Source organism: Phyllobates terribilis, unplaced genomic scaffold (genome assembly GCF_046119375.1).
Source record: "Phyllobates terribilis strain yellow unplaced genomic scaffold, ASM4611937v1 Scaffold_2__4_contigs__length_985480577, whole genome shotgun sequence".
Taxonomy (NCBI): domain Eukaryota; kingdom Metazoa; phylum Chordata; class Amphibia; order Anura; family Dendrobatidae; genus Phyllobates; species Phyllobates terribilis.
The window spans coordinates 97,382,943-97,671,300 of record NW_027362762.1 but is presented as its reverse complement, the minus strand read 5'-3'; the positions used below and the strand labels follow the sequence as shown (position 1 = coordinate 97,671,300).

At 47.3% G+C, this 288,358-nt stretch overlaps 1 protein-coding gene and 1 long non-coding RNA gene across 2 annotated transcripts; one reads left to right on the top strand and one right to left on the bottom strand.

Moving 5' to 3' along the window:
- Positions 1-75,717: 75,717 nt before the first annotated feature.
- On the bottom strand, positions 75,718-77,896 carry CUNH11orf87 (chromosome unknown C11orf87 homolog). Its single transcript, XM_073669793.1, has 2 exons — positions 77,516-77,896; positions 75,718-77,269 (listed from the first exon to the last, which is right to left on the bottom strand). The coding sequence occupies exon 2, from the start codon at positions 77,115-77,117 to the stop codon at positions 76,644-76,646; it is 474 nt and encodes a 157-aa protein (XP_073525894.1). The 5' UTR covers positions 77,118-77,269; positions 77,516-77,896; the 3' UTR covers positions 75,718-76,643.
- On the top strand, positions 77,598-194,339 carry LOC141249777 (uncharacterized). Its single transcript, XR_012312318.1, has 3 exons — positions 77,598-77,773; positions 193,627-193,728; positions 194,210-194,339. It is a non-coding gene; the product is annotated as an uncharacterized lncRNA (long non-coding RNA).
- The last annotated feature ends 94,019 nt before the right edge of the window (positions 194,340-288,358 follow it).

The following is a 288,358-nucleotide window of genomic DNA, read 5'->3' as shown; positions in this document are numbered from 1 at the left end:
GGTTATGCTGCAGGTAGTGCAGCAAGAAGGCACTTATGTGTCTTGCGCATCTCGGAGCCCCAAAATTATTTTCCGGGCTAGATGCAGCTAAAAATTATTATTAATTTTAAATCTGGTGAAGCTTTAGTATAGATGGCCTAATAGGATCAGTGCTGCACACTGCTACAAAGCCCAAATTATTTTCCAGCCAAGATACAGATAAACATGATTAGTAATTTGAAAGCTTAAAATGGTTGGTAGGGTGATTTTAACCAATCATCAAGCTTTTACTCTCCCCAGGATGACACAGGGGTAGAAAAGTCGTTTCGGATCCATGATTTGTTCATCTTTATGAACGTGAGTCTGTCTACATTATCAGTGGAGAGCCGCGTGCGCTTATCTGTCAGCACACCACCAGCAGCGCTGAACACACGTTCAGACAGAACGCTGACTGCGGGGCATGACAAGATCTCCAAGGCGTAAGTGGCTAGCTCCGGCCATTTATCCAGATTGGAAGCCCAAAAAGAGCAAGGGTCCAGTGACACAGTCGTGGCTTCAATGTTTACTTGGAGATACTCCTGTACCATCGTCTCTAGGCGTTGACTATGTGTCAGACTTCTTGTCTCCTGTGGCCTTGCAAAGGATGGGCTAAAAAAGTGGTGAAATGATTCCGCAAAATTGATGTTACCAGCAGATACTGTGGTTCTGTTATGGTTTGAGTGCTGAACACTTGACGGTCCCACGGTTGGCAAGTTGGAACTGTGAGATTCACTACGTGCACCACTGGTATTTTGTGGAAAAGCACATGTAAGATTCTGCAACAGTCTCTGCTGATACTCCTGCATGCGTGCATCCCTTTCTACGGCAGGAATAATTTCTGCAAATTTACTTTTGTACCGGGGATCTAACAGTGTGGCAACCCAGTAGTCAGGATTATTTCTAATTCTCACAATTCGAGGGTCATGTTGCAGGTAGTGCAGCAAGAAGGCACTCATGTGTGTTGCGCATCCAGGAGCACCAAGTCCCTGTTGTGTTGGTGGAGAGGTAACAATCATGCTTCCTTCCTCTGTCCTCTCCCCCCAACCTCGCACAACAGAAATGTGATCAAGGTCTCCCTCATCTGATGAGTCTTCCATCAGTTCGTCCTCCACTTCTTCCTGGGCTCCTGCACCTTCCTCACTAGTTTGGCTGCTACCATGCGCCCTGGTAAAACCATCTCCCCCACCCTCACATGCCTGCCGCCTTGGTGCTGCCGACCGTCTGGACCTTGCAGATGTTAGCCCTTCCGCATACAACTCCTCCTCCTCTACTTCCTCCACCTCCTCTTGTGCCACCACCTGACTCCGAATTCTGTTTAACATGTGCTCCAGCATGTAAATCACCGGAATAGTCATGCTGATAATGGCATCGCCAGCACTAAACATCTTCGTCGCCATTTCAAAACTGTGCAGAAGGGTGCATAGGTCCCTGATCTGAGACCACTCCTCCAGCGTGATTTGCCCCACCTCTGAATCTCGTTGGCCCAGGCTATACGTCAGAACGTATTGCACCAGGGCTTGTCGGTGCTGCCACAGTCGCTGCAACATGTGCAGAGTTGAATTCCACCGGGTAGGCACATCGCATTTTAGCCGGTGAAGTGGCAGGCCCAAAGACTTCTGTAGAGATGTAAGTAGCTGAGCTGCGGGATGCGAACGGCGGAAGTGAGCACACAGCGACCGTGCCCTCTGCAGAAGGCCATCTAGTCTGGGATAGTGGGCTAAAAATTGCTGGACAACCAGGTTCAACACGTGAGCCATACAAGGCACGTGTGTGACATTGCCCCGGCGAAGGGCCGCACCCAGGTTTGCAGCATTGTCGCACATGGCCTTCCCTGGTTTCAGGTCCAGTGGAGACAACCATTCATGAAATTGGTTCTCCAGAGCTGACCACAACTCCTCAGCTGTGTGACTCACATTTCCCAGACATTTAAATGTAAAAACCGCCTGATGACGTTGAGCCCTACTGCCAGCATAGTAAGGAGGTGTGCAGGATCCCTTCTGCGCAGTTAGAAAGCTTGTGGCATGACCAGACAGGCTTTGGGTGCAGGTGGAAGACCGAGAGGAGGTTGAGGAGGCAGAAGCAGTGGAGGAACTTTGAGATAAAGAGGATTGACGCACAACTCGTGGGGACGGCAAGACTTGGACAGCAGCCCCTTGTCCTGCTGTCACCATAGTTACCCAGTGCCCAGTCAGCGACATGTAACGCCCCTGTCCATGCCTACTCGTCCAAGTGTCTGTGGTGAAATGCACCCTGTCACACACAGAGTTTCTCAAAGAAGCGGTGATGTTGTGTGCGACATGCTGGTGGAGCGCAGGCACACCTTTCTTTGAGAAGTAGTGCCGACTGGGCATCTGGTACTGGGGCACTGCGACGGACATAAGGTCTCGAAAATCCTCTGTGTCCACCAGGCGGAAAGGCAGCATTTCTGTAGCCAAGAGCTTGCAGATGGTGAAATTCAACCTCTTAGCTTTCTCATGGCTAGGAGGAAATGGTCTTTTACTTGTCCACATCTGAGGGACCGAGGGCTGGCTATTGTGCTTAGACGGGGTTGATAAGGGTGTCCCCGGCAAACTGCCGGTCTGTGAGGAAGATGCAGGCGGACATGTTAGGTTGCCTTGATCCAAAGGTGGTGCTATCGATGTCGGACAGCGCTCAACACCAGCTGGTGTTACCACCTCCAAAGAAAATGATGACCTGCCAATCACGCTGGCTGTTGCGGGTAAAGACGTGGCAGGTCTGCGCCCCAAAACAGGTGTGACTGCTGTCCCCCCAGTCACAGAGGATGAAGAGGCCGCGGATGCACAAGATATGGCAGACGGTGGTTGGCCCGGCCGGCTAGGCCGCATTGTAGCACACTGAGCTTCCCACTGCAACTTATGCTTCATGTCCATGTGCCGGTTCATGCATGAAGTACTCAAACTATGTATTTTTTGGCCTCTACTTAGCTTTTGCTGACAAATGTTACAGATAACACGAGTTGGGTCATCTTTATCGATCTGAAAAAATGCCCAGGCTATGCAAGGCTTAGCACCCATGCGACCTGAAGAGCCACCACGACTTGTGGTGAGAGGCAGAGTTGTGTTTGAGGATGCAGTTGTTGACGTGCTTCCAGTACTACGTCTCTGTCCAGGAAGGCGCAACCTGACCTCGTCGTCACTAGCATCTTCCTCCACCTCCTCTGCTGACTTCATCTCTTGGCTGACTGTGGGTTGACAGTAAGTGGGATCTCCAACCTCATCATCATCACCCTGTGCGTTATCACACCCGTCGTCCTCAGAGCCAACCTGTTGCTGCCCTGACAAAAAACTAAAGTTGTCGCTTCAATCAGGTATTTGAGTCTTATCATCGTCTTCCTCATTGTCTCCACCAACAGGAGTTACAGTTTGGGAATGAGGGTCTACATTATGGTCAGAACCTTCTGCGTCTGGTCCTGGATCCGACTCATAAAGATTCTGGGCATCAGTGCAGATCATTTCCTTGTCTGGATTCACAGAAGCGCTGGAGTCGACCTCTGATTCCCAGGCTATAGTATGAGTAAACAGCTCTGCAGACTCAACCATCTGTTCTACCTCATACTCAGACGGGCAGCTGGAGATTTGGGAGCTGTGAGGAAGCAAGTGCGATTGGGGTGACACCTTTGAGGACTGGAGTATTTGTGATGTTGAAGTTGATGTGGAGGAGAGCCCACTTAAAGGAGCACTTGATATCCGTTGAACCACCTGCTGTTTTTGTGCCTCATCTGGAATTTGTAGCGATTGGCGTGGCCGTAAGAAAGGGATCTTATCACATTGTCCGCTAAAAGAAGTAGACATTTTAGTTTGGCTGGAAGATGGTCTTTCTTCTGCAGATGTTACTGTTGCTTTAACACCTACCCCACGGACACAACCTTTTTTCCCCTTCCCAACACGCCTATTCCCCTTTCCACCAGCAGCAGGCCTTTTTCCACTCATTTTGGTGGTTAACTAATTCACAACTCTGGAGTTGATTGCACAAAAAAACAATGGATGGGAACCGAGCAGAGCTGAGTGGCCAAACTGTGGTATTAGGCCAAAACTATTGGCTGGGTTAGATGCAGAAAAAAATTATATTCAATTTGCAACCTGATGGAGGTCTGTATAGATGGATTAATAGAACAAGTCCCACACACAGCTAGAAGCCCAATATTTTTTCAGAGGTAGATGCAGAAAAAAATATATTCAGTTTGCAACCTGATGGAGGTCAGTATAGATGGACTAATACAACAAGTCCCACACACAGCTAGAAGCCCAATATTTTTTCAGAGGTAGATGCAGAAAAAAATATATTCAGTTTGCAACCTGATGGAGGTCTGTATAGATGGATTAATAGAACAAGTCCCACACACAGCTAGAAGCCCAATATTTTTTCAGAGGTAGATGCAGAAAAAAATATATTCAGTTTGCAACATGATGGAGGTCAGTATAGATGGACTAATACAACAAGTCCCACACACAGCTAGAAGCCCAATATTTTTTCAGAGGTAGATGCAGAAAAAAATATATTCAGTTTGCAACCTGATGGAGGTCTGTATAGATGGATTAATAGAACAAGTCCCACACACAGCTAGAAGCCCAATATTTTTTCAGAGGTAGATGCAGAAAAAAATATATTCAGTTTGCAACCTGATGGAGGTCTGTATAGATGGATTAATAGAACAAGTCCCACACACAGATAGAAGCCCAATATTTTTTCAGAGGTAGATGCAGAAAAAAATATATTCAGTTTGCAACCTGATGGAGGTCTGTATAGATGGATTAATAGAACAAGTCCCACACACAGCTAGAAGCCCAATATTTTTTCAGAGGTAGATGCAGAAAAAAATATATTCAGTTTGCAACCTGATGGAGGTCTGTATAGATGGATTAATAGAACAAGTCCCACACACAGCTAGAAGCCCAATATTTTTTCAGAGGTAGATGCAGAAAAAAATATATTCAGTTTGCAACCTGATGGAGGTCTGTATAGATGGATTAATAGAACAATCCCACACACAGCTAGAAGCCCAATATTTTTTCAGAGGTAGATGCAGAAAAAAATATATTCAGTTTGCAACCTGATGGAGGTCTGTATAGATGGATTAATAGAACAAGTCCCACACACAGCTAGAAGCCCAATATTTTTTCAGAGCTAGATGCAGAAAAAAATATATTCAGTTTGCAACCTGATGGAGGTCTGTATAGATGGATTAATAGAACAAGTCCCACACACAGCTAGAAGCCCAATATTTTTTCAGAGGTAGATGCAGAAAAAAATATATTCAGTTTGCAACCTGATGGAGGTCAGTATAGATGGACTAATACAACAAGTCCCACACACAGCTAGAAGCCCAATATTTTTTCAGAGGTAGATGCAGAAAAAAATACATTCAGTTTGCAACCTGATGGAGGTCAGTATAGATGGACTAATACAACAAGTCCCACACACAGCTAGAAGCCCAATATTTTTTCAGAGGTAGATGCAGAAAAAAATATATTCAGTTTGCAACCTGATGGAGGTCAGTATAGATGGACTAATACAACAAGTCCCACACACAGCTAGAAGCCCAATATTTTTTCAGAGGTAGATGCAGAAAAAAATATATTCAGTTTGCAACCTGATGGAGGTCTGTATAGATGGATTAATAGAACAAGTCCCACACACAGCTAGAAGCCCAATATTTTTTCAGAGGTAGATGCAGAAAAAAATATATTCAGTTTGCAACCTGATGGAGGTCTGTATAGATGGATTAATAGAACAAGTCCCACACACAGCTAGAAGCCCAATATGTTTTCAGAGGTAGATGCAGAAAAAAATATATTCAGTTTGCAACCTGATGGAGGTCTGTATAGATGGATTAATAGAACAAGTCCCACACACAGCTAGAAGCCCAATATTTTTTCAGAGGTAGATGCAGAAAAAAATATATTCAGTTTGCAACCTGATGGAGGTCTGTATAGATGGATTAATAGAACAAGTCCCACACACAGCTAGAAGCCCAATATTTTTTCAGAGGTAGATGCAGAAAAAAATATATTCATTTTGCAACTTGATGGAGGTCTGTATAGATGGATTAATAGAACAAGTCCCACACACAGCTAGAAGCCCAATATTTTTTCAGAGCTAGATGCAGAAAAAAATTATATTAAATTTGCAACCTGATGGAGGTCAGTATAGATGGACTAATAGAATGATGCTATGCCCAAAAGATTTTACTTCACTAGGTGCAGTAAAAAAATTGGTATTCTATACACAGGTGGTATATCTTGCAACACAGATAGGCTACTCCACTGACTAACACACTCTGCAATAGGCCAAAAAGGATTAGCTTTGCTAGATTCAGCCAAATGCTGTGAAAAAAACTTGCACAGCACTGGCACAGACCTGCCTGGCAAAAACTGATAGGAACTGATGTAACCTACTCCTGAAAAGGACTCCAATTACAATTAGTCTTTACTCCCACAATCTATCTATTTAAGAGCACAGACCTGCCTGATAAAAGTCGTAGGAAATGCTGTAACCTAGTCCTTAAAAGGACTGCAATCACAACTATTCCCTACTCCCAAGCTATCTGTAGATTTGTGCGAAAATTGGCTTGAAATTAACAAGGTATAGCGCACACAGCAACAGCGGTGCTGTCTAACACGCAGCTGCAGCAGTGAGAAAATGGTGGCGACGGGGAAAATGGCTTGGTCTTATAGGGCAAGGACATGTGACATACACTGCCAATGACACATGCCCTTGCTTGTGTGAAAAAAAGCACTTCGCTCCGTGTGTGCGCTGCTGAAAGGCTGACAGATTGCACCTCCTGACTGCAAATGCGGGAAAGAGAAAAAAAAATGGAGATCTTCATTGTTCCTGCAGAGATCCATCCCCTGCCCCTCCCCCCACCCCGCTGTACACTCAAACTGCGTATTAACATTAATTTTCATCATTACTGAGAAAAAATCCAGTTATGATTTTGGTGCACGAACAGTTATCGAACATAACCTCGAACAGCCGAATTTTTCTCAAATTGTTCGTGTTCGCCGAACGGCTCGAACACCGCCCAAAACAGATCGAATTTGAGATTGGCGAACAGTTCGAGTAGAACAACGCTCATCTCTAGTTAATACGCAGTTTGAGTGTACAGCGGGGTGGGGGGAGGGGCAGGGGATGGATCTCTGCAGGAATAATGAAGATCTCCATTTTTTTTTCTCTTTCCCGCATTTACAGTGGGGAGGTGCAATCTGTCAGCCTATCAGCAGCGCACACATGGAGCGAAGTGCTTTTTTTCACACAAGCAAGGGCATGTGTCATTGGCAGTGTATGTCTCATGTCCTTGCCCTATAAGACCCAGCCATTTTCCCCGTCGCCACCATTTTCTCACTGCTGCAGCTGCGTGTTAGACGGCACCGCTGTTGCTGTGTGCGCTATACCTTGTTAATTTCAAGCCAATTTTCGCACAAATCTACAGATAGCTTGGGAGTAGGGAATAGTTGTGATTGCAGTCCTTTTAAGGACTAGGTTACAGCATTTCCTACGACTTTTATCAGGCTGGTCTGTGCTCTTAAATAGATAGGTTGTGGGAGTAAAGACTAATTGTAATTGCAGTCCTTTTCAGGACTAAGTTACATCAGTTCCTATCAGTTTTTGCCAGGCAGGTCTGTGCCAGTGCTGTGCAAGTTTTTTTCACAGCATTTGGCTGAATCTAGCAAAGCTAATCCTTTTTGGCCTATTGCAGAGTGTGTTAGTCAGTGGAGTAGCCTATCTGTGTTGCAAGCTACACCACCTGTGTATAGAATACCAATTTTTTTACTGCACCTAGTGAAGTAAAACCTTTTGGGCATAGCATCATTCTATTAGTCCATCTATACTGACCTCCATAAGGTTGCAAATTGAATATAATTTTTTTCTGCATCTAGCTCTGAAAAAATATTTGTCCTTCTAGCAGTGTGTGGGACTTGTTCTACTAGTCCATCTATACTAACCTCCATCAGGTTGCAAATTCAAAATATTTTTTTGTCTGCATCTAGCTCTGAAAAAATATTTGGCCTTCTAGCAGTGTGTGGGACTTGTTCTATTAGTCCATCTATACTGACCTCCATCAGGTTGCAAATTAAAAATATTTTTTTGTCTGCATCTAGCTCTGAAAAAATATTCGGCCTTCTAGCAGTGTGTGGGACTTGATCTATTAGTCCATCTATACTGACCTCCATCAGGTTGCAAATTAAAAATATTTTTTTGTCTGCATCTAGCTCTGAAAAAATGTTCAGCCTTCTAGCAGTGTGTGGGACTTGATCTATTAGTCCATCTATACTGACCTCCATCAGGTTGCAAATTAAAAATAATTTTTTGTCTGCATCTAGCTCTGAAAAAATATTTGGCCTTCTAGCATTGTGTGGGACTTGTTCTATTAGTCCATCTATACTGACCTCCATCAGGTTGCAAACTGAATATAATTTTTTTCTGCATCTACCTCTGAAAAAATATTTGGGCTTCTAGCAGTGTGTGGGACTTGTTTTATTAGTCCATCTATACTGACCTCCATCAGGTTGCAAATTGAATATAATTTTTTTCTGCATCTAGCTCTGAAAAAATATTTGTCCTTCTAGCAGTGTGTGGGACTTGTTCTACTAGTCCATCTATACTGACCTCCATCAGGTTGCAAACTGAATATAATTTTTTTCTGCATCTACCTCTGAAAAAATATTTGGGCTTCTAGCAGTGTGTGGGACTTGTTTTATTAGTCCATCTATACTGACCTCCATCAGGTTGCAAACTGAATATAATTTTTTTCTGCATCTACCTCTGAAAAAATATTTCAGCTTCTAGCAGTGTGTGGGACTTGTTCTACTAGTCCATCTATACTGACCTCCATCAGGTTGCAAATTCAAAATAATTTTTTGTCTGCATCTAGCTCTGAAAAAATATTTGGCCTTCTAGCAGTGTGTGGGACTTGTTCTATTAGTCCATCTATACTGACCTCCATCAGGTTGCAAACTGAATATAATTTTTTTCTGCATCTACCTCTGAAAAAATATTTGGGCTTCTAGCTGTGTGTGGGACTTGTTCTATTAGTCCATCTATACTGACCTCCATCAGGTTGCAAATTGAATATAATTTTTTTCTGCATCTAACCCAGCCAATAGTTTTGGCCTAATACCACAGTTTGGCCACTCAGCTCTGCTCGGTTCCCATCCATTGTTTTTTTGTGCAAACAACTCCAGAGTTGTGAATTAGTTAACCACCAAAATGAGTGGAAAAAGGCCTGCTGCTGGTGGAAAGGGGAGTAGGCGTGTTGGGAAGGGGAAAAAAGGTTGTGTCCGTGGGGTAGGTGTTAAAGCAACAGTAACATCTGCAGAAGAAAGACCATCTTCCAGCCGAACTAAAATGTCTATTTCTTTTAGCGGACAATGTGATAAGATCCCTTTCTTACGGCCACGCCAATCGCTACAAATTCCAGATGAGGCACAAAAACAGCAGGTGCTTCAACGGATATCAAGTGTTCCTTTAAGTGGGCTCTCCTCCACATCAACTTCAACATCACAAATACTCCAGTCCTCAAAGGTGTCACCCCAATCGCATTTGCTTCCTCACAGCTCCCAAATCTCCAGCAGCCCGTCTGAGTATGAGGTAGAACAGATGGTTGAGTCTGCAGAGCTGTTTACTCATACTATAGCCTGGGAATCAGAGGTCGGCTCCAGCGCTTCTGTGAATCCAGACGAGGAAATGATCTGCACTGATGCCCAGAATCTTTATGAGTCGGATCCAGGACCAGACGCTGAAGGTTCTGACCATAATGTAGACCCTCATTCCCAAACTGTAACTCCTGTTGGTGGAGACAATGAGGAAGACGATGATGAGACTCAAATACCTGATTGGAGCGACAACTTTAGTTTTTTGTCAGGGCAGGAACAGGTTGGCTCTGAGGACGACGGGTGTGATAACGCACAGGGTGATGATGATGAGGTTGGAGATCCCAGTTACTGTCAACCCACAGTCAGCCAAGAGATGAGGTCAGCAGAGGAGGTGGAGGAGAATGCTAGTGACGACGAGGTCAGGTTGCACCTTCCTGGACAGAGACGTAGTACTGGAAGCACGTCAACAACTGCATCTTCAAACACAACTCTGCCTCTCACCACAAGTCGTGGTGGCTCTTCAGGTCGCATGGGTGCTAAGCCTTGCATAGCCTGGGCATTTTTTCAGATCGATAAAGATGACCCAACTCATGTTATCTGTAACATTTGTCAGCAAAAGCTAAGTAGAGGCCAAAAAATACATAGTTTGAGTACTTCATGCATGAACCGGCACATGGACATGAAGCATACATTGCAGTGGGAAGCTCACTGTGCTACAATGCGGCCTAGCCGGCCGGGCCAACCACCGTCTGCCATATCTTGTGCATCCGTGGCCTCTTCATCCTCTGTGACTGGGGGGACAGCAGTCACACCTGTTTTGGGGCGCAGACCTGCCACCTCTTTACCCGCAACAGCCAGCGTAATTGGCAGGTCATCATTTTCTTTGGAGGTGGTAACACCAGCTGGTGTTGAGCGCTGTCCGACATCGATAGCACCACCTTTGGATCAAGGCAACCTAACATGTCCGCCTGCATCTTCCTCACAGACCGGCAGTTTGCCGGGGACACCCTTATCAACCCCGTCTAAGCACAATAGCCAGCCCTCGGTCCCTCAGATGTGGACAAGTAAAAGACCATTTCCTCCTAGCCATGAGAAAGCTAAGAGGTTGAATTTCACCATCTGCAAGCTCTTGGCTACAGAAATGCTGCCTTTCCGCCTGGTGGACACAGAGGATATTCGAGACCTTATGTCCGTCGCAGTGCCCCAGTACCAGATGCCCAGTCGGCACTACTTCTCAAAGAAAGGTGTGCCTGCGCTCCACCAGCATGTCGCACACAACATCACCGCTTCTTTGAGAAACTCTGTGTGTGACAGGGTGCATTTCACCACAGACACTTGGACGAGTAGGCATGGACAGGGGCGTTACATGTCGCTGACTGGGCACTGGGTAACTATGGTGACAGCAGGACAAGGGGCTGCTGTCCAAGTCTTGCCGTCCCCACGAGTTGTGCGTCAATCCTCTTTATCTCAAAGTTCCTCCACTGCTTCTGCCTCCTCAACCTCCTCTCGGTCCTCCACCTGCACCCAAAGCCTATCTGGTCATGCCACAAGCTTTCTAACTGCGCAGAAGGGATCCTGCACACCTCCTTACTATGCTGGCAGTAGGGCTCAACGTCATCAGGTGGTTTTTACTTTGAAATGTCTGGGAAATGTGAGTCACACAGCTGAGGAGTTGTGGTCAGCTCTGGAGAACCAATTTCATGAATGGTTGTCTCCACTGGACCTGAAACCAGGGAAGGCCGTGTGCGACAATGCTGCAAACCTGGGTGCGGCCCTTCGCCAGGGCAATGTCACACACGTGCCTTGTATGGCTCACGTGTTGAACCTGGTTGTCCAGCAATTTTTAGCCCACTATCCCGGACTAGATGGCCTTCTGCAGAGGGCACGGTCGCTGTGTGCTCACTTCCGCCGTTCGCATCCCGCAGCTCAGCTACTTACATCTCTACAGAAGTCGTTGGGCCTGCCACTTCACTGGCTAAAATGCGATGTGCCTACCCGGTGGAATTCAACTCTGCACATGTTGCAGCGACTGTGGCAGCACCGACAAGCCCTGGTGCAATACGTTCTGACGTATAGCCTGGGCCAACGAGATCCAGAGGTGGGGCAAATCACGCTGGAGGAGTGGTCTCAGATCAGGGACCTATGCACCCTTCTGCACAGTTTTGAAATGGCGACGAAGATGTTTAGTGCTGGCGATGCCATTATCAGCATGACTATTCCGGTGATTTACATGCTGGAGCACATGTTAAACAGAATTCGGAGTCAGGTGGTGGCACAAGAGGAGGTGGAGGAAGTAGAGGAGGAGGAGTTGTATGCGGAAGGGCTAACATCTGCAAGGTCCAGACGGTCGGCAGCACCAAGGCGGCATGCATGTGAGGGTGGGGGAGATGGTTTTACCAGGGCGCATGGTAGCAGCCAAACTAGTGAGGAAGGTGCAGGAGCCCAGGAAGAAGTGGAGGACGAACTGATGGAAGACTCATCAGATGAGGGAGACCTTGATCACATTTCTGTTGTGCGAGGTTGGGGGGAGAGGACAGAGGAAGGAAGCATGATTTTTACCTCGCCACCAACACAACAGGGACTTGGTGCTCCTGGATGCGCAACACACATGAGTGCCTTCTTGCTGCACTACCTGCAACATGACCCTCGAATTGTGAGAATTAGAAATAATCCTGACTACTGGGTTGCCACACTTTTAGAACCCCGGTACAAAAGTAAATTTGCAGAAATTATTCCTGCCATAGAAAGGGATGCACGCATGCAGGAGTATCAGCAGAGACTGTTGCAGAATCTTACATGTGCTTTTCCACAAAACACCAGTGATGCACGTACTGAATCTCACAGTTCCAACTTGCCAACCGTGGGACCGTCGAGTGTTCAGCACTCAAACCGTAACAGAAACACAGTATCTGCTGGTAACATCAAATTTGCGGAATCATTTCACCACTTTTTTAGCCCATCCTTAGCAAGGCCACAGGAGACAAGAAGTCTGACACATAGTCAACGCCTAGAGACGATGGTACAGGAGTATCTCCAAGTAAACATTGAAGCCATGACTGTGTCACTGGACCCTTGCTCTTTTTGGGCTTCCAATCTGGATAAATGGCCGGAGCTAGCCACTTGCGCCTTGGAGATCTTGTCATGCCCCACAGCCAGCGTTCTGTCTGAACGTGTGTTCAGCGCTGCTGGTGGTGTGCTGACAGATAAGCACACGCGGCTCTCCACTGATAATGTAGACAGACTCACGTTTATAAAGATGAACAAATCATGGATCCGAAACGACTTTTCTACCCCTGTGTCATCCTGGGGAGAGTAAAAGCTTGATGATTGGTTAAAATCACCTCACCAACCATTTTAAGCTTTCAAATTACTAATCATGTTTATCTGTATCTTGGCTGGAAAATTATTTGGGCTTTGTAGCAGTGTGCAGTACTGATTCTATTAGGCCATCTATACTAAGCTCCACCAGATTTAAAATTACTAATCATGTTTATTTGTATCTTGGCTGGAAAATAATTTGGGCTTTGTAGCAGTGTGCAGTACTGATTATATTAGGCCATCTATACTAAGCTCCACCAGATTTAAAATTAATAATAATTTTTAGCTGCATCTAGCCCGGAAAATAATTTTGGGGCTCCGAGATGCGCAAGACACATAAGTGCCTTCTTGCTGCACTACCTGCAACATGACCGTCAGATTCTCAGAATTCGAAGTAATCCTGACTACTGGGTTGCCACACTCTTAGATCCCCCACACTCTTCGATCAACCTTTTAATTTTAATAAAGACCAAAAAAATGGTCATTTTTGAAATTATAAGCATTAGCAGGTTATTAGAAACTGAAATCAAACAGTTTTCAACTCAAAACTTTATTCTAGGTGATGTTACGTTTGCACATAGGACCCCTTGTTCGAAAGGAGCTTCTGAACTCTCTCGTCCATTGAATTTGTCAGGTTTTGGATGGTTTCTGCTTCAATTGTTTTGCATGAGGACAGAATACCCTCCCAGAGCTGTTGCTTAGATGTGAACTGCCTCCCGCCATCATAGACACTCTTTTTGATGATGCTCCAGAGGTTCTGAATGGGGTAGAGGTCAGGGGGCATGGGGGTCACACCATAAGTTTGTCCCCTTTTATGCCCATATCAGCCAGAGATGCAGATGTGTTATGTGCAGCATGAGACGGTGCATTATCATGCATAAAAATGATCTTGCTGTGGAATACACGGTTCTTCTTCTTGAACCATGGCAGGAAGTGCTGTTTGAGAAACTCCACATACATTATCGAGTTCATCTTTACCCCTTCAGGGATCCTAAAGGGGCCGACAATCTCTCTCACCATGATTCCAGCCCAAAACATTACTCCACCTCTTCCTTGTTGGCGCTGTAGCCGTGTTTGCGTGGGGTGTCCATCAACCAGCCATCCTCCACTCCATCCATCTGGACCATCGAGCGTTGCACGGCACTCATTCGTGAACAAAACAGTTTTGAAATCAGTCTTCATGTAATGTTTGGCCCACTGGAGCCATTTCTGCTTGTGTGGAGTGGAAAGAGGAGGTCGACAGGATGGCGTATGCACAGCTGCAAACCTCTGAAGGACCCTGCATCTTGTTGTTCGGGGGACGTTGGAGGCAACAGCTGCTTCAAAAACTTGTCTGCTGCTATGACAAGGCTTTTTTGCCGCTGCTCTTTTAACCTGACGTAATTGCCTGTAGGAAAGAGTCCTCAATTTGCCCTTATCAGCACGCACACGTGTGTACTGTGAATCAGCTACATACTTCTTGATTGCCAAGACACTTCATCTTGATCATCGCACAATGTTGATTGTAGTCATGCCTTGACCTAAACACTCCACAATTTGTTGCTTCTCAGCAGCCGACACATCCTTTTTCTTTCCCATTTTGGCAGAAAATGTAGGCTGCTTAATAATGTGGGACAGCCTTCTTAAGTAGTCTTGCCTTTCATTGGACACACCTGCCAAACTAATTAGCACAGGTGTCAGCAATTGCTTACAGTGATATAAAGAGCCCTGACACACATCACCATCAATGAGTTTAACTGACAAACAAATTCTTCCCTTATCACTCCTAAACACTTTTTGCATAATAATTTGGAACACAGTGTACATGTGCTTTTCCACAAAACACCAGTGGTTCACGTAGTGAATCTTACAGTTCTAACTTGCCAACCATGGTCTGTATGGAGTTGTTCAATAAAGGGCCCAAAATTAAGATAACATAGATGGGAGAGGTCTCTATGAATAGGAATTCCTAAGTATTTGATACCCTGTGAGGGCCAGGCAAAGGGAAAGTTGGACTGGATGGAATCCTGTATGGATTTGGGGAGGGAGACATCGAGGGCCTCAGACTTCGCTGCATTGATTTTAAAATTTGACCATGTAACAAAGTGATCTATTTCAGCCATAACAGCAGGGATGGATATATGTGATTGAGTGATATATACTAGGACATCATCAGCAAATAGAGAGCACTTGTACTCGGTGCCTCCCACCTCAATCCACCTAATATTGGGGTTATGGCGAATTGATGAGAGCAGGTGCTCCGTCACTAGGATGTATAAGAGAGGGGACAGAGGACATCCCTGCCTTGTCCCATTGGTGATTATGAAAGGTGATGAAAATGTTCTGACGCGCCCCCTGGGCCTTGGGACACCCGGAGCCGGACCCTTTTTGGTGGATGCTGGTGGTTGTAGTCTCCGTGGCGGCGACTCGGTTCCGTGGCTCAGGGCGGTCAAACCAGTGGCGGAACTATTTATGTGGTTTTGATGTTTAAATGTCCGACTACGCAACCCGTGGATTGCGGTCAGAGTGAACCGCCGCTGCAGGGCAGACCGCTAAGGCTGGTGTTGTGGGTGCAGCAGAGCGTAGCATAACTCCCCACGGGAGGAGTATAGCCTCAGGGCAGTGTATGCGGAGGTGTAATGTGGTGTAATGCATGCAGGTGTCGGGTCCTGATCCACACTCCATCCTTACCTGAGAGTGAGATATCACACCTCTGGGTGAGGTGCAATACCTCTGTAGCAACCGAGCCCTCAGGGTGCTACAGTTCCATTTATCTTCAGCCTAGGTGACGTATTGCGATACAGGGCCGTGATTTTGGCTATAATAGGGTCCCCTAGACCCCTACCCCAAACTTTTTAAGAGAATAATATATGGCGTGCCAGGAGACTCTATGGAATGCTTTCTCAGCATCTAACGAGAGTATTTAATTACAAATTTTTAACTGCATCTAGCCCAGGAAATACTTTGTGCCTAGTAGCAGTGTCTGCTAGTCAGCGGATTATCCCGGCTGTTAAGCAAGCTACACCACCTGTAGTTTGGACACTTAATTTTTTCAAAGGAAATGCTTCGGGACCACGGGATACTCAGTGAAGAGCATCAGGAGGCACCCCAAGGCATAGGGGCTGGGACTGGCAGTAGGATGCCTTGCTGTGGACAGCCGAGCTCGATCCTTATAAAAGCTTTTTAACTGCAGCAGCTTTAGTGGACGCTACTGGAGCTGGAATTACGCGGCTGCTGGCATGAGACTTGCCCTCTAATAGATCCTTGTAAATGGATTTAAAGTGTATTCATTCAAATTAGAGAGACAATTTAAATTAAAAAGCTTAGAGCTGCCTCCACCACAGGGGGGCTCGCTCGACCCACCAGCGGACAGGCACCAGTATTGGGAGAGGGGGGCTGGCCGTCAGGGTTCACCGCGGCTCTGGCACAAACCCGGCGACACGGAGGTGGCACGGGCAGGAGCGGACTGGCAGTGTCGGCTTCTCACTTTTTGGATTTTAGAAGGGCATGACATGCCTATATCTGTGTCTCCCCCTCCTTTTACTCCTCCACCTCTTTTCTTTTCGCATGACTATATGTACTTGTCACTTTTCCATGTGTTAGTTATGTCTTCTGAGCAGTTTGTCAGCTTTTGGACACCTTTGAAGGTGTTTTCTATGTGTTTCTATGTGTTTTGTTTGCCTGCCATTGGTTTTAACGGTGTTCGAAGGTGCTCGACGAACAGTTCGACGAACAGTTCGGCGAACACACGGGTGTTCGACGAACCGAACCGAACTCGAACACTACGGGGGTGGCTCAACACTAATTATCACATAGCGAGCACTACTAGATTAGCACATAGCAATCACTACTAGATTATCACATAGCGAGCACTACTAGATTATCACATAGCGTGCACTGCTAGATTGTCACATAGGTGCACTACTAGTTGTCACATAGCGTGCACTACTAGATTATCACATAGCGTGCATTACTAGATTATCACATAGCGTGCACTACTAGATTATCACATAGCGTGCACTACAAGATTGTCACATAGACTGCACTACTAGATTATCACATAGACTGCACTGCTAGATTTGACGAACAGTTCGGCGAACACACGGGTGTTCGACGAACCGAACCGAACTCGAACACTACGGGGGTGGCTCAACACTACTGCAGAGTAAGTGAACTTGTGTACACAGCTACAATTAAAGGGTATATCCAGGACTTTAGGGAAAAACAAAAGATGTGGCTAAGCACTAACAAGCAGGTAGTTGCAACTTACCTGCCTGTTGTGCACGGCGCCGTTCTTCCAAGGTCGCAGACCGCTCCTGCTGGGGAGTCAGCTGCATCTGTGACGTGACGGGGCACGTGACTTCCGACATCATTCTAACTGACCGCCAGCTTCAATCAGAATGACGTCGGAAGTCCCACTTGTCGACAGAACAAAGCAGAAAAGAAGCCTCCACTCGTGACATCAACAGCGGCTTCAGAATCCCAGCAGGATCAGTCTGTGACCTCTCTGTGCCGGTGAAGAACAGCGCCGTGCACAACAGACAGGTAAGTTGCAATTACCAGCATGTTAGTGCTTAGGCAATTTGTTTGTTTTTTATAAAGTTCCGGATATCCCCTTTCATTTAGATGGCATCAAGAGGTTACATACATCCGGCAGACCCATTTTGCTGTGGCCAATTTATAAAGACAAGAGCTAAAAAGTACTCTGTGAAAGCATGTGCTAAGATGTGTGAGGCCTACAAAGAATACTTTCAGTTGCCTGTTGGGGATCAAGACAAACCGTGGGCAGTAGTGTTGAGCGAACATGCTCGACACTGCTCGGTACTCGCCCGAGCATCACGCTACTCGGGATGTTCGGCGAGCATCACGCTACTCGGGATGTTCGGCGAGCACCGAGCATTTCCGGGTTACTCGGGCGGGAGCTCGGGTCTCCGCCCTGCATGTTTGGCGCTCTTTACAGAGCCAATGAACATGCAGGGATTGCCAGCCAGTCACTGTAATGCTGCAGCCATGTTGGTTGTGGGCATTACAGTGATTGGCTGGCCGCACAGCATCACCTCGAGTATTTAAAACCGGGCGCCGCCATCTTGGACACAGTCGCTCCAGATTAGACAGTGTAGGGACAGCGCTGCTGATTTAGGGAGAGATATAAACTGCGAAATAGTTAGTGTAGGGTCTGTAAAGGCTGCCAGAACAAACAAACAGTCCTTTTCAGGACTAATATCCATCCCAGATACCAGGCAGGCAGGCTGTATAGGAGACATAGTGGTTATACCAGCAAACGCTGCATTACAGTCCTGTGTGCTCCTGTTGCTGAAATTGCTGGACTTAGCACCAGGTGTCGGGGGCCAGGAAAAATCCTTTTTTTTTAATCTAAATCCTTCTTTTTTTTTCCTCCTTCACACTGTACAAATACCCGTCTTATTAACCTTTTGGTGTGTCCCCCCCCCCCAAAAAAAAAAAGCGTGTCTCTGGTTTTTCAGACACAAATATAACTGTTGAAAATAGTCTGGTGTAGGCTAGAGAAACAGAAGTCTTGTTTTGCACTTCTACGGTTCAAACCTCTGTATTATCCATTTTGGGCCATTTGTATCTAAAAAAAAAACAGTTTGAGTGTGTCGCTCACTGTTCAGCCGCAAATATCTCTATTTAAAAAAGTGTGGTATACCCCAGTAAACAATAACTGTGGTTTTGCCATCCCACGGTAAAAATCTCTATTATTCAGCTTTTGGTAGTTTTTTCCGTAAAGAAAAACAGTAGTGTCTCCTGACTGTTGTGACACAAAAATATATCTGTTAAAAATAGTCTTGTGTAGGCCCGACATCCCAGTGTGGTTTCGCAGTTCCACGGGTCAAATCGCTGTACTATCCAGTTTTGGGCCTTTGGAATCTAAAAAAAAAAGCAGTTTGAGTGTGTCGCTCACTGTTCAGCCGCAAATATCTCTATTTAAAAAAGTGTGGTATACCCCAGTAAACAATAACTGTGGTTTTGCCATCCCACGGTAAAAAATCTCTATTATTCAGCTTTTGGTAGTTTTTTCCGTAAAGAAAAACAGTAGTGTCTCCTGACTGTTGTGACACAAAAATATATCTGTTGAAAATAGTCTTGTGTAGGCCCGACATCCCAGTGTGGTTTCGCAGTTCCACGGGTCAAATCGCTGTACTATCCAGTTTTGGGCCTTTGGTATCTAAAACAAAAGCAGTTTGAGTGTGTCGCTCACTGTTCAGCCGCAAATATCTCTATTTAAAAAAGTGTAGTATACCCCAGTAAACAATAACTGTGGTTTTGCCATCCCACGGTAAAAAATCTCTATTATTCAGCTTTTGGTAGTTTTTTCCATAAAGAAAAACAGTAGTGTCTCCTGACTGTTGTGACACAAAAATATATCTGTTGAAAATAGTCTTGTGTAGGCCCGACATCCCAGTGTGATTTCGCAGTTCCACGGGTCAAATCGCTGTACTATCCAGTTTTGGGCCTTTGGTATCTAAAAAAAAAAGCAGTTTGAGTGTGTCGCTAGCTGTTCAGCTGCAAATATCTCTATTTAAAAAAGTGTGGTATACCCCAGTAAACAATAACTGTGGTTTTGCCATCCCACGGTAAAAAATCTCTATTATTCAGCTTTTGGTAGTTTTTTCCGTAAAGAAAAACAGTAGTGTCTCCTGACTGTTGTGACACAAAAATATATCTGTTGAAAATAGTCTTGTGTAGGCCCGACATCCCAGTGTGGTTTCGCAGTTCCACGGGTCAAATCGCTGTACTATCCAGTTTTGGGCCTTTGGTATCTAAAAAAAAAGCAGTTTGAGTGTGTCGCTCACTGTTCAGCCGCAAATATCTCTATTTAAAAAAGTGTAGTATACCCCAGTAAACAATAACTGTGGTTTTGCCATCCCACGGTAAAAATCTCTATTATTCAGCTTTTGGTAGTTTTTTCCGTAAAGAAAAACAGTAGTGTCTCCTGACTGTTGTGACACAAAAATATATCTGTTGAAAATAGTCTTGTATAGGCCCGACATCCCAGTGTGGTTTCGCAGTTCCACGGGTCAAATCGCTGTACTATCCAGTTTTGGGCCTTTGGTATCTAAAAAAAAAAGCAGTTTGAGTGTGTCGCTCACTGTTCAGCCGCAAATATCTCTATTTAAAAAAGTGTGGTATACCCCAGTAAACAATAACTGTGGTTTTGCCATCCCACGGTAAAAAATCTCTATTATTCAGCTTTTGGTAGTTTTTTCCGTAAAGAAAAACAGTAGTGTCTCCTGACTGTTGTGACACAAAAATATATCTGTTGAAAATAGTCTTGTGTAGGCCCGACATCCCAGTGTGATTTCGCAGTTCCATGGGTCAAATCGCTGTACTATCCAGTTTTGGGCCTTTGGTATCTATAAAAAAAGCAGTTTGAGTGTGTCGCTCGCTGTTCAGCTGCAAATATCTCTATTTAAAAAAGTGTGGTATACCCCACTAAAGAATAACTGTGGTTTTGCCATCCCATGGTAAAAAATCTCTATTATTCAGCTTTTGGTAGTTTTTTCCGTAAAGAAAAACAGTAGTGTCTCCTGACTGTTGTGACACAAAACTATATCTGTTGAAAATAGTCTTGTGTAGGCCCGACATCCCAGTGTGGTTTCGCAGTTCCATGGGTCAAATCGCTGTACTATCCAGTTTTGGGCCTTTGGTATAAAAAAAAAAAGCAGTTTGAGTGTGTCGCTCACTGTTCAGCCGCAAATATCTCTATTTAAAAAAGTGTGGTATACCCCAGTAAACAATAACTGTGGTTTTGCCATCCCACGGTAAAAAATCTCTATTATTCAGCTTTTGGTAGTTTTTTCCATAAAGAAAAACAGTAGTGTCTCCTGACTGTTGTGACACAAAAATATATCTGTTGAAAATAGTCTTGTGTAGGCCCGACATCCCAGTGTGGTTTCGCAGTTCCACGGGTCAAATCGCTGTACTATCCAGTTTTGGGCCTTTGGTATCTAAAAAAAAAGCAGTTTGAGTGTGTCGCTCGCTGTTCAGCTGCAAATATCTCTATTTAAAAAAGTGTGGTATACCCCACTAAAGAATAACTGTGGTTTTGCCATCCCACGGTAAAAAATCTCTGTTATTCAGCTTTTGGTAGTTTTTTCCGTAAAGAAAAACAGTAGTGTCTCCTGACTGTTGTGACACAAAAATATATCTGTTGAAAATAGTCTTGTGTAGGCCCGACATCCCAGTGTGGTTTCGCAGTTCCACGGGTCAAATCGCTGTACTGTCCAGTTTTGGGCCTTTGGTATCTAAAAAAAAAGCAGTTTGAGTGTGTCGCTCACTGTTCAGCCGCAAATATCTCTATTTAAAAAAGTGTGGTATACCCCAGTAAACAATAACTGTGGTTTTCCTTTCACGGTTCTAATCTACTCTTTGTTACCCTTTTTCCATTGATGGTGCAAGTGTAAGCTATTTTAATTCATTTACAATGGGCAAGGCGCGTGGCAAGGGACGTGGAAGTGGACGTTCTGGTGATGGTTCGTGCAGAGGACGGGGCCGTGGCCAAGGAGAAAATGTGCCACAACCAACAGCCACATCTTCTAGCTCCCACTTCTTGACCGAATTACTAGGGAAGCACAGAACAACACCAGTATTGAGAACTGATCAGTGTGAACAGGTTATTAATTGGATAGCAGATAATACTTCCAGTTACCTGGGCACCACCACCTCCTGTCTGTCTTCCACACGGTCAACTCTTAGTAGCCGTGAGTCTCGACCGCATACTCCTCCTCACCCTGATGCTCCTTCCTCCCACCATGCCGAGTGTCATCAGACAGCAAGTGATCCCACACTTGGACACTCTGAAGAGCTCTTCACTTGTCCATTTCCATATTTGGGCCCCTCACCTGATACGCTTGAAGTGGTGGAAGAGGAGATCCCATGTTGCGATGCCCAAATATTTGAACAGCCACGGCCACAGGAAGTCGACGTTGGCAATCTGTCACAAGAGGTGGACGATGACGAGACACAATTGCCAGGAAGTGAGGAGGAGGATCGTGGTGCGCAAGTGGAAGAGGAGGAGGTGGTGGATGATCTAGTAACTGACCCAACGTGGAAGGAGGACATGCAGAGTGAGGCCAGCAGCACACAGGGGGAGGGAAGCAGAGTACCCCAACAGGCAGGAAGAAGCAGTGTGGTGGCCGCAGACAGAAGGCAGGCAACCGTTCCTCGTAACACCAACACAAGGGACGTTGCCAGTACAAGCGGTAGGTCTTCCAGAGTCTGGAATTTTTTTAAAGACTCTGCTGATAACCCCAAAAAGGCCATATGTTCCACCTGCCATGCCAGCATCAGCAGGGGTGACAAAACTACCAGCCTGACCACCACCAGCATGATCAGGCACATGGCAGCAAAGCACCCGACTTTGTGGGGCGAAACCCAGGGTCCACGACCAGTGTCAGCGGGTGTCACCACTGCTTCTTCCACTGTTGTGCGTGCAATAGAACCCCCTGTTGTGTGTGCAAGGCAATCCCCTGTCCATATTGCATGTAAAGATGCCCCCTCCTCTCAGTCTTCACTTGTTATGGCAGTTTCTCAAGAAACAGCATCAACGTCCACGTCCACGTCCCACCACAGCGTTCAATTGTCCATATCCCAGACCTTTGAACGAAAGCGGAAATTCGCAGCTAACGCCCCACAGGCCACAGTCCTAAATTCGCACATTTCACGACTGCTTGCATTGGAAATGCTGCCTTTTAGGCTGGTGGAGACGGAATCCTTCCACAACCTTATGGCTGTGGCCATCCCTCGGTACTCGGTCCCCAGCCGACACTATTTTGCCCGGTGTGCCATCCCTGCACTACACAAGCACGTGTCCCAAAGCATCTGCCGTGCCCTCAACAACGCAGTTACTGGGAGAGTCCACCTGACAACGGACACGTGGACAAGTGCTTGTGGCCAGGGACGGTACATCTCTCTGACGGCACACTGGGTAAACATAGATGAAGCCGGGACCCAGTCGGACCTTGGGACGGAACACATCCTCCCCACACCGAGGATTGCGGGCCCTATGTCAGTCAGAGTTGCCCCCACAGTGTACAGCTCCTGCGCATCCTCCTCCTCCTCCTCCTCATGTTCAGCCTCCATCTCAGATATCACCACATCAGTTACAAGCTGGAAGCATTGCAGTACTGCCTCCGCCAAGCGGCAACAGGCTGTGCTGAAACACATAAGCTTAGGTGATAAACCTCACACTGCTTGTGAGTTGTGGACAGCTGTGAAAGAGCAGGAAGATCTGTGGCTGAGACCGCTGAACCTACATCCCGGCATGGTCGTGTGTGACAATGGCCGTAACCTGGTGGCGGCTCTGAGGCGAGGTGAGATCACACACGTACCATGCCTGGCTCATGTGCTTAACCTCATGGTTCAGCGGTTTCTTAAATCGTACCCCGAGTTGCCAGATCTGCTCGTGAAAGTACGCCGCCTGTCAGCTCATTTTTGCAAGTCGGCTACAGCTTCCGCCGCCCTTGCTGTGTTGCAGCAGCGTTTGCAGCTTCCGGCACACCGACTGGTGTGTGATGTCCCCACACGTTGGAACTCTACCCTCCACATGTTGCAAAGGATTTGTGAGCAGAAGAGAGCAGTTGTGGAGTACCAGCTGCAACAAGGCCGTCGATATTCAGGTCAGACTCCACAGGAGTGGACCTGGATGTCTGACATATGTACCATCCTGACAAACTTTGAGGAGGCCACCAAGATGGTGAGTGGCGATGACGCCATCATTAGTGTCAGCATCCCACTTGTCTGTCTTTTGCAACACTCTCTGCAGAGAATTAAAGAGGAGGCATTGCAGCCAGAGTATGATGAAATGGATCAAGAAGCCGTAGCGGGCGATTACACACAGCCGAGCCTCATCTCATCCCAACGTGCATTGGGGGACAATCAGGGAGAGGAGGAGGAGGAGGAGGAAGAGCAGGAGCTGCTATCATACGTTGTAGACGGTAGTACCTGTACAAGTGTCATACCGTCGGTTCAGCGTGGGTGGCCTGAGGACAGGGGGGAGGAGGAAGAGGAGGAGGAGGAGAGCATGGTCAGTCGTCATCTTGGTGAGGACACGGAAATCTTGCCCGTTACCAGTCTGGCACGCATGGCTGACTTTATGTTACGCTGCCTTAACCGTGACCCTCGCGTTGTCAAAATGTTGGGTGACAGTCATTACTGGTTGGTGACACTTGTAGACCCCCGCTACAAGGAGAACTTTCACTCTCTTATTCCTGAGGTGGAGAGGTCTACAAAAATGGGGCAGTACCAGAAGGCCCTTGCTGCAGAACTCTTAAAAAAATTCCCATCTGAACACGCTAGCGGCAGAGGTCACAGTTCGTTGCCCAACCAAGGCGTACAGGCGAGAGAGATGCAACTCCAATCCAGCAGAGGCAGGGGAACACTGTCACCGTTCTGGGACAGCTTTCTGACACCCGCCCAGCTTACAGGCCCTGAGGCGCGGGGTACCCTCACAAGGAGTGGAAAGTTTCAAAAGATGGTGAGGGAGTACCTTGCCGACCGTACCAGCATCCTCCGTGATTCCTCTGTGCCTTTTAATTATTGGGTATCCAAGCTGGACACTTGGAATGAACTCGCTCTGTACGCCTTGGAGGTCCTGGGCTGCCCTGCCGCTAGCGTGTTATCGGAGCGTGTTTTTAGTGCCGCTGGGGGAATTATAACTGATAAGCGCACTCGCCTGTCAACTGACAATGCTGACAAGCTGACCCTTATCAAAATGAGCAAGGGCTGGATTGGGCCAGACTTCTCATCACCACCAAATGACAGCAGAGTAACATAAAGTCAAATCCACTGTGTTATTTCGGGAGGTGTATTCACATGCACCGCTTCACACCCACACATGGGTATACGCTTCCTCGTTTCAGCTGTTTTATCTTCTTCTCCTTATCCTCAGCCTCCACCACCACCATACCACCAGGGTGCCAGCATTTCAAGTTCCTCCGTCCTTATTTTTGGCAGCTTTTGCTGGGAAAGCATAAGCAAATACTATGGGACACCCACTCCCCAATAATGGGACTTATGTTTGTAATATGCTGTACTGCATGGCTCTTGTAAGGGGCATTGCAAGTTGCTCCGTCCTAATTTTTGGCAGCTTTTGCTTGCAAGGCATAAGCAAATACTATGGGAGACCCACTCCCCAATAATGGGACTTATGTTTGTAATATGCTGTACTGCATGGCTCTTGTAAGGGGCATTGCAAGTTGCTCCGTCCTAATTTTTGGCAGCTTTTGCTTGGAAAGCATAAGCAAATACTATGGGACACCCACTCCCCAATAATGGGACTTATGTTTGTAATATGCTGTACTGCATGGCTCTTGTAAGGGGCATTGCAAGTTGCTCCGTCCTAATTTTTGGCAGCTTTTGCTTGCAAGGCATAAGCAAATACTATGGGACACCCACTCCCCAATAATGGGACTTATGTTTGTAATATGCTGTACTGCATGGCTCTTGTAAGGGGCATTGCAAGTTGCTCCGTCCTAATTTTTGGCAGCTTTTGCTTGGAAAGCATAAGCAAATACTATGGGAGACCCACTCCCCAATAATGGGACTTATGTTTGTAATATGCTGTACTGCATGGCTCTTGTAAGGGGCATTGCAAGTTGCTCTGTCCTAATTTTTGGCAGCTTTTGCTTGCAAGGCATAAGCAAATACTATGGGACACCCACTCCCCAATAATGGGACTTATGTTTGTAATATGCTGTACTGCATGGCTCTTGTAAGGGGCATTGCAAGTTGCTCCGTCCTAATTTTTGGCAGCTTTTGCTTGGAAAGCATAAGCAAATACTATGGGAGACCCACTCCCCAATAATGGGACTTATGTTTGTAATATGCTGTACTGCATGGCTCTTGTAAGGGGCATTGCAAGTTGCTCTGTCCTAATTTTTGGCAGCTTTTGCTTGGAAAGCATAAGCAAATACTATGGGAGACCCACTCCCCAATAATGGGACTTATGTTTGTAATATGCTGTACTGCATGGCTCTTGTAAGGGGCATTGCAAGTTGCTCTGTCCTAATTTTTGGCAGCTTTTGCTTGGAAAGCATAAGCAAATACTATGGGAGACCCACTCCCCAATAATGGGACTTATGTTTGTAATATGCTGTACTGCATGGCTCTTGTAAGGGGCATTGCAAGTTGCTCCGTCCTAATTTTTGGCAGCTTTTGCTTGGAAAGCATAAGCAAATACTATGGGACACCCACTCCCCAATAATGGGACTTATGTTTGTAATATGCTGTACTGCATGGCTCTTGTAAGGGGCATTGCAAGTTGCTCCGTCCTAATTTTTGGCAGCTTTTGCTTGGAAAGCATAAGCAAATACTATGGGAGACCCACTCCCCAATAATGGGACTTATGTTTGTAATATGCTGTACTGCATGGCTCTTGTAAGGGGCATTGCAAGTTGCTCCGTCCTAATTTTTAGCAGCTTTTGCTTGGAAAGCATAAGCAAATACTATGGGAGACCCACTCCCCAATAATGGGACTTATGTTTGTAATATGCTGTACTGCATGGCTCTTGTAAGGGGCATTGCAAGTTGCTCCGTCCTAATTTTTGGCAGCTTTTGCTTGGAAAGCATAAGCAAATACTATGGGACACCCACTCCCCAATAATGGGACTTATGTTTGTAATATGCTGTACTGCATGGCTCTTGTAAGGGGCATTGCAAGTTGCTCCGTCCTAATTTTTGGCAGCTTTTGCTTGGAAAGCATAAGCAAATACTATGGGAGACCCACTCCCCAATAATGGGACTTATGTTTGTAATATGCTGTACTGCATGGCTCTTGTAAAGGGCATTGCAAGTTGCTCCGTCCTAATTTTTAGCAGCTTTTGCTTGGAAAGCATAAGCAAATACTATGGGAGACCCACTCCCCAATAATGGGACTTATGTTTGTAATATGCTGTACTGCATGGCTCTTGTAAGGGGCATTGCAAGTTGCTCCGTCCTAATTTTTGGCAGCTTTTGCTTGCAAGGCATAAGCAAATACTATGGGACACCCACTCCCCAATAATGGGACTTATGTTTGTAATATGCTGTACTGCATGTGACGCGCCCCCTGGGCCGTGTGTACACGTGTGTGGGATACCCGGTGCCGGGTCTCTGGGGTCTGTAGTCTCCGTGGCGGTAACCCGGTCTCGTAGCTCAGGCTGCTCAAACCAGTGGCAGTCTTTCTTAGGTTTTGAGGTTAATTGTCCGACTGCGCCAACCGTGGATTGCGGTCAGTGAGTACCACCGCTGCGAGGCAGACCGCTGAGGCCGGTGTTGTGTGCGCAGCAGAGAATGGGATAACTCCCCACGGGAGGAGTATAGCCTCAGGGCAGTGAGTGTGGATGATGGGGGTGATGGTGCACGAGCGCAGCAGGAACGACTCACAGTCTTTGCAGTGCAGTTCAGGGTCTTTACTGATGATTATAAGGTAGACCCTCCCGGGAGTACTGGCTAGCATAAGAGGCCTGGTCAGTCTGTGAGCAAGCAGGAGTTCCCCTGGCCAGGTGGAGTTGTAGGCCTCCCCGTCTGTCTGCACTCTTCCTGGCTACCTTGCTGTAAGCGGGTAGAAGTAGCCCATGTCCCTGAGTGTACCGTGTAGTGCTCACCCGTATGGCTGGTGACTTGGGGCCTTCTGTTAGCCTCCGCTCCACGACGGCGGTGCTGGTCCCTCGCTTGTGACTGAGCCTCCGGGCTTCTATGGCCAGAGGACCTGAAATCCCCTGCTGGCTGGTTTCTGCTGCTGGATATATAAGTTCTCACAGCCTCGGACTCCTGTATCCAGTTCCTATTGTCTTCTGCCAGGGCGAGCTCTGCTCAGCTTCCAGCCCCTGGTCTTTAGCTCCTAGCTCCTACAGAGCTCCTTGCTGTTACTTTCCCTTGCTCTCACTCTGACTTTGACTGTTCTCTGTTCTCTGACTCACTCAACCCCGCCCCAGATCCAGTTTATAAGGGCAGAATTCTCCCCTCCCAGGACTGGGGCAGGAGGATGTTGCATGTTTAAGGGTCCTGACCAGGAAAGCTCCCACTTGCTCTCCGACGTAATATCTCTATTACTGTGGTGACCAGACCCCTGGGGTGCCACACATGGCTCTTGTAAGGGGCATTGCAGTTCCTCATAATTTTTGGAAAGCCTTCCATTCACTGCTTAGGCCAACAGTGCACAGGAGACCCAGTTGCTATAAATGGAAAAAAAGGTTTAGTTAACGCCCTCTGACCTCCATGTCATTTCCAAGGGGCATTGGAGTGCCTCGAAATTTTTGGTAGGCATTGCACTCACTGTATGCCCTATAACTGTGTAGCCGAACCGCTCCTTTTGTTACAGAAACATATCCTACAAGACATATCTGGTTGACTGGCCTGATATTGATGTGAATGGTCCCTGTTCCTCCTGCTCTTTCTCCTTTGCCACTACCTCATCCATCATTTATCACCTGAAGCTTTGTTTTAACGGGAGTCATAGAACTTGGATAGTAGCAGGAAAACATCCAGCAATCCTCGGAGGAGGTAGGATATGCGCCAAAACGCTGACCACCTCAGGCCTAGCCGCTACTACATACATGCGCTTGCATTACAACAAAACAAAGCAGATGCTAACTTCTATCATCCTCATCATGCTCCTCACCTTGGCACTCTCAACTCCCCTGATGGTGAAGCCAGGGCCCACCGGAGGAGTCTGATAGTCCGGTGGGCTCGGCCAATGCTGCTGTGACACCCCAGTGGTCTGGTTGCCACAGTGATAGAGATGTTATGTCTGAGAGCAGGTGGGAGGTCCTTTGGTCAGGGATCCTGTGCATGCCACACCTCCTGCCCAGTCTTGGGAGGGGAAGAACTTCCCCTATATAAACCCGGGGCTGAAGCAGGGTTAGGAGTCAAGGGGAGTAGCGACAAGAGACAGTCATAGGAAGAAACAGCTGGAGCTCAGTGGGAGCAATACTACTACGAGTCAGGGGCTGGCAGCTGCAGAGCTCGCCCTGACTGAGAAGCTTTCTTACCGGACCCGGCGTCCGAGGCTGTGGGGACTAACTCTTACCCAGCAGCAGAAGCCGACCGGCAGGGGATTTCAGGTCCTCAGGCCCAGAAACCCGAAGGCACGGTCACACGTGTGGGACCAGCACCGCCATCGTGGAGCGAAAGCCAATAGAAGGCCCCGAGTTACCGGCCATACGGGTGAGCACCACACGGTACACTCAGGGACGTGGGCTACTTATATCCGCTTCTAGCAAGGTAGCCAGAAGAGTACAGTCAGTTTGGGAGGCCTACAACTCCGCCTGGCCAGGGGAGATCCCATCTGCTCAAGGACTGACCAGGCCCCGTTCGCTAGCAAGTACTCCGGGAGGGTCTATCGTTGTTACCAGTAAAGACCCTGAATTACACCGCACCGTCTCTGAGTGGTTCCTGCTACCCCCATCTTCCACGTCGGCTGCCCTGAGGCCATACCCCTCCCGTTGGGGGTTATACTATCACGCTGCACAATTCTACACCGGCCTCAGCGGTCTGCCCTGCAGCGGCAGCTCCATAGCTGCAAATCAACGGGTGGCGTAGTCGACACTCAAATAACATCTATCAAGACTGCCACACACTGAGTCTGACCCCCTGGGCACGGACCGGGTCCCCGCCACTCGGAGACTACAACCCTCATCTGATCCGGTTCCGGGTAAGCCCCCGTGCGCGAGATGCTGCGCGACACAGCAGGCCCAGGGGCGCGTCAACTTTGGCGTAGTCGGCAGGATTTCGTGCCCGCAACCACCGGGTACTGCGTGCCTGAAAAGCAAAGACTGTTCAAACTTACCAGTGGTGAGGTTTCCCGCCATCCGGCGCCATCTTCTGCCTTCTTCCCGCCATCCGCGAAGTTTTCCCACCATCCGGCGCCATCTTCGGCCTTCTTCCCGCCATCCGTGGAGTTTTCCCGCCATTGGACGCCATCTTGAGGACGCCGCGCGGGAAGAAGAGGGGCGTGGACTTCGAAAGCGCGCGAGAACTGAAGCCCCGCCTCACGTCCGGACGTTGCGTAAGGTCCTGGAAGGAGCCCAGCAGACGCCGACGTCACCGGAGCGCGACGGAAGGTCCTCAACCCTGACGATCTACTGCGGAGCCGCGGCCTACGGAACAGGATCATTGCAAGGTAGGCTACGGTCCACTAGGGGGGAGGAAGATGTCGGATACGGAGGAGAGCTTCACTGCCTCAACCCCCGCCAGCGCCACCGCTGCTGCAGTTATGCCCTTCACCATGCCCTATATCCCGGGAGCAGCTTGGCTACCCCAGTACTCAGGGGAGTCACATACCCTGCATGACTTTAGAGAAAAGCTGGATAGCCTCTTCCAGGTGTACCCCCTCACAGAAGAGCAAAAAGTGAGCATCCTGGTGGCCCAACTAACCGGGGCAGCTAAAAGGGAAGTAAAGTCCTGGCCACCTGGGGGGAGGACTGTTGCAGGGATACTAACCCGGCTGAGGGACACCTTTGATACCCGCACCTCAGCCGAGATTAAGCTTAGATTCTACGGGTGCAAGCAGCGAGCGCATGAGAGTATAAGGGACTATGCACTAAACCTACAAGAGGCCCTGAGGGCCATTAAGCAGACCGACCCTGATGGAGTGGGAAACGAGGACAGGCTGTTGACTGAACAATTTATAGAGGGACTGTATTGTAATGCCCACCGAACCCAGTTGCGGGCGATGGCCTTACAGGATCCCCATCTGGGCTTTGCACAGTTCAAGGACAGAGCCCTCCGGGTGCTCCGAGAACCGGCACCGGGTGGCGTTATGACCCACAGGCGCCCAGCTATTACTTACCACCAGGAGGCGGCGCCCTTGTCGGCAGGGCCTGTGGGAGCTGATGCGCAGGCTTTGGACAATGACCCGGCTCCAGACCTACACCATCAGGTCCAAGAGCTAGCTAAGAGCGTTGCTGCGCTAACCCGAACTGTGCAGTCTTTACAGGTTTCCACCCCAGGGAAGATCCAGCTGGCATCCGGACCGGAGGACATCCCGTGGCGTCGACCAAGGAGGACCCCACCGGCCAGAGGAAGACCCAGCGACCGATACAACGAGGACGGACAACCCATCTGCCGCCGCTGCAATCAACCCGGACATATTGCAAGGTACTGTTCTTTAAACGGGCACAACCTGGGGTAGAGGGCCAACCCCCAGGAAAAAGATCACCAGGCCCATCGAACTGGCGCGACAGATATGTGGCAGGACGTCCAGTCTTGCCTGTGGTACTGGATGGCATTCCCATGAGTGCCCTACTGGACACTGGGTCACAGGTCACCACCATCCCGTACGTGCTCTTTAAGCAGTACTGGAATGACTCGGATATTACCCGCTACCCTGACGACGACTTGAGTATCATCGCCAGCAATGGCCAGCCCGTGCCACAGATCGGATTTAAAGAGGTGACCATCAAAATCGGTAGAGTCGAACTGGCAGCACAGGGACTGATCATTGTAGATATTGACAAACATGAGAGTCACCCAAAAATAACTCTAGGAACTAATGTAATTGAAAATTGTCTTGCAGAGGTGATTTTCCTTTTACAGCAGGTTGCCAAGAACGCCAGCTCCGGCGAGCAGCGGGTGCTCCAGAAAGAGATCCGGGCACTGATGCGACGGCAACAGGTGGAACTCTCCGGCGGTGAGATTGGTAGCGTAAGAATGTGTGACCCTTTTCCTATTGCCATGCCCCCAAAAAGTGAAATGATGATTTGGTGCCGGGCAGCTATTGGTCTGAGAGGTAGGGATTACCAGGCAATGGTAGAACCAGTTTACTCAGACAGTAGGCCCACCATTTTGACAGCACGGGGGGTGGTTGATGTACGCCATGGGAGGGTGCCCGTTCGCATAATAAATATCGGGGAGAGGGAAGTGTACCTGCCCCGGTATGCCACGCTAGCCAAGTTATATACCATTAACCAAAATTCTATACAATCTGTGGAACCCTTGCCTCCATCTCACCCGGAGGAAGGTAACGGCTCTAAGAAAAACATGGAGGACTGGTGTCAGCAACTACATCTGGGTACTGACTCCACTCCCTCACACCAGAAACAAGGAGTCTATCGGGTGGTTCAGGAGTACGAGAGAGTGTTCAGTAAACACCCGTTAGACTTCGGGCGAGTCAAGGGGGTAGAACACCACATCCCCACGGGAGACCATCCTCCTATAAAAGAGAGGTATCGACCCGTACCCCCTGCCCACTACCAACACGCCAAGGGGATGCTTAGAGACATGAAGGAGGCTGGGGTGATCAGGGATAGCTGTAGCCCCTGGGCAGCTCCACTAGTCTTAGTCAGAAAAAAAGACAACACCATGAGGATGTGTGTAGATTACCGGAAAATCAACCGTATCACACACAAGGATGCGTACCCCTTACCAAGGATAGAGGAGTCATTGGCTGCTTTAAGATCTGCTAACTTCTTCTCTACCTTGGATCTCACTAGCGGGTACTGGCAGGTTCCTGTAGCAGAGGCGGACCGGGAGAAGACTGCATTCACCACCCCGATGGGACTTAGCGAGTTCACCTGCATGCCGTTCGGACTCTGCAACGCACCAGGAACCTTCCAACGACTAATGGAGTGTTGTCTGGGCCACAGAAACTTCGAGACGGTCCTGTTGTACCTGGACGATGTCATCGTATATTCCAAGACGTATGAGGACCACCTGAAACACCTGGCGGAAGTGTTCGAAGCTCTGGCGAGTTACGGCCTAAAGGTGAAACCCTCCAAGTGTCACCTCCTGAAACCAAAGGTGCAGTACCTGGGACACGTGGTGAGCGCTGACGGAGTGGCTCCCGACCCTGATAAGATCACCGCAATTAAGGAATGGCCAAGCCCCTCCAGCGTAAAAGAAGTGCGGCAGTTCCTCGGGTTGGTAGGCTACTACCGAAGGTTTATTCCCGGTTTCACCAAAAAGGCAGCACCTATGCAGGACCTCCTGATAGGCCAGTCCCGGAAGGCCAAGAACCAGAAGCCGCCCTTCAAATGGGAGGAGCTGGAAGAAGAGTCCTTCCGCCAGCTGAAGATGGCCCTCACGGGGGACGAAATCCTGGCGTACCCGGATTATAGCCAGCCCTTTATCCTCTACACCGACGCCAGTAACATCGGGCTAGGAGCCGTACTGTCCCAGATCCAGCAGGGGAAGGAACGAGTAATCGCCTACGCCAGCCGAAAACTGCGACCCACCGAAAGGAACCCCGAGAATTACAGCTCATTTAAGCTAGAGTTCCTGGCCGTAGTATGGGCAGTCACCGAGCGCTTTAAGCATTATCTCGCTTCTTCCCGGTTCACCGTGTACACGGATAACAACCCGTTGACACACCTGGACACGGCAAGACTCGGTGCCCTGGAGCAGAGGTGGATGGCCCGTCTGTCCAACTACGAGTTCACAATCAAATACCGGGCCGGACGCTCCAATACCAACGCGGATGCCCTGTCCAGGATGCCCAACCTGCCGGACGAGGGAGAAGATCCGGAGGGACTGGAAGAAGTTGAACTCCCTGCGTTCCAGCGTCATGGGACTATCCAGTATTCCCACCGGGTAAGGAGTAAGCAGGCTGCTACGTTGAACCCCTTACCTCACTACAACTGGGCGGAAACGCAAGACAGCGACCCTGCCGTCCGACTGGTGAAGGAGATGCTGACTCGCCCGGAGGCTTGCCTTGAACCAGACGCTCCGGAGGAAGCCAAACAACTATGGGCAGAGAAGAGTCGACTGTTCCTTTACAAGGGGAAGTTGTGCCGCAGAATAGTTAACTCCCGGACGCATGAACTACTCTGGCAAGTAGTGGTGCCACGAAGAGACGCAGCCATGGTGATGGAGGCATACCACGACGGAGCTGGACACTTCGGGTGGAAGAAGCTGGAGTTCCTGCTGCGCGAGCGATTCCACTGGGTAGGCATGAGGGGAACCATTGAGAAGTGGTGCAGAGACTGTGGCCCGTGCAACCTGAGAAGGAAGGACCGTGCCAGCCAGAAGACTCCCCTGCAGTCCATCGTCACCCGGCAACCGTTGGAACTGGTAGCCTTGGATCATGTAAAACTGACCCCAAGCAGAAGTGGCTACGTCTACGCGTTAACCATCGTGGATCATTACTCCCGGTTCTTGGTTGTCGTCCCCGTCAAGGACTTAACGGCTCAAACAGCAGCTAGAGCCTTCCAGCAGCACTTTTGCCGTCCACACGGGTACCCGGACCAAGTGCTGACGGACCAGGGACCTGCCTTTGAAGCGGAGGTCTTCCAGGAATTCTGCAATCTGTATGGCTGCCGGAAGATAAGGACGACACCCTACCATCCGCAAACTAATGGACTTTGTGAGAAAATTAACCAGGTGGTAATGGATCTTTTAAAAACGTTGCCCCTGGAAGAATGCAGTCTGTGGCCTGAGAAGTTGCCCGATCTGGTGGACCTATACAACCACATCCCGGTAGGTTCCACCAACTGTACCCCGGCTTACCTAATGAGGGCAAGACCTGGTAAGTTACCTGTTGACCTGGAAATGGGAGTCCTGACACCCGAGGACACTTCACCAGAAACAGACTGGGACACAGAGAGGCAGCAGCAGTACCGGAGAGTACAGGAGAGCGTGGAGCGAAGTCTCTGTCAGGCTAGGGAAAGACAAGATAAAACTTACAACCAGTATGCTCCCGCTGTTCCCCTGGTACCCGGAGAGCAGGTCTTGAAGAGGAAGAGACGGCTCCACAAGTTGGACGACCAGTGGGAAAAGGACCCGTACACCGTACTGCCCTCAAGCCACGAGAACCCGAAGGTTTGTACCATCAGTAAAGACGGAGGGGAAACCACAGCTATTGTATCCCGGGACCACCTGAAGAAGTGTCCCGAACAACTGAGGAACCCTGAAGAGGAACAAGAAGACCATCGACCCGTAGAGGAAAGGGAAGATATGGTTAGTACTGTGCTCGGGGACTTCCCTCGGTCTTGGACTCAAGTCAATGGTGCAGTTGTGGTACCCGTACTCACCTTCCTCCAACCAGCATCCCAAGCACCTACGGAGCAACAGGTAGAGCTGGAAGAACAGCCGGTCCAGGAGGCAGAAGACCCCACACCCGCAGACCAGGAGGATCAACCCTCTGCTTGCAGTGAGCCTGCCATATCCCTGGTGAGCCAAAGAGCCGGTAGACAGCTGCCCAGTTTACCCTTGACAGCTCCTACACCCTGTAGTTCAGGGCTAGGCAGTCAGCTCCGTAGGTCCACTAGGGCCACTAGAGGCCAGTTACCCGCACGGTGGAGGATTTGAAGTGTATAAATTGTTTTATTTATGTTTACCTGTGTATTGTTGCTTGTGTATAATTTTGTGTTTCTAGTTATTTGTAGGAGTCCTTGGTGGATTTACCGGGAATCCTTGTACATAGTTGGAGCGTAACCCAGGACGGACTAAAGACTGTTAAGGACTCGGGGTAGGACAAACCCCTACCTGGTTACGTCTCCCTGTTTTGGTGAAATGGACACCTTGCTTTTCTTCAAAGACTGCACCCGGTTACGGACATGCCGTGACCACCTTTATGTGTTTCTTTATTGTACTGTTATTGTTATATCTTGTTATGTTTTTCTAAAATATGTTTAGTCCCGGAGTACTAAATTTCACTAGGGGGGAATGTGACACCCCAGGGGTCTGGTTGCCACAGTGATAGAGATGTTATGTCTGAGAGCAGGTGGGAGGTCCTTTGGTCAGGGATCCTGTGCATGCCACACCTCCTGCCCAGTCTTGGGAGGGGAAGCACTTCCCCTATATAAACCCGGGGCTGAAGCAGGGTTAGGAGTCAAGGGGAGTAGAGACAAGAGACAGTCATAGGAAGAAACAGCTGGAGCTCAGTGGGAGCAATACTACTACGAGTCAGGGGCTGGCAGCTGCAGAGCTCGCCCTGACTGAGAAGCTTTCTTACCGGACCCGGCGTCCGAGGCTGTGGGGACTAACTCTTACCCAGCAGCAGAAGCCGACCGGCAGGGGATTTCAGGTCCTCAGGCCCAGAAACCCGAAGGCACGGTCACACGTGTGGGACCAGCACCGCCATCGTGGAGCGGAAACCAATAGAAGGCCCCGAGTCACCGGCCATACGGGTGAGCACCACACGGTACACTCAGGGACGTGGGCTACTTATATCCGCTTCTAGCAAGGTAGCCAGAAGAGTACAGTCAGTTTGGGAGGCCTACAACTCCGCCTGGCCAGGGGAGATCCCATCTGCTCAAGGACTGACCAGGCCCCGTTCGCTAACAAGTACTCCGGGAGGGTCTATCGTTGTTACCAGTAAAGATCCTGAATTACACCGCACCGTCTCTGAGTGGTTCCTGCTACCCCCATCTTCCACGTCGGCTGCCCTGAGGCCATACCCCTCCCGTTGGGGGTTATACTATCACGCTGCCCAATTCTACACCGGCCTCAGCGGTCTGCCCTGCAGCGGCAGCTCCATAGCTGCAAATCAACGGGTGGCGTAGTCGACACTCAAATAACATCTATCAAGACTGCCACACACTGAGTCTGACCCCCTGGGCACGGACCGGGTCCCCGCCACTCGGAGACTACAACCCTCATCTGATCCGGTTCCGGGTAAGCCCCCGTGCGCGAGACGCTGCGCGACACAGCAGGCCCAGGGGCGCTTCACTGCCCTAAAGCAGGCCAGGCTAAGAAAAGTGTGGGAAAGGTTACCGGGACAAATAGGGGTGGCTGGGGACCGAGTATGGACACCCGGCCACCCCCTGGAGGCTGAGGAGCAAGCGGGGACACCCGGCCACCAGGCGGCTGGGGACTGAGTATGGTTACCAGGCCGCCGACACAGCCATGGCGTGGTGGCCAGATTCCGCCTCCACTTGCCTAAAAGGCCCAATTTAAAGTGCAAGCAAGCAAGCAGTATGGTATTGCAGCCTGGGGGTGGGTGGGTGGCAGGCTGCATACTTGCGCTTGCATTGCAAGGAATGGGAAAGGTACAATTGAACACTGCCCTGGGACAAGGACTTGAATGGGGATAGTTGCAAGTCTGCAACGACAGGTGCAAGGTGGGAGGCATCTTCGCATGTACCATGAACAGGGTTTTGGCATGCACACACTACAGCGGAATAGGCTCTCCTTCCCACTAAATGCACTGGGGAGGGCACAGGTAATGTTTTGGTATACGCGCTTAATCTTATGTATAAGGCACACCAGGACAAATAGGGGCGGCTGGGGACTGAGTATGGATACCTCGCTGCCGAAGCAGCCATGAGGTAGTGGCCAGCTTCGGCCTCCTCCAAACTAAAAGGCCCCATTTCAAGTGCAAGCTAGCAGTATGGAATTGCCGTCTGGGGTTGGGTGGGTGGCAGGCTGCACACTTACATTTGCATTAAAAGAAAACATAGCAGATGCTAACTTCTGTCATCATCATCATGCTCCTCACCTTGGCACTCTCAACTCCACCGATGGAGAAGTCAGGGCCCACCGGAGGAGTCTGGTTCTCTGGTGGGCTCGTCCAATGCTGCCTAAAGCAGGCCTGGCTACGAAAAGTGTGTGGGGGGATGTTCCAAGGAGAAATGGGGGCGGCTGGGGACCGTTTATGGACACCCGGCTGCCCCCAGGCGACTGGGGACCGTGTGTGGACACCCGGCCGCGGGGCGGCTGGGGACCGAGTATGGACACCCGGCCGCCGGGCAGCTGAGGACTGAGTATGGATTCCAGGCCGCCAACACAGCCATGACGTGGTGGCCAGATTCCGCCTCCACATGCCTAAAAGGCCCAATTTCAAGTTCAAGCAAGCAAGCAGTATGGTATTGCAGCCTGGGGGTGGGTGGGTGGCAGGCTGCATACTTGCGCTTGCATTGCAAGGAATGGGGGAGGTACAATTGAACACTGCCCTGGGACTAGAACTTGCATGGGGATAGTTGCAAGTCTGCATCTTCTGATGCGGCAAGGATCACTTATGATGGGCACACTTTTAGACAGTGATCTGGGAGTCAGAGATGCTTCCAGGGGTCTTCCCCATGCTGTTCCCATGTCTTTTCAGCACTTTATGCATGTGTCACACAGCACATGGCCAGATAAGGTTGTAAAATGTTAAAATGACATTTCCCGGTGAATGCATTTGTCATAGTTGAAAGCAATACAAAAGTGCAAAAACGCATAAAAAATGCTACTTGTGAACATAGCCGAAGGTGTGGAGGAGTATTTTTGCTTTTGGTCATTTATTTTAACTTTTACACAAGTCTTTTCCCTGGAAAGAATGTTCCTTAACATATTTCACAGGAAAAAGTTTCACTTTCGTTTTTGAACGTTTTATTGTGAGCCCGTAAAAGTGGCTTAATACCTCTGACCACGTTGTTGACAGCAGTGACCTGGGGGTCAGAAATGTTTCCTGGGGCGATCCCCATGCTGTCCCCATGTCATTTGAGCACTGTCACTATCGTTTTGGGCACTTGTTAGGCTTTTAAAAGACTGCCGGGGGTGCCACCGCAAAAATGCTCGAGTCTCCCATAGACTAACATTGGGCTCGTTGCTCGGTTCGAGCACCCGAGTATCACGGCGAGCTCGGCCTGAGCTTCGAGCACCCGAGCATTTTAGTGCTCGCTCAACACTAGTCGGCAGCTCATTTCACGTGTGAGCACTGCAAGAAAACACTTGAAGGTAAATGGACGACTGCTGCTCTCCTAGATGACAGATTTTTATTTTTATTTTGCTAAATTTTGAGATCTATTAAAATTTAAAAGAACTGTAATCTAGCAAAATATACAATACAATATATATACTGTATTAGGCTATGTGCCCACGATGCAGAAATGCTCCGGATTTTTCCTGAGCGTTTCTGCATCTCCCTGGCAGAAAAAACGCATGCGGATTGTACATGCGGATTGTACATGCGTTTTTTCAGCCAGGGACAAGCGGATGTGAAGCGTTTTTGCATGCATTTCCGCATGCGGGTTGTCAAGCGCTTTCCAAACGATTTTAGCATCACTTGGAAAGTGCTTGACAACTTGGTCACACTACATAAATCCATGCAACCGGCATGGATTTATATAGTGTGACCAAGTAATAGTTAAAAAAAAGAATAAAAATGGCAAAGAATAAAAAAAAAACATCATACTCACCTTCCGATGTCCCCCGGTGTCCTAATCTGATGCGTCCGGTCTCCCCGATGTCTCGCGGTGGTGTAAAAGGACCTTCCATGGCGTCATTTAGTCATGTGACAGTTCACATGACTAAATGACGTCATGGAAGGTCCTTTTACACCATCGCGAGCCGCCGGGGAGCCAGGACGCATCACTAAGGAGACCGGGGGCCATCAGAAGGTGAGTATAATGTTTTTTTTTTATTCTTTACCATTTTTTTATTTTAAATTATTTTTTTTACAGGTACTATGGTACCCGGGTCAGGATGAGAGTCACCTTTTCTCCAGACTCGGGTACTATCCGCACATTGAATCGCTTAATATCCGCATGTGCACATGTAGTCATTCGGATATTAAGCGATTCAATGCAAGTCAATGGCGGCAAAAACGCAGCGATTCTGCAAAATAATTGGTAGTCCTGTGGATTCTTCCGCAATGATTATCCGCAGTGGAAGTTTCCGCAGCATGTGCACAGCACATGCGGATTATCATTGGAGAACATTGCAGACCTTCTACCAAGCATTTTTTAAGTGAGTATGACGTGCCCCCTGGGCCGTGGGGTACTCTGTAGCTGGGCCGATCCTGTATCGGGGTAGTCACGGTGGCAGTGACCCGGTCCGTGACCCAGGGCGGTTAATTAAAGGGGAAAAAGTAAAAGGGGAATAAAGTTTTCATAGAAAATGTTTGTGACACCACCTGTGGTATATGGCTATATGGAGCCGCCGCTGCGGTGCAGATCCTCTAGAGCTGATGGTGACGCAGCAGAGTTGGTTCAGCTCTCCACAGGCAGAGCTTAGCTCCAGGGCAGGATAGTGATGTTATTGTTAGAACCCTCCTGTTAGTTTTTCCATCTTGTGTTTTGTGGTCACTTGACCACCTGCCTTTATATTCCAGCTCCGCCTGTCATGCTGTCTCTGTATACTGGAGGTAGGGGGCCTAAGCTGACCCTAAGCTGGGGCCCTGACTAATCCCTCAACCTGGAGGTACTGTTAAAGGTACAGAGGTCCAGGCCGCCAGCATAACCCCTACCTCCTGAGGATCCCTGCACCTAAGTAATCTAGTCCTGAGAAGGACCCCGATCACAACAAAAGAGGACAAGTAATAATATGCCCACACACAGTACTTAGACGAACGAGACAGTACAAGGGAAAAACCAAAACCACCTTGCATACAAAAACTACACAACTACAACAGAGGGAACACCAACGGGAAAGGAGATAAATGATAAAGCGAGGAAGGGAAAAAACACTCCAAATACACTTATCTCAGAAACTCCAAATACCACGATCCGCTCTGTTAGTCTGTATGAAATGCTTTCACCGACACTTCCCAAACAGACCAGCAGGCATTTGAAGGAGTCTCACTACAGCAACATTGATTGCAGCTGGGCGAGGCTGGACCTCGTCTAGCACAGAGAGAGAGAGAATTAACTCCCTCACTGCCGAAAACACAAAGCACCAAAAAGTCAGCTGCGAGAAGTCAGGCTGTGTAATCGTGACGATCTTCGTGGCGACACACCCGTGACAGTACCCCCCCTTCTACGAGGGGCCTCCGGACCCTCAGGGCCAGGTTTATCCGGGTGAGTCGTGTGGAAGGCCCGAACTAATCGGTCTGCGTTAATATCCGACGCAGGAACCCACATCCTCTCCTCAGGACCATACCCTTTCCAATGAACCAGGTACTGAAGGGACCGGCGATTAAAACGTGAATCGATGACCCTTGATACCTGGAACTCCAAGTTACCATTGACCACCACTGGAGGGGGAGGTAAAGGTGACGGTACCACCGGCGCCACATACCTCTTAAGCAACGATCTGTGGAACACGTTGTGAATTTTAAACGTAGGGGGGAGGTCAAGACGGAATGCCACCGGATTAATAATAGAACTGATTCTGTACGGCCCGATGAACCTGGGACCCAGTTTCCAGGAGGGAACCTTAAGTTTAATATTCCTGGTAGACAACCATACCCGATCGTTCACACTTAGGTCCGGACCAGACACTCTCCTCCTATCAGCCATACGTTTGTATCGGTTCCCCATAGTATTCAGATTCTTCAGCACCCCTCTCCATACTGAAGCGAGTGATGAGGAAAATCGTTCCTCCTCAGGAACCCCCGAAGAGCCCCCCCTACTGAAAGTACAAAACTGGGGGTGAAAACCATATGCCCCAAAAAACGGGGACTTACCAGTGGACTCGCTCCGCCTATTATTAAGAGCAAACTCTGCCAGAGGTAAGAAAGAAGCCCAGTCCTCCTGGTTCTCTGACACAAAACACCGGAGATATGTCTCCAAGCTCTGGTTCATACGTTCCGTCTGACCATTGGTCTGAGGGTGAAAAGCCGATGAGAATGACAAATGCATCCCCCGCCGTGCACAAAACGCCTTCCAGAACTTGGACACAAACTGAGACCCCCGATCAGACACCACATCGGAGGGTACCCCGTGAAGCCTCACAATCTCCCCAATGAACACCTGCGCAAGAGTTTTAGCATTAGGGAGAGCCGGAAGAGCGATAAAATGTGCCATCTTGCTGAACCTGTCCACTACAACGAGTATGACCGTTTTACCCGAAGACGGAGGGAGGTCCGTAATAAAGTCCATAGACAGATGAGTCCAAGGACGTTCCGGGATCTTCAAAGGTAAGAGGGCCCCAGACGGACGGGTATGTGAGGTCTTAGAGCGCGCACAAACCCCACAGGACGCGACAAAAGTTACCACCTCCTTATGTAAGTTAGGCCACCAAAACCGACGCGAGAGGAGATCCACAGTTGCTTTACTCCCCGGGTGTCCTGCCAAAACTGAGTTATGGTGTGCCTCGATCACCTTTTGTCGCAACTGATCTGGAACAAACAGTCTCCCCGGAGGTCCAACAGGGGCGTCCCCCTGAGCCTCCAATACCTCCTCCTCCAGCTCAGAGCATACTGCCGAAACCACCACCCCCTCCTGAAGGATAGGAATCGGGTCGTCCGTATTCCCGGCCCCAGGGAAACTACGAGATAAGGCATCCGCCTTTACATTTTTTGACCCAGGACGATATGTAATGACAAAATTAAACCTGGTAAAAAACAATGACCACCTAGCTTGTCTGGGATTCAGACGTTTCGCGGACTCCAGATATAGCAGGTTCTTGTGATCGGTGATGACGGTGACCGGATGGACTGCCCCCTCCAAAAAATGGCGCCACTCCTCAAAAGCTAACTTAATGGCCAAGAGTTCCCTATTGCCGACATCGTAATTCCTCTCAGCGGACGACAATTTTTTAGAGAAAAAGGCGCACGGATGCCACTTACCAGGGGACGAACCCTGTGACAATACTGCTCCCACCCCTACCTCGGAAGCGTCTACCTCTACAATGAATGGCTGTGATGCATCAGGTTGAATGAGTATGGGTGCCGAGGCAAAACATTTTTTCAAGGAGGAAAATGCTTGACAAGCCTTGTCAGACCACCTAGAAAAATCCGTCCCCTTTTTAGTCATGTCTGTGAGAGGCTTAACCATGGACGAGAAATTACGAATGAACTTCCGGTAATAATTAGCAAACCCCAGGAAACGTTGTAGTGCCTTAAGATTCTCTGGCCGATCCCACTCAAGAACTGCCCGCACTTTCCCAGGGTCCATACGAAAACCGGACGCTGAAACCAGGAAGCCTAAAAACTGAAGTTCCTGTACGGCGAACACACACTTTTCCCATTTGGCATACAGTTTATTATCCCGCAAGATCTGTAACACCTGCCTAACGTGCTCCTGATGAGACACCAGATCCGGCGAGTAAATTAAGATATCATCCAGATATATGACAACAAACTGTCCCACCAGGCGGCGAAAAATGTCATTAACAAAGTGTTGGAACACCGCCGGGGCATTAGTCAGACCGAATGGCATGACAAGGTTCTCATAATGCCCCTCCGGAGTGTTAAACGCCGTCTTCCACTCATCCCCCTCCTTCATCCTAATCAGATTGTACGCCCCCCTGAGATCCAACTTAGAGAACCATTTGGCGCCCACGATCTGATTAAAGAGATCGGGAATAAGTGGGAGTGGATACGGATCTCGGACCGTAATCCGATTAAGTTCATGGAAATCCAGGCAAGGGCGTAGGCCTCCATCTTTCTTCTTAACAAAGAAGAAACCCGCAGCCACCGGTGAAGATGAAGGTCTAATATGCCCCTTAGCCAGACTTTCTGAAATATAATCCTTCATGGCCTGCCTCTCAGGACCAGAAAGGTTATACAACCTAGCTTTAGGTAACTTGGCCTCAGGGAGCAGTTTTACAGAACAGTCATACTCGCGATGAGGAGGTAGTTCCTGACACCCTTTCTCCGAGAATACATCCTCAAAGTCCGCCAGAAATGGAGGTAAGACCCAAGGAGTAACCGCACCGATGACCGTGTTCATGCAGTTTTTATTACAGAATTTACTCCATTGGCTTATCTCTCTGGTTTGCCAATTAATAACCGGGTTATGCTTAGTTAACCAAGGAAGGCCCAACACTATAGGAGTGGGAAGACCCTCCAACACGTAGCAAGACAACAGTTCTTTATGTATCGCCCCCACTTGAAGTTTTACGTCATGCACAGCTTGCAAAAAACTTCCCTGACCGAGAGGCCTGGCATCGATCGAGAATATGGGGATGGGTTTAGCCAACTCACTCAATCGCATACCTTGAACCCGGGCAAACCGAGCATCAACCAGATTAGCCCCGGCCCCACTATCCAGAAGAACAGATATCCTCTCAGTTCTCGTACCCACCACCACCTCCGCCGGTACGAGAAACTGAGACGAACCTAGGGACGAAATACCTACTCCCAGATTGCCGTCCACCACACAACCTGGGATCAACAGTTTTCCGACGACTCTTCACTCTGCAAGGGACGGGATGGACACCCCCCAATAAAATGTCCCTTTCTCCCGCAGAAGAAACACCTTCCTGTCTTATGGCGCACCACCGGTCCCCTCCCCCGAAATGATGTCCCTCCTAATTGCATAGGCTCCTCTGGACTGACCAGGGGAACCACCATATGAGGGGACCTTGTAGGAGGTGGAGTCATCACAGGGGGTCGAGTTATCCCGCACCTCTCCCGAAGCCGTCTGTCAACGCGAATAGCCAGGGCCATAGCGGCTTCCAGTGACGCGGGAGAGTCATACTGTGCCAACACATCCTGTAATTTGTCGGATAAACCTTGACAAAACTGGCTCCTAAGAGCCGGGTCATTCCACTGGGTGTCCGTGGCCCAGCTACGGAACTCCGAACAGAATTCCTCCGCCGGACGATCTCCCTGCTGGATCCTACGTAACTTAGACTCAGCAAGGGAGATCCGATCTGGGTCATCATATACGAGTCCCAGAGCAGCGAAAAACCTATCCACTGACTGGAGAGCCGGGGAGCCCGGGGGAAGAGAGAACGCCCAAGATTGTGGGTCCCCTTGTAGGAGCGAGATGACAATTCCCACCTTTGTTCTTCACTCCCCGATGACCGAGGCCGCAGCCGAAAGTACAATTTGCATGCCTCCCGGAAAACAAAAAACTTGTCCCGCCCCCCAGTGAACCTGTCAGGGAGAGCTACTTTAGGTTCTGGTCCGGCTTGCTCCTGAGGATGCAAAACCTTGGACCTAACGTCCGCCAGCTCCATGGACAAACTCTGCAACTGCCGAGCTAGACCGGCTACTGGATCCATGGTAGCTGGAGAAAAACTAAGTGGGTCGGTGAAAATGTCACGCTGTCTCTGTATACTGGAGGTAGGGGGCCTAAGCTGACCCTAAGCTGGGGCCCTGACTAATCCCTCAACCTGGAGGTACTGTTAAAGGTACAGAGGTCCAGGCCGCCAGCGTAACCCCTACCTCCTGAGGATCCCTGCACCTAAGTAATCTAGTCCTGAGAAGGACCCCGATCACAACAAAAGAGGACAAGTAATAATATGCCCACACACAGTACTTAGACGAACGAGACAGTACAAGGGAAAAACCAAAACCACCTTGCATACAAAAACTACACAACTACAACAGAGGGAACACCAACGGGAAAGGAGATAAATGATAAAGCGAGGAAGGGAAAAAACACTCCAAATACACTTATCTCAGAAACTCCAAATACCACGATCCGCTCTGTTAGTCTGTATGAAATGCTTTCACCGACACTTCCCAAACAGACCAGCAGGCATTTGAAGGAGTCTCACTACAGCAACATTGATTGCAGCTGGGCGAGGCTGGACCTCGTCTAGCACAGAGAGAGAGAGAATTAACTCCCTCACTGCCGAAAACACAAAGCACCAAAAAGTCAGCTGCGAGAAGTCAGGCTGTGTAATCGTGACGATCTTCGTGGCGACACACCCGTGACACCGCCCTCCTGGCTGTGCTGGACTTCAGTGTTTGACTGTTTCTCTAGCCAGGTGCTTCTGTGCCTTTCTCTGTCAGTTCGTTTGGTCCTTCTGGGACCTCTAGTACCTTTTTGTCTGTTTGTCTTTTTGTGTTCTGCAACAACTTCTCTGTTTAGGAGGTGTCCCATTTTTATCCCAGTCCTTAGTTCTTTTAGACCTTATGCTATAGGTCTTCGTTCAGACTAGCCGAGGACTAAGGCGGGTCTGTTCGCTAGGAACAGGCAGTCTGCTACATCGTAGGGATTCAGCTTAGTCTTACTGTAGGGACAGCTTTCCCCTATCTTTCCTTAGTACTTGTTGCAGATCATAACAGTTATGAGGTAGATGTTGCTATGCTGTGTAGTGCAGGGCTGGTGATGGCGCAGCAATAATTCCAGGACACAGTGGGGTGCAGTCTTCAAGGTTTACTCACAGTTATCACGCTGCTCCAGGTTACAACTGCCAGCTTATAACCACCCACGTCGTCCTGCGTTCACCAAGGAAGGGGTTCAGCAGCTCTCAGGTATTTCAGGAGTACTTAAACGGGACCCCGTTCTATGTTTCTTCCTCGGTCGTCTTCCTGCGCTGGCTCTCACCCTCCTGCCCTGCGCCTCACAATCAGTGTCCCAAGCCGGGCCACCTTTTCGGCGATGTAATTGTGGTAGTGGGCAGCTGCACCTTGAAATTACAGAAGCCTCCGGTTATCTAGCTGAGCCTGATTCTTCTCCACTGGTTTAGGGGCTGGTCCCCTCTGCGGCCTGATCCCTCCACGTCGGTGTAGATTCGAGTGCACGGGTGGCTTCCTGCACTCATCGTGCTCCTGGGATCCCCTATGTCTCTGGAGCCTTCCCTCTGCTCCCGTCCTCTCTCATTCTTTCCTGGGCCTCTCAGACTAGGCCCGCTCTCCTCTCTCCTGAGTGTAGCTCCTTCTGAGCTCCCACTCCAGCTCTCTCTCCTCACACTGCACTCCTGCTCCCAGCACTGGAGCAGGAGACTGACTTGTTCTAGAATCCTCTACCTTCTTTTTATGCTCCTTCCTGATGGTGCTCCCCTTATCTACTGACTCCACCCACACCCCCTACATGGTTCCCCCCCTTCCAACCCGGGACAGGGCTCGGCATTGTACATGTGCGGGTTCAGTCGCCACAGAGGTACTGCATCTCACCCAGAGGTGTGGCATCTCACTCTCAGGTAAGGATGGAGTACTGCCCGGGACCCAAACACCTGCATCCAACACTACACTACTCCAGACCAGCAGGAGGGGCAAGATGCATTGCTGCGCTGCTGAGCCCTGACCCTGGCTGGAGTGGGGGGAACCAAGAGAGGGGGAACCATGTAGTGGGTGTGGGTGGAGGAAGAAGAGCAGGGGAGCACTTGAGAAGGAGGATATAAAAAGGGAAGCCATCTTGGGAGTCAGTCAGTCAGTTCAGAGTGTGAGAACAGTCTGAGGGAACATTGAGGAGAGAGTGTGTGGAGCAGGAGCTCTGCAGGAGCTCTGCTCAGGAGGAGGGCCTAGCGAGAGAGGCCCAGGACAGACTGAAGGAAGGCTCCAGAACAGAAAGGATCCCAGGGGCACGGGCAGTGCGGATGCCACCCGTGCGCCCGAACCCACCAGGAGTGGAAGGATCAGGTCGCAGAGAGGGGACCGGCCCCTGAAATAGCAGAGTTCTTCAAGTCTCAACTAGATAACTGGAGGGTCAGCATTTCAGGTGCTGCAGCCAGCAGCCACATCTAATCGCTAAAAAGGTGGCCATAGAGGACCCAGGGGACAGAGAAGACGTCGCCCGACAAGGTCCGCGGTCACTGGCTTGGGACACTGGGTGTGAGGCGCAGGGCAGGAGGGTGAGAGCCAGTTAAGGAAGACGGCCAGGAGGAACACACAGAACGTGGTCCCGCTAAGTACTCTGGAATTGCCTGAGGGTTTGCTGAACCCCTCCCTGAGTAGACACAGGACGACGTGGGAGGTAATACACCGGTAACTGTAACCTGGAATCTTGGCAAACTGTGAGTAAAACCCTGAAGACTTCACCCCACTGTCTCTGTGAATAATTGCTGCACCATCACTTGCCTGCGCTACACAGCACCCTTCACATCTACCTCATATAACATCTACACTGCCCTGGAGCTTAGCTCTACCTGTGGAGAGCTAATCCAACTCTGCTGCATTAACAACAGCTCCAGAGGACCTGCTCCGCAGCGGCGGCTCCAAATAGCCGCATACCACAGGTGGCGTCTCGAACATTAAACATAACAACTATAATCCTTTTCTTTAAAACCCCTTTTACTGGGTCACGGACCGGGTCACCGCCACTGTGACATCTCCCCTAGCAACGACCGGCCTGGCCACCGAGTACCCCACGGCCCAGGGGACGCGTCAATAACTTCAAAGAAAACATGGGAGCTTATTCAGAGGAGCAAGGCGAGCACTTTCACCAGGGCATAATGAATTTTGAACGTCGTTTCGTTACCAAGGACAGTGTGATCAGAACATGATAACAGACTATATTTGGGGAGTGATCTGTGAAAGTGATACATAATACAGTTTCAAATCCAGAAAAATAATCATTTTTTGAGCTATTATACGCAGCATTAATCGAGTTTCATAATAATTGCATATTTGTAGTGAAATGTTGATTATTTCTATGATAAAACACAAGCACAAGAAAAAAATTGTGTTTTACCTCAATAAATACAAAAATAGCGTAAGCCATTGTCACAAAATCAAAGTTCATGAGGAATGTTGGTGATTTTTTAATAAAGTGTATATGTGAGCAGTTGAAATATAATAGTTAGAACCCGGGGACAAAAATTGTGTAAAATTATTATTGCAAATTGTTTGTTTGTGAGTATTAGGTCGGGTGCAACAGTAAAAGGGGTCTTCCATTCTTGGCAAGTGATTACATATTTCTACGATGTTGACCAATTAGAGAGTATACTGTTTGTTGTTGCGCTTAGTGGAGCACTCTGTGGCTTCCTCTGAATGTTTCCTTGCTCAGTCACCGAGCAAATACTACAACTTATCACCATTCACTTCGAAAGGGCTGAGTAGTAATTGTTCGCTCATCATCCGGACAGGGACAGTGCTGTGCAAAGAAAACTCAGGACGGGCTAGTCAGTGATGAGTTATCCAAATGTATCGCTCATTGGATTGGTATGCTAGGTCCATGTCGAAACGCAACAGGTTATAAACGAATGCACTTTATACAACAAAGCTACACACAATAGGCTCCATTTATTAAAATTGGGCAATAGAAAAAGTGACTTTGTTACCCATAGAAACCATTCACTTTCCCAGGTCATGCCAGTTTTCATTTTTGCAGGGTAATTCAAAGGGGTTGTCTAGTTTAGAAAAACAATTCTTAGTACACCCTAATGAGAGCTCCAGGATGCTCATCTTTTGGGGAACGGTACCAAAATAGTGTCAAAGTAGCTGTTTTATGGGGAAAAGGACACTGCATCGGAGGTTGAAGTACAAGATCCTCACTTACTGACTGTAGTACCGTTGTTGGGGATGAGAGAAGTTCCTGAAGTACTGTGCCGGGTGGTGATAAAGATATAGGACTGAGTGAGGCAGATCAAAGTCATTCTGGGAAGGACATGGAGAAGGTATATGAAGATATTAAAGATGTTCCATGTACTGAGAGAAACGTTCATGAAGCTATGCACCCGCTATCTTGTACATAATACCCACTAAGTTATTGTTCAGTAAAAGACCGTTTGCTAAGTGGTGGTCTCCCTCATTAAACTTTACAACACCTGGTCCTGGAGAACCAGCCTCAAGGATTACATGCGGCCTGCATGGGCGTAGCGCCTTTACAGCACAAGTCCACACATCCATCCAGGACCCTCATTTTCATGCAACGTGCCGGGGCATACGAGATGGGCACCTCGCCTACCACCCCATACCACATTACACAGAAGAGGATTGGGTTGGTGGTGGAAAATGGAGAGTAATTGGTAGTTATTTTAGCTGGCAGTGCTACTCTGACACTCTCGTTTAAAAAAAATCTATCCCTACAGCTGCTGGACAATTGTGATATCAGCTTTGGGAGGGAAACCGCCTCTCTTTAACCCCTTACTGACATTCTCAGTAATAGTACTTTCTGTGCCTTGGGTCTGTTGGACCAGGTACGTACTATTGCGCACAATGTGATCGCGCCCGCACAGAACCTGTGCGGGGCGATCAAAACCGGGTGTGTACTATGTGCCAGGAGTGGTTCTGCACAGCTTCCGGCACATTAACTCCCGAAATGCAGCGATCGCAAGTGCTCGCTACTTGAGTTTGCATCGGGTGCTCGGGTATGCACCATGTATCACGGGTGTTCGAGTGAGATGCTCGAGTTTCTGCCCCATATGTTTCGTGGCTGTTATACAGCCAAAAAAACCTTGCGGGGATTGCCTGCCATGCACAAGCAATCCCCGCATGTTTTTTTTTTGGGTGTCTAACAGCCGTGAAACATGCGGGGCAGGGACTCAAGCATCCGCGACACATGGTGCATACTCGAGTACCCGATGCAAACTCAAGTAGCGAGCACTTGCGCTCAAGACTAATGAAAACATATTCAATATGATGACCAAATGTTATCAAAAATCTGTGTCGTACCTCTGGGTTCAAAATGTTCACTATACCATTTGATAAAATCCTTGAGGGGTCTAGTTTCCAAACTGGGGTCAGTTGTGGGTGTTTTCTACTATTTAGGCACATCAGGGGCTCTCCAAAAGCAACATGGCGTCCGCTAATTATTCAAGCAAATTTTACATTCAAAAAGTCAAATGGAACTCCTTCCCTTCCAAACCCTGCCGTGCGCCCAAACAGTGGTTTTCCCCACATATGGGGTATCTGCTTACTCAGGAGAAATAGCACAACAAATTATATTGTGCAATTTCTCCTGTTACCCTTATGAAAATGCAAAATTGGGAGTTGAAAAACATTTTTGTGGGAAAAATGTGGAAATTTTATTTTTATGGATCAATGTTATAAACTTCTGTGAAGCACCTGGGGGTTCAAGGTGCTCACCACACAGCTAGATAAGTTCCCTGAGGGGTCTAGTTTCCAAAATGCTGTCATTTGTGGGGGGTTTCCACTGTCCAGGCACATCAGGGGCTCCCCAAATGCCACATGGCGTCTGCTAATTATTCAAGCAAATTTTACATTAAAAAAGTCAAATGGCGCTCCTTCCCTTCCGAACCCTGCCGTGCACCCAAACAGTGTTTTTCCCCCACATATTGGGTATCGGCGTGCTCAGGAAAAATTCCACCTAAAATTTTGTTGTCCATTTTTTCCTGTTACACTTGCGAAAATAAAAAAAATTGGGTCTAAATTAACATTTTTGTGAAAAAAAAGTTAAATGTTCATTGCTTTCTTTCACATTTCAAAAATTCCTGTGAAGCACCTGAAGAATTAATAAACATTTTGAATGTGGTTTTGAGCACCTTGAGGGGTGCAGTTTTTAGAATGGTATCACTTTTGGGTATTTTCTGTCATAAAGGCCCCTCAAAGTCACTTCAAATGTGATGTGGTCCCTAAAAAAAATGGTTCTGTAAATTTTGCTGGAAAAATGAGAAATCACTCCTCAATTTTAACCCTTATAACTTCCTAACCCCAAAAAAATTTTGGTTCCAAAATTGTGCTGATGTAAAGTAGACATGTGGAAAATGTTTATTAACTATTTTGTGTGACATATCTCTCTGATTTAAGGGCATGAAAATTCAAAATTTGAAAATTGCTACATTTTCTAAATTGTCACCAAATTTCCAATTTTTTCACAAAGTAACGCAAGTCATATAGAAGAAAGTACAATGTGTCATGAAAAAACAGCCTCAGAATTAGCGGGATCCGTTGAAGCCTTCCAGAGTTATTATTACCTCATAAAGTGACAGTGGTCAGAATTGTGAAAATTGGCCCGGTCATTAACGTGCAAACCACCTTAGGGGGTAAAGGGGTTAAAAGGAACGTGTCATCGAAAAATGACCTTAAGATAAAATTGCAATTTTTTTTAATACTATGGTCTTTATTAAAAAAAACTACTTGAAATTTTAATTTCAACTGCCCACCGTGGCTATTGTAGGCTTATACTCCTGCCTCTTCAGTAAGGACTCATTCACATCAGTTTTTCACGTATGAGTGATATCCATGTTTTCACAGATAGCACTCCTACCTGTAATAGTGAATGGGGTTATATCCTTGATTTTTGTGGACTAAGTGGAGACATCTTCGTTATTGATCCGAGAGTTGGATCAAACTCGGCAATGAAAGTCTATGGGTCAATGAAAAAAATAGGACAGCTCTCGGGTGCCATCTCTGTGCTATCCATTTTTCACTGACTCATAGATAGGAGAAGGTGGAGAAACTTTTTCTTTTCTGATCAGTGAAAAAAACTGATGAAACTATGAAGAAACTCTTATGACACGCTGATGAAAATCACTGATGAAACTCAGTCTATTTTTCTCATACGGCAAAAAAACTGACATCTGAATGAAGCCTAAGGGTTTTCAGCAAGGCATGTTATCAGCAGAGGGAGGATTACAATGGCAGGTAACATCTCTATACATGGCTGATAACACAAGATCCGCCAATCACAATAAGTGATTTTACAGACCCCGCTGCTTCTCATTCAAATCTCACGATGACCGCTGCACACGCTCTTTAGATGCTTTAATATAAAACATAGGATATGAGTTAGACTACTGCTGCTAATGTACATGTTGAATTCTTGTAACAAAAGGAGGTAGAAGTCTAAAAAATCCCTGTGGCTAGTGTGAAAATTGCAAGTTTTCAATTTTTTTCATATAGAGATATGAAAAAAAAAACATTACCAAAAAAATACATTTAACACAAAACCTGATATAAACAATAGGTTATTTTCAGTTGATACTGTCCCTTTATGGATCCCAGCTCTATACAGAGTCTTATTAGCAAAAAGTATACAATAAGCGGGAGAGAGCTACAGTGATGGCCAAAGTGTTGGCACCCTTGAAATTGTTCCAGAAAATGAAGTATTTCTCCCAGAAAAGTATTGCAATTACACATGTTTTGTTATACTCATGTTTATTTCCTTTGTGTGTATTGGAACAACACAAAAAACTTAGAAAAAAAGACAAATTGCCTATGTTCAAGGCATCATAAAATCTGAAGATTACCAAAGGATTTTGGGTCACAATGTAGTGCCCAGTGTCAGAAAGCTGGATTTGCATCCTAGGTCATGGGTCTTCCAGCAGGACAATGACCCCAAACATACTTCAAGAAGCTCCCAGAAATGGATGGAAACAAAGCGCTGGAGAGTTCTGAAGTGGCCAGTAATGATTCGGTTCTGGATCTAAATCCCATTGAACACCTGTGGAGAGATTTTAAAATTGCTGTTGGGAGAAGACACCTTCAAATATGAGAGACCTGGAGCAGTTTGCAAAAGAATAGTGCTCTAAAATCCCAGTTCAGAGGTGTAAGAAGCTTGTTTATGGTTATAAGAAGCGATTGATTGCAGTTATTTATTCCAAAGGGTGTGCAACCAAATATTATCTTGAGGGTGCCAACAATTTTGTCCGGCCAGTTTTTGGGGTTTTGTGTGAAATTATATCCAATTTGCCTTTTTTTCTCTGTATTTTTGTGTTGTTCCAATACACACAAAGGAAATAAACATGTCTATGACAAAACACGTGTAATTGCAATAATTTTCTATGAGAAATACTTCATTTTCTGGAATTTCAAGGTTCCCAACAACTTCGGCCATGACTTTATATGCCCAGCAAATATATTAGATGATATTTATAGATTTTCTGGTAATGTAAGTTAACCCTATTCAAATCTGAGGAGCTAAGAACAGGGGCGTAACGATCGCGGTCACAAAGAGGATGCACATTCAGTTGAAATATATTGCGGCACGGAGACCCACCGGCTCTCTGCACCGCAATGCACGCCACCGGCCAATCAGAGGCCGGCAGTTGACGTCAGTATGGCAATCACAGGCAGTGCGTAGCAATTACGTCATACATCACCTATAGCAGGCATGCCAAAAGCAGTGGCCAAGGATATATAGTACATATAGTACATTACAGTATATTACTGGAAATGGCCAGGATGGAGACATTACATCAGGATGGTGGACACTATTACTGGAAGGGGGCAAGAACGGGGGACATATATTACAGGAAGGGGCCCAGGATGGGGGACATATATTACTGTAAAGGACCAGAATGGGGCACATATATTACTGGAAGGGGCTAGGATGGGGAAATTACACCAGGATGGGGGACATTATTACTGGAAGCGGCCCAGGATGGGGTACATATACTACTGGAAGGGGCCATTACATCAGGATAGGGGACATTATTCCTGGAAGGGGCCAAGGATGGAAGACATTATACCAGGAAGGGGAGGAGGATAGAGACATTATTTGAGTAAGAGGCTCAAGATGGGAAATATTATAACAGGAAGGGGCTCAGGATGGAGGGCATTATAGAAAGAAGGGGGCCAGGATGACATTATACCAGGAAGGGGCCCTGGATGTTGGACATTATTACTGGAAGGAGCCTAGGATGGAGAACATTGTTACTAGAAGGGGCATAGGATGTTGGACATTATTACTGCAAGGGGCACAGAATGCAGGGCATTATTATTGGAATGGGTTTAGGATTGAGGACATTATACCAAGAAGCGACACAGGATGGGTGACATTAGTCCAGGATGCGTGACATTATTACATTATTTTGGGGCAACACGTAGGTTTTCATAGGATTTAGAAAGCTACAAGGGCTAATACATCTAACAAAAATGTAGATGAGGACCCAGGTCCAAATTTTGCATCTGACCCTAGTTACACCGCTGGCTAAGAATACCAGGTTCAGCCCATAGACAAGAGTGGTGCGATTGGTAGTAACAAGCTGAACTTTTATTCTTAGACAACATCTTAGATGCTTTACATAACATTAAATGCTTCTATTTCTTCAAGGTTTTATAATGGCTTTCCTTTTTCTTTTCATTCTTAGGAAGCTTCAAGCATTTGTGATGATACAACATATTCCAGACGTATCACATCTGTAAAGCATTTGTATCTTCTATCATATCTGCTTACAAGGATGCAATGTTGCTATGATGTTCAGTGACGAATACTTGGCATTATTTATCACCTCGGGAAATCGCAGAATACATTTTGTTAATAAGCCAGCTATTTTGGAGAAGAGAAAGAAAAAAAAATGGAATAATGAATAATGTATCATGTGGCAGAACACGCGCCATGGAACCAACACGGAATGAAGAATGAATTGTTTACTAGAGAAGTAATAGCCGGCAATCATTGAAGGAAATCAAACTCAATTGCAATACAAATCAGCCTCTCTCACTGTTACCGTGTGATATGAGGGATCATGACATGGTTGACATTCAGTATCAGACACCTTTCATTCAGGTTCATTCACCACTGAGAAGAGTTAAAGCGCACAGGAATCCTCATTACCCTGCAGAGAATATTTCTTTATGCTACAACGGGTCGCGCATTATACATTTTGATGTTCTTTAAAACTAACGAGAATCATATGATGATAATGACAATTTAGATTAAAGGGGTTGACTGCTTTACACAATTCCTTATTTCTTTTAGCAGGGTCCCATCATGATAAACTGAGTCTGGCTGCTCAGAGTGAGTAGCTAAAAATTCTCAGAGCGCCACCAAAGGAGAAATGGAGCATTACAACACTGAATTGTAAAGGCTGTCCATGCAATGTCAAAATGTGCTGTGTCCTCCCGAGCAGGAACCTTTTGGAAGGCAGTCTACAATCCAGCTAATGGACGGAGGTTGCCCTCTATTCACACTGAATTCCCTACTAGTGTATTTGAAAATGGTTTTTCTAAAGTAGCTATACTGTGGGTACGACAAAGAATGTGAGGGTTTTATTACTTTCCTAATTTAGTCTGCAGAAAACTAGACATGGCAGGAAGAAGTTGTGCAAAATTCTAGTAGTGCACACTATGTGACAATCTAGTAGTGCTCGCTATGTGATAATCTAGTAGTGCTCGCTATGTGATAATCTAGTAGTGCTCGCTATGTGATAATTTAGTAGTGCACGCTATGTCATAATCTAGTAGTGCACACTATGTGATAATCTAGTAGTGCACACTATGTGACAATCTAGTAGTGCACGCTGTGACAATCTAGTAGTGCTTGCTATGTGATAATCTAGTAGTGCTCAGTATGTGATAATCTCGTAGTGCACGCTACGTGATAATCTAGTAGTGCACGCTACGTGATAATCTAGTAGTGCACACTATGTGACAATCTAGTAGTGCTCGCTATGTGATAATCTAGTAGTGCACACTATGTGACAATCTAATAGTGCACGCTGTGACAATCTAGTAGTGCTTGCTATGTGATAATCTAGTAGTGCTCGCTATGTGATAATCTAGTAGTGCTCGCTATGTGATAATCTAGTAGTGCTCGCTATGTGATAATTTAGTAGTGCACGCTATGTCATAATCTAGTAGTGCACACTATGTGATAATCTAGTAGTGCACACTATGTGACAATCTAGTAGTGCACGCTGTGACAATCTAGTAGTGCTTGCTATGTGATAATCTAGTAGTGCTCAGTATGTGATAATCTCGTAGTGCACGCTACGTGATAATCTAGTAGTGCACGCTACGTGATAATCTAGTAGTGCACACTATGTGACAATCTAGTAGTGCTCGCTATGTGATAATCTAGTAGTGCACACTATGTGACAATCTAATAGTGCACGCTGTGACAATCTAGTAGTGCTTGCTATGTGATAATCTAGTAGTGCTCGCTATGTGACAATCTAGTAGTGCTCGCTATGTGATAATCTAGTAGTGCACATTATGTGACAATCTAGTAGTGCACGCTGTGACAATCTAGTAGTGCTCGCTATGTGATAATCTAGTAGTGCTCGCTATGTGACAATCTAGTAGTGCTCGCTATGTGATAATCTAGTAGTGCTAGCTATGTGATAATCTAGTAGTGTACGCTATGTGATAATCTAGTAGTGCACACTACGTGATAATCTAGTGGTGCACGCTATGTGATAATCAAGTAGTGCATGCTATGTGATAATCTAGTAGTGTACGCTGTGACAATCTAGTAGTGCTTGCTATGTGATAATCTAGTAGTGCTTGCTATGTGACAATCTAGTAGTACACTCTATGTGATAATCTAGTAGTGTACGCTATGTAACAATCTAGTAGTGAAAGCTAGGTGATAATCTAGTAGTGTACAATATGATAATCTAGTAGTACAAGCTATGTGATAATCTAGTAGTGCACGCTATGTAACAATCTAGTAGTGCACGCTATGTGACAATCTAGTAGTGCAAGCTATGTGATAATCTAGTTGTGTACGCTATGTGATAATCCAGTAGTGCAAACTATGTGATAATCTAGTAGTGTACACTATGTGACAATCTAGTAGTGCAAACTAGGTGATAATCCAGTAGTGCACACTATGTGATAATCTAGTAGTGCACGCTATGTAACAATATAGTAGTGCACGCTATGTGACAATCTAGTAGTGCACACTATGTGATAATCTAGTAGTGCTCGCTATGTGATAATCTAGTAGTGCACACTATGTGACAATCTAGCAGTGCAGTCTATGTGATAATCTAGTAGTGCAGTCTATGTGACAATCTTGTAGTGCACGCTATGTGATAATCTAGTAGTGCACGCTATGTGATAATCTAGTAGTGCACGCTATGTGATAATCTAGTAGTGCACGCTATGTGACAACTAGTAGTGCACCTATGTGACAATCCAGCAGTGCACGCTATGTGATAATCTAGTAGTGATTGCTATGTGCTAATCTAGTAGTGCACGCTATGTGATAATCTAGTAGTGCACGCTATGTGACAACTAGTAGTGCACCTATGTGACAATCTAGCAGTGCACGCTATGTGATAATCTAGTAGTGCTCGCTATGTGATAATCTAGTAGTGATTGCTATGTGCTAATCTAGTAGTGCTCGCTATGTGATAATTAGTGTTGAGCCACCCCCGTAGTGTTCGAGTTCGGTTCGGTTCGTCGAACACCCATGTGTTCGCCAAACTGTTCGTCGAACTGTTCGTCGAACACCTTCGAACACCGTTAAAACCAATGGCAGGCAAACAAAAACACATAGAAACACATAGAAAACACCTTCAAAGGTGTCCAATAGCTGACAAACTGCTAAGAAGACACAACTAACACATGGAAAAGTGACAAGTACATATAGTCATGCGAAAAGAAAAGAGGTGGAGGAGTAAAAGGAGGGGGAGACACAGATATAGGCATGTCATGCCCTTCTAAAATCCAAAAAGTGAGAAGCCGACACGTTCAGTCCGCTCCTGCCCGTGCCACCTCCGTGTCGCCGGGTTTGTGCCAGAGCCGCGGTGAACCCTGACGGCCAGCCCCCCTCTCCCAATACTGGTGCCTGTCCGCTGGTGGGTCGAGCGAGCCCCCCTGTGGTGGAGGCAGCTCTAAGCTTTTTAATTTAAATTGTCTCTCTAATTTGAATGAATACACTTTAAATCCATTTACAAGGATCTATTGGAGGGCAAGTCTCATGCCAGCAGCCGCGTAATTCCAGCTCCAGTAGCATCCACTAAAGCTGCTGCAGTTAAAAAGCTTTTATAAGGATCGAGCTCGGCTGTCCACCGCAAGGCATCCTACTGCCAGTCCCAGCCCCTATGCCTTGGGGTGCCTCCTGATGCTCTTCACTGAGTATCCCGTGGTCCCGAAGCATTTCCTTTGAAAAAATTAAGTGTCCAAACTACAGGTGGTGTAGCTTGCTTAACAGCCGGGATAATCCGCTGACTAGCAGACACTGCTACTAGGCACAAAGTATTTCCTGGGCTAGATGCAGTTAAAAATTTGTAATTAGATACTCTCGTTGGATGCTGAGAAAGCATTCCATAGAGTCTCCTGGCACGCCATATATGATTCTCTTAAAAAGCTTGGGGTAGGGGTCTAGGGGACCCTTTTATAGCCAAAATCACGGCCCTGTATCACAATACGTCACCTAGGCTGAAGATAAATGGAACTGTAGCACCCTGAGGGCTCGGTTGCTACAGAGGTATTGCACCTCACCCAGAGGTGTGATATCTCACTCTCAGGTAAGGATGGAGTGTGGATCAGGACCCGACACCTGCATGCATTACACCACATTGCCGTGGGGCAGGGCGACCAATATGCCTCTGAGATGGGCACGACAGTCCCTGTCCCTGGCTGGAGTGGGGGGGAGGGAACACCGAGGAAGGGGAACCCTGTAGTGCAGGAGCAGGGAGGAAGCAGTTCCTGGGTGCATTGAGAAGGGAGTATAAAAGGTGGGCACCATCTTAGTTCAGTGCAGAGAAGTCTGAGCAGAAGTGGCAGGGAGCAGGGGCTCTGCATGAGCTCTGCTCCGGAGGCGGGCCTAGTAACAGAGGCCCAGGCCTGGAAGAGGGAGAAGGAAGGAAGAGGAGCGGAGAAGGCTCCAGGAACGAGGAATGAAGGGATCCCAGGGGTGCGGACGGGCGAGTCGCCACCGCACGCCCGAATCCACCTGCGTGAAGGGGTCAGGCCAAAGGGGGAGACCGGTCCCCGAAATTAGTGGAGGCAGGAAACGACCCTCAGCTAGAAACCGGAGGCTGTGACATTTTATGTGGCGCAGCCCCTCGCTACACCCGCTAGGAAGGCACCACATAGGGTCAGGGAAACTGGCGCCAAGTTTACCAAGAGGAGGCCTGAGGCAGCCGGACAGAAGGGTTGGTAAGAAAGGCCAGACAAAGGACACACAAAGGGGGTCCTGTGAAGCGCTCCAAAGTTATCTGGGAGTTGTCTGAGCCCCTCACCTGGTGAGCACAGTACGACGTGGGCAGCCGTTACCTGCAGACGTGGTCTGGATAATAAGAACTGTGAGTAAAGGCCCTGGACTGCATCACTGACTCCGTGTCGTTACTGCTGCTGCCCTGCACCATCACCCCCATCCTCCGCATACACTGCCCTGAGGCTATACTCCTCCCGTGGGGAGTTATACTACGCTCTGCTGCACCCACAACACCAGCCTCAGCGGTCTGCCCTGCAGCGACGGTTCACTCTGACCGCAATCCACAGGTGGCGTAGTCGGACATTTAAACATCAAAACCACATAAATAGTTCTGCGACTGGTTTGACCACCCTGAGCCACGGAACCGGGTCGCCGCCACGAAGACTACAACCACCAGCATCCACCAAAAAGGGTCCGGCTCCGGGTGTCCCAAGGCCCAGGGGGTGCATCAGAACATTTTCATCACCTTTCACAATCACCAATGGGACAAGGCAGGGATGTCCTCTGTCCCCTCTCTTATACATCCTAGTGACGGAGCACCTGCTCTCATCAATTCGCCATAACCCCAATATTAGGTGGATTGAGGTGGGAGGCACCGAGTACAAGTGCTCTCTATTTGCTGATGATGTCCTAGTATATATCACTCAATCACATATATCAATCCATGCTGTTATGGCTGAAATAGATCACTTTGTTACATGGTCTAATTTTAAAATCAATGCAGCGAAGTCTGAGGCCCTCGATATCTCCCTCCCCAAATTCATATAGGATTCCATCCAGTCCAACTTTCCCTTTGCCTGGCCCTCAGAGGGTATCAAATACTTAGGAATTCCTTTTCATAGAGACCTCTCCCATCTATGTTATCTTAATTTTGGGCCCTTTATTGAACAACTCCATACAGACCACGGTTGGCAAGTTAGAACTGTAAGATTCACTACGTGAACCACTGGTGTTTTGTGGAAAAGCACATGTACACTGTGTTCCAAATTATTATGCAAAAAGTGTTTAGGAGTGATAAGGGAAGAATTTGTTTGTTTGTCAGTTAAACTCATTGATGGTGATGTGTGTCAGGGCTCTTTATATCACTGTAAGCAATTGCAGACACCTGTGCTAATTAGTTTGGCAGGTGTGTCCAATGAAAGGCAAGACTACTTAAGAAGGCTGTCTCACATTATTAAGCAGCCTACATTTTCTGCCAAAATGGGAAAGAAAAAGGATGTGTCGGCTGCTGAGAAGCAACAAATTGTGGAGTGTTTAGGTCAAGGCATGACTACAATCAACATTGTGCGATGATCAGGATGAAGTGTCTTGGCAATCAAGAAGTATGTAGCTGATTCACAGTACACACGTGTGCGTGCTGATAAGGGCAAATTGAGGACTCTTTCCTACAGGCAATTACGTCAGGTTAAAAGAGCAGCGGCAAAAAAGCCTTGTCATAGCAGCAGACAAGTTTTTGAAGCTGCTGGTGCCTCCAACGTCCCCCGAACAACAAGATGCAGGGTCCTTCAGAGGTTTGCAGCTGTGCATACGCCATCCTGTCGACCTCCTCTATCCACTTCACACAAGCAGAAACGGCTCCAGTGGGCCAAACATTACATGAAGACTGATTTCAAAACTGTTTTGTTCACGGATGAGTGCCGTGCAGCGCTTGATGGTCCAGATGGATGGAGTGGAGGATGGCTGGTTGATGGACACCCCACGCAAACACGGCTACAGCGCCAACAAGGAGGAGGTGGAGTAATGTTTTGGGCTGGAATCATGGGGAGAGAGATTGTCGGTCCCTTTAGGATCCCTTAAGGTGCTAAAGATGAACTCCATAATGTATGTGGATTTTCTCAAACAGCACTTCCTGCCATGGTTCAAGAAGAAGAACCGTGTATTTCACAGCAAGATCATTTTTTTGGATGATAATGCACCATCTCATGCTGCACATAAAACATCTGCATCTCTGGCTGATATGGGCATAAAAGGGGACAAACTTATGGTGTGACCCCCATGCTCCCCTGACCTCTACCCCATTCAGAACCTCTGGAGCATCATCAAAAGGAGTGTCTATGATGGCGGGAGGCAGTTCACATCTAAGCAACAGCTCTGGGAGGGTATTCTGTCCTCATGCAAAACAATTGAAGCAGAAACCATCCAAAACCTGACAAATTCAATGGACGAGAGAGTTCAGAAGCTCCTTTCGAACAAGGGGTCCTATGTGAAAATGTAACATCACCTAGAATAAAGTTTTGAGTTGAAAACTGTTTGATTTCAGTTTCTAATAACCTGCTAATGCTTATAATTTCAAAAATGACCATTTTTTTGGTCTTTATTAAAATGAAAAGGTTGATCGAAAAGTTTGGGGGATCTAAGAGTGTGGCAACCCAGTAGTCATGATTACTTCGAATTCTGACAATATGAGGGTCATGTTGCAGGTAGTGCAGCAAGAAGGCACTTATGTGTCTTGCGCATCTCGGAGCCCCAAAATTATTTTCCGGGCTAGATGCAGCTAAAAATTATTATTAATTTTAAATCTGGTGGAGCTTAGTATAGATGGCCTAATAGGATCAGTGCTGCACACTGCTACAAAGCCCAAATTATTTTCCAGTCAAGATACAGATAAACATGATTAGTAATTTTAAATCTGGTGGAGCTTATTATAGATGGCCTAATAGAATCAGTGCTGCACACTGCTACAAAGCCCAAATTATTTTCCAGCCAAGATACAGATAAACATGATTAGTAATTTGAAAGCTTAAAACGGTTGGTAGGGTGATTTTAACCAATCATCAAGCTTTTACTCTCCCCAGGATGACACAGGGGTAGAAAAGTCGTTTCGGATCCATGATTTGTTCATCTTTATGAACGTGAGTCTGTCTACATTATCAGTGGAGAGCCGCGTGCGCTTATCTGTCAGCACACCACCAGCAGCGCTGAACACACGTTCAGACAGAACGCTGGCTGCGGGGCATGACAAGATCTCCAAGGCGTAAGTGGCTAGCTCCGGCCATTTATCCAGATTGGAAGCCCAAAAAGAGCAAGGGTCCAGTGACACAGTCATGGCTTCAATGTTTACTTGGAGATACTCCTGTACCATCGTCTCTAGGCGTTGACTATGTGTCAGACTTCTTGTCTCCTGTGGCCTTGCAAAGGATGGGCTAAAAAAGTGGTGAAATGATTCTGCAAAGTTGATGTTACCAGCAGATACTGTGGTTCTGTTATGGTTTGAGTGCTGAACACTTGACGGTCCCACGGTTGGCAAGTTGGAACTGTGAGATTCACTACGTGCACCACTGGTGTTTTGTGGAAAAGCACATGTAAGATTCTGCAACAGTCTCTGCTGATACTCCTGCATGCGTGCATCCCTTTCTATGGCAGGAATAATTTCTGCAAATTTACTTTTGTACCGGGGATCTAACAGTGTGGCAACCCCGGTAGTCAGGATTATTTCTAATTCTCACAATTCGAGGGTCATGTTGCAGGTAGTGCAGCAAGAAGACACTCATGTGTGTTGCGCATCCAGGAGCACCAAGTCCCTGTTGTGTTGGTGGCGAGGTAACAATCATGCTTCCTTCCTCTGTCCTCTCCCCCCAACCTCGCACAACAGAAATGTGATCAAGGTCTCCCTCATCTGATGAGTCTTCCATCAGTTCGTCCTCCACCTCTTCCTGGGCTCCTGCACCTTCCTCACTAGTTTGGCTGCTACCATGCGCCCTGGTAAAACCATCTCCCCCACCCTCACATGCCTGCCGCCTTGGTGCTGCCGACCGTCTGGACCTTGCAGATGTTAGCCCTTCTGCATACAACTCCTCCTCCTCTACTTCCTCCACCTCCTCTTGTGCCACCACCTGACTCCGAATTCTGTTTAACATGTGCTCCAGCATGTAAATCACCGAAATAGTCATGCTGATAATGGCATCGTCAGCACTAAACATCTTCGTCGCCATTTCAAAACTGTGCAGAAGGGTGCATAGGTCCCTGATCTGAGACCACTCCTCCAGCGTGATTTGCCCCACCTCTGGATCTCGTTGGCCCAGGCTATACGTCAGAACGTATTGCACCAGGGCTTGTCGGTGCTGCCACAGTCGCTGCAACATGTGCAGAGTTGAATTCCACCGGGTAGGCACATCGCATTTTAGCCGGTGAAGTGGCAGGCCCAACGACTTCTGTAGAGATGTAAGTCGCTGAGCTGCGGGATGCGAACGGCGGAAGTGAGCACACAGCGACTGTGCCCTCTGCAGAAGGCCATCTAGTCTGAGATAGTGGGCTAAAAATTGCTGGACAACCAGGTTCAACACGTGAGCCATACAAGGCACGTGTGTGACATTGCCCCGGCGAAGGGCCGCACCCAGGTTTGCAGCATTGTCGCACACGGCCTTCCCTGGTTTCAGGTCCAGTGGAGACAACCATTCATGAAATTGGTTCTCCAGAGCTGACCACAACTCCTCAGCTGTGTGACTCACATTTCCCAGACATTTCAAAGTAAAAACCGCCTGATGACGTTGAGCCCTACTGCCAGCATAGTAAGGAGGTGTGCAGGATCCCTTCTGCGCAGTTAGAAAGCTTGTGGCATGACCAGACAGGCATTGGATGCAGGTGGAAGACCGAGAGGAGGTTGAGGAGGCAGAAGCAGTGGAGGAACTTTGACATAAAGAGGATTGACGCACAACTCGTGGGGACGGCAAGACTTGGACAGCAGCCCCTTGTCCTGCTGTTACCATAGTTACCCAGTGCCCAGTCAGCGACATGTAACGCCCCTGTCCATGCCTACTCGTCCAAGTGTCTGTGGTGAAATGCACCCTGTCACACACAGAGTTTCTCAAAGAAGCGGTGATGTTGTGTGCGACATGCTGGTGGAGCGCAGGCACACCTTTCTTTGAGAAGTAGTGCCGACTGGGCATCTGGTACTGGGGCACTGCGACGGACATAAGGTCTCGAAAATCCTCTGTGTCCACCAGGCGGAAAGGCAGCATTTCTGTAGCCAAGAGCTTGCAGATGGTGAAATTCAACCTCTTAGCTTTCTCATGGCTAGGAGGAAATGGTCTTTTACTTGTCCACATCTGAGGGACCGAGGGCTGGCTATTGTGCTTAGACGGGGTTGATAAGGGTGTCCCCGGCAAACTGCCGGTCTGTGAGGAAGATGCAGGCGGACATGTTAGGTTGCCTTGATCCAAAGGTGGTGCTATCGATGTCGGACAGCGCTCAACACCAGCTGGTGTTACCACCTCCAAAGAAAATGATGACCTGCCAATCACGCTGGCTGTTGCGGGTAAAGAGGTGGCAGGTCTGCGCCCCAAAACAGGTGTGACTGCTGTCCCCCCAGTCACAGAGGATGAAGAGGCCGCGGATGCACAAGATATGGCAGACGGTGGTTGGCCCGGCCGGCTAGGCCGCATTGTAGCACACTGAGCTTCCCACTGCAACTTATACTTCATGTCCATGTGCCGGTTCATGCATGAAGTACTCAAACTATGTATTTTTTGGCCTCTACTTAGCTTTTGCTGACAAATGTTACAGATAACACGAGTTGGGTCATCTTTATCGATCTGAAAAAATGCCCAGGCTATGCAAGGCTTAGCACCCATGCGACCTGAAGAGCCACCACGACTTGTGGTGAGAGGCAGAGTTGTGTTTGAGGATGCAGTTGTTGACGTGCTTCCAGTACTACGTCTCTGTCCAGGAAGGCGCAACCTGACCTCGTCGTCACTAGCATCTTCCTCCACCTCCTCTGCTGACCTCATCTCTTGGCTGACTGTAGGTTGACAGTAAGTGGGATCTCCAACCTCATCATCATCACCCTGTGCGTTATCACACCCGTGGTCCTCAGAGCCAACCTGTTCCTGCCCTGACAAAAAACTAAAGTTGTCGCTCCAATCAGGTATTTGAGTCTCATCATCGTCTTCCTCATTGTTTCCACCAACAGGAGTTACAGTTTGGGAATGAGGGTCTACATTATGGTCAGAACCTTCTGCGTCTGGTACTGGATCCGACTCATAAAGATTCTGGGCATCAGTGCAGATCATTTCCTCGTCTGGATTCACAGAAGCGCTGGAGTCGACCTCTGATTCCCAGGCTATAGTATGAGTAAACAGCTCTGCAGACTCAACCATCTGTTCTACCTCATACTCAGACGGGCAGCTGGAGATTTGGGAGCTGTGAGGAAGCAAGTGCGATTGGGGTGACACCTTTGAGGACTGGAGTATTTGTGATGTTGAAGTTGATGTGGAGGAGAGCCCACTTAAAGGAGCACTTGATATCCGTTGAAGCACCTGCTGTTTTTGTGCCTCATCTGGAATTTGTAGCGATTTGCGTGGCCGTAAGAAAGGGATCTTATCACATTGTCCGCTAAAAGAAGTAGACATTTTAGTTTGGCTGGAAGATGGTCTTTCTTCTGCAGATGTTACTGTTGCTTTAACACCTACCCCACGGACACAACCTTTTTTCCCCTTCCCAACACGCCTATTCCCCTTTCCACCAGCAGCAGGCCTTTTTCCACTCATTTTGGTGGTTAACTAATTCACAACTCTGGAGTTGTTTGCACAAAAAACAATGGATGGGAACCGAGCAGAGCTGAGTGGCCAAACTGTGGTATTAGGCCAAAACTATTGGATGGGTTAGATGCAGAAAAAAATTATATTCAATTTGCAACCTGATGGAGGTCAGTATAGATGGACTAATAGAACAAGTCCCACACACAGCTAGAAGCCCAAATATTTTTTCAGAGGTAGATGCAGAAAAAAATTGTATTCAGTTTGCAACCTGATGGAGGTCAGTATAGATGGACTAATAGAACAAGTCCTACACACAGCTAGAAGCCCAAATATTTTTTCAGAGGTAGATGCAGAAAAAAAATATATTCAGTTTGCAACCTGATGGAGGTCAGTATAGATGGACTAATAGAGAAAGTCCCACACACTGCTAGAAGGCCAAATATTTTTTCAGAGCTAGATGCAGAAAAAAATTATATTCAGTTTGCAACCTGATGGAGGTCAGTATAGATGGACTAATAGAACAAGTCCCACACACTGCTAGAAGGCCAAATATTTTTTCAGAGGTAGATGCAGATAAAAATTATTTTTAATTTGCAACCTGATGGAGGTCAGTATAGATGGACTAATAGAGAAAGTCCCACACACTGCTAGAAGGCCAAATATTTTTTCAGAGCTAGATGCAGACAAAAAATTATTTTGAATTTGCAGCGTGATGGAGGTCAGTATAGATGGACTAATAGAGAAAGTCCCACACACTGCTAGAAGCCCAATATTTTTTCAGAGGTAGATGCAGAAAAAAAATATATTCAGTTTGCAACCTGATGGAGGTCAGTATAGATGGACTAATAGAGAAAGTCCCACACACTGCTAGAAGGCCAAATATTTTTTCAGAGCTAGATGCAGATAAAAATTATTTTTAATTTGCAACCTGATGGAGGTCAGTATAGATGGACTAATAGAGAAAGTCCCACACACTGCTAGAAGGCCAAATATTTTTTGAGAGCTAGATGCAGAAAAAAATTATATTCAGTTTGTAATCTGATGGAGGTCAGTATAGATGGACTAATAGAACAAGTCCCACACACAGCTAGAAGCCCAAATATTTTTTCAGAGGTAGATGCAGAAAAAAATTATATTCAGTTTGCAACCTGATGGAGGTCTGTATAGATGGATTAATAGAACAAGTCCCACACACAGCTAGAAGCCCAATATTTTTTCAGAGGTAGATGCAGAAAAAAAATATATTCAGTTTGCAACCTGATGGAGGTCAGTATAGATGGACTAATAGAGAAAGTCCCACACACTGCTAGAAGGCCAAATATTTTTTCAGAGCTAGATGCAGACAAAAAATTATTTTTAATTTGCAACCTGATGGAGGTCAGTATAGATGGACTAATAGAGAAAGTCCCACACACTGCTAGAAGGCCAAATATTTTTTCAGAGCTAGATGCAGATATAAATTATTTTTAATTTGCAACCTGATGGAGGTCAGTATAGATGGACTAATAGAGAAAGTCCCACACACTGCTAGAAGGCCAAATATTTTTTCAGAGCTAGATGCAGAAAAAAATTATATTCAGTTTGCAACCTGATGGAGGTCAGTATAGATGGACTAATAGAACAAGTCCCACACACTGCTAGAAGCCCAAATATTTTTTCAGAGCTAGATGCAGAAAAAAATTATATTCAATTTGCAACCTGATGGAGGTCAGTATAGATGGACTAATAGAATGATGCTATGCCCAAAAGATTTTACTTCACTAGGTGCAGTAAAAAAATTGGTATTCTATACACAGGTGGTATATCTTGCAACACAGATAGGCTACTCCACTGACTAACACACTCTGCAATAGGCCAAAAAGGATTAGCTTTGCTAGATTCAGCCAAATGCTGTGAAAAAAACTTGCACAGCACTGGCACAGACCTGCCTGGCAAAAACTGATAGGAACTGATGTAACCTAGTCCTGAAAAGGACTGCAATTACAATTAGTCTTTACTCCCACAATCTATCTATTTAAGAGCACAGACCTGCCTGATAAAAGTCGTAGGAAATGCTGTAACCTAGTCCTTAAAAGGACTGCAATCACAACTATTCCCTACTCCCAAGCTATCTGTAGATTTGTGCGAAAATTGGCTTGAAATTAACAAGGTATAGCGCACACAGCAACAGCGGTGCCGTCTAACACGCAGCTGCAGCAGCGAGAAAATGGTGGCGACGGGGAAAATGGCTTGGTCTTATAGGGCAAGGACATGTGACATACACTGCCAATGACACATGCCCTTGCTTGTGTGAAAAAAAGCACTTCGCTCCGTGTGTGCGCTGCTGATAGGCTGACAGATTGCACCTCCCCACTGTAAATGCGGGAAAGAGAAAAAAAAATGGAGATCTTCATTGTTCCTGCAGAGATCCATCCCCTGCCCCTCCCCCCACCCCGCTGTACACTCAAACTGCGTATTAACATTAATTTTCATCATTACTGAGAAAAAATCCAGTTATGATTTTGGTGCACGAACAGTTATCGAACATAACCTCGAACAGCCGAATTTTTCTCAAATCGTTCGTGTTCGCCGAACGGCTCGAACACCGCCCAAAACAGCTCGAATTTGAGATTGGCGAACAGTTCGAGTCGAACAACGCTCATCTCTAGTAATAATCTAGTAGTGCTCGCTATGTGATCTAGCAATGCACACTATGTAATCATTTATTAGTGTGTGCTATGTGACAATCTAGTAGTGCACGCTGTGTCATAATTTTATATTGCACACTATGTGATAATTTTCCAGTGAACTAATTTAGTAGTGCACGCTATGTGATGATTTAGTAGTGCACGCTATGTGATATATGATAATCTAGTAGTGCCCGCTATGTGACAATCTAGTAGTACACGCTATGTGATCATTTAGTAGTGCACACTGTGTGATAATCTAGTAGTGCATACTTTGTGACAATCTAGCAGTGCACGCTATGTGATAATTTATTAGTGTGTGCTAAGTGACAATCTAGTAGTGCTCGCTGTCATAATTTTATATTTCACACTATGTGATAATTTAGCAGTGATCTAGTAGTGCATACTATGTGTTAATTTAGTAGTGCACGCTATGTGATGATCTAGTAGTGCATACTGTACTATGTGCTAACTTAGTAGCGTACGCTATCTGATGATCTAGTAGTGCACCTATGTGATGATTTAGTAGCGCACGCTATGTGATGATCTAGTAGTGCATACTATGTGCTAACTTAGCGTACGCTATCTGATGATCTAGTAGTGGATACTATGTGATGATTTAGTAGTGATCTAGTAGTGCATACTATGTGATAATTTAGCAGTGATCTAGTAGTGCATACTATGTGATAATTTAGCAGTGATCTAGTAGTGCATACTATGTGATAATTTAGCAGTGATCTAGTAGTGCATACTATGTGATAATTTAGCAGTGATCTAGTAGTGCATACTATGTGATAATTTAGCAGTGATCTAGTAGTGCATACTATGTGATAATTTAGCAGTGATCTAGTAGTGCATACTATGTGATAATTTAGTAGCGCACGCTATGTAATGATCTAGTAGTGCATACTATGTGATGATTTAATAGTGCACTTTCTGTAATAATTAGTAGTGCGTGTTATGTGATAATTTTCCCTACATCTTGATAGACATGTTAGACCAGAGATGGACAACTTGCTGCCCAGGAGCCACACGTGACCCTTTAGTTTATTTCATGCATGGCCCAAATCCATCTATACTTATTTCTCCTGTTTGCTCAGTACTACATAGGAAAAACGACTTTTGTGCACGAAAATCACTCTTTCAGTTGTAATTTCTGGTGGATGTGAATTGTCACAATGTAGATAGCTGCACATATGTGTCCATCTTGACTTCTTTCTCTGTCAAATGTCCAAGTGATTCCAATTCTTCATATAAGTGAAAGCCAATAAATGTAACGCCATAATGACCAGATATGTCTGGTATCTACTGTCATCTCAGAATACTCCTTTAGAATTTAATGCTGCTTTAAAGGGAACCTGTCACTTCCTAGTTGCTATGTACACTGCCCCCTTAGCGTTGTTAGTGATCCAATGTGCATCACTAACAAGCTTTTTTCATTAAAATTGTTGGTATTATAATGATTTTATAACCTTTGATATACTTTATCATACCTGCTCATTTTCAGTCATAGGGGTGAGATTCTCACATTCAGTCATGGGCGGATGCCGCATTCAGTCACTGCTGACGCCGCCCATGTATTTGAATATTGCTCCCGGCAAGCGCTATTATTGTGGGGCGCATGCGCATTTGTTCATGTCCGTCCGCTGGTCCCGCGTCTGCGCAGTGAGGCTGTGTGATTACCAGCTTCACTGCGCATGCGCTATGTTCCCTGTGCATGCGTAGTGAAGCTGCAAATTACACAGCTTCACTGTGCACGTGTGGGAACATAGCGCATGTGCAGTGAAGATGGTAATCACACAGCCTCATTGCGAATGCGCAGGGAATAGAGCGTCACAGCGCATGCGCAGTGAAGCTGCAAACTACACAGCTGCACTGCGCATGCGCGGGGAACATAGTGCGTGTGCAGTGAAGCTGGTAATCACACAGCCACATTGCGCACACGTGCGGGGAATAGAGCGTCATAGCGCATGCACAGTGAAGCTGCGAGCTACACAGCTTCACTGCGCATGCGTGGGGAACATAGAGCGTGCCCAGTGAAGATGGTAATCACACTGTACAAATGCGCATGAGCCCCACAATAATAGCCAATAATAGCACTTGCCGGGAGCAATATTCAAATATGTGGGCGGTGCCAGCAATGACTGTATGCGGCGCTGCCCCTGACTGAATGTGAGAATCACACCCCTATGACTGAAAAAGAGCAGGTAGAACAAAGTATATCAAAGGTTATAAAATCATTATACTGCCACTAATTTTAATGACAAAACCTTGTTAGTGATGCACACTGCATCACTAACAACGCTATGGGGGCAGTGTAGATAGTAGCTAGGACATGACAGCTTCCCTTTAAGAACTGGTTCAATGTAACAATGTGGCCAAGGGAGCAAGCAAGGTTGGACACCCCTGTGTTAGACACTTTTCTCTTCCCTATCCCGTCTCTTGGCTGACTTTCTTTACTACGACTGCATATTTGCTAGAAAGATTTCAAACCTGTCTGATAAAACATAAAAAGGGTCTAAAATACATAACAAATCTGGTGCACCGCATGTATGCCAGTTTTTTCTGCAATTTGAGACAGACTGATCGCTCATTTTGCATATTAAATCTCCCCCTATGTGTTTTGTGACTTTTTAGGCTCAGTGACTTCAGTCTTGGCAGCAGTAGATGCTAACCACAACTTTTCTGAATGTGATATTTCTTGTAAGACAGATACATCTCATGTACTGTGAGACAAAATTGTAAATGACTTTTGGCTGTTGGGCAATAAGTTTTGTCCTTCAACTTCTAAAAAATAGTTGTCCAACTCAAACTTTGTGAAAGTCATAAAATGTAGCTCTAGCCATATCACACTATTGCCTTAGGCATTATATTACACAAGTCTTCACATAACATTTACCCTCAGTCAAACATTTCATAGGTTATAGAAACTAGTGTAACATTTCACTGCCAGAGGTAACACATTTTCCTGCCAGAGGTAACACATTTCCCTGCCTGTTTAATCACAGGAGTGAGTGTTTCTGCTGCGTCTCCAGCCCTTTAAGCTCATCAAAAATCAAGTTAGCGACATAGGAGCTCCAGTGGCCGTTCCAATTCTTTACCAAACCCTACCATTTTGCCAAGTGGGAAACTAACTCCCTTATTTACTGCTCCAATACTGTCGCTATAATGTACATGTTGCGCACCAGTGATTAAAAAAATCTAACATTTTTATTTCTTTTCTGGACATTAATAAAACACTCCATTTAAAATTACACTAGTCCATTAGTAATATGCTGCTGTGATAAACATTGGCCAAATGTGCTTGCTAGGTATAATTTCTATTCATTAGGGTTCATTGACCATAGTTGTATTTCATTGAAAATCGCTAGCTATAATTCATGTACAACGCCTGCATTTTATAGCTGAAAAGACCATGGTTCAATGACTTCAAAAGAGAACACAATGTAACCCTAACATGTTTCACCGGACATACCAGTTTCGTCATTACCCCTGATGAAGCCTGTGCGAACAGTGAAACATGTTAGGAGTACATTGTGTTCTCTTTTTAAGTCATTGAACCATGGTCTTTTTAGCTATAATGGACACACACTGCAGGCGTTGTACATGAATTATAGCAAGCGATTTTCAATGAAATACAACTATGGTCACTGAACCCTAGTGAATAGCAATTATACCTAGCACATTTGGCCAATACTTATCGCAGCAGCATATTAATAATGGACTAGTGGATATCAATGTAATTTTAAATGGTGTGATTTTTCCTTCTTTTTCTGGATATTAATAAACTATTTTTTCAATCATCGGTGTGCAGAATATACATGACAGCTGCATTAGTGGAGCAGCAAATAAGGTAGTTAGTTTGCCATCTGGCAAAATGGTACGGTTTAATAGCGTCTGAATTCAGGGTCTGTCTACATTTGGCATTGGAGAGAATGTACACTGCTACTTCTATAATATTTTCTGCTGATAATGCAGCCCTTATATCTGTATTCCTAAAGAATAACTGCAGAACAGAACATTTACACATCTGCTTTATAGAAAGTGGGGTTATTAATTGAATAGCAAATAAATAATATTAGTTAAAAAACAATAATTGACACTATGGCAACTATGGGGTCTGGTACAAGTGAAGTAACAGGTAAAGATGGTGACAATGATGAAAATGGAGAAAAAAGCATAAAGTTGGAGTAGAAAAAAGAGAAAATGCAGAGCAGGGAGAAGGAAGGAAGGAAAAGAGTGAAGGTGAAAGAAGGAAGGGTGGATGAGTGAGGAAAAGAGAAGAGAAGAAGGAAGGAAGATATTAATACTGGACATAATGCAGAAAAAGGAAAGCAAGAAATGAGAGATTTGTAGGGTCGATGGAAGGAAGAATGAAAGAAGGAGTGAGGGTGACAGGGAAGGTAAAGAAGACAGGAAAGAGAGATGAAAGAGGAAGAAAGGGATGGAGTGAGGGAGAAGGCAGAAAGAAATTAAAGAGAAAAAAGAGAAAGACACAGAGAAAGAAATAATTAAAGATGGAAGGGAAGGAAGAAAGAAAGATGATAACAATGGACATGGAGAAAAAGAGCAAAAAAAAAGATGGTGTGGAGAAATGCCAATGCAGAAAAAGAGAAAATGAGAGACCTGTAGGAAGGAAGGAAGGATGGAAATGAGTGGAGGTGAAAGAAGGAAGGAATGCATGGAGTGAGGAAAAAGGAAGAGAAAGGAAGGAAGGAAAGAAGGAAGGAAGGATAATACTGGATGTAATGCAGCAGAAGGTAAATAGAAAATGAGAGATTTGTAGGGTCGATGGAAGGAAGAATGAAAGAAGGAGTGAGGGTGACAGGGAAGGTAAAGAAGACAGGAAAGAGAGAGGAAAGAGGAAGAAAGGGATGGAGTGAGGGAGAAGGCAGAAAGAAATTATAGAGAAAAAGGAGAAAGAAAGAAAGAAAGAAAGAAAGAAAGATGATAACAATTGACATGGAGAAAAAGAGCAAAAAAACATAAAAGTGGTGTGGAGAAATGACAATGCAGAAGAAGAACAGAAAATGAGAGACTTGTAGGGATGCAAGAAGGAAGGAAGGATGGATGGAAGGTAGGAAAGAAAAGAAAGAAAACAGGATGAAAGGGATGGTGAGAGGAAGAAAGTAGAATGATAGAAAGTAAAAATAACAAGAAAGAAAGGTGGATGAAGAGAGGAAGAAGGATGGGAGGGAGAAAGGAGAGAAAGAAATGATGACAATACTGTAAATAAGGCAGAGAAAGGAAAACAGAAAAGGGAGTGAGGTTAGCAGGGAAAGAAAAGAGGGGAAAGTGGGGATCAAACAAGAAGGAAGGAGGAAAGAAAGAAAGAAAGAAAGAAAGAAAGAAAGAAAGAAAGAAAGAAAGAAAGAAAGAAAAAAAAAATAGAGGAAGGGAGAAAAAAGGAAAGTAAAAAAAGATATGAGAAAAAAAAAGAAATTAATAAAGGGGAAGTAAAGGGACGGGAAGGGGAAGGTCAATGTGAGTGGTAGTTTCTATGCAGGTTCGGATACTGCTAGCTTTCCAGATAACATGACATCTAGAATGAAGGATTGATACAATGTAATAAATTATGTGTAACTGTTCCGCATACATGAGCATAACAGAGAAGCTGTGCAGAGTCTCCAGCACTACTGCATCTAACCCACAGCATCCTAAGCCAAGACGTGACCAACATAATAATGTGACATTCCCTACAACTCCGGCCCTAGATATAACCTACAAGCACTATTGATGCACAATAATCAATGTCTATGGATCTACGGCAAAGCCTTCTGAGATTTGTTACCACGCTACAGTTTAAGTGTTGTGGAGCGTCATTTTACTGACAACCCCAGAGCCCTGCCCCCAGCTGACTCTAAAGCCCATCAGTTTTAGCCCAGTGACATATTACCATTGATCAGATCATTGTACGTCAGCTTAAGCAGTTATTAGCACAGCAACTATGTGAGGAGGCATACATCACAAAACACTCTCTGCTGACAATACAGTGTATACCATAGATGCTCGTAGATATTAAAATTGTAAAACAGAAAATAAAATAAAAGTTACAATAAGTCACCAGTCATGTCAAAGTGTCTATCTACCATCAAACCACCTATAGTACCTGGGCTTCCTGACAATTAATTTGTCTACAGTAACCTAATAGGTGCCGGTCTTCTAATCTGGTAAACTACAAAATTACACCAGAAATAATCTTGTCCTGAATTGATCGGACACTTTACCATGCCCCTGACACATATATACGTGTTGCTGCTCCTCAATGTCTATCCAGCCCCATTCACACTGCACTATCTTATGCATGTGCACAGCTCCTATAGAAAGCTATCAATATATGGAGTCACATAATTGTGGACTCAGATTATACTTTGTATGTAAGCATTTACTTTTTCATTATACACATTGTTCTGCATTGCTATAGCAGAACTGAATTAAAGAGTAATCATTTTTTCCCTCATAAATCAATAGTACACACGAAGATAAGCAACTTTGTAATATATCTTTTCAGAGAGATTTGGATTGATATTTCACTGTCAATTCATTGGTAAAATCTGTCTACAGTGAAGACAGATTTTCCCATTACTGAGATAGGAGATGGCATTTGGTGCTTCTAAAATTTTATGGAAAGGGGAAGAAGGCAGGCAGACCCAGATGTCCCATAAAACATTATAAGTACCAATTGTCATCTCCTATCTCAGAAATGGGAAAGTCTGTGTTCACCGAATACAGATTTTTTCCAGTGAATTGAGAATTTTGAGAATGAATGATCAGTCCTGGAGAAGAAAGAAGCAGATTTCTCGGATAAGATATATTACAAAGTTTCTTATTTTCATGTGTTCTATTGATTTATTAAATAAATAAACAAATAAATAAATAAAATGATGATCACTCTTTGTGCCTAAAGACAAACTCAACTGTGCAACATCTCAGTCTGTATAATGATTCCCTAAAATTCCAAAATGTTCATAACTCCACTGTAGCGGTGGTGCATGAGGATGGTGCAAAATCAGAGAAGTCTTGGCACTCATAGAAGGTGTAACCTTAAATCTTTATTATATCACAATGATCCAACTGAACGTTTCAGCCCATCCCAAGCTTTCCACAGCAGGATACTGTGTAGAGCTGAAACGTTCAGTTGGATCAGTGATATAATAAAGCTATAAAGTTACACCTTCCGTATATAATGATGCTCTATCCACATCTATACAAATAATGTCGTAAATATAGACAATTCTCCCTACAAATCCAAGATCCCCATTGCTAACCAAGGAACCCTTCCCATCATCCCCAAATGTAACGATCAGACTCTGCATAAAACACCAACATACCCAGAATAGCTTAAGATATAAAATTTATTCCTATAACAATAGAAGCTAATTCCATGCCACTGAATTGAGTTGCAGGTTTCCCACCCTCCCCCTCACCTCAGTAGCAGTAAAACAAAAGCATACATTGAAGAGTGCATAGTACAGAGCCTATGTTTGCCTCAGGAGAGAAAATAAGGGCACATGTTCTTCCAACATAACGAAATAGAGAGCTAGTTGTTAGCATACTGCCATCAATACTGGGGACGGAGTCACTGTATAACTGCACTTCTGGGCTGCCCATCGCCCAGTCATTGTACAAAACATTGTAATCTCTGGTGTTCAGGCACAGTTCATACACAGTAAGAGAAGCAAACAGAGGATCATTGGAAATGAAGACAGGAAAAGAGGGAATAAGAACTTGGTATCATAGAGCTGAAGCATAGACTAGACTGCAGGGGAGTTCAGCACCGGAGAGAGTGGACAGCTCCTGGCAGGGAGTAGAAGCAAGGTGCAGCTGGAGGAGAACCTACCAATACTTGACTTAAGCTCCACAAGGCAAATGTTATAATAGAGAAAAAAAAGAAAGAAAAAATACCCATTAGTTTCATCATTATTTGCTTTCTGTATGTTTTTAAGAGTTTATTTGTTGTCCAGAAATGATTCTTCAGAACCCTCATCCATCTCTGGCCATGAAGAAGTCACCCAGTTCCTTAATATTTTGAAGGTTTTGCTTTATGTTAGCGGTGTTTCACATACAATATAGCTCATACTCATAGTGATATCCTGGGTGGTCATTATATACAGCAGGATGGGATTCCTCAGGCAGATGACATGATATTTGGTAGCATTGTGCGTCTTTCCTCTCCAGAGAAAGACTAATAATAACTCCTTGTTATATCACTCAATGGGAACGCAATGTGGGCTCGTAGTCATGCGTTTGGATGGATACTTATTGATTGATATATGTATATATATATTTTTGAATTTTCCGGGACAGTATCACCAAATATGTACAATACAGTAGTGCCCATGGGTGGCACCATCCAGATCATGACGAGACCACAGATTGCAGTAGGTCCCCTCTGTCCAATGTTGAGGCTTCCTGGTGAGACTGCTCAGTAATCCTGGGCTCCTGCTTTGGGGTGCTCTGTTCTTTTCTCTGGATGTTTGGTGAATTGTAGATGCCACTATCTTGGATGTTATTACTTGGTTGTCTATTCATCCTGTCATATATATGACCTCTTTCTGCCTTAGGGCTGCAGTGATCTCTTTCATATTCCTCCTGGGCTTTCTCTATTTTGCGTTTTTTCATCTTGCTTTTGTGCAGGTGAAAAGTGCTAAGTGAAAGGACTACCAGGCAGAAGATCACGGTGGCCAAAACTATCAAGACCAGGGTAGAGGAGAAGGTCTGGAACAATGGCTCTACTTCTGTGGTGCAGCTGGTGGCGTTGGATGCAGAGGTCCTGTTTAGCAGACAGGGTGGCATAGATAGCCTCAGCTGTTTGGAGATACTGGCACTCATTGAGAAGGCTGTTTTTTTTTTTTTGTTGTTTTTTTTAAAAAAAAAAGATCCAAGGGAGGTTACAACCTGCCTCCCTCTTACAAATGGAACCAAAGCTGAAAATCTGGGCTGACAAATGTTAATCTTGAAGTTGTCTGTAGGTAGTCCTCAACCTGGAAAGACATAAAAGTCACATTTCACTAAGGAGCCTATAGATCATAGGAGATAAAAAAAATAAAAAATATATATAGTTTCTATTTTACACCCTCCTCTGTTCATCATCCTCCTTTTAGGCACTTTGGACTTTGCATAAATCCTCATTGCACAGGATCCATCTCCCAGCTTTGTGCCCCCCAGGACTTGTGCCAGGACAGGTGGGTGACAGCTTGCATTGTGCCTGCTGTTATGTAAGCACTTACCTGTGGAGAGGTCCTGGCTGCTGCTGGCGCTGCTGCTGCTGGAGTCCCCGGCTCTGCCCGCTCCTGGCTGCAGCAGGAACTGACTGAGGCTCGGGCAGTTCTGGAGCAGCAGCCTATTGCCGCTCTGCGCTGCGCTGACGTCATCCTGCCTCTGTCCCGATGTCTCCGGCGGCGCCTGCAGCAAGCTGTGCATCCCCCATCAGTGCCCAGCAAGGAGGCGACTCCCTGCCCGGGGACCTCTGCCCTCTGGAACACCCGGTCAGTGTATAACCCATGTAGCTGCATTCAGAGCCGACAATAGAAGCTGCTGCTCCATAGAGTCACATTGTGTTCCTGCAGCCTTCCTCTGCAGCACTGAGCTGTAGCCAGAGCTCATTACATGCCCCCTTACAGATTTACAGATCTCAGGCTATGTGGCTGCTGAATCCCTGCTTCATAATGAGGATGGCATGTGCATCACTCCAATAATAATTCCTGGTGGTCAGATGCCATCAAGGACAGAAAGTGTAAATCTATCATTAATGTACTGACATGACAAGGATTTGCTGATCATTTCTACAGCTGTGTCCACCCTTCAATTTTATTAATAGAAGTTGTTTCACTTTAAAGGGATTTTCTGGGCTTTTTTTTTTTTTCCTATGGGGCTAAGTAGTTGCTAACTGTTCTGCCCTGTGATATCTCTCCCAACCCAGCCAACAATTCTGATTAAAGGGGTTGTCCACCACTAGGACATCCCCTTCTCATTCCACATGTTTGGACCCAATAAAATAAAAAAGAAGTCAGAGCTGTGACTGATCTCTCACTACCTCTTGATTACTAGTACGTCCGTAGGTGGGGACAGTATGCCAGCGCTGATTTTGGTGCCAGGCTCATGTGTGGTAACAACCTCACCCTGGGAAAACAAGTGCTGCTGCCTTTGGAAAGGTGCGGACACGGGAGGCGAGTATAAGCTTTTTTGGGGTCCAGACATAGGGAATAAAAAGGGGTTTTACAAGTACTGGACCACCTGTTTAAAGTCTTCAAAAATAGAAAAAGTGGCGCTTGCCTTCCATAAAAGATACTTTTATTATAGCGTCATTAAGGGGAACCTGTCATGTAAAATAACGCTATTACCCTGCAGATATGGGGTTAATCTGCAGGTTAATGGAGTTCTGACGCTGTGCAGCCACCGCACTGAGAGCCCCACTGCCTGGAGAAAATTAACTTTATTTCACCTGGCAGCGTTCAGGTTTTAGTCACTGGAGTGGCGCCGGCGCAGGTTCAGTCACCGCCCTGTGTATAGAGAGGGCCGGCTGTAGCTGCGCCCTCATCACTGACTGACAGCGGGATCAGCATTAGAGCCAGCTGTCAGTCAGTGCTAGGGGCGCGGTTACAGCCGTTGCCTCTATACACAGAGCGGTGACAAAAAGCATGCCAGCGCCACCCCTATTATTGGAAGCCAAACACTTCTGGGGGTAATAAAGATAATTTTTTCCCAGCAGAGGTGCTCTCAATGCTGTCGCCATATGATTTCAGAACGCTATTAACCTACAGATTAACTCCATATCTGCAGAGTAATAGTGTTATTTTACATGACAGGTGCCCTTTAAATAGGTGCTAAAGAGGAAAGTGAATAAAAACTTCTTCGGGTCCTAATCTTTGGGTCCCAACAATTGGGGAGTGTAGGAGCGTTTTTAAACGCCGTCGTCCATAATGCATCCCGTTTCCTCCCCAGCACCTTTTTAATGATGTTATAATAAAAGTGATTTTTATGGATGGTCAGTGCCACTTTTTCTATTTTTGAAGAATTTAATACAATTGTCTCCTGTTGAGTTGAGCACCACGATATCTACATCAGTCATTCAGTCCGGCGTATCGCACTGCAGGCGTTCTGAGGCGTTCTGTTGCCGAGCCTCTCTTTTTTTTTGGTTAGATGATTCTCCTGCTTCCTTTGAATTCAAGTCAACAGAGCAGCTCCTTCTCTGTCAACAGAGCACAGTAGCTGCTCTGTTATACGAGGGTCAGTCAATAAGTAATGCCTCCTATTTTTTTTCTCCTTAAATAAGGTAGTTATGTTAAATATTCAAATTTGGCACAATTCCTCAAACCTTCTTCTCCAATCCACAGCAATTGCAACTTCCTGCACCAACAGGTGGCAGGACTGTATCCGTTTGCAAAATGTCTGACATCGATGTTCGTATTAGACAACGTTCTGTGATTGAATTCTTGCATGCAGAAGGTGAAACGCCCATTCGAATTCATGAGAGACTGAAAAATGTGTACGGTGATGCAACAGTGGATGTCAGTACTGTTAGACGATGGGTTCGTCGCTGAAGGGCCATCACCGTTGGCTGACAAAATGCAGAGTGGCAGGCCAGTAACCGCAGTGACTCCAAGCAACATTCAGCGAGTCGATGACATCATCCGTGGTGACCGCCGGGTGACTGCAGATGAATTGTGTGGCATTATCTGCCTCAGTAAAGGCAGTGTGATGAAAATTATTGGACAACTGGGATACAGAAAAGTTTGTGCACGGTGGGTCCCAAGAATGCTTTTTACCATGCTGGAATACATGCCCTTGTTAAACGGTGGACCAAGACTGTGGAAATGGATGGAGATTATATTGAAAAGTGACAAATTAATCGTTAATGTTGTGGTTTTCAACCTATGTAATTGCATTTGAATTTCTTGCCAATTAAAAGGAGAAAAAAAATAGGAGGCATTACTTATTGACTGACCATCGTATCAACAGGAGTCACTGCTGACGTCATACTGATTGATAACTGGCTCCCTGCAATTAGGCAGCAGAGAGGCAGCTGTCAATCAGCATGACATCAGCATTGATGCCCCTTGACAGAACAGAGAGGAAGAGAAGGAGCTGCACTGCCGACGTGACATCACAGGAAGAAGCAAAATCGCCTTCTGGAGCATTTCATGACCACTTTGAGCTGGGATAAATCGTCATCGGGCAGGACAGGCAGGTAGTTAGCAACTACTTGCCAGTAAGATCTTAGGCCTATAGGAAAAAAAAAACAAAGTCCAAGATAGCCCCTTTAATAAATGGGTCAATTGTAAAGGGTTTGTACAAATTAGCAACTTTGCAACTTACCTCTTATTAAAAATCCTCTCCGTTCTCAAGAACGGAAGGATTTTTAATTCTGTAGTGAACTGCTCATCACATAGGTTACCGGTCACCTGAAAGGTGGTCAGTTTTCTCAGCAAGGAGTGTGGAATTGCAATCTTTTTGCAATAAAGTTTGCCAGTTGGCCACTTATGCTGGCTGAGTGACTGGTTACCGCCAGCTACAGAGCCTCTGTGTGCCTCCTTTGCAGCAGAGACAAAGCTGCCTGTTCTAACAACATCACGTAGTGGGCAGTTTGTGTAAGCGGCTCAGCCATTCTGTCGGGCTGAACTATCAGTCTTCTGGAACTGTCAGTCTTTGCTCTCAGGAGCAGGAAGCAGGGATGCATGGGAGAGGTGCACTCTTGCAGTTAGGAACTTAAGACAACCCCTTTAAGGACTCTAATTTCTCACCATACAAATTCAATAAATAATCACGACATGCTAGCAAAACTTAAAGGGAGTTTGTCAGCAGGTTTTTGCTATGTAATCTGAGGACAGCATGGGGTAGGAGCTGAGAAACTGATTTCAGGGATGTGTCACTTATTAGGCTGTTTTGTGTTGTTGTCTCCAAACAATGACAGTTTTATTACCAGGAGATAATCACTGCCTGGACTACATGGCATGTGAGCCCTGGTCCAACCACACCTCCTCCTCTGATAAGCAGCTTACTGTCAATAGACAGTGTACACAGAAAGCTGTGGTGTGGGCGGGAGACTGCTCTCTGAGCTCTGCTACATGTTACATCTAAAAACTCTGATTGTGTCACAACTTCTGCTCCCAGTAAACTGACACAACTCTGGAATCAGGGTCTCTGCTCCTACATTATACTGCTCTCGGATGAGGTAGCAAGAACCTGGTGACAGAATCCTTTAAAAGACTTCAATTCACACTACAGCCACTGGATGGACACACATAGCATATGTATCTCCAAACAGAATATCTTTCTTTTCTGAGATATGGTGGAAGGTAAGAATGGACACATCTGTATGTATCACTGGAAAGTTTTCCTCTTGGCAAATATTGTAATAATGAGAATTAAAGGGAATCTGTCACCACTTTGGAGTTATCAGACCTCTACTATGGCCATATAGGGTATAGAAAAGTAAATCTATACATACCTGTATGGCCCATGGTAGAGGTCTGAATGCAGAGAAATGTAGTTTTACCTTCTTGGTTTTTCACAAGCCCGGACGCCAAGCTATCCCTGCCCATCTGCTTATTATTCCACCAATTCCCCGCCTATGTCCACGTTTACCATATTTTCCCCCCTCCCCACACGTCACAGGTCCCAGTGACAGGCGCTTTTTTTCCTCACCTCCCGGCGCATGGGCAAAGCGCGCCTCGCAGGGAGCTTGCTTTGTTCCTTCCCGGGCCCATTTGGCTGAGCAAACTGCAGCAGTGCTCTATTGCCGGCTCAATAGAGCACTGTGTGCGGGGACGTGCGGGAAGGGGGGAAATATGGTAAACATGGACATAGGCGGGGAATTGGTGGAATAATAAGCAGATGGGCAGGGATAGCTTGGCGTCCGGGGGACGCCAAGCCTGTGAAGAAACAAGAAGATAAAACTACATTTCTCTGCATTCAGACCTCTACCATGGGGCATACAGGTATGTATAGATTTACTTTTCTATACCCTGTATGCCCATAGTAGAGGTCTGATAACTCCAAAGTGGTGACAGATTCCCTTTGACACTAACATAAAGGGTTTAGTATTATTTATTCAAACTTAATCCACCCCAAAAAAATAAGATAAAAGTTATTGTTTTTATCTTCTGTCAAATGCTACATGTTCTGTGCAAGCATTTTCTCAACAATTTAGCTGAGGATCAATATTACCTTATAATTGATCTGTGGAAGAAATCAAAATATTTGTTTTCCTATTAAAGAATATTTCTGGAAAATTTATAGTATTTGACCCTAGGAAACTCCATCAATTACAAGAACTTGATATCCATTCCCAAGAAAGAGGTGGCTTCATTGTTTCCTTTATAATGAGTGAGAAATTTGGAAACAGTAGATCACAGAGGAGAGATTTCTTTGGATCGGGATGTCCGGTGTTGCTCACTTCCATATCAGGAGGTCAGAGGTCACTCCACTCAGAGAGTCTCTTCCTTCCCAAATGACAGTCATGTATATGTAAGGGTTAATCACAGTTTACTGTATTATTAGGGATTTGTGAAGTAATATATGATCTGGCCAGTAGAAGACAGCAGAGAGGCCAGAGTTGCAGAGTTGTTTGACAGTTGGTGACTGTTGTTTGGCAGTTGGGGACTGTTTCAGAGTTGTTTGGCAGTTGGTGACTGTTGCTAGGTGAGTTCAAGGAGAGAGTGAAGCTACGCATCGTTGGAAAAAGGTCTGGATAGAGCAGTGAGACTCTGATCTGTTTTTGGTGGTGACTCTGGAACGCGTTTTTCAGCTTGACATGTGCCAACTTGGTGAGGACAACCAAGGACACAGCATCTTGGGCTAGGCCCAAGATGGGCTAGGCCATGTGAGACCTTATTTGTAAGGACTTAGAGAAACATTGCATTAGAGAGATCATTCTCTATGCGATTAGCATCCCCTAAGAGATTTAAGTCAGCGTTTCTGATTATTCGGGACTCAGCCCAGCAAAGACACTTCAGTCTCAGGACGTACCGATACCATTTACAACTGAATAATATGCGCATATATAAATAACTTTATGGTGGTCTAGTTAGTTAGGAGAAAAGGCCTCTTCTGTAAGAGACACTTCAAAAAAACTGCTCCGAGTATGCGATTACTAAAGTACACTGTTGTTTTATGGATATATGCATAGAAAGGGTTAATGGCATGTATTTTTGCTTGCATATAACTGTTAATTCTGTTAACTGTACCTGTGTATACTCTTAGCCAGTGTTATTTAGAGTAACTGCTGTCATTGTATTTGTTATTTATATGCTGTTTACCTACTATCCTTTCCTTTATTTTATAAACTGGTTAGTAAATGTTCATATTATATTATCTAATCTTTGTGCGTGTCTGCTGATTGCTGCTGTACCTCTCGTCCTGTGGCCGTCCCTTACCCACATTTCTTATAGGGGATTATCTTGTGTCATTTAATTTAGTTTCAATAATTGATCATCACCGATGACATAATGTCTACACATACAGTACCTACGTCATCAGGTAGTGAGTTAAACGCTTGCAGTTAAGTGAGTGCTGGAGTGAGTTAAGTGAGTGCAGGAGTGAGTTAAACGCTTTTAAGGGAATCTGTCAGCAGGTTTTTGCTACCTCATCTGAGAGCAGCCTGATGTAGGCAAAGAAAATCTTAATCCAACTATGTACCAATTAGTATACTGGATGCAGCAGTTCTGACACAATCAGAGTTCTTAGATTTAGCAATGCAGCAGAGCTGAGAAAGCTAACTCCGCCCACAACAGGCTCTGTATGGACATTGTCCATAGACAGTGAGCTGCTTATCAGAGAAGAGGGGTGGAGCCGGACTAGCATGCACGTGCTGCTGCAGTCCGGTCAGTGATAATAACTAGGTGATAAAACTTTCAGTGTAAGTAAACAACAGCTCACAACCGGACATGTGACACATCATTGAAATCTGCGTTTTAACCTCTACCTCATGCTATCCTTAGATTACATAGCAAAAACCTGCTGACAGACCCCTTTCTTTTAATTGCCATTTGGTCTCAGTGTGTTATTAAATAAAAGAAACAGTACATAGTCATTTCTAAAATCTACTTATGCTTCTCTGTCCTGCTGGCTGGATAGCCCGCCAATCTTTTGACCATTGATTGGTTGCAGCGGTAATCAACTGCAGCACTGTATGCATAAGTAAAACAGAACCTGTAATAGAGAAATCCTGGTATTGCTCCAATTCTATAGCGCTTTTATATTGGAGAAGCAACTAAACTTTTGTCCTTCTTTTAATGGTCCATATTTCAGGAAGGTTATCCTAAGCATAACATAGTGTCAACAATTTTTCATCCTAGCAGAGAACCGCAATCTCCTTCCAATAGTTATGTAGAGTATATTAATACCGCAGGAAGACTGTGTGCACTGAATTCCCGATCAGTAATTTGCTGTGTAATTCTGTTCTGCAATGAGGTGGCTGCATTTTGTAACTTTTTTTGTCTTCTAGCAGTAGGAAGAGATCATCATACGTATATGCGGCAGCAAATTCTGTCAGAAAGTCACCATTGTGCTGCAGTTGGTTTTCCAACAATATATCATGTGTACAGCAGTGTATAGCGGCTAATGAATGCACATTGATATGGAAGGATTCCAGGGAACAGTCAGGTTAGCTGATGAATGGCGTGGCTTGCAGAATTGATTTGCAGTCTTACATTCAGCTATGGAACCTGTTTAATGGATTGAATACAGGAGTTTTCAAATAAGTCTTATCTATTACTAGCAGAAAAGCTGTTATTTTAGCAACAATTCATAATCTACAGAATTCGTACGTGAGGCTGCAGTCATTTTCTTCTAGAGTAGTCTGCAAAGTGAAATTTTGCCAAATTGTTCTGTGGTCTTGAGAAATGGTAGTGATTTCATAATAAAATCATTATTACAAAATCAGGCAACAAAAGACACTTTCTAGAATAGATAGATTATAAATAATAGATAGATAGTAAGAAAGAAAGAGGAAAAAAGGAAGGAAGAAAGAGGAAGAAAGAAAAGTAGATGGAAATGTAGATAGATAGATAGATAGATAGATAGATAGATAGATAGATCAACAGAACAATAGAAAGAAAAGTAGATTGATGGAAAAATAGATAGATAGATAGATAGATAGATAGATAGATAGATAGATAGATAGATAGATAGAAATAACGAAAGAAAGAAAGAAAAAAAAGAAAGAAAAAGTCAGTGGAAATGTAGATAGATAGTTAGACATCTAGATAAAAAGAAAGAAAAAAAAAAGAAAAAGTAGATGGAAATTGCGACGCGGAGCCACTTCTCTCGGCCAAGCCGTGAGGCGGGGAAGTCAAGGAGTTCAAGGTCAAAAGCCAGGAGGGTACATCAAAGACAAAGGGATAAGACGAACAGATAGTCAGAGCCAAAGTCCGGGTCAGGTAACTAAGGTTAGAGTGCATCAAAGGCAAAAAGGGTAATACAAACAAGTAGTCAAAAGGCAAATCTAAGGTCCGGCAACAAAGATCAGGAAATCAGAACACAAAGCACAAAGCAAACACACCGCAGAGCAAGGATAGAACTGGAAATGTTCCGATCATTGGCAGTCAGCTAAATAGCCAGGTAATCACCCTGAATGGGTGACACCTGGAGGAAACCCCGCAGGCCTGACCAGATTGGTCAGCTCGGATGTCATGCACAGTACTGACAGCCCAGCACACTCCTATCTCAGATTGTAAGGGCTATCATTCACAATATGACAGCTCACACGCCCTTGATCCTATAGGGCGACTGAGCTGTCACTCACAGCGTCCTTAGGACACTGAGTGGTGAAATCATGACAGAAATGTAGAAAGAAAGAAAGGTAAACAGATAGATAGACAGATAGATAAACAGATAGAAAGAAGGAAAGAAAGAAAGAGAGAAGGAAGGAAGGAAAGAAAGAAAGGTAGATGGAAATGTAGATAGATGCATAGATAGATAGATAGATAATAGATATAAACAGTCGGTTTTTGCACATTTTTGGAGTGGTGTCTCTTTTTCTATTTGTATCTGCTGCAGATCACTGAGTTGTGGTCTGGAGGTGTCCGCTCACCATTCAGTCACACTACTGCTGCTTCATATTTTTCTTGATAGATAGATTAGATAAAGGTAAAATCACTGGGAAATATGATAAATGACCTGTCTTCTGACCGCCGCAGCATAGCCTGATTGCCAGGTCTCTACCTATATGCAAAGAGAGACCTGTGAATGAAGCCAAATTACGACTCATTTTTACCTACTGGACCATTCCTCGAAATGAATTGTCAGTTATAAAGGCTGATAAAACATCATTACATTTTTAAGATCAAGGTGATGTTGATTTCTAGCACCTGAAGAGAGATTGTGTCAGTCCTGTATTTTTCGCCTCAGGTTTGGGTATCATTAAACACCTGACAGGTTCCCTTTAAGGCTGGGTCCTTTAAGGATATTTCTTTTTAACTTTAATACATGTATTTTGGTGCTCAGCTAGACTGCTTACTGATGGTTTCCATTTAGCAACAGGAGTGGAAGAAAAATAAAAATAAACGCCGTATTATAACTTACAATATTGTATTAGACATATTTTATATTCCTACAGCTAAGGTTTTTGAAAGCTCTTTTAATTCTTCTTCCTCGTCCCTTATTTTTCCCTTTAAACACTCACCTTCAACAATTTCCAAAAATATAATTAAGATATGTGCACACAGAGTTTTTTGAGAGGGTCTTTTGGAAAGGGACCTGCTCGAAAATGTCTGAAAAATCGCTTGAAAAAACTCTTCCTATTCATGTGTATCACTTTGGATCATATGTTTAGTCTTTTGAATGTTTTTCTTCTTCTTCTGGTTTGGAAAAAAAATGCCTGCTGGGAGATAAGAAAGTACATGTCACTTATTTGAAACGTCTCCTGATGGAAAAAAAATCTCTAAATTAGGCACCGTCTAATCAAAAGGCTGCAAAAACATGTCAGGGAAAACAAACTCTGCAAAACTCCTCCATAAACTTCCCAAAGTAGGAGCGTTTCCTGAAACGGTTTCCACTAGCAAAAATTGTCATTTTTGACCCTCAAAAAATCTATGTGGGCACATAGCCTTAGGCAGGGGTCGACAAAGTTGTTCAGAATCTAGGAGCCAGCCAAAAAATTTAGGAGCCAGAATTTTTTTTGTTGACAAACTGTACATATAGACCCCCTCACACACGGCGTCTCCCCGGGGAGCACGGCCTTTGTATGTACTTATACAGGTAGCGGGAGATGAGAACGGGCCCCCGGCCACAGCGATCCTTCCCCCCAGGGCCGGCTCCAGGTTTTTCTGGGCCCCGGGCGAAAGAGTCTCAGTGGGCCCTTTTAACACATACACGATTCATGATGCACAGATACGGCGGAGAAATATATATATATATATATATATATATTTATTTATTTATTACACATAGCCCAGCCTGCCCCCTCATCCTTCACATACGCAGACATATGCGCGCGCACACACGGTACGCAGACATATGCGTGCGCACACACGGTACGCAGACATATGCGTGCGCACACACGGTACGCAGACATATGCGTGCGCACACACGGTACGCAGACATATGCGTGCGCACACACGGTACGCAGACATATGCGTGCGCACACACGGTACGCAGACATATGCGTGCGCACACACGGTACGCAGACATATGTACACATACAGACATACACATAGATAAAACAGACAAATATATATACACAGTCATATACACTGACATTCACATACATGCACTCACACAGACCCATTACTAATATTTTTAATATGGGGATTGGGGAAGCCTCACTCACCTGTCCCCGGTCCAGTGTCCTGTCCAGCAGCTCCTCGGGTATGGGGCAGTGCAGGGCCCCCGGCGTGTCACAGACTTCATGGCCCTGGAACATCAGAGGGGCCCACTTGCGGTCGGGTCCGGGCCCCTCCCGCCCATCTGTGCAGGACCTCCGCTCCGACGATGTTTGATTGCCGGCACTTCCCCCAGACATGGCCGCGCGCTATGCGACTGTGTCTGCTAGTAATGACGCGGCAGGAGCGACACACAAGCACAATTAAAGGTGCAGTGCCGTCGACCCTGCCGTGTCATTACTAGCAGACACAGCCGGACAGCGCGCGGCCATGTCTGGGGGGAGTGCCGGCAATCAAGCAGCGCCTGCGTCCCTGAACAGGTGCCGAGGAAGCGGCCAGGGCCCCGACAGTGAGTGGGCGGGTGGGTGTGTGAGCCCGGCCCCGACAGTGAGTGGGCGGGCGGGTGTGTGGGCCCGGCCCCGACAGTGAGTGGGCGGGCGGGTGTGTGGGCCCGGGCCCCGACAGTGAGTGGGCGGGTGGGTGTGTGGGCTAGGCGCCAGACAACATTTTCTAGGCGCCACTGGCGACCAGGCGCCTGGGTTTGTCGAGCCCTGGCCTTAGGATCCTGGCAAATGGCCAAATTATTACTCTGCAATTAATCAGAGGGTAATTTGCTCCCAACTGGCACACAGATTGTGTAACAATAGCAGTCTATGCCAGGAACTCCAGACAATCTTCTCCGACAATGGCTTATTCTTGTAGGACCAGGTCAACGCAATAATTATTGCCATGGGGAATGCAGAATCGGAAGGGCCAAGGGGATTGTTTGGCCTCCAGCAGTGCAGAAGTAGTATTCCCATTCCAGCCGAAGTGCCATAATGTATATTTTGCATCAGGGCCTGAAGGCAGGCTTGGACTGGCCAACAGGAGAGCAGGACAATCCTCCGGTGGGCCACCACCCTCTTATATGAGCAGTACTATATACTATATACTTGAATCACTATGTACAGACAAAGGCAGCATCTTATTCATGTAACAATCTACCCAGTTCATTGTTATATAAATTTGTGATTGAAGATAATGTCACATTTGCATGTAGCTGAAAAGTGGGGGTCTGGAGTTGGTTACTGGTGGACCCTTGGCATCTCAGTCCGACACTGCCTGGAGACATTGGGTTATACTCGTTGGGCACCATGCTGATTGCTTCTTCCCAGAACTACCCATGTCTGCAGGTAACACTGCCCGAGGTGATAAGCTTCGTACATACCACTACGGAGAGAAATGGAGGCTGGAAACAACAGCGCTGCTGACACAGCAGAAAAAATGCCTCCAGAAATATAAATGCATCTTTAGAGGAATACTTAAATAAAACATCTTTTTAATGGAATTTTCGCATAAATGTAATGTTTTATTAATGGCAGCCTGACCTCTGGGCTGTTTAGTCTTCATAATGCAGCAGCATTTTTTATTTAACATTGAAAAAAAAATCCCAGTTATTAAATACGTCCATTGGAAAGGCTGCGCGGCAATAAAAATCTACAATAAATCAGATGACGCTCATCCTGGATCGGTGGCCATGTACCATGCATCCCCGAGTTACAGGAAGAATATTTAGGAGCCATTTTTTATCTGTGAAGACAGTCAGTCCGATTCAAACAGAATTGTATGACAGGAGGGTTTTTTCTTTCTTGTTTTCTTTTTTTTTACTATTTTATTATTTTGGTTTATTTTTTTCCACTACGGTAAGAATGTTAATAAAGGGGATTTATGCATAACACATCGTAAAATGCAAAAAAAAAAGTTATAGGGAAGGAAAAAAGGAGAGTTAGCTCATCTGTACACCTTTAGTCAGGACCAGGTATCTTAACACAGAAACGCCCGAGTTAAGGTTCCAATATGACTTAAAAAAGCTATAAAGAGCTATAAAGAAATAAAAAAATATATATAGCTCAAACTTCACATAGATTGTAGTATTTAAATAATGCTTCAGTGCAAATACAAACTAATCACATAGGGCACTAGACCGACACATTTCGGCGCATAGCTTTAATCATGATTTTCTATATGCCGATACGCGTAGGTATGACATTGACGTCTTATGTGGATTCGTTTGCACTAAAGCACTTTTTAAAATCTACAATATATGGGTTTTTTTGTTTGTTTTTTTTCATCCCTGGATTTACCCGCTTTTTTTGAAATCATGGTAAAAATGTTCTATTATTTTTGTGACATTTTTCCCAAAAGTTTTCAATAGTAAGGAAACATATAAAAATACATTAAAATGTTTTAAAAATATGTATATGGGTTTTCACCCTTACAACTTCCTATAAGATAAATTTCTGGTTCAGGAAATCAGTTCTCGAATGTAGTATTAGGGAAATCTGAGTTATTATAGGGATAATTTAGCAGCTAGGATTAGGGTTTGTACATGGGATGTTTTCTCAGGTGGGTTCTCTTCAAAAACTGCCTGAAAAAGCTTTAATTAAATACTCAAAACGACTTTATGTTAAAACGACAGGCTGTATATGTGTTCAATCTTTTTGGCGTATTTTTTTGCCCTCCTGATTAAATCACAGTTCAGACCAGCGTCATCCTGCCTTGAACCTTCCCTTCCCTTTGTTGCAAGTAGGGGCAGTTTTGGCCCTGCAACATCGGAGCAGCGCAGAGTCACTGGAGCTGTCCAAATTCAGCGATCTGTCCAGCTTCAGAGCAGCACCTCCAAAATCCATTAGAACGAGCTTGTAAGCGCTGTGCTCCTTGCCTAGAAGACCAGTCACTTCTGATAGATTACACAGGTGGCTGTAACCTAGGCAATGAGGAGTAAACAATAAAATAAAAAATCCCTCTTTTTTGGAGAATGAACAAGGATTTTGCAGGTAAATTGAAAAGTTGCTTGTGTTAAAGGGGTTGTCTAGCTTTAGGCTGCAAGTTGGCAGTCACTCTATGTGACTACAGACTTGCGAATCCTCACATCGCCCGCACTGTGATGATTCTCTGGCGCCGGAAGTAGGCAGTCATGTGAAACGCAAGTATGCAATTTTCATACTTCCGGCCACATTCCGACTAGATTTGTCCAGCCTCAATTAATACACTTACAATGAGCGAGGCTGGTCAAGTATAGTCGGCATGTGACTGCATGTATGTAAATCACATACTTGCAGTCATAGCCTGACTGCTCCCGGCACCGGAGAATTCTCACAGTGCGGGCGATGTGAGGACTCACAGGTCTGCAGTCACAAGATAGTGGCTGCAGACTTGTACCCTAATCCCGGACCACTCCTTTAAACACTTTTCAGTTTTATGAATTTTAATTGTGAGACAAAACCTTTAAAAGGGATCTGTCACCAGATAAAAAGTAACAAGTTTTTGCTTTTATTTTGTTCCCATTGCTCCTTTAAGTATTCTGTTTGTTTTTCTTTAAATCCGCTATACAATTCTAGAGATGTGGGCCTTTTTATCTAGAGCTAATTTTTATGGTCTTTACGAAGTGGGCAGTGTTTACAGGGCAATTTTGAAGAACAGTGAGCCATTCCCCCTTGTAAAGTCCATAAACTTAGCACTGGATAAAAAGGACCATATTTTTGCCACCATATAGTGGATTTTATATGAAAAACATCCTACTCAGGCGATCATCAGAAATTAAATAAGAGAAATAAAACTGGCCACTTTTGACCTAGTGACAGATTCTTTTTAATGGGTTGAATTAAAAAAAAAATCACGAAGGGAGAGAGCAATTTTTGTGACATTGTTTCCCTTTCTTTACAACATTTTGAATAGTTGAAATATATTTATTTTTAATAACATACTTATTAGAAGACAATTATTACATAGACGACCACCATTTCATACAATGGTCTTAATCAAGAGACAGCTGGAGTAAAATGCACCAAAGGTGCCTTCTCTTAATAAATTTGAGGCATTGGGGGAAGCTCATGCCCCACAAACTGAAATGTGCTCTAGCTATGGGGCCTATTTAAAGGGAATCTGTCAGTAGGTTTTTGCTATGTAATCTGAGGCATAATGTAGAAGCTGAGAGATAGATTTCAGGGATGTGCCACTTATTATGCTGTTTGCTGTTTCCATACAATGAAGGTTTTATCACCAGGCGATTATCACTGCCCATACTAGCTTCCTCATGCCGACCACGCCCTCTCCTCTGATTAGCAGCTCACTGTCAATGTACATGGTTCCTCTCTTGACTGGTGAGATTTTCCTATGCCACTGTGCTTGTTTACATCCTTTACTAATCAGACTTATACTTTTCTCACTCCATGATACTTTACTTCAACTCCCTGAGGTTTTCCCCCATATATATCTTGTGATACTTTTGCACACTGGTATCCGTCTGCAATACTGTGATTACACTTTGCACACTTTCTTATACTATTGCATGTATCTTATTATACACAATTTTTGCATTATTATATTCTATTAAGTCTATATTATCATGTTTATAAGTCTGTATTGACCCCTTGACGAAGCTTGGTGCGAAACGCGCGTCGGGTGCGGTTTTCATGGACTGGTGAGATTCCTTTTCTTTTGCCACTGTGCTCTATTATACCCCATACATATGGGTTCATACTTGTGCTACTTGGGTTACTTTATGATGCTTGATTTGGATTATAACCTTTATACATGAACATGTTGTTTTGATACCTTCCCTACATTCATATCCGTCTGTAATACTTGGATGATACACTGTATAGTATATTACTATCTACTTTTTCTATTCCATTGTATTTTGTTCATGTATTACGGAACTCTGTTCTATGCTGATCATTTCTCTCTCATCAGCTATGAGGGTCTTGTGTCTTACATGTTTTTAATACCTTTTTAACTTATGTCTAAATAAAAGTTATTTTATTTTATTTATACTTTTTGTGCCTCATTTCCTATGAGTTTTGCTAAGTCTGTATCATGCTGTGTAAATCATTTTTAATTCTCATCAGCCTTGATTATCTTGTGTCTTACATTATATTTTAATTAAATTCTCAATAAAATATACATTTTTTATTCTCATTCCACTGTGCCTTGCACACATCCTTCATAGGTTAATTTTGTATTTATATGTGCGTATTTCCCTATTATTCTATGCTCACCATACATATGTAGGTTTTATGTGCACAGAGAGCCTGGTGTGGGCGGGGTTAGCTTTCTCAGCTCTGCTTCATTCTGCATCTAAGAGCACTTTCACATTGCGTTTTGCCACCCGTTCGTTGGTCTCGTCGGAGCTTACGTCCAAACCCCCCCACAAAAACAGGATTCGGGCTTATTCGTCAATGGGGCCATAGACTATAATGGTGCCGACAGAGTGCACCTGTGCTCTGTCGTGCATAATTTTCGGGTTTATATTCCTTCTGGAGGCGGACACTCAAACATAGTAGACTGCGTCTGAGTGTCCACCTCCAGTAGGCGTACATGGCTGAAAATGATGCACGTTAAAGAGCACATTCATTCTGTCGGCACCATTATGGTCTATGGCCGCGTTGGCGCATGCGCCTGAATCCCGTTTTGCAGGGGGGTTTGGACGTAAGCCCCAACGGGACCAACGAACAGGTAGCAAAACGCAGTATGAAAGCCCCCTAAGAACTATAATTGTGTCACAACTGCTGCACCCAGTAAACTAAGTGATACATCGCTGGAATCAGGGTCTCTGTCCTACTCTCAGAGGATGTAGGAAAAAACTTCTGACAGATTCCCTTTAGCAGGGGAGCAATTTTTTTTACAAATTTTGACACAAATCTTTGCTTATATCGCGCATAACATCCTTTTTTACAAAATTTGGCGCAAAAGGGCTCCAACTTTCTACTTCACCCGTCTCAATAAATGCAGGCCAGTGACATGTAAGCAAGATGCCATTTTCAGCACCACATTTCCTATGCCGCCAGTCTAGTTCCTCAGGGATAATGTACAGTACTGGCAGAAGTGACCATGAAATGATGACATTATATGATGTTCCTCGTGGTGTTTTAAACTACGGGGGTTTTAATTTACTGTTTTTTATTTGTAGATATTTTCATTAACGAACACAAAAAAAAAATTTCATTTTTTTTTCGTCTGACTTAATTGTGCAGCACCAAAATTAGCTGGAAGGGGAACGTTTAATTAAATATTTATATATTTAATTAAGCCTAAATGAAAATGGTCTAGTTACGCTTGCATTAATGTTATGCAATGACAAGTCAACATGTTAACCATTGCTGTTACTGGATAATGCTCTCCTAATGGTCGTCTAATGGAGATTTCGATGCTAGGCAGTATTTATTGCAATGCTCTATGGGAAAATGATGCAAAACAGCTCTATTTCAAATACTGTCACTTTAGCGCCACTTGTAGTCAGCTAATCTGTAAAAAATATTTGGCCTTTTAAAGGGTCTTAAAGTCTGACTCAAATGAGAAACACCAAGCTGTAGGTGTCACGTTTTAAAGGGAACCTGTAATTTGTCATAAATATGTTTTTTGTTTTTTTAACCTGGATTAACCTTTTGTTCCTGTTCCTCTCCATTCCTGAGATATGGCCTTCTCTTCTCGGTATGTAAATTTAGTCTTTTTAGCCACATAGAGGAGTATAGGAACATGCCCATTTGTCTAAAAATATTAGATCTACATACAGGGATCAATAGGGCTATATCTCAGGAAGAAAAGAGAAATAGGATAGGCTGAAGATTGCTAATTTTTTATTTAATCTGTGATGGCAGAAAGTATTGGACAAAATAGAAATGTATAAAATGATTTTTTTAAGTGAAAAAATATTTAGATGTACAATAGCGCCCTAGAGGCAGTATAAGACCAAAGCTGCAGGCAGAGACGCGGGTCCTGTGTGAAAGTCCACGAAGGAGGGTTATCAAGGGTGGTGGGTTACTTTGAAATGCCTTGAGAGCGGATGACCTTTGAAGCGCATCTTAATATTATTGAGGTGTTCTTTTATCTTATGTGATAGCTTCCTTTTAGTCCGCCCCACATCGATTTTTTTTGTTGCACGGACCCTCAATGTGTATGACCCTCATTGTGGAACACGTGATGTTGTCCTTAATTATATAGTGCTCTGTTCCTTCCGAGTTGTTAAAGTCTTTTCGGACCAATCTTTTCATAGCGCACTGTCTGCAAAAGGAGCAGGAACCGCAGGGACGAAAGCCGCCTTGGGTTATGGTCATGTTATTGCCCTCGCTAGTAGAGGGGGAATCAACACGTCATTCTTTCTAGCCAACAGCCAGTTAAAAGAGGAAGAACCAGTATTCTCACGTATGTTTCATTTATTAATCACATCTTGAACAAAGTATTTCTGCATCTTAATGACTTTATATTCAGGACTATTTTAATTGGACTATTCATCATCATTTGTACCTGTATCTTGTTTTCCCTGTAGCATTGGAATACACTTACATTTACCCTTATTCCCATGTGTTTTAATCTTTTCTTCTTTGCAAATTTGTTCACCTATTTATTAACAGCAGTGATGAGCGAGCATGCTCGTTACTCGAGATTTACGAGCATGCTAGGGTGTTTTCCGAGTATCTTCAGCGTGCTCGGGTGTTATGTTTTAGTCACTCCATGCTCATGATTTGTGACTGTTTGAGAGCTTTAATACATGTGAGGAATGCCTGTTTCTTACGCATTACTCACATGTATTAAAGCTGTCAAACAGTCGCAAATCATGCACACAGCGCGACTAAAACATAACACCCAAGCACGATGAAAATACTCGGCGAGCATGCTCGCCGAAAGGGTTAGAAGAACATACTCGCTCATCACTAATTAACAAGTCTAGGTGATTACCCCATATGTGGTTTCACCTTGTTAATCCCCCAGGTCCAGTCAGTAGTGCAGCAGTACCTTATTTATTTGATTTTTTTATGTGTTTCTTTTTTTTGCTTTATTTTGAGTTAATAAAGGGGATAATTTATCAGCTAGATTAAAAACTTGCAACAAAGAGCATCTCTGTGCCTGGAGGACCCAAGAGGTTAATGCAGTAAAATGGATTGCCGTGTAATACTTCATATCTCATGTGGGGGGCGCCGCCGGGAATTTAACACTTTCTGCCTAGTTCCACGGCAGATTGCAGCTGATCATTTAGGCTCCCAGCAGAAAAGTATCCTGATATCTAAGGGGAACCTTATAACACATACAGTACAGACCAAGCAGTAGTCAGGAGAGTTGAGTTTTGTCACAGTTATCTGTAATTTTACATAGAACTGGAAGAGTTATCAGTTTGCATAAATGATGCACATTACACTGTTTAGCTCTGCCGTATCTGTGTATGGAAAGAAACAACGGGAAACAACTGATTAAATAAGTCCATGTAGTCAGGGGTAAAAAAATGTAAAATTCTTTAATTGAGAATCAAAAAAGGTAACAGATGGATATACAAAAATTACAAAAAGGGGCGTACACCCAAAAGTATAAAAGCCAAGATACATGAATAGGGAGAAATTATTCCATATAATAATGTAGTAAAAGGAAATACATAATATCATAAATAACTGTGTAAATATTGTCATGGTTTCATCACTCATTGTGTCCTAGGGATGCTGTGAGTGACAGCTCAGCCACCCTATAGGATCTGGAGTGTACTCGACTGTCAGTATGGTGAGTGACAGCCCAGTCGTCTAATCTGATGTTGGGGCATGCTGGGCAGTCAGTATGGTGAGTGACAGCCCAGTCGTCCAATCTGATGCTGGGGCATGCTGGGATGTCAGTATTTTCATTGACAGCCCTGCTGGTCAATCTGGCCTGGCCTGCGGGCTTTTCTCCAGGTGTTTTCCATTCTGGTTCATTTGCTAGCTATTTAACTGACTAGCTATAAGCAGACCATTGTCAGGTGTAGCTTTGCTCAATGGGGTGTGTGCTCAGTGCTCTGTGTCTGATTTCCTGTTCTTGTTGCCAGACCTTGGATTTGTCGTGACTCTTCATGTGTGTTATCTCTTCTGCTCTTGACTCTCTCTGACCCCAGGTACAGGATCCCGAACTTGGCCTCTCACTATCCATTTCTCTTATCCCTTTATCTTGTCGTATCCTCTTGGCATTTGACCCCAGACTGTGATTTGACCACACCATTGTCTTGCACCTCTGTATTACAAGCCCTCCTGGTATCTGACCTCCTGACTACCCTATTTCATGGCTTATCGTGAGAAGTACAGTACAGACCAAAAGTTTGGACACACCTCATTTAAAGATTTTTCTGTATTTTCATGACTTTGAAAATTGTACATTCACAATGAAGGCATCAAAACTATGAATTAACACATGTGGAATTGTATACTTAACAAAAAAGTGTGAAACAACTGAAAATATGTCTTATATTCTAGGTTCTTCAAAGTAGCCACCTTTTGCTTTGATGACTGCTTTGCACACTCTTGGCATTCTCTTGATGAGCTTCAAGAGGTAGTCACCGGAAATGGTCTTCCAACAATCTTGAAGGAGTTCTCAGAGATGCTTAGCACTTGTTGGCCCTTTTGCCTTCACTCTGCAGTCCAGCTCACCTCAAACCATCTCGATTGGGTTCAGGTCTGGTGACTGTGGAGGCCAGGTCATCTGGCGTAGCACCCCACCACTCTCCCTCTTGGTCAAATAGCCCTTACACAGCCTGGAGGTGTGTTTGGGGTCATTGTCCTGTTGAAAAATAAATGATGGTCCAACTAAACGCAAACCGGATGGAATAACATGCCGCTGCAAGATGCTGTGGTAGCCATGCTGGTTCAGTATGCCTTCAATTTTGAATAAATCCCCAACAGTGTCACCAGCAAAGCACCCCCACACCATCACCTCCTCCTCCATGCTTCACGTTGGGAACCAGGCATGTAGGGTCCATCCGTTCACCTTTTCTGCGTTGCACAAAGAACCAAAGATCTCAAATTTGGACTCATCAGACCAAAGCACAGATTTCCACTGGTTTAATGTCCATTCCTTGTGTTCTTTAGCCCAAACAAGTCTCTTCTGCTTGTTACCTGTCCTTAGCAGTGGTTTCCTAGCAGCTATTTTACCATGAAGGCCTGCTGCACAAAGTCTCCTCTTAACAGTTGTTGAAGAGATGTGTCTGCTGCTAGAACTCTGTGTGGCATTGACCTGGTCTCTAATCTGAGCTGCTGTTAACCTGCAATTTCTGAGGCTGGTGACTCGGATAAACTTATCCTCAGAAGCAGAGGTGACTCTTGGTCTTCCTTTCCTGGGGCGGTCCTCATGTGAGCCAGTTTCTTTGTAGCGCTTGATGGTTTTTGCAATTGCACTTGGGGACACTTTCAAAGTTTTCCCAACTTTTCGCACTGACTGACCTTCATTTCTTAAAGTAATGATGGCCACTCGTTTTTCTTTACTTAGCTGCTTTTTTCTTGCCATAATACAAATTCTAACAGTCTATTCAGTAGGACTATCAGCTGTGTATCCACCTGACTTCTGCACAACACAACTGATGGTCCCAACCCCATTTATAAGGCAAGAAATTCCACTTATTAAACCTGAAAGGGCACACCTGTGAAGTGAAAACCATTTCCGGTGACTACCTCTTGAAGCTCATCAAGAGAATGCCAAGAGTGTTCAAAGCAGTCACCAAAGCAAAAGGTGGCTACTTTGAAGAACCTAGAATATAAGACATATTGTAACATACCTGGCGGCGTCCTTGCATAGTGGTCAATCTCCCACTGTGCAAGAGCGTGCACTTGATCTCCAATCCAGAATATCTCTCTGGCTTCCCTCCATGCTGTCTGTTGCTTCTGCTTCTGTTGCTTAAGGGCGGCGCCCGATCACTTCCTGCTTTTTGTACCTGCTGCAGGCACACCCCTTGTGCGTCCTCAGCCTATTGCTGTCTGTCACCTGGTATTTAAACCAGCTGCTCCAATTAACCCATGCCTGAGTGTGTTTCATTCAGTGTGCTCTTTCACTCTGAATGTGCCAGGTCCCTTTCTGTGTTTGCTTGCCTGCCTTTCCTGGAGGCTGTATTTCCAGGCCTGTCTGAACACGCTCCTAGCCTGTTTGTTCCACCTTCTAGGGGCCGCATACCTAGACCCACTCCTGTATCTTGTCTGTCCTGTCTGAACACGCTCCTAGCCTGTTCCTCCCGCCTTCTAGGGGCTGCATACCTAGACCCGCTCCTGTATCTTGCTACTGTGTCTGTTCTTGTCTGTATACTCTTCTAGCGTGTTTCCTCTGTTTCTCTATGCCCGTACCTTTCCTTTTTCTGCAGAGTCTGAACTCGTACCTAACTCCTGCTCGTTGTCACTGTACTTCCGTTTGTGAGTTTGTGGTCCACTCGCTACTTCACTGCAAGTACCCTGTGGGTATCTGGTTCTGCCTTTCCCTTCCTGCCTGTTCCGTGTGTACAGAGCCCTGTCCCCCCTGCTCTACCTTGCTCACCGCTCCGGCGGTTCTAGCTTCCTCTGCCTTGCTCACCGCTCCGGCGGTTCTAGCCTGCTCTGCCTTGCTCACCGCTCCGGCGGTTCTAGCCTGCTCTGCCTTGCTCACCACTCCGGCGGTTCTAGCCTGCTCTGCCTTGCTCACCGCTCCGGTGGTTCTAGCCTGCTCAGCCTTGCTCACTGCTCTGGCGGTTCTAGCCTGCTCTGCCTTGCTCACCGCTCCGGCGGTTCTAGCCTGCTCTGCCTTGCTCACCGCTCCAGCGGTTCTAGCCTGCTCTGGCTTGCTCACTGCTCCGGCGGTTCTAGCCTGCTCTGCCTTTGCTCACCGCTCCGGCGGTTCTGGCCTGCTCTGACCCTTTGCTCACTGCTCCGGCAGCCTTGCTCCGCTCTGACCCTTTGCTCACTGCTCCGGCAGCCTTGCTCCACTCTGACCCTTTGCTCACTGCTCCGGCAGTCTCGCTCTGCTCTGACCCTTTGCTCACTGCTCCGGCAGTCTCGCTCCGCTCTGACCCTTTGCTCACTGCTCCGGCAGTCTCTCTCCGCTCTGACCCTTTGCTCACTGCTCCGGCAGTCTCTCTCCGCTCTGACCCTTTGCTCACTGCTCCGGCAGTCTCGCTCTGCTCTGACTCCTTTGCTCACTGCCCCGGCAGTCTCGCTCTGCTCTGACTCCTTGCTCACTGCTCCGGCAGTCTCGCTCAGCTCTGACCCTTTGCTCACTGCTCCAGGCGGCCTTGTCCTGCTCTACTCTTGCTCACCACTCCAGGCGGCCTTGTCCTGCTCTACTCTTGCTCACCGCTCCAGGCGGCCTTGTTCTGCTCTACTCTTGCTCACCGCTCCAGGCGGCCTTGTCCTGCTCTACTCTTGCTCACCACTCCAGGCGGCCTCGTCCTGCTCTACTCTCGCTCACCGCTCTAGGCGGTCTCGTCTTGCCCTGCTCTCGCTCACCTCTCTGGGCGGCCTCACTCTGCTGTGTTTGTCCGCCACATCTGTGGTTCTGTTCCTGAGTCCCAGTGTGTACTGGGTCCTATCCCGCCTGTGTTCCAACCTGCTAGTGCCTCCCTGTCTGCACTCTAGCCGTGCTTGCCTGTACCCCCCTGCCTGCATACCCGCCTGCCTGCATACCAGTCGTGCCTGCCTATACCCACCAGTCTGTGTGCCAGCCTAACCTGTCTGTTCCTGTATTCCCCTGTGTGGGTCAACAGTCGTGTCCGGGGTCTGTCCTGGAGTAGCATCTGGTCCCTCTGCTCGGTTCCTCCTTGGTGCACTGGCGTCGTATGCCGTCGTGCGACCCTGCTCGGATCGGGTGAATACCTAGTTACGCCCCTCCAGGCATTCACTCTCCGGCACGGTCCAGTGGAATCACACGCACACGCCGCTCAGCCCGGGCGTGTGCATTACACATATTTTCAGTTGTTTCACACTTTTTGTTAAGTATATAATTCCACATGTGTTAATTCATAGTTTTGATGCCTTCAGTGTGAATGTACAATTTTCAATGTCATGAAAATACAAAAGTACAGAAAAATCTTTAAATGAGAAGGTGTGTCCAAACTTTTGGTCTGTACTGTAAATCAGCTTCACACATATCAATGAGAAAAAGCATATGTCATAAAGTGCCGATGTGCCCTTTGAGAAAAAAATGCTTGGCAAAATCCCAGTAATAATAAGTAATGATTGCACTTACTGGAGTAAATGGAGGTAATGAGAAACACGCCGTCGCACGTTTCGGCGATAACCTTCGTCAAGGGTTGGTGTCATTAACAGATGTCCAGTTGTCCGATTGTCCAGTTTTTGCCACCACAGTTCTATTTTATGACACGTAGATTTATACTTTATTTTGCATAGCAGCAGGTTTATCCTATATATTTGTTATCACATAGATACATCTATATGTAATTTCCTTTGTTTTTGCTATATATTTACTATATCTATATATGTATATATATATATATATATATATATATATATATATATATATATATATATATACATGTATATATAGACCGATACCTAGCCATCATGCAGTACCATCAGGGAGGCATCTGGTTGACTCCAAATTTATTCTGCAGCAGAACAATGGCCTGAAACATACTGCCAATGTCATTAAGAGCTATTTTCAGCTTAAAGAAGAACAAGGAGTCCTGGAAGTGATGATATGGCCCCACAGAGCCCTGATCTTACAATCATCCAGTCTGTCTGGGATTATATGAAGAGACAGAAGGATTTGCACAAGCGACATCCACAGAAGATCTGTGGTAAGTTTTCCAAGATGTTTGAACCATCCCCTGTGCCAAGTTCCTTCAAAAACTGTGTGCAAGTGTAGCTAGGTAAAATAATATTGTTTTGATGGCAAAGGGTGGTCACACCAAATATTGGTATGATTAGATGTCTGCTTTGTTCATTTGCTTTACACTTTGTTAATTGTTAAAAATAAACAATTAACACTACTGTTCTTTAAAGCATTTTTCCCACACCTGCCTAAAACGTTTGCATTGTATGTACTTAAGCAGACATCACTTTGGAGCAGTGCAGATCTTCCATAGCTGTAGTGTCACCATTAGTGTTGAGCGAGCACTAAAATGCTCGGGTGCTCGAAGCTCGGGCCGAGCTCACTGTGATACTCGGGTGCTCGACCTGAGCAACGAGCCCAATGTTAGTCTATGGGAGACCCGAACATTTTTGCGGCGGCTCCCCCGGCAGTCTGTAGAAAGCCTAAAAAGTGCCCAAAACGATAGTGACACTGCTCAAATGACATGGGGACAGCATGGGGATCGCCCCTGGAAGCATTTCTGACCCCCAGGTCACTGCTGTCAACAACGTGGTCAGAGGTATTAAGCCACTTTTACAGGCTCACAATAAAACGTTCAAAAACGAAAGTGAAAGTGCTTTCCTGTGAAATATGTTAACCCCTTAACGACCATGGGTCTTTCTGTCTTTGTGTTTTCCTTTTTTGCTCCCCTTCTTCCCAGAGCCAGAACTTTTTTAATTTTCGTTCAATATGGCCATGTGAGGGCTTATTTTTTGCGGGACGAGTTGTACTTTTAAACACCATCACTGGTTTTACCATATCGTGTGCTGGAAAATGGGAAAAAAATTCCAAGTGCAGTGAAACTGCAAAAAAAATGCAATTCCACAGTTGTTTTTTGGGTCCTTTTTTTACCACGTTCACAGATTGCTAAAACTGACCTGCCATCATTATTTTCCAGGTCGTTACGAGTTCATAGACACCAAACATGTATAGGTTCTTTTTTATTTAAGTGGTGAAAAAAAAATCCAAAGCTTGCTAAAAAAACAAAAAAAAATGACGCCATTTTCCGAGACCCTTAGCTTCTCCATTTTTCGGGATCTGGGGCCAGGTGAGGGCTTATTTTTTGCGTGCCGGGCTGACGTTTTTATTGATACCATTTTGGGGTAGATCCGATGTTTTGATCGCCCGTTATTGCATTTTATTGCAAAGTTGTAGCGACCAAAAAAACTTAATTCTGGCGTTTAAAAATTTTTTCTCGTTACGCCGTTTACTGATTGTATTAATTCTTCTTTTATATTGATAGATCGGGTGATTCTGAACGCGGCGATACCAAATATGTGTATGTGTTTTTTTTTATATATATATATATATATTTTATTTTGAATGGGGCGAAAGGGGGGTGACTTAAACTTTTATATATTTTTTATTTATTTTTTTTTTTAAAAACTTTTTTTTTACACTTTCTGCTTGCTTCTATAGTCTCCAGAGGAGACTAGAAGCAGCAGTTGTCTGATTGCTTCTACTGCATACAAGCGATGAGCAGATCGCTTGTATGCAGGAGAAATGCTCACTTGCTATGAGCGCTGACCACTAGGTGGCGCTCATAGCAATTGAGACATGACAACCACAGGCGTCTGCTGCAGACCCTGAGTTGTCATGCCCACCCATTGGTGAACCGTGATCACGTGACGGGGTCACTGATGGGCGGGGCTTAGGACTCCCGGAAGCGCGAGTTAAATGCCACTGTCAGAGATTTAACATATTAACAGCCGCGGGTGGATTGTGATTCCAATAATCAGCTGACATGTGCTTGCTTCAGTGCGGGCTCACCGCCGGAGCCCCCGCTGAACCGGCCTTCCCGACCTGGTGCGCACTATTACTGACCAGGTCGGAAAGGGGTTAAGGAACATCCTTTCCAGGGTAAAGACTTGTGTATAAGGTAAAATAAATAACCAAAAACAAAAATACTCCTCCACACCTTGGGCTATGTTCACAAGTAGCATTTTTTTATGCGTTTTTGCACGTTTGTATTGCTTTCAACCGTGACAAATGCATTCACCGGGAAATGTCATTTTAACATTTTACAACCTTATCTGGCCATGTGCTGTGTGACACATGCATACAGTGCTAAAAAGACATGGGAGCAGCATGGGTAAGACCCCTGGAAGCATCTCTGACACCCAGGTCACTGCCTAAAAGTGTGCCCATCAGAAGTGATCCTTGCCGCATCAGAAGATGCAGACTTGCCACTATCCCTGTGCAAGTCCTTGTCCCAGGGCAGTGTTCAATTGTACCTCCCCCATAACTTGCAATACAAGCGCAAGTATGCAGCCTGCCACCCACCCACCCCCAGGCTGCAATACCATACTGCTAGCTTGCTTGCACTTGAAATTGGGCCTTTTAGGAATGTGGAGGTGGAATCTGGCCACCACGTCATGGCTGCGTCGGTAGCCTGGTATTCATACTCAGTCCCCAGCCGCCCGGCGGCCGGGTGTCCACGCTTGGTCCCCAGCCGCCAGGGGGCGGCCGGGTGTCCATACTCAGTCCCCAGCCGCCCCGCGGCCGGGTGCCCACACACAGTCCCCAGCCGCGTGGGGGTGGCCGGGTGTCCATAAACGGTCCCCAGCCGCCCCTATTTGTCCCGATGCGCCTTATACTCAAGCGCGCATACCAAAACATTACCTGTGCCCTCCCCAGTGCATTTAGTGGGAAGGACAGCCTAACCACAAACACGTGGACAAGTGAATGTGGCCAGGAATGGTCCATCTCACTGACGCCTTCACACTGGGTTAATATTGTGGAAGCCGGGACACAGTTGGACACTGGGATGCAACACGTCCTCCAGACATAGAGGATTGCGGGTCCTGGGTCAATCAGGCTTCAACACAAAGTTCAGAAGGTAGACAGCAGCAGTGGTCAGCCTCCTACACAACGAGTAAATTATTCATGATCATGAGGCCATCCACCTCCTTAGCTTTCTGTTCCTTAGAATGCAAGCGCATGTATGTAGTAGCAGCTAGGCCTGAGGTGGTCAGCGTTTTGGCGCATATTCTACCTCCTTCGAGGATTGCTGGATGTTTTCCTGCTACTATCCCAGTTCTATGACTCCCGTTAAAACAAAGCTTCAGGTGATGAATGATGGGTGAGGTGGTGGCAAAGGAGAAAGAGCAGGAGGAACAGGGACCATTCACATCAATATCAGGCCAGCCAACCACACATGTCTTGTAGGATATGTTTCTGTACCAAAAGGAGCGGTTCAGCTACACAGTTATAAGGCATACAGTGAATGCAACGCCTACCAAAAATTTCGAGGCACTCCAATGCCCCTTGGAAGTGACATGGAGGTCAGAGGGCCTTAACTAAACCATTTTTTCCATTTATAGCAACTGGGTCTCCTGTACACTGTTGGCCTAAGCAGGGAATGGAAGGCTTTCCAAAAATTATTAGGCACTGCAATGCCCCTTGAAACAGACGTGGATTACAGCATATTAAAAACCTTCTACCCATTATTGGGGAGTGGGTCTCCCTTAGTGTTCGCCTATGCATTGAAAAGCAAAAGCTGACAAAAATTAGGAGGAAATGCAATGCCCGTTGCAAGAGTCGTGGAGGTTAGAGGTAATTAAAAACAACATGTCAATGCCCCTTGGAAGAGCTGTGGAGTTCAGAGTGGTTTAACAAGACGGTTTTAATGCCCCTTAGAAGAGACGTAGAGTTCAGAGTGGTTTAACAAGACAGTTTTAATGCCCCTTGGAAGAGATGTGGATGTCACAGTAGCTTAACAAGATGGTTTTAATGCCCCTTGGAAGAGACGTGGAGTTCAGAGTGGTTTAACAAGACAGTTTTAATGCCCCTTGGAAGAGTGGTGGAGGTTACAGTGGAATAAAAAGACAATATCAATGCCCCGTGGAAGAGACGTGGAGGTCACAGTAGCTTAACAAGACGATTTCAATGCCCCTTACAAGAGCCATGCAGTACAGCATATTAAAAACATTATTCCCATTATTGGGGAGTGGGTCTCCCATAGTCTTTGCCTATGCCTTCCAAGCAAAAGCTGCCAAAAATTAGGACAGAGGAACTTGCAATGCTGGCAACATGGACCATGGTCACCCTGGTGGTATAGTGGTCGTGGAGGCTGAGGATAAGGAGAAGAGCAAAAAACAGCCGAAATGAGGAAGCGTATACCCATGTGTGGGTGTGAAGCGATGCATGGGAATACACCTCCCGAAATAACACAGTGGATTTGACTTTATGTTACTCTGCTGTCATTTGGTGGTGATGAGAAGTCTGGCCCAATCCAGCCCTTTTTCATTTTGATAAGGGTCAGCTTGTCAGTATTGTCAGTTGACAGGCGAGTGCGCTTATCAGTTATAATTCCCCCAGCAGCACTAAAAACACGCTCCGATAACACGCTAGCGGCAGGGCAGGCCAGGACCTTCAAGGCATACAGAGTGAGTTCATTCCAAGTGTCCAGCTTGGATACCCAATAATTAAAAGGCACAGAGGAATCACGGAGGACGCTGGTACTCCCTCACCATCTTTTGAAAATTTCCACTCCTTGTGAGAGTACCCTGCGCCTCAGGGCCTGTAAGCTGGGCAGGTCTCAGAAAACTGTCCTAGAACATTGACAGTGTTCCCCTGCCTCTGCTGGATTGGAGTTGCGTCTCTCTCGCCTGTATGCCTTAGTTGGGCAGCGAACTGTGACCTCTTACGCTACCGTGTTCAGATGGGAATTTTTTTAATAGTTCTGCAGCAAGGGCCTTCTGGTGCTGCCCCATTTTTGTAGACCTCTCCAACTCAGGAATAAGAGAGTGAAAGTTCTCCTTGTAGAGGGGGTCTAAAAGTGTCATCAACCAGTAATGACTGTCACCCAACATTTTGACAATGCGAGGGTCACGGTTAAGGCAGCGTAACATAAAGTCAGCCATGGGTGCCAGACTGGTAACGGACAAGACTTCTGTGTCCTCACCAAGATGACGACTGATAGTGTTGAGCGATCACTAAAATGCTCGGGTGCTCGAAGCTCGGGCCGAGCTTACCGTGATACTCGGGTGCTCGACCCGAGCAACGAGCCCAATGTTAGTCTATGAGAGACCCGAGCATTTTTGCGGCAGCACCCCCGGCAGTCTGTAGAAAGCCTAAAAAGTGCCCAAAACGATAGTGACAGTGCTCAAAAGACATGGGGGCAGCATGGGGATCACCCCTGGAAGCATTTCTGACCCCCAGGTCACTGCTGTCAACAACGTGGTCAGAGGTATTAAGCCACTTTTGCGGGCTCACAATAAAACGTTCAAAAACGAAACTGAAACGGTTTTCCTGTGAAATATGTTAAGGAATTTCCTTTCCAGGGTAAAAACTTGTGTATAAGGTAAAATAAATAACCAAAAACAAAAAAACTCCTCCACACCTTGGGCTATGTTCACAAGTAGCATTTTTCATGCGTTTTTGCACTTTTGTATTGCTTTCAACCGTGACAAATGCGTTCACCGGGAAATGTCATTTTAACATTTTACAACCTTATCTGGCCATGTGCTGTGTGACACATGCATACAGTGCTGAAAAGACAAGGGATCAGCATGGGGAAGACCCCTGGAAGCATCTCTGACCCCCAGGTCACTGTCTAAAAGTGTGGCCATCAGAAGTGATCCTTGCCGCATCAGAAGATGCAGACTTGCAACTATCCCCGTGCAAGTCCTTGTCCCAGGGCAGTGTTCAATTGTACCTCCCCCATTCCTTGCAATGCAAGCGAAAATATGCAGCCAACCACCCACCCACCCGCAGGCTTCAATACCATACTGCTAGCTTTCACTTGAAATGGGGCCTTTTAGTTTGGAGGAGGCCAAAGCTGGCCACTACCTCATGGCCGCTTCGGCAGTGAGGTATCCATACTCTGTCCCCAGACGCCCGGCGGCCGGGTGTCCACACTCGGTCCCCAGCCGCCAGGTGGCGGCCAGGTGTCCATACTCGGTCCCCAGCCATCCTGATTTCTCCTGTCACCTTCCCCCACACTTTTCTTAGCCTGGCCTGCTTTAGGGCAGCATTGGACGAGCCCACCAGAGAACCAGACTACTCCGGTGGGCCCTGGCTTCTCCATCAGGGGAGTTGAGAGTGCCTAGGTGAGGAGCATGATGATGATGATAGAAGTTAGCATCTGCTTTGTTTTCTTGGAATGCAAGCGCATGTATGTAGTAGCGGCTAGGCCTGAGGTGGTCGGCGTTTTGGCGCATATCCTACCTCCTCCGAGGATTGCTGGATGTTTTCCTGCTACTATCCCAGTTCTATGACTCCCGTTAAAACAAAGCTTCAGGTGATAAATGATGGATGAGGTGGTGGCAAAGGAGAAAGAGCAGGAGGAACAGGGACCATTCACATCAATATCAGGCCAGTCAACCAGATATGTCTTGTAGGATATGTTTCTGTAACAAAAGGAGCGGTTCGGCTACACAGTTATAGGGCATACAGTGAGTGCAATGCCTACCAAAAATTTCGAGCCACTCCAATGCCCCTTGGAAATGACATGGAGGTCAGAGGACGTTAACTAAACCTTTTTTTTCGATTTATAGCAACTGGGTCTCCCGTGCACTGTTGGCCTAAGCAGTGAATGGAAGGCTTTCCAAAAATTATGAGGAACTGCAATGCCCCTTACAAGAGCCATGTGTGGCACCCCAGGGGTCTGATCACCACAGTAATAGAGATATTACGTCGGAGAGCAAGTGGGAGGTTTCCTGGTCAGGATCCCTTAAACATGCAACATCCTCCTGCCCCAGTCCTGGGAGGGGAGAATTCTGCCCTTATAAACTGGATCTGGGGCGGGGTTGAGTGAGTCAGAGAACAGTCAGAGTCAGAGTGAGAGCAAGGGAAAGTAACAGCAAGGAGCTCTGTAGGAGCTAGGAGCTAAAGACCAGGGGCTGGAAGCTGAGCAGAGCTCGCCCTGGCAGAAGACAATAGGAACCGGACACAGGAGTCCGAAGCTGTGAGGACTTATATATCCAGCAGCAGAAACCAGCCGGCAGGGGATTTCAGGTCCTCTGGCCATAGAAGCCCGGAGGCTCAGTCACAAGCAAGGGACCAGCACCGCCGTCGTGGAGCGGAGGCTAACAGAAGGCCCCAAGTCACCAGCCATACGGGTGAGCACTACACGGTACACTCAGGGACGTGGGCTACTTCTACCCGCTTACAGCAAGGTAGCCAGGAAGAGTGCAGACAGACGGGGAGGCCTACAACTCCACCTGGCCAGGGGAACTCCTGCTTGCTCACAGACTGACCAGGCCTCTTATGCTAGCCAGTACTCCCGGGAGGGTCTAAATTATAATCATCAGTAAAGACCCTGAACTGCACTGCAAAGACTCGGAGTCATTCCTGCTGCGCTCGTGCACCATCACCCCCATCATCCACACTCACTGCCCTGAGGCCATACTCCTCCCGATGGGAGTTACCCATTCTATGCTGCGCACACAACACCAGCCTCAGCGGTCTGCCTCGCAGCGGTGGTACTCCCTGACCGCAATCAACGGGTGGCGCAGTCGGACAATTAACCTCAAAACCTAAGAAAGACTGCCACTGGTTTGACCAGCCTAAGCCACGGGACCGGGTCACCGCCACAGAGACTACAGACCCCAGAGACCCGGCACCGGGTATCCCACACACGTGTACACACGGCCCAGGGGGCGCGTCACATGCAGTACAGCATATTACAAACATAAGTCCCATTATTGGGGAGTGGGTGTCCCATAGTATTTGCTTATGCCTTGCAAGCAAAAGCTGCCAAAAATTAGGACGGAGCAACTTGCAATGTCCCTTACAAGAGCCATGCAGTACAGCATATTACAAACATAAGTCCCATTATTGGGGAGTGGGTCTCCCATAGTATTTGCTTATGCTTTCCCAGCAAAAGCTGCCAAAAATTAGGACGGAGCAACTTGCAATGCCCCTTACAAGAGCCATGCAGTACAGCATATTACAAACATAAGTTCCATTATTGGGGAGTGGGTGTCCCATAGTATTTGCTTATGCCTTGCAAGCAAAAGCTGCCAAAAATTAGGACGGAGCAACTTGCAATGCCCCTTACAAGAGCCATGCAGTACAGCATATTACAAACATAAGTCCCATTATTGGGGAGTGGGTGTCCCATGGTATTTGCTTATGCTTTCCCAGCAAAAGCTGCCAAAAATTAGGATTGAGCAACGTGCAATGCCCCTTACAAGAGCCATGCAGTACAGCATATTACAAACATAAGTCCCATTATTGGGGAGTGGGTGTCCCATGGTATTTGCTTCTGCTTTCCCAGCAAAAGCTGCCAAAAATTAGGACGGAGGAACTTGCAATGCTGGCACCCTGGTGGTATAGTGGTGGTGGAGGCTGAGGATAAGGAGAAGAAGATTAAACAGCCGAAACGAGGAAGCGTATACCCATGTGTGGGTGTGAAGCGGTGCATGTGAATACACCTCCCGAAATAACACAGTGGATTTGACTTTATGTTACTCTGCTGTCATTTGGTGGTGATGAGAAGTCTGGCCCAATCCAGCCCTTGTTCATTTTGATAAGGGTCAGCTTGTCAGCATTGTCAGTTGACAAGCGAGTGCGCTTATCAGTTATAATTCCCCCAGCGGCACTAAGAACACGCTCCGATAACAAGCTAGTGGCAGGGCAGGCCAGGATCTCCAAGGCGTACAGAGCGAGTTCATTCCAAGTGTCCAGCTTGGATACCCAATAATTAAAAGGCACAGAGGAATCACGGAGGACGCTGGTACGATCGGCAAGGTACTCCCTCACCTTCTTTTGAAACTTTCCACTCCTTGTGAGAGTACCCCGCGCCTCAGGGCCTGTAAGCTAGGCGGGTGTCAGAAAACTGTCCCAGAACGTTGACAGTGTTCCCCTGCCTCTGCTGGATTGGAGTTGCATCTCTCTCGCCTGTACTCCTTAGTTGGGCAACGAACTGTGACCTCTGCCGCTAGCGTGTTCAGATGGGAATTTTTTTAAGAGTTCTGCAGCAAGGGCCTTCTGGTATTGCCCCATTTTTGTAGACCTCTCCACCTCAGGAATAAGAGAGTGAAAGTTCTCCTTGTAGCGGGGGTCTACAAGTGTCACCAACCAGTAATGACTGTCACCCAACATTTTGACAACGCGAGGGTCACGGTTAAGCCAGCGTAACATAAAGTCACCCATACGTGCCAGACTGGTAACGGGCAAGATTTCCGTGTCCTCACCAAGATGACGACTGACCATGCTCTCCTCCTCCTCCTCCTCTTCCTCCTCCCCCCTGTCCTCAGGCCACCCACGCTGAACCGACGGTATGACACTTGTACAGGTACTACCGTCTACAACGCATGATAGCAGCTCCTGTTCTTCCTCCTCCTCCTCCTCTCCCTCATTGTCCCCCAATGCACGTTGGGATGAGATGAGGCTGGGCTGTGTGTAATCGCCCGCTACGGCTTCTTGATCCATCTCATCATACTCTGGCTGCAATGCCTCCTCTTTAATTGTCTGCAGAGAGCGTTGCAAAAGACAGACAAGTGGGATGCTGACACTAATGATGGCGTCATCGCCACTCACCATCTTGGTCGCCTCCTCAAAGTTTGTCAGGATGGTACATATGTCAGACATCCAGGTCCACTCCTGAGGTCTTATGTGTGGACTCTGACCTGAATATCGACGGCCTTGTTGCAGCTGGTACTCCACAACTGCTCTCTTCTGCTCACAAATCCTTTGCAACATGTGGAGGGTAGAGTTCCAATGTGTGGGGACATCACACACCAGTCGGTGTGCCGTAAGCTGCAAACGCTGCTGGAACACAGCAAGGGCGGAGGAAGCTGTAGCCGACTTGCGAAAATGAGCTGACAGGCGGCGTACTTTCACGAGCAGATCTGGCAACTCGGGGTACGATTTAAGAAACCGCTGAACCACGAGGTTAAGCACATGAGCCAGGCATGGTACGTTTGTGATCTCACCTCGCCTCAGAGCCGCCACCAGGTTACGGCCATTGTCACACACGACCATGCCGGGATGTAGGTTCAGCGGTCTCAGTCACAGATCTGCCTGCTCTTTCACAGCTGTCCACAACTCACAAGCAGTGTGAGGTTTATCACCTAAGCTTATGAGTTTCAGCACAGTCTGTTGCCGCTTGGCGGAGGCAGTACTGCAATGCTTCCAGCTTGTAACTGATGTGGTGATATCTGAGATGGAGGCTGAACATGAGGAGGAGGAGGAGGATGCGCAGGAGCTGTACACTGTGGGGGCAACTCTGACTGACATAGGGCCCGCAATCCTCGGTGTGGGGAGGATGTGTTCCGTCCCAAGGTCTGACTGGGTCCCGGCTTCCACTATGTTTACCCAGTGTGCCGTCAGAGAGATGTACCGTCCCTGGCCACAAGCACTTGTCCACGTGTCCGTTGTCAGGTGGACTCTCCCAGTAACTGCGTTGTTGAGGGCACGGCAGATGCTTTGGGACACGTGCTTGTGTAGTGCGGGGATGGCACACCGGGCAAAATAGTGTCGGCTGGGGACCGAGTACCGAGGGACGGCCACCGCCATAAGATTGCGGAAGGATTCCATCTCCACCAGCCTAAAAGGCAACATTTCCAATGCAAGCAGTCGTGAAATGTGCGAATTTAGGACTGTGGCCTGTGGGGCGTTAGCTGCGAATTTCCGATTTCGTTCAAAGGTCTGGGATATGGACAATTGAACGCTGCGGTGGGACGTGGACGTGGACGTTGATGCTGTTTCTTGAGAAACTGCCATAACAAGTGAAGACTGAGAGGAGGGGGCATCTTTACATGCAGTATGGACAGGGGATTGCCTTGCACACACAACAGGGGGTTCTATTGCACGCACAACAGTGGAAGAAGCAGTGGTGACACCCTCTGACACTGGTCGCGGACCCTGGGTTTCGCCCCACAAAGTCGGGTGCTTTGCTGCCCTGTCCCTTATCAGGCTGGTAGTTTTGTCACCCCTGCTGATGCTGGCATGGCAGGTGGAACATATGGCCTTTTTGGGGTTATCAGCAGAGTCTTTAAAAAAATTCCAGACTCTGGAAGACCTACCGCTTGTACTGGCAACGTCCCTCGTGTTGGTGTTACGGGGAACGGTTGCCTGCCTTCTGTCTGCGGCCACCACACTGCTTCTTCCTGCCTGTTGGGGTACTCTGCCTCCCTCCCCCTGTGTGCTGCTGGCCTCACTCTGCATGTCCTCCTTCCACGTTGGGTCGGTTACTAGATCATCCACCACCTCCTCCTCTTCCACTTGCGCACCACGATCCTCCTCCTCACTTCCTGGCAATTGTGTCTCGTCATCGTCCACCTCTTGTGACAGATTGCCAACGTCGACTTCCTGTGGCCGTGGCTGTTCAAATATTTGGGCATCGCAACATGGGATCTCCTCTTCCACCACTTCAAGCGTATCAGGCGAGGGGCCCAAATATGGAAATGGACCAGTGAACAGCTCTTCAGAGTGTCCAAGTGTGGGATCACTTGCTGTCTGACGACACTCGGCATGGTGGGAGGAAGGAGCACCAGGGTGAGGAGGAGTATGCGGTCGAGACTCACGGCTACTAAGAGTTGACCATGTGGAAGACAGACCGGAGGTGGTGGTGCCCAGGTAACTGGAACTATTGTCTGCTATCCAATTAATAACCTGTTCACACTGATCAGTTCTCAATACTGGTGTTGTTCTGTGCTTCCCTAGTAATTCGGTCAAGAAGTGGGAGCGAGAAGATGTGGCTGTTGGTTGTGGCACATTTTCACCTTGGCCACGGCCCCGTCCTCTGCACGAACCATCACCAGAACGTCCACTTCCACGTCCCTTGCCACGCGCCTTGCCCATTGTAAATGAAGTAAAATAGCTTACACTTGAACTATCAATGGAAAAAGGGTAATAAAGAGTAGATTAGAACCGTGGAAGAGGAAAACCACAGTTATTGTTTACTGGGGTGTACCACACTTTTTTAAATAGAGATATTTGCGGCTGAACAGTGAGCGACACACTCAAACTGCTTTTTTTTTAGATACCAAAGGCCCAAAACTGGATAGTACAGCGATTTGACCCGTGGAACTGCGAAACCACACTGGGATGTCGGGCCTACTCCAGACTATTTTCAACAGATATATTTTTGTGTCACAACAGTCAGGAGACACTACTGTTTTTCTTTATGGAAAATACTACCAAAACCTGAATAATAGAGATTTTTTACCGTGGAACAGCAAAACCACAGTTATAATTTACTGGTGTATACCAGGCTTTTTAAAATATATATATATTTGCGGCTGAACAGTGAGCGACACACTCAAACTGTTTTTTTTAGATACAAATGGCCCAAAAGTGGATAATACAGAGGTTTGTACCGTGGAACTGCAAAACCACACTTGTATTTCTCGGGCCTACACCAGACTATTTTCAACAGATATATTTGTGTCTGAAAAATCAGGGAGACACTATTTTTTTTTTTTTTACAGCAAAAAATGCAAAAAGCAGGATAATAGAGATTTTTTACCGTGGAACAGCAAAAGCACACTTCTGTCTCTCTGGCCTACACCAGACTATTTTCAACAGATATATTTGTGTCTGAAAAATCAGGGAGACACTATTATTATTTTTATACAGCAAAAAATGCCAAAAACAGGATAATAGAGATGTTTTACCGTGGAACATCAAAACCACAGTAATAATTTACTGGTGTATACCAGGCTTTTTAAAATATATATATATTTGCGGCTGAACAGTGAGCGACACACTCAAACTGTTTTTTTTTAGATACAAATGGCCCATAGAACTGCAAAACCATACTTCTATTTCTCTGACCTACACCAGACTATTTTAAAATCAGAGGCACACTTTTTTTTTTGGGGGGGGGGGGGCAAAAGGTTAATAAGATGGGTATTTGTACATTGTGAAGGAGGAAAAAAAAAAAAGAGGATTTAGATAAAAAAAAAGAATTTTTCCTGGCCCCCGGGACCTGGGCCTAAGTCCAGCAATTTCAGCAACAGGAGCAGCACACAGGACTGTAATGCAGCGTTTGCTGGTATAACCACTGCGTCTCCTATACAGCCTGCCTGCCTGCCTGCCTGATATACCTGGGATGGATATTAGTCCTGAGAAGGACAGTTTGTTTGATCTGGCAGCCTTTACAGACCCTACACTAACTATTTTGCAGGATATATCTCTCCCTAAATCAGCAGCGCTGTCCCTACACTGTCTGATCCGGAACGACTGTGTTCAAGATGGCGGCGCCCGGTTTTAAATACCCGAGGTGACGCTGTGCGGCCAGCCAATCACTGTAATGCCCACAAACAACATGGCTGCGGCATTACAGTGACTGGCTGGCAATCCCTGCATGTTCATTGGCTCTGTAAAGAGCGCCAAACATGCAGGGCGGAGACCCGAGCTCTCGCCCGAGTAACCCGGAAATGCTCGGTGCTCGCCGAACATCCCGAGTAGCGTGATGCTCGGGCGAGTACCAAGCAGTGTCGAGCATGTTCGCTCAACACTAGTCACCATCCAGTAGATGTCACTGTGTTTATAATCTGGATCTGAGACAACATCTGTCATCCTTACACCCTGATCCAAATGTTAACCCTTGTGCTGTCATCCACGGTGTCATTCCTCAGCCAGTGCTGCTCCTCAATATATGGAAAACTTAAAAAAAAATCAAAAACATGATTTTTCACTAGACATCCTAGAAAGCAATTCATATAACAATGATGAGGGCAGCGTTCAGCACCCTGGGTTTGGGAACAGCACTAACTGTACACTGATTCCTAGGCACCGGTACATGTCACACTGATGACACGGATGACCCCCACTATTGCATAAGTCAATTGGATATGTAGGTGATAACTTTTATGATGGTTATGAATAACCCATTAACTAACATAGTGATTAGGTATGCAAGAAAAAAAATGAGTTATAGCTGTATGAAGGTTTGTTTGTTTTTTAACTCAATTCCAAAACACAAAGATTTCAAGAAAAAGTGCCTTTTCCCCCGATATCTGCAATAAGGTCATGTCTCCAGTACATGTGGTGACAGTTTTCACACGTACTGGAGATACTTATGTGACACCCCAGGGGTCTGGTTGCCACAGTGATAGAGATATTACGTCTGAGAGCAGGTGGGAGGTCTCTTGGTCAGGGATCCTATGCATGCCACACCTCCTGCCCAGTCCTGGGAGGGGAAGAACTTCCCCTATATAAACCTAGGGCTGAGGCAGGGTTAGTGAGTAGAGAAGAGGTAGAGAAGAGAAGCAGCATAGGAAGAAACTACAGGAGCTCTGTAGGAGCAGTGCAACAAGGAGTCAGGGGCTGGCAGCTGCAGAGCTCGCCCTGACTGAGAAGATTTCTCACCGGACCCGGAGTCCGAGGCTGTGGGGACTAACTCCTATCCAGCAGCAGAAACCGACCGGCAGGGGATTGCAGGTCCTCTGGCCCAGAAACTCGAAGGCACGGTCACACGCGTGGGACCAGCACCGCCGTCGTGGAGCGGAAGCTACTAGAAGGCCCCGAGTCACCGGCCATACGGGTGAGCACCACACGGTACACTCAGGGACGTGGGCTACTTATACCCGCCTCTAGCAAGGTAGCCAGAAGAGTACAGTCAGTTTGGGAGGCCTACAACTCCGCCTGGCCAGGGGAGATCCCATCTGCTCAAGGACTGACCAGGCCCCAATCGCTAGCCAGTACTCCGGGAGGGTCTATCTTTGTCACCAGTAAAGACCCTGAACTACACCGTACCGTCTCCGAGTGGTTCCTGCTACCCCCATCGTCCACGTCGGCTGCCCTGAGGCCATACCCCTCCCGTTGGGGGTTATGCTATCACGCTGCACAATCCTACCACCGGCCTCAGCGGTCTGCCCTGCAGCAGCAGCTCCTTAGCTGTACTCAACGGGTGGCGTAGTCGTCCAACATCTACCGCTGATACAGCGCCACTTAGTCTGACTCCCTGGGCACGGACCGGATCACCGCCACGAGACTACAACCCTCAAGAGATCCGGCTCCGGGTAAGCTCCCGCGTGCGCAACGCAGCGCGACACAGGCCCAGGGGCGCGTCAACTTTTGGCGTAGTCGGCAGGATCTCGTGCCTGCAACCACCGGGTACTGCGTGCCTGAAAAAGACTGTTCAAACTTACCTGTGGTGAAGATTCCCGCCATCCGGCGCCATCTCCCGCTTCCTTCCCACCATCGGTGGAGTTTTCCCGCCATCCGGCGCCATCTTCAGCCTTCTTCCCGCCATACGTGGAGTTTTCCCGCCATTGGACGCCACCTTGAGGACGCCGCGCGGGAAGAAGAGGGGCGTGGACTCCGAAAGCGCGCGAGAACTAAAGCCCCGCCTCACGTCCGGACGTTGCGTAAGGTCCTGGAAGGAGCCCAGCAGACGCCGACGTCACAGGAGCGCGACGGAAGGTCCTCAACCCTGACGATCCACTGCGGAGCCGCGGCCTAGAGGATCATCGCAAGGTAGGCCACGGTCCACTAGGGGGGAGAAGGATGTCGGATACGGAGGAGAGCTTCACCGCTTCAACCCCCGCCAGCGCCACCGCTGTGGCGGTCATGCATTTCACCATGCCGTATATCCCGGGGGCAGCCTGGCTACCCCAGTACTCGGGGGAGTCACATACCCTGCATGACTTTAGAGAAAAGCTGGATAGCCTCTTCCAGGTGTACCCCCTCACAGAGGAGCAAAAAGTGAGCATCCTGGTGGCCCAATTAACCGGGGCAGCCCAAAGGGAGGTAAAGTCCTGGCCACCTGGGGGGAGGACTGTCGCAGGGATACTAACCCGGCTGAGGGACATCTTTGATACCCGCACCTCAGCCGAGATTAAGCTTAGATTCTACGGGTGCAAACAGCGGGCACATGAGAGTATAAGGGACTATGCCCTAAACCTACAAGAGGCCCTGAGAGCCATTAAGCAGACCGACCCTGACGGCGTGGGAGACGAGGACAGGCTGTTGACTGAACAATTTATAGAGGGTTTATATTGCAATGCCCACCGAACCCAGTTGCGGGCAATGGCCTTACAGGACCCTCATCTGGGATTTGCACAGTTCAAGGACAGAGCCATCCGGGTGCTTCGAGAACCGGCACCAGGTGGCGTTGTGACCCACAGACGCCCCACTACCACTTACCACCAGGAGGCGGCGCCCTTGTCGGCAGGGCCTGTGGGAGCTGATGCGCAGGCTTTGAACAATGACCCGGCTCCAGACCTGCACCATCAGGTCCAAGAGCTAGCTAAAAGCGTTGCTGCGCTAACCCGAACTGTGCAGTCTTTACAGGTTTCCACTCCAGGGAAGATCCAGCTGGCATCCGGACCGGAGGACATCCCGTGGCGTCGACCAAGGAGGACCCCACCGGCCAGAGGAAGACCCAGCGACCGATACAACGAGGACGGACGACCCATCTGCCGCCGCTGCAATCAACCCGGACATATGGCAAGGTACTGTCCTTTAAACTGGCACAACCTGGGGTAGAGGGCCAACCCCCAGGAAAAAGATCACCAGGCCCATCGAACTGGCGCGACAAATATGTGGGAGGACGTCCAGTCTTACCCGTGGTACTGGATGGCATTCCTATGAGTGCCCTGCTGGACACCGGGTCACAGGTCACCACCATCCCGTACGTGCTCTTCAAGCAGTACTGGAATGACTCGGATATCACCCGCTACCCTGACGACGACTTGAGTATCATCGCCAGCAATGGTCAGCCCGTGCCACAGATTGGATTTAAAGAGGTGACCATTAAAATCGGTAGAGTCGAATTGGCAGCACAGGGACTGATCATTGTAGACATTGACAAACACGAGAGTCACCCAAAGATAACTCTAGGAACTAATGTAATTGAAAATTGTCTTGCAGAGGTGATTTTCCTTTTACAGCAGGTTGCCAAGAACGCCAGCTCCGGCCAGCAGCGAGTGCTCCAGAAAGAGATCCGGGCACTGATGCGACGGCAACAGCTAGAACTCTCCGGTGGTGAGATTGGTAGCGTGCAAATGTGTGACCCTTTCCCTATTGCCATGCCCCCAAAAAGTGAAATGATGATTTGGTGCCGGGCAGCTATTGGTCTGAGAGGTAGAGATTACCAGGCAATGGTAGAACCAGTTTACTCAGACAGTAGGCCCACCATTTTGACAGCACGGGGGGTGGTCAATGTACGCCATGGGAGGGTGCCCGTTCGCATAATAAATATCGGGAAGAGGGAAGTGTACCTGCCCCGGTATGCCACGCTAGCCAAATTGTATACCATCAATCAAGATTCCATACAGTCCGTAGAACCCTTGCCTCCATCTTCCCCGGAGGAAGGTAACGGCTCTAAGAAAACGATGGAGGACTGGTGTCGGCAACTACATTTGGGTACTGACTCCACTCCCTCACACCAGAAACAGGGAGTCTATCGGGTGGTTCAAGAGTACGAGAGAGTGTTTAGTAAACACCCGTTAGACTTCGGGCGAGTCAAGGGGGTAGAACACCACATCCCCACGGGAGACCATCCTCCCATAAAAGAGGTATCGACCCGTACCCCCTGCACACTACCAACACGCCAAGGGGATGCTTAGAGACATGAAGGAGGCTGGGGTGATCAGGGATAGCTGTAGCCCCTGGGCAGCTCCACTAGTCTTAGTCAAAAAGAAAGACAACACCATGAGGATGTGTGTAGATTACCGGAAAATCAACCGTATCACACACAAGGATGCGTACCCCTTACCAAGGATAGAGGAGTCTTTGGCTGCTTTAAGATCTGCTAACTTCTTCTCTACCTTGGATCTCACTAGTGGGTACTGGCAGGTTCCTGTAGCAGAGGCGGACCGTGAGAAGACCGCATTCACCACCCCGATGGGACTTAGCGAGTTTACCTGCATGCCGTTCGGACTCTGCAACGCACCAGGAACCTTCCAACGATTAATGGAGTGCTGTCTGGGCCACAGAAACTTCGAGACGGTCTTGTTGTACCTGGACGATGTCATCGTATATTCCAAGACGTATGAGGACCACCTGAAACACCTGGCGGAAGTGTTCGAAGCTCTGGCAAGCTACGGCCTAAAGGTGAAACCCTCCAAGTGTCACCTCCTGAAACCAAAGGTGCAGTACCTGGGACACGTGGTGAGCGCTGACAGAGTGACTCCCGACCCTAATAAGATCACCGCAATTAAGGAATGGCCAAGTCCCTCCAGTGTAAAAGAAGTGCGGCAGTTCCTCGGGTTGGTAGGCTATTACCGCAGATTCATCCCCGGTTTCACCAAAAAGGCAGCTCCTATGCAGGACCTCCTGATAGGCCAGTCCCGGAAGGCCAAGAACCAGAAGCCACCCTTCAGATGGGAGAAGTTAGAAGAAGAGTCCTTCCGCCAGCTGAAGATGGCCCTCACGGGGGATGAAATCCTGGCGTACCCTGATTACAGCCAGCCCTTTATCCTCTACACCGACGCAAGTAACATCGGGCTAGGAGCCGTGCTGTCCCAGATCCAGCAGGGGAAAGAACGAGTAATCGCTTACGCCAGCCGAAAACTGCGACCCACCGAGAGAAACCCTGAGAATTACAGCTCATTTCAGCTAGAGTTCCTGGCAGTGGTGTGGGCAGTCACCGAACGCTTTAAGCACTACCTCGCTTCTTCCCGGTTCATCGTGTACACGGATAACAACCCGTTGACACACCTGGACACGGCAAGACTCGGTGCCCTAGAGCAGAGATGGATGGCCCGTCTGTCCAACTACGAGTTCACAATCAAATACTGGGCAGGACGCTCCAATACCAACGCGGATGCCCTGTCCAGGATGCCAAACCTACCGGACGTAGGAGAAGATCCAGAGGGACTGGAAGAAGTTGAACTCCCCGCGTTCCACCGTCATGGGACTATCCAGTATTCCCATCGGGTAAAGAGTAAGCAAGCCGCTACGTTTAACCCCTTGCCTCAATACAACTGGGAGGAAACACAAGACAGTGACCCTGCCGTCCGACTGGTGAAGGAGATGCTGACTCGGCCAGAGGCTCGCCTTGACCCAGACGCTCCGGAGGAAGCCAAGCAACTATGGGCTGAGAAGAGTCGACTGTTCCTTTACAAGGGGAAGTTGTGCCGCAGAATGGTTAACTCCCGGACGCATGAACTAATCTGGCAAGTAGTGGTGCCACGAAGAGACGCAGCCATGGTGATGGAGGCATACCACGACGGGGCTGGACACTTCGGATGGAAGAAGCTGGAGTTCCTGCTGCGCGAGCGGTTCCACTGGGTAGGCATGAGGGGAACCATCGAGAGGTGGTGCAGAGACTGTGGCCCGTGCAACCTAAGAAGGAAGGACCGTGCCAGCCAGAAGACTCCCCTGCAGTCCATCGTCACCCGGCAGCCGTTGGAACTGGTAGCCTTGGATCATGTAAAACTGACCCCAAGCAGAAGTGGCTACGTCTACGCACTAACCATCGTGGATCACTACTCCCGGTTCTTGGTTGTCGTCCCCGTCAAGGACTTAACAGCTCGAACAGCAGCTAGAGCCTTCCAGCAGCATTTCTGCCGTCCACACGGGTACCCGGACCAAGTGTTGACAGACCAGGGACCTGTCTTTGAAGCGGAGGTCTTCCAAGAATTCTGCACTCTGTATGGCTGCCGGAAGATAAGGACAACACCCTATCATCCGCAAACTAATGGACTTTGTGAGAAAATGAACCAGGTGGTAATGGATCTTCTGAAAACGTTGCCCCTGGAAGAACGCAGTCTGTGGCCTGAGAAGCTGCCCGATCTGGTGGACCTATACAACCACATCCCGGTAGGTTCCACCAACTGTACCCCGGCTTACCTAATGAGGGCGAGACCTGGTAAGTTACCTGTTGACCTGGAAATGGGAGTCCTGACACCCGAGGACACTTCACCAGAAGCAGACTGGGACACAGAGAGGCAGCAGCAGTACCGGAGAGTACAGGAGAGTGTGGAGCGAAGTCTCTGTCAGGCTAGGGAAAGACAAGAGAAAACTTACAACCAGTATGCTCCCGCTGTTCCCCTGGTACCCGGAGAGCAGGTCTTGAAGAGAAAAAGACGGCTCCACAAGTTGGACGACCAGTGGGAGAAGGACCCGTACACCGTACTGCCCTCAAGCCACGACAACCCAAAGGTCTGTACCATCAGTAAAGACGGAGGGACCACGACCATTGTATCCCGGGATCACCTGAAGAAGTGTCCCGAACAGCTACGGAACCCTGAAGAGGAACAAGAAGACCCTCGACCCGTAGAGGAAAGGGAAGACATGGTTAGTACTGTGCTCGGAGACTTCCCTCGGTCTTGGACTCAAGTCAATGGCGCAGTTGTGGTACCCGTACTCACCTTCCTCCAACCAGCATCCCAAGCACCTACGGAGCGACAGGTAGAGCTGGAAGAGCAGCCGGTCCAGGAGGCAGAAGACTCCACACAAGCAGAACAGGAGGATCAACCCTCTGCTTATAGTGAGCCTGCCGTACCCCTAGTGAGCCAAGGAGCCGGTAGACAGCTGCCCAGTTTACCCTTGACAGCTCCTACACCCTGTAGTTCAGGGCTAGACAGTCAGCTCCGTAGGTCCACTAGGGCCACTAGAGGCCAGTTACCCGCACGTTGGAGGATTTGAAGTGTATAAATTGTTTTATTTGTGGTTACCTGTTTTTCTTGTTGCTTGTGTATAATTATGTGTTTCTAGTTGTTTATAGGAGTCTTTGGTGGATTTACCGGGAATCCTGTGTACATAGTTGGAGCGTAACCTAGGACGGACTAAAGACTGTTAAGGACTCGGGGCAGGACAGACCCCTACCTGGTTACGTCTCCCTGTTTTGGTGAAATGGACACCTTGCTTTTCTTCAAAGACTGCACCCGGTTACGGACATGCCGTGACCACCTTTATGTGTTTTTCTTATTGTATCATTATTGTTATACCTTGTTATGTTTTTCCAAAAATATGTTTAGTCCCGGAGTACTAAATTTCACTAGGGGGGAATGTGACACCCCAGGGGTCTGGTTGCCACAGTGATAGAGATATTACGTCTGAGAGCAGGTGGGAGGTCTCTTGGTCAGGGATCCTATGCATGCCACACCTCCTGCCCAGTCCTGGGAGGGGAAGAACTTCCCCTATATAAACCTAGGGCTGAGGCAGGGTTAGTGAGTAGAGAAGAGGTAGAGAAGAGAAGCAGCATAGGAAGAAACTACAGGAGCTCTGTAGGAGCAGTGCAACAAGGAGTCAGGGGCTGGCAGCTGCAGAGCTCGCCCTGACTGAGAAGATTTCTCACCGGACCCGGAGTCCGAGGCTGTGGGGACTAACTCCTATCCAGCAGCAGAAACCGACCGGCAGGGGATTGCAGGTCCTCTGGCCCAGAAACCCGAAGGCACGGTCACACGCGTGGGACCAGCACCGCCGTCGTGGAGCGGAAGCTACTAGAAGGCCCCGAGTCACCGGCCATACGGGTGAGCACCACACGGTACACTCAGGGACGTGGGCTACTTATACCCGCCTCTAGCAAGGTAGCCAGAAGAGTACAGTCAGTTTGGGAGGCCTACAACTCCGCCTGGCCAGGGGAGATCCCATCTGCTCAAGGACTGACCAGGCCCCAATCGCTAGCCAGTACTCCGGGAGGGTCTATCTTTGTCACCAGTAAAGACCCTGAACTACACCGTACCGTCTCCGAGTGGTTCCTGCTACCCCCATCGTCCACGTCGGCTGCCCTGAGGCCATACCCCTCCCGTTGGGGGTTATGCTATCACGCTGCACAATCCTACCACCGGCCTCAGCGGTCTGCCCTGCAGCAGCAGCTCCTTAGCTGTACTCAACGGGTGGCGTAGTCGTCCAACATCTACCGCTGATACAGCGCCACTTAGTCTGACTCCCTGGGCACGGACCGGATCACCGCCACGAGACTACAACCCTCAAGAGATCCGGCTCCGGGTAAGCTCCCGCGTGCGCAACGCAGCGCGACACAGGCCCAGGGGCGCGTCACTTACACATATAGACCTATTCAAATACATGGGTCTGTGCACGTCAGTGTGTTTCCATGGACCGTGTGTCTGTGGAAAAAACCCACTGACATATCCGTTTTTGACATGCAACAAGGGCCGCAAAATGTGCCTCACAAGTGCACACTGATCCAGGATGCCGATACAGTTGAACGTGCGATGACGGGCGGATGGGTGCCTGATGTCTACGCTGGCATAGAGGCCCTCTTGGTTCATGGGCCCCATAGCAGCCGCGTGGCCTGCCGCTATTGGTGGTATGCCATTGCTCACTTCTTACTGGCACTTCATAGATCACAAGTGGCAAAGCATGATTTCTTGTTATAGACATTTATCGAGCTAGCTGGCTGCAATCTCTGATGGAGGAGACTGTTTTTCTTCAAAATGTGTTGGAGAATCCTGACCAGCAAGATACTCCATAGACTAACACGTCACAACCAGTGAGTAAACAAATCTCACACCGACAATCGGGGCGCCGTGCATCGAACTTCTTTATCCATCGGATCCTTCTCTGGGCATTTGAAACCTCTCTTGCTCTTATTTTACCATTCAAGAGGCAAAGAAAGAAACATTTTTCCATCTAAGAAAGTCGTGGCACTTTCTACCTATATAACAGATCCCTTTTAGGTAGGAACAACTCTAGTAGATGGCAACTTCTTTCATACAATACACTTTAATGTGTTCAGAAGGTCGTTAGAAATTCATTTGGTATCTGATTATTTAGCTTTGACAATTTTTTATTAGCGCACTAACTGCAGTATATATTTTATGTATTTCTGAGCACATGGGCAGTCGGTGCTTTTTGTGAGAGCAGCTCTATTACCTTCGATAGAGCCCTAGTTTTTCACAAGCAGCTCAGGGACCTGATAGCTCCGCTGTGCCATTGAGTTCTATCTGTGTCCTGTGCAGGGGTGGATTAAGAGTAGCAAGGGCCCCGGGCAGTTTAGAAGGTGCGGACCCCCCCCCCACACACACCTGATGTATCACGTGACATGTCACATGATCCCATGTGATATTTCACGTGAAATTAATTTGGCACAATATTAATTATATATATGAGCAGAAACGCTCAAAAAAAATCTGGAGCATTTCTGCATCGTGGGCACATAGCCTTACATTAATGGTATGACTCAATATTGAGCACACGTAGCCATCTATACACAGCAAGAGGCCACACGTAGCCATCTATACACAGCAGGAGGCCGCACATAGCCATCTATACACAGCGGGAGGCCGCACGTAGCCATCTATACACAGCGGGAGGCCGCACGTAGCCATCTATACACAGCAGGAGGCCACACGTAGCCATCTATACACAGCAGGAGGCCGCACGTAGCCATCTATACACAGCGGGAGGCCGCACGGCGCCATCTATACACAGCGGGAGGCCGCACGGCGCCACCTATACACAGCGGGAGGCCGCACGGCGCCACCTATACACAGCGGGAGGCCGCACGATGCCATCTATACACAGCAGGAGGCCGCACGGCACCATCTATACACAGCAGGAGGCCGCACGGCGCCATCTATACACAGCGGGAGGCCACACGGCGCCACCTATACACAGCGGGAGGCCGCACGGCGCCACCTATACACAGTGTGAGGCCGCACGATGCCATCTATACACAGCAGGAAGCCGCATGGCGCCATCTATACACAGCAGGAGGCAGCACGGCGCCATCTATACACAGCAGGAGGCCACACAGCACCATCTATACACAGCAGGAGGCTGCACGGCGCCATCTATACACAGCGGGAGGCCACACGGCGCCCCCCCCAGAGACAGCAGGAGGCCGCACGGCGCCATCTATACACAGCGGGAGGCCACACGGTGCCCCCCCCAGAGACAGCAGTAGGCCGCACGGCGTCATCTATACACAGCGGGAGGCCACACGGTGCCATCTATACACAGCAGGGGGCCGCACGGTGCCATCTATACACAGTGGGAGGCCGCACGATGCCATCTATTCACAGCGGGAGGCCGCACAATGCCATCTATACACAGCAGGGGGCCGCACGATGCCATCTATACACAACGGGAGGCCACACGGCGCAATCTATACACAGCGGGAGGCCGCACGTCGCCATCTATATACAGCGGGAGGCTGCACAGCGCCATCTATACACAGCGGGAGGCCGCACGGGGCCCCCCCCGAGACAGCAGGAGGCCGCACGGTGCCATCTATACTCAGCGGGAGGCCGCACGATGCCATCTATTCACAGTGGGAGGCCGCACAAAGCCATCTATACACAGCAGGGGGCCGCACAATGCCATCTATACACAACGGGAGGCCACACGGCGCAATCTATACACAGCGGGAGGCCGCACGTCGCCATCTATATACAGTGGGAGGCTGCACAGCGCCATCTATACACAGCGGGAGGCTGCACGGGGCCCCCCCCGAGACAGCAGGAGGCCGCACGGTGCCATCTATACTCAGCGGGAGGCCGCACGCAGTCATGCACGCACACAAACATATACAGACATATACATACACGCATAAACACATTTGAAACACAAAAATACATATAAACAGACATCACACAATGATATCTGCCTGCACACACACACATACACACACACACACACAGAGACACAGACACACACTCACTATCCCCCGGCTCTGCTCCAGTCCTGCTCTTTTCCGGTGCAGCATTGCAGGCCGGGTGCGCACTGCGTGACGTCACAGCTAGGAGACACGGCTGCGCACAGGGCCGTGTCTCGTAGCAGTGACACAGCCGGGCCAGCACAGGGAAGTTAACTGCTGCAGTGCTGGCCCGGCCGAAGAAGAAGCAGCGGCCGTATACCGCTGCTGGGGGAGTGGTCCGGGTCCCCCCCCCCTGCCACTGTCTGCCGGTATGTGCCGCGGCGCCGCACATATAATGAGGACGATCTGGCCATGGGCCCCCCTGGCCCCCTGGAGGTTCGGGGCCCCGGGCGGTAGCCCAGATCGTCCTCATTATAATCCGCCTATGGTTCTGTGGACACAGATACTGTTGAGGTTGGGTCATTCCCTACAAATTCCTGGGATTGAGGGACAACTCCTCAAATCTTTGAAACCAGGGCGGTTGAGAGATTTGAGTCATCTAGCCATCTCTGGAGTGACAATCAAGCTTGATGTGGCAGTTAGTGATGAGGAGTATGTTCGGTTAACCCGAGTATACTCAGCCGAGCACTGAGTATTTATAGAATGCTCGGGCTTTAAGTTTTCGTGAACATGATTTGCGACTGTTTGACTGTTTGACAGATTTAATACATGTGAGGAGTGCCTGTTTTTCCATCATTCCTCACATGTATTAATTCTGTCAAACAGTTGCAAATCATGTTCACGGAGCGACGAAAACTTAAAGCCTGAGCATTCTATAAATACTCGGTGCTCGGTCGAGTATACTCGGCGAAAGGGTTAACCGAACATACTCGCTCATCACTAGTGGCAATCCTTGCCCCGCTAATGGTAGCTCTCTTATACAGATGGGCTGGTCTCCTTCACCTGGGCTAGACCTTACAACTTTTTATATGATCCTTTAGACTATGCTCCCACATGTTGTGTTTTTTTTTACGTCAGAAATCTGCAGCAATCTCTGGCAGAAAATCAGCTGCGTCAAAAATGCAGGTTTTGCTGCGTTTTTTAATACGTTTTTGATGCGTTTTTTTTTCACTGTCCTTCTTTCTCTATTTAAGCATGTACACAAAGTTGTGGGGAAAAAAAAGAACCCCATTCTATTTTGCCATCAAAAACACTGAAAAAATTTACCTGTGTTTTTTGGTGCGCTTTTTCAGCGTTTTTTTCACCACCCATTACTTCCTATGGGTGAAAAAAACAAAGAAAAAATGCTGAAAAAAACGCTGAAAGAAGTGACATGTTCTATTTTCCAAAAACCAAACCAAGGCACAAAATACGCAGCAAAAAAAAAAAACATGATGTGTGAACAGAGAATTCTGGTTTCTCATAGACTTTGCTGGTACTGCAAAATGCAGCTGAAAATTTGCATAAAAATCTGCAGCAAAATACGCTGAAAAACAAAGCGTGTGTGAACATAGCCTTATGGATAAGCTCTAGGGTGGCACAACATAGTAGACAGTGCTTACTTACCCCCACTGCTAGCTACCTAATAGTGCTGACATTTCTGCAGAAAAATCTCCTGTGCCTGAGATATAGATTCAAGGGAATATGTCACCAGGTTTTTGCCACCTAATGCGAGAGCAGCATAACGAAAAAATAATGACCCTGATTCCAGCGATGTATCGCTTACTAGGCTGCTTTCTGTAGTTTTGATAAAAAATCACTGTTTTATCAGCAGAAGATTATCACTAGAGGACTAGTAAACCTGCTGCCTCCATATTCATGAGCTCTGTATAACTCTACCCTCACCATCACCACTGATAGGCCGATTTCTGCCTATGCACAGTGAACACAGAAAGCTGCCAATCAATGGTTATATTAATGCGCAGCATTCAGAGAACTGCTAGATTTGAAGGAAAAAAAAATGTGATGTTTTCAAAACTGCACCAAGCAGCCCAGTAACTGATACATCGATGGAATCAAGATCTCTGTCAGCAGGTCTTTGCTATGTAATTTGAAAGCATCAGGATGTAGGAGAAGAGATTGTGATTTCTTTGATGTGTCACTTACTGGGCTGTTTTGCTGTTTAAATACAATCAGTGTTTTATCAGCAGGAGATTATCACTAGAGGACTAGGTGTCTCGTGCCTCCTGGTTTCATGCCTCCTGGTCCAACTACACGCTGCCACTATATAGTGTACATAGAAAGCTGCCAATCAGTGATGTGGGCGGCGTTATACACAGTTTAGCATTCAGAGCACTGCTAGATCTGCAGCAGAGAAAACTGTGATTCTATCACAACTGCTGCATGCAGTAAACAAAGTGGATACATCGCTGGAGTCAGGGTTTCTACCCCTACATCATGCTGCTGTCAGATTACATAGAAAAAAATGTGCTGACAGGTTCTGCTGACTTTGGACACCAGCTCATCTCTTCTACATGGCTTGTGATTAACATCATAGCACAAACTGTACTCTGCTACTCTGCTGAGTGCAGGTAGAAGAAATGGAAAACCCAGTGCAAGTGGGAAATTGTCCAAGGTTTATTCCCATGTAAAAATACAAAAACTCCATAAAGAAAGGTAGGCAGCACATTGGTGTCCTATCTGACGTGTTTCATGTGCCGGATATTTAGTCTCTTGTGTCTGAGGGAAGGGATTTTGCATTTGTGAAATCAGTTTCGGGATCAGAATTAGTTCAAAATACTTAAAAATGTTGCAATCCTTTATTACATGGGTTGTGTACAGATACCATGTGCCACCATTATATCATATACTCCTATGGTGCAACCATTATTGTAGCATTCTGCAGTTTGTAATAGGAACTCTCCTCATTCCCCTCCATACTAGATGTAATTACATGCAATATTTGCATTTTTACGGTACCTGTGTTCCCTCTTTAATCCTAATTAAATCCCAGCAATAGTAATAAGACACGGTTAATTCAAGCATTTCCCTCAAGACTGTAACAGACCTGTAAAATTAATGAGAAACACTCCAAAGTACGATGAAGGTCAAGTATCAAATTGATTTCATAGCAAGGGTTAATAGTCTGGTCACAAAACAATGTTAAAAATTCATATTTCAGGATGAAAAGTGGAAAAGACTCCAGGACTGGATTTTTTTTTTATTAACAGACATAAATAAAATATAATGTCCCATGACGACGTGAAAATGTGAAAGTGACATAGAACAATCTCGTTCTGAGCAAACATGACATCCTTTGTTAGAAACAGTGGAAATGTTATATTTGTGAATTTTAAACTGTTTAATTATAATAATTACTAAAAAGTAACATTTCAAAGGATTTCTGTCTCCAAGAATAAACTAAAGGTAACAGTTTGCCATTTACAAGTGCCCCCAAACCAGTATGTCAAGTATAGATGTCCCCCCATAACAGTGTGCCAGGTACAAATGCCCCATAACAGTGTCACATATAAATGTCCCTGTGATGCTAGTCAGTACTGAATGTGACGCTAGTGATTACCTAAGGACTTGCCATGAGGCAGGATAGTGAAGAGGTCCGAGTTGGGTACCAAGAGGGCTCGTAATAGACAAAGGGAAAAGTCAAAAGCGCAGTCAGGTTACAGTCCGAGGTCAGAGTATCAGGAAGGTAGCGGATCAAGACAAAGGGGTAAGTCAAATGGATGGTTAAAGGTAAATCCAAGGTCGGCAACAGAGATCAGAATACAACTCAGAGCATAAAGCAAACACACCGATGGAACAAAGCTACAATTGGCAAAGGTCGACACCATCTGACAACTGTCACAGTGCAAAATAGCCCTGTATTCACCCAGAATGGATGACACCTGGAGGAGATCCCACAGACCCAGCCAGATATGATGGCTGAGCTGACATTCACAATACTTACACCTCTGCTTCAAATTGGGCGGTTGAGCTGTCACTCGCAATCCTGACAGCTCAGCTAGCCCTCAATCCCATAGCGTAGCGTAATTCACAGTATCCATAGGACACTGTGAGTGGTGGAATCGTGACAGTACCCCTCTTCTAGGGGGGCCACTGGACCCCCAGGCTTCCAAGGAAACCTACAATGGAAGGCCCTGACCAGACGATCGGCTTTCATGGATCTCTCTTCTTATCTGTATCGCTCCCAATGGATGAGATGCTGGAGGGAATTATGGACTTTCCGAGAATCAACAATTTTTTGTACCTCGCACTCTAAACTGTCATTGACAGAAACTGGAGGAGACGGGGATGAGCGAGACAAACTCAAAGGGACAAACTCCTTTAGCAGTGATCTATGGAACAGATTCAGGATGCGAAAAGACGGAGGAAGTTTTAATCTTAAAACCACTGGATTAAGTACCTTCAAATCTCCTACCCAATAAATTTAGGACCCAACTTCGCTAATGGCACTTTCAACTTAGTATTTTTGGATAACAACCAAATCTTATCACCTACTTTGAATATAAGACCTGTTGAACATTTCCTATCGGCCTTCTGAATCTGAATCAAGGCTGCATGATAAAGCGTCAGCCCTCACATTCTTGGACCCAGGCTTAAACATGATAGAAAAATTGAATCTGGAAAAAACTAAGGACCATCTGGCCTGTCTTGGGGTTAAACGTTTATCAGATTCAATATACACTTTGTAGTGCCGGCGTCCCTGCCCTCTGCTAGGCAGGGACGCTGCTCCCCTCACCGCTCTGCTCCGTGCCCGGCATCCTCCCCCCGCTCTGCTGTCAGCGCGCGCTCCGTCCCGGCGTCCTCCTCCTGCTCTGCTCTCAGCGCGCGCTCCTTCCCGGCCCCTGTGCTTAGGGCGCGCGCGCGCTCCCCTCCTCTTAAAGGGGCCGCGCGCGCCGCCCTAAAGAGTCCCCGGCCAATGGCCGGAGGACTTCATCATATTTAAGGCACCTCCTCCAAAATGGAGGTGCCCGAGCAATGTTGTTTGCACCTGTGTCTCACCTGTGCTTCAGCCCTCAGGTCCCGTTGCCAGTTTCCTGCCAGTTTCCTGCCAGTTACCTGCCAGTTACCTGCCTGATTCCTGCCTGAATACTTGTTACCTGTCTGCCAGTCTGAGGTCCGACGGTCTGCCTTACTACTCCTGTCAGTCTGTCTAAAGGACCAGCCTGCCCGCTCACCTGGGAGCGCATATCAGCTACCTGCCTGCTTGCCTGAGGTCCGACGGTCTGCCTTACTACTCCGGTCAGTCTGTCTATGGACCAGCTTGCCCGCTCACCTGGGAGCGCATCTCCGTTACCTGCCTGCTTGCCAGCCCGGAGGCTCCGTTGTCACGTGCTGTGACCACCAGCTATCTCAGAGACTCTTGCCCGCTCACCTGGGAGCGCATCTCCGTTACCTGCCTGCTTGCCAGCCCGGAGGTCCCGTTGTCACGTGCGGTGACCACCAGCTATTCCAGAGACTCTTGCCCGCTCACCTGGGAGCGCTTCTCCGTTACCTACCTGCCTGCCAGCCCGGAGGTTCCGCCGTCACGTGCCGTGACCACCTGCTATTCCAGAGACTCTCGCTTGCTCACCTGGGAGCACACATCTACCATCTGCCTGCTAGCCTACCCGGAGGCTCTGCCATCACAGGTCGTACCTACCCCTTACCCAGAGACTGCCCTGATCACTTGCCGTAACTCCCTGTCCGTTCACCCAGAGACTGCCACCCGCTCCCTTACAAGGGCCGCCCCCTTGTATAGTAGCTCAGAGGTTCTGCCTCCCGGACCCGTTACAGTTTGCTCGGGCCATGGAACCCGGTGGCACCCAAGCTCCCTCGCTCTCGGACCTCTGTCTTGAACTGTCCCGTCAGAGGTCCCAACAGGAGGCCATCCTGGGTCACCTGCGGAATGTTAATACTCGCCTGAACACTCTGTCTGATCCACCAACAACCTCCGCCAGTGCCATATCTTGCAATCCGGCAGCTCCGCTGCCCACTAATACTATGGTATCTTACCCCGGACCCCGGCTTTCTGCACCTCCTCGCTTCGGAGGCGACCCCGTCCAGGCTCGGGGCTTCTTAAATCAGTGCACCCTGCATTTTGAACTTTTGTCCTACCAGTTTAACTCCGACCGGGCCAAAATTGCCTTCATCATGTCCCATCTCACCGGGGAGGCCCTGGCCTGGCTGAATCCTCTATGGGAGAGAGGAGACCCCCTGGTGTCCAACTTGCCTGCTTTTCTCACGGCTTTCCGGAAAGTCTTCGACGAACCCGGACGGAAGACCTCATCTGCATCATCGTTGCTACGCCTCCGTCAGGGGAGTCTCACCGTGGGCCAATATGCCATACGGTTCCGTACCCTTGCCTCGGAGCTGGCCTGGGATAACGACGCTCTGGTTTCCGTCTTCTGGGAGGGTCTGTCCGGCCGTATTAAAGATGAACTTGCCAGTCGGGACATTCCTACCACTCTCGATGACTTAATAACTCTTGCCACCCGGATTGACCTACGGTTCCAGGAGCGTGCCAAAGAGGTCACCCGTGAGAGAAGGATTCCACGTTTAGCTCCTACTTTCCAGAAACCCGTCATTCCCTCCATCTCTCCCCAGGTACACTCTCCTGAGCCTATGCAGGTCGACCAGACCAAGATGGTCAAAACCCGTCAGGACTCACGCCGTGCCGAGGGGAGCTGCTTCTACTGTGGCAGTAAGGAGCACCGGATCCGTGCCTGCCCGGAGAGGTCGGGAAACGCCTGTGTCTAGGTTCGCTCAGAGAGGTCCACCTAGACAAGAATAAATCCTCTCCATCCCTGCTGTTGTCAGTTTCGATCATCTACGGGGAGAACCGTTATTTCGAACTAGCCCAACTTGACTCTGGAGCAGCCGGGAACCTTATTTCACAGTCCCTGGTTGAGAAATACCGCATCCCCACCAAACCTCTGGCTGTACCCTTGTCTGTCGCTGCCGTGGATGGGGGCCTCTTACCTCGCCCCATTCAACTCATCACCGAATCCATTACCCTGCAGGTGGGAATGCTGCATTCTGAAAGTATCTCCTTTCATGTTCTGCCTGGACTCTCTCACGCCCTCTTGCTAGGTTTGCCCTGGCTCCAGAGACATGCACCCGTGCTAGACTGGCAAACCGGAGAGGTCCTTCGCTGGGGACAAGACTGTCATAAAACCTGCCTGGTTCCCGTCCATCCCGTCCGTCCCTCTCCTACCCCAGCTAATCTACCTGGACTTCCGATTCCTTATTGGTCTTATGCAGATGTCTTTAATAAAAAGGAGGCAGAGACATTACCACCACATAGACCATACGACTGTCCCATCGATCTGCTACCCGGTACTACTCCTCCCCGTGGGCGTATCTATCCTTTATCCGCTGCTGAGACCCGGTCAATGTCCGAATATATTGAGGAGAATCTGGCCAGAGGATTCATCCGGAAATCTACCTCCCCGGCGGGAGCAGGCTTCTTTTTCGTCAAAAAGAAGGACGGCTCTCTCCGTCCCTGTATAGACTATAGAGGCCTAAACCTGATCACGGTGAAGAATAAGTACCCCCTTCCGCTCATTCCAGAATTATTTGATCGTCTGAGGGGGGCTAGGATCTTCACCAAACTGGACCTTCGTGGGGCGTACAACCTGGTTCGTATTCGTCAGGGGGATGAATGGAAGACGGCATTCAACACCCGGGACGGCCACTATGAATACCTGGTAATGCCCTTTGGTCTCTGTAACGCTCCTGCCGTCTTTCAAGAGTTGGTCAATGACATCTTCCGGGACCTTCTCTACTCCTGCGTAGTGGTGTACCTGGACGACATCTTGGTCTTCTCTCCGGATCTCCAGACTCACCGGAGGGACGTTCGTCAGGTCCTGCTCAGGCTAAGGCAGAACCATCTCTACGCTAAATTTGAGAAGTGCCTCTTTGAGCAGACCTCGCTTCCGTTTCTGGGCTACATTATCTCTCAGACCGGCCTACAAATGGATCCTGAGAAACTGTCTGCCATCGAGAAATGGCCCCGACCGGAGGGGTTGAAGGCCATTCAGCGATTCCTGGGCTTCGCCAACTACTACCGCCTCTTCATACCACACTTCTCTTCCCGGACGGCCCCAATTTCTGCGCTCACCCGTAAAGGTACTAATCCCAAAGAGTGGCCACCCGAAGCAGAGGAGGCCTTTCTTTCCCTTAAACAGGCCTTCTCTTCCGCCCCGGTGCTGCATCGCCCAGATGGCAACAAGCAGTTCTTCCTGGAAGTTGACGCCTCCTCCTCTGGAGCCGGAGCGGTACTTACTCAAAAATCATCTTCCGGGAGGATGGTAACTTGTGGCTTCTTCTCTAAACTCTTCTCCTCCTCTGAGCGCAACTATTCCATAGGAGACCGAGAGTTATTGGCCATCAAACTGGCATTGGAGGAGTGGCGTTACCTGCTCGAGGGGGCTCTTCACCCGGTAATAATTTACACTGACCACAAGAACTTGGCTTACCTCCAGCATGCCCAGAGACTTAACCCGCGCCAAGCCCGGTGGTCCTTGTTTTTTGCTCGTTTTGATTTTGTCCTTCATTTTCGCCCGGCTGACAAAAACGTCAAGGCGGACGCCTTGTCTCGATCCTTTCTGGTGTCTGATCTCGAGGAGGATCCGAAACATATCATCGATCCCGCCAGAGTAATGCAGGTGGCTCCCGTGAGTCTAAATCGTCTTCCTCCTGGTAAGACGTTCGTACCAGTACCTGATCGGGAGAAGATCCTACACTGGGGTCATTCGTCTAAACTAGCTGGCCACGCCGGTCAGAAAAAGACCCTCCAGCTTATTACCCGGCACTACTGGTGGCCTAACCTGCACAAGGATGTAATAGACTTTGTTTCTGCCTGTGTGTCCTGCGCCCGCAACAAAGTTCCGAGACACCTGCCGGCCGGCCGCCTCCTACCTCTGCCAGTACCTGCTGCCCCCTGGCAGCATATAGCGATGGACTTCATTACTGATCTGCCCGTCTCTGCCGGTTGTACGGTCATTTGGGTGGTCGCTGACCGCTTCTCCAAGATGGCTCACTTCACTCCACTGCCAGGTCTTCCATCTGCACCCGAGCTGGCTAAAGACTTTATCCGCCACATCTTCCGTCTTCATGGCCTGCCCCGTCACATCGTGTCGGATCGTGGGGTACAGTTCACTTCCCGTTTCTGGAGAGCCACTTGTAAATTGCTGGACGTCACCCTGGACTTCTCCTCCGCTTACCACCCACAGTCTAATGGTCAAGTGGAGCGGATCAATCAGAACCTGACCAGTTACCTTCGGCACTTCGTTAATGCCCACCATTCTGACTGGGTGGATCTCCTGCCATGGGCCGAATTCTCGTACAACAATCACGAGAGCGAGTCTTCCTCCAAATCCCCGTTTTTTGTAGTCTACGGTCAGCATCCTCGGATCCCGTTTCCCGTCTCCACCTCGGCGGACAATCCGGCTGCGGAATCTCTTGTTAACAAATTTTCCTCCATATGGGAGAGTACCCGGTCCGCACTCCTTCTGTCATCCGAGCGTATGAAAAGACACGCTGACAAAAAACGTCTGGACCCTCCTCAATTCCGCCCTGGGGATAAAGTCTGGCTCTCGTCCAAATATGTCCGGCTCAAGATCCCTTCCTATAAGTTAGGGCCTCGGTTCATCGGCCCACTGGAGGTCATCAGTCAGATCAACCCGGTGGCCTATAAATTGAAACTCCCGGCCAACTTACGGATCCCTAACTCCTTCCATGTGTCTCTCCTCAAACCTGTGGTGCTTAACTCTTTTTCCAAGTCTACAGGTACGCCTCCTGCTCCGGTTTCTGCTGAGGACGAGTTTGAGGTAGAGAACATTCTTGCCACCAAAAGGGTAAGAGGAAAGACCTTTTTCCTGGTAGATTGGAAGGGGTTTGGTCCTGAGGAGAGAACGTGGGAGCCCCGGGAGAACATCCATGCCCCTCTCATCCTAGCTAAATTTCTGTCTGGCCTAAAAAAGGGGGGGCCTAAAGGGGGGGGTACTGTAGTGCCGGCGTCCCTGCCCTCTGCTAGGCAGGGACGCTGCTCCCCTCACCGCTCTGCTCCGTGCCCGGCTTCCTCCCCCCGCTCTGCTGTCAGCGCGCGCTCCGTCCCGGCGTCCTCCTCCTGCTCTGCTCTCAGCGCGCGCTCCTTCCCGGCCCCTGTGCTTAGGGCGCGCGCGCGCGCGCTCCCCTCCTCTTAAAGGGGCCGCGCGCGCCGCCCTAAAGAGTCCCCGGCCAATGGCCGAAGGACTTCATCATATTTAAGGCACCTCCTCCAAAATGGAGGTGCCCGAGCAATGTTGTTTGCACCTGTGTCTCACCTGTGCTTCAGCCCTCAGGTCCCGTTGCCAGTTTCCTGCCAGTTTCCTGCCAGTTACCTGCCAGTTACCTGCCTGATTCCTGCCTGAATACTTGTTACCTGTCTGCCAGTCTGAGGTCCGACGGTCTGCCTTACTACTCCTGTCAGTCTGTCTAAAGGACCAGCCTGCCCGCTCACCTGGGAGCGCATATCAGCTACCTGCCTGCTTGCCTGAGGTCCGACGGTCTGCCTTACTACTCCGGTCAGTCTGTCTATGGACCAGCTTGCCCGCTCACCTGGGAGCGCATCTCCGTTACCTGCCTGCTTGCCAGCCCGGAGGCTCCGTTGTCACGTGCTGTGACCACCAGCTATCTCAGAGACTCTTGCCCGCTCACCTGGGAGCGCATCTCCGTTACCTGCCTGCTTGCCAGCCCGGAGGTCCCGTTGTCACGTGCGGTGACCACCAGCTATTCCAGAGACTCTTGCCCGCTCACCTGGGAGCGCTTCTCCGTTACCTACCTGCCTGCCAGCCCGGAGGTTCCGCCGTCACGTGCCGTGACCACCTGCTATTCCAGAGACTCTCGCTTGCTCACCTGGGAGCACACATCTACCATCTGCCTGCTAGCCTACCCGGAGGCTCTGCCATCACAGGTCGTACCTACCCCTTACCCAGAGACTGCCCTGATCACTTGCCGTAACTCCCTGTCCGTTCACCCAGAGACTGCCACCCGCTCCCTTACAAGGGCCGCCCCCTTGTATAGTAGCTCAGAGGTTCCGCCTCCCGGACCCGTTACACACTTGAGTCGGTCGACAGGGGTAGGGGTACTCGGATACCGGGATGGATGGGTTACTTCTGTGGGGATCACGGTTGGTCGGTTCCCGGCTCCGTGCCCTGGACCGTCATTAAAGGGATAGGGGTGAGGATGATGGGAGTATTGTGTCCTGACGCCTCCTGTGGTAACTGGTAAAATCGGTTACCAGCGCTGTGTATGGTTGCTGAGGTGATCAGCATACGGCTTGTACGAACGCTATAGGCAGTAATGTCAAAGTAGGCACACACACACATTAAGTCTTTGTTTCAGTACCTTTCTTTTACTGATGTCCGGTAACAGGTACAGTTCAGGAGGGTAACCAGGTTTTCAGTGCAGGTAGAGATATTCACTCTGGAGATTTGTGAGGCCTCCTCTAACACTGTGTGCGTTGTTTGGGGTCAGTCCTGCCTTAAGCTGAACCTGCCACCTTTTACTTTCTTTAGGGTCCTTCTCCACAACTGACAATGAGGACCTTTCCTTCGGGCTACCAATTCTCTTTCTGGGCCCCTGGTCCTATACTTGGTCAAGTTTGGCAACTCTTTCCCCTTCTTCTTCAGGGGGAGTAGATCCTCCTGATCTGTCCGGGTTTCTATGCTATTCCTGAATTAATAGCAATTTCGGACTCCGGTGTCCGGGTGAGCTAAAGGGATAATAGTTTAATCTCTTTCCTTCTCCTTCTAGCCTCCGTCCCTCTCTCTAGGGCGCTTCACAACACAGACCAGTTTCCTAGTTCAGGGCTTAACTGGTACTCAGCCAACAGCTCTCTCTGTCTCCCTCCTCCTTCATCCCTCACAAGACTAACTGCCGCTTTGCTGTCTCCCTGGAAACTGACTCCTCCCCTCAGACCTGGGGTGGAAGGTGTTGTGTGTGCCCAAGTGTACATCTCTCCCTGCAACTATGGATCCTGTGGTAATCCCCCGCAGGGGTGCCACATTCCCCTCTAGTTAACTTCAGTCCTCCGGGACTGAAACATTAACATTTATATTTGTAATTTGAACAGAGTCTCAAAAATAAAATTTAGAATAACCAGGGAAAATGGGAAAACGGATAACCAGTCCATACAACGCTAGTCGATCTGCTGCAAGCTGTTAAAGGGAAAGTGTTTTTACGACCAGTCCTGTGGCTTCGGTCCATTCTTAAAAATTTTCAAAAAGTTTCAGATGTCCAAACAGGTAAAGTCTCTTTAGGCTTAAAGATTCAAATAGACTTAATAATTCACAATACACAACAAAACATTTACTACGTGTGCCTCGGCGCAAGGGTCCCAGGTACTGGAGGGGCCTCTCCCGGTCATAAGCACTGTAGGCCCTTTGGCCCTGGCGTCACCTATTGGCCAAGATTTTGCTCTCCCTAGACAGCTTCTTACGCCAACTCTAATTATCCCTTTTTTTTTTTATGTTGTGTACCTGGTGTAACCTGTTTTGGTCTACTCGTCACCCTTCTATATACTGACTTTAACTACATATTTACATTTTTGAACCTATTTACATTTCCCTTTTGTTATGGTTTACTCCCTGTATCTGAGTGGTGGGTGTCCAAAATTAATACGTGATGACCTCCGTAAAACTGGCATCCCACTGGTGCGTAAGCCTGGTGTGGAGCGAACAGTACTTACTGACTCATGTGTTGGTCTACATAGCACAAGTATGCCGGAGTGTCTTCCCACTCCCCTAGTGGGAATGGCAGGTACACCGATTGCAGGATTCCCTAGCTCGGCTGCAGCAGGTGGTTCTTCTGCTCTTGATCCTTCTACTGGTTGTGGGAATGTCAACATGGGAATTAAATATGCTCCTTCTATTTGGGGCCAATCTGCGGGTAACTCTCCTAAGATTGTCTTAATTGTCCTTGGCGTCTCTTCTTCTGGTATGGGACAAGGGATATATTCTTTTTGTTGTAAGGGTTGAGGACACTTCTTTAAGTGGTCTCGGGACACTGTTGCTGTTGTTTTTCCATTATCCTTGCTGATTAGACAGGTTTTCTGGTTGTCAAAATTGAATGGTAATACAGTGTATGGTTCTTCCCATTGATTATCTAGCTTATGAAGTCTCTTTTTCCTTTTCAAAACCAATTCTCCGGGGGTTAACGGGATTCCTTGTGCATTTTTATTGAAATTGGTTTCTTGTCTTTCTCTGGATTTTGCTAGACTTTTCTCAACACACTCTTGTATTTTCTTGTATTGGTCTGTTCTTCTAGTATCCCAATCTGCACTTCAGTGGTCTTCCTCAGGAACTACAATGCCCATTTCAAAGTCCACTGGCAATTTTCCTGGTCTCGCTCTCATCAAGTATGCCGGGGTACAATTAGTTGAGCTTACTGGGATGTTGTTATAGATGTCAATCAGATCTGGTAATTTCTCTGGCCATCTATTTCTGTCTTCCAAGGGTAGAGTCTTCAGCAATTCTATTACCACGTGATTCATTTTTTCGCACATTCCGTTAGTTTGGGGATGGTAAGGCGTGGTACGAATTTTCTTGCATCCATACAAGCTACAGAACTCTTGAAATATTTCCGCTTCAAAGGCAGGACCCTGATCTGTCAATACCTCTTCTGGATATCCATGTGGCCTGCAGAAATAAGCTTGAAAGGTTCTGTCTGAGCTGTCAAATCCTTCACAGGAGCTACCACTAGGAATCTAGAATAGTGGTTCACCATGGTAAGAGCATAAGTATAGCCTGATCTACTGGGTGTGAGTTTGACATGATCCAAGGCTACTAGTTCCAAGGGCTGTTTGGTTATGATAGGCTGGAGTGGTGCTTTCTGGTTGTTACTATCTCCTCTACTTAATGAGCATGGGCCACAATTTTTACACCATTTTTCTATGGAAGACCTCATGCCAATCCAATAAAACCTCTCACGTAACAGTATTTCCAGTTTTCTCCATCCAAAGTGTCCTGCTCCATTATGGTACGCTTCCAATACCATTTGGACGTCTCTCTTTGGAACCACAACTTGCCATACCATTTCATGTGTCCTTGGATTGATATACCGTCTGCACAATTGGTTTTTATAGATAAATAACCTGCTTCTTTCTTTCCACAGGTATTGGGCCTCAGGGGGAGCATTCTTCTCAATTTTGGAATCCGGTTGGGTTACCAGCCTCTTCACTAGGCTCACTGCCGGATCGCTGTCTTGGGTTTCTTTCCATCCATAATGAGGCAGCGGGTTTAGTGCAACATCCTGAGGGTTTTGGTAGATATGGGTTTCTGTCATTTTCCATTTTCTACTTTTAGGGAAAGATGGAAGTTCTATTTCCTCCAAGTCATCTGTTTCTTCTTCAAGCCCTTGCAAATGTACTTGAGGGTTTCTGGAGAGGGCATCAGCATTTGCATTTCCACGGCCTGTTCGGTACTTGATGGTAAAGTTGTAGTTCGATAGCCAGGCCATCCAGCGCTGCTCCAATGCACCAAGCTTTGCAGTATCCAAGTGTGTTAGCGGATTATTGTCCGTAAAGATGGTAAATTTGGAAGCTGCTAAGTAATTCTTGAACCTCTCCGTGACTGCCCAGACCAAGGCCAGGAACTCCAACTTAAAGGAACTGTAATTTTCCGGGTTCCTCTCGGTAGGTCGAAGTCTTCTACTGGCATAGGCAATTACTCTTTCCTTGCCTTCTTGTATTTGGGACAGTACTGCTCCCAGGCCTACATTACTTCCATCAATGTAGAGGACAAATGGAAGGTTATAATCTGGGTACGCCAAGATTTCCTCACCGGTCAGGGCCTGTTTCATTTGTTGGAAGGAGTCTTCTTGTTTCTTTCCCCATTCCAACGGCGGCTCTGAAGACCTTCTCTTCTTAGCTTGGCCTACCAGAAGATCTTGTAGGGTCGCTGCCATCTTCGTGTAGCCCTTAATAAATCTTCTGTAATACCCAACCAAACCTAAGAACTGACGTACCTCTCTGACGGTGGTCGGCCTCTGCCAGTCCTGGATAGCTGTCACTTTTTCCGGATCTGGTGCTACGCCATCCGCGCTGACCACATGCCCTAGGTATTGGACTTTTGGCTTCAGCAGGTAACATTTAGATGGTTTGAGCTTCATTCCATACTTTGTTAGAGCTGTAAATACCTCCACCAGGTGTTCCAGATGTTCTTCATAGGTTTTGAAATACACTATGATGTCATCCAGGTATAAAAGTACCGTCTCAAAATTCCGGTGTCCCAGGCAGCACTCCATGAGTCTCTGAAACGTCCCCGATGCATTGCATAACCCAAATGGCATGCTATTGAATTCGCATAGGCCCATTGGTGTTGTGAATGCTGTTTTCTCCCGGTCTTCTTCTGCAACGGAGACCTGCCAATACGTACTAGTGAGATCTAATGTGGAGAAATACTTAGCAGTCTTTAATGCAGCAAGAGACTCCTCTATCCGGGGTAATGGGTAAGTATCTTTGTGAGTGATCTTATTGACCTCCCTGTAATCTACACACATCCTCATAGTGCCATCTTTTTTCTGACTAAGACAAAGGGGGCCGCCCAGAGACTAGAGCTATCTCTTATAACCCCGGCCTCCTTCATGTCCTGCAGCATCTCTTTAGCATACTGGTAGTGGTTTGGTGGGATGGGTCTATGTCTCACTTTAATCGGGGAATGATCTCCTGTGGGTATGTGATGGTGTACCCATTTTATCCTCCCAAAATCTAATGGATGCTTACTGAATACTTGGCTAAACTCTTGTACTACCCGGTAAACTCCTTGCTTCTGGTGGTCGGGAGTGGCATCAGTCCCTATGTGCAACTGCTGACACCACTCCTCCAGCTGTCCCTTGGGGTTGTTGTCCTCCAACTGACTTGACGGGGGCAAGGGCTCTAATGTCTGTATGTTGCTATTACTGACAGTGTACAGCTTTGCTACTGTAGCATACCGGGGTAGTTTTACTTCTTCCTCACCACAATTCAACAAATGGATTGGTACTCTTCCCCTGCGTACATCCACCACCCCTCTAGCTGTCAGCAGTGTAGGTCTATGCTCTGAATATACTGGTTCTACAATTGCCTGGTATTCCTTTCTTCTGATACCCATAGCTGCTCGACACCATATCATCATTTCACTGTTTGGTGGTAATACAATGGGAAACGGGTCCGTCACCCACGCACTGCCAATCTCCCCCCCAGACAGATTTACCTGTTGCTTGTGAATTAAGGCACAGATTTCTCTTTGAAGGACTCTCCTCCGCCCAATGCCAGCAGTCTCTGCAATCTGTTGGAGTAAAAACAGCACTTCTTCAAGGCAGTTTTCAATCACATTAGTACCAAGCATCATGTAAGGACATTTGTTATTGGGGTCATCTTCTACCACACATAACCCTTGGCCTTTCAACTCCACCCTCCCGAGCTTTATTGTCACCTCTCTAAACCCCACCTGATTCAGTGGTTGACCATTAGCTGCTAAAATGACAAGACTAGAGTCTGGGGGGCTAAGATCAGCATCAGACCAAAATTGCTTGTAAAGGATATGTGGGATGGTGGTGACTTGTGACCCAGTGTCCAATAGGGCCGATGTGGGGATTCCTTCTAGCGTAATGTTGAGGTACGGGCGGCCTCCCTCACACCGACTATGCCAGTCATATGGGCCCTGCCATTTTATTCCTGGGGATTGGCCCACGGACCCAGGAATCTCGGGTTTAAACGACATCCTCTTGCAAAGTGGCCCGGTTTGTTGCAACGAAGGCAAACAGGTTGTCCTGAAGAATCCGTGTGGTCGGTGGCTCTGCGTCGGAATGGTGCGTTGGTCCCGTGAACGGGCGACTTATTGATCCCGTCCACGGGCGACATGGCTCTGCATTGGAATGGTGCGTTGGTCCCCTGCACAGGCGACATGAGCTTTCTCCTCATCCACGGAACATCCTCAGGGGATTCAGCTAACTGGATTTTGCTTGGTGGTTGTGCCTCCGGTCTGGCTTGCAAGAGTTTTAGCACGTAGTCCATGTTTTTGGTTAGTTGTAACACTTGATTACGTAGGTCATCAGCAGATTTGGGTACGACAGCTTGTCCTACCGCTTTTACAGAGTCTTTAGGGGTAGGCTCTAAGTTCATGTGAGAGGTATTAACCTGCCAGGATGGGTTTGCAGGTTTTGCCGGTAATGGGTCTCGTAGTACAGTTATAGCACGGTCCTTTAAGGTATTAAAATCCACATCTGGATGATCTAGGACCCACATGTGCACCTGCTGACGGTGAAAGTCTGATCTCAACCCATTCATAAACTGTTCTGCAAGCAATTGATCTTCGTCTTGCACACTTGCTGGATCTACCTGTTTTATGGACCGGAGTGCCGCCTGTAAACGTAGGGCAAAGTCTCTGATGGTATCTTGCGGTCTCTGCTTGCATTGGTAGAATAGCATCCTTAGTTCAGACTGTGTGCGTTTTTCAAAAGCAGCTTTGAGCTTATCAAACACATTTTCTATAGAGTCTCCATCAGCATCGCTCCAAGTCTCAGCTTCTAGCTCCGCTGCACCTATTAATTGTCCCTGCACAACGGAGGATCGCTGCTTTCCTGTCATCGCATACATGTCCAGCACCACACACATTTTACGTTTGAAAGTTGCGAAGGTACCGGGTTTACCTTCATACGTCGGTAACCATTTGGCCCCCAGTACATACGGCAAGGCAATTGGCATTATCGGGGCCATCGCTCCAGATGCTGCGGCTCCCTCACCAGCTGAGGAACCGGCTGCTGCTGCATCTTGGGCATCCCCTCCCTCAAGGTCTCGGATATTGTTTGCTTCACTCATGACGGTGCCCCCCTAGTTAACCGTTGCCAGACGTTACGATCAACTCCTTCAGTAACCGGTGACTCTAAAAAAAAAACGGCGGGGCTATCCTGGCGCTCCTTCAGCCGCGCCCCCGCGACTCTCTCCGCTCTGTGACGCAGTTTCATTTCTCTATGACGCAGTAATGATGGCCTTTTTTTTACAGTACACAAACATTCAATAAAGTCCAATTTAAGCACACAGTACCAGTTCTACCGGGCCCGGTATCCTGTTCGTGACGCCAAACTGAGTTGGTCGACAGAGGTAGGGGTACTCGGATAACGGGATGAATGGGTTACTTCTGTGGGGATCACGGTTGGTCGATTCCCGGTTCCGTGCCCTGGACCGTCAGTAAAGGGATGGGGGTGAGGATGATGGGAGTATTGTGTCCTGATGCCTCCTGTGGTAACTGGTAAAATAGGTTACCAGCGTTGTGTATGGTTGCTGAGGTGATCGGCATACGGCTTGTACGAATGCTATAGGCAGTAATGTCAAAGTAGGCACATACACACACATTAAGTCTTTGTTTCAGTACCTTTCTTTTACTGATGTCCGGTAACAGGTACAGTTCAGGAGGGTAACCAGGTTTTCGGTGCAGGTAGAGATATTCACTCTGGAGATTTGTGAGGCCTCCTCTAACAATGTGTGCATTGTTTGGGATCAGTCCTGCCTTAAGCTGAACCTGCCACCTTTTACTTTCTTTGGGGTCCTTCTCCACAACTGACAATGAGGACCTTTCCTTGGGGCTACCAATTCTCTTTCTGGGCCCCTGGTCCTATACTTGGTCAAGTTTGGCAAGTCTTTCCCCTTCTTCTTCAGGGGGAGTGGATCCTCCTGATCTGTCGGGTTTCTATGCTATTCCTGAATTAATAGCAATCTCGGACTCCGGTGTCCGGGTGAGCTAAAGGGATAATAGTTTTATCTCTTTCCTTCTCCTTCTAGCCTCCGTCCCTCTCTAGGGCGCTTCACAACACAGACCTGTTTCCTAGTTCAGGGCTTAACTGGTCCTCAGCCAACAGCTCTCTCTGTCTCTCTCCTCCTTCACCCGTCTCAAGACTAACTGCCGCTTTGCTGTCTCCCTGGAAACTGGCTCCTCCCCTCAGACCTGGAGTGGAAGGTGTTGTGTGTGCCCAAGTGTACATCTCTCCCTGCAACTATGGATCCTGTGGTAATCCCCCGCAGGGGTGCCACACACTACATTTTTATGACCTGATGAATAACTCCCTCCAAAAAATGTGTCCATTCTTCTAAAGCTAATTTGACAACAAGCAGCTCCTGATACTCAACATAAGTTCTCTCAGCACATAGCCGCAAGTTGGTCAGAGTTTTGGGATCTTCAGACAAAACAGCACCTACCCCGACCTCTGAGGCATCCGCCTCCACAATGAACGGCTTCTGGAAATCTGGTTAGATTAAATCTGGAGTGGACATGAAACACTCAATTTAATTTCTGCTATCTTGAACCCCTTTCTTGTATAATGAACCTCATCCTGGGCTCCTTACTGGTATAATATCTGTTCTGTCTTCAAAAACATAAATAAAAAATAGATTCTTCTTAGGTTCCTTCGCTCCTTTTTTGTAGATGACTTCAGCGTGCCGGCATGGGCAGTGCACGACGTCACTGCCATGCGCCGCTCATAACTGCCATGCCAACGTCAGCTGCCAGCCTCTGACTGGCCAGCGGCATAAATTTCAGCGCATGGAGCCCGAGGGTCCCCGCTATGCAATACACTTCAACTGAATGTGTGTCCTCGGTACTCCCTCCCGCATGGGCTCGGTCACAGTCACTCTTTGTGCCTGCGATCGTTACACCCCTGGTGTTGTACATTGAGGGGTTGAGTAAAGGACTTATTTTCTTTTCTAAATTAACTGCAGCCTGGGGACAGGGGTATTCCGAAACCGTAAAACCCCTTTAATATTAGTTTAGATTATATAAGCAAAAGATGTTTCTCCGGAATATTTCATATAATTTATTCTTAGCTAGAACATCAGTGTCAGAAATGATGACCCATTTCCTGGTTTACCATATATCTAATTTGCGAATGCAGATCATACCTGAATGATGGCATTTGTGTAGCAAATATTACATTATTCTGTTGCACAACTGTTGCCATGTGCTGGTCCGATTCTTATTTTCTTGATTGCAGCATGATTACGTTGATTACTCTGAGTGCTAGGAATAGTTTACTGTAATTTGCTTTGATGGCAATGAAGTTACCTTTTATCATTACATGTGACAACTTAAATATCACTAGTCAAACGTAAAGTGACTCTAATTCTTTTATCATGTCGAGTTTAGGTTTCAAAATTCTGTGATGATTAATATCTTAATGTGTATATATTTATAGGGGCTGGAGCTCAGTTTATTATGATACAGAGCTTCAAATGCATAGACTCAGACTTAAAGGGGTTGTCCAGGATTTAGATATCGATCACTTAAAATATCGATCCTTAAAGAGAATCTGTCATCAGGTTTTTGCAACCCCATCTGAGAGCAGCATAATGTAGGGGCAGAGACTCTGATTCCAGCGATGTGTCTGTGGCACCCTGCTGTTCACAGGTACCACAGGACCCAAAAGGGTGCATGGATGGACTTCTCCACAAGAAGCCCTCATTACATGCAGACACCTCCACCCTTCCACCTCATACCACCAGAGGGAGCCCTGTTAGGGATATATATATATGGAGGGTGGAGTTAGGCAGTCTGAGAGAGAGTTCAGAGAGTGTGCTGCCACTGAGAGCAGTGAAGACGCAGCACATCTGCTGCTGCATTGAGGGCCCCGAGTGTGGCCGGAGGCAGTAAGGAGAGGAGAGAGGCGTTCAGGGGGCAGAGGAGCATCATAGGCTCACCCCAAGACACAAACTGGACACCGGGTCCGCACCTACAGGGTCCTCTATACCCAGTAGGGACAACCGGCATACCAGGAGGCTTCCAGACCCCTGGTCATCCTGAAGCTGCCAGCAATAACAGGACTAGGAACCACGAAGGCCCCGGCATCCACGGATAGTGGTTGCCAAAGAAAGGTCCAACTACCAATCGGTCAGGTGAGAGAGCAACGCAACACAGAAGCTAGGCCAAGTTGCAGGCTGACTAGAAGCTTAGAGAGAGGGAGACACGGATCAGGAGGCCTTATACCCGCTCACCTGGGAGAAGTCCTGAAGTGCACCCTTCCTAGCAAGTACCCTGGACCATACCTGCCGTTACACCAATAAAGATACTGAAGCGAACCCCCTGTGTACGTGTCCGTCATTCCCATTGACCTGGCCATCTCTCACCTGCATCCCTTCCATCAACTCTGCCCCGGGGGTCCACTCCGCCTGTGGGGAGCAGAAACATCCCAGCTGCCATTTCATCACCCCCGGAGGTCTGCAGCAGCGCCGGTAACCATTACCGGAAACCACAGGTGGCGTCACGAAACAAACTTCACACTAAAGAACCCCCTTTTTCAAGTGAGACCCCAGAGTACGGGCCCGGGAGCCGACTGCCGTGACATCCTAAGCAAGGTAAAAAGCCCGGGTACCGAGTCCCCTATATTCCCCCTGGGCGAGTCATCTCTTCCTGACGTCACGAACAGAATTTCGTGCCCATTGCCACCGGGTACTGTGTGCCGTATTGAACTGTATTTGAACTGTGGTGAACAACATCGCCGCCATTACCGCGCCGCCGCGCGGGAAGAAGAAGGGCGTAACCACGGGAACCAGAGAGGCGTGACCGTGGTAGCGCGAGAAGCTCAAGCCCCACCTCGCGCTCTGACGCAGAACCAGGAAGCGTCAGGTCCTGGAAGGAGACCGACGTCTGCGGAGCTGTGGCCTACATGAAAAAGAAACAGGAGGTAGGCTATGGTTTACTAGGGGGGGGCGCAACCATGGCCGACGACCAGCAAGACGCCGGAGCACCGGATAACGCTCTCGATGCTCAACTTGTGCCCGGCGCTGCTCAGGCCGGAGCGGCCGCCCCACCAGCAGGGGTCGTGACTCCGTTAATACCCATGGCCCTGCCGTATATCCCTGGAGCAAAATGGCTTCCGCAGTATGACGGCAAACCAGACACCATGTCTGGATTCAAAAGGAAAATATGCGGTGTACTGGATATGTACTCAATGACTGGTAAGCAGAGAGCCGCTGTTGTGCTGGGACAATTGACTGGTGCCGCAGAGCGGGAACTTGAAACCTGGCCAGCCACAGACCAGGAATCAGTATCCATTATCTTTAAGAGACTGCAAACTGTCTTTGAAAACCGCACTGAGACGGATCTCCGGATGAGGTTCTACCACTGTACCCAGAAACCTGAGGACAGTATCCGTGACTATGCCTGCCGCTTACAGGAAGCCCTGCGGGCCCTGAAACAGGTTAGTCCAGCCAGCATACATGCTGAGGAAAACTGGGAGAAGACAGCCTTCACCACCCCGATGGGATTATGCGAGTTCAACAGTATGCCGTTTGGGCTCTGCAACGCCCCCGGGACGTTCCAAAGGCTGATGGAGTGTTGCTTAGGACACCGGAACTTTGAGACAGTGCTGCTGTACCTGGATGATGTTATTGCGTACTCGAGGACGTATGAAGACCATCTGAAGCACCTGGCGGAGGTTTTTGAAGCATTGTCCCAATATGGGATGAAACTAAAACCTTCCAAGTGCCACCTGCTCAAACAGAAGGTTCAGTACCTGGGACACGTGGTGAGCTCAGAGGGAGTAGCACCGGACCCGGAGAAGGCCACTGCCATGCAGAAGTGGCCTGAACCGAGAAACATCAAGGAAGTACGTCAGTTTCTGGGACTGGTCGGGTACTACCGGAGGTTCATAAAGGATTACACCAAAAAGGCAGCACCTTTACAAGATTTCCTGGTGGGACAGTCCAAGAGAGGTAAAAATCCCCCATTCCAGTGGGGTAAGGAACAGGCTGAATCCTTTGCAGAAATGAAGGAAGTCCTAACTGGTGAACAAATCCTGGCTTACCCTGACTACAGCCAGCCTTTCCTGTTGTATACCGATGCCAGCAACGAGGGACTGGGAGCTGTGTTGTCCCAGAAGCAAAACGGCAGAGAGAAGGTAATTGCCTATGCCAGTAGGAAGCTTCGCCCTACTGAGAGGAACCCAGAGAATTACAGTTCCTTCAAGCTGGAGTTCCTGGCCTTGGTCTGGGCTATCACTGAAAGATTCAAGCATTACCTAGCCTCAACTAAATTCACAGCCTTTACCGACAATAATCCCTTGACACACCTGGAGACTGCCAGGTTGGGAGCCATGGAACAGCGTTGGGTGGCCAGACTGTCGAATTATCAGTTCACAATTAAGTACCAGGTGGGTCACAAGAATACCAATGCTGATGCGTTGTCAAGAATGCCCCACCAGCCGGACTCCGGGGATGAAGTGGATGATCTCGAAGAGATTGAACTACCTGCTTTCCACAGAAATGGAATGGTCCACGAGCAACACGCCTCCAGAAGATGTCATGGTAGGACGCCAAACCCTCTACGTCATCATATCTGGAAGGAGACCCAGGACAGTGGCCCGGTTGTCAGCCTCATCAAAAGACTGATAACCCAAGAAGGTTCCCACCTGGAGAAGAATGCTCCCTCACAAGTCAAACACCTGTGGAATGAGAGAAGCCGGCTGTTCATCTACAGAGAGAAGGTGTGCAGAAGGTATGTCAACCCCAAGACCCATGAAATGGTGTGGCATATTGTTGTACCTAGGACAGATATCCAGATGGTGTTAGAGGCCTACCACGACCAAGCAGGTCACTTTGGCTGGAAGAAGCTGGAAACCCTGCTGAAGGACCGGTTCTATTGGGTTGGAATGCGGAGTTCCATAGAAAGGTGGTGCCGGAATTGTGGGCCCTGTAGCCTCAGAAGGAAAGACTACGGCAGCCAGATAGCACCTTTGTAGTCCATCAAAACAACCCAACCCCTGGAGATTGTCGCTCTGGATCACGTCAAACTGTCACCCAGCAGATCAGGCTACTCCTATGCCCTGACCATGGTGGATCACTATTCCCGGTTCCTGGTGGTAGCCCCTATCAAGGACCTGACAGCAGAAACTGCAGGAAGAACGTTCCAAGCCTACTTCTGCAGACCCTATGGATATCCGGAAAAAGTGCTCACAGATCAAGGCCCTGCTTTCGAAGCTGAGCTATTCAAGGAATTCTGACACCTGTATGGATGCAAGAAGATACGGACTACGCCATATCATCCGCAAACCAACGGTACGTGCGAGAAAATGAACAACATCGTTATAGACCTGTTGAAAACCTTACCTTTGGAAGAGAGGAACCAGTGGCCAGAAAAGCTACCTGACCTAGTGGACCTGTATAACTACATACCCGTGAGTTCTACTAATTGTACCCCAGCGTACCTTATGAGAGCAAGACCTGGAAAATTGCCCATGGACCTGGAGCTCGGAGTGGTAGAACCTGCTGCAGATACGTCCACTGAAGACTGGGACACAAGTCGGCAAGAGCAGTACAGGAAGGTACAGGCCTGTGTCGAAGAACGTCTAAACAAGGTGAGGGAAAAACAGGAAGAGCAGTATAACAAACATGCACCAGCAGAACCCTTGGCACCTGGAGAGATAGTGCTGAAGCGAAAAAGAAGAGGTCACAAGCTCGATGACCAGTGGGAAAGAGAGCCCTACACTGTGCTAATCTCCAGATTTGACAACAGTAAAACCTGCCTGATTAGTAAGGATGGAGGTAAGACAACCGCAACAGTCTCAAGAGACCACTTGAAGGTGTGCCCAGGTCTACTGAAGACAACGGAGGAAGAAGTACCTCCTATAGCACCGAAAGAACCCAAGGAAGATGTGCTTCACACAGTTCTAGATTTCCCTGCGGACTGGCCTCAACTTGATGGAGCAGTTATTATACCTGTAATACACTTCTATCAACCACAAGAAGAAGCTGTGAGCGCCCTAGAGGAACCTGCTCAGGAACAGGAAGAGGAGGATCACCCGTTGAAGCAGAGCCTGAAGGCCCAGTAATCAGTGCACTTGCCAGTCCCATAGAGAGATTGAGGCAGTTTTATAATCTACCAGCACTTACACCTGATAGGTTAGCAGAGAGTGCATGCACAGACACCAGTATCACCCCAGTGCTACGAAGGTCCACACGCAGCACACAAGGCCAAATCCCTGCCAGTTTTAGGGATTAAAATGCAAAATGCCTAAAGTATAAATAGTTACCCAGTTGGGTATTGCCTATTGTTTATTGTGTAAACTGAAATTAATATGTGTTCATTTAGTTACCCGTCAGGGTATAAAGACTTGTAGGCTGAGGACTGTGAGCAGCCAAAAACTGTGTTTGTAAATAGTTGCACTCATCAAATGTGCCCCCTTATTTGACCACTGAACAAAAACCCGTTTGGCGTGGCCGAAGACGTGGTCCAACAACTTGATCACCTATGCCCTGTAGCCACGCCCAGGGCCTACGTTGAGGGTTTTCAGGCGGGTCCCTCATGTTACTCATTTTACGCTTTTTTCGGTGAAATGGACACCGGGTTATGGGACTTGCTGTAACTTTATTATTGTTATTACTTATTGTTGTTACCTGTTTTACAAAATGCTTCAGTCCAGGAGTACTGAATTGTACTAGGGAGGAATGTGGCACCCTGCTGTTCACAGGTACCACAGGACCCAAAAGGGTGCATGGATGGACTTCTCCACAAGAGGCCCTCGTTACATGCAGATGTAGCGCCCCGAGGTTTCGGTCGCTACAGAGGTATTGCATCTCACCCAGAGGTGTGATATCTCGCTTCCAGGTAAGGATGGAGTGTGGCTCAGGACCCTAACACCCACATGCACTACACCACATTTCCGGGGGGCAGGGCGACAATGTTTGCAAGAGTGAGCACAACTGCCCCTGTCCCTGGCTGGAGTGGGGGAGGGAACACCTATAAAGGGGGAACCCGGTAGTGTGTGGGTGGGGAGAGCAGATCCTGGGTGCACTGTAAAGTAGGAGTATGTAAGGTGGGCACCATCTTAGAGTCAGAGAGTAGAAAGTGGGAGAGAGCAGAGAGAGAGGAGGCAGGGAGCAGGGGCTCTGTATGGGCTCTGCTCCGCAGGCAGGCCAAGTCTCAAGGCCTGGGCCTGGAGGAGAAGAAAGGAGAGGAAAGGAACGGAGGAGGCTCCAGGAGTCGAGTGAAGAGACCCCAGGGGTGCGGACCGGCCTGCCGCCACCGCCCGCCGCTACCAGAGTAGGGGGGTCAGGCCAAGAAAGGGAACCGGATCCCTCATCTAGTGGAGGAGAGCAACTACCCTCAGCTAGTAACCGGAGGCCGTGGCATTGCAAGTGTACGGCCCCTCACTACACCCGTTAGGAAGGCACCATATAGGACCCAGGGAAATGGAACATACATTTGCCCGCCAAGGCCCGAAGCAGCTGGACAGAAACGTGGTCAATTGTGGGGTACGACAGGCCAGAGAAAGGACACATGAAGGGGGTCCTGAAAAGCATTCCAAAGGTACCTGGGAGTTGGCCGAGCCCCTCACCTGGTAAGCACATCACGACATGGGCAGCCATTACCTGCAGAAGTGGCTTGGAGTGTAAAACTGTGAGTAAAGACCCTAGACTGCATCACTGGACTCTGAGTCATTACTGTTGCTCCCACGCACCATCACCCCCACCATCTGCAAGCACTGCCCTGAGGCTATACTCCTCCCGTGGGGAGTTATACTACCCCCTGCTGCGCACACAACATCAGCCTCAGCGGTCTGCCCGCAGCGGCGGTTCTTAGTGACCGCAATCCACGGGTGGCGTAGTCGGACATTTAAACATTACAAAACCAAAGAAACAGATCCGCCACTGGTTTGACCACCCTGAGCCACGGGACCAGGTCGCCGCCACAGAGACTACAACCCCTAGCATTACACAGAGACCCGGCTCCGGGTATTCCCCCACACACACGGCCCAGGTTGCGCATCACAGAGACCTCCACCCTTCCACCTCATACCACCAGAGGGAGCCCTGTTAGGGATATATATATATGGAGGGTGGAGTTAGGCAGTCAGTCTGAGAGAGAGTTCGGAGAGTGTGCTGCCACTGAGAACAGTGAAGACGCAGCACGTCTGCTGCTGGATTGAGGGCTCTGAGTGTGGCCGGAGGCAGTAAGGAGAGGTGAGAGGAGTTGAGAGGGCAGAGGAGTATCATAGGCTCACCCCAAGACACAAACCGGACACCGGGTCCGTGCCTACAGGGTCCTCTATACCCAGTAGGCACAACCGGCATACCAGGAGGCTTCCAGACCCCTGGTCATCCTGAAGCTACCAGCAATAACAGGACTAGGAACCACGAAGGCCCCAGCGTCCAGGGATAGTGGTTGCCAAAGAAATGTCCTACTACCAAGCGGTCAGGTGAGAGAGCAACACAGCACAGAAGCTAGGCCAAGTTCCAGGCTGGCTAGAAGCTTAGAGAGAGGGAGACACGGATCAGGAGGCCTTATAACCGTTCACTGGGGAGAAGTCCTGAAGTGCACCCTTCCTAGCAAGTACCCTGGACCATACCTGCCGTTACACCAGTAAAGATACTGAAGCGAACCCCCTGTGTGTGTTTCCGTGATTCCCCTTGACCTGGCCATCTCTCGCATGTGGGGAGCAGAAACATCACAGCTGCCATTTCATCACCCCCGGAAGTCTGCAGCATCACCGGTAAGCATTACCGGAAACCACAGATGGCGTCACGAAACAAACTTTACACTAAAGAACCCCCTTTTTCAAGAGAGACCCCAGAGTAAGGGCCCGGGAGCCGACTGCCGTGACATCCGAAGCAAGGTAAAAGGCCCGGGTACCGAGTCCCCTATATTCCTCCTGGGCGAGTCATGTCACATACTGAGCTGCTTGCTGTAGATTTGATAAAATTCAGTGTTTTCTCTGCTGCAGTTCTCTAAATTCTGAGCTCTGTATAACCCCGCCCACAACACTAATTGGCGGCTTTCAGTGCACACTGTGCATAGGCAGAAATCTGCTAATCAGTGGTGGGAGTGGGGTTATAGAGAGCTCATGAATATAGAGGACTACATGGCAGCACGTTTACTAGTTTTCTACTGTAGTTATACTCTCCTGCTGAAAAAACATAGATTTTATCAAAACTACAGCAAGTAGCCCGGTAAGTGACACATCACTGGAATTAGGGTCTATGCCCCTACATAATACTGTTCTCAGATTAGATGGTAAAAACCTGGTGACTAATTCCCTTTAAGATATGTCATCAATATCAGATCAGTTGAGGTCCTACACTTAGCACCCCACCAATCAGCTGTTTGCAGATCCTGCATTGTCTAGATGTGAACTGTGTATGGAGCTGGAACAGCTCAGCTCCGTACACTGTGCAGTGGCTGTTCTCGGGTACTACTGATTAGCTCACATTCACTTCAATGGGTGCTGAGGTGCAGAAGACAGAAACATCCACTCTACAGTGCAGTGGCAAACTTTGTGGGCCCCAAAGAACAGTATGCAATAGGGCCCCCAACTGTCACAGAAGGGTATTCCACTCTAAGTAAAATCTACATACACAAACTATTGCAAACTTGCAAAAGAACAAATTCAGAAAGCACTCTACCTCCTTGGATCCAGTGAAAGCTATCCACCGCTACTCTGGTCATTGATGACAGGTTGCAGCGATGATATCACAACTACAGCCACATCACTGCTACAGCCAATTACTGAGCTCAACAGTTTGTGTGGTCTTCATCAGTAGTGCCGCTGAGCTCAGCGATTTGCTGCAGTGGTGATGTGTGCTGTAGTTGTGATGTTACCATTGCACCCAAAATGGAAAGCCTACGCTGGACTTGAGGACGGTGAGTTCTATCTGAGTTTTTGGTTTTATAAGAATGTAATCGTTTGGAAAAAAGTTTCCTGAAAGTAGAAAACATGTTTAAAAGTAATGATCTTTTCATTTGGACCAAATCGACCCTTTGGGCTCTCTTACGCTCCCAGTCCTGGGCGCACCTTCAACCCCTATGCTCATTATAGTTACACCCCTGGCACAGTGTACGGAGCTGCGCTGTTCCGCCTCTGTGCATTGTGCACGTTCAACCAATGTGGGAGCTGAAAACAGCAGATCGATGGAACTGGTAGAGGAAAAAACGGGTAAAAATGAAAGACAAAAGTCTTAGGAATAGGCTAAGCAACATATCATAACTGTAGAACAAAAACATGGACCGCAAATCCAAAACTCATACATTGATTGCGGATGAGCAGAGATTTTCAAAACTGAACATGAGGTTCTTAGTTAACATTCTGATCAGACTGTATGAAGTCCACGACCACGTCATGGCGAACTTCTCAGCGGGTCTTCAACCTTAAATGTCCGCTGCCTTTTGGCCACCAAAGGCCGAAGTGCAGTATCAGAGGGAGAGGTTTGCTTAGCTGATAATATATAAGTTGTGGATGTGCGGCCCAAGCTTTTCTACAGGTATGTTATCAATCCCATTAAGAACCTGTGGTCAATAGTCAAAAAGTGGGTGGACAAATAAAAACACAGACATTGTGATAAACTCTGAGCACTTCTAAGGCTATGTGCCCACGATGCAGAAATGCTGCATATTTTTTCCGCATCTCCCTGGCAGGAAAAACGCATGCGGATTTTACATGCGTTTTTCCTGCCAGGTAGAAGCGTTTGTCAAGCTTTTTTGCATGCATTTCTACATGCGGGTTATGAAGCGCTTTCCAAGCGATTTTAGCATCAATTGGAAAAGTGCTTGACAACTTGGTCACACTATATAAATCCATGGAACCGGCATGGATTTATAGTAGTGTGACCAAGTAATAGTTAAAAAAAAAGAATAAGAATGGTAAAAAATAAAGATTATACTCACCTTCCGATGGCTCCCGATCTTTTCTCCGCTGCGTCCGGTCGCTCGTATGACTCGCGGTGGTGTGAAAGGACCTTTCATAACGTCATTTAGTCATGTGACAGGTCACGCGACCACCGACGTCAGCGGTCGCGTGACCTTTCACATGAGTAAATGATGTCATGGAAGGTCCTTTTAGACCATCGCGAGCCGCCCAACACACCAGACGCATTGCTGAGGAGACTGGGGGCCATCGGAAGGTGAGTATAATCTTTATTTTTTATTTTAAATTCTTTTTTTAACAGGTACTATGGTACCCGGGTCTGGATGAGAGTCTCCTCTTCTCCACACTCGGGTACCATCCGCACATTGAATCGCTTAATATCCGCATGTGCACATGTAGTCATGCGGGCATTAAGCGATTCAATGCAAGTCAATGGCAGCAATTATGCTGCGTGTCCGCAAAATTAATGGATTTGCTGCGTATTTTTCCGCAATGATAATCCTTTGGGGACCATGGGGCACGTATTACCAAGCGTTTTTTAAGCGTTTTCGCTGCGGGAATTCCGCGGCAAAAACGCTTGAAAAATGCATTGTGGGCGCGCAGCCTTAGGCAAGAATGGGTCATCAGTCAGGATTTGGCCCAGATGCTGATAGCCAGCTGTCAAGACAAAGGTCAGAAGTCTTAAAAAATAAGGGGCAATGTAGCGCCCCGAGGGCTCGGCCGCTACAGGGGTATTGCACCTCAGACCAGAGGTGTGATATTCCACTCTCGGGTAAGGATGGAGTATGGACCAGGGCTCAGTTAGCTGCATGCAGCACACACACCCCATTTCTCAGGGACAGCTCCACGGTGCTCCCACCAGACATAAGTGCAGGCACGACCGGCCATGTCCCTGCTGGAGTGGGGAGGGAGGGGTGGAACACCCAGTGCTGTAGGGGCAGATAGGGGGTGGTTCCTGAGTGTAGGAAGGAGCCCATTGGTTGCTGGTCACCTGGGCTCATGGCTAGAGGGAGGTATAAAAGGTGGGCACCATCTTAGTTCTGGGTCAGTTCAGCCAGAGGAGAAGACAGGGAGTAGAGGCTCTGTAGGAGCTCTACTCCAGGAGGGCCTAGTGAAGAGGCCGAGGAGGAGGTGAAGGGGAGCTGAGATTCTGGCTCATCTCAGCTCCAAGAGAACGGAACAAGAAAGGAACAGAAAGGAACAGAGAAAGAGAAGGAGAGACAGAGAAACAGAAGGGCTCAGGAACAAGAAGGTGGAAGGGACCCTAAGAACCCACGAGAATCCAGGGTGAAGGGTCAGGCAGATTAAGGGTACCGGATCCCAAGTTGGTGGAGGAGAAACAACCCTCAGCCAAAGACCGGTCGTCGTGATCATCTATTGGTGCGACACCTCATCAAACCTGCTAGGAAGGCACCATATAGGACAGCGGAGGACGGGGCCCACGTTTAACCGCACAAGTCCGCGGCAGCTGGACAAAAGTGGGCCACTGGTGAGGCAGGCCAGAGAGAGGATTAAAGGGGGTCCTGTGCCATGCTCCTGAACTGCCTGGGAGTTGACCGAGCCCCACACCTGGTGGACGCAGCACGGCTCGGGCGGTCACTATCTGTGCACAAGTGACCTGGACTACCTGAACTGTGAGTAAAAGACATTGGACTGCAGTACATTGTCTGTGTGCTCTTTCGCGCCTTCAGCACTTTCAGCACCGGGACCCGCACTACCATCCCTCCCAACATCCACTACACTGCCCTGGGGCCGCACTCTTCCCGTGGGGAGTCACATCACCTCAGCTGCACCCATCATCAGCCCCAGCGGACTGCCTTGCAGCGGCGGTTCCTAATAACCGCAATCCACGGGTGGCGTAGTCGGACATTATCTGAAGTACGTAGCAGACTACCAACGGCCTGACCACCCTGAGCCGCGGGACCGGGCCGCCACTACTACTACCCCCAACATCTCCCTATCGCACGGATCCGCGTGTCCCACGGCCCAGGGGGCGAGTCAGCAACACTCTAAGTATTAAGTCTTTACATAAACTTGATGCAATTGTCAAAACGGCTACATTCTCACGATGAGCTTTTGGTTATTTTCTGTACAATTTCAAGACCCATTAAGTAAAATTGATTATTTGCTCTTTTTTTAAATAAGCAGTAAAAAAAAGCTCACCAAAAACTCATCGTGGGAATGTAGCCTAAAGTGTAAAAACTAGTGTTGAGCGAGCACTAAAATGCTCGGGTGCTCGAAGCTCGGGTCGAGCTCGCCGTGATACTCGGGTGCTCGACCCGAGCAACGAGCTCAATGTTAGTCTATGGGAGACTCGAGCATTTTTGCGGTGGCACCCCCGGCAGTCTTTTAAAAGCCTAACAAGTGCCCAAAACGATAGTGACAGTGCTCAAATGACATGGGGACAGCATGGGGATCGCCCCTGGAAGCATTTCTGACCCCCAGGTCACTGCTGTCAACAACGTGGTCAGAGGTATTAAGCCACTTTTACAGGCTCACAATAAAACGTTCAAAAACGAAAGTGAAACTTTTTTCCTGTGAAATATGTTAAGGATAGTGTTGAGCGATACCTTCCGATATCAGGAAATATCGTATCGGATTGGATCGGACCGATACCCAAAAAGTATCGGATATCGCCTATTCCGATACCGGAAACCAATGCAAGTCAATGGGACACAAATATCGGAATGAAAATAAACCCTTTCTTTCCTTGTAGGTTAATTCTACATGAAGTAAAACAACTAAGAATAATGTAGAATGTATTACGCGAAAAGCCGGCAATTCATCAGCGGCATACACCGGTACCCGACAATTTACAACAGAAAGAATAGAGCATCACACACAGATTAGATAGATAGAAACATGTCAGTCACATATATATGAAGTACTGTGACAGTGTTGCTTACAGAACTTGTCATTTAGTGTAAAGGATTTATTTAAAAAAATAATAGTGTTTTCATGCACCGTCTCTTTAAAAAAGCCGGCCGGCAATTCAGCAGCGGTACCCGACAATTTATAACAGACAGAATAGAGCTTCACACATAGATTAGATAGATAGAAACATGTCAGTCACATATATATGAAGTACAGTGACAGTGTTGCTTACTGTACTTGTCATTTAGTGTAAAGGATTTATTTAAAAATATAATAGTGTTTTCATGCACCATCTCTTTAAAAAAGCCGGCCGGCAATTCAGCATCTGTACCCGACAATTTAGAATAGAAGGAATAGAGAATCATACATAGATTAGATAGATAGAAACATGTCAGTCACATATATATGAAGTACAGTGACAGTGTTGAATACTGTACTTGTCATTTAGTGTTAAAATAAAGGATTTATTTTAAAAAAAATTGGCGTGGGGTTCCCCTTAATTTTAGTCTCTAGCGGAGGTTAAGCAGACGGCTGGGGCAGATGTTTGAAGCCTGGGAAGGGGGTAATACCCACGGAGCTTCCCAGGCTACTAATATGAGCCCCCAGCTGAATACCTAGCCTTTACTAGCTATTAAAATGGGGGACCCCCTCAAAAAAATGACGTGGGGTCCCCCCTAATTTAATAGCAAAGGCTAGGCAGACAGCTGGGGCTGATATTAATAGCCCAGGAAGGGTGCCATGAATATTGGCCCCCTCCCAGGCTAGAAACACCAGCCGTCAGCCGCCCCAGAAATGGCGCATCCATAGGATGCTCCAATTCTGGCACTTAGCCTCGCTCTTCCCACTGCCCTGTAGCGGTGGCAGTGGGGTAATAGGGCTGGGGTTGATGTCAGCTTATAATGCCAGCTGACATCAAGCCCAGGTTAGTAATGGAGAGGCGTCTATAAGACACCCCCATTACTAACCCCATAGTCAAAGTTAAAAAAAAAACACAAACACCCAGAATAAAGTCCTTTAATTGAAATAAAGACAATTCTTTATTGTTCTAAATTAAACTCTACTTACCATCACGCCCATTCCAGCTGAAGCCAACGATCTCCTGCAATAAAAGAAAAATAATAAAGCAACCTCATCCTTACCTTTCCATGGTTCCCACGACAGCTTCAGCTCTGCTACATCGAGATGACAGGCTGGACCGCAGCAGAACGCTGCCATCCAGCCTGTCATCCCGCAGACACTGAGAAGCGCAGGCATGCTTGCGCTCCTCGGTGTCTCTCTGTGACGGCATCCAGATGAGCCGAGTTCATGTCCAATGAACTCAGCTCACCTCATGCACGTCACTGACAGCGTGGGAGAATTCTCCTGCACTCAGCGCTTCAGCGTGAGAATTTTCCCACGCTGTCAGTGACGTGCATGAGGTGAGCTGAGTTCATTGGACATGACCTCACCTCATTCACGTCACTGACAGCGTGGGAAAATTCTCACGCTGAAGCGCTGAGTGCAGGAGAATTTTCCCACGCTGTCAGTGACGTGCATGAGGTGAGCCGAGTTCATTGGCCTTAACCCCTTTATTACCCAGTGAGCCACCGCACCAGGGCCCTGGATGAGTTGGGTACAGCGCCAGAAGATGGCGCTTCTATGAACGCGCGATTTTCCGGGGTGGCTACGGACTGCAATTTGCAGCGGGTGGGGCCCAGAAAGCTTGGGCCTCCCTGCGCTGCGGATTCCAGCCCCCAGCTGCCTAGTTGTACCTGGCTGGACACAAAAATAAGGCGAAGCCCCACGTATTTTTTTTTTAAATTATTTCATGAAATTCATGAAATAATTAAGAAAAAAAGGGCTTCCCTATATTGTTGTGTCCGGCCAGGTACAAATAGGCAGCTGGTGGTTGGGCGCAGCCCGTTCCTGCCTGCTGTACCTGGCTGGACACAAATATAGGGCGAAGCCCCACATCAATTTTTTTTTAATTATTTCATGAATTTCATGAAAAAATTGACCCTGAACTGCATTGCAAAGACTCTGAGTAATTCCTGCTGCGCTCGTGCACCATCACCCCCATCATCCACACTCACTGCCCTGAGGCTATACTCCTCCCGAGGGGAGTAATCCCATTCTATGCTGCGCACACAACACCAGCCTCAGCGGTCTGCCTCGCAGCGGTGGTACTCCCTGACCGCAATCCACGGGTGGCGCAGTCAGACAATTAACCTCAAAACCTAAGAAAGACTGCCACTGGTTTGACCAGCCTGAGCCACGGGACCGGGTCACCGCCACGGAGACTACAGACCCCAGAGACCCGGCACCGGGTATCCCACACACGTGTACACACGGCCCAGGGGGCGCGTCACATGCAGTACAGCATATTACAAACATAAGTCCCATTATTGAGGAGTGGGTGTCCCATGGTATTTGCTTATGCTTTCCAAGCAAAAGTTGCCAAAAATTAGGACGGAGCAACTTGCAATGCCCCTTACAAGAGCCATGCAGTACAGCATATTACAAACATTAGTCCCATTATTGGGGAGTGGGTGTCCCACAGTATTTGCTTATGCTTTCCCAGCAAAAGCTGCCAAAAATTAGGACGGAGCAACTTGCAATGCCCCTTACAAGAGCCATGCAGTACAGCATATTACAAACATAAGTCCCATTATTGGGGAGTGGGTGTCCCATAGTATTTGCTTATGCTTTCCAAGCAAAAGCTGCCAAAAATTAGGACGGAGCAACTTGCAATGCCCCTTACAAGAGCCATGCAGTACAGCATATTACAAACATAAGTCCCATTATTGGGGAGTGGGTGTCCCATAGTATTTGCTTATGCTTTCCCAGCAAAAGCTGCCAAAAATTAGGACGGAGCAACTTGCAATGCCCCTTACAAGAGCCATGCAGTACAGCATATTACAAACATAAGTCCCATTATTGGGGAGTGGGTGTCCTATAGTATTTGCTTATGCTTTCCCAGCAAAAGCTGCCAAAAATTAGGACGGAGCAACTTGCAATGCCCCTTACAAGAGACATGCAGTACAGCATATTACAAACATAAGTCCCATTATTGGGGAGTGGGTGTCCCATGGTATTTGCTTATGCTTTCCAAGCAAAAGCTGCCAAAAATTAGGACCGAACAACTTGCAATGCCCCTTACAAGAGCCATGCAGTACAGCATATTACAAACATAAGTCCCATTATTGGGGAGTGGGTGTCCCATGGTATTTGCTTATGCTTTCCAAGCAAAAGCTGCCAAAAATTAGGACGGAGCAACTTGCAATGCCCCTTAAAAGAGCCATGCAGTACAGCATATTACAAACAGAAGTCCCATTATTGGGGAGTGGGTGTCCCATAGTATTTGCTTATGCCTTGCAAGCAAAAGCTGCCAAAAATAAGGACGGAGGAACTTGCAATGCTGGCACCCTGGTGGTATAGTGGTGGTGGAGGCTGAGGATAAGGAGAAGAAGATTAAAAAGCCGAAACAAGGAAGCGTATACCCATGTGTGGGTGTGAAGCGGTGCATGTGAATACACCTCCCGAAATAACACAGTGGATTTGACTTTATGTTACTCTGCGGTCATTTGGTGGTGATGAGAAGTCTGGCCCAATCCAGCCCTTGTTCATTTTGATAAGGGTCAGCTTGTCAGCATTGTCAGTTGACAGGCGAGTGCGCTTATCAGTTATAATTCCCCCAGCGGCACTAAAAACACGCTCCGATAACACGCTAGCGGCAGGGCAGGCCAGGACCTCCAAGGCGTAAAGAGCGAGTTCATTCCAAGTGTCCAGCTTGGATACCCAATAATTAAAAGGCACAGAGGAATCACGGAGGACGCTGGTACAATCGGCAAGGTACTCCCTCACCATCTTTTGAAACTTTCCACTCTTTGTGAGAGTACCCCGCGCCTCAGGGCCTGTAAGCTGGGCGGGTGTCAGAAAACTGTCCCAGAACGTTGACAGTGTTCCCCTGCCTCTGCTGGATTGGAGTTGCATCTCTCTCGCCTGTACGCCTTGGTTGGGCAACGAACTGTGACCTCTGCCGCTAGCGTTAGGCCGCTAGAGTTCTGCAGCAAGGGCCTTCTGGTATTGCCCCATTTTTGTAGACCTCTCCACCTCAGGAATAAGAGAGTGAAAGTTCTCCTTGTAGCGGGGGTCTACAAGTGTCACCAACCAGTAATGACTGTCACCCAACATTTTGACAACGCGAGGGTCACGGTTAAGGCAGCGTAACATAAAGTCAGCCATGCGTGCCAGACTGGTAACGGGCAAGATTTCCGTGTCCTCACCAAGATGACGACTGACCATGCTCTCCTCCTCCTCCTCCTCTTCCTCCTCCCCCCTGTCCTCAGGCCACCCACGCTGAACCGACGGTATGACACTTGTACAGGTACTACCGTCTACAACGCATGATAGCAGCTCCTGTTCTTCCTCCTCCTCCTCCTCTCCCTCATTGTCCCCCAATGCACGTTGGGATGGGATGAGATGAGGCTGGGCTGTGTGTAATCGCCCGCTACGGCTTCTTGATCCATCTCATCATACTCTGGCTGCAATGCCTCCTCTTTAATTCTCTGCAGAGAGCATTGCAAAAGACAGACAAGTGGGATGCTGACACTAATGATGGCGTCATCGCCACTCACCATCTTGGTGGCCTCTTCAAAGTTTGTCAGGATGGTACATATGTCAGACATCCAGGTCCACTCCTGAGGTCTTATGTGTGGAGTCTGACCTGAATATCGACGGCCTTGTTGCAGCTGGTACTCCACAACTGCTCTCTTCTGCTCACAAATCCTTTGCAAAATGTGGAGGGTAGAGTTCCAACGTGTGGGGACATCACACACCAGTCGGTGTGCCGGAAGTTGCAAACGCTGCTGCAACACAGCAAGGGCTGGCGGAAGCTGGAACCGATTTGCAAAAATGAGCTGACAGGCGGCGTACTTTCACGAGCAGATCTGGCAACTCAGGGTACGATTTAAGAAACCGCTGAACCACGAAGTTAAGCACATGAGCCAGGCATGGTACGTGTGTGATCTCACCTCGCCTCAGAGCCGCCACCAGGTTACGGCCATTGTCACACACGACCATGCCGGGATGTAGGTTCAGCGGTCTCAGCCACAGATCTGCCTGCTCTTTCACAGCTGTCCACAACTCACAAGCAGTGTGAGGTTTATCACCTAAGCTTATGAGTTTCAGCACAGCCTGTTGCCGCTTGGCGGAGGCAGTACTGCAATGCTTCCAGCTTGTAACTGATGTGGTGATATCTGAGATGGAGGCTGAACATGAGGAGAAGGAGGAGGAGGAGGATGCGCAGGAGCTGTACACTGTGGGGGCAACTCTGACTGACATAGGGCCCGCAATCCTCGGGGTGGGGAGGATGTGTTCCGTCCCAAGGTCCGACTGGGTCCCGGCTTCCACTATGTTTACCCAGTGTGCTGTCAGAGAGATGTAGCGTCCCTGGCCACAAGCACTTGTCCACGTGTCCGTTGTCAGGTGGACTCTCCCAGTAACTGCGTTGTTGAGGGCACGGCAGATGCTTTGGGACACGTGCTTGTGTAGTGCGGGGATGGCACACCGGGCAAAATAGTGTCGGCTGGGGACCGAGTACCGAGGGACGGCCACCGCCATAAGATTGCGGAAGGATTCCGTCTCCACCAGCCTAAAAGGCAGCATTTCCAATGCAAGCAGTCGTGAAATGTGCGAATTTAGGACTGTGGCCTGTGGGGCATTAGCTGCGAATTTCCGCTTTTGTTCAAAGGTCTGGGATATGGACAATTGAACGCTGCGGTGGGACGTGGACGTGGACGTTGATGCTGTTTCTTGAGAAACTGCCATAACAAGTGAAGACTGAGAGGAGGGGGCATCTTTACATGCAGTATGGACAGGGGATTGCCTTGCACACACAACAGGGGGTTCTATTGCACGCACAACAGTGGAAGAAGCAGTGGTGACACCCGCTGACACTGGTCGTGGACCCTGGGTTTTGCCCCACAAAGTTGGGTGCTTTGCTGCCATGTGCCTGATCATGCTGGTGGTGGTCAGGCTGGTAGTTTTGTCACCCCTGCTGATGCTGGCATGGCAGGTGGAACATATGGCCTTTTTGGGGTTATCAGCAGAGTCTTTAAAAAAATTCCAGACTCTGGAAGACCTACCGCTTGTACTGGCAACGTCCCTCGTGTTGGTGTTACGGGGAACGGTTGCCTGCCTTCTGTCTGCGGCCACCACACTGCTTCTTCCTGCCTGTTGGGGTACTCTGCCTCCCTCCCCCTGTGTACTGCTGGCCTCACTCTGCATGTCCTCCTTCCACGTTGGGTCAGTTACTAGATCATCCACCACCTCCTCCTCTTCCACTTGCGCACCACGATCCTCCTCCTCACTTCCTGGCAATTGTGTCTCGTCATCGTCCACCTCTTGTGACAGATTGCCAACGTCGACTTCCTGTGGCCGTGGCTGTTCAAATATTTGGGCATTGCAACATGGGATCTCCTCTTCCACCACTTCAAGCGTATCAGGCGAGGGGCCCAAATATGGAAATGGACCAGTGAACAGCTCTTCAGAGTGTCCAAGTGTGGGATCACTTGCTGTCTGACGACACTCGGCATGGTGGGAGGAAGGAGCATCAGGGTGAGGAGGAGTATGCGGTCGAGACTCACGGCTACTAAGAGTTGACCGTGTGGAAGACAGACCGGAGGTGGTGGTGCCCAGGTAACTGGAAGTATTGTCTGCTATCCAATTAATAACCTGCTCACACTGATCAGTTCTCAATACTGGTGTTGTTCTGTGCTTCCCTAGTAATTCGGTCAAGAAGTGGGAGCGAGAAGATGTGGCTGTTGGTTGTGGCACATTTTCACCTTGGCCACGGCCCCGTCCTCTGCTCGAACCATCACCAGAACGTCCACTTCCACGTCCCTTGCCACGCGCCTTGCCAATTGTAAATGAAGTAAAATAGCTTACACTTGCACTATCAATGGAAAAAGGGTAATAAAGAGTAGATTAGAACCGTGGAAGAGGAAAACCACAGTTATTGTTTACTGGGGTATACCACACTTTTTTAAATAGAGATATTTGCGGCTGAACAGTGAGCGACACACTCAAACTGCTTTTTTTTTTAGATACCAAAGGCCCAAAACTGGATAGTACAGCGATTTGACCCATGGAACTGCGAAACCACACTGGGATGTCGGGCCTACTCCAGACTATTTTCAACAGATATATTTTTGTGTCACAACAGTCAGGAGATACTACTGTTTTTCTTTACGGAAAAACTACCAAAACCTGAATAATAGAGATTTTTTACCGTGGAACAGCAAAACCACAGTTATAATTTACTGGTGTATACCAGGCTTTTTAAAATATATATATATTTGTGGCTGAACAGTGAGCGACACACTCAAACTGTTTTTTTTAGATACAAATGGCCCAAAAGTGGATAATACAGAGGTTTGTACCGTGGAACTGCAAAACCACACTTGTATTTCTCGGGCCTACACCAGACTATTTTCAACAGATATATTTGTGTCTGAAAAATCAGGGAGACACTATTTTTTTTTTTTTACAGCAAAAAATGCAAAAAGCAGGATAATAGAGATTTTTTACCGTGGCACAGCAAAAGCACACTTCTGTCTCTCTGGCCTACACCAGACTATTTTCAACAGATATATTTGTGTCTGAAAAATCAGGGAGACACTTATTATTTTTATACAGCAAAAAATGCCAAAAACAGGATAATAGAGATGTTTTACCGTGGAACATCAAAACCACAGTAATAATTTACAGGTGTATACCAGGCTTTTTAAAATATATATATATTTACGGCTGAACAGTGAGCGACACACTCAAACTGTTTTTTTTTAGATACAAATGGCCCATAGAACTGCAAAACCACACTTCTATTTCTCTGGCCTACACCAGACTATTTTCAACAGATATATTTGTGTCTGAAAAATCAGAAGCACACTTTTTTTTTGGGGGGGGGGGGGGGGGGGGCACCAAAAGGTTAATAAGATGGGTATTTGTACAGTGTGAAGGAGGGAAAAAAAAGAGGATTTAGATAAAAAAAAGGATTTTTCCTGGCCCCCGGGACCTGGAGCTAAGTCCAGCAATTCCAGCAACAGGAGCAGCACACAGGACAGTAATGCAGCGTTTGCTGGTATAACCACTGCGTCTCCTATACAGCCTGCCTGCCTGCCTGATATCTGGGATGGATATTAGTCCTGAGAAGGACTGTTTGTTTGATCTGGCAGCCTTTACAGACCCTACACTAACTATTTTGCAGGATATATCTCTCCCTAAATCAGCAGCGCTGTCCCTACACTGTCTGATCCGGAACGACTGTGTCCAAGATGGCGGCGCCCAGTTTTAAATACTCGAGGTGACGCTGTGCGGCCAGCCAATCACTGTAATGCCCACAAACAACATGGCTGCGGCATTACAGTGACTGGCTGGCAATCCCTGCATGTTCATTGGCGCTGTAAAGAGCGCCAAACATGCAGGGCGGAGACCCGAGCTCCCGCCCGAGTAACCCGGAAATGCTCGGTGCTCGCCGAACATCCCGAATAGCGTGATGCTCGGGCGAGTACCGAGCAGTGTCGAGCATGTTCGCTCAACACTAGTAAAAACGTATGAAATGCTTATAATTGAATTTCAGTAACCATAGAAACATCTGACTCTCACATCCATGTCTGAACGTACTGCTGTAACTCCTGCCCTGGTCGCTAAGTGGCGCCGCACTGACACTACAGTTACTACTGTACACCGGCACTGTGTAGGTGTTTAGCATTTAGTTTGCTCAGACTAGTTCTCGCTTTCCTATACACTTGTGTTTTGCTGCAGTGAGCTGGTAGGTAATTAGTAGTGATGAGCGAGTATGTTCTGTTAACCCTTTCGGCGAGCATGTGGTATTCCTCACATGTATTAAAGCTGTCAAACAGTCGCAAATCATGAGCACGGAGTGACTAAAACATAACACCCGAGCACGCTGAAGATACTCGGAAAACACCCGAGCATGCTCGTAAATCTCGAGTAATGAGCATGCTCGCTCATCACTAGATTAGCTCTCAGCTGGGAGCAATGGGCGAGGATCCCTTCTATATAAACCCCGGCAGAGAGTCTCTAGTTGCCAGTTATTAGTTAGTTTAGCTAGACCTATGCTCTTTGTTTTTTGGTTCCTGCGTACTGTTTTGTATTTCCTGTGTTCTGACTCCGCCTTGAATTTTGACCCACCCGCTTGTCTCCTGATTTTGTCCTTGACCTCTCTTCTCTGGCCAGCAGCCCTTCTCTGGAAGCAATCCAGTGGCCCCTGTTTTAAGAATAGATCCCTATACAGGTGTTAAAGGGTGAAGTCAGGGGAGAACATGTTGATGCAATCTGTGCAGCCGCAAATGGTCCCAAGTGGTCAGGGGGCCCATTTCCATATCCAAGATAGGTGGAATTGTACATTATGAGGAGCTATTGGGCTGCAAAGGGCCCATATATTGTTCTTACACAGGGATACTTTTGTGTCTGTGTTCTCCAGAGGGTGAAGGTTAGGGTTCCTCTGGAATCTGTCAGATGGCGTGGCTTGTGCCAAGTCTGTCTAAGGCAGCCTTTTTGATTCTCTGGTCTCTGACGGATGTGAGACCAAAAGATGTAATAATAACACTGAAGCAGCAAACTTTATTAAAACCAAAAATGTGTGTCAGTCTCAAAACTTTTGGCCACAACTGTATAGATGTTACCTGTCATTGTAATCCTGTCTTTGATGATAATGAGCCTGCTGAAAACTCTTTCTGAAAGGAGAAGAAATATGAGTCTAAAAAAGTCCCAATGACCAAAGTGAAAATTGCAAGATCACTAATCTTTTTTCTTTTCTTAATAAAGATCGTGATATGGAAGAAAAAACGTCAAATTGTAAAAAAAAATGCATGCAGCAAAAAAAATCTGATATAAACAATAGGTCATTTCCTGGTGTTAGCTCCCCTTTAAGATAAGTTTATCTAAAGCGCGCAATGCATTTTAGAGAACAGTTGGCTGAGTAATAGTTCGGCCGCCAGCTATCTCGGCCATGTCTCCCATACACAGTAGTCAGTTAGCCAAGCACTCCAGTATTCTCTATGAGAGAGCCGCTGCCAGACATCACTGGCAGCAGCTTTCCCCTGGGAGAACAAAAGGATCGGCAGTTCAAAATCGGACATGCTGGATCCTTAAAGGGGTAGTCCACCTTTGTGGACAATTTTTTTTTCTTACTTAAATGCATGCAATTGGGGCTAAAATCATTTTTGCAATTGGGTTTCATTATACATTTTGCACTGTTTTCCTCCTATAGTCGCTGCATTGCATTGTCTATTGCTGGCTGCAGAATGAGGTAACATTTATCAGATGTGTTGAGGACATGATTTTGTGGCACTTACTATTATATAGGTATGACAGGTTCTCCTCCTGCTCTTGTCAGTGCAGCTTTCCTCCCAGACTGCACAGCTTTGCTGTCCATACAATGGCTGCTGGTGGAGGAGCGTGTGACCAGACCTCTGCATCAGTCTCCTCCAATAGAAAATCAGTTTTCTCATATGAGGTTTTCTATTGAAGGAATAACCCTATAAATATTCAAACAAGTGGTACCTGCATGCAACTGCATGAGGAATATTATTCTCCCTTAGAATTAATACATCTACGCTTGCAATATCAGCAGTTAAAAGCCTCTTTAAACTGAAAATTAGGAAGCTATAGAATTACAATATGGACTCATAGAATCCTATCTGTGTCTTAAATGGTTGCTGTCATTTCAACAAATGCATACATCAATAGTACAAGTGAATTTAAGAAACTTTATAATACATGTTTATCAGAGAAATATGCTTCTTTCTCCACTTATAAGCCACTTCTTCCCATCCCCTCTGCCTCCTGAAGTCACCATCCACTCTGAAAAAAAATCAGCTCAAATATGTCTTAGGCCATGGCCCCGCTATCAGTATTTGGTCAGTATTCGGTAGGTATTTTTTTCTCAGGAGTGGGAGCCAAAACCAGGTGAGGAACAATCAGAGAAAATGTATAATAGAAACAAGTGCACCAATTCTGCATTTATCACCTACTTCTGGTTTTGGCTCCCCCAAAAATACTGACCGAATACTGACCAAATACTGATAGTGTGGCCGTGGCCTTCGTCAAAGTAAGGTAAGTTGCCAAGACAGTGAGGTGTCAAAGCTTCCTACACATGTACTGGATTCACAGCCACACAGCTCAGTATTTCTGTATAATGTCCTCCATGCTGCTGCTTCTGTGTGTGTGCTACAGAGAAAGAGGAGCAGGAATCTATCTCTCTGCGTGTGCTGTGTATGTGAGACATCATAGCAGCCTGTCTCCACTCACACTCACTAGCTCAGAGAGAACTGAAAATTTGTGATAAAGCCTGTAAAAGAGAACACTGCTCAAAAGTGCTGGATACAAGTTACATAATGACTTATGTGTAGTGTCTCCGCCCTGCATGTTTGGCGCTCTTTACAGAGCCAATGAACATGCAGGGATTGCCAGCCAGTCACTGTAATGCCACAGCCATGTTGATTGTGGGCATTACATTGATTGGCTGGCCGCACAGCGTCACCTCCAGTATTTAAAACCGGGCGCCGCCATCTTGGACACAGACGCACGGGATCAGACAGTGTAGGGAAAGCGCTGCTGAGCTAGGGAGAGATTTATAGTGCGAAATAGTTAGTGTAGGGTCTCTAAAGCCTGCCAAATCAAACAAACAGTCCTTCTCAGGACTAATATCTATCCCAGATATCAGGCAGGCAGGCAGGCTGTATAGGAGACACAGTGGGGTTATACCAGCAAACGCTGCATTACAGTCCTGTGTGCTGCTCCTGTTGCTGAAATTTCTGGACTTAGCTCCAGGTCTCGGGGGGCCAGGAAAAATCCTTTTTTTTTTTCATCTAAATCCTCTTTTTTTTTTTCCTCCTTCACACTGTACAAATACCCGTCTTATTAACCTTTTGGTGTGTCCCCCCCCCCCAAAAAAAAAAACACAACAGTGTGTCTGATTTTTCAGACACAAATATATCTGTTGAAAATAGTCTGTTGTAGGCCCGACAAATCCAAGTGTGGTTTTGCATTTCCAAGGGTCAAATCTCTGTAGTATCCAGTTTTGGGCCTTTTGTATGTAAAAAAACAGTTTGAGTGTGTCACTCACTGTTCAGCCGCAAATATATATATTTAAAAAAGTCTGGTATACACCAGTAAATTATAACTGTGGTTTTGCTGTTCCACGGTAAAAAATCTCTATTATCCTGCTTTTGGCATATTTTTCCGTAAAAAAAATAAATAACAGTGTCTCCCTGATTTTTCAGACACAAATATATCTGTTGAAAATAGTCTGTTGTAGGCCCCGACAAATCCAAGTGTGGTTTTGCATTTCCACGGGTCAAATCGCTGTAGTATCCATTTTTGGGCCTTTTGTATCTATAAAAAAACAGTTTGAGTGTGTCGCTCACTGTTCAGCCGCAAATATATATATTTAAAAAAGTCTGGTATACACCAGTAAATTATAACTGTGGTTTTGCCATGCCACGGTAAAAAATCTCTATTATCCTGCTTTTGGCATTTTTTTCCGTAAAAAAAAATAAAATAATAGTGTCTCCCTGATTTTTCAGACACAAATATATCTGTTGAAATTAGTCTGTTGTAGGCCCGACAAATCCAAGTGTGGTTTTGCATTTCCACGGGTCAAATCTCTGTAGTATCCAGTTTTGGGCCTTTTGTATGTAAAAAAAAAACAGTTTGAGTGTGCCGCTCACTGTTCAGCCGCAAATATATATATTTAAAAAAGTCTGGTATACACCAGTAAATTATAACTGTGGTTTTGCTGTTCCATGGTAAAAAATCTCTATTATCCTGCTTTTGGCATTTTTTGCCATAAAAAAAACAAACAATAGTGTCTCCCTGATTTTTCAGACACAAATATATCTGTTGAAAATAGTCTGTTGTAGGCCCGACAAATCCAAGTGTGGTTTTGCATTTCCACGGATCAAATATCTGTAGTATCCAGTTTTGGGCCTTTTGTATGTAAAAAAAAACAGTTTGAGTGTGTCGCTCACTGTTCAGCCGCAAATATATATATTTCAAAAAGTCTGGTATACACCAGTAAATTATAACTGTGGTTTTGCTGTTCCACGGTAAAAAATCTCTATTATTCTCTTTTTCTCATTTTTTGGCTTTAAAAAAACCTGTAGTGTCTCCTGACTGTTCTGACACAAAAATATATCTGTTGAAAATAGTCTGTTGTAGGCCCGACAAATCCAAGTGTGGTTTTGCATTTCCACGGGTCAAATCTCTGTAGTATCCATTTTTGGGCCTTTTGTAGGGTGAAAAAAACAGTTTGAGTGTGTCGCTCACTGTTCAGCTGCAAATATATATCTTTAAAAAAGTCTGGTATACACCAGTAAATTATAACTGTGGTTTTGCTATTCCACGGTAAAAAATCTCTATTATCCTGCTTTTGGCATTTTTTTCCGTAAAAAAAAAAAAATAATAGTGTCTCCCTGATTTTTCAGACACAAATATATCTGTTGAAAATAGTCTGTTGTAGGCCCGACAAATCCAAGTGTGGTTTTGCATTTCCACGGGTAAAATCTCTGTAGTATCCAGTTTTGGGCCTTTTGTATGTAAAAAAAAAACAGTTTGAGTGTGTCGCTCACTGTTCAGCCGCAAATATATATATTTTAAAAAATCTGGTATACACCAGTAAATTATAACTGAGGTTTTGCTGTTCCACGGTAAAAAATCTCTATTATCCTCTTTTTCGCATTTTTTGGCTTTAAAATAACCTGTAGTGTCTCCTGACTGTTCTGACACAAAAATATATCTGTTGAAAATAGTCTGTTGTAGGCCCGGCAAATCCAAGTGTGGTTTGGCAGTTCCACGGGTCAAATCTCTGTAGTATCCATTTTTGGGCCTTTTGTATCTATAAAAAAACAGTTTGAGTGTGTCGCTCACTGTTCAGCCGCAAATATATATATTTAAAATTTTATGGTATACCCCAGTAAAGAATAACTGTGGTTTTGCCATTCCACGGTAAAAAATCTCTATTATTCAGGTTTTGGTATTTTTTCCGTAAAGAAAAACAGTGATAGTTTCTCTCTGATTGTTCTCATTGTTTAAAAGAGTCGGGTGTAGGCCAGAGAAATAGAACTGTGGTTTTCCTCTTCCACAGTTCTAATCTACTTTTTATTACCCTTTTTCCATTGATGCGAGTGTAAGCTATTTTACTTCCTTTACAATGGGCAAGGCGCGTGGCAAGGGACGTGGAAGTGGACGTTCTGGTGATGGTGCGTGCAGAGGACGGGGCCGTAGCCAAGGTGAAAATGTGCCACAATCAACAGCCACATCTTCTCGCTCCCACTTCTTGACCGTATTACTAGGGAATCACAGAACAACACCAGTATTGCAAACTGATCAGTGTGAACAGGTTATTAATTGGATAGCTGATAATACTTCCAGTTACCTGAGCACCACCACCTCCGGTCTGTCTTCCACACGGTCAACTCTTTGTAGCCATGAGTCTTGACCGCATACTCCTCCTCACCCTGATGCTCCTTCCTCCCACCATGCCGAGTGTCGTCAGACAGCAACTGATCCCACACTTGGACACTCTGAAGAGCTGCTCACTGGTCCATTTCCATATTTGTGCCCCTCGCCTGCTCCGCTTGAAGTGGTGGAAGAGGAGATCCCATGTAGCGATGCCCAAATATTTGAACAGCCACGGCCACAGGAAGTCGACACTGGCAATTTGTCACAAGAGGTGGACGATGACGAGACACAATTGCCAGGAAGTGAGGAGAAGTATCGTCGTGCGCAAGTGAAAGAGGAGGAGGTGGTGGATGATCTAGTAACTGACCCAACGTGGCAGGAGGACATGCAGAGTGAGGCCAGCAGCACACAGGGGGAGGGAGGCAGAGTACCCCAACAGGCAGGAAGAAGCAGTGTGGTGGCCGCAGACAGAAGGCGGGGAACCGTTCCCCGTAACACCAACACGAGGGACGTTGCCAGTACAAGCGGTAGGTCTTCCAGAGTAAGGAATTTTTTTAAAGACTCTGCTGATAACCCCAAAAAGGCCATTTGTACCACATGCCATGCCAGCATCAGCAGGGGTGACAAAACTACCAGCCTGACCACCACCAGCATGATCAGGCACATGGCAGCAAAGCACCCAACTTTGTGGGGCGAACCCCAGGGTCCACGACCAATGTCAGCGGGTGTCACCACTGCTTCTTCCGCTGTTGTGCGTGCAATAGAACCCCCTGTTGTGTGTGCAAGGCAATCCCCTGTCCATACTGCATGTAAAGATGCCCCCTCCTCTCAGTCTTCACTTGTTATGGCAGTTTCTCAAGAAACAGCATCAACGTCCACGTCCACGTCCCACCGCAGCGTTCAATTGTCCATATCCCAGACCTTTGAACGAAAGTGAAAATTCGCAGCTAACGCCCCATAGGTCACAGTCCTAAATTCACACATTTCACGACTGCTTGCGTTGGAAATGCTGCCTTTTAGGCTGGTGGAGACGGAATCCTTCCACAACCTTATGGCAGTGGCCGTCCCTCGGTACTCGGTCCCCAGCCGACACTATTTTGCCCGGTGTGCCATCCCCGCACTACACAAGCACGTGTCCCAAAACATCTGCCGTGCCCTCAACAACGCAGTTACTGGGAGAGTCCACCTGACAACAGACACGTGAAAAAGTGCTTGTGGCCAGGGACGGTACATCACCCTGACAGCACACTGGGTAAACATAGTGGAAGCCGGGACCCAGTTGGACCTTGGGACGGAACACATCCTCCCCACACCGAGGATTGCGAGCCCTATGTCAGTCAGTGTTGCCCCCACAGTGTACAGCTCCTGCGCATCATCCTCCTCCTCCTCCTCATGTTCAGCCTCCATCTCAGATATCACCACATCAGTTACAAGCTGGAAGCACTGCAGTACTGCATCCGCCAAGCGGCAAAACAGGCTGTGCTGAAACTCATAAGCTTAGGTGAGAAACCTCACACTGCTTGTGAGTTGTGGACAGCTGTGAAAGAGCAGGCAGATCTGTGGCTGAGACCGCTGAACCTACATCCAGGCATGGTCGTGTGTGACAATGGCCGTAACCTGGTGGCGGCTCTGAGGCGAGGCGAGATCACACACGTACCATGCCTGGCTCATGTGCTTAATCTCGTGGTTCAGCGGTTTCTTAAATCGTACCCCGAGTTGCCAGATCTGCTCGTGAAAGTACGCCGCCTGTCAGCTCATTTTCGCAAGTCGGCTACAGCTTCCGCTGCCCTTGCTGTGTTCCAGCAGCATTTGCAGCTTCCGGCACACCGACTAGTGTGTGATGTCCCCACACGTTGGAACTTTACCCTCCACATGTTGCTAAGGATTTGTGAGCAGAAGAGAGCAGTTGTGGAGTACCAGCTGCAACAAGGCTGTCGATATTCAGGTCAGACTCCACACATAAGACCTCAGGAGTGGACCTGGATGTCTGACATATGTACCATCCTGACAAACTTTGAGGAGGCCACCAAGATGGTGAGTGGCGATGACGCCATCATTAGTGTCAGCATTCCACTTGTCTGTCTTTTGCAACGCTCTCTGCAGAGAATTAAAGAGGAGGCATTGCAGCCAGAGTATGATGAGATGGATCAAGAAGCCGTAGCGGTCGATTACACACAGCCCAGCCTCATCTCATCCCAACGTGCATTGGGGGACAATGAGGGAGAGGAGGAGGAGGAGGAGGAAGAACAGGAGCTGGTATCATGCGCTGTAGACAGTAGTACCTGTACAAGTGTCATACCGTCGGTTCAGCGTGGGTGGCCTGAGGACAGGGAGGAGGAGAAGGAGGAGGAGGAGAGCATGGTCAGTCGTCATCTTGGTGAGGACACGGAAATCTTGCCCGTTACCAGTCTGGCACGCATGGCTGACTTTACGTTACGCTGCCTTAACCGTGACCCTCGCGTTGTCAAAATGTTGGGTGACAGTCATTACTGGTTGGTGACACTAGTAGACCCTCACTACAAGGAGAACTTTCACTCTCTTATTCCTGAGGTGGAGAGGTCTACAAAAATGGGGCAGTACCAGAAGGCCCTTGCTGCAGAACTGTTAAAAAAATTCCCATCTGAACACGCTAGCGCAGAGGTCACAGTTCGTTGTTGCCCAACCAAGGCGTACATGCGAGAGAAACGCAACTCCAATCCAGCAGAGGCAGGGGAACACTGTCAACGTTCTGGGACAGTTTTCTCAGACCCTCCCTTCGGACAGACCCTGAGGCGCGGGGTACTCTCACAAGGAGTGGAAAGTTTCAAAAGATGGTGAGGGAGTACCTTGCCGACCGTACCAGTGTCCTCCGTGATTCCTCTGTGCCTTTTAATTATTGGGCATCCAAGCTGGACACTTGGAATGAACTCGCTCTGTACGCCTTGGAGGTCCTTGCCTGCCCTGCCGTTAGCGTGTTATCGGAGCGTGTTTTTAATGCCGCTGGGGGAATTATAACTGATAAGCGCACTCGCCTGTCAACTGACAATGCTGACAAGCTGACCCTTATCAAAATGAACAAGGGCTGGATTGGGCCAGACTTCTCATCACCACCAAATGACAGCAGAGTAACATAAAGTCAAATCCACTGTGTTATTTCGGGAGGTGTATTCACATGCACCGCTTCACACCCACACATGGGTATACGCTTCCTCATTTTGACTGTTTTATGCTCTTCTCCTTATCCTCAGCCCCCACCACCACTATACCACCAGGGTGACCGTGGTCCGTGTTGCCATTATTGAAAGTTCCTCCATCCTGTTTTTTGTCAGCTTTTGCTTGGAAGGCATAAGCAAAGACTGTGGGAGACCCACTCCCCAATAATGGGAATAATATTTTTAAGATGCTGTACTGTATGGCACTTCCAAGGGGCATTAAAAGCGTCTTGTTATACCACTCTGACCTCCACGTCTCTTCTGAGGGGCATTAAAAGCGTCTTGTTAAGCTACTGGGACCTCCGTCATTCTTTCAAAGGGCATTAAAAGCGTCTTGTTAAGCTACTGGGACCTCCATCATTCTTTCAATGGGCATTAAAATCATCTTGTTATACCACTCTGACCTCCACGTCTCTTCTGAGGGGCATTAAAAGCGTCTTGCTATACCACTCTGACCTCCACGTCTCTTTTGAGGGGCATTAAAAGCGTCTTGTTAAGCTACTGGGACCTCAATCATTCTTTCAAGGGGCATTAAAACCATCTTGTTATACCACTCTGACCTCCACGTCTCTTCTGAGGGGCATTAAAAGCGTCTTGTTATACCACTCTGACCTCCACGTCTCTTCTGAGGGGCATTAAAAAGCATCTTGTTATACCACTCTGACCTCCACGTCTCTTCTGAGGGGCATTAAAAGCGTCTTGTTATACCACTCTGACCTCCACGTCTCTTCTGAGGGGCATTAAAAGCGTCTTGTTATACCACTCTGACCTCCACGTCTCTTCTGAGGGGCATTAAAAGCGTCTTGTTATACCACTCTGACCTCCACGTCTCTTCTGAGGGGCATCAAAAGCGTCTTGTTAAGCTACTGGGACCTCCATCATTCTTTCAAGGGGCGTTAAAAGCATCTTGTTAAGCTACTGGTACCTCCATCATTCTTTCAAGGGGCATTAAAAGCGTCTTGTTAAGCTACTGGGACCTCCATCATTCTTTCAAGGGGCATTAAAAGCGTCTTGTTATACCACTCTGACCTCCACGACTCTTCTGAGGGGCATTAAAAGCGTCTTGTTATACCACTCTGACCTCCATGTCTCTTCTGAGGTGCATTAAAAGCATCTTGTTATACCACTCTGACCTCCACGTCTCTTCTGAGGGGCATTAAAAGTGTCTTGCTATACCACTCTGACCTCCACGTCTCTTCTGAGGGGCATTAAAAGCGTCTTGTTATACCACTCTGACCTCCACGTCTCTTCTGAGGGGCATTAAAAGCGTCTTGTTAAGCTACTGGGACCTCCACCACTTTTCTGAGGGGCATTAAAAGCGTCTTGTTATACCACTCTGACCTCCACGTCTCTTCTGAAGAGCATTAAAAGCATCTTGTTATACCACTCTGACCTCCACGTCTCTTCTGAGGGGCATTAAAAGCATCTTGTTATACCACTCTGACCTCCACATCTCTTCAGAGGGGCATTAAAAGCGTCTTGTTATACCACTCTGACCTCCATGTCTCTTCTGAGGGGCATTAAAAGCGTCTTGTTATACCACTCTGACCTCCACGTCTCTTCTGAGGGGCATTAAAAGCGTCTTGTTATACCACTCTGACCTCCACGTCTTTTCTGATGGGCATTAAAAGCATCTTGTTAAGCTACTGGGACCTCCACGACTCTTAGAACGGGCATTGCATTTCCTCATAATTTTTGGAAGCTTTTGCTTGGAAGGCATAAGCAAATACTATGGGAGACCCACTCCCCAATAATGGGACTTATGTTTGTAATATGCTGTACTGCATGGCTCTTGTAAGAGGCATTGCAAGTTGCTCCGTCCTTATTTTTGGAAGCTTTTGCTTGGAAGGCATAAGCAAATACTATGGGAGACCCACTCCCCAATAATGGGACTTATGTTTGTAATATGCTGTACTGCATGGCTCTTGTAAGGGGCATTGCAAGTTGCTCCGTCCTAATTTTTGGAAGCTTTTGCTTGGAAGGCATAAGCAAATAATATGGGAGACCCACTCCCCAATAATGGGACTTATGTTTGTAATATGCTGTACTGCATGGCTCTTGTAAGAGGCATTGCAAGTTGCTCCGTCCTAATTTTTGGAAGCTTTTGCTTGGAAGGCATAAGCAAATACTATGGGAGACCCACTCCCCAATAATGGGACTTATGTTTGTAATATGCTGTACTGCATGGCTCTTGTAAGAGGCATTGCAAGTTGCTCCATCCTTATTTTTGGAAGCTTTTGCTTGGAAGGCATAAGCAAATACTATGGGAAACCCACTACCCAATAATGGGAATAATGTTTTTAAGATGCTGTACTGTATGGCTCTTGTAAGGAGCATTAAAACCGTCTTGTTAAGCTACTGTGACCTCCACGTCTCTTCAAAGGGGCATTAAAAGCGTCTTCTTAAGCCACTCTGAACTCCACAGCTCTTCCAAGGGGCATTGAAATGTTGTTTTTAATTACCTCTAATCTACACGACTCTTCCAACGGGCATTGCATTTCCTCCTAATTTTAGTCAGCTTTTGCTTTTGAATGCAAAGGTGAAAACTAAGGGAGACACACTCCCCAATAATGGGTAGAAGGTTTTTAGGATGCTGTAATCCACGTCTGTTTCAAGGGGCATTGCAGTTCCACACAATTTTTGGAAAGCCTTCCATTCACTGCTTAGGCCAACAGGCACAGGAGACCCAGTTGCTATAAATGGAAAAAAGGTTTAGTTAAGGCCCTCTGACCTCCATGTCATTTCCAAGGGGCATTGGAGTGCCTCAAAATTTTTGGTAGGCATTGCACTCACTGTATGCCCTATAACTGTGTAGCCGAACCGCTCCCTTTGGTACAGAAACATATCCTACAAGACATGTGTGGTTGACTGGCCCGATATTGATTTGAATGGTCCCTGTTCCTCCAGCTCTTTCTCCTTTGCCACTACCTCATCCATCATTTATCACCAGAAGCTTTGTTTTAACGGGAGTCATAGAACTTGGATAGTAGCAGGAAAACATCCAGCAATCCTCGGAGGAGGTAGGATATGCGCCAAAATGCTGATCACCTCAGGCCTAGCCGCTACTACATAAATGCGCTTGCATTCCTTGAAAACAAAGCAGATGCTAACTTCTATCATCCTCATCATGCTCCTCACCTTGGCACTCTCAACTCCCCTGATGGAGAAGCCAGGGCCCACTGGAGGAGTCGGGTTCTCTGGTGGGCTCGTCCAATGCTGCCCTAAAGCAGGCCAGTTTAAGAAAAGTGTGTGGGGATGTTCCGCAGAGAAATCGGGGCGGCTGGGGACCGTTTATGGACACCCGGCCGCCCCCTGGTGGCTGGGGACCGTGTGTGGACACCCGGCCGCGGGGCGGCTGGGGACTGAGTGTGGACACCCGGCCGCCCCCTGGCGGCTGGGGACTGAGTATGGATAAAAGGGCCGCCGACGCAGCCATGACATGGTGGCCGGCGTCTGCCTCCACATGCCTAAAAGGCCTAATTTCAAGTGCAAGCAAGCTAGCAGTATGGTATTGCAGCCTGGGGGTGGGTGGGTGGCAGGTTGTACACTTACGCTTGCTTTCCAAGAAAACAAAGCAGATGCTAACTTCTATCATCATCATGCTCCTCACCTTGGCACAAACAACTCCCCTGATGGAGAAGCCGGGGCCCACCGGAGGAGTCGGGTTCTCTGGTGGGCTCGTCCAATGCAGCCCTAAAGCAGGCCAGTCTAAGAAAAGTCTGTGTGGATGTTCTGTGGAGAAATCGGGGTGGCTGGGGACCGTTTATGGACAACCGGCCATGGGGCGGCTGGGGACCGTGTGTGGACACCCGGCCGCGGGGCGACTGGGGACCGAGCGCGGACACCCGGCCGCTGGGCGGCTGGGGACTGAGTATGGATACCTCGCTGCCGAAGCAGCCATGAGGTAGTGGCCAGCTTCGGCCTCCTCAAAACTAAAAGGCCCCATTTCAAGTGCAAGCTAGCAGTATGGTATTGCAGCCTGGGGGTGGGTAGTTGGCTGCATATTTGCGCTTGCATTGCAAGGAATGGGGGAAGTACAATTGAACACTGCCCTGGGACAAGGACTTGCACGGGGATAGTTGCAAGTCTGCATCTTCTGATGCGGCAAGGATCACTTCTGATGGGCACACTTTTAGGCAGTGACCTGGGAGTCAGAGATGCTTCCAGGAGTCTTCCCCATGCTGTTCCCATGTCTTTTCAACACTGTATGCATGTGTCACACAGCACATGGCCAGATAAGGTTGTAAAATGTTAAAATGACATTTCCCGGTGAATGCATTTGTCACAGTTGAAAGCAATACAAAAGTGCAAAAACGCATAAAAAATGCTACTTGTAAACATAGCCCAAGGTGTGGAGGAGTATTTTTGTTTTTGGTTATTTATTTTACCTTATACACAAGTCTTTACCCTGGAAAAGAAATTCCTTCACATATTTCACAGGAAAAAAGTTTCACTTTCGTTTTTGAACGTTTTATTATGAACCTGTAAAAGTGGCTTAATACCTCTGAACACATTGTTGACAGCAGTGACCTGGGGGTCAGAAATGCTTCCTGGGGCAATCCCCATGCTGTCCCCATGTCATTTGAGCACTGTCACTATCGTTTTGGGTACTTTTTAGGCTTTCTACAGACTGCCGGGGATGCCGTCGCAAAAATGCTCGAGTCTCCCATAGACTAACATTGGGCTCGTTGCTCGGGTCGAGCACCCGAGTATCACGGCGAGCTTGGCCCGAGCTTCGAGCACCCGAGCATTTTAGTGCTCGCTCAACACTACTTATGTGTTATTCCTCAGGGACACAAACAGGACAGCTTATTCTGAAAAGATAACTGAAATGACAGGTGCACTTTAAATCAGATCCAGAATGTGACTGTATATATTAGACCTGGCAAAGAGCCATCTGGATCTCTCCATTGAACTAATATGATACAGAGACTTGGTTCTCTAGGAGAGCACAGACTTACAAGTATGTAGTGATAAATGATTACGGCCTCACTACAAGCACTTTTCTACCTGTCATTGTTCTAACGCTTTACAACATGAATCACGATCTGCCTTCTGCAATTAATGTGTCGCAAGCAGGGAACATTGATATATTTTACTTTTATGGCCTATTAGGAAGCATCCATTCACATTAGCGAACATCACTGCATATTTTCTCAAAGTCATTTTCTGAATTAGATAGTCATCATATTGGTAATAACATATTAGAATAAGACAAAAAATAACTTGTTATCATGTAATTTCTTCCTCTACGAGAACTAAAGGGAAACTAAAAGGGGCTCTCCACTATTGACCATCCCTGTATATTAGAAGGGTCTCCTTACAATAATTTGATCTCAAGGCAGCTCAATGCTAAGATCTGCAGAGGCTTTAAAGGTGTTTTCTAGTGATGAGCGAGCGTGCTCGTTTAACCCTTTCGCCGAGCACGCCCGGGTGCTTTCTGAGTATCTTCAGCGTGCTCGTATAGTAAGTGACGCGCCCCCAGGGCCGTGGGGTACTCGGCAGCCGGGCCTCTGGATGCCGGTGGGGGATATCACGGTGGCTGGCCCGGTCCGTGGCCCAGGGCGGTCACCAAAAAGGGGATTATTTATAGGGGATTTGTAAAGTGTTCGTGACGCCACCTGTGGAATGCGGCTAAAGGGAGCCGCCGCTGCGGAGCAGTCCTCTGAGGCAGATGTTAGGGCAGCTTATGATGGAACGGCTCCCCACAGGTGGAGCGGGCCTCAGGGCAGCGTGGGGTAATGGATGGTGGTGTGGGGGAGAGACGGCCAGAACGGTTCAGGAAGAAATGACAGACACTCACACGGGGGTTCGCTTCGGTACCTTTACTGGTGTTGATTCAGGTATGGTCCAGGGTACTCGGTAGGCAGGGTGCACTTCTGGACTCTCCCCAGTGAGCGGGTGTAGGGCCTCCTGATCCGTTTCTTCCACTTGCTAAGCTTCTGACCTGCCTGGAGCTAGGCCTGGCTTAATTACTGTCTCCCTCTCTTGCACCTGCTGACCTGGTGGTAGGGCTTTCTCTTGGAGATCACTCTCCCTGGACGCTGGGGCCTCCATGACTCCTAGCACTGGTACTGTAGTCAGCGTTGGTCGACCTGGGACTTGTAGTCCTCCAGGTGTCCAGTGGTCCCTACTAGGTATAAAGGGACCCGGTAGGCACGGACCCGGTGTCCGGTGTATGTTTCGGGGTGAGCCTGGTACGCTCCTCTGCCCCCTTCTACTCCTCTCTCCTCTCTCCTCTGCCTTCGGCCACACTCAGGGCCCTCACTAGGCTTCCACTCATGCTGTAGGCCTTGGCACGCCTAAGCACAGCAGCCAGCGTGCTGCCTCTTCACTGGTCTAAGTGCCAGCACACTCTCTACTCACAGACTGAACTGCACTGCCTGGCTCCACCCTCCCTATATATGTCCCTAACGGGCTCCCTCTGGTGGTCTGAGGTGGTAGGGTGGAGGTGTGTGAATGTGTGAGGGCCTCTTGTGGAGAAGTCCATCCATGCACCCTTCTGGGTTCTGTGGCACCTGTGTGGAGCAGGGCGCCTCATAAGTTCAAGTCTCTTTGTCTGCATGATTTATGGCTGTTAGTCAGCCAATGTTATGAAATTCTGTGAAGCAACTGCAGGTTCAAGGTGCTCACCACACCTCTGTATAAATTCCTTAAGGGGTGTAGTTTCCAAAATGAGGTCATTTATGGAAGGTTTCCACTGTTTAGGCACATCAGGGGTTCTGCAAATACGACATGGCGTCAGCTGTGTATTCCAGCTATAATGAGGCAGATGGAGACACTGTGGACGCCGTCTGGCCTATGATCCGGCAGTGTCAGTCTTTTTAAGTGTGCATAAAAGCGTCGTCTGCCTCAGTTTTGTGCACCTATGAAAAGAAGGACACCACTGAACAGTGGCCAGACGGAGTCCAGAGTAACTCTGCTACCTCATTATAGTGAATGGATTCCTTAGGGTTTTCATTTGAATCATGTAATTTGGAGATTAAGATGGAAATCCTGATGTAAGTGCTCAGCGTAGAGCACAGGATAAATGTGATCCAAAATGTTATGTAAAATGTTCCCAATAAAAGCTTCAACTCAATCCACAAAAAAAGCAGTGAAGAAGGAATAATTACATTTTTACAACTAAAATGTTGTTTTTAATTTTTATAAGGCTAATAGGAAAAAATTGACAATTGACTTCACAGTTCGTTATGCAATTTCTTTTGAGTGAACTAATACCCTACATGTAATCGGGAACTACTTTTCAGGCACAGTGGAAATTTCAGAAAGGAAGGAGCGCCCTATTAAAGTACAGATTTTACTGTCACGGTTTCCTGATGCCATGACCCACTGGACAGATCAGCAGAACTTTCCCATAATTGCCCCATTTTACAAACTACACTTCTCTATGAATTAATCTAAGGGTGCAGTGATGATATTGACACCACAGGTATGTTACAGAATTTTATACCATAGAGCGGAGCAGAGCGGAACCGCCGATGCGGTAAACAAGCGGAGCAGAGCGGAACCGCCAGTGCGGTAAACAAGCGGAGCAGAGCGGAACCGCCAGTGCAGTAAACAAGCGGAGCAGAGTGGAACCGCCGGAGCTGTGAACAAGCAGAGCAGAGCAGAACCGCAGGTGCGGTAAACATGCAGAGAGTAACCGCAGGTGCGGTAAACAAGCAGAGCAGAGCTGAACCGCAGGTGCGGTAAACAAGCAGAGCAGAGCTGAACCGCCGGAGCGGTAAACAAGCAGAGCAGAGCGGAACCGCCGGAGCGGTAAACAAGCAGAGCAGAACGGAACCGCAGGTGCGGTAAACAAGCAGAGCAGAGCGGAACTGCAGGTGCGGTAAACAAGCAGAGCAGAGCGGAACCGCCAGAGCGGTGAACAAGCAGAGCAGAGCGGAACCGCAGGTGCGGTAAACAAGCGGAGCAGAGCGGAACCGCCGGAGCGGTGAGCAAGCAGAGCAGAACAGAGCAGAAGGTGAAGGCAGACAGGACAGTGCTCTGTTCACATGGAACAGACTGGAAGATACAGGAAGACTGCTAGAACACAGGAGGTAAATATGGAGACAGGGAAGCAGAACGAGCAGAACCAGATGCACACAAGGTACTTACAATGAAGTAGCGAGTGGACACAGACCTCACAAACAGAGTACAGAGACAACGAGTTGGAGTTAGGTGCAGGTTCAGACACTGCAGGAAAAGGGAAGGTACAAACATGGAAACAAACAAGAAACGGGCTAGAACACTGTTCAGACAGGAACTGAAACAGAAACAAGATACAGAAACGAGCCTGGGAACTCAGCCCCCAGGGTGGCGGAAACAGACAGGTAACAGGCCTGGGTATACAGCCCCCAGGGTGGCAGAACAGACAGGTAACAGGCCTGGGTATACAGCCCCCAGGGTGGCGGAACAGACTAGATACAGGACAGGACCTGGCAATTCAGTTGCAAAGGACAAACTGAGAGAAAGTGTTGCTCAGGCACCTCCTACTGGGTGGAGGGGGTTCAAGTATCCAGTGACTCACAGCAATAGGCTGGGGATGTATTAGGACTCTGCACACACTAGCTATAAGAAACAAGCAGAAAGCCACGCCGACGCCGATGCCTAAGCAATCAGACAAGAGATATGGACAGAGCAAGTACTGGAGCAAAGAGTGCAGCATGGACTGACAGGTAAGATGGCGGTCTTGCATGGTGGGAGGTGGTGCACCATGCAAGCATGCCGCCAGGGATATTACAGACGCTTTGACATTTATTTATCCATCCGTGAAAAACACTGATGACTGATGGTAAAAATGGACCTAACACTGATGACACAACGATCCAAAACACTGATGACAGAGGTAACATTTTTTCACGTGCGTGTTTAAACACAGACATGTGAACGAGGTGTGATATATACAGGGTTGGACTGGCCCACTGGAGAACCGGAGAATCCTCCGGTGGGCCTTGGCTTCTCCTTCAGGAGAGTTCATTGTGCAAACCTTGCAGTTGTTATGGGGCTTTTGAGTGGGGGAGAAAGGTGGGCCCTCAGAATCAAATCCTCTGTTGGGCCAAATGTTCTTCAGTCTGACACTGGATATGTACTTATGCTAAATCCTCCAAAACAAAGTCATCCTCACTGCTATGGCAAACAGGGGCTTTTTAATCAAGGGTTCACCCTCTACTGAATAACTCCTCAGTCTATTTCCATTCCAATCCACTTTCTTTCCAGTTAAACCTTAATGTCACGCAAAGTACTATTCAGCCAACGTCCTATTGCTCGAGGTCCATTAATAAAAGTTAAAGGAACCGAATGTCTTCTAGATAGTAGAGCGGATTCTACAAGCCTTAGGATAAATCCTATTGACTTAGGATGTATTTCGTAGATCATTTTTCCTCTAGTTCTCCTTGAACCTCACATCACCCACTGTTAAGTATAAAATTAGACTGTAGACCTTTATGACAGGAATTCGATACGCCCGTATTTCTCTGCCTCGTACACAGAAGTAGAAAATCAATAAATGTTAATATAACTCATAAAATTCCATCCTCTTTCATCATGAATCATATCCAGATTCCGTATGTCCCTCACGCGAAAGGGATTAATAGGTTACATCAGTCACATCGTCAATATCTGTGCTGGAGAGTCGGGATTGGGAGATTTGTATCGGACGGTCATGTCAATTCTGTCGATAACGACAGTCTTATAACAAAGCCGTGATTAGATGAAAGCTGAAGGCTGTCACAAAAATAAAGCGATAGATTAAAATATCATTAAACAGTGCAAAATGGCAGTGAGTGATAGTACAGCAGTGACTGGACAAGGCGAGCCCGGGATCCAAGTCCATGAAGGAAAGTGATTAAACTACTGAATGGGTTGTGCTTGGACACAATCCAGAATTAAGTCCTGGTGTAGCACTTTCTTTCTACAGTTGTGCAAACAAATGACTGCTTTTATCCAAAAACAGCGCCACTCCTGCTCCTGGGTCATGGGTGGTACTGCAACTCAGCTTCATTAAACTGAATTGGTCTCAGCTATAATAACACACAACCATTCAACAAGTGTAGCCAAGTTTTTGGAAGTTTTTTTATTTTTTAACCCTGAACAACCCCTCAAAGGCTCATGCACACCTCACTGATTTTCGCGAACGAGAAAATCAATCTGAGTTTCACCACTGTTTTTTATCAGCATTTCATCAGTTTTCCTCTGATGAGAAAAACAAAAAACAAAACAGTATCTCAAGTTCTCAACCTTCTCCTATCTATCAGTCCATGTTGGCATCTGAATAGACTTTCATGGCCAAGTTTGATCCAACATTCAGATCAATATCGGACACGTCTCCTCGATTTTGCAAGGACTACTCAGTCCACAAAAAATCATGGACACGAGAACAGCTCCATAGACTGTCAAAGGTGCGAGTGCTATCAGTAAAAAAAAACATATAGCACTTGTACGCAAAAACTGACTTCTGAACAAGCCCTTAGGTTCAAACCTTGAGTTTTTGGTGCAGATTTTACACAGTGATTTCTATGCAGAAATCAGCATTTCTAAAATCTGTGCATATTTTCTGCACTTATTCTGACATATGTATGTGCCTTTTCCTTCTAGAAACGCACAAAAAAAAAATGCAACAAAACAATGCCGTCCACTGGTTTAATTAACCAGTGGATTTAGGGTCACCATTAAAATGAATGGGTAAAATGAGCACCAAAAAAATATCTGAAAAATAACTTAACATGAAACAGTTTAATAGACTCTTGTTACTAATTTTTATTCTAAATCCATTTTGTTGTTTTTATGTTCAGTGTTTTGTGGTGTTTTTCCCGTTTCAAGTTTTAAAAAACTTATTGGAAAAAATAAATAAAGTGCATGTCTTTCCTTTGAAGCGGCTCCTGATTAAATCCCTTCCAAAATAGAGACTATCCAATCAAAGGCTACAATAAAAGCTTTAGAAAAAACTTCAAAATTCATCAAAAAACTCCGTAAAGAATGAACATTTCCTGAAGTAGTTTCAACTTGAAAAAAAAAATTTGGTTTTGATCTTCTCAAAAAACTTTGTCTTGCCATAGCCTGACATTGAATAAAGAGCACAGTTTGCAGGCTGGACAGTATCCTGACGATTTTATTAGCGTAGCCGGATTTTCCTATATCTCTACTTGTCCTATGTAAAGTTGTATGGGAGACACTTCAAAGTGGATTTATCCATTCAACTGTCATGTCTGTGTTAGTTTATATTCCTCATTAAATAACAGAGATTCAGCTTCTTTTTTTTTTTTTTTATTAAAACCTTACATTGTTCCGTTCCTCTGGCATTCCTCCTGAAAATGTATAAATAAATTGACAACAGGGTGCAACCATTTCAGTTTTTGAATGTTAAAATATGATATCATGGTAACGAATGAATGATAAAATATAGAAGATTTACGACCAAAAAGTATTTTATTTAAAATAACTTAAAACATATTATTATTATTTTTACTATTATTATTATTATTATTATTATTATTATTATTATTATTAACAAGCCCTCATATTGGAACTTTTTTTTAATTTAAATGCATGTAGTTTTGGTTAAAAAATTGCCATGGGAGTTCATTAAAAATTTTGGACCATTTGAGTTTTACAGCTTTGATATAACACAGTACAAATCAGGCAGCAGAGTGAGTTAAAGGGTTATTATACCCCCAAAAAAGTTATCCCTTATCCGTAAACTAGGAGATAACTTACATATCAATGATGATCTGATGGCTAGATCCCCAGTGATCCTGAGATTGGGGTTCTGGAACCCTGAGAACAAGGCATTACTTTCCCATCTTGTATGGAGCGGTGGTACTCATGTGTGACTTCTGCTCCATGTCTATGGGACTGCTGCTGAAAGCTGTATAAAATGGAGCGGAAGCCATACATATGCAACACCGCTTCATTCAAGATGGAGATGCACAGCACCGTTCTCCAGGTTCCAACGCCCCAATCTTGAGATGTAGTCAGACCCAGTGTGATTAGCAAGTTCTCAGATGGATAGGGTTTCTCAAAATTCTTCTAATCTGATTTATGACCTGATCAATGATCAACTTAGAAGAGGTTTGGTTATATTTACCAATATACGAAAGGGGAAAATTGGGTTATTGAAGCCCTCCTTGTGGTACTGCCATTAAATGCCCAGGAAAACCCACTTTTGAACTAGGTTTGTCTACGTTCAAACCATTTTTCAAAACGGGACTGTTGGCAATTATGCCTGACAAGCCGGTTATATTGGGCTCTGTAACTGGGCTTGCAACTGGGCCTAATCTGTAACATTTTATTTAATGGGGTTATCCGGCCTTGGAGTACAAGTCTGCAGTCACTCTATGTGCACTGCGCGCTGCCTGTAAGGATTCTCTTTGGTGACGGTGGATGTGCGACCGCAAGTATGTGATTTGCATACATGCTGTCATGTAACTACTAGACGTGTGAAGCCTCATATGGAGGGGCATTTGCATTGAACAAGACTGGACAGCTCTAGTCGGAATGTGGCTAGAAGTATGCTCCTTACACTCCACTGAAACTGCCCTAAAGTCTCTAATGATCTACTAACAGCCAAATCCAAAGGTCACTGCTCCCTGCTGATTCTCCTGGATCTCTCTGCAGCATTTGACACTGTGGATCACCAGCTCCTCCTCACTATGCTCCGCTCTATAGGTCTCAAGGAAACTGTTCTCTCCTGGTTCTCCTACCTCTCTGACCGCTCCTTCACTGTATCTTTTGCCGACTCCTCTTCCCCTCCTCATCCCCTTACTATCGGGGTTCCGCAGGGCTCAGTCCTAGGCCCCCACCTCTTCTCTCTATACACTGCCCCTATTGGACAAACAATCAGTAGATTTGGGTTCCAGTATCATCTCTATGCTGACGACACCCTATTATACACTTCTTCCCCTGACATCACCCCTACCCTAATCCAAAATACCAAGGATTGTTTGTCTGCTGTCTCTAACATCATGTCCTCCCTCTATCTTAAACTGAATCTCTCCAAAACTGAACTTCTTGTGTTTCCCCCCTCTACTAACCTAACTCTACCTAATATCGAAATTACCTTGGAAGGGTCAACCATAACTCCCAAGCAGCACACCCGCTGCCTTGGGGTCATATTCGACACTAACCTTTCCTTTACTCCCTATATACGATCACTCACTCGCTCTTGTCACCTGCGCCTTAAAAACATCTCCAGAATCCGATCTTTTCTCACTTTTGAAACTGCTAAAACTCTTACTGTCGCTCTTATTCACTCTCGTCTGGACTACTGCAACTCTCTTCTGATCGGTCTCCCTCTTACCAAAATTTCCCCTCTCCAATCTGTCCTGAATGCGGCAGCCAGGGTCGTATTTCTGTCCAGCCGCTTCACCGATGCCTCCACCTTGTGCCAGTCATTACACTGGTTACCCATTCGCTACAGAGTCCAATATAAACTCATTGCTCTCACCCACAAAGCTCTCCACAGTACTGCACCACTTCATATCTCCTCTCTCATCTCAGTCTATCGTCCTACATGTGCCCTCCGTTCCACAAAAGACCTAAGACTAACATCCCCCATAATCCGAACCTCGCATATCCGTCTCCAAGACTTCTCTCGTGCTGCGCCAGTTCTCTGGAATGCTCTACCCCAGACGATCCGATTGATGCCTAGCCCCGATGTCTTCAAGCGCGCTTTATAAACCCATCTCTTTAAACAAGCCTACCACCTCAAATACCCAGTAAACTAACTTTCCCCTGTTCCCTCCTAAATACTATTCAGAATCTGCTCCCTACTGTTCATCTGTCTCTACACCCTCCATGCAAACGATAACTGCACTCGGTAATTGAGTATTGCACTTGAACATACAGGCTGATGAGCGGATCATACAGCTTTATATGATAATCCCGACTTATTATAATTGCCAGACCTGAAATAACAAGCACTTTCCACCTATTGTGTCCCCCCATTTCCTTGTAGAATGTAAGCTTGCGAGCAGGGACCTCACTCCTGATGTAACTGTTTAAACTGTCTCACCTTGTATTGAATTTATTGTTTGTACATGTCCCCGCTTAATTGTAAAGTGCTGCGGAATATGAAGGCGCTATATAAATAAAAATGATTAAATTACCTACTTGCGGTCACATGACCACCTGCTCCTGGCCCTGGCACCATAGAATACTCGCAGTGCGCGCACTGTGGGGATTCACCTGTCTGTAGTCCCATAGGGTGACTGCAGACCTAAGACTGGACAACCCCTTTAGGAGCTTAGATAAAAATATATCTATTCATTTTTTTCATGAAATCCTGGCTATACTTTATCTTATCATCCATTGGGTTTGTGTTGTACCAATTCTGCACTTCTCTAATATTGAAAATTAATATTGAATATATTGAAAAAAATATGAAAAACTTCAGATAAAGAAAACTCCTTCAAAGAAAGAGTAATTTTTTTATTCCTCATAGTCTATCAAAATTCAGCTTTGACCTTCTACACCACACATGTCAAACTCCAGCCCATGGGCCAAATCTGGCCCGCAGGGTGATTTTATTTAGCCATCGACACCAGAGCCACCATCCCTATTTGAGGCCATTATACTGTATGTAGGACTATGTGAGGCCATTATTCTGTATGGAGGACTATGTGGGGCCCATTATACTGTATGGAGGACTATGTGGGACCATTATTCTGTATGGAGGACTATGTGGGGCCATTATACTGTATGGAGGACTATGTGGGGCCCATTATACTGTATGAAGGACTATGTGGGGTCCACTATACTGTATGGAGGACTATGTGGGGCCATTATTCTGTATGGAAGACTATGTGGGTCCCATTATACTGTATGGAGAGCTATGTGGGGCCCATTATACTGTATGAAGGACTATGTGAGACGCATTATTCTATATGGAGGATTATGTGGGGCCCATTATTCTGTATGGAGGACTATGTGGGGCCCATTATACTGTATGGAGGACTATATGGGACTCATTATTCTGTATGGAGGACTATGTGGGGCCCATTATACTGTATGGAGGACTATATGGGACTCATTATTCTGTATGGAGGACTACGTGGGGCCCATTATTATGTATGGAGGGCTATGTGGGGCCCATTATTCTGTATGGAGGACTATGTGGGGCCCATTATACTATATACTGGTTGGCCTGTGACTTAGCCCATGTTTTTCATTTTGGCCCTCTGTGTCTTTGAGTTTGACATCCCTGCTCTAGACTGTTCTTGAAATGAACCATGACCTCTGATTGGGTGCTATTGGCACCTTTTTCTCAGTATGAGGCTTCTGCACAGGAATCACTGGGAGGGTTCAATATCTGCACACAACAGCCAGTTTATAAACAGGGCTCTGTATTAAAAAAGAATGATTATTGAATAAACCTGATTATTTAAAGATATAAAGACATGAAAAGAATTCCCAGTGCTAAATAGCTCTATATCTTGGTTATGCAGCATTAATCACCAATTTAACCTGCAGCCAGGGGCGGGATGAGGGGTAGGAAGGATAGGCACCTTCCTAGGGCGCCGCCTCCTGCCTACCTAAAGGGGGTGCATTTCAGAGAAAAAAAGCCCTGACATTGCTGAATGAATGCAGCCACCCGTCACCTTCCTCTGGCCGCAGAGGAGCGTTGGCACACAGGGGAGCAGTGTCTGTCATTGACACCGCTCACCTCTCACATCCTGCGCCCCAGCCATCGCTCCTTCTCCGAATTCAATTTTATTCACGACTGTAATATGTGAATACAATTGATGTCGGCGCTGCCCGACACAGGAGCAGAGGAGCTGTAATCAGCTCCCTGCTCTTCCAGGGACTCAAGCGCACGCAGAGGATGTCGGACATCATTATGTAGTGATGTCATTGCATCCAGTGCCCACTGCTGCACCAGATGGAAGAAGAGACAGAGCTGCGCTGGACAGAGAGTCTGGATTAGGTGAGTATAAGCTTTTTTTTAATTTTTATTCTATTATTTTCCTTATGAATGGAGCCTATTATACCTAGGGTCTGTGGGGACATTCCAAGAGGGGCGGGCTATGGGGACATAAGGAGCTGGCTATGGGGACATTCCAAGAGGAACTGGCTATGGGGACATTACAAGAGAGGCTTGCTATGGGGACATAAGGAGCTGGCTATGGGGACATTCCAAGAGGGGCTGGCTATGGGGACATAAGGGGCTGACAATGGGGACAAAAGAGGGGTTATGGGGACATCAGAAGAGGGGCTGGCTATGGGAACATAAGGCGCTGGCTATGGGGAGATAAGGAGCTGCGTATGGAGACATTGCAAGAGGGGCTGGCTATGGGGACATAAGGGGCTGGCTATGGTGACATCACAAGAGGGGCTGGCTATGAGGACATTACATGAGGGGCTGGCTGTGGGGACATTACAAGAGGGGACTAGCTATGGGGACATTACATGAGGGGCTGTGGGGGCATAACAATAGGGTGACCGTACAGTTTTGGGTGCTCTGAGGGACCTTATATTGGGGGCTGTGGTGATGAAACTGTATGCAGGGCTGTGGAGGACATTATATTGTATATTGGGGGCTGTGGGGGATATCATACTGTGTGGGGTACTGTGGATGACATTATACTGTATCTAAGAGGCTTTTGGGCCATTATACTGGATTGGTGACTGGGGGACCAAAATACTGTATAAGGGGTTATGGGGGCCATCATAGTATAGTATATAATGGAGGCTGTGGTGGACATCATATGCATGGGGGGCTGTGATAGACATCAAAGTGTATATTGGGGGCTGTTGTGGATTTTATTCTGCATATTGGGGGGCTTTGGTGGATATCATACTGTATGGGTGGCTGAGGTTGTAGGGGGCTGCTAGGTGAAGAAGAGGAAGAAGTCGCTGAGGCAACAAAAGGGTTGTTAAGTGTTTTATAATTGTTATATGTTTATGTGATTTATGATAAAGAATTTACTGTGAAATCCCTATGGCCGATTATTGTATGCTGGTTCTCCTATAGGCTTTGCCTAAGGCCATCCCTGGGATGTGCCTGCCATCAGGGGAGGCCTGTGTCAGGTTACCTCAGTCCTGGGTGCAAGACCCGAGTGCACAGAACCGGGGTAGGTTCTGTTCCATATACAGAAAGAGAGAGAGACGAAGTGTGAAGGATGACTGAGCAGATAGGAAAGCAGACGCCATCAGCAGTATCAGAAGTGAAGAAGTGTTTTACTAGTGCAAGTTATCAGAATGGAATAAGGACACATTTGAGACAGAATCTGGATGCCGGCACAGTCCTAGGCTCATGGCCTGTTAGAGGTGCGCAAGGCGAGGCCTCTGTATCCCTAGAGGGGAGATTCTCAGCTGGGTCCCAAAAGAAGTGGAAGATGTTGCTTCTCAGGAAGGCACGAGGGCAAACACTGGAAAGGCACATTACCAAGGGGACTTCACTAACCAAAGAACTTGTCTTGATCTGTATATTGCAGCCGTGTATGGAAGAATTGCACAGCAAAAGTGAGTCTGTTAACCCGGATCTACGATCTCCTGTCTTGCTTGAAGTCGGTGTCTTTTCCATGAACGGTATAACAGTGAGTACAGCAAATTCTCCATTGCAGCACACACTCTGGTCCCTCTACATGGTGACCATCATACTGTGTAGGCAGACAGTGTGAGGAGGGGGTACAGTTTGGAGAGGACAATGTGGCGGGCAAGATGAGGTCATAGTGTGAAAAAGGGGCACAGTATGAAAATGAAGAGGGGGCAATGAAATGGGGGATCAGTATGGACAGAGGTTAGCATTGTGGGGGGGCAGTGTGGAGCTATAGAGAGTGTAAGGGAAAATAGTGAATCTATAGAGAGTATAAGGGAAAACAGTGGAGAGGGGACAGCCATGGCATAGGCCATGGTTCATATGAGCAGATGGTGTGGTGGTTATAGCTGATAATGGCGGGCAGTGGGGCGGTAATACCTCATTGAGCCAGACATATACCATCGGAGGCTTATTTAGGTCATAATATGGACAGATATTTTTATGCAGAGGGCATTTTGATAACACTCTTATTTTTAAAGGCATCATGTCGGGATGTGCTGCAGAAGACCGGAGAAGAAGGAAGTCTGCAGAGAAGAGTTATGAATGTGAAAAGTTACCATGGCATCTGGACAAGATAGAGATGAAAAGAAAGAAGCTACTTAAGCAGAGATGTCGTCACCTATAAGGTACCTGGATGTAAATGTTTACTTGTTGATATTGACTACATCTCACCAGTACTGTGGTTCTTGTATGGTCCACAGTCTCCTAATGACAGATAACAACAACTTCAAGCATCTCCTTACTATTATTAAAGACATACTGGGAGTTGTAGGTTTATGAGATACAAATGTATATGGGCCTGACTTGACATTACAATAGATTTCTGTACTAAGCTTGGTGATGTATTAATATACAGATGGTGATTCTGGTGGCGTGTTCATGTACTGATGATGGTGATGGTGTTGTATTTATTTACTGACAGTGGTTCTTGAGATGTATTCATGTACTGATAGTGGTTCTGGTGATGTATTTATCTAATGATGGTTGTTCTGGTACAGCACCAGAACAACCATCATCTAACTATGAAAACACACTTCCTGTTAATCCTCACTTCTAAAGTACTCCACTTTTTTTTTACTTTTGCTGGTGTTTTTTGGTGAGCCTGGTAACAATTCTAGTGGTCGTCAGAGCTGGTTACCTGACCCATTGGAGGGGAGGGGGGTGCATTAGGGGTCCTGTTAACTTAGTCTCTGACCCATTCCTTTACATGGGGGCTGAGGTTTCATGTGGGTGGGGTACCATTGGCTTCATCTGCTTCATTGGCGGCATCTTACGCTCAGTGAGCTGAATGAGTAAACCTATGTTCACGTCAGGTTTTAGAGTATATGCATCATTATAGTCAATGGCCCCACTCCTCGTATAAGTCTGAATCCCGTTTTGTGGAAGTTTGAACTTAAATAGGTTGTCCAATGCAATAAATAATGCCCCCATCTATTTAAACTTTGGAAATAAGCTTTTTTTTTTAATTACCTTCCATTGTTATAAGTGCCTGTGAGCAACGTTATTGCTGACCGCTCACAGGCATCATGTGACCCCGGCTGCAGCCTCCTCTGACATCCGCTGATATAACGTCAAGTTCCGGATTCATGTAGGCGTGACCCAGGGGGGTGACACGCACCTCCCTGATTGACAGGGCTGTGGGCGGCATTTCACCGCACGTCACAGCCCAGCATTTAGCGTGCGCTTGCGGCCAATGAATGCAGAGGAGAAGGAAAACGCACGCTGGATGCTGGGCTGTGACATATGGTGAAACCCCGCCCACAGCCCATCAATAGGGGGCGCATGCCACAGGGTCATGCCTGCATGAATCCGGAACTTGACGTGACATCAGCGGATGTCAGAGGAGGCTGCAGCCGGGGGTCACGTGACGCAAATGAATCATATGCACTGCACTTTGCTCCCCTGCAGCCTCTCCTTACACTTGTATTTTGTCAAAATAGACACAAAAACCTGCAAGGAGAGCTGTACCAGTTTTAAAAAAAAAGTGTCCCTTTTAAAAAAAATAAATACTAACCTAACATTATAATAAATTTTACATTTTTACACACTTTTTCTCATGCTTACTAGGGTTAGGGCCACTGCTATGGTTAGGGTGAGAATAAGGGATTGGGCTACAGATATATAAACAGAATAAAAAATAAAAAATATAAGAATATTGTACAAATGCATAACTTTTTATTTTTAAAATTTGATTTTGAATTTCAGCCAAATACAGAAAATAATAGAAAGTTAAAGGGCAAATTATAATTACATCTGTATTTTCTTAAAATATAATTCATGTGCTTGGGGTATAATGAATCATAGAATCATAGAATGGTAGAGTTGGAGGGGATCTCCTGGGTCATCTGGTCCAACCCCCTGCTCAAAGCAGGATTCACTAAATCATCTCAGACAGATGTCTGTCCAGCCTCTGTTTGAAGACGTCCATTGAAGGGGAACTCACCACCTCTCGTGGCAGCCTGTTCCACTCGTTGATCACCCTAACTGTCAAAAAGTTTTTTCTAATATCTAATCTGTGTCTCCTCCCATTCAGTTTCATCCCATTGTTTCTAGTCTTTCCTTGTGCAAATGAGAATAAAGATGATCCTTCTACAATGTGACAGCCCTTGAGATATTTGTAGACAGCTATTAAGTCTCCTCTCAGTCTTCTTTTATGCAAGCTAAACATTCCCAAATCCTGTACCCGTTCCTCATAGGACATGGTTTGCAGACCGGTCACCATTCTGATTGCTCTTCCCTGGACTTGCTCCAGTTTGTCGATGTCTTTTTTAAAATGTGGTGCCCAAAACTGGACGCAGTATTCCAGATGAGGTCTGATCAAAGAGGAGTAAAGTCCGATAATGACTTCACGTGATCTAGACTGTATGCTTCTGTTAATACATCCCAAAATTGTATTTGCCTTTTTTGCTGCTGCATCACACTGTTGACTCGTGTTCAGTCTATGATCTATTAGTATACCTAAGTCTTTTTCACATGTACTGTTGCTTAGCTCTATTCCTCCCATTTTGTATATGCTTTTTTCATTTTTATTGCCCAGATGTAGTACTTTGCATTTTTCCCTGTTAAAAACCATTCTGTTAGTTACTGCCCACTGCTCCAGTTTATTTAGCTCTTTTTGATTCCTCTCTCTCTCTTCTCTAGTATTAGCTATCCCTCCTAGCTTTGTGTCATCAGCAAATTTAATCAGTTTACCCTCAATTCCTTTATCTAAATCATTGATAAAGATGTTGAACAATACAGGTCCCAGGACAGAGCCCTGTGGTACCCCACTTGAGACATTCATCCAACTGGATGTGAAGCTATTTACGACCACTTTTTGAGTCCAATCACTAAGCCAGTTATGAATCCACCTAACAGTTGCCTTGTCCATTCCATACTTGGTAATTTTTTCAATAAGGATGGTGTGAGATACTTTGTCAAATGCTTTGCTGAAGTCAAGATATACTATATCTACAGCATTTCCCTGATCCACCCAGTCAGTGATTCTGTCATAGAAGGAAATTAAGTTAGTCTGACATGACTTGTTAGTTACAAACCCATGCTAACTCTGGTTAATCACTTCATTCTTATCCAGGTACTTACATATATGTTGTTTAATAATTTGTTCAAAGATCTTTACTGGTATAGAAGTCAGACTCACCGGCCTATAGTTCCCTGGGTCCACCTTCTCTCCCTTTTTGAAGATAGGAACAACATTTGCTCTTTTCCAGTCTTCTGGGACTTCTCCTGTTCTCCAAGAATTTTCAAAGATTATGGAGAGTGGTTCTAAAATTTCTTCTACGATCTCCTTCAGTACTCTGGGGTGTAATTCATCTGGACCTGGAGACTTGAACTCGTTTATGTTAGCTAAATATTCCCTCACAATCTCTCTGTTTACAGATAACTTGGATTCTTCTGTTCCTTTAATAGGACAGTGAAGATCAGTTGATGTTACATTTTCTTTCTGAGAGAAAACAGATGTAAAATAGGAATTAAAAAGTTCGGCCTTCTCAACATCCTTTCTTACCATTTCACCATTTTCATCCTGTAAAAATCCTATAGCATCTTTGAGAACAATACTGGACTGGTGGAAGGGACTCAATACTAATAGTCTACGGGTTAGGCAGTGCAAAATACCTTAGGTGTCATGGGTAATTGCAATACAAACTACATCACTGCCTTCAAAGAAAAATATTCAGTTCTCTGCCCTTGCCCTGCATTTATATCCCATGGCCAAGGTAAAGTGGCTTGTTGATGCCCCCTCCAGCCCTCACCATCACTCAGCTCCCCTCCCTAGTCTCCTCCAAAGTTATTGTTTTCACCTACATGAAATTATTGGATTGCTCAATGATAAATCCAGTAAATAAAAGTGTGAAGGAACTTGTTGGAGAACGTGAGACAACCTCATTAAAGGATCAACCAAGTGTCCAGGAATCTTTATTGTCATCCAATCTAGTCGCTATTTTAATGTGATGGTGGACAGAGAAGGGCGTTGTGAGAAGCCAGCTAAGCTTTCTTGTCTTATAGTCCATCTATTATTAGAGATTACAATCACAATCTGCTGTTCAGAGATGCAATAATTGGCCACACACTCTCTACAGAAATACCAGAAGGACATTTAATAGGGAGAAATTGTAATTATCAGCATAGAAACAAGAAGAAAATACACATATTTCTGAGTTACAGTAATTGGAGATACCAGAGTCACTGTAACATTTTTAATTATTTTTAAAATGGCCCAAACTGGTAAGAATAACAGTGTGAGTCTTGGGAAATGTGCCAGCGTTAGCTTTATTGCTTTGACCTAGCTTTTAATGCTTAGCATGTTCTCAGGTTTTCCTCTTTCAGTATGGACTTCTGCCAATCAATGCATTTCACTGGCACCTTCTGCTCCACATTGTTTAAAGACAAGAGATGTTACGGATAGAAAATGGGTAAAAAAGATCTAAAATCAATTTCATCTATCTATATATCCATCTGCCTATTCATCAATCTCAAATCTACAGTAAAAAAAAGATATGAAAAATATATATATATTAGAGATGAGCAGATCAGGCAAAATTCTCAGACTGATGGATGGTGACCACATCCCCACCACATCCAGGCTCTAAGTTACATGCAAACCTTAAATATTTTAGCCCTTTTAGGCTGTGTGCCCAAAATGCGTTTTTTAAACGTTTCCGCAGCGGCAGTTCTGCTGTAGAAACGCTTAAAAAACGCTTGGTAGAAGGTCTGCCATGTTCCCCAATGATAGTCCGCACGTGCTGAGCACAAGCCGTGGAAATTTCTGCTGCGGATTATCATTGCGGAAAAATACGCAGCACTACCAATTATTTTGCGGAAGTGCTGCATTTTTGCCGCCATTGACTTGCATTGGAACGCATAATATCCACATCACTACATGTGCACATGCGGATATCATGCGGTTCAATGTGCTCTCCTCCAGACCCGGGTACCATAGAACCTGTAAAAAAAAGAATAAAATAAAAAATAAATATTATGCTTACCTTCTGATGGCCCCCGGTGTCTTTGTCCTGGCTTGCCGGCAGATCGCGGTAGACTCAAGGACCTGGGGTGACGTCATTTAGTCATGTGACGGGTCACGCGACCGCTGACGTCGGCAGGTCCTTTAGTGTACCGTGAGCTACCGGCAAGCCGAGGCGCATCGAATAAAGACTACGGGGGCCATCAGAAGGTAAGTATGATATTTATTTTTTAACATTCTTTACGGTCACACTATATAAATCTAGGCCGGCTGCATGGATTTATATAGTGTGACCAAGTTGTCAAGCACTTTCCAAGTGATACTAAAATCGCTTGGAAAGCACTTGTCAACCCGCATGTGGAAATGCATGTGAAGAACGCTTCACATCCGCTTGTCCCTCTCAGGAAAAACCCATGTACAATCCGCCTGCGTTTTTTCTGCCAGGGAGATGCAGAAAAGCTCAGGAAAAAATCCAGAGCATTTCCGCATCGTGGGCACATAGCCTTAGATTGTATTTACGATTGTGTGCAATTTTTTACAAAATCTCTTCCATAGTGTCTTCATGTCTAATGTGCGACAAAATGATGGTGATAATGTACCCCCTTGAGCCTGGTATCCAGGGGCTGTTGACCCTGGGCAGTTTCTAGCTTGCTCGTCCCCTACATCCATGCTGCCCCCAATCAATGTCCCTAGAAGTGTTGGGATGTTTGGCTCACTCATCGCTTGACTAAATAACTTGGCATAAAGAATTTCAGGTTTTGTTTATTTCCATAGACAAAAAGTGTTTAAAACACAATCGTAGGTGCTAGACATGAAGGTACGTCAAAAACTGCTAAACTTCTGGGTTTTAATTAAGTCAACATGCGCAGCCAATCAGGTCCTGCTGGGGATGAGGTATAAGAGATAAAAATAAAGCGTGATTCTAGTAGCAGCAAATCTGCAAGTATTGAAAACCCAATTGTTTTACATTTTATGCATATGTGCACAAAACATCTTTTTTAAGTGGTTTTTGAGGTGGAATCCAAAAAACACTCAAAATGAACATTATGAGAATTATGAGCATTTCTATGTAAAAACAACTCTCTGTGCATATGTTCAGACTTTTGAACATCTTTTAACCACTTCAGGTTTCTAAAAATGGCATTCAGTTAAAAGAAGTGACGCCCATTCTTCTGGCGTTTTCCACTCGGAATACGCTCTATACTTTACTAATACAAGTCAATACGAAAGCTTGAAAGACGCCCGGACATCTTTTGGAGCATTTTGCCATCGTTTCTACATTAAAAAATGCTAGCCGTTTCTTCATTATTGAATGGAGTGAAAAAACGACCGGAAAATGACAGTAAAATAGACGTCACAAAAACCATAGGAAAGCCCTCCAAGAAACCGCTGGCGGTCAATATCATTAGGAAAACACTCAAGTGCGCATACCCCAGGGACGCCGCTAGCATCAAAGGTCAAATGTCTTGGTTGGAACCCTGGATCTCCTGTCGGCCACCGCATTGAACTGTATCAGCGTCATCATGACACCGACACAGTTCAATCCCGTGATAGAGCAGCGAGCAACAAGCTCCCTGTCCTATCACTGTCCATCTCGTAAGCCACAGACTGCGGCCTATGAGACGTCAGCATACTCACGCAGATGGTGCAATGACGTCATTGTATCATGACGTTCTACATGCCCGCAAATGAAGAGGAAACGTGCCGTTGAGTATAAACTTTATTATTTTTTATATGAACAGGCTACTATAATATTTATGGGGCAGTGGGGCCATCATACTATATATATGGAGCAGTGTGGCTATCTTCCTCTATATATAGAGCTGAGGGGCATCATACTGTACATAAGGAGCAGTGGGGCCATCTTTCTATATATATATGGGGAAGTGAGGCAATCATACTATATATATGGAGTAGTGGGGGCCTCTTATAACATATAAATAGGAACTGTAGGGAGCATCATAAGGGGGTTGTGGGGCCATCATATTCCATATAGGGGGCTGTAGGGACATAAGACTATATAGAGGGGCTGTGGGATAATCATACTATTTAGGATGCATGGGGGACATAGTACTGTAAATAGTGAGCTGTAAGGACCATTATACTATATATAGGGGGTTGTGGAGACATCATACTATTTGTGGGGAGCTGTGGGAACATCATAGTAGGAAACTATAGAGCTTGATACTAAATATAGAGGGGCAGTGGAGACATCATACTATATATAGTGAGCTGTGGAGACATCATATTATATATAGTGGGCTCTGCAGCCATTTTACTATACATAGGAAGCTCTGCAGTCCTCAATGTATAATAAAGGGCTTTGGGGGCCATCATATTGTGTATAGGGAGCTTTAAGACCATCATACTGTATAAACAGAGCTGCATGGGCACTCAGAGGACATTATTTGTTGTAAATGGGGCATTATTAGTTTGATAGGGGCACTCAGGTAGCATTATTATTTTTTGGGGGGCATTGTTAATTTTAAGTGGACTCAAGGGTAATTGTTGCTGGAAGAGTGCACTTGGGATATTATATCTGTAGCGCTGGCGTCCCTGCCCTCTGCTAGGCAGGGACGCTGCTCCCCTCACCGCTCTGCTCCGTGCCCGGCGTCCTCTCCCCGCTCTGCTGTCAGCGTGCGCTCCTTCCCGGCGTCCTCCTCCCGCTCTGCTCTCAGCGCGCGCTCCTTCCCGGCCCCTGTGCTTAGGGCGCGCGCGCGCGCGCTCCCCTCCTCTTAAAGGGGCCGCGCGCGCCGTCCTAAGGAGTCCCCGGCCAATGGCCGGAGGACTTCATCATATATAAGGCACCTCCTCCAAAATGGAGGTGCCCGAGCAATGTTGTTTGCACCTGTGTCTCACCTGTGCTTCAGCCCTCAGGTCCCGTTGCCAGTTACCTGCCAGTTTCCTGCCAGTTTCCTGCTAGTTACCTGCCAGTTACCTGCCTGATTCCTGCCTGAATACTTGTTACCTGTCTGCCAGTCTGAGGTCCGACGGTCTGCCTTACTACTCCTGTCAGTCTGTCTAAAGGACCAGCCTGCCCGCTCACCTGGGAGCGCATATCAGCTACCTGCCTGCTTGCCTGAGGTCCGACGGTCTGCCTTACTACTCCGGTCAGTCTGTCTATGGACCAGCTTGCCCGCTCACCTGGGAGCGCTTCTCCGTTATCTGCCTGCTTGCCAGCCCGGAGGCTCCGTTGTCACGTGCTGTGACCACCAGCTATCTCAGAGACTCTTGCCCGCTCACCTGGGAGCGCATCTCCGTTACCTGCCTGCTTGCCAGCCCGGAGGTCCCGTTGTCACGTGCGGTGACCACCAGCTATTCCAGAGACTCTTGCCCGCTCACCTGGGAGCGCTTCTCCGTTACCTACCTGCCTGCCAGCCCGGAGGTTCCGCCGTCACGTGCCGTGACCACCTGCTATTCCAGAGACTCTCGCTTGCTCACCTGGGAGCACACATCTACCATCTGCCTGCTAGCCTACCCGGAGGCTCTGCCATCACAGGTCGTACCTACCCCTTACCCAGAGACTGCCCTGATCACTTGCCGTAACTCCCTGTCCGTTCACCCAGAGACTGCCACCCGCTCCCTTACAAGGGCCGCCCCCTTGTATAGTAGCTCAGAGGTTCCGCCTCCCGGACCCGTTACAGTTTGCTCGGGCCATGGAACCCGGTGGCACCCAAGCTCCCTCGCTCACGGACCTGTGTCATGAACTGTCCCGTCAAAGGTCCCAACAGGAGTCCATCCTGGGTCACCTGCGGAATGTCAATACTCGCCTGGACACTCTGACTGCACCACCTGCAGCCACTGCCAGTACCATGACTCGCAACCCGGCAGCTCCGCTACCCACTAATACCATGGTAACCTATCCCGGTCCCCGGCTGTCTGCACCTCCTCGCTTCGGAGGCGACTCCGTCCAGGCTCGGGGCTTCATAAATCAGTGCACCCTGCACTTTGAACTTTTGTCCCATCAGTTTAATTCCGACCGGGCCAAAATTGCCTTTATCATGTCCCATCTCACCGGGGAGGCCCTGGCCTGGCTAAATCCTCTATGGGAGAGAGGAGACCCCCTGGTGTCCAACTTGCCTGCTTTTCTCTCGGCTTTCCGGAAAGTCTTCGACGAACCCGGACGGAAGACCTCATCCGCATCCTCTCTGCTACGCCTCCGTCAGGAGGGTCTCACCGTGGGCCAATATGCCATACGGTTCCGCACCCTTGCCTCGGAGCTGGCCTGGGATAACGACGCTCTGGTATCCGTCTTCTGGGAGGGTCTGTCCGGTCGTATTAAAGATGAACTTGCTGGTCGGGACATTCCTACCTCTCTCGATGATCTAATAACCCTTGCCACCCGGATTGACCTACGGTTCCAGGAGCGTGCCAAAGAGGTCACCCGTGAGAGAAGGATTCCACGTTTAGCTCCTACTTTCCAGAAACCCGTCATTCCCTCCATCTCTCCCCAGGTACACTCTCCTGAGCCTATGCAGGTCGACCAGACCAAGATGGTCAAAACCCGTCAGGACTCACGCCGTGCCGAGGGGAGCTGCTTCTACTGTGGCAGTAAGGAGCACCGGATCCGTGCCTGCCCGGAGAGGTCGGGAAACGCCTGTGTCTAGGTTCGCTCAGAGAGGTCCACCTAGACAAGAATAAATCCTCTCCATCCCTGCTGTTGTCAGTTTCGATCATCTACGGGGAGAACCGTTATTTCGAACTAGCCCAACTTGACTCTGGAGCAGCCGGGAACCTTATTTCACAGTCCCTGGTTGAGAAATACCGCATCCCCACCAAACCTCTGGCTGTACCCTTGTCTGTCGCTGCCGTGGATGGGGGCCTCTTACCTCGCCCCATTCAACTCATCACCGAATCCATTACCCTGCAGGTGGGAATGCTGCATTCTGAAAGTATCTCCTTTCATGTTCTGCCTGGACTCTCTCACGCCCTCTTGCTAGGTCTGCCCTGGCTCCAGAGACATGCACCCGTGCTAGACTGGCAAACCGGAGAGGTCCTTCGCTGGGGACAAGACTGTCATAAAACCTGCCTGGTTCCCGTCCATCCCGTCCGTCCCTCTCCTACCCCAGCTAATCTACCTGGACTTCCGATTCCTTATTGGTCTTATGCAGATGTCTTTAATAAAAAGGAGGCAGAGACATTACCACCACATAGACCATACGACTGTCCCATCGATCTGCTACCCGGTACTACTCCCCGTGGGCGTATCTATCCTTTATCCGCTGCTGAGACCCGGTCAATGTCCGAATATATTGAGGAGAATCTGGCCAGAGGATTCATCCGGAAATCTACCTCCCCGGCGGGAGCAGGCTTCTTTTTCGTCAAAAAGAAGGACGGCTCTCTCCGTCCCTGTATAGACTATAGAGGCCTAAACCTGATCACGGTGAAGAATAAGTACCCCCTTCCGCTCATTCCAGAATTATTTGATCGCCTGAGGGGGGCTAGGATCTTCACCAAACTGGACCTTCGTGGGGCGTACAACCTGGTTCGTATTCGTCAGGGGGATGAATGGAAGACGGCATTCAACACCCGGGACGGCCACTATGAATACCTGGTAATGCCCTTTGGTCTCTGTAACGCTCCTGCCGTCTTTCAAGAGTTGGTCAATGACATCTTCCGGGACCTTCTCTACTCCTGCGTAGTGGTGTACCTGGACGACATCTTGGTCTTCTCTCCGGATCTCCAGACTCACCGGAGGGACGTTCGTCAGGTCCTGCTCAGGCTAAGGCAGAACCATCTCTACGCTAAATTTGAGAAGTGCCTCTTTGAGCAGACCTCACTTCCGTTTCTGGGCTACATTATCTCTCAGACCGGCCTACAAATGGATCCTGAGAAACTGTCTGCCATCGAGAAATGGCCCCGACCGGAGGGGTTGAAGGCCATTCAGCGATTCCTGGGCTTCGCCAACTACTACCGCCTCTTCATACCACACTTCTCTTCCCGGACGGCCCCAATTTCTGCGCTCACCCGTAAAGGTACTAATCCCAAAGAGTGGCCACCCGAAGCAGAGGAGGCCTTTCTTTCCCTTAAACAGGCCTTCTCTTCCGCCCCGGTGCTGCATCGCCCAGATGGCAACAAGCAGTTCTTCCTGGAAGTTGACGCCTCCTCCTCTGGAGCCGGAGCGGTACTTACTCAAAGATCATCTTCCGGGAGGATGGTAACTTGTGGCTTCTTCTCTAAACTCTTCTCCTCCTCTGAGCGCAACTATTCCATAGGAGACCGAGAGTTATTGGCCATCAAACTGGCATTGGAGGAGTGGCGTTACCTGCTCGAGGGGGCTCTTCACCCGGTAATAATTTACACTGACCACAAGAACTTGGCTTACCTCCAGCATGCCCAGAGACTTAACCCGCGCCAAGCCCGGTGGTCCTTGTTTTTTGCTCGTTTTGATTTTGTCCTTCATTTTCGCCCGGCTGACAAAAACGTCAAGGCGGACGCCTTGTCTCGGTCCTTTCTGGTGTCTGATCTCGAGGAGGATCCGAAACATATCATCGATCCCGCCAGAGTAATGCAGGTGGCTCCCGTGAGTCTAAACCGTCTTCCTCCTGGTAAGACGTTCGTACCAGTACCTGATCGGGAGAAGATCCTACACTGGGGTCATTCGTCTAAACTAGCTGGCCACGCCGGTCAGAAAAAGACCCTCCAGCTTATTACCCGGCACTACTGGTGGCCTAACCTGCACAAGGATGTAATAGACTTTGTTTCTGCCTGTGTGTCCTGCGCCCGCAACAAAGTTCCGAGACACCTGCCGGCCGGCCGCCTCCTACCTCTGCCAGTACCTGCTGCCCCCTGGCAGCATATAGCGATGGACTTCATTACTGATCTACCCGTCTCTGCCGGTTGTACGGTCATTTGGGTGGTCGCTGACCGCTTCTCCAAGATGGCTCACTTCATTCCACTGCCAGGTCTTCCGTCTGCACCCGAGCTGGCTAAAGACTTTATCCGCCACATCTTCCGTCTTCATGGCCTGCCCCGTCACATCGTGTCGGATCGTGGGGTACAGTTCACTTCCCGTTTCTGGAGAGCCACTTGTAAATTGCTGGACGTCACCCTGGACTTCTCCTCCGCTTACCACCCACAGTCTAATGGTCAAGTGGAGCGGATCAATCAGAACCTGACCAGTTACCTTCGGCACTTCGTTAATGCCCACCATTCTGACTGGGTGGATCTCCTGCCATGGGCCGAATTCTCGTACAACAATCACGAGAGCGAGTCTTCCTCCAAATCCCCGTTTTTTGTAGTCTACGGTCAGCATCCTCGGATCCCGTTTCCCGTCTCCACCTCGGCGGACAATCCGGCTGCGGAATCTCTTGTTAACAAATTTTCCTCCATATGGGAGAGTACCCGGTCCGCACTCCTTCTGTCATCCGAGCGTATGAAAAGACACGCTGACAAAAAACGTCTGGACCCTCCTCAATTCCGCCCTGGGGATAAAGTCTGGCTCTCGTCCAAATATGTCCGGCTCAAGATCCCTTCCTATAAGTTAGGGCCTCGGTTCATCGGCCCACTGGAGGTCATCAGTCAGATCAACCCGGTGGCCTATAAATTGAAACTCCCGGCCAACTTACGGATCCCTAACTCCTTCCATGTGTCTCTCCTCAAACCTGTGGTGCTTAACTCTTTTTCCAAGTCTACAGGTACGCCTCCTGCTCCGGTTTCTGCTGAGGACGAGTTTGAGGTAGAGAACATTCTTGCCACCAAAAGGGTAAGAGGAAAGACCTTTTTTCTGGTAGATTGGAAGGGGTTTGGTCCTGAGGAGAGAACGTGGGAGCCCCGGGAGAACATCCATGCCCCTCTCATCCTAGCTAAATTTCTGTCTGGCCTAAAAAAGGGGGGGCCTAAAGGGGGGGGTACTGTAGCGCTGGCGTCCCTGCCCTCTGCTAGGCAGGGACGCTGCTCCCCTCACCGCTCTGCTCCGTGCCCGGCGTCCTCTCCCCGCTCTGCTGTCAGCGCGCGCTCCTTCCCGGCGTCCTCCTCCCGCTCTGCTCTCAGCGCGCGCTCCTTCCCGGCCCCTGTGCTTAGGGCGCGCGCGCGCTCCCCTCCTCTTAAAGGGGCCGCGCGCGCCGTCCTAAGGAGTCCCCGGCCAATGGCCGGAGGACTTCATCATATATAAGGCACCTCCTCCAAAATGGAGGTGCCCGAGCAATGTTGTTTGCACCTGTGTCTCACCTGTGCTTCAGCCCTCAGGTCCCGTTGCCAGTTACCTGCCAGTTTCCTGCCAGTTTCCTGCTAGTTACCTGCCAGTTACCTGCCTGATTCCTGCCTGAATACTTGTTACCTGTCTGCCAGTCTGAGGTCCGACGGTCTGCCTTACTACTCCTGTCAGTCTGTCTAAAGGACCAGCCTGCCCGCTCACCTGGGAGCGCATATCAGCTACCTGCCTGCTTGCCTGAGGTCCGACGGTCTGCCTTACTACTCCGGTCAGTCTGTCTATGGACCAGCTTGCCCGCTCACCTGGGAGCGCTTCTCCGTTATCTGCCTGCTTGCCAGCCCGGAGGCTCCGTTGTCACGTGCTGTGACCACCAGCTATCTCAGAGACTCTTGCCCGCTCACCTGGGAGCGCATCTCCGTTACCTGCCTGCTTGCCAGCCCGGAGGTCCCGTTGTCACGTGCGGTGACCACCAGCTATTCCAGAGACTCTTGCCCGCTCACCTGGGAGCGCTTCTCCGTTACCTACCTGCCTGCCAGCCCGGAGGTTCCGCCGTCACGTGCCGTGACCACCTGCTATTCCAGAGACTCTCGCTTGCTCACCTGGGAGCACACATCTACCATCTGCCTGCTAGCCTACCCGGAGGCTCTGCCATCACAGGTCGTACCTACCCCTTACCCAGAGACTGCCCTGATCACTTGCCGTAACTCCCTGTCCGTTCACCCAGAGACTGCCACCCGCTCCCTTACAAGGGCCGCCCCCTTGTATAGTAGCTCAGAGGTTCCGCCTCCCGGACCCGTTACAATATCCTTCAAAGGAGCATACGGGGCGTTTCTAGGTAGCACAATAGGGGCATTAATATTTTCTATGGGACACTATTTAATTATTGGGGGGAGGATGTAATCATAGTAATGACACAATTTTGTAAATATTGGGGTCACTGTTCCACGCCGCAGTTGCACTCAGAAAGGGGAGTTTTTGTAGGTTGGGAATAGATGGGCACAGTGCTGGAAATGTGAGCAGTCAGATGTGTCTTTGTTGTAATCTCTGCAGACGAATTGTTGCTGGAAGTGTGACGCTCACAGCCCTCCCTGGGAGATGGGGAACTCGGAGCCGGGTCAGATGTTAGGGGAGAGTCGTGGTCTGGACCCGCTCCATGCCCAGGGCAGTCACATAAAAGTAATGGGCTTACAGGGTTGAGTGGTTCTTATCGACTACGCCACCTGTGGTACCTGGTGAAAGCCACCAGCGCCGCTGCAGTCCTCTGAGGCGGGATGTTGTGGCAGCCGAAGTTGATACTACTCCCCACAGGCGGAGCAGGGCCTCAGGGCAGAGACGAGGATGGAGGGGGTTGTAGTGTAGGAGGTCTGGTGCTGCGTGGTGCGGTGCAGTGCAGAAATAAAGCGTCCGGAAGCCATAGGGGTTGACTTCCAGGGTTTTTTACTCACGGAGGTGAATACAGCTGCAAGGCTTCTCCCTGCTCCTCACGGAGTTCTGCGGTCACCAGGGACGGGGGTCCGACAACCTCCGAGTAATTCAAGTGCTTAATCAGGACCTCGCACCAGAGTGTTCCTAGACTTCAGACTGAGTCCTCTCCTGTCTGTGTGTGTAGATAGGCCGGGTCTCCCTCTGGACTACGCTCAGAAAAAGGGTACGGGTAGCAGCGCCGCTCCTTCCGTTACCCGATGGGATCCTCTGGGCCTGCCAGGCTTCCCTGACTAGGACATAGTGTAGCAAAGTCAGGTGTCGGGGGCCGGTACCCCTCTTGCAGCCGGAATCCCTCTGACTAGGCCAGATTAGCGAGGACAGGTGGCGTATACCGCTCCGTCTGCATCCCCCTGGGATCCTTTGGCGATGGAGCTACACTCCTAAGCTCCAGGCTTTCTTGGGTATGGTCCTTGACCGGGTTGAGACATATGTTAACTCCAACCTGCCCCTCGACTCAAGGCCAAGGTACGAGGGCCATGTCTCCATCCGCTGCAGGTTCACCCAGAAGCCACATTCAGGGATGAAGATCACAATCAAAGAACCATGAGCCCAAGATGGCTGTTTATTAAATATGAAATATTAAGTGTAACCAAATGTGCGCCTTTCACCCTCACCCACTACATGGTTCCCCCTATCTCTTGGTTCCCCAGTCTCCCATTTTCCAGTAGGGGCAGCACACTAGTGCCTACTAGCCCCCTCTGGTGGAAGAAGTGTGGTGTTGGATGTGGAGGTGGGGTCCTGACCATTGCACCGTTCTTACCTCGAAGGAGAAACACTACACTCCATTAAAGAGGTGCAGCATCCCTGTGGTGGTGCCACAGAAGAAGCTGTCATGGAGGTCGGGACCAGATGGAAAAGACGGGAAAAGTGAACAACCCCAATCAGAAAGTACGTCAGCTGTAAGTCACTTTCTATAACTGTACTGTAATCTCTTACATGTTCTGTGGGATTGGTATCTACCAATATATGTCACTGTATGGTGGTAATATTGCTCTTTTTAAGAGCGTTTTTGTTTTATAGTAACAGCTTAATGTATTTCAGTCATTATGTAGTAGAAGGTGTATGGTGGTATCATTGGTCTTTGTATGGAGTTTTTTGTTATGTAGAGGTAATTAGGTCATTTTATATTGTGTATTCACAATGAAGTGATGATGGTAGTGGGCATTGTGTAGCGGTATTATTTTGGCCTTGTATAGTAGTAAATTTGATAATATTGGTCTTTGTATAGTGCATTTTTGGTTAGCAAAAGTGGTATACTGTAATTATATATGTATAGATCATCTTTTAAGTGGTGGGGCGGTTGTATGGGGAAACACCTACTTTGGGGCTTGGCCCCTGCTCTTTTAGGACCCTAGCAATGCCCCTGACAAACCCTATTAGGTAAATCTGAGGTCATGGAAAGTGTTTCCGTTTTTAAGATTCCCAGCTCGAAGTGAAAGGAAAAAAGTTTACCTGACTCTGGAGGGCCTGTCCAGTCCAGTATTAAACAAGCACTGTACTCTTAACTTTCCAAATGATGGAGGTGCAGATAATTTTAACATTTCGAAGAGTTAAACGGCTTTTGCGGTTTTGGAAAATCACATTCCCCTGGCCACAGTTTGTTTTAAAAATACAAACTGTACTTTACTCACTTTCCCTGAGTCCAGCGCTGAGTCTCCGCCGCTGCTCCCGGTGTCTCTTATTGTCTGCAGCGCTGAGTCTCCCCCTCTGCTCCCAGTGTCTCTTATTGTCTGCAGCGCTGAGTCTCCCCCTCTGATCCCGGTGTCTGTTATTGTCCGCAGCGCTGAGTCTCCTCCTTTGCTCCCGACGTCTCTTATTATCTGCAGCGATGAGTCTCCCCCTCTTCTCCCAGTGTCTCTTATTGTCTGCAGCACTGAGTCTCCTCCTCTGCTCCCGGTGTCTCTTATTGTCTGCAGCGCTGAGTCTCCCTCTCTGCTCCCGGTGTCTGTTATTGTCTGCAGCGCTGAGTCTCCGCCTCTGTTCCCTGTGTCTGTTATTGTCTGCAGTGCTGAGTCTCCTCCTCTGCTCCTGGTGTCTGTTATTATCTGCTCTGATGAGTGTCCCCCTCTGCTCCCAGTGTCTTTTATTGTCTGCAGTGCTGAGTCTCTGCCTCTATTCCCTCTGTCTGTTATTGTTGTAGTGCTGACTTTCCATCTCTGTTCCCTGTGTCTGTTATTGTCTGCAGTGCTGAGCCTCCGCCTCTATTCCCTGTGTCTGTTATTGTCTGTAGTGCTGACTTTCCATCTCTGTTCCCTGTGTCTGTTATTGTCTGCAGTGCTGAGTCTCCGCCTCTGTTCCCTCGGTTCCAGGTGTCTGTTATTGTCTGCAGTGCTGAGTCTCTGCCTCTGTTCCCTGTGTCTGTTATTGTCTGCAGTGCTGAGTCTCTCCCTCTGTTCACGGTGTCTGTTATTGTCTGTAGTGCTGAATCTCCGCCTCTGTTCCCTGTGTCTGTTATTATCTGTAGTGCTGAGTCTCCGCCTCTGTTCCCTCTGTCTGTTATTGTCTATAGTGCTGAGTCTCCGCCTCTGTTCCCTGTGTCTGTTATTGTCTGTAGCGCTGAGTCTCCCCCTCTGTTCCCTGTGTCTGTTATTGTCTGCAGTGCTGAGTCTCCTCCTTTGCTCCAGGTGGCTCTTATTATATGCAGTGATGAGTGTCCCCCTCTGCTCCCAGTGTCTTTTATTGTCTGCAGTGCTGAGTCTCCGCCTCTGTTCCCTTGGTCTGTTATTGTCTGTAGTGCTGAGCCTCCGCCTCAGTTCCCTGTGTCTGTTATTGTCTGTAGTGCTGATGTTCCGTCTCTATTATCTCTGTCTGTTATTCTCTGTAGTGCTGATCCTCCGCCTCTGTTCCCTGTGTCTGTTATTGTCTGTAGTGCTAAGTCTCTGCCTCTGTTCTCTCTGTCTGTTATTGTCTGTAGTGCTGAGTCTCCGCCTCTGTTCACTGTGTCTGTTATTGTCTGTAGTGCTGAGTCTCCGCCTCTGTTCCCTCTGTCTGTTTTTGTCTGTAGTGCTGAGTCTCCGCCTCTGTTCCCTATGTCTGTTATTGTCTGTAGTGCTGAGTCTCTGCCTCTGTTCCCTCTGTCTGTTATTGTCTGTAGTGCTGAGTCTCCGCCTCTGTTCCCTGTGTCTGTTATTGTCTGTAGTGCTGCGTCTCTGCCTCTGTTCCCTCTGTCTGTTATTGTCTGCAGTGCTGAGTCCCAACTCTTCCCTATGTTCCGTCTGTTTTTGTCTGTAGTGCTGAGCCTCCTCTTCTGTTCCCTCTGTCTGTTATTGTCTGTATTGCTGAGCCTCCGCCCCTGTTCCCCCTGTATGTTATTGTCTGTAGTACTGAGCCTCCGCCTCTGTTCCCTCTGTCTGTTATTGTCTGTAGTGCTGAGCCTCCGTCTCTCTTCCCTCTGTCTGTTATTGTCGGTAGTGCTCAGTCTCCACCTCTGTTCCCTGAGTCTGTTATTGTCTGTAGTGCTGAGTCTCCGCCTCTGTTCCCTCTGTCTGTTATTGTCTGTAGTGCTAACTCTCCGCCTCTGTTCCCTGTGTCTGTTACTGTCTGTAGTGCTGAGTCTCCGCCTCTGTTCCCTGTGTCTGTTATTGTCTGTAGTGCTGAGTCTCCACCTCTTTTCCCTCTGTCTGTTATTGTCTGTAGTGCTGAGTCTCTGCCTCTGTTCCCTGTGTCTGTTATTGTCTGTAGTGCTGAGTCTCCGCCTCTGTTCCCTCTGTCTGTTATTGTCTAAAGTGCTGAGCCTCCGCCTCTGTTCCGTCTGTCTGTTATTGTCTCTAGTGCTGAGTCTCCGCCCTCTGTTCCCTCTGTCTGTTATTGTCTGTAGTGCTGAGTCTCCGCCTCTATTCCCTGTGTCTGTTATTGTCTGTAGTGCTGAGTCTCCGCCTAATTTCCCTGTGTCTGTTATTGTCTGTAATGCTGAGTCTCCACCTCTATTCCCTGTGTCTGTTATTGTCTGTAGTGCTGAGTCTCTGCCTCTGTTCCCTCTGTTTGTTATTGTCTGTAGTGCTGAGCCTCTGCCTCTGTTCCCTCTGTTCCCTGTGTCTATTATTGTCTGCAGTGCTGAGTCTCTCCCTCTGTTCCTGGTGTCTGTTATTGTCTGCAGTCCTGAGTCTCCGCCTCTGTTCCCTGTGTCTGCTTTTGTCTGAAGTGCTGAGTCTCCGCCTCTGTTCCCTCTGTCTGTTATTGTCTGTAGTGCTCAGTCTCCCCCTCTATTCCCTCTGTCTGTTATTGTCTGCAGTGCTGAGTCTCTCCCTCTGTTCCCGGTGTCTGTTATTGTCTGCAGTGCTGAGTCTTCGCCTATTTTCCCTGTGTCTGATATTGTCTGTAGTGCTCAGTCTCCGCCTCTATTCCCTCTGTCTGTTATTGTCTGCAGTGCTGAGTCTCTCCCTCTTTTCCCGGTGTCTGATATTGTCTGCAGTGCTGAGTCTCCTCCTCTGTTCCCTGTGTCTGTTATTGTCTGTAGTGCTGAATCTCTGCCTCTATTCCCTATGTACCCTCTGTCTGTTATTGTCTGTAGTGCTGATTCTCTGCCTCTGTTCCCTCGGTCTGTTATTGTCTGTAGTGCTAAGTCTCCACCTCTGTTCCCTCCGTTTGTTATTGTCTGTAGTGCTGAGTCTCCGCCACTGGTCCCTTTGTCTGTTATTGTCTGTAGTGCTGAGTCTCCGCCTCAGTTCCCTCTGTCTGTTATTGTCTGTAGTGCTGAGTCTCCGCCCATGTTTCCTGTGTCTGTTATTGTCTGTAATGCTGAGTCTCCACCTCTGTTCCCTGTGTCTGTTATTGTATGTAGTGCTGAGTCTCTGCCTCTGTCCCCTCTGTTTGTTATTGTCTGTAGTGCTGAGCCTCTGCCTCTGTTCCCTCTGTTCCCTGTGTCTGTTATTGTCTGCAGTGCTGAGTCTCTCCCTCTTTTCCCGGTGTCTGTTATTGTCTGCAGTGCTGAGTCTCCACCTCTGTTGCCTGTGTCTGTTATTGTCTGTAGTGCTGAGTCTCCGACTCTGTTCCCTCTGTCTGTTATTGTCTGTAGTGCTGAGTCTCCGCCTCTATTTCCTCTGTCTGTTATTGTCTGCAGTGCTGAGTCTCTCCCTCTCTTCCCGGTGTCTGGTATTGTCTGCAGTGCTGAGTCTCCGCCTCTGTTCCCTGTGTCTGTTATTGTCTGTAGTGCTGAATCTCCACCTCTATTCCCTATGTTCCCTCTGTCTGTTATTGTCTGTAGTGCTGAGTCTCCGCCTCTGTTCCCTGTGTCTGTTATTGTCTGTAGTGCTGAGTCTCCACCTCTTTTCCCTCTGTCTGTTATTGTCTGTAGTGCTGAGTCTCCGCCTATGTTCCCTGTGTCTGTTATTGTCTGTAATGCTGAGTCTCCACCTCTGTTCCCTGTGTCTGTTATTGTCTGTAGTGCTGAGTCTCTGCCTCTGTTCCCTCTGTTTGTTATTGTCTGTATTTCTGAGCCTCTGCCTCTTTTCCTTCTGTTCCCTGTGTCTGTTATTGTCTGCAGTGCTGAGTCTCTCTCTCTGTTCCCGGTGTCTGTTATTGTCTGCAGTGCTGAGTCTCCACCTCTGTTCCCTGTGTTTGTTATTGTCTGTAGTGCTGAGTCTCCACCTCCGTTCCCTCTGTCTGTTATTGTCTGCAGTGCTGAGTCTCCGCCTCTATTCCCTCTGTCTCTTATTGACTGCAGTGCTGAGTCTCTCCCTCTGTTCCCGGTGTCTGTTATTGTCTGCAGTGCTGAGTCTTCGCCTCTGTCCCCTGTGTCTGTTATTGTCTGTAGTGCTGAGTCTCCGACTCTGTTCCCTCTGTCTGTTATTGTCTGTAGTGCTGAGTCTCCGTCTCTATTCCCTCTGTCTGTTATTGTCTGCAGTGCTGAGTCTCTCCCTCTGTTCCCGGTGTCTGTTATTCTCTTCAGTGTTGAGTCTCCGCCTCTGTTCCCTGTGTCTATTATTGTCTGTAGCCTGAATCTCTGCCTCTATTCCCTCTGTTCCATCTGTTACTGTCTGTAGTGCTGAGTCTCCGCCTCTGTTCCCTCTGTCTGTTATTGTCTGTAGTGCTGAGTCTCCACCTCTGTACTCTCTGTCTGTTATTGTCTGTAGTGCTGAGTCTCCACCTCTGTTCCCTCTGTCTGTTATTGTCTGTAGTGCTGAGTCTCCGCCTCTGTTCCCCATGTCTGGTATTGTCTGTAGTGATGAGTCTCCACCTCTGTTCCCTCTGTCTGTTATTGTCTGTAGTGCTGAGCCTCCGCCTCTATTCCCTGTGTCTGTTATTCTCTGAGTGCTGAGTCTCCGCCTCTATTCCCTCTGTTCCCTGTGTCTGTTTTTCTCTGCAGTGCTGAGTCTCCGCCTCTGTTCCCTCTGTCTGTTATTGTCTGCAGTGCAGAGTCTCCGCCTGTTCCCTCTGTCTGTTATTGTCTGTAGTGCTGAGTCTCCGCCTGTTCCCTCTGTCTGTTATTGTCTGTAGTGCTGAGTCTCCGAATATGTTCCCTCTGTCTGTTATTGTCTGTAGTGCTGAGTCTCCGCCTCTGTTCCCTCTGTCTGTTATTGTCTGTAGTGCTGAGTCTCCGCCTCTGTTCCCTCTGTCTGTTATTGTCTGTAGTGTTGAGGCTACGCCTCTGTTCCCTGTGTCTCTTTTTGTCTGTAGTGCTGAGTCTCCGCCTCTATTCCCTCTGTTCCCGGTATCTGTTATTGTCTGCAGTGCTGAGTCCCAGCTCTTCCCTATGTTCCCTCTGTCTGTTTTTGTCTGTAGTGCTGAGCCTCCGCCTCTGTTCCCTCTGTCTGTTATTGTCTGTATTGCTGAGCCTCTGCCTCTGTTCCCCCTGTCTGTTATAGTTTGTAGTACTGAGCCTCCGCCTTTTCCCTCTGTCTGTTATTGTCTGTAGTGCTGAGCCTCCGCCTCTGTTCCCTCTGTCTGTTATTGTCTGTAGTGCTGAGTCTCCGCCTCTGTTCCCTGTGTCTGTTATTGTCTGTAGTGCTGAGTCTCCGCCTCTGTTCCCTCTGTTCCCTGTGTCTGTTATTGTCTGTAGTGCTGAGTCTCTGCCTCTGTTCCCTCTGTTTGTTATTGACTGTAGTGCTGAGCCTCTGCCTCTGTTCCCTGTGTTCCCTGTGTCTGTTATTGTCTGCAGTGCTGTATCTTTCCCTCTGTCCCCGGTTTCTGTTATTATCTGCAGTGCTGAGTCTCTCCCTCTGTACCAGGTGACTGTTACTGTCTGCAGTGCTGAGTCTCTGCCTCTGTTCCCTGTGTCTGTTATTGTCTGTAGTGCTGAGTCTCCGCCTCTGTTCCCTCTGTCTGTTATTGTCTGCAGTGCTGAGTCTCCAACTCTGTTCCCTCTGTTTGTTATTGTCTGTAGTGCTGAGCCTCTGCCTCTGTTCCCTCTGTTCCCTGTTTCTGTTATTGTCTACAGTGCTGAGTCTCTCTGTCTGTTCCCGCTGTCTGTTATTGTCTACAGTGCTGAGTCTCCACCTCTGTTGCCTGTGTCTGTTATTGTCTGTAGTGCTGAGTCTCCGCCTCTGTTCCCTCTGTCTGTTATTGTCTGTAGTGCTGAGTCTCCGCCTATATTCCGTCTGTCTGTTATTGTCTGCAGTGCTGTGTCTCTCCCTCTGTTCCCGGTGTCTGTTCTTTTCTGCAGTGCTGAGTCTTCGCCTCTGTTCCCTGTGTCTGATATTGTTTGTAGTGCTGAGTCTCCGCCTCTGTTCACTGTGTCTGATATTGTCTCTAGTGCTGAGTCTCCGCCTCTTTTCCCTCTCTCTGTTATTGTCTGTAGTGCTGAGTCTCCGCCTCTATTCACTCTGTCTGTTTTTGTCTTTAGTGCTGAGCCTCCGCCTCTGTTCTCTCTGTCTGTTATTGTCTGTAGTACTGAGCCTCCGCCTGTTCCCTCTGTCTGTTATTGTCTGTAGTGCTGAGCCTCCGCCTCTGTGCCCTCTGTCTGTTATTGTCTGTAGTGCTGAGTCTCCGCCTCTGTTCCCTGTGTCTGTTATTGTCTGTAGTGCTGAGCCTCCGCCTCTGTTCCCAGTGTTCCCTCTGTCTGTTATTGTCTGCAGTGCTGTATCTTTCCCTCTGTCCCCTGTGTCTATTATTATCTGCAGTGCTGAGTCTCTCCCTCTGTACCAGGTGACTGTTATTGTCTGCAGTCCTGAGTCTCTGCCTCTGTTCCCTGTGTCTGTTATTGTCTGTAGTGCTGAGTCTCCGACTCTGTTCCCTCTGTCTGTTATTGTCTGCAGTGCTGAGTCTCCATCTCTGTTCCCTCTGTTTGTTATTGTCTGTAGTGCTGAGCCTCTGCTCCCTCTGTTCCCTGTTTCTGTTATTGTCTGCAGTGCTGAGTCTCTCCGTCTATTTCCGGTGTCTGTTATTGTCTGCAGTGCTGAGTCTCCGCCTCCGTTGCCTGTGTCTGTTATTGTCTGTAGTGCTGAGTCTCCGCCTCTGTTCCCTCTGTCTGTTTTTGTCTGTAGTGCTGAGTCTCCGCCTCTGTTCCCTATGTCTGTTATTGTCTGTAGTGCTGAGTCTCTGCCTCTGTTCCCTCTGTCTGTTATTGTCTGTAGTGCTGAGTCTCCGCCTCTGTTCCCTGTGTCTGTTATTGTCTGTAGTGCTGAGTCTCTGCCTCTGTTCCCTCTGTCTGTTATTGTCTGCAGTGCTGAGTCCCAACTCTTCCCTATGTTCCGTCTGTTTTTGTCTGTAGTACTGAGCCTCCTCTTCTGTTATCTCTGTCTGTTATTGTCTGTATTGCTGAGCCTCCGCCCCTGTTCCCCCTGTATGTTATTGTCTGTAGTACTGAGCCTCCGCCTCTGTTCCCTCTGTCTGTTATTGTCTGTGGTGCTGAGCCTCCGTCTCTCTTCCCTCTGTCTGATATTGTCGGTCATGCTGAGTCTCCACCTCTGTTCCCTGAGTCTGTTATTGTCTGTAGTGCTGAGTCTCCGCCTATATTCCGTCTGTCTGTTATTGTCTGCAGTGCTGAGTCTCTCCCTCTCTTCCCGGTGTCTGGTATTGTCTGCAGTGCTGAGTCTCCGCCTCTGTTCCCTGTATCTGTTATTGTCTGTAGTGCTGAATCTCCACCTCTATTCCCTATGTTCCGTCTGTCTGTTATTGTCTGTAGTGCTGAGTCTCCGCCTCTGTTCCCTGTGTCTGTTATTGTCTGTAGTGCTGAGTCTCCACCTCTTTTCCCTCTGTCTGTTATTGTCTGTAGTGCTGAGACTCCGCCTATGTTCCCTGTGTCTGTTATTGTCTGTAATGCTGAGTCTCCACCTCTGTTCCCTGTGTCTGTTATTGTCTGTAGTGCTGAGTCTCTGCCTCTGTTCCCTCTGTTTGTTATTGTCTGTATTTCTGAGCCTCTGCCTCTTTTCCTTCTGTTCCCTGTGTCTGTTATTGTCTGCAGTGCTGAGTCTCTCTCTCTGTTCCCGGTGTCTGTTATTGTCTGCAGTGCTGAGTCTCCACCTCTGTTCCCTGTGTTTGTTATTGTCTGTAGTGCTGAGTCTCCACCTCCGTTCCCTCTGTCTGTTATTGTCTGCAGTGCTGAGTCTCCGCCTCTATTCCCTCTGTCTCTTATTGTCTGCAGTGCTGAGTCTCTCCCTCTATTCCCGGTGTCTGTTATTGTCTGCAGTGCTGAGTCTTCGCCTCTGTCCCCTGTGTCTGTTATTGTCTGTAGTGCTGAGTCTCCGCCTCTGTTCCCTCTGTCTGTTATTGTCTGTAGTGCTGAGTCTCCGCCTCTATTCCCTCTGTCTGTTATTGTCTGCAGTGCTGAGTCTCTCCCTCTGTTCCCGGTGTCTGTTATTCTCTTCAGTGTTGAGTCTCCGCCTCTGTTCCCTGTGTCTATTATTGTCTGTAGTGCTGAATCTCTGCCTCTATTCCCTCTGTTCCCTCTGTTACTGTCTGTAGTGCTGAGTCTCCGCCTCTGTTCCCTCTGTCTGTTATTGTCTGTAGTGCTGAGTCTCCACCTCTGTACTCTCTGTCTGTTATTGTCTGTAGTGCTGAGTCTCCACCTCTGTTCCCTCTGTCTATTATTGTCTGTAGTGCTGAGTCTCCGCCTCTGTTCCCCCTGTCTGGTATTATCTGTAGTGCTGAGTCTCCACCTCTGTTCCCTCTGTCCGTTATTGTCTGTAGTGCTGAGCCTCCGCCTCTATTCCCTGTGTCTGTTATTCTCTGAGTGCTGAGTCTCCGCCTCTATTCCCTCTGTTCCCTGTGTCTGTTTTTCTCTGCAGTGCTGAGTCTCCGCCTCTGTTCCCTCTGTCTGTTATTGTCTGCAGTGCTGAGTCTCCGCCTGTTCCCTCTGTCTGTTATTGTCTGTATCGCTGAGTCTCCGCCTGTTCCCTCTGTCTGTTATTGTATGTAGTGCTGAGTCTCCGCCTATGTTCCCTCTGTCTGTTATTGTCTCTAGTGCTGAGTCTCCGCCTCTGTTCCATCTGTCTGTTATTGTCTGTAGTGCTGAGTCTCCGCCTCTGTTCCCTCTGTCTGTTATTGTCTGTAGTGTTGAGTCTACGCCTCTGTTCCCTGTGTCTCTTATTGTCTGTAGTGCTGAGTCTCCGCCTCTATTCCCTCTGTTCCCGGTGTCTGTTATTGTCTGTAGTGCTGAGTCTCTGCCTCTGTTCCCTCTGTTTGTTATTGTCTGTAGTGCTGAGCCTCTGCCTCTGTTCCCTGGGTTCCCTGTGTCTGTTATTGTCTGCAGTGCTGTATCTTTCCCTCTGTCCCCGGTTTCTGTTATTATCTGCAGTGCTGAGTCTCTCCCTCTGTACCAGGTGACTGTTACTGTCTGCAGTGCTGAGTCTCTGCCTCTGTTCCCTGTGTCTGTTATTGTCTGTAGTGCTGAGTCTCCGCCTCTGTTCCCTCTGTCTGTTATTGTTTGCAGTGCTGAGTCTCCAACTCTGTTCCCTCTGTTTGTTATTGTCTGTAGTGCTGAGCCTCTGCCTCTGTTCCCTCTGTTCCCTGTTTCTGTTATTGTCTACAGTGCTGAGTCTCTCTGTCTGTTCCCGCTGTCTGTTATTGTCTACAGTGCTGAGTCTCCACCTCTGTTGCCTGTGTCTGTTATTGTCTGTAGTGCTGAGTCTCCGCCTCTGTTCCCTCTGTCTGTTATTGTCTGTAGTGCTGAGTCTCCGCCTATATTCCGTCTGTCTGTTATTGTCTGCAGTGCTGTGTCTCTTCCTCTGTTCCCGGTGTCTGTTCTTTTCTGCAGTGCTGAGTCTTCGCCTCTGTTCCCTGTGTCTGATATTGTCTCTAGTGCTGAGTCTCCGCCTCTTTTCCCTCTGTCTGTTATTGTCTGTAGTGCTGAGTCTCCGCCTCTATTCACTCTGTCTGTTTTTGTCTTTAGTGCTGAGCCTCCGCCTCTGTTCCCTCTGTCTGTTATTGTCTGTATTGCTGAGCCTCTGCCTCTGTTCCCCCTGTCTGTTATTGTCTGTAGTACTGAGCCTCCGCCTGTTCCCTCTGTCTGTTATTGTCTGTAGTGCTGAGCCTCCGCCTCTGTTCCCTCTGTCTGTTATTGTCTGTAGTGCTGAGTCTCCGCCTCTGTTCCCTGTGTCTGTTATTGTCTGTAGTGCTGAGCCTCCGCCTCTGTTCCCTGTGTTCCCTGTGTCTGTTATTGTCTGCAGTGCTGTATCTTTCCCTCTGTCCCCTGTGTCTATTATTATCTGCAGTGCTGAGTCTCTCCCTCTGTACCAGGTGACTGTTATTGTCTGCAGTGCTGAGTCTCTGCCTCTGTTCCCTGTGTCTGTTATTGTCTGTAGTGCTGAGTCTCCGCCTCTGTTCCCTCTGTCTGTTATTGTCTGCAGTGCTGAGTCTCCATCTCTGTTCCCTCTGTTTGTTATTGTCTGTAGTGCTGAGCCTCTGCCCCCTCTGTTCCCTGTTTCTGTTATTGTCTGCAGTGCTGAGTCTCCGCCTCCGTTGCCTGTGTCTGTTATTGTCTGTAGTGCTGAGTCTCCGCCTCTGTTCCCTCTGTCTGTTTTTGTCTGTAGTGCTGAGTCTCCGCCTCTGTTCCCTATGTCTGTTATTGTCTGTAGTGCTGAGTCTCTGCCTCTGTTCCCTCTGTCTGTTATTGTCTATAGTGCAGAGTCTCCGCCTCTGTTCCCTGTGTCTGTTATTGTCTGTAGTGCTGAGTCTCTGCCTCTGTTCCCTCTGTCTGTTACTGTCTGCAGTGCTGAGTCTCTGCCTCTGTTCCCTGTGTCTGTTATTGTCTGTAGTGCTGAGTCTCCGCCTCTGTTCCCTCTGTCTGTTATTGTTTGCAGTGCTGAGTCTCCAACTCTGTTCCCTCTGTTTGTTATTGTCTGTAGTGCTGAGCCTCTGCCTCTGTTCCCTCTGTTCCCTGTTTCTGTTATTGTCTACAGTGCTGAGTCTCTCTGTCTGTTCCCGCTGTCTGTTATTGTCTACAGTGCTGAGTCTCCACCTCTGTTGCCTGTGTCTGTTATTGTCTGTAGTGCTGAGTCTCCGCCTCTGTTCCCTCTGTCTGTTATTGTCTGTAGTGCTGAGTCTCCGCCTATATTCCGTCTGTCTGTTATTGTCTGCAGTGCTGTGTCTCTTCCTCTGTTCCCGTTGTCTGTTCTTTTCTGCAGTGCTGAGTCTTCGCCTCTGTTCCCTGTGTCTGATATTGTCTCTAGTGCTGAGTCTCCGCCTCTTTTCCCTCTGTCTGTTATTGTCTGTGGTGCTGAGCCTCCGTCTCTCTTCCCTCTGTCTGATATTGTCGGTCATGCTGAGTCTCCACCTCTGTTCCCTGAGTCTGTTATTGTCTGTAGTGCTGAGTCTCCGCCTATATTCCGTCTGTCTGTTATTGTCTGCAGTGCTGAGTCTCTCCCTCTCTTCCCGGTGTCTGGTATTGTCTGCAGTGCTGAGTCTCCGCCTCTGTTCCCTGTATCTGTTATTGTCTGTAGTGCTGAATCTCCACCTCTATTCCCTATGTTCCGTCTGTCTGTTATTGTCTGTAGTGCTGAGTCTCCGCCTCTGTTCCCTGTGTCTGTTATTGTCTGTAGTGCTGAGTCTCCACCTCTTTTCCCTCTGTCTGTTATTGTCTGTAGTGCTGAGACTCCGCCTATGTTCCCTGTGTCTGTTATTGTCTGTAATGCTGAGTCTCCACCTCTGTTCCCTGTGTCTGTTATTGTCTGTAGTGCTGAGTCTCTGCCTCTGTTCCCTCTGTTTGTTATTGTCTGTATTTCTGAGCCTCTGCCTCTTTTCCTTCTGTTCCCTGTGTCTGTTATTGTCTGCAGTGCTGAGTCTCTCTCTCTGTTCCCGGTGTCTGTTATTGTCTGCAGTGCTGAGTCTCCACCTCTGTTCCCTGTGTTTGTTATTGTCTGTAGTGCTGAGTCTCCACCTCCGTTCCCTCTGTCTGTTATTGTCTGCAGTGCTGAGTCTCCGCCTCTATTCCCTCTGTCTCTTATTGTCTGCAGTGCTGAGTCTCTCCCTCTATTCCCGGTGTCTGTTATTGTCTGCAGTGCTGAGTCTTCGCCTCTGTCCCCTGTGTCTGTTATTGTCTGTAGTGCTGAGTCTCCGCCTCTGTTCCCTCTGTCTGTTATTGTCTGTAGTGCTGAGTCTCCGCCTCTATTCCCTCTGTCTGTTATTGTCTGCAGTGCTGAGTCTCTCCCTCTGTTCCCGGTGTCTGTTATTCTCTTCAGTGTTGAGTCTCCGCCTCTGTTCCCTGTGTCTATTATTGTCTGTAGTGCTGAATCTCTGCCTCTATTCCCTCTGTTCCCTCTGTTACTGTCTGTAGTGCTGAGTCTCCGCCTCTGTTCCCTCTGTCTGTTATTGTCTGTAGTGCTGAGTCTCCACCTCTGTACTCTCTGTCTGTTATTGTCTGTAGTGCTGAGTCTCCACCTCTGTTCCCTCTGTCTATTATTGTCTGTAGTGCTGAGTCTCCGCCTCTGTTCCCCCTGTCTGGTATTATCTGTAGTGCTGAGTCTCCACCTCTGTTCCCTCTGTCCGTTATTGTCTGTAGTGCTGAGCCTCCGCCTCTATTCCCTGTGTCTGTTATTCTCTGAGTGCTGAGTCTCCGCCTCTATTCCCTCTGTTCCCTGTGTCTGTTTTTCTCTGCAGTGCTGAGTCTCCGCCTCTGTTCCCTCTGTCTGTTATTGTCTGCAGTGCTGAGTCTCCGCCTGTTCCCTCTGTCTGTTATTGTCTGTATCGCTGAGTCTCCGCCTGTTCCCTCTGTCTGTTATTGTATGTAGTGCTGAGTCTCCGCCTATGTTCCCTCTGTCTGTTATTGTCTCTAGTGCTGAGTCTCCGCCTCTGTTCCATCTGTCTGTTATTGTCTGTAGTGCTGAGTCTCCGCCTCTGTTCCCTCTGTCTGTTATTGTCTGTAGTGTTGAGTCTACGCCTCTGTTCCCTGTGTCTCTTATTGTCTGTAGTGCTGAGTCTCCGCCTCTATTCCCTCTGTTCCCGGTGTCTGTTATTGTCTGTAGTGCTGAGTCTCTGCCTCTGTTCCCTCTGTTTGTTATTGTCTGTAGTGCTGAGCCTCTGCCTCTGTTCCCTGGGTTCCCTGTGTCTGTTATTGTCTGCAGTGCTGTATCTTTCCCTCTGTCCCCGGTTTCTGTTATTATCTGCAGTGCTGAGTCTCTCCCTCTGTACCAGGTGACTGTTACTGTCTGCAGTGCTGAGTCTCTGCCTCTGTTCCCTGTGTCTGTTATTGTCTGTAGTGCTGAGTCTCCGCCTCTGTTCCCTCTGTCTGTTATTGTTTGCAGTGCTGAGTCTCCAACTCTGTTCCCTCTGTTTGTTATTGTCTGTAGTGCTGAGCCTCTGCCTCTGTTCCCTCTGTTCCCTGTTTCTGTTATTGTCTACAGTGCTGAGTCTCTCTGTCTGTTCCCGCTGTCTGTTATTGTCTACAGTGCTGAGTCTCCACCTCTGTTGCCTGTGTCTGTTATTGTCTGTAGTGCTGAGTCTCCGCCTCTGTTCCCTCTGTCTGTTATTGTCTGTAGTGCTGAGTCTCCGCCTATATTCCGTCTGTCTGTTATTGTCTGCAGTGCTGTGTCTCTTCCTCTGTTCCCGGTGTCTGTTCTTTTCTGCAGTGCTGAGTCTTCGCCTCTGTTCCCTGTGTCTGATATTGTCTCTAGTGCTGAGTCTCCGCCTCTTTTCCCTCTGTCTGTTATTGTCTGTAGTGCTGAGTCTCCGCCTCTATTCACTCTGTCTGTTTTTGTCTTTAGTGCTGAGCCTCCGCCTCTGTTCCCTCTGTCTGTTATTGTCTGTATTGCTGAGCCTCTGCCTCTGTTCCCCCTGTCTGTTATTGTCTGTAGTACTGAGCCTCCGCCTGTTCCCTCTGTCTGTTATTGTCTGTAGTGCTGAGCCTCCGCCTCTGTTCCCTCTGTCTGTTATTGTCTGTAGTGCTGAGTCTCCGCCTCTGTTCCCTGTGTCTGTTATTGTCTGTAGTGCTGAGCCTCCGCCTCTGTTCCCTGTGTTCCCTGTGTCTGTTATTGTCTGCAGTGCTGTATCTTTCCCTCTGTCCCCTGTGTCTATTATTATCTGCAGTGCTGAGTCTCTCCCTCTGTACCAGGTGACTGTTATTGTCTGCAGTGCTGAGTCTCTGCCTCTGTTCCCTGTGTCTGTTATTGTCTGTAGTGCTGAGTCTCCGCCTCTGTTCCCTCTGTCTGTTATTGTCTGCAGTGCTGAGTCTCCATCTCTGTTCCCTCTGTTTGTTATTGTCTGTAGTGCTGAGCCTCTGCCCCCTCTGTTCCCTGTTTCTGTTATTGTCTGCAGTGCTGAGTCTCCGCCTCCGTTGCCTGTGTCTGTTATTGTCTGTAGTGCTGAGTCTCCGCCTCTGTTCCCTCTGTCTGTTTTTGTCTGTAGTGCTGAGTCTCCGCCTCTGTTCCCTATGTCTGTTATTGTCTGTAGTGCTGAGTCTCTGCCTCTGTTCCCTCTGTCTGTTATTGTCTATAGTGCAGAGTCTCCGCCTCTGTTCCCTGTGTCTGTTATTGTCTGTAGTGCTGAGTCTCTGCCTCTGTTCCCTCTGTCTGTTACTGTCTGCAGTGCTGAGTCTCTGCCTCTGTTCCCTGTGTCTGTTATTGTCTGTAGTGCTGAGTCTCCGCCTCTGTTCCCTCTGTCTGTTATTGTTTGCAGTGCTGAGTCTCCAACTCTGTTCCCTCTGTTTGTTATTGTCTGTAGTGCTGAGCCTCTGCCTCTGTTCCCTCTGTTCCCTGTTTCTGTTATTGTCTACAGTGCTGAGTCTCTCTGTCTGTTCCCGCTGTCTGTTATTGTCTACAGTGCTGAGTCTCCACCTCTGTTGCCTGTGTCTGTTATTGTCTGTAGTGCTGAGTCTCCGCCTCTGTTCCCTCTGTCTGTTATTGTCTGTAGTGCTGAGTCTCCGCCTATATTCCGTCTGTCTGTTATTGTCTGCAGTGCTGTGTCTCTTCCTCTGTTCCCGTTGTCTGTTCTTTTCTGCAGTGCTGAGTCTTCGCCTCTGTTCCCTGTGTCTGATATTGTCTCTAGTGCTGAGTCTCCGCCTCTTTTCCCTCTGTCTGTTATTGTCTGTAGTGCTGAGTCTCCGCCTCTATTCACTCTGTCTGTTTTTGTCTTTAGTGCTGAGCCTCCGCCTCTGTTCCCTCTGTCTGTTATTGTCTGTATTGCTGAGCCTCTGCCTCTGTTCCCCCTGTCTGTTATTGTCTGTAGTAATGAGCCTCCGCCTGTTCCCTCTGTCTGTTATTGTCTGTAGTGCTGAGCCTCCGCCTCTGTTCCCTCTGTCTGTTATTGTCTGTAGTGCTGAGTCTCCGCCTCTGTTCCCTGTGTCTGTTATTGTCTGTAGTGCTGAGCCTCCGCCTCTGTTCCCTGTGTTCCCTGTGTCTGTTATTGTCTGCAGTGCTGTATCTTTCCCTCTGTCCCCTGTGTCTATTATTATCTGCAGTGCTGAGTCTCTCCCTCTGTACCAGGTGACTGTTATTGTCTGCAGTGCTGAGTCTCTGCCTCTGTTCCCTGTGTCTGTTATTGTCTGTAGTGCTGAGTCTCCGCCTCTGTTCCCTCTGTCTGTTATTGTCTGCAGTGCTGAGTCTCCATCTCTGTTCCCTCTGTTTGTTATTGTCTGTAGTGCTGAGCCTCTGCCCCCTCTGTTCCCTGTTTCTGTTATTGTCTGCAGTGCTGAGTCTCTCCGTCTGTTTCCGGTGTCTGTTATTGTCTGCAGTGCTGAGTCTCCGCCTCCATTGCCTGTGTCTGTTAGGGTATGTGCACACGATGCAGAAATGAAGCAGAAAATTTCTGCAGCATTTCTGCATCTCCCTGGCAGAAAAAAACGCATGCAGATTGTGCATGCGTTTTTCCTGCAGAATACATGCGGATCCACATGCGGGTTCACATGCGTTTCCGCATGCAGATTGACAAGCACTTTCCAGGCGATAGCATCACTTGGAAAGTGCTTGACAACTAGGTCACACTGTATAAATCCATGCAAACAGCATGGATTTATACAGTGTGAACCGTAAAAATTAAAACAAATAAAGCTATACTCACCCCCGAGGCCCCGGCGTGGCTGCAGCGCTGCTTCCTGTCTGGTTCCCGGCTGCCGGCATATCGCGAGACAGAGCGGTGAAGGGCCTGCGGTCACATGACTGTGACGTCACCGCAGGTCCTCAAGCGATGCCGGCATTCAGAGAGAAGCCGCCGGACAGGTGAGTATAAACTTTATTTGTTATTTTATACTTTTTTTACAGGTACAATGGTACCCAGGTCTGGATGAGAGTCTCCTCTCCTCCAGAACTGGGTACCATCCGCACATAGAGACGCATAGAAGCCGCTTGTACAAATGTACAGTCGCGGTTTCTGTGCGTCTCAATGCAAGTCAATGGCGGGAGTTCCGCTGCACTTCCGCAAAATTAAATGACATGCTGCGGATTTTTGTACGTAGCATAAACGCTGCGGAAAAATCCGCAGCATGTGCATAGAACATGCGGAATCCCCTTGGGGACCATGGGGTGCGGATTACCTAGCGTTTTTCAAGCGTTTCCGCTGCGGAAATTCCGCAGCATAAACGCTTGAAAAACGCTACGTGGGCACACAGCCTTATTGTCTGTAGTGCTGAGTCTCCGCCTCTGTTCCCTCTGTCTGTTTTTGTCTGTAGTGCTGAGTCTCCGCCTCTGTTCCCTATGTCTGTTATTGTCTGTAGTGCTGAGTCTCTGCCTCTGTTCCCTCTGTCTGTTATTGTCTGTAGTGCTGAGTCTCCGCCTCTGTTCCCTGTGTCTGTTATTGTCTGTAGTGCTGAGTCTCTGCCTCTGTTCCCTCTGTCTGTTACTGTCTGCAGTGCTGAGTCTCTGCCTCTGTTCCCTGTGTCTGTTATTGTCTGTAGTGCTGAGTCTCCGCCTCTGTTCCCTCTGTCTGTTATTGTTTGCAGTGCTGAGTCTCCAACTCTGTTCCCTCTGTTTGTTATTGTCTGTAGTGCTGAGCCTCTGCCTCTGTTCCCTCTGTTCCCTGTTTCTGTTATTGTCTACAGTGCTGAGTCTCTCTGTCTGTTCCCGCTGTCTGTTATTGTCTACAGTGCTGAGTCTCCACCTCTGTTGCCTGTGTCTGTTATTGTCTGTAGTGCTGAGTCTCCTCCTCTGTTCCCTCTGTCTGTTATTGTCTGTAGTGCTGAGTCTCCGCCTATATTCCGTCTGTCTGTTATTGTCTGCAGTGCTGTGTCTCTCCCTCTGTTCCCGGTGTCTGTTCTTTTCTGCAGTGCTGAGTCTTCGCCTCTGTTCCCTGTGTCTGATATTGTCTCTAGTGCTGAGTCTCCGCCTCTTTTCCCTCTGTCTGTTATTGTCTGTAGTGCTGAGTCTCCGCCTCTATTCACTCTGTCTGTTTTTGTCTTTAGTGCTGAGCCGCCGCCTCTGTTCCCTCTGTCTGTTATTGTCTGTATTGCTGAGCCTCTGCCTCTGTTCCCCCTGTCTGTTATTGTCTGTAGTACTGAGCCTCCGCCTGTTCCCTCTGTCTGTTATTGTCTGTAGTGCTGAGCCACCGCCTCTGTTCCCTCTGTCTGTTATTGTCTGTAGTGCTGAGTCTCCGCCTCTGTTCCCTGTGTCTGTTATTGTCTGTAGTGCTGAGCCTCCGCCTCTGTTCCCTGTGTCTGTTATTGTCTGCAGTGCTGTATCTTTCCCTCTGTCCCCTGTGTCTATTATTATCTGCAGTGCTGAGTCTCTCCCTCTGTACCAGGTGACTGTTATTGTCTGCAGTGCTGAGTCTCTGCCTCTGTTCCCTGTGTCTGTTATTGTCTGTAGTGCTGAGTCTCCGCCTCTGTTCCCTCTGTCTGTTATTGTCTGCAGTGCTGAGTCTCCATCTCTGTTCCCTCTGTTTGTTATTGTCTGTAGTGCTGAGCCTCTGCCCCCTCTGTTCCCTGTTTCTGTTATTGTCTGCAGTGCTGAGTCTCTCCGTCTGTTTCCGGTGTCTGTTATTGTCTGCAGTGCTGAGTCTCCGCCTCCGTTGCCTGTGTCTGTTAGGGTATGTGCACACGATGCAGAAATGAAGCAGAAAATTTCTGCAGCATTTCTGCATCTCCCTGGCAGAAAAAAACGCATGCAGATTGTGCATGCGTTTTTCCTGCAGAATACATGCGGATCCACATGCGGGTTCACATGCGTTTCCGCATGCAGATTGACAAGCACTTTCCAGGCGATAGCATCACTTGGAAAGTGCTTGACAACTAGGTCACACTGTATAAATCCATGCAAACAGCATGGATTTATACAGTGTGAACCGTAAAAATTAAAACAAATAAAGCTATACTCACCCCCGAGGCCCCGGCGTGGCTGCAGCGCTGCTTCCTGTCTGGTTCCCGGCTGCCGGCATATCGCGAGACAGAGCGGTGAAGGGCCTGCGGTCACATGACTGTGACGTCACCGCAGGTCCTCAAGCGATGCCGGCATTCAGAGAGAAGCCGCCGGACAGGTGAGTATAAACTTTATTTGTTATTTTATACTTTTTTTACAGGTACAATGGTACCCAGGTCTGGATGAGAGTCTCCTCTCCTCCAGAACTGGGTACCATCCGCACATAGAGACGCATAGAAGCCGCTTGTACAAATGTACAGTCGCGGTTTCTGTGCGTCTCAATGCAAGTCAATGGCGGGAGTTCCGCTGCACTTCCGCAAAATTAAATGACATGCTGCGGATTTTTGTACGTAGCATAAACGCTGCGGAAAAATCCGCAGCATGTGCATAGAACATGCGGAATCCCCTTGGGGACCATGGGGTGCGGATTACCTAGCGTTTTTCAAGCGTTTCCGCTGCGGAAATTCCGCAGCATAAACGCTTGAAAAACGCTACGTGGGCACACAGCCTTATTGTCTGTAGTGCTGAGTCTCCGCCTCTGTTCCCTCTGTCTGTTTTTGTCTGTAGTGCTGAGTCTCCGCCTCTGTTCCCTATGTCTGTTATTGTCTGTAGTGCTGAGTCTCTGCCTCTGTTCCCTCTGTCTGTTATTGTCTGTAGTGCTGAGTCTCCGCCTCTGTTCCCTGTGTCTGTTATTGTCTGTAGTGCTGAGTCTCTGCCTCTGTTCCCTCTGTCTGTTACTGTCTGCAGTGCTGAGTCTCCGCCTCTGTTCCCTGTGTCTGTTATTGTCTGTAGTGCTGAGTCTCTGCCTCTGTTCCCTCTGTCTGTTACTGTCTGCAGTGCTGAGTCTCTGCCTCTGTTTCCTCTGTCTGTTATTGTCTGTAGTGCTGAGTCTCCGCCTCTGTTCCCTCTGTCTGTTATTGTTTGCAGTGCTGAGTCTCCAACTCTGTTCCCTCTGTTTGTTATTGTCTGTAGTGCTGAGCCTCTGCCTCTGTTCCCTCTGTTCCCTGTTTCTGTTATTGTCTACAGTGCTGAGTCTCTCTGTCTGTTCCCGCTGTCTGTTATTGTCTACAGTGCTGAGTCTCCACCTCTGTTGCCTGTGTCTGTTATTGTCTGTAGTGCTGAGTCTCCTCCTCTGTTCCCTCTGTCTGTTATTGTCTGTAGTGCTGAGTCTCCGCCTATATTCCGTCTGTCTGTTATTGTCTGCAGTGCTGTGTCTCTCCCTCTGTTCCCGGTGTCTGTTCTTTTCTGCAGTGCTGAGTCTTCGCCTCTGTTCCCTGTGTCTGATATTGTCTCTAGTGCTGAGTCTCCGCCTCTTTTCCCTCTGTCTGTTATTGTCTGTAGTGCTGAGTCTCCGCCTCTATTCACTCTGTCTGTTTTTGTCTTTAGTGCTGAGCCTCCGCCTCTGTTCCCTCTGTCTGTTATTGTCTGTATTGCTGAGCCTCTGCCTCTGTTCCCCCTGTCTGTTATTGTCTGTAGTACTGAGCCTCCGCCTGTTCCCTCTGTCTGTTATTGTCTGTAGTGCTGAGCCACCGCCTCTGTTCCCTCTGTCTGTTATTGTCTGTAGTGCTGAGTCTCCGCCTCTGTTCCCTGTGTCTGTTATTGTCTGTAGTGCTGAGCCTCCGCCTCTGTTCCCTGTGTTCCCTGTGTCTGTTATTGTCTGCAGTGCTGTATCTTTCCCTCTGTCCCCTGTGTCTATTATTATCTGCAGTGCTGAGTCTCTCCCTCTGTACCAGGTGACTGTTATTGTCTGCAGTGCTGAGTCTCTGCCTCTGTTCCCTGTGTCTGTTATTGTCTGTAGTGCTGAGTCTCCGCCTCTGTTCCCTCTGTCTGTTATTGTCTGCAGTGCTGAGTCTCCATCTCTGTTCCCTCTGTTTGTTATTGTCTGTAGTGCTGAGCCTCTGCCCCCTCTGTTCCCTGTTTCTGTTATTGTCTGCAGTGCTGAGTCTCTCCGTCTGTTTCCGGTGTCTGTTATTGTCTGCAGTGCTGAGTCTCCGCCTCCGTTGCCTGTGTCTGTTATTGTCTGTAGTGCTGAGTCTCCGCCTCTGTTCCCTCTGTCTGTTTTTGTCTGTAGTGCTGAGTCTCCGCCTCTGTTCCCTATGTCTGTTATTGTCTGTAGTGCTGAGTCTCTGCCTCTGTTCCCTCTGTCTGTTATTGTCTGTAGTGCTGAGTCTCCGCCTCTGTTCCCTGTGTCTGTTATTGTCTGTAGTGCTGAGTCTCTGCCTCTGTTCCCTCTGTCTGTTATTGTCTGCAGTGCTGAGTCCCAACTCTTCCCTATGTTCCGTCTGTTTTTGTCTGTAGTGCTGAGCCTCCTCTTCTGTTCTCTCTGTCTGTTATTGTCTGTATTGCTGAGCCTCCGCCCCTGTTCCCCCTGTATGTTATTGTCTGTAGTACTGAGCCTCCGCCTCTGTTCCCTCTGTCTGTTATTGTCTGTGGTGCTGAGCCTCCGTCTCTCTTCCCTCTGTCTGTTATTGTCGGTCATGCTGAGTCTCCACCTCTGTTCCCTGAGTCTGTTATTGTCTGTAGTGCTGAGTCTCCGCCTATATTCCGTCTGTCTGTTATTGTCTGCAGTGCTGAGTCTCTCCCTCTGTTCCCGGTGTCTGTTCTTTTCTGCATTGCTGAGTCTCCGCCTCTGTTCCCTCTGTCTGTTATTGTCTAAAGTGCTGAGCCTCCGCCTCTGTTCCGTCTGTCTGTTATTGTCTCTAGTGCTGAGTCTCCGCCTCTGTTTCCTCTGTCTGTTATTGTCTGTAGTGCTGAGTCTCCGCCTCTGTTCCCTCTGTCTGTTATTGTCTGTAGTGCTAACTCTCCGCCTCTGTTCCCTTTGTCTGTTACTGTCTGTATTGCTGAGTCTCCGCCTCTGTTCCCTGTGTCTGTTATTGTCTGTAGTGCTGAGTCTCCGCCTCTCTTCCCTGTGTCTGTTATTGTCTGTAGTGCTGAGTCTCCGCCTATTTTCCCTGTGTCTGTTATTGTCTGTAGTGCTGAGTCTCTGCCTCTATTCCCTCTGTCTGTTATTTTCTGCAGTGCTGAGTCTCTCCCTCTCTTCCCGGTGTCTAGTATTGTCTGCAGTGCTGAGTCTACGCCTCTGTTCCCTCTGTCTGTTATGGTCTGTAGTGCTGAGTCTCTGCCTCTGTTCCCTCTGTCTGTCATTGTCTGTAGTGTTGAGTCTCCGCCTATGTTCCCTGTGTCTGTTATTGTCTGTAATGCTGAGTCTCCACCTCTGTTCCCTGTGTCTGTTATTGTCTGTAGTGCTGAGTCTCTGCCTCTGTTCCCTCTGTTTGTTATTGTCTGTATTTCTGAGCCTCTGCCTCTTTTCCTTCTGTTCCCTGTGTCTGTTATTGTCTGCAGTGCTGAGTCTCTCTCTCTGTTCCCGGTGTCTGTTATTGTCTGCAGTGCTGAGTCTCCACCTCTGTTCCCTGTGTTTGTTATTGTCTGTAGTGCTGAGTCTCCACATCCGTTCCCTCTGTCTGTTATTGTCTGCAGTGCTGAGTCTCCGCCTCTATTCCCTCTGTCTCTTATTGTCTGCATTGCTGAGTCTCTCCCTCTGTTCCCGGTGTCTGTTATTGTCTGCCGTGCTGACTCTTCGCCTCTGTCCCCTGTGTCTGTTATTGTCTGTAGTGCTGAGTCTCCGCCTCTGTTCCCTCTGTCTGTTATTGTCTGTAGTGCTGAGTCTCCGCCTCTATTTCCTCTGTCTGTTATTGTCTGCAGTGCTGAGTCTCTCCCTCTGTTCCCCGTGTCTGTTATTCTCTTCAGTGTTGAGTCTCCGCCTCTGTTCCCTGTGTCTGTTATTGTCTGTAGTGCTGAATCTCTACCTCTATTCCCTCTGTTCCCTCTGTTACTGTCTGTAGTGCTGAGTCTCCGCCTCTGTTCCCTCTGTCTGTTATTGTCTGTAGTGCTGAGTCTCCACCTCTGTATTCTCTGTCTGTTGTTGTCTGTAGTGTTGAGTCTCCACCTCTGTTCCCTCTGTCTGTTATTGTCTGTAGTGCTGAGTCTCCGCCTCTGTTCCCCCTGTACGTTATTGTCTGTAGTGCTGAGTCTCCATCTCTGTTCCCTCTGTCTGTTATTGTCTGTAGTGCTGAGCCTCCGCCTCTGTTCCCTGTGTTTGTTATTGTCTGAGTGCTGAGTCTCCGCCTCTATTCCCTCTGTTCCCTGTGTCTGTTTTTGTCTGCAGTGCTGAGTCTCCACCTCTGTTCCCTCTGTCTGTTATTGTCTGCAGTGCTGAGTCTCCGCCTGTTCCCTCTGTCTGTTATTGTCTGTAGTGCTGAGTCTCCGACTATGTTCCCTCTGTCTGTTATTGTCTGTAGTGCTGAGTCTCCGCCTCTGTTCCCTCTGTCTGTTATTGTCTGTAGTGCTGAGTCTCCGCCTCTGTTCCCTCTGTCTGTTATTGTCTGTAGTGTTGAGTCTACGCCTCTCTTCCCTGTGTCTCTTATTGTCTGTAGTGCTGAGTCTCCGCCTCTATTCCCTCTGTTCCCGGTGTCTGTTATTGTCTGCAATGCTGAGTCCCAGCTCTTCCCTATGTTCCCTCTGTCTGTTTTTGTTTGTAGTGCTGAGCCTCCACCTCTGTTCCCTCTGTCTGTTATTGTCTGTATTGCTGAGCCTCTGTCTCTGTTCCCCCTGTCTGTTATAGTTTGTAGTCCTGAGCCTCCGCCTGTTCCCTCTGTCTGTTATTGTCTGTAGCGCTGAGCCTCCGCCTCTGTTCCCTCTGTCTGTTATTGTCTGTAGTGCTGAGTCTCCGTCTCTGTTCCCTGTGTCTGTTATTGTCTGTAGTGCTGAGTCTCCGCCTCTGTTCCCTCTGTTCCCTGTGTCTGTTATTGTCTGTAGTGCTGAGTCTCTGCCTCTGTTCCCTCTGTTTGTTATTGTCTGTAGTGCTGAGCCTCCGCCTCTGTTCCCTGTGTTCCCTTTGTCTGTTATTGTCTGCAGTGCTGTATCTTCCCCTCTGTTCCCGGTTTCTGTTATTATCTGCAGTGCTGAGTCTCTCCCTCTGTATCAGGTGACTGTTATTGTCTGCAGTGCTGAGTCTCTGCCTCTGTTCCCTGTGTCTGTTATTGTCTGTAGTGCTGAGTCTCCGCCTCTGTTCCCTCTGTCTGTTATTGTCTGCAGTGCTGAGTCTCCAACTCTGTTCCCTCTGTTTGTTATTGTCTGTAGTGCTGAGCCTCTGCCTCTGTTCCCTCTGTTCCCTGTTTTTGTTATTGTCTACAGTGCTGAGTCTCTCTGTCTAGTCCCGGTGTCTGTTATTGTCTGCAGTGCGGAATCTCCGCCTCTGTTGCCTGTGTCTGTTATTGTCTGTAGTGCTGAGTCTCCGCCTCTGTTCCCTCTGTCTGTTATTGTCTGTAGTGCTGAGTCTCCGCCTATATTCCGTCTGTCTGTTATTGTCTGCAGTGCTGAGTCTCTCCCTCTGTTCCCGGTGTCTGTTCTTTTCTGCAGTGCTGAGTCTTCACCTCTGTTCCCTGTGTCTGATATTGTCTGCAGTGCTGAGTCTCCGCCTCTGTTCCCTGTGTCTGATATTGTCTCTAGTGCTGAGTCTCCGCCTCTTTTCCCTCTGTCTGTTATTGTCTGTAGTGCTGAGTCTCCGCCTCTATTCCCTCTGTCTGTTTTTGTCTGTAGTGCTGAGCCTCCGCCTCTGTTCCCTCTGTCTGTTATTGTCTGTATTGCTGAGCCTCTGCCTCTGTTCCCCCTGTCTGTTTTTGTCTGTAGTACTGAGCCTCCGCCTGTTCCCTCTGTCTGTTATTGTCTGTAGTGCTGAGCCTCTGCCTCTGTTCCCTCTGTCTGTTATTGTCTGTAGTGCTGAGTCTCCGCCTCTGTTCCCTGTGTCTGTTATTGTCTGTAGTGCTGAGCCTCCGCCTCTGTTCCCTGTGTTCCCTGTGTCTGTTATTGTCTGCAGTGCTGTATCTTTCCCTCTGTCCCCTGTGTCTGTTATTATCTGCAGTGCTGAGTCTCTCCCTCTGTACCAGGTGACTGTTATTGTCTGCAGTGCTGAGTCTCTGCCTCTGTTCCCTGTGTCTGTTATTGTCTGTAGTGCTGAGTCTCCGCCTCTGTTCCCTCTGTCTGTTATTGTCTCTTGTGCTGAGTCTCAGCCTCCTTTCCCTGTGTCTGTTATTGTCTATAGTGCTGAGTCTTCACCTCTGTTCCCTCTGTCTGTTATTGTCTGTAGTGCTGAGTCTCCGCCTCTGTTCCCTGTGTCTGTTATTGTCTGTAGTGCTGAGTCTCCGCCTCTGTTCCCTCTGTCTGTTATTGTCTAAAGTGGTGAGCCTCCGCCTCCATTCCGTCTGTCTGTTATTGTCTCTAGTGCTGAGTCTCCGCCTCTGTTCCCTCTGTCTGTTATTGTCTGCAGCGCTGAGTCTCCCCCTTTGCTCCCGGTGTCTGTTATTGTCTGCAGCACTGAGTCTCCTCTGCTCCCGGTGTCTCTTATTATCTGCAGCGATGAGCCTCCCCCTCTACTCCCAGTGTCTCCTATTGTCTGCAGCACTGAGTCTCCTCCTCTGCTCCCGGTGTCTCTTATTGTCTGCAGCGCTGAGTCTCCCCCTCTGCTCCCGGTGTCTGTTATTGTCTATAGTGGTGAGTCTCCGCCTCTGTCCCCTCTGTCTGTTATTGTCTGTAGTGCTGAGTCTCCTCCTCCGTTCCCTGTGTCTGTTATTGTCTAAAGTGCTGAGTCTCCGCCTCTGTTCCCTGTCTCTGTTATTGTCTGTAGTGCTGAGTCTCCGCCTCTGTTCCCTGTGTCTTATATTGTCTCTAGTGCTGAGTCTCCGCCTCTTTTCCCTCTGTCTGTTATTGTCTGTAGTGCTGAGTCTCCGCCTCTATTCCCTCTGTCTGTTATTGTCTGCAGTGCTGAGTCTCTCCCTCTGTTCCTGGTGTCTGTTATTGTCTGCAGTGCTGAGTCTCCGCCTCTGTTCCCTGTGTCTGTTATTGTCTGTAGTGCTAAGTCTCTGCCTCTGTTCCCTCTGTCTGTTATTGTCTGTAGTGCTGAGTCTCCGCCTCTGTTCCCTGTGTCTGTTATTGTCTGTAGTGCTGAGTCTCCGCCTCTGTTCCCTCTCTCTGTTATTGTCTCTTGTGCTGAGTCTCCGCCTCCTTTCCCTGTGTCTGTTATTGTCTATAGTGCTGAGTCTTCACCTCTGTTCCCTCTGTCTGTTATTGTCTGTAGTGCTGAGTCTCCGCCTCTGTTCCCTGTGTCTGTTATTGTCTGTAGTGCTGAGTCTCCGCCTCTGTTCCCTCTGTCTGTTATTGTCTAAAGTCGTGAGCCTCCGCCTCCATTCCGTCTGTCTGTTATTGTCTCTAGTGCTGAATCTCCCCCTCTGCTCCCGGTGTCTGTTATTGTCTGCAGCACTGAGTCTCTTCCTCTGCTCCCGGTGTCTCTTATTGTCTGCAGCGCTGAGTCTCCGCCTCCGTTCCCTGTGTCTGTTATTGTCTATAGTGCTGAGTCTCCGCCTCTGTCCCCTCTGTCTGTTATTGTCTGTAGTGCTGAGTCTCCTCCTCCGTTCCCTGTGTCTGTAATTGTCTAAAGTGCTGAGTCTCCGCCTCTGTTCCCTGTGTCTGTAATTGTCTGTAGTGCTGAGGCTCCCCCTCTGTTCCCTGTGTCTGTTATTGTCTGCAGTGCTGAGTCTCCTCCTTTGCTCCAGGTGTCTCTTATTATATGCAGTGATGAATGTCCCCCTCTGCTCCCAGTGTCTTTTATTGTCTGTAGTGCTGAGCCTCCGCCTCAGTTCCCTGTGTCTGTTATTGTCTGTAGTGCTGATGTTCCGTCTCTATTATCTCTGTCTGTTATTCTCTGTAGTGCTGATCCTCCGCCTCTGTTCCCTGTGTCTGTTATTGTCTGTAGTGCTGAGTCTCCGCCTCTGTTCCCTCTGTCTGTTATTGTCTAAAGTGGTGAGCCTCCGCCTCCATTCCGTCTGTCTGTTATTGTCTCTAGTGCTGAATCTCCCCCTCTGCTCCCAGTGTCTGTTATTGTCTGCAGCACTGAGTCTCTTCCTCTGCTCCCGGTGTCTCTTATTGTCTGCAGCGCTGAGTCTCCGCCTCCGTTGCCTGTGTCTGTTATTGTCTGTAGTGCTGAGTCTCCGCCTCTGTTCCCTCTGTCTGTTATTGTCTGTAGGGCTGAGCCTCCGCCTCAGTTCCCTGTGTCTGTTATTGTCTGTAGTGCTGATGTTCCGTCTCTATTATCTCTGTCTGTTATTCTCTGTAGTGCTGATCCTCCGCCTCTGTTCCCTGTGTCTGTTATTGTCTGTAGTGCTAAGTCTCTGCCTCTGTTCTCTCTGTCTGTTATTGTCTGTAGTGCTGAGTCTCCGCCTCTGTTCCCTGTGTCTGTTATTGTCTGTAGAGCTGAGTCTCCGCCTCTGTTCCCTCTGTCTGTTTTTGTCTGTAGTGCTGAGTCTCCGCCGTTGTTCCCTATGTCTGTTATTGTCTGTAGTGCTGAGTCTCTGCCTCTGTTCCATCTGTCTGTTATTGTCTGTAGTGCTGAGTCTCCGCCTCTGTTCCTTGTGTCTGTTATTGTCTGTAGTGCTGAGTCTCTGCCTCTGTTCCCTCTGTCTGTTATTGTCTGCAGTGCTGAGTCCCAACTCTTCCCTATGTTCCGTCTGTTTTTGTCTGTAGTGCTGAGCCTCCTCTTCTGTTCCCTCTGTCTGTTATTGTCTGTATTGCTGAGCCTCCGCCCCTGTTCCCCCTGTCTGTTATTGTCTGTAGTAATGAGCCTCCGCCTCTGTTCCCTCTGTCTGTTATTGTCTGTAGTGCTGAGCCTCCGTCTCTCTTCCCTCTGTCTGTTATTGTCGGTAGTGCTGAGTCTCCACCTCTGTTCCCTGAGTCTGTTATTGTCTGTAGTGCTGAGTCTCCGCCTCTGTTCCCTCTGTCTGTTATTGTCTGTAGTGCTAACTCTCCGCCTCTGTTCCCTGTGTCTGTTACTGTCTGTAGTGCTGAGTCTCCGCCTCTGTTCCCTTTGTCTGTTATTGTCTGTAGTGCTGAGTCACCACCTCTTTTCCCTCTGTCTGATATTGTCTGTAGTGCTGAGTCTCTGCCTCTGTTCCCTGTGTCTGTTATTGTCTGTAGTGCTGAGTCTCCGCCTCTGTTCCCTCTGTCTGTTATTGTCTAAAGTGCTGAGCCTCCGCCTCTGTTCCGTCTGTCTGTTATTGTCTCTAGTGCTGAGTCTCCGCCTCTGTTACCTGTGTCTGTTATTGTCTGTAATGCTGAGTCTCCACCTCTATTCCCTGTGTCTGTTATTGTCTGTAGTGCTGAGTCTCTGCCTCTGTTCCCTCTGTTTGTTATTGTCTGTAGTGCTGAGCCTCCGCCTCTGTTCCCTCTGTTCCCTGTGTCTATTATTGTCTGCAGCGCTGAGTCTCTCCCTCTCTTCCCGCTGTCTGTTATTGTCTGCAGTGCTGAGTCTCCGCCTCTATTCCCTGTGTCTGTTATTGTCTGAAGTGCTGAGTCTCCGCCTCTGTTCCCTCTGTCTGTTATTGTCTGTAGTGCTCAGTCTCCCCCTCTATTCCCTCTGTCTGTTATTGTCTGCAGTGCTGAGTCTTCGCCTATTTTTCCTGTTTCTGATATTGTCTGTAGTGCTCAGTCTCCGCCTCTATTCCCTCTGTCTGTTATTGTCTGCAGTGCTGAGTCTCTCCCTCTTTTCCCGTTGTCTGTTATTGTCTGCAGTGCTGAGTCTCCGCCTCTGTTCCCTGTGTCTGTTATTGTCTGTAGTGCTGAATCTCTGCCTCTATTCCCTATGTTCCCTCTGTCTGTTATTGTCTGTAGTGCTGATTCTCCGCCTCTGTTCCCTCGGTCTGTTATTGTCTGTAGTGCTGAGGTTCCGCCTCTGTTCCCTGTGTCTGTTATTGTCTGTAGTGCTGAGTCTCCACCTCTGTTCCCTCTGTCTGTTATTGTCTGCAGTGCTGAGTCTCCGCCTCTGGTCCCTTTGTCTGTTATTGTCTGTAGTGCTGAGTCTCCACCTCTGTTCCCTCTGTCTGTTATTGTCTGTAGTGCTGAGTCTCCGCCTATGTTCCCTGTGTCTGTTATTGTCTGTAATGCTGAGTCTCCTCCTCTGTTCCCTGTGTCTGTTCTTGTCTGTAGTGCTGGGTCTCTGCCTCTGTTCCCTCTGTTTGTTATTGTCTGTAGTGCTGAGCCTCTGCCTCTGTTCCCTCTGTTCCCTGTGTCTGTTATTGTCTGCAGTGCTGAGTCTCCACCTCTGTTGCCTGTGTCTGTTATCCTCTGTAGTGCTGAGTCTCCGCCTCTGTTCCCTGTGTCTGTTATTGTCTGTAGTGCTGAATCTCCACCTCTATTCCCTATGTTCCCTCTGTCTGTTATTGTCTGTAGTGCTAAGTCTCCGCCTCTGTTCCCGCTGTCTGTTATTGTCTGTAGTGCTGAGTCTCCGCCTCTGTTCCCTGTGTCTGTTATTGTCTGTAGTGCTGAGTCTCCACCTCTGTTTCCTCTGTCTATTATTGTCTGCAGTGCTGAGTCTCCGCCTCTGTTTCCTGTGTCTGTTATTGTCTGTAATGCTGAGTCTCCACCTCTGTTCCCTGTGTCTGTTATTGTCTGTAGTGCTGAGTCTCTGCCTCTTCCCTCTGTCTGTTATTGTCTGTAGTGCTGAGTCTCCGCCTGTTCCCTCTGTCTGTTATTGTCTGTAGTGCTGAGTCTCCGCCTCTGTTCCCTCTGTCTGTTATTGTCTGTAGTGCTGAGTCTCCGCCTCTGTTCCCTCTGTCTGTTATTGTCTGTAGTGTTGAGTCTATGCCTCTGTTCCCTGTGTCTCTTATTGTCTGTAGTGCTGAGTTTCCGCCTCTATTCCCTCTGTTCCCGGTGTCTGTTATTGGCTGCAGTGCTGAGTCCCAGCTCTTCCCTATGTTCCCTCTGTCTGTTTTTGTCTGTAGTGCTGAGCCTCCGCCTCTGTTCCCTCTGTCTGTTATTGTCTGTATTGCTGAGCCTCTGCCTCTGTTCCCCCTGTCTGTTATAGTCTGTAGTACTGAGCCTCTGCCTGTTCCCTCTGTCTGTTATTGTCTGTAGTGCTGAGCCTCCGCCTCTGTTCCCTCTGTCTGTTATTGTCTGTAGTGCTGATTCTCCGCCTCTGTTCCCTGTGTCTGTTATTGTCTGCAGTGCTGAGTCTCCGCCTGTTCCCTCTGTCTGTTATTGTCTGCAGTGCGGAGTCTCCGCCACTGTTCCCTCTGTCTGTTGTTAGGATCATTCAGCCATGGAGGGTCCTTGTTGGAGTCGGGGTATCCCCGTAACAAGAAATACACAGACACGTAGTGTATAATCAAGTACTGGGAAGCCCCTGAGCGCGTCTGCCTCTATAGGTGCAGTCCCTTTATTTATATTAATAATCATTTCATTCATTTTTTTTTTTTTTTGTCAGACATGCGCAGTAAAATGCCTTTGTTTCACAGGCAGCGAAATGATGATTCATAACAGTGGAATGTTGATAAGAAAGTTTCATAAACAGAAAAGTGATAATTAGTAGAAGGTTTCTGAGACAGCTAAAAACAAGTTACAATCTAGTTTCTGGGCGTCAGTCCAAATGTCCAGATAAGGGAAGAATAACTTCATCTGTGTCTTACATCGTAGTCTTGCGTGAAGTACAACTCCCATCATCCTCTCAGTCCCCCCTTTGATTCTTCCTTATGGACTTTTGGTAGAAAACCTGGTCCGGGAGTTCTTTTCTTTCATATTCTTGAGTCCGTGTTACAAAGCTTATTTATGCATATTAAAATAATTTTTAATCCTATTTTAAACACTACATATATGACTACTATAATTAGCACAATCTGTAATATACCTTGCAGAATTCCAGCCACCCAACCTCCAATACCCTTAAACCAGTTCTTTGGGTTGAGAAAGGAGAAGGTGTCTGACCACCAGCTATCTTTATTTTGATCATTGTGTCTGTCATATTCGTCCCACATCTGCATCAACATTGGATACACAAAGAAAGTGCTGAATATTTTATTAGGAATTCCCATTTGGACCACATGTGGCCTACCTGAAGGTCTAGGCGAGTTGTCGGCTGCTCTTTTGTATAGTGTGTGTTTAGGTACTGCTTGCATATCTACCTGCTGATTCTGAACTATAAATGTGGCCGGTGTTAAGCGTCCTAGAGTACATGTACCTTTTATTCCTACTGGGAGCCATTTGTATGCTCCATTTCCACAAATCCAGAAGGTTCCTTCAGGCAGATCCCATATTGCAGAGTGTTGGAGCACCAACCTATGTACCAAATCTAAAAATTTAGATACATTCTGAAGTATACACCAAGGGGGTTTTTGACCTAATGGACTACAGTATCCTGCATCTGGATTTTCACAAGTCGGTGTACCTGGGTCATATGCACTTGACTCATTACATAATATATTACCTGGTATCTTTGAACATGTATCATTGTTTCCATCGGGGAATAATTGTGAATATTTCCAACCATTATTGTGTATGTATTTTTTCTACTATATCAGGTTTAAAAGGTTGAGAAGAAGATACTGTGCTACTAAAACTGAGTTGTATATTTTCTGTAGGAATTAACCCTAAGTCTGTTAGTCCCGTCTTATTTCTAGGAACCCATACACCTCCTTTAAACGCTAAATATTGTAAGTTGTTTATTTTTCCGGTCATATTACCTTGCCACCAGGGAAATCCCACCCACCCCACAACTGGGATGGCAACAGTGGTGTTCCATAATCTAGAATTAACGGTTTGGTTATTTGCTAATTTGTCTGAGCAATTAGTCCATGTAAACACTTCCAATTTTACTGCAGTTGGAGTTGTCAATAACACCTGATATGGACCCTCAAATCTGGGTTCTAGCGTTCTTCTGTTATGTCTTTTTACGTAGACTTCGTCTCCTGGTTGCAGCTTGTGCGTTCCCTCAATGGAATCTGGATCTGGAATGGAAGAGAACACTAAAGAGTGTATTTTAGACACATGCTTACATAAATTTTGTACATAAGCAGTTAAGCTTTCAGTTTCTAACATTAAAGTCTGTGGGAAATACAATCCTGTATTGGCAACTCTACCAAACAATATTTCATGGGGGGTGAGTTTGCTCTTTCCCTGGGGGGTGTTTCTGACTGAATACAATGCTATTGGGAGACACTCAGTCCATGGTTTCTGTGTTTCTGCCATGGCTTTCTGTATTTTTAACTTAAGTGTTCCATTCATTCTCTCAACCTTACCAGAACTCTGTGGGTGGTAAGGGGTGTGTAGTTCACTTTTTATACACAACATTTTCATTACATTCTGAAAAATCTCTCCAGTAAAATGTGTACCTCTATCTGACTCGATCACTTCTGGGATACCATAACGGGGTACCAGTTCATGTGCTATTTTTACTGCAGTGACTTTAGCCGTGGCTGTATGAACTGGATAAGCCTCTGGCCACCCCGAAAACATGTCCACACATACCAGTACATACTCATAGTGTCCATGCTTAGGCATCTGGATGTAATCGATCTGAAGTCTCTGGAACGGATATAGTGGTCTTACATGGTGCTTCTGGGGGGTCTTAACAGTCTGTCCTGGATTGTGGGCTAAACAGATTTCACAAGAACCACATTTTGCTCGAGCTACCTGGCCGAACCCTGGGGCTAACCACTTCTGTCTGACCCTCTGTATCATACCGTTTGCAGACACATGTGTAGGTCCGTGGGCTTCACTGACCACAACAGGGTACCACGCTCGGGGGAGACAAAGCTCATCTCCTTTTTTCCATAGTCCTTCTTTTTCTTCTGCCCCCTGTTTCTGCCACTCTTCTTTTTCTTCTCTACTCACCTGTTGGTGGGCTTCTTTGAGCCGTGTAATTAAGTCAAATTCTGATACTGCACTAATAGTGTGGTCAGTTGTCAGAGGTTTTACTGCAGCTCGCTTAGCAGCCTTGTCGGCTCGGTCATTACCCCTAGCTATCTCGGTGTCGAGTCTTACATGTGCAGGTACTTTTATTACTGCTACTTGTTTGGTTGAGGCAGCTGATTCTAGGATTTGTCTAATCATTTGTCCATGTTTTACTGGTTGACCTGAAGCTGTCATGTAACCTCTAGCTCTCCATATACATCCAAAATCATGTACAATACCATATGCATATCAGTAAAAATATTAGCGGTTTTTTCTTTTGCTAACTGTAATGCTCGTATTAGAGCTAATAGTTCAGCTTCCTGGGCTGAACAGCTGGCCTGCATTGGCTCAGCTTCAATAACATCATGATCTGATACAATGGCATAACCTGTGTGAAAGTTACCAGTTTCATCTGCATACCTACTACCATCTATATACATATGTAGGTCTGGATTGTCAAGAGGGGTGTCCTGTACATTAGGTAGCCCTTGTGTTTCTTGTTCTATACACTGTAAGCAATCATGTATTATATTGTCTTGTTCGTGGTATTGTAAAAAATTTTCATCTTCGTCTTCCTGACCTCCTTCCACTCCCCCCTTTGTCTCTAGTGGTAACAGAGTGGCTAAATTTAGAGACAATATGCGGCGAAAAGTGAGGTTTGGTGGCATTAGTAAGGAGCATTGTAATCCAAGATGTCTAGCCATTGAAATGTGTTTTGGCAATACCTGATTCAGTATGCCATGTACATCATGTGTAGTTTGTACTATTAGGGCATGGTCTAGTACTATTTCTGAGGCTTTTTCTACCAAAAGAGAGACAGCTGCTACTACTCTGACACATGATGGTGCAGCTTTGGTAACATTATCTAATTGAGCAGAATAGTATGCGACAGGTCTTTGTTTATTTTCATGTTTCTGTGTTAGTACTCCTGTAGCATGATTAGACATTTCCGCAGCCATTAATTGGAATGGTTTGGCGTAGTCTGGGATTCCCAAGGCCGGGGCTGACATGAGACCTTTCTTGAGGTCTTGAAAGGCTATGAGTGCTGATTCAGTTAACTGAAAAGGCTCGATTTTTAAACAATCATATAGAGGTTGCATAAGCTGACTAGCATGTATAACCCATTGTCTGCAGTGTGATACTATTCCCAAAAATGCTCTTAATGTTTTGTAGTTCTTGGGAGGAACAAGATCTCTAATGATTTTTAGTCTGTCGGCGGTGAGGTGCCGAATACCTTGTGAAATGCAGTGTCCTAGAAATACTACCGTAGTCATACAAAGTTGTACTTTTTTCTTGTTAACTTTACAGCCCATGTCTACTAGAAATATTAACAACCTTATTGTGTTGCTGTTTGCGGACTCTTGAGCAGGGGCACATAACAATAGGTCATCAACATATTGAAGAATTACAACCTCATCCGTAGGTTTGAAATTTTGAAGAACTGATCTCATAGCTTCTGAGTACAAGGTAGGTGAATGTATCATACCCTGTGGTAATCTTGTCCATGCTAATTGTCTATTCTTAAATGTAAATGCAAACAGTTTGTAACAGTCTGGGTGTAATGGTACTGAAAAAAATGCATTTGATAAGTCTATGACAGAAAATACTCGTGCTGTTGCTGGGATCTGTGATAGCAACGTGTGTGGATTTGGCACAACAGGAGTAATAGGTTCCAAAATTTTATTTATCTCTCTTAAATCATGTACCATCCGGTATCTAGCAGCTGACCCCTCAGTAGATTTCTTTTTTACGGGGTACAACGGTGTATTGGCTGGTGACTTTACTTCTATCAGTACTCCAGTTTTTAGATAATCTTTTATCTGTTCTCCTATGGCGTGTTCTTGTTGGGCACTAATAGGATACTGTCTCAATTGGGGTAGTGTCACACCTGGAACAGGAGTGACTTTTACTGGAGCTATTGGCATTAGTCCTACATCGGTGTCATGTTGTGCCCATAATTTTTCTGGTACCTCAGAAAGATCTAAAATAATTTGGGTAGGGGCAGGATCTTTCTCATCCTCTAAGGCTTGGACTTTTACAATGTTTTCTAGAGACTCTTGGTCATCAGGCACCAAAATTTGGACTCTACCATCCTTTGTCTCTTACCACTCCTGCTTTTCTAGCCCGAATGTCCTCCCATAGTTTCCTGTTAAACCTGTCATGCGTTGCTACCTGAAAAGTTTTGCAAACTTTCCCTAAATTCTTAGTTGCTTCTACACCACACCTTTCTTTCACGATTGTATAGACATCTTGTTCATCATTTGTGGTCTTAGTCTGTTTGTTGCCCATTTTTCCTGACTATTCTTACCTTAGGAGGCTTTTTGGGTTAGATAAAATATATTCTATATTCTACCTTTCCTCGTTACCTATTCTGTCCTAAGGAGCCAGTATCTTGTTGCCCATTTTTCCTGACTATTCCTACCTTAGGAGGCTTTTTGGGTTAGATAAAATATATTCTATATTTTACCTTTCCTCGTTACCTATTCTGTCCTAAGGAGCCAGTATCTGAAACGGTTTCTCTGGACCGTTTTGTCTGAAGTGTAGAGTAATTCTAACACACATATATATGGCAACAAGGGCAAGACCAACAATACATAAAATGAACCATACAGTCTCCATTATATATCGTGTCCCTGGAGTATTATCATTACTTCCATGGGCTCATTCTGTCAATCTCTTATCCGTCAAAAAGGAGGACAAAGGTTCGGGAGTTAAGCGTGAGCGAAGGTTTCCCCGAAAGGACACAACCTTATGACTCAGTTAGGCAATCTCCGTAATACTTATGTCATCTACCTTAGTGTGGCTTATGAGGCTATTCCCGACATCCACATCTCTTTCATACCATCCGTTTCATAACCTTCTCTGACCTCTCCTTCGGCAGATCCTACAGTATATACATGAATGACCCGAGCTATAGGTATCCTTCTCTACTAGTTCCTCAATCCCAACACAAGATATGCATGAAATTTACGGACTATCGCAGAGCAGATGTAAGAGAACTAACAGTGTCTCTTACCTGGCCAGGTTTGTCATCTGCTGTTCCGATGTCCCAATCTCAGCGGTTACTCGTGCCGGTCGATGAACTTGAAGGAATACGCAGACCTCGGGTCCCTGTTTCGGGCGCCAGGAATTGTTAGGATCATTCAGCCATGGAGGGTCCTTGTTGGAGTCGGGGTATCCCCGTAACAAGAAATACACAGACACGTAGTGTATAATCAAGTACTGGGAAGCCCCTGAGCGCGTCTGCCTCTATAGGTGCAGTCCCTTTATTTATATTAATAATCATTTCATTCATTTTTTTTTTTTTTTGTCAGACATGCGCAGTAAAATGCCTTTGTTTCACAGGCAGCGAAATGATGATTCATAACAGTGGAATGTTGATAAGAAAGTTTCATAAACAGAAAAGTGATAATTAGTAGAAGGTTTCTGAGACAGCTAAAAACAAGTTACAATCTAGTTTCTGGGCGTCAGTCCAAATGTCCAGATAAGGGAAGAATAACTTCATCTGTGTCTTACATCGTAGTCTTGCGTGAAGTACAACTCCCATCATCCTCTCACTGTTATTGTCTGTAGTGCTGAGTCTCCGCCTATATTCCGTCTGTCTGTTATTGTCTGCAGTGCTGAGTCTCCACCTCTGTTCCCTGTGTCTGTTATTGTCTGTAGTGCTGAGTCTCTGCCTCTGTTCCCTGTGTTTGTTATTGTCTGTAGTGCTCAGCCTCTGCCTCTGTTCCCTCTGTTCCCTGTGTCTGCTGTGTCTGTTATTGTCTGCAGTGCTGAGTCTCTCCCTCTGTTCCCGGTGTCTGTTATTGTCTGCAGTGCTGAGTCTCTGCCTCTGTTCCCTGTGTCTGTTATTATCTGTAGTGCTGAGTCTCCACCTCAGTTCACTCTGTCTGTTATTGTCTGTAGTGCTGAGTCTCCGCCTCTATTCCCTCTGTCTCTTATTGTCTGCAGTGCTGAGTCTCTCCCTCTGTTCCCGGTGTCTGTTATTGTCTGCAGTGCTGAGTCTTCGCCTCTGTTCCCTCTGTCTGTTATTGTGTGTAGTGCTGAGTCTCCGCCTCTATTCCCTCTCTCTGTTATTGTCTGCAGTGCTGAGTCTCTCCCTTTGTTCCCGGTGTCTGTTATTCTCTGCAGTGTTGAGTCTCCGCCTCTGTTCCCTGTGTCTGTTATTGTCTGTAGTGCTGAATCTTCGCCTCTATTCCCTAAGTTCCCTCTGTTATTGTCTGTAGTGCTGAGTCTCCTCCTCTGTTCCCTCTGTCTATTATTGTCTGTAGTGCTGAGTCTCCACCTCTGTACCCTCTGTCTGCTATTGCCTGTAGTGCTTAGTCTCCACCTCTGTTCCCTCTGTCTGTTATTGTCTGTAGTGCTGAGCCTCCGCCTCTGTTCCCTCTGTCTGTTATTGTCTGTAGTGCTGATCTTCCGCCTCTGTTCCCTGTGTCTGTTATTGACTGAGTGCTGAGTTTCCGCCTCTATTCCCTCTGTTCCCTGTGTCTGTTATTGTCTGCAGTGCTGAGTCTCCGCCTGTTCCCTCTGTCTGTTATTGTCTGTAGTGCTGAGTCTCCACCTCTGTTCCCTCTGTCTGTTATTGTCTGTAGTGCTGAGTCTCTGCCTATATTCCATCTGTCTGTTATTGTCTGCAGTGCTGAGTCTCTCCCTCTGTTCCCGGTGTCTGTTATTTTCTGCAGTGCTGAGTCTTCGCCTCTGTTCCCTGTGTCTGATATTGTCTGTAGTGCTGAGTCTCCGCCTCTGTTCCCTGTGTCTGATATTGTCTCTAGTGCTGAGTCTCAGCCTCTTTTTCCTCTGTCTGTTATTGTCTGTAGTGCTGAGTCTCCGCCTCTATTCCCTCTGTCTGTTATTGTCTGCAGTGCTGAGTCTCTCCCTCTGTTCCCGGTGTCTGTTATTGTCTGCAGTGCTGAGTCTCCGCCTCTGTTCCCTGTGTCTGTTATTGTCTGTAGTGCTGAATCTCCACCTCTATTCCCTATGTTCGCTCTGTCTGTTATTGTCTGTAGTGCTGAGTCTCCGCCTCTGTTGCCTCTGTCTGTTATTGTCTGTAGTGCTAAGTCTCCACCTCTGTTCCCTCTGTTATTGTCTGTAGTGCTGAGACTCCGCCTCTGTTCCCTGTGTCTGTTATTATCTGCAGTGCTGAGTATCTGCCTCTGTTCCCTCTGTCTGTTATTGTCTAAAGTGCTGAGCCTCCGCCTCTGTTCCTTCTGTCTGTTATTGTCTCTAGTGCTGAGTCTCCGCCTCTGTTCCCTCTGTCTGTTATTGTCTGTAGTGCTGAGTCAACGCCTCTCTTCCCTCTGTCTGTTATTGTCTGTAGTGCTGAGTCTCCGCCTATGTTCCCTGTGTCTGTTATTGTCTGTAATGCTGAGTCTCCACCTCTGTTCCCTGTGTCTGTTATTGTCTGTAGTGTTAAGTCTCTGCCTCTGTTCCCTGTGTTTGTTATTGACTGTAGTGCTCAGCCTCTGCCTCTGTTCCCTCTGTTCCCTGTGTCTGTTATTGTCAGCAGTGCTGGTTCTCTCCCTCTGTTCCCGGTGTCTGTTATTGTCTGCAGTGCTGAGTCTCCGCCTCTTTTCCCTGTGTCTGTTATTATCTGTAGTGCTGAGTCTCCACCTCTGTTCCCTCTGTCTGTTATTGTCTGTAGTGCTGAGTCTCCACCTCTATTCCCTCGGTCTCTTATTGTCTACAGTGCTGAGTCTCTCCCTATGTTCCCGGTGTCTGTTATTGTCTGCAGTGCTGAGTCTCTCCCTCTGTTCCCGGTGTCTGTTATTGTCTGTAGTGCTGAGTCTCCGCCTCTGTTCCCTCTGTCTGTTATTGTCTGTAGTGCTGAATCTTCGCCTCTATTCCCTATGTTCCCTCTGTTATTGTCTGTAGTGCTGAGTCTCCTCCTCTGTTCCCTCTGTCTATTATTGTCTGTAGTGCTGAGTCTCCACCTCTGTACCCTCTGTCTGTTATTGTCTGTAGTGCTGAGTCTCCACCTCTGTTCCCTCTGTCTGTTATTGTCTGTAGTGCTGAGCCTCCGCCTCTGTTCCCTCTGTCTGTTATTGTCTGTAGTGCTGATCCTCCGCCTCTGTTCCCTGTGTCTGTTATTATCTGTAGTGCTGAGTCTCCACCTCTGTTCCCTCTGTCTGTTATTGTCTGTAGTGCTGAGTCTCCACCTCTATTCCCTCGGTCTCTTATTGTCTACAGTGCTGAGTCTCTCCCTATGTTCCCGGTGTCTGTTATTGTCTGCAGTGCTGAGTCTCTCCCTCTGTTCCCGGTGTCTGTTATTGTCTGTAGTGCTGAGTCTCCGCCTCTGTTCCCTCTGTCTGTTATTGTCTGTAGTGCTGAATCTTCGCCTCTATTCCCTATGTTCCCTCTGTTATTGTCTGTAGTGCTGAGTCTCTCCCTCTGTTCCCTGTGTCTGTTATTGTCTGCAGTGCTGAGTCTCCGCCTGTTCCATCTGTCTGTTATTGTCTGTAGTGCTGAGTCTCCACCTCTGTACCCTCTGTCTGTTATTGTCTGTAGTGCTGAGTCTCCGCCTCTGTTCCCTGTGTCTGATATTGTCTCTAGCGCAGAGTCTCCGCCTCTGTTCCCTCTGTCTGTTATTGTCTGTAGTGCTGAGTCTCCGCCTATATTCCGTCTGTCTGTTATTGTCTGCAGTGCTGAGTATCTCCCTCTGTTCCCGGTGTCTGTTATTTTCTGCAGTGCTGAGTCTTCGCCTCTGTTCCCTGTGTCTGATATTGTCTGTAGTGCTGAGTCTCCGCCTCTGTTCCCTTTGTCTGATATTGTCTCTAGTGCTGAGCCTCCGCCTCTGTTCCCTCTGTCTGTTATTGTCTGTATTGCTGAGCCTCTTCCTCTGTTCCCCCTGTCTGTTATTATCTGTAGTACTGAAACTCCGCCTGTTCCCTCTGTCTGTTATTTTCTGTAGTGCTGAGCCTCCGCCTCTGTTCCCTCTGTCTGTTATTGTCTGTAGTGCTGAGTCTCCGCCTCTGTTCCCTGTGTCTGTTATTGTCTGTAGTGCTGAGCCTCCGCCTCTGTTCCCTGTGTTCCCTGTGTCTGTTATTGTCTGCAGTGCTGTATCTTTCCCTCTGTCCCCTGTGTCTGTTATTATCTGCAGTGCTGAGTCTCTCCCTCTGTACCAGGTGACTGTTATTGTCTGCAGTGCTGAGTCTCTGCCTCTGTTCCCTGTGTCTGTTATTGTCTGTAGTGCTGAGTCTCCGCCTCTGTTCCCTCTGTCTGTTATTGTCTGTAGCGCTGAGCCTCCTCTTCTGTTCCCTGTGTCTGTTATTGTCTATAGTGGTGAGTCTCCGCCTCTGTTCCCTCTGTCTGTTATTGTCTGTAGTGCTGAGTCTCCGTCTATATTCCGTCTGTCTGTTATTGTCTGCAGTGCTGAGTCTCTCCCTCTGTTCCCGGTGTCTGTTATTTTCTGCAGTGCTGAGTCTTCGCCTCTGTTCCCTGTGTCTGATATTGTCTGTAGTACTGAGTCTCCGCCTCTGTTCCCTGTGTCTGATATTGTCTCTAGTGCTGAGTCTCAGCCTCTTTTCCCTCTGTCTGTTATTGTCTGTAGTGCTGAGTCTCCGACTCTATTCCCTCTGTCTGTTATTGTCTGCAGTGCTGAGTCTCTCCCTCTGTTCCCTGTGTCTGATATTGTCTGTAGTACTGAGTCTCCGCCTCTGTTCCCTGTGTCTGATATTGTCTCTAGTGCTGAGTCTCAGCCTCTTTTCCCTCTGTCTGTTATTGTCTGTAGTGCTGAGTCTCCGTCTATATTCCGTCTGTCTGTTATTGTCTGCAGTGCTGAGTCTCTCCCTCTGTTCCCGGTGTGTGTTATTGTCTGCAGTGCTGAGTCTCCGCCTCTGTTCCTTGTGTCTGTTATTGTCTGTAGTGCTGAATCTCCGCCTCTATTCCCTATGTTCCCTCTGTCTGTTATTGTCTGTAGTGCTGAGTCTCCGCCTCTGTTCCCTCTGTCTGTTATTGTCTGTAGTTCTAAGTCTCCGCCTCTGTTCCCGCTATCTGTTATTGTCTGTAGTGCTGATTCTCCGCCTCTGTTCCCTGTATCTGTTATTGTCTGTAGAGCTGAGTCTCCACCTCTGTTCCCTCTGTCTGTTATTGTCTGTAGTGCTGAGTCTCCGCCTCTGTTCCCTGTGTCTGTTATTGTCTGCAGTGCTGAGTATCTGCCTCTGTTCCCTCTGTCTGTTATTGTCTAAAGTGCTGAGCCTCCGCCTCTGTTCCTTCTGTCTGTTATTGTCTCTAGTGCTGAGTCTCCGCATCTGTTCCCTCTGTCTATTATTGTCTGTAGTGCTGAGTCAACGTCTCTGTTCCCTCTGTCTGTTATTGTCTGTAGTGCTGAGTCTCCGCCTATGTTCCCTGTGTCTGTTATTGTCTGAAATGCTGAGTCTCCACCTCTGTTCCCTGTGTCTGTTATTATCTGTAGTGCTGAGTCTCCACCTCTGTTCCCTCTGTCTGTTATTGTCTGTAGTGCTGAGTCTCCACCTCTATTCCCTCTGTCTCTTATTGTCTGCAGTACTGAGTCTCTCCCTCTGTTCCCGGTGTCTGTTATTGTCTGCAGTGCTGAGTCTTCACCTCTGTTCCCTGTGTCTGTTATTGTCTGTAGTGCTGAGTCTCCGCCTCTGTTCCCTCTGTCTGTTATTGTGTGTAGTGCTGAGTCTCCGCCTCTATTCCCTCTGTCTGTTATTGTCTGCCGTGCTGAGTCTCTCACTTTGTTCCCGGTGTCTGTTATTCTCTGCAGTGTTGAGTCTCCGCCTCTGTTCCCTGTGTCTGTTATTGTCTGTAGTGCTGAATCTTCGCCTCTATTCCCTATGTTCCCTCTGTTATTGTCTGTAGTGCTGAGTCTCCTCCTCTGTTCCCTCTGTCTATTATTGTCTGTAGTGCTGAGTCTCCACCTCTGTACCCTCTGTCTGTTATTGTCTGTAGTGCTGAGTCTCCACCTCTGTTCCCTCTGTCTGTTATTGTCTGTAGTGCTGAGCCTCCGCCTCTGTTCCCTCTGTCTGTTATTGTCTGTAGTGCTGATCCTCCGCCTCTGTTCCCTGTGTCTGTTATTGTCTGAGTGCTGAGTCTCCGCCTCTATTCCCTCTGTTCCCTGTGTCTGTTATTGTCTGCAGTGCTGAGTCTCCGCCTGTTCCCTCTGTCTGTTATTGTCTGTAGTGCTGAGTCTCCGCCTCTGTTCCCTATGTCTGATATTGTCTCTAGTGCAGAGTCTCCGACTCTGTTCCCTCTGTCTGTTATTGTCTGTAGTGCTGAGTCTCCGCCTATATTCCGTCTGTCTGTTATTGTCTGTATTGCTGAGCCTCTTCCTCTGTTCCCCCTGTCTGTTATTATCTGTAGTACTGAGACTCCGCCTGTTCCCTCTGTCTGTTATTTTCTGTAGTGCTGAGCCTCCGCCTCTGTTCCCTGTGTTCCCTGTGTCTGTTATTGTCTGCAGTGCTGTATCTTTACCTCTGTCCCCTGTGTCTGTTATTATCTGCAGTGCTGAGTCTCTCCCTCTGTACCAGGTGACTGTTATTGTCTGCAGTGCTGAGTCTCTGTCTTTGTTCCCTCTGTCTGTTATTGTCTGCAGTGCTGAGTCTCCATCTCTGTTCCCTCTGTTCCCTGTTTCTGTTATTGTCTGCAGTGCTGAGTCTCTCCGTCTTTTCCCTGTGTCTGTTATTGTCTGCAGTGCTGAGTCTCCGCCTCCGTTGCCTGTGTCTGTTATTGTCTGTAGTGCTGAGTCTCCGCCTCTCTTCCCTCTGTCTGTTATTGTCTGTAGTGCTGAGTCTCCACCTATATTCCGTCTGTCTGTTATTGTCTGCAGTACTGAGTCTCTCCCTCTGTTCCCGGTGTCTGTTATTTTCTGCAGTGCTGAGTCTTCGCCTCTGTTCCCTGTGTCTGATATTGTCTGTAGTGCTGAGTCTACGCCTCTGTTCCCTGTGTCTGATATTGTCTCTAGTGCAGAGTCTCCACCTCTTTTCCCTCTGTCTGTTATTGTCTGTACTGCTGAGTAGTGTTGAGCCACCCCCGTAGTGTTCGGGTTCGGTTCGGTTCGTCGAACACCGGGATGTTCGAGGAACTGTTCGTCGAACTGTTCGTCGAACACCTTAGAACACCGTCGAACACCGTTAAAACCAATGGCAGGCAAACAAAAACACATAGAAACACATAGAAAACACCTGCAAAGGTGTCCAAAAGCTGACAAACTGCTCAGAAGACACTCTCTTTAAAAAAGCCGGCCGGCAAATTCAGCAGCGGCATACACCGGTACCCGACAATTTAGACAAGAAGGAATAGAGCATCACACATAGATTAGATAGATAGAAACATGTCAGTCACACATATAAGAAGCACAGTGACAGTGTTGGTTACTGCACTTGTCATTTAGTGTAAAGGATTTATTAAAAAAAATATTAGTGTTTTCATGCACTGTCTCTTTAAAAAAGCCGGCCGGCAATTCAGCATCTGTACCCGACAATTTAGAACAGAAAGAATAGAGCTTCACACATAGATTAGATAGATAGAAACATGTCAGTCACATATATAATAAGTACAGTGATAGTGTTGCTTACTGTACTTGTCATTTAGTGTAAAGGATTTATTTAAAAAAATAATAGTGTTTTCATGCACTGTCTCTTTAAAAAAGCCGGCCGGCAATTCAGCAGCGGTACCCGACAATTTATAACAGACAGAATAGAGCATCATACATAGATTAGATAGATAGAAACATGTCAGTCACATATATATGAAGTACAGTGATAGTGTTGGTTACTGTACTTGTCATTTAGTATTAAAATAAAGGATTTATTATTAAAAAAATTGGCGTGGGGTTCCCCTTAATTTTAGGCTCTAGCGGAGGTTAAGCAGACGGCTGGGGCAGATGTTTGAAGCCTGGGAAGGGGGTAATACCCACGGAGCTTCCCAGGCTACTAATATCAGCCCCCAGCTGAATACATAGCCTTTACTAGCTATTAAAATGGGGACCCCCCCAAAAAAATGACGTGGGGTCCCCCCTAATTTAATAGCTAGCAAAGGCTAGGCAGACAGCTGGGGGCTGATATTAATAGCCCAGGAAGGGAGCCATGAATATTGGCCCCCTCCCAGGCTAGAAACACCAGCCGTCAGCCGCCCTAGAAATGGCGCATTCATAGGATGCGCCAATTCTGGCACTTAGCCTCGCTCTTCCACGCTGCCCTGGTGCGGTGGCAGGGGGTAATAGGGTTGGGGTTGATGTCAGCTTATAATGCCAGCTGACATCAAGCCCAGGTTAGTAATGGAGAGGCGTCTATAAGACACCCCCATTACTAACCCCATAGTCAAAGTTAAAAAAAACACAAACACCCAGAATAAAGTCCTTTAATTGAAATAAAGACACAATCCTTTATTGTTCTAAATTAAACCATACTTACCATCACGCCCATTCCAGCTGAAGCCAACGATCTCCTGCAATAAAAGAAAAATAATAAAGCAACCTCATCCTTACCTTTCCATGGTTCCCACGACAGCTTCAGCTCTGCTACATCGAGATGACAGGCTGGACCGCAGCAGAACGCTGCCATCCAGCCTGTCATCCCGCAGACACTGAGAAGCGCAGGCTTGCTTGCGCTGCTCAGCGTCTCTCTGTGACGACATCCAGATGAGCCGAGTTCATGTCCAGTGAACTCGGCTCACCTCATGCACGTCACTGACAGCGTGGGAGAATTCTCACGCTGAAGCGCTGATTGCAGGAGAATTTTCCCACGCTGTCAGTGACGTGCAGGAGGTGAGCTGAGTTCATTGGACATGAGCTCACCTCATGCACATCACTGACAGCGTGGGAGAATTCTCCTGCACTCAGCACTTCAGCGTGAGAATTTTCCCACGCTGTCAGTGACGTGCATGAGGTGAGCCGAGTTCATTGGACATGACCTCGGCTCATCTGGATGCCGTCACAGCGAGACAGTGAGGAGCGCAAGCATGCCTGCGCTTCTCAGTGTCTGCGGGATGACAGACTGGATGGCAGCGTTCTGCTGCGGTCCAGCCAGTCATCTCGATGTAGCAGAGCTGAAGCTGTCGTGGGAACCATGGAAAGGTAAGGATGAGGTTGCTTTATTATTTTTCTTTTATTGCAGGAGATCGTTGGCTTCAGCTGGAATGGGTGTGATGGTAAGTATGGTTTAATTTAGAACAATAAAGAATTGTGTCTTTATTTCAATTAAAGGACTTTATTCTGGGTGTTGTGTTTTTTTTAAATACTTTACTAGAAATTCATGGCGGTCATGTCTAATACTGGCGTGACCCCATGAATTTTGGGCTTGGGGCCAGCTGATAATACCAAGCTGGCCCTAACCCCTTTATTACCCAGTGAGCCACCGCACCAGGGCCCTGGATGAGTTGGGTACAGCGCCAGAAGATGGCGCTTCTATGAACGCGCCATTTTCCGGGGTGGCTGCGGACTGCAATTTGTAGCGGGGGGGGGCCCAGAAAGCTTGGGCCTCCCTGCGCTGCAGATTCCAGCCCCCAGCTGCCTAGTTGTACCTGGCTGGACACAAAAATAGGGCGAAGCCCCACGTACTTTTTTTTTAATTATTTCATGAAATTCATGAAATAATTAAGAAAAAAAGGCCTTCCCTGTATTGTTGTGTCCGGCCAGGTACAAATAGGCAGCTGGTGGATGGGGGCAGCCCGTTCCTGCCTGCTGTACCTGGCTGGACACAAATATAGTGCGAAGCCCCACTTCAATTTTTTTAAATTATTTCAGGAAATTCATGAAATAATTTAAAAAAAATTGACGTGGGGCTTCGCACTATATTTGTGTCCAGCCAGGTACAGCAGGCAGGAACGGGCTGCCCCCAACCACCAGCTGCCTAATTGTACCTGGCCGGACACAACAATATAGGGAAGCCCTTTTTTTCTTAATTATTTCATGAAATAATTTAAAGAAAATTGACGTGGGGCTTCGCCCTGTTTTTGTGTCCAGCCAGGTACAACTAGGCAGCTGGGGGCTGGAATCCGCAGCGCAGGGAGGCCCAAGCTTTCTGGGCCACCCCCGCTGCAAATTGCAGTCCGCAGCCACCCCGGAAAATGGCGCGTTCATAGAAGCGCCATCTTCTGGCGCTGTACCCAACTCATCCAGGGCCCTGATGCGGTGGCTCACTGGGTAATAAAGGGGTTAGGGCCAGCTTGGCATTATCAGCTGGCCCTAAGCCCGAAATTCATGGGGTCACGCCAATATTAGACATGACCACCATGAATTTCTAGTAAAGTATTTAAAAAAACACAACACCCAGAAAAAAGTCCTTTAATTGAAATAAACACACAATTCTTTATTGTTCTAAATTAAACCATACTTACCATCACGCCCATTCCAGCTGAAGCCAACGATCTCCTGAAATAAAAGAAAAATAATAAAGCAACATCATCCTTACCTTTCCATGGTTCCCATGACAGCTTCAGCTCTGCTACATCGAGATGACAGGCTGGACCGCAGCAGAACGCTGCCATCCAGCCTCTCATCCCGCAGACACTGAGAAGCGCAGGCTTGCTTGCGCTCCACAGTGTCTCTCTGTGAGGGCATCCAGATGAGCCGAGTTAATGTCCAATGAACTCGGCTCACCTCATGCACGTCACTGACAGCGTGGGAAAATTCTCCTGCACTCAGCGCTTCAGCGTGGGAGAATTCTCACACTGAAGCGCTGAGTGCAGGAGAATTCTCCCACGCTGTCAGTGACGTGCAGGAGGTGAGCTGAGTTCATTGGACATGAGCTCACCTTATGCACGTCACTGACAGCGTGAGAAAATTCTCCTGCACTCAGCGCTTCAGCGTGGGAGAATTCTCACGCTGAAGCGCTGAGTGCAGGAGAATTCTCCCACGCTGTCAGTGACGTGCAGGAGGTGAGCTGAGTTCATTGGACATGAGCTCACCTTATGCACGTCACTGACAGCGTGGGAGAATTCTCCTGCACTCACCGCTTCAGCGTGAGAATTTTCCCACGCTGTCAGTGACGTGCATGAGGTGAGCCGAGTTCATTGGACATGAACTCGGCTCATCTGGATGTCGTCACAGAGAGACGCTGAGCAGCGCAAGCAAGCCTGCGCTTCTCAGTGTCTGCGGGATGAGAGGCTGGATGGCAGCGTTCTGCTGCGGTCCAGCCTGTCATCTCGATGTAGCAGAGCTGAAGCTGTCGTGGGAACCATGGAAAGGTAAGGATGAGGTTGCTTTATTATTTTTCTTTTATTGCAGGAGATCGTTGGCTTCAGCTGGAATGGGCGTGACGGTAAGTATGGTTTAATTTAGAACAATAAAGGATTGTGTCTTTATTTCAATTAAAGGACTTTATTCTGGGTGTTTGTGTTTTTTTTAACTTTGACTATGGGGTTAGTAATGGGGGTGTCTTATAGACGCCTCTCCATTACTAACCTGGGCTTGATGTCAGCTGGCATTATAAGCTGACATCAACCCCAACCCTATTACCCCCTGCCACCGCACCACGGCAGCGTGGAAGAGCGAGGCTAAGTACCAGAATTGGCGCATCCTATGAATGCGCCATTTCTGGGGCGGCTGACGGCTGGTGTTTCTAGCCTGGGAGGGGGCCAATATTCATGGCTCCCTTCCTGGGCTATTAATATCAGCCCCCAGCTGTCTGCCTAGCCTTTGCTAGCTATTAAATTAGGGGGGACCCCACGTCATTTTTTTTGGGGTGTCCCCCATTTTAATAGCTAGTAAAGGCTATGTATTCAGCTGGGGGCTGATATTAGTAGCCTGGGAAGCTCCGTGGGTATTACCCCCTTCCCAGGCTTCAAACATCTGCCCCAGCCGTCTGCTTAACCTCCGCTAGAGCCTAAAATTAAGGGGAACCCCACGCCAATTTTTTTAATAATAAATCCTTTATTTTAATACTAAATGACAAGTACAGTAACCAACACTATCACTGTACTTCATATATATGTGACTGACATGTTTCTATCTATCTAATCTATGTGTGAAGCTCTATTCTGTCTGTTATAAATTGTCGGGTACCGCTGCTGAATTGCCGGCCGGCTTTTTTAAAGAGACGGTGCATGAAAACACTATTATTTTTTTTGATAAATCCTTTACGCTAAATGACAAGTACAGTAAGCAGCACTTTCACTGTACTTCGTATATATGTGGCTGACATGTTTATATCTATCTAATCTATGTGTGAAGCTCTATTCTTTCGGTTCTAAATTGTCGGGTACAGGTGTATGCCGCTGCTGAATTGCCGGCTTTTCATGTTTCACTGTTGGCACTGTTCCCATCGATTTGGGCAATCACTGTAATGCCACAACCACCATGGCTGTGGCATTACAGTGAGTGGCAGACAATCCCTGCATGATTGGTGCTCTAAATAGCGCCAGACATGCAGGACACGCTTTTGGTGCACGAACAGTTATCGAACATAACCTCGAACAGCCGAATTTTTTGCAAATCGTTCGGGTTCGTCGAACAACTCGAACACCGCCCAAAACAGCTCGAATTTGAGATTGGCGAACAGTTCTAGTCGAACAACGCTCATCTCTACTGCTGAGTCTCCACCTCTATTCCCTCTGTCTGTTATTGGCTGCAGTGCTGAGTCTCTCCCTCTGTTCCCGGTGTCTGTTATTGTCTGCAGTGCTGAGTCTCCGCCTCTGTCCCCTGTGTCTGTTATTGTCTGTGGTGCTGAATCTCCGCCTCTATTCCCTATGTTCCCTCTGTCTGTTATTGTCTGTAGTACTGAGTCTCCGCCTCTGTTCCCTCTGTCTGTTATTGTCTGTAGTGCTAAGTCTCCGCCTCTGTTCCCGCTGTCTGTTATTGTCTGTAGTGCTGATTCTCCGCCTCTGTTCCCTGTGTCTGTTATTGTCTGTAGAGCTGAGTGTCCACCTCTGTTCCCTCTGTCTGTTATTGTCTGTAGTGCTGAGTCTCCGCCTCTGTTCCCTGTGTCTGTTATTGTCTGCAGTGCTGAGTATCTGCCTCTGTTCCCTCTGTCTGTTATTGTCTAAAGTGCTGAGCCTCCGCCTCTGTTCCGTCTGTCTGTTATTGTTTCTAGTGCTGAGTCTCCGCCTCTGTTCCCTCTGTCTGTTATTGTCTGTAGTGCTGAGTCTCCGCCTCTGTTCCCTCTGTCTGTTATTATCTGTAGTGCTGAGTCTCCGCCTATGTTCCCTGTGTCTGTTATTGTCTGTAGTGCTGAGTCTCTGCCTCTGTTCGCTGTGTTTGTTATTGTCTGTAGTGCTGAGCCTCTGCTCTGTTCCCTGTGTCTGTTATTGTCTGCAGTGCTGAGTCTCTCCCTCTGTTCCCGGTGTCTGTTATTGTCTGCAGTGCTGAGTCTCCGCCTCTGTTCCCTGTGTCTGTTATTGTCTGTAGTGCTGAGTCTCCACCTCTGTTCCCTCTGTCTGTTATTGTCTGTAGTGCTGAGTCTCCGCCTATATTCCCTCTGTCTCTTATTGTCTGCAGTGCTGAGTCTCTCCCTCTGTTCCCGGTGTCTGTTATTGTCTGCAGTGCTGAGTCTTCGCCTCTGTTCCCTGTGTCTGTTATTGTCTGTAGTGCTGAGTCTCCGCCTCTGTTCCCTCTGTCTGTTATTCTGTATAGTGCTGAGTCTCCGCCTCTATTCCCTCTGTCTTTTATTGTCTGCAGTGCTGAGTCTCCGCCTGTTCCCTCTGTCTGTTATTGTCTGTAGTGCGGAGTCTCCGCCTCTGTTCCCTCTGTCTGTTATTGTCTGTAGTGCTGAGTCTCCGCCTATATTCCGTCTGTCTGTTATTGTCTGCCGTGCTGAGTGTCTCCCTCTGTTCCCGGTGTCTGTTATTTTCTGCAGTGCTGAGTCTTCGCCTCTGTTCCCTGTGTCTGATATTGTCTGTAGTGGTGAGTCTCCGCCTCTGTTCCCTGTGTCTGATATTGTCTCTAGTGCTGAGTCTCCGCCTCTTTTTCCTCTGTCTGTTATTGTCTGTAGTGCTGAGTCTCCGCCTCTATTCCCTCTGTCTGTTATTGTCTGCAGTGCTGAGTCTCTCCCTCTGTTCCCGGTGTCTGTTATTGTCTGCAGTGCTGAGTCTCCGCCTCTGTTCCCTGTGTCTGTTATTGTCTGTAGCGCTGCATCTCCGCCTCTATTCCCTATGTTCCCCCTGTCTGTTATTGTCTGTAGTGCTGAGTCTCCGCCTCTGTTCCCTCTGTCTGTTATTGTCTGTAGTGCTAAGTCTCCGCCTCTGTTCCCGCTGTCTGTTATTGTCTGTAGTGCTGATTCTCCGCCTCTGTTCCCTGTGTCTGTTATTGTCTGCAGTGCTGAGTCTCCGCCTGTTCCCTCTGTCTGTTATTGTCTGCAGTGCGGAGTCTCCGCCACTGTTCCCTCTGTCTGTTGTTAGGATCATTCAGCCATGGAGGGTCCTTGTTGGAGTCGGGGTATCCCCGTAACAAGAAATACACAGACACGTAGTGTATAATCAAGTACTGGGAAGCCCCTGAGCGCGTCTGCCTCTATAGGTGCAGTCCCTTTATTTATATTAATAATCATTTCATTCATTTTTTTTTTTTTTTGTCAGACATGCGCAGTAAAATGCCTTTGTTTCACAGGCAGCGAAATGATGATTCATAACAGTGGAATGTTGATAAGAAAGTTTCATAAACAGAAAAGTGATAATTAGTAGAAGGTTTCTGAGACAGCTAAAAACAAGTTACAATCTAGTTTCTGGGCGTCAGTCCAAATGTCCAGATAAGGGAAGAATAACTTCATCTGTGTCTTACATCGTAGTCTTGCGTGAAGTACAACTCCCATCATCCTCTCAGTCCCCCCTTTGATTCTTCCTTATGGACTTTTGGTAGAAAACCTGGTCCGGGAGTTCTTTTCTTTCATATTCTTGAGTCCGTGTTACAAAGCTTATTTATGCATATTAAAATAATTTTTAATCCTATTTTAAACACTACATATATGACTACTATAATTAGCACAATCTGTAATATACCTTGCAGAATTCCAGCCACCCAACCTCCAATACCCTTAAACCAGTTCTTTGGGTTGAGAAAGGAGAAGGTGTCTGACCACCAGCTATCTTTATTTTGATCATTGTGTCTGTCATATTCGTCCCACATCTGCATCAACATTGGATACACAAAGAAAGTGCTGAATATTTTATTAGGAATTCCCATTTGGACCACATGTGGCCTACCTGAAGGTCTAGGCGAGTTGTCGGCTGCTCTTTTGTATAGTGTGTGTTTAGGTACTGCTTGCATATCTACCTGCTGATTCTGAACTATAAATGTGGCCGGTGTTAAGCGTCCTAGAGTACATGTACCTTTTATTCCTACTGGGAGCCATTTGTATGCTCCATTTCCACAAATCCAGAAGGTTCCTTCAGGCAGATCCCATATTGCAGAGTGTTGGAGCACCAACCTATGTACCAAATCTAAAAATTTAGATACATTCTGAAGTATACACCAAGGGGGTTTTTGACCTAATGGACTACAGTATCCTGCATCTGGATTTTCACAAGTCGGTGTACCTGGGTCATATGCACTTGACTCATTACATAATATATTACCTGGTATCTTTGAACATGTATCATTGTTTCCATCGGGGAATAATTGTGAATATTTCCAACCATTATTGTGTATGTATTTTTTCTACTATATCAGGTTTAAAAGGTTGAGAAGAAGATACTGTGCTACTAAAACTGAGTTGTATATTTTCTGTAGGAATTAACCCTAAGTCTGTTAGTCCCGTCTTATTTCTAGGAACCCATACACCTCCTTTAAACGCTAAATATTGTAAGTTGTTTATTTTTCCGGTCATATTACCTTGCCACCAGGGAAATCCCACCCACCCCACAACTGGGATGGCAACAGTGGTGTTCCATAATCTAGAATTAACGGTTTGGTTATTTGCTAATTTGTCTGAGCAATTAGTCCATGTAAACACTTCCAATTTTACTGCAGTTGGAGTTGTCAATAACACCTGATATGGACCCTCAAATCTGGGTTCTAGCGTTCTTCTGTTATGTCTTTTTACGTAGACTTCGTCTCCTGGTTGCAGCTTGTGCGTTCCCTCAATGGAATCTGGATCTGGAATGGAAGAGAACACTAAAGAGTGTATTTTAGACACATGCTTACATAAATTTTGTACATAAGCAGTTAAGCTTTCAGTTTCTAACATTAAAGTCTGTGGGAAATACAATCCTGTATTGGCAACTCTACCAAACAATATTTCATGGGGGGTGAGTTTGCTCTTTCCGTGGGGGGTGTTTCTGACTGAATACAATGCTATTGGGAGACACTCAGTCCATGGTTTCTGTGTTTCTGCCATGGCTTTCTGTATTTTTAACTTAAGTGTTCCATTCATTCTCTCAACCTTACCAGAACTCTGTGGGTGGTAAGGGGTGTGTAGTTCACTTTTTATACACAACATTTTCATTACATTCTGAAAAATCTCTCCAGTAAAATGTGTACCTCTATCTGACTCGATCACTTCTGGGATACCATAACGGGGTACCAGTTCATGTGCTATTTTTACTGCAGTGACTTTAGCCGTGGCTGTATGAACTGGATAAGCCTCTGGCCACCCCGAAAACATGTCCACACATACCAGTACATACTCATAGTGTCCATGCTTAGGCATCTGGATGTAATCGATCTGAAGTCTCTGGAACGGATATAGTGGTCTTACATGGTGCTTCTGGGGGGTCTTAACAGTCTGTCCTGGATTGTGGGCTAAACAGATTTCACAAGAACCACATTTTGCTCGAGCTACCTGGCCGAACCCTGGGGCTAACCACTTCTGTCTGACCCTCTGTATCATACCGTTTGCAGACACATGTGTAGGTCCGTGGGCTTCACTGACCACAACAGGGTACCACGCTCGGGGGAGACAAAGCTCATCTCCTTTTTTCCATAGTCCTTCTTTTTCTTCTGCCCCCTGTTTCTGCCACTCTTCTTTTTCTTCTCTACTCACCTGTTGGTGGGCTTCTTTGAGCCGTGTAATTAAGTCAAATTCTGATACTGCACTAATAGTGTGGTCAGTTGTCAGAGGTTTTACTGCAGCTCGCTTAGCAGCCTTGTCGGCTCGGTCATTACCCCTAGCTATCTCGGTGTCGAGTCTTACATGTGCAGGTACTTTTATTACTGCTACTTGTTTGGTTGAGGCAGCTGATTCTAGGATTTGTCTAATCATTTGTCCATGTTTTACTGGTTGACCTGAAGCTGTCATGTAACCTCTAGCTCTCCATATACATCCAAAATCATGTACAATACCATATGCATATCAGTAAAAATATTAGCGGTTTTTTCTTTTGCTAACTGTAATGCTCGTATTAGAGCTAATAGTTCAGCTTCCTGGGCTGAACAGCTGGCCTGCATTGGCTCAGCTTCAATAACATCATGATCTGATACAATGGCATAACCTGTGTGAAAGTTACCAGTTTCATCTGCATACCTACTACCATCTATATACATATGTAGGTCTGGATTGTCAAGAGGGGTGTCCTGTACATTAGGTAGCCCTTGTGTTTCTTGTTCTATACACTGTAAGCAATCATGTATTATATTGTCTTGTTCGTGGTATTGTAAAAAATTTTCATCTTCGTCTTCCTGACCTCCTTCCACTCCCCCCTTTGTCTCTAGTGGTAACAGAGTGGCTAAATTTAGAGACAATATGCGGCGAAAAGTGAGGTTTGGTGGCATTAGTAAGGAGCATTGTAATCCAAGATGTCTAGCCATTGAAATGTGTTTTGGCAATACCTGATTCAGTATGCCATGTACATCATGTGTAGTTTGTACTATTAGGGCATGGTCTAGTACTATTTCTGAGGCTTTTTCTACCAAAAGAGAGACAGCTGCTACTACTCTGACACATGATGGTGCAGCTTTGGTAACATTATCTAATTGAGCAGAATAGTATGCGACAGGTCTTTGTTTATTTTCATGTTTCTGTGTTAGTACTCCTGTAGCATGATTAGACATTTCCGCAGCCATTAATTGGAATGGTTTGGCGTAGTCTGGGATTCCCAAGGCCGGGGCTGACATGAGACCTTTCTTGAGGTCTTGAAAGGCTATGAGTGCTGATTCAGTTAACTGAAAAGGCTCGATTTTTAAACAATCATATAGAGGTTGCATAAGCTGACTAGCATGTATAACCCATTGTCTGCAGTGTGATACTATTCCCAAAAATGCTCTTAATGTTTTGTAGTTCTTGGGAGGAACAAGATCTCTAATGATTTTTAGTCTGTCGGCGGTGAGGTGCCGAATACCTTGTGAAATGCAGTGTCCTAGAAATACTACCGTAGTCATACAAAGTTGTACTTTTTTCTTGTTAACTTTACAGCCCATGTCTACTAGAAATATTAACAACCTTATTGTGTTGCTGTTTGCGGACTCTTGAGCAGGGGCACATAACAATAGGTCATCAACATATTGAAGAATTACAACCTCATCCGTAGGTTTGAAATTTTGAAGAACTGATCTCATAGCTTCTGAGTACAAGGTAGGTGAATGTATCATACCCTGTGGTAATCTTGTCCATGCTAATTGTCTATTCTTAAATGTAAATGCAAACAGTTTGTAACAGTCTGGGTGTAATGGTACTGAAAAAAATGCATTTGATAAGTCTATGACAGAAAATACTCGTGCTGTTGCTGGGATCTGTGATAGCAACGTGTGTGGATTTGGCACAACAGGAGTAATAGGTTCCAAAATTTTATTTATCTCTCTTAAATCATGTACCATCCGGTATCTAGCAGCTGACCCCTCAGTAGATTTCTTTTTTACGGGGTACAACGGTGTATTGGCTGGTGACTTTACTTCTATCAGTACTCCAGTTTTTAGATAATCTTTTATCTGTTCTCCTATGGCGTGTTCTTGTTGGGCACTAATAGGATACTGTCTCAATTGGGGTAGTGTCACACCTGGAACAGGAGTGACTTTTACTGGAGCTATTGGCATTAGTCCTACATCGGTGTCATGTTGTGCCCATAATTTTTCTGGTACCTCAGAAAGATCTAAAATAATTTGGGTAGGGGCAGGATCTTTCTCATCCTCTAAGGCTTGGACTTTTACAATGTTTTCTAGAGACTCTTGGTCATCAGGCACCAAAATTTGGACTCTACCATCCTTTGTCTCTTACCACTCCTGCTTTTCTAGCCCGAATGTCCTCCCATAGTTTCCTGTTAAACCTGTCATGCCTTGCTACCTGAAAAGTTTTGCAAACTTTCCCTAAATTCTTAGTTGCTTCTACACCACACCTTTCTTTCACGATTGTATAGACATCTTGTTCATCATTTGTGGTCTTAGTCTGTTTGTTGCCCATTTTTCCTGACTATTCTTACCTTAGGAGGCTTTTTGGGTTAGATAAAATATATTCTATATTCTACCTTTCCTCGTTACCTATTCTGTCCTAAGGAGCCAGTATCTTGTTGCCCATTTTTCCTGACTATTCCTACCTTAGGAGGCTTTTTGGGTTAGATAAAATATATTCTATATTTTACCTTTCCTCGTTACCTATTCTGTCCTAAGGAGCCAGTATCTGAAACGGTTTCTCTGGACCGTTTTGTCTGAAGTGTAGAGTAATTCTAACACACATATATATGGCAACAAGGGCAAGACCAACAATACATAAAATGAACCATACAGTCTCCATTATATATCGTGTCCCTGGAGTATTATCATTACTTCCATGGGCTCATTCTGTCAATCTCTTATCCGTCAAAAAGGAGGACAAAGGTTCGGGAGTTAAGCGTGAGCGAAGGTTTCCCCGAAAGGACACAACCTTATGACTCAGTTAGGCAATCTCCGTAATACTTATGTCATCTACCTTAGTGTGGCTTATGACGCTATTCCCGACATCCACATCTCTTTCATACCATCCGTTTCATAACCTTCTCTGACCTCTCCTTCGGCAGATCCTACAGTATATACATGAATGACCCGAGCTATAGGTATCCTTCTCTACTAGTTCCTCAATCCCAACACAAGATATGCATGAAATTTACGGACTATCGCAGAGCAGATGTAAGAGAACTAACAGTGTCTCTTACCTGGCCAGGTTTGTCATCTGCTGTTCCGATGTCCCAATCTCAGCGGTTACTCGTGCCGGTCGATGAACTTGAAGGAATACGCAGACCTCGGGTCCCTGTTTCGGGCGCCAGGAATTGTTAGGATCATTCAGCCATGGAGGGTCCTTGTTGGAGTCGGGGTATCCCCGTAACAAGAAATACACAGACACGTAGTGTATAATCAAGTACTGGGAAGCCCCTGAGCGCGTCTGCCTCTATAGGTGCAGTCCCTTTATTTATATTAATAATCATTTCATTCATTTTTTTTTTTTTTTGTCAGACATGCGCAGTAAAATGCTTTTGTTTCACAGGCAGCGAAATGATGATTCATAACAGTGGAATGTTGATAAGAAAGTTTCATAAACAGAAAAGTGATAATTAGTAGAAGGTTTCTGAGACAGCTAAAAACAAGTTACAATCTAGTTTCTGGGCGTCAGTCCAAATGTCCAGATAAGGGAAGAATAACTTCATCTGTGTCTTACATCGTAGTCTTGCGTGAAGTACAACTCCCATCATCCTCTCACTGTTATTGTCTGTAGTGCTGAGTCTCCGCCTATATTCCGTCTGTCTGTTATTGTCTGCAGTGCTGAGTCTCCACCTCTGTTCCCTGTGTCTGTTATTGTCTGTAGTGCTGAGTCTCTGCCTCTGTTCCCTGTGTTTGTTATTGTCTGTAGTGCTCAGCCTCTGCCTCTGTTCCCTCTGTTCCCTGTGTCTGCTGTGTCTGTTATTGTCTGCAGTGCTGAGTCTCTCCCTCTGTTCCCGGTGTCTGTTATTGTCTGCAGTGCTGAGTCTCTGCCTCTGTTCCCTGTGTCTGTTATTATCTGTAGTGCTGAGTCTCCACCTCAGTTCACTCTGTCTGTTATTGTCTGTAGTGCTGAGTCTCCGCCTCTATTCCCTCTGTCTCTTATTGTCTGCAGTGCTGAGTCTCTCCCTCTGTTCCCGGTGTCTGTTATTGTCTGCAGTGCTGAGTCTTCGCCTCTGTTCCCTCTGTCTGTTATTGTGTGTAGTGCTGAGTCTCCGCCTCTATTCCCTCTCTCTGTTATTGTCTGCAGTGCTGAGTCTCTCCCTTTGTTCCCGGTGTCTGTTATTCTCTGCAGTGTTGAGTCTCCGCCTCTGTTCCCTGTGTCTGTTATTGTCTGTAGTGCTGAATCTTCGCCTCTATTCCCTAAGTTCCCTCTGTTATTGTCTGTAGTGCTGAGTCTCCTCCTCTGTTCCCTCTGTCTATTATTGTCTGTAGTGCTGAGTCTCCACCTCTGTACCCTCTGTCTGCTATTGCCTGTAGTGCTTAGTCTCCACCTCTGTTCCCTCTGTCTGTTATTGTCTGTAGTGCTGAGCCTCCGCCTCTGTTCCCTCTGTCTGTTATTGTCTGTAGTGCTGATCTTCCGCCTCTGTTCCCTGTGTCTGTTATTGTCTGAGTGCTGAGTTTCCGCCTCTATTCCCTCTGTTCCCTGTGTCTGTTATTGTCTGCAGTGCTGAGTCTCCGCCTGTTCCCTCTGTCTGTTATTGTCTGTAGTGCTGAGTCTCCACCTCTGTTCCCTCTGTCTGTTATTGTCTGTAGTGCTGAGTCTCTGCCTATATTCCATCTGTCTGTTATTGTCTGCAGTGCTGAGTCTCTCCCTCTGTTCCCGGTGTCTGTTATTTTCTGCAGTGCTGAGTCTTCGCCTCTGTTCCCTGTGTCTGATATTGTCTGTAGTGCTGAGTCTCCGCCTCTGTTCCCTGTGTCTGATATTGTCTCTAGTGCTGAGTCTCAGCCTCTTTTTCCTCTGTCTGTTATTGTCTGTAGTGCTGAGTCTCCGCCTCTATTCCCTCTGTCTGTTATTGTCTGCAGTGCTGAGTCTCTCCCTCTGTTCCCGGTGTCTGTTATTGTCTGCAGTGCTGAGTCTCCGCCTCTGTTCCCTGTGTCTGTTATTGTCTGTAGTGCTGAATCTCCACCTCTATTCCCTATGTTCGCTCTGTCTGTTATTGTCTGTAGTGCTGAGTCTCCGCCTCTGTTGCCTCTGTCTGTTATTGTCTGTAGTGCTAAGTCTCCACCTCTGTTCCCTCTGTTATTGTCTGTAGTGCTGAGTCTCCGCCTCTGTTCCCTGTGTCTGTTATTATCTGCAGTGCTGAGTATCTGCCTCTGTTCCCTCTGTCTGTTATTGTCTAAAGTGCTGAGCCTCCGCCTCTGTTCCTTCTGTCTGTTATTGTCTCTAGTGCTGAGTCTCCGCCTCTGTTCCCTCTGTCTGTTATTGTCTGTAGTGCTGAGTCAACGCCTCTCTTCCCTCTGTCTGTTATTGTCTGTAGTGCTGAGTCTCCGCCTATGTTCCCTGTGTCTGTTATTGTCTGTAATGCTGAGTCTCCACCTCTGTTCCCTGTGTCTGTTATTGTCTGTAGTGTTAAGTCTCTGCCTCTGTTCCCTGTGTTTGTTATTGACTGTAGTGCTCAGCCTCTGCCTCTGTTCCCTCTGTTCCCTGTGTCTGTTATTGTCAGCAGTGCTGATTCTCTCCCTCTGTTCCCGGTGTCTGTTATTGTCTGCAGTGCTGAGTCTCCGCCTCTTTTCCCTGTGTCTGTTATTATCTGTAGTGCTGAGTCTCCACCTCTGTTCCCTCTGTCTGTTATTGTCTGTAGTGCTGAGTCTCCACCTCTATTCCCTCGGTCTCTTATTGTCTACAGTGCTGAGTCTCTCCCTATGTTCCCGGTGTCTGTTATTGTCTGCAGTGCTGAGTCTCTCCCTCTGTTCCCGGTGTCTGTTATTGTCTGTAGTGCTGAGTCTCCGCCTCTGTTCCCTCTGTCTGTTATTGTCTGTAGTGCTGAATCTTCGCCTCTATTCCCTATGTTCCCTCTGTTATTGTCTGTAGTGCTGAGTCTCCTCCTCTGTTCCCTCTGTCTATTATTGTCTGTAGTGCTGAGTCTCCACCTCTGTACCCTCTGTCTGTTATTGTCTGTAGTGCTGAGTCTCCACCTCTGTTCCCTCTGTCTGTTATTGTCTGTAGTGCTGAGCCTCCGCCTCTGTTCCCTCTGTCTGTTATTGTCTGTAGTGCTGATCCTCCGCCTCTGTTCCCTGTGTCTGTTATTATCTGTAGTGCTGAGTCTCCACCTCTATTCCCTCGGTCTCTTATTGTCTACAGTGCTGAGTCTCTCCCTATGTTCCCGGTGTCTGTTATTGTCTGCAGTGCTGAGTCTCTCCCTCTGTTCCCGGTGTCTGTTATTGTCTGTAGTGCTGAGTCTCCGCCTCTGTTCCCTCTGTCTGTTATTGTCTGTAGTGCTGAATCTTCGCCTCTATTCCCTATGTTCCCTCTGTTATTGTCTGTAGTGCTGAGTCTCTCCCTCTGTTCCCTGTGTCTGTTATTGTCTGCAGTGCTGAGTCTCCGCCTGTTCCATCTGTCTGTTATTGTCTGTAGTGCTGAGTCTCCACCTCTGTACCCTCTGTCTGTTATTGTCTGTAGTGCTGAGTCTCCGCCTCTGTTCCCTGTGTCTGATATTGTCTCTAGCGCAGAGTCTCCGCCTCTGTTCCCTCTGTCTGTTATTGTCTGTAGTGCTGAGTCTCCGCCTATATTCCGTCTGTCTGTTATTGTCTGCAGTGCTGAGTATCTCCCTCTGTTCCCGGTGTCTGTTATTTTCTGCAGTGCTGAGTCTTCGCCTCTGTTCCCTGTGTCTGATATTGTCTGTAGTGCTGAGTCTCCGCCTCTGTTCCCTGTGTCTGATATTGTCTCTAGTGCTGAGCCTCCGCCTCTGTTCCCTCTGTCTGTTATTGTCTGTATTGCTGAGCCTCTTCCTCTGTTCCCCCTGTCTGTTATTATCTGTAGTACTGAGACTCCGCCTGTTCCCTCTGTCTGTTATTTTCTGTAGTGCTGAGCCTCCGCCTCTGTTCCCTCTGTCTGTTATTGTCTGTAGTGCTGAGTCTCCGCCTCTGTTCCCTGTGTCTGTTATTGTCTGTAGTGCTGAGCCTCCGCCTCTGTTCCCTGTGTTCCCTGTGTCTGTTATTGTCTGCAGTGCTGTATCTTTCCCTCTGTCCCCTGTGTCTGTTATTATCTGCAGTGCTGAGTCTCTCCCTCTGTACCAGGTGACTGTTATTGTCTGCAGTGCTGAGTCTCTGCCTCTGTTCCCTGTGTCTGTTATTGTCTGTAGTGCTGAGTCTCCGCCTCTGTTCCCTCTGTCTGTTATTGTCTGTAGCGCTGAGCCTCCTCTTCTGTTCCCTGTGTCTGTTATTGTCTATAGTGGTGAGTCTCCGCCTCTGTTCCCTCTGTCTGTTATTGTCTGTAGTGCTGAGTCTCCGTCTATATTCCGTCTGTCTGTTATTGTCTGCAGTGCTGAGTCTCTCCCTCTGTTCCCGGTGTCTGTTATTTTCTGCAGTGCTGAGTCTTCGCCTCTGTTCCCTGTGTCTGATATTGTCTGTAGTACTGAGTCTCCGCCTCTGTTCCCTGTGTCTGATATTGTCTCTAGTGCTGAGTCTCAGCCTCTTTTCCCTCTGTCTGTTATTGTCTGTAGTGCTGAGTCTCCGACTCTATTCCCTCTGTCTGTTATTGTCTGCAGTGCTGAGTCTCTCCCTCTGTTCCCTGTGTCCGATATTGTCTGTAGTACTGAGTCTCCGCCTCTGTTCCCTGTGTCTGATATTGTCTCTAGTGCTGAGTCTCAGCCTCTTTTCCCTCTGTCTGTTATTGTCTGTAGTGCTGAGTCTCCGTCTATATTCCGTCTGTCTGTTATTGTCTGCAGTGCTGAGTCTCTCCCTCTGTTCCCGGTGTGTGTTATTGTCTGCAGTGCTGAGTCTCCGCCTCTGTTCCTTGTGTCTGTTATTGTCTGTAGTGCTGAATCTCCGCCTCTATTCCCTATGTTCCCTCTGTCTGTTATTGTCTGTAGTGCTGAGTCTCCGCCTCTGTTCCCTCTGTCTGTTATTGTCTGTAGTTCTAAGTCTCCGCCTCTGTTCCCGCTATCTGTTATTGTCTGTAGTGCTGATTCTCCGCCTCTGTTCCCTGTATCTGTTATTGTCTGTAGAGCTGAGTCTCCACCTCTGTTCCCTCTGTCTGTTATTGTCTGTAGTGCTGAGTCTCCGCCTCTGTTCCCTGTGTCTGTTATTGTCTGCAGTGCTGAGTATCTGCCTCTGTTCCCTCTGTCTGTTATTGTCTAAAGTGCTGAGCCTCCGCCTCTGTTCCTTCTGTCTGTTATTGTCTCTAGTGCTGAGTCTCCGCATCTGTTCCCTCTGTCTATTATTGTCTGTAGTGCTGAGTCTCCGCCTATGTTCCCTGTGTCTGTTATTGTCTGAAATGCTGAGTCTCCACCTCTGTTCCCTGTGTCTGTTATTATCTGTAGTGCTGAGTCTCCACCTCTGTTCCCTCTGTCTGTTATTGTCTGTAGTGCTGAGTCTCCACCTCTATTCCCTCTGTCTCTTATTGTCTGCAGTACTGAGTCTCTCCCTCTGTTCCCGGTGTCTGTTATTGTCTGCAGTGCTGAGTCTTCACCTCTGTTCCCTGTGTCTGTTATTGTCTGTAGTGCTGAGTCTCCGCCTCTGTTCCCTCTGTCTGTTATTGTGTGTAGTGCTGAGTCTCCGCCTCTATTCCCTCTGTCTGTTATTGTCTGCCGTGCTGAGTCTCTCACTTTGTTCCCGGTGTCTGTTATTCTCTGCAGTGTTGAGTCTCCGCCTCTGTTCCCTGTGTCTGTTATTGTCTGTAGTGCTGAATCTTCGCCTCTATTCCCTATGTTCCATCTGTTATTGTATGTAGTGCTGAGTCTCCTCCTCTGTTCCCTCTGTCTATTATTGTCTGTAGTGCTGAGTCTCCACCTCTGTACCCTCTGTCTGTTATTGTCTGTAGTGCTGAGTCTCCACCTCTGTTCCCTCTGTCTGTTATTGTCTGTAGTGCTGAGCCTCCGCCTCTGTTCCCTCTGTCTGTTATTGTCTGTAGTGCTGATCCTCCGCCTCTGTTCCCTGTGTCTGTTATTGTCTGAGTGCTGAGTCTCCGCCTCTATTCCCTCTGTTCCCTGTGTCTGTTATTGTCTGCAGTGCTGAGTCTCCGCCTGTTCCCTCTGTCTGTTATTGTCTGTAGTGCTGAGTCTCCGCCTCTGTTCCCTCTGTCTGTTATTGTCTGTAGTGCTGAGTCTCCGTCTATATTCCGTCTGTCTGTTATTGTCTGCAGTGCTGAGTCTCTCCCTCTGTTCCCGGTGTCTGTTTTTTTCTGCAGTGCTGAGTCTTCGCCTCTGTTCCCTGTGTCTGATATTGTCTGTAGTGCTGAGTCTCCGCCTCTGTTCCCTGTGTCTGATATTGTCTCTAGTGCTGAGTCTCAGCCTCTTTTCCCTCTGTCTGTTATTGTCTGTAGTGCTGAGTCTCCGACTCTATTCCCTCTGTCTGTTATTGTCTGCAGTGCTAAGTCTCTCCCTCTGTTCCCGCTGTCTGTTATTGTCTGCAGTGCTGAGTCTCCGCCTCTGTTCCTTGTGTCTGTTATTGTCTGTAGTGCTGAATCTCCGCCTCTATTCCCTATGTTCCCTCTGTCTGTTATTGTCTGTAGTGCTGAGTCTCTGCCTCTGTTCCCTCTGTCTGTTATTGTCTAAAGTGCTGAGCCTCCGCCTCTGTTCCTTCTGTCTGTTATTGTCTCTAGTGCTGAGTCTCCGCATCTGTTCCCTCTGTCTATTATTGTCTGTAGTGCTGAGTCAACGTCTCTGTTCCCTCTGTCTGTTATTGTCTGTAGTGCTGAGTCTCCGCCTATGTTCCCTGTGTCTGTTATTGTCTGCAATGCTGAGTCTCCACCTCTGTTCCCTGTGTCTGTTATTATCTGTAGTGCTGAGTCTCCACCTCTGTTCCCTCTGTCTGTTATTGTCTGTAGTGCTGAGTCTCCACCTCTATTCCCTCTGTCTCTTATTGTCTGCAGTACTGAGTCTCTCCCTCTGTTCCCGGTGTCTGTTATTGTCTGCAGTGCTGAGTCTTCGCCTCTATTCCCTGTGTCTGTTATTGTGTGTAGTGCTGAGTCTCCGCCTCTATTCCCTCTGACTGTTATTGTCTGCCGTGCTGAGTCTCTCCCTTTGTTCCCGGTGTCTGTTATTCTCTGCAGTGTTGAGTCTCCGCCTCTGTTCCCTGTGTCTGTTATTGTCTGTAGTGCTGAATCTTCGCCTCTATTCCCTATGTTCCCTCTGTTATTGTCTGTAGTGCTGAGTCTCCTCCTCTGTTCCCTCTGTCTATTATTGTCTGTAGTGCTGAGTCTCCACCTCTGTACCCTCTGTCTGTTATTGTCTGTAGTGCTGAGTCTCCACCTCTGTTCCCTCTGTCTGTTATTGTCTGTAGTGCTGAGCCTCCGCCTCTGTTCCCTCTGTCTGTTATTGTCTGTAGTGCTGATCCTCCGCCTCTGTTCCCTGTGTCTGTTATTGTCTGAGTGCTGAGTCTCCGCCTCTATTCCCTCTGTTCCCTGTGTCTGTTATTGTCTGCAGTGCTGAGTCTCCGCCTGTTCCCTCTGTCTGTTATTGTCTGTAGTGCTGAGTCTCCGCCTCTGTTCCCTATGTCTGATATTGTCTCTAGTGCAGAGTCTCCGACTCTGTTCCCTCTGTCTGTTATTGTCTGTAGTGCTGAGTCTCCGCCTATATTCCGTCTGTCTGTTATTGTCTGTATTGCTGAGCCTCTTCCTCTGTTCCCCCTGTCTGTTATTATCTGTAGTACTGAGACTCCGCCTGTTCCCTCTGTCTGTTATTTTCTGTAGTGCTGAGCCTCCGCCTCTGTTCCCTGTGTTCCCTGTGTCTGTTATTGTCTGCAGTGCTGTATCTTTACCTCTGTCCCCTGTGTCTGTTATTATCTGCAGTGCTGAGTCTCTCCCTCTGTACCAGGTGACTGTTATTGTCTGCAGTGCTGAGTCTCTGTCTTTGTTCCCTCTGTCTGTTATTGTCTGCAGTGCTGAGTCTCCATCTCTGTTCCCTCTGTTCCCTGTTTCTGTTATTGTCTGCAGTGCTGAGTCTCTCCGTCTTTTCCCTGTGTCTGTTATTGTCTGCAGTGCTGAGTCTCCGCCTCCGTTGCCTGTGTCTGTTATTGTCTGTAGTGCTGAGTCTCCGCCTCTCTTCCCTCTGTCTGTTATTGTCTGTAGTGCTGAGTCTCCACCTATATTCCGTCTGTCTGTTATTGTCTGTAGTACTGAGTCTCTCCCTCTGTTCCCGGTGTCTGTTATTTTCTGCAGTGCTGAGTCTTCGCCTCTGTTCCCTGTGTCTGATATTGTCTGTAGTGCTGAGTCTACGCCTCTGTTCCCTGTGTCTGATATTGTCTCTAGTGCAGAGTCTCCACCTCTTTTCCCTCTGTCTGTTATTGTCTGTACTGCTGAGTAGTGTTGAGCCACCCCCGTAGTGTTCGGGTTCGGTTCGGTTCGTCAAACACCGGGATGTTCGAGGAACTGTTCGTCGAACTGTTCGTCGAACACCTTAGAACACCGTCGAACACCGTTAAAACCAATGGCAGGCAAACAAAAACACATAGAAACACATAGAAAACACCTGCAAAGGTGTCCAAAAGCTGACAAACTGCTCAGAAGACACTCTCTTTAAAAAAGCCGGCCGGCAAATTCAGCAGCGGCATACACCGGTACCCGACAATTTAGACAAGAAGGAATAGAGCATCACACATAGATTAGATAGATAGAAACATGTCAGTCACACATATAAGAAGCACAGTGACAGTGTTGGTTACTGCACTTGTCATTTAGTGTAAAGGATTTATTAAAAAAAATATTAGTGTTTTCATGCACTGTCTCTTTAAAAAAGCCGGCCGGCAATTCAGCATCTGTACCCGACAATTTAGAACAGAAAGAATAGAGCTTCACACATAGATTAGATAGATAGAAACATGTCAGTCACATATATAATAAGTACAGTGATAGTGTTGCTTACTGTACTTGTCATTTAGTGTAAAGGATTTATTTAAAAAAATAATAGTGTTTTCATGCACTGTCTCTTTAAAAAAGCCGGCCGGCAATTCAGCAGCGGTACCCGACAATTTATAACAGACAGAATAGAGCATCATACATAGATTAGATAGATAGAAACATGTCAGTCACATATATATGAAGTACAGTGATAGTGTTGGTTACTGTACTTGTCATTTAGTATTAAAATAAAGGATTTATTATTAAAAAAATTGGCGTGGGGTTCCCCTTAATTTTAGGCTCTAGCGGAGGTTAAGCAGACGGCTGGGGCAGATGTTTGAAGCCTGGGAAGGGGGTAATACCCACGGAGCTTCCCAGGCTACTAATATCAGCCCCCAGCTGAATACATAGCCTTTACTAGCTATTAAAATGGGGGACCCCCCCAAAAAAATGACGTGGGGTCCCCCCTAATTTAATAGCTAGCAAAGGCTAGGCAGACAGCTGGGGGCTGATATTAATAGCCCAGGAAGGGAGCCATGAATATTGGCCCCCTCCCAGGCTAGAAACACCAGCCGTCAGCCGCCCTAGAAATGGCGCATTCATAGGATGCGCCAATTCTGGCACTTAGCCTCGCTCTTCCACGCTGCCCTGGTGCGGTGGCAGGGGGTAATAGGGTTGGGGTTGATGTCAGCTTATAATGCCAGCTGACATCAAGCCCAGGTTAGTAATGGAGAGGCGTCTATAAGACACCCCCATTACTAACCCCATAGTCAAAGTTAAAAAAAACACAAACACCCAGAATAAAGTCCTTTAATTGAAATAAAGACACAATCCTTTATTGTTCTAAATTAAACCATACTTACCATCACGCCCATTCCAGCTGAAGCCAACGATCTCCTGCAATAAAAGAAAAATAATAAAGCAACCTCATCCTTACCTTTCCATGGTTCCCACGACAGCTTCAGCTCTGCTACATCGAGATGACAGGCTGGACCGCAGCAGAACGCTGCCATCCAGCCTGTCATCCCGCAGACACTGAGAAGCGCAGGCTTGCTTGCGCTGCTCAGCGTCTCTCTGTGACGACATCCAGATGAGCCGAGTTCATGTCCAATGAACTCGGCTCACCTCATGCACGTCACTGACAGCGTGGGAAAATTCTCACGCTGAAGCGCTGATTGCAGGAGAATTTTCCCACGCTGTCAGTGACGTGCAGGAGGTGAGCTGAGTTCATTGGACATGAGCTCACCTCATGCACATCACTGACAGCGTGGGAGAATTCTCCTGCACTCAGCACTTCAGCGTGAGAATTTTCCCACGCTGTCAGTGACGTGCATGAGGTGAGCCGAGTTCATTGGACATGACCTCGGCTCATCTGGATGCCGTCACAGCGAGACAGTGAGGAGCGCAAGCATGCCTGCGCTTCTCAGTGTCTGCGGGATGACAGACTGGATGGCAGCGTTCTGCTGCGGTCCAGCCAGTCATCTCGATGTAGCAGAGCTGAAGCTGTCGTGGGAACCATGGAAAGGTAAGGATGAGGTTGCTTTATTATTTTTCTTTTATTGCAGGAGATCGTTGGCTTCAGCTGGAATGGGTGTGATGGTAAGTATGGTTTAATTTAGAACAATAAAGAATTGTGTCTTTATTTCAATTAAAGGACTTTATTCTGGGTGTTGTGTTTTTTTTAAATACTTTACTAGAAATTCATGGCGGTCATGTCTAATACTGGCGTGACCCCATGAATTTTGGGCTTGGGGCCAGCTGATAATACCAAGCTGGCCCTAACCCCTTTATTACCCAGTGAGCCACCGCACCAGGGCCCTGGATGAGTTGGGTACAGCGCCAGAAGATGGCGCTTCTATGAACGCGCCATTTTCCGGGGTGGCTGCGGACTGCAATTTGTAGCGGGGGGGGGCCCAGAAAGCTTGGGCCTCCCTGCGCTGCAGATTCCAGCCCCCAGCTGCCTAGTTGTACCTGGCTGGACACAAAAATAGGGCGAAGCCCCACGTACTTTTTTTTTAATTATTTCATGAAATTCATGAAATAATTAAGAAAAAAAGGCCTTCCCTGTATTGTTGTGTCCGGCCAGGTACAAATAGGCAGCTGGTGGATGGGGGCAGCCCGTTCCTGCCTGCTGTACCTGGCTGGACACAAATATAGTGCGAAGCCCCACTTCAATTTTTTTAAATTATTTCAGGAAATTCATGAAATAATTTAAAAAAAATTGACGTGGGGCTTCGCACTATATTTGTGTCCAGCCAGGTACAGCAGGCAGGAACGGGCTGCCCCCAACCACCAGCTGCCTAATTGTACCTGGCCGGACACAACAATATAGGGAAGCCCTTTTTTTCTTAATTATTTCATGAAATAATTTAAAGAAAATTGACGTGGGGCTTCGCCCTGTTTTTGTGTCCAGCCAGGTACAACTAGGCAGCTGGGGGCTGGAATCCGCAGCGCAGGGAGGCCCAAGCTTTCTGGGCCACCCCCGCTGCAAATTGCAGTCCGCAGCCACCCCGGAAAATGGCGCGTTCATAGAAGCGCCATCTTCTGGCGCTGTACCCAACTCATCCAGGGCCCTGATGCGGTGGCTCACTGGGTAATAAAGGGGTTAGGGCCAGCTTGGCATTATCAGCTGGCCCTAAGCCCGAAATTCATGGGGTCACGCCAATATTAGACATGACCACCATGAATTTCTAGTAAAGTATTTAAAAAAAACACAACACCCAGAAAAAAGTCCTTTAATTGAAATAAACACACAATTCTTTATTGTTCTAAATTAAACCATACTTACCATCACGCCCATTCCAGCTGAAGCCAACGATCTCCTGAAATAAAAGAAAAATAATAAAGCAACATCATCCTTACCTTTCCATGGTTCCCATGACAGCTTCAGCTCTGCTACATCGAGATGACAGGCTGGACCGCAGCAGAACGCTGCCATCCAGCCTCTCATCCCGCAGACACTGAGAAGCGCAGGCTTGCTTGCGCTCCACAGTGTCTCTCTGTGAGGGCATCCAGATGAGCCGAGTTAATGTCCAATGAACTCGGCTCACCTCATGCACGTCACTGACAGCGTGGGAAAATTCTCCTGCACTCAGCGCTTCAGCGTGGGAGAATTCTCACACTGAAGCGCTGAGTGCAGGAGAATTCTCCCACGCTGTCAGTGACGTGCAGGAGGTGAGCTGAGTTCATTGGACATGAGCTCACCTTATGCACGTCACTGACAGCGTGGGAAAATTCTCCTGCACTCAGCGCTTCAGCGTGGGAGAATTCTCACGCTGAAGCGCTGAGTGCAGGAGAATTCTCCCACGCTGTCAGTGACGTGCAGGAGGTGAGCTGAGTTCATTGGACATGAGCTCACCTTATGCACGTCACTGACAGCGTGGGAGAATTCTCCTGCACTCACCGCTTCAGCGTGAGAATTTTCCCACGCTGTCAGTGACGTGCATGAGGTGAGCCGAGTTCATTGGACATGAACTCGGCTCATCTGGATGTCGTCACAGAGAGACGCTGAGCAGCGCAAGCAAGCCTGCGCTTCTCAGTGTCTGCGGGATGAGAGGCTGGATGGCAGCGTTCTGCTGCGGTCCAGCCTGTCATCTCGATGTAGCAGAGCTGAAGCTGTCGTGGGAACCATGGAAAGGTAAGGATGAGGTTGCTTTATTATTTTTCTTTTATTGCAGGAGATCGTTGGCTTCAGCTGGAATGGGCGTGACGGTAAGTATGGTTTAATTTAGAACAATAAAGGATTGTGTCTTTATTTCAATTAAAGGACTTTATTCTGGGTGTTTGTGTTTTTTTTAACTTTGACTATGGGGTTAGTAATGGGGGTGTCTTATAGACGCCTCTCCATTACTAACCTGGGCTTGATGTCAGCTGGCATTATAAGCTGACATCAACCCCAACCCTATTACCCCCTGCCACCGCACCACGGCAGCGTGGAAGAGCGAGGCTAAGTACCAGAATTGGCGCATCCTATGAATGCGCCATTTCTGGGGCGGCTGACGGCTGGTGTTTCTAGCCTGGGAGGGGGCCAATATTCATGGCTCCCTTCCTGGGCTATTAATATCAGCCCCCAGCTGTCTGCCTAGCCTTTGCTAGCTATTAAATTAGGGGGGACCCCACGTCATTTTTTTTGGGGTGTCCCCCATTTTAATAGCTAGTAAAGGCTATGTATTCAGCTGGGGGCTGATATTAGTAGCCTGGGAAGCTCCGTGGGTATTACCCCCTTCCCAGGCTTCAAACATCTGCCCCAGCCGTCTGCTTAACCTCCGCTAGAGCCTAAAATTAAGGGGAACCCCACGCCAATTTTTTTAATAATAAATCCTTTATTTTAATACTAAATGACAAGTACAGTAACCAACACTATCACTGTACTTCATATATATGTGACTGACATGTTTCTATCTATCTAATCTATGTGTGAAGCTCTATTCTGTCTGTTATAAATTGTCGGGTACCGCTGCTGAATTGCCGGCCGGCTTTTTTAAAGAGACGGTGCATGAAAACACTATTATTTTTTTTGATAAATCCTTTACGCTAAATGACAAGTACAGTAAGCAGCACTTTCACTGTACTTCGTATATATGTGGCTGACATGTTTATATCTATCTAATCTATGTGTGAAGCTCTATTCTTTCGGTTCTAAATTGTCGGGTACAGGTGTATGCCGCTGCTGAATTGCCGGCTTTTCATGTTTCACTGTTGGCACTGTTCCCATCGATTTGGGCAATCACTGTAATGCCACAACCACCATGGCTGTGGCATTACAGTGAGTGGCAGACAATCCCTGCATGATTGGTGCTCTAAATAGCGCCAGACATGCAGGACACGCTTTTGGTGCACGAACAGTTATCGAACATAACCTCGAACAGCCGAATTTTTTGCAAATCGTTCGGGTTCGTCGAACAACTCGAACACCGCCCAAAACAGCTCGAATTTGAGATTGGCGAACAGTTCTAGTCGAACAACGCTCATCTCTACTGCTGAGTCTCCACCTCTATTCCCTCTGTCTGTTATTGGCTGCAGTGCTGAGTCTCTCCCTCTGTTCCCGGTGTCTGTTATTGTCTGCAGTGCTGAGTCTCCGCCTCTGTCCCCTGTGTCTGTTATTGTCTGTGGTGCTGAATCTCCGCCTCTATTCCCTATGTTCCCTCTGTCTGTTATTGTCTGTAGTACTGAGTCTCCGCCTCTGTTCCCTCTGTCTGTTATTGTCTGTAGTGCTAAGTCTCCGCCTCTGTTCCCGCTGTCTGTTATTGTCTGTAGTGCTGATTCTCCGCCTCTGTTCCCTGTGTCTGTTATTGTCTGTAGAGCTGAGTGTCCACCTCTGTTCCCTCTGTCTGTTATTGTCTGTAGTGCTGAGTCTCCGCCTCTGTTCCCTGTGTCTGTTATTGTCTGCAGTGCTGAGTATCTGCCTCTGTTCCCTCTGTCTGTTATTGTCTAAAGTGCTGAGCCTCCGCCTCTGTTCCGTCTGTCTGTTATTGTTTCTAGTGCTGAGTCTCCGCCTCTGTTCCCTCTGTCTGTTATTGTCTGTAGTGCTGAGTCTCCGCCTCTGTTCCCTCTGTCTGTTATTGTCTGTAGTGCTGAGTCTCCGCCTATGTTCCCTGTGTCTGTTATTGTCTGTAATGCTGAGTCTCCACCTATGTTCCCTGTGTCTGTTATTGTCTGTAGTGCTGAGTCTCTGCCTCTGTTCGCTGTGTTTGTTATTGTCTGTAGTGCTGAGCCTCTGCTCTGTTCCCTGTGTCTGTTATTGTCTGCAGTGCTGAGTCTCTCCCTCTGTTCCCGGTGTCTGTTATTGTCTGCAGTGCTGAGTCTCCGCCTCTGTTCCCTGTGTCTGTTATTGTCTGTAGTGCTGAGTCTCCACCTCTGTTCCCTCTGTCTGTTATTGTCTGTAGTGCTGAGTCTCCGCCTATATTCCCTCTGTCTCTTATTGTCTGCAGTGCTGAGTCTCTCCCTCTGTTCCCGGTGTCTGTTATTGTCTGCAGTGCTGAGTCTTCGCCTCTGTTCCCTGTGTCTGTTATTGTCTGTAGTGCTGAGTCTCCGCCTCTGTTCCCTCTGTCTGTTATTCTGTATAGTGCTGAGTCTCCGCCTCTATTCCCTCTGTCTTTTATTGTCTGCAGTGCTGAGTCTCCGCCTGTTCCCTCTGTCTGTTATTGTCTGTAGTGCGGAGTCTCCGCCTCTGTTCCCTCTGTCTGTTATTGTCTGTAGTGCTGAGTCTCCGCCTATATTCCGTCTGTCTGTTATTGTCTGCCGTGCTGAGTGTCTCCCTCTGTTCCCGGTGTCTGTTATTTTCTGCAGTGCTGAGTCTTCGCCTCTGTTCCCTGTGTCTGATATTGTCTGTAGTGGTGAGTCTCCGCCTCTGTTCCCTGTGTCTGATATTGTCTCTAGTGCTGAGTCTCCGCCTCTTTTTCCTCTGTCTGTTATTGTCTGTAGTGCTGAGTCTCCGCCTCTATTCCCTCTGTCTGTTATTGTCTGCAGTGCTGAGTCTCTCCCTCTGTTCCCGGTGTCTGTTATTGTCTGCAGTGCTGAGTCTCCGCCTCTGTTCCCTGTGTCTGTTATTGTCTGTAGCGCTGCATCTCCGCCTCTATTCCCTATGTTCCCTCTGTCTGTTATTGTCTGTAGTGCTGAGTCTCCGCCTCTGTTCCCTCTGTCTGTTATTGTCTGTAGTGCTAAGTCTCCGCCTCTGTTCCCGCTGTCTGTTATTGTCTGTAGTGCTGATTCTCCGCCTCTGTTCCCTGTGTCTGTTATTGTCTGCAGTGCTGAGTCTCCGCCTGTTCCCTCTGTCTGTTATTGTCTGCAGTGCGGAGTCTCCGCCACTGTTCCCTCTGTCTGTTGTTAGGATCATTCAGCCATGGAGGGTCCTTGTTGGAGTCGGGGTATCCCCGTAACAAGAAATACACAGACACGTAGTGTATAATCAAGTACTGGGAAGCCCCTGAGCGCGTCTGCCTCTATAGGTGCAGTCCCTTTATTTATATTAATAATCATTTCATTCATTTTTTTTTTTTTTTGTCAGACATGCGCAGTAAAATGCCTTTGTTTCACAGGCAGCGAAATGATGATTCATAACAGTGGAATGTTGATAAGAAAGTTTCATAAACAGAAAAGTGATAATTAGTAGAAGGTTTCTGAGACAGCTAAAAACAAGTTACAATCTAGTTTCTGGGCGTCAGTCCAAATGTCCAGATAAGGGAAGAATAACTTCATCTGTGTCTTACATCGTAGTCTTGCGTGAAGTACAACTCCCATCATCCTCTCAGTCCCCCCTTTGATTCTTCCTTATGGACTTTTGGTAGAAAACCTGGTCCGGGAGTTCTTTTCTTTCATATTCTTGAGTCCGTGTTACAAAACTTATTTATGCATATTAAAATAATTTTTAATCCTATTTTAAACACTACATATATGACTACTATAATTAGCACAATCTGTAATATACCTTGCAGAATTCCAGCCACCCAACCTCCAATACCCTTAAACCAGTTCTTTGGGTTGAGAAAGGAGAAGGTGTCTGACCACCAGCTATCTTTATTTTGATCATTGTGTCTGTCATATTCGTCCCACATCTGCATCAACATTGGATACACAAAGAAAGTGCTGAATATTTTATTAGGAATTCCCATTTGGACCACATGTGGCCTACCTGAAGGTCTAGGCGAGTTGTCGGCTGCTCTTTTGTATAGTGTGTGTTTAGGTACTGCTTGCATATCTACCTGCTGATTCTGAACTATAAATGTGGCCGGTGTTAAGCGTCCTAGAGTACATGTACCTTTTATTCCTACTGGGAGCCATTTGTATGCTCCATTTCCACAAATCCAGAAGGTTCCTTCAGGCAGATCCCATATTGCAGAGTGTTGGAGCACCAACCTATGTACCAAATCTAAAAATTTAGATACATTCTGAAGTATACACCAAGGGGGTTTTTGACCTAATGGACTACAGTATCCTGCATCTGGATTTTCACAAGTCGGTGTACCTGGGTCATATGCACTTGACTCATTACATAATATATTACCTGGTATCTTTGAACATGTATCATTGTTTCCATCGGGGAATAATTGTGAATATTTCCAACCATTATTGTGTATGTATTTTTTCTACTATATCAGGTTTAAAAGGTTGAGAAGAAGATACTGTGCTACTAAAACTGAGTTGTATATTTTCTGTAGGAATTAACCCTAAGTCTGTTAGTCCCGTCTTATTTCTAGGAACCCATACACCTCCTTTAAACGCTAAATATTGTAAGTTGTTTATTTTTCCGGTCATATTACCTTGCCACCAGGGAAATCCCACCCACCCCACAACTGGGATGGCAACAGTGGTGTTCCATAATCTAGAATTAACGGTTTGGTTATTTGCTAATTTGTCTGAGCAATTAGTCCATGTAAACACTTCCAATTTTACTGCAGTTGGAGTTGTCAATAACACCTGATATGGACCCTCAAATCTGGGTTCTAGCGTTCTTCTGTTATGTCTTTTTACGTAGACTTCGTCTCCTGGTTGCAGCTTGTGCGTTCCCTCAATGGAATCTGGATCTGGAATGGAAGAGAACACTAAAGAGTGTATTTTAGACACATGCTTACATAAATTTTGTACATAAGCAGTTAAGCTTTCAGTTTCTAACATTAAAGTCTGTGGGAAATACAATCCTGTATTGGCAACTCTACCAAACAATATTTCATGGGGGGTGAGTTTGCTCTTTCCCTGGGGGGTGTTTCTGACTGAATACAATGCTATTGGGAGACACTCAGTCCATGGTTTCTGTGTTTCTGCCATGGCTTTCTGTATTTTTAACTTAAGTGTTCCATTCATTCTCTCAACCTTACCAGAACTCTGTGGGTGGTAAGGGGTGTGTAGTTCACTTTTTATACACAACATTTTCATTACATTCTGAAAAATCTCTCCAGTAAAATGTGTACCTCTATCTGACTCGATCACTTCTGGGATACCATAACGGGGTACCAGTTCATGTGCTATTTTTACTGCAGTGACTTTAGCCGTGGCTGTATGAACTGGATAAGCCTCTGGCCACCCCGAAAACATGTCCACACATACCAGTACATACTCATAGTGTCCATGCTTAGGCATCTGGATGTAATCGATCTGAAGTCTCTGGAACGGATATAGTGGTCTTACATGGTGCTTCTGGGGGGTCTTAACAGTCTGTCCTGGATTGTGGGCTAAACAGATTTCACAAGAACCACATTTTGCTCGAGCTACCTGGCCGAACCCTGGGGCTAACCACTTCTGTCTGACCCTCTGTATCATACCGTTTGCAGACACATGTGTAGGTCCGTGGGCTTCACTGACCACAACAGGGTACCACGCTCGGGGGAGACAAAGCTCATCTCCTTTTTTCCATAGTCCTTCTTTTTCTTCTGCCCCCTGTTTCTGCCACTCTTCTTTTTCTTCTCTACTCACCTGTTGGTGGGCTTCTTTGAGCCGTGTAATTAAGTCAAATTCTGATACTGCACTAATAGTGTGGTCAGTTGTCAGAGGTTTTACTGCAGCTCGCTTAGCAGCCTTGTCGGCTCGGTCATTACCCCTAGCTATCTCGGTGTCGAGTCTTACATGTGCAGGTACTTTTATTACTGCTACTTGTTTGGTTGAGGCAGCTGATTCTAGGATTTGTCTAATCATTTGTCCATGTTTTACTGGTTGACCTGAAGCTGTCATGTAACCTCTAGCTCTCCATATACATCCAAAATCATGTACAATACCATATGCATATCAGTAAAAATATTAGCGGTTTTTTCTTTTGCTAACTGTAATGCTCGTATTAGAGCTAATAGTTCAGCTTCCTGGGCTGAACAGCTGGCCTGCATTGGCTCAGCTTCAATAACATCATGATCTGATACAATGGCATAACCTGTGTGAAAGTTACCAGTTTCATCTGCATACCTACTACCATCTATATACATATGTAGGTCTGGATTGTCAAGAGGGGTGTCCTGTACATTAGGTAGCCCTTGTGTTTCTTGTTCTATACACTGTAAGCAATCATGTATTATATTGTCTTGTTCGTGGTATTGTAAAAAATTTTCATCTTCGTCTTCCTGACCTCCTTCCACTCCCCCCTTTGTCTCTAGTGGTAACAGAGTGGCTAAATTTAGAGACAATATGCGGCGAAAAGTGAGGTTTGGTGGCATTAGTAAGGAGCATTGTAATCCAAGATGTCTAGCCATTGAAATGTGTTTTGGCAATACCTGATTCAGTATGCCATGTACATCATGTGTAGTTTGTACTATTAGGGCATGGTCTAGTACTATTTCTGAGGCTTTTTCTACCAAAAGAGAGACAGCTGCTACTACTCTGACACATGATGGTGCAGCTTTGGTAACATTATCTAATTGAGCAGAATAGTATGCGACAGGTCTTTGTTTATTTTCATGTTTCTGTGTTAGTACTCCTGTAGCATGATTAGACATTTCCGCAGCCATTAATTGGAATGGTTTGGCGTAGTCTGGGATTCCCAAGGCCGGGGCTGACATGAGACCTTTCTTGAGGTCTTGAAAGGCTATGAGTGCTGATTCAGTTAACTGAAAAGGCTCGATTTTTAAACAATCATATAGAGGTTGCATAAGCTGACTAGCATGTATAACCCATTGTCTGCAGTGTGATACTATTCCCAAAAATGCTCTTAATGTTTTGTAGTTCTTGGGAGGAACAAGATCTCTAATGATTTTTAGTCTGTCGGCGGTGAGGTGCCGAATACCTTGTGAAATGCAGTGTCCTAGAAATACTACCGTAGTCATACAAAGTTGTACTTTTTTCTTGTTAACTTTACAGCCCATGTCTACTAGAAATATTAACAACCTTATTGTGTTGCTGTTTGCGGACTCTTGAGCAGGGGCACATAACAATAGGTCATCAACATATTGAAGAATTACAACCTCATCCGTAGGTTTGAAATTTTGAAGAACTGATCTCATAGCTTCTGAGTACAAGGTAGGTGAATGTATCATACCCTGTGGTAATCTTGTCCATGCTAATTGTCTATTCTTAAATGTAAATGCAAACAGTTTGTAACAGTCTGGGTGTAATGGTACTGAAAAAAATGCATTTGATAAGTCTATGACAGAAAATACTCGTGCTGTTGCTGGGATCTGTGATAGCAACGTGTGTGGATTTGGCACAACAGGAGTAATAGGTTCCAAAATTTTATTTATCTCTCTTAAATCATGTACCATCCGGTATCTAGCAGCTGACCCCTCAGTAGATTTCTTTTTTACGGGGTACAACGGTGTATTGGCTGGTGACTTTACTTCTATCAGTACTCCAGTTTTTAGATAATCTTTTATCTGTTCTCCTATGGCGTGTTCTTGTTGGGCACTAATAGGATACTGTCTCAATTGGGGTAGTGTCACACCTGGAACAGGAGTGACTTTTACTGGAGCTATTGGCATTAGTCCTACATCGGTGTCATGTTGTGCCCATAATTTTTCTGGTACCTCAGAAAGATCTAAAATAATTTGGGTAGGGGCAGGATCTTTCTCATCCTCTAAGGCTTGGACTTTTACAATGTTTTCTAGAGACTCTTGGTCATCAGGCACCAAAATTTGGACTCTACCATCCTTTGTCTCTTACCACTCCTGCTTTTCTAGCCCGAATGTCCTCCCATAGTTTCCTGTTAAACCTGTCATGCCTTGCTACCTGAAAAGTTTTGCAAACTTTCCCTAAATTCTTAGTTGCTTCTACACCACACCTTTCTTTCACGATTGTATAGACATCTTGTTCATCATTTGTGGTCTTAGTCTGTTTGTTGCCCATTTTTCCTGACTATTCTTACCTTAGGAGGCTTTTTGGGTTAGATAAAATATATTCTATATTCTACCTTTCCTCGTTACCTATTCTGTCCTAAGGAGCCAGTATCTTGTTGCCCATTTTTCCTGACTATTCCTACCTTAGGAGGCTTTTTGGGTTAGATAAAATATATTCTATATTTTACCTTTCCTCGTTACCTATTCTGTCCTAAGGAGCCAGTATCTGAAACGGTTTCTCTGGACCGTTTTGTCTGAAGTGTAGAGTAATTCTAACACACATATATATGGCAACAAGGGCAAGACCAACAATACATAAAATGAACCATACAGTCTCCATTATATATCGTGTCCCTGGAGTATTATCATTACTTCCATGGGCTCATTCTGTCAATCTCTTATCCGTCAAAAAGGAGGACAAAGGTTCGGGAGTTAAGCGTGAGCGAAGGTTTCCCCGAAAGGACACAACCTTATGACTCAGTTAGGCAATCTCCGTAATACTTATGTCATCTACCTTAGTGTGGCTTATGACGCTATTCCCGACATCCACATCTCTTTCATACCATCCGTTTCATAACCTTCTCTGACCTCTCCTTCGGCAGATCCTACAGTATATACATGAATGACCCGAGCTATAGGTATCCTTCTCTACTAGTTCCTCAATCCCAACACAAGATATGCATGAAATTTACGGACTATCGCAGAGCAGATGTAAGAGAACTAACAGTGTCTCTTACCTGGCCAGGTTTGTCATCTGCTGTTCCGATGTCCCAATCTCAGCGGTTACTCGTGCCGGTCGATGAACTTGAAGGAATACGCAGACCTCGGGTCCCTGTTTCGGGCGCCAGGAATTGTTAGGATCATTCAGCCATGGAGGGTCCTTGTTGGAGTCGGGGTATCCCCGTAACAAGAAATACACAGACACGTAGTGTATAATCAAGTACTGGGAAGCCCCTGAGCGCGTCTGCCTCTATAGGTGCAGTCCCTTTATTTATATTAATAATCATTTCATTCATTTTTTTTTTTTTTTGTCAGACATGCGCAGTAAAATGCCTTTGTTTCACAGGCAGCGAAATGATGATTCATAACAGTGGAATGTTGATAAGAAAGTTTCATAAACAGAAAAGTGATAATTAGTAGAAGGTTTCTGAGACAGCTAAAAACAAGTTACAATCTAGTTTCTGGGCGTCAGTCCAAATGTCCAGATAAGGGAAGAATAACTTCATCTGTGTCTTACATCGTAGTCTTGCGTGAAGTACAACTCCCATCATCCTCTCACTGTTATTGTCTGTAGTGCTGAGTCTCCGCCTATATTCCGTCTGTCTGTTATTGTCTGCAGTGCTGAGTCTCCACCTCTGTTCCCTGTGTCTGTTATTGTCTGTAGTGCTGAGTCTCTGCCTCTGTTCCCTGTGTTTGTTATTGTCTGTAGTGCTCAGCCTCTGCCTCTGTTCCCTCTGTTCCCTGTGTCTGCTGTGTCTGTTATTGTCTGCAGTGCTGAGTCTCTCCCTCTGTTCCCGGTGTCTGTTATTGTCTGCAGTGCTGAGTCTCTGCCTCTGTTCCCTGTGTCTGTTATTATCTGTAGTGCTGAGTCTCCACCTCAGTTCACTCTGTCTGTTATTGTCTGTAGTGCTGAGTCTCCGCCTCTATTCCCTCTGTCTCTTATTGTCTGCAGTGCTGAGTCTCTCCCTCTGTTCCCGGTGTCTGTTATTGTCTGCAGTGCTGAGTCTTCGCCTCTGTTCCCTCTGTCTGTTATTGTGTGTAGTGCTGAGTCTCCGCCTCTATTCCCTCTCTCTGTTATTGTCTGCAGTGCTGAGTCTCTCCCTTTGTTCCCGGTGTCTGTTATTCTCTGCAGTGTTGAGTCTCCGCCTCTGTTCCCTGTGTCTGTTATTGTCTGTAGTGCTGAATCTTCGCCTCTATTCCCTAAGTTCCCTCTGTTATTGTCTGTAGTGCTGAGTCTCCTCCTCTGTTCCCTCTGTCTATTATTGTCTGTAGTGCTGAGTCTCCACCTCTGTACCCTCTGTCTGCTATTGCCTGTAGTGCTTAGTCTCCACCTCTGTTCCCTCTGTCTGTTATTGTCTGTAGTGCTGAGCCTCCGCCTCTGTTCCCTCTGTCTGTTATTGTCTGTAGTGCTGATCTTCCGCCTCTGTTCCCTGTGTCTGTTATTGTCTGAGTGCTGAGTTTCCGCCTCTATTCCCTCTGTTCCCTGTGTCTGTTATTGTCTGCAGTGCTGAGTCTCCGCCTGTTCCCTCTGTCTGTTATTGTCTGTAGTGCTGAGTCTCCACCTCTGTTCCCTCTGTCTGTTATTGTCTGTAGTGCTGAGTCTCTGCCTATATTCCATCTGTCTGTTATTGTCTGCAGTGCTGAGTCTCTCCCTCTGTTCCCGGTGTCTGTTATTTTCTGCAGTGCTGAGTCTTCGCCTCTGTTCCCTGTGTCTGATATTGTCTGTAGTGCTGAGTCTCCGCCTCTGTTCCCTGTGTCTGATATTGTCTCTAGTGCTGAGTCTCAGCCTCTTTTTCCTCTGTCTGTTATTGTCTGTAGTGCTGAGTCTCCGCCTCTATTCCCTCTGTCTGTTATTGTCTGCAGTGCTGAGTC

What these genes read in the sequence shown, in the direction of transcription:
- CUNH11orf87 (XM_073669793.1), bottom strand. Translation starts at nt 77,117, where the DNA reads ATGAGTGCCAGTATCTCCAAACAGCTGAGGCTATCTATGCCACCCTGT.